A 222,619-nucleotide genomic window follows, 5' to 3' on the forward strand; every position below is an offset into this window, starting at 1 on the left:
TTACAGCATATTTAGTAAATTAAAAATGAACATGAACAATTAATTCTAATAAAACAAGGATGACAACATCCATAAAAGCGAAGCACTAAAACGGTAGGACAAACGGACATTAACACTTGAATAGTGTCAGAACTGAATAATCATAATATAAATGTATAAGAGTCAAAGCAAAATTGTAAGTAAATTTGTTGAAAAACTGCTTGATTCAGGATAATGTTTATGGACATACTTACATTTTTAGGACTTGATTATGGAGTTGCTTTGCTGATTACATTATACTTTGTTGTCCCAGGAATTAATATATCAAAAATCAGATCAATCGGATGATTAGATCACATAAAAATTTGTTGTTAAAAAAAGTAAAAAAAAATAACATGTTTAAAATGGACGTACGGACATTTTGGTGTTGATTATAGAGTTGCTACGCTTTCTAAATCGTACCTAACTACTAAAGGAATCACCATGCAAAATTTGAAATCGATAGGACAATTCTAACATGCCTAAATTAACAAAAAAAAGCTATCCGTTACGGACGTACGGACGGACGGACGTACGGACGGACCGACCCTAATTATAGAAAAGCTTCGCTTTTAAAAAGCACAGCAACAATTATCTAAAACATGTTTGGAATACTTATATATAGTGAATTGTTTTAGAGTTGAAAGTTTCGCTTTTTTATGTTATTATCCTTGTTTTGAAATAAAACATATTATAAGATACCATGTAAAGAAAACACGATATAGAAATCTTAAAATTGTTCAAATTTATTGTGTATATACTTTTTAACCCCTAATGATATAATATATATTTAGATTTTACAATGTAAATAAATACAAAGGACAATGGACGATAAATCAATCTTCTCCCTAATTTGTATATATGTATTAAATAGTGCTTTTTGTAATTGGTAAATAATAGGGGAATACAAGGTTGTAGATTAATTTAACCGTCATTGTCCTCTCTAAGCCTGGTACTTTCTTCTTGATAGGTTTGCTCTTGTTCACATTGTTGTTGCAGCGGTGTTTCCACTGTTGGCGGAGCCTAAACAAAATAAAATGAAGACGATTACCTCTGATTTGATTATATTTTTTTTCAAAATAAATTGTAATATGGCAATAATTCAAAACTGTCTGCCTCTCATAATCGTCTCTGCTATCTGTTTATTACACTAGTAATTAATCGTTCAACAACTTTGGGGACTTCTATTGAATTTTGATTGGTTGGCTCATTAAGTTGAGTGTCCAATGTTTCAACCACTAATTGTAATCTAAAGAAGGAACAATTTTGTGTAACATTATTAGTGATGTAGATCAACATTTCGGCCATTGTCTTATCCATGTAGATTCCTGAGTGGAGATTGAGTATTTTAAGATGAAATCTTGTAAGTTTGATAAACTGTTAAAAAACCAGAGGGTGTAACCATTATCGTTTAATCTAAAACTATCGGCTACGCCCATAGCATCTAGGGGTTAGAAAAAAGTCTAAAACCATAACATGGTCTATGTGAAGCATGTCTAAAAAAGAGAACCCAATCGTTTCAGCGGTTGGCGAGATCTTTTGCTACAGATAAAAAATATAATATTAGTATTTGATTCATAAACATTTTATAAAGAAGGTCTTATGCAACATAATTATCTTTTGTATGTAATATTAAACCATACACGAACCATTATAAACAAATAAGATTAAGATAAGATAAGATTTATTTTCCTCATAAAGGTACAACATATTTTTTAATTTAAATAATTTATACTGGTTACTATGTAGTTTGATGCATTGGTGTCTTGATATGCTTTGGTTTGTGTTTTTTACATAGTCGCAGGTTGATATAGTACCTTGCACGGGATTGAACACATCTCCACCTAGTTCATTTAATAGCAATACAAATATATGTTTTATTTTATTATTGAATCCCATGCGACATTGCACCAGTTGGATGGCGTAACCCTCTTAGGGTTGTTGAGCCTCTGGTAAACTTTGGCGCTTGCCAAGCCAGTGCAATGTCTGATAGACATAATGACATAATAAGGAATATAAATATAAATGACAAATTATATTCTACTGTGTGCAGCTATCCTCCTACCATTGGTCGCGACTTCTCCAAGTGTAAGTTTGGAACAATTAAGGGAACCAAAGCCTTCCTAAGAAGTCACTATTCCCGTCGTGATCCTTGGCAACCCTACTAGACACTTTTCCTTTTTAAACATCTATTTTAAAATCTAGTGTGAAAACTCCCATTGTGAATGGGGTGTATTCACACCTGACCCCAAGATAACGGCGCGTATTTCGGATAAACCAGCCAAAAACTCAGGAGCTATAGTATAAAAACACAGGAGCTATAGTATAAAAACAAGGTATATTGCTGGAAAAATCGCAAAAAATCGCAAAAAATCGCAAAAAATCGCAAAGAATCGCAAAAAATCGCAAAGAGTCGCAAAAAATCGCAAAAAATCGCAAAAAATTGCAAAATAAATGGTGTGTATGATGTGAGCGATATATAAAATGGGGGTATGAACAAGGAGTTGATGTATAGGTTCGATTCCTACGGAATCTGATTTTAGTTTTTTGAGTATGGGTAAAATTCCCAGTATGTATGGGTTCGATTCCTCCGGAATCTGATTTTGTTTTTTGAGGCTGGGATATAGTCCCAGAGTGTATATAATATGGGTTCGATTCCTCCGGAATCTGATTTTAGTGTTTTGAGTACTTTTCGTTGCAATCTTATTGCATACGTAGTTACAGACATGTAGTTTTTTCAATGTGCAGTGGAGAGACAATCATTGATAGCGTACGGAAAATAAATAGAATAAATAGAATATTAAGTAATTATTAGTTGAGAAAGTTTAATGTAGGGGACTGCACTGACAAGGTTAGGTTTGAGAGACGTTTTCAAAATAGGAGGTAAAAAGAGGGAAAAAAGGAAAAGAAAGGGGGAGGGAAGTTGGATTTAGAGACATATTTGACTTATTTGATGCGATAGGATAATATATGACTTTTAATTACTGTAAAGGTTTTGGAATACTTAATTAAGTAAATTTTAGTATAAGCTAAATTTATAAGGTAGACAACCGCTTAAGTGAAGAATAACAAAACAATAGTAATAAATAGTAATAAACGGTAAGGGGTTAAAATACTAATTACATAATTCTTTGATTCTTTAATTAGGCGCTAATTTGTGCTTATGGGGAGAATGGGAGCGGGGGAGAGGGGGGAGACGGAGGAACTAGGGGAGATAGGGGAAATCGTCTGTTGATGCTTAGGAATTTCGCGCGTTTCCGTTGCGGAAGGATTTAACAAGTGGGTAAAGAATAAAGAGGGGGGGGGGGGTGGTTGTTTTGATGCACGGTCAAGGGGGATGGTTTGATTTCTTAGGTCATATGAGAGATATGATTGGGGGATTAATTATTAATCTTAAAATGGTTTATAAAACACTTGAATATGACACAATTGGGGTATAAATAGGGGGTTATTTGACTTGAAATTCAATTGTTTTAAAATGTCCGACCAAGAAGAAGTTCAGATTATACAAGTTGAAGCGCCGGCAGTTCCAGCGGAAGAGGTGGAGGGAGTCCAAGGCGGCGGAGGTGCTGGTGTCCCAGAACCTCCTGTTATAGATTTATTTTCCAGCAGCGACGAGAACGAGAACGAGGGCGACGAGAACGACGACGAGAACGACGACCCCGTCATGCCCGCCGTCCAGGCCGCTTTGAATCGCGCCGCCATTCCCGACTTAGTCCCTCACCCCAGCGTAGATTTACGCGTTGTGGACCTCTGGTTCGCCCAGAGGCGCCGGGTGATGGACTTGCTTCACGATGGGGACCTCATCATGTTCCGGAGAATCCGCCATGCTGTGTGCGACGAGGAAGTGCTCAGGAACGTTCGTCGCAACTATGAGATTGTTGCTGCCCTGATTAGAGCGCTTCCTGTTATTACCAGGTCATTTCAAAGGAACATGGACATCCTGGCGCGGGTCAACCAGCAGGTTATAGCCCAGAGGGAGATCATCGACGAGCTCCAGGCACGAGAACCGATCTATGGACAATATGGGGTCTGGAGCGCTGATGAAATGGATTAAAAAGGTTGAGATTTTGGAAATTACAGAGCTGTCCAGTTGTCAATTAGTCATTTTATTATTTTGATGCAAACAAATAATAATAATAAATGTTGTCCTCAGAAATAAAATGTTTTTTAATAAGTTAGATAGTTCTTTAAAATATTATGTAAATTTATGGTCAAATATAAAAACATGTTGGTTGAAAGGAAAGATTAGATTCTAGGTTATTCGTGCGTTAAAATATTAAAAGATATAAAATAAAAATAAAATACATGAAGAGTAGGGGAAAAATTTGGTTTTAAACTGTTCGTGCGTTAAAACAATTATGGGCGGGGGGGGGGGGGGGTGAAAACATTGTTTGGTTAGTTATAAGTTATAAGTGCAGGTCCTACTTAGACTATCATTGAGACAGAGTTCACAAAAGTTAAAGGTTAATGTTAAGGCTAAGGCTAAGGCTACTCTACACTTTGGTTTGTAAATGCGGTTCCTACGGAACCTATGCCTGTAGATATGAAAATAAGGGGGGGGGGGGGGGAAGTCAGCTGTGTGATAAGATGAAAAATTGCCTAAAGAAAAACCGCATAAATAGAAACTGTATAAAGAAAATTTGTATAAAGAAAATTTGTGTAAAGAAAAACTGTATAAAGAAAAGAATTGCATAAAGAAAATTGCATAAAGAAAAACTTTCCTGCGTTTATTAAGAGGTTTAAGAAAAATTTTAAGATAATTTTAGTATTAAAGTTTTAATTTGTACATGTAAAAAAAAGTTTTTTAGAATTCAATTTTGTTTAGAAAGTGACTAAAACATTTTTTCTTAAAGAGATTTTTGTTTTCAATAGATTTTATTTCATTTGGTAGGCTGTTAAAAATAGTTGGAAATGCGTTTAAAGGGGCGTGCAGGAGGAAGTTTCTATTTACATTCGGTTCATAGGCAAAGTTGTTTCTGTTCCGCGTGCCATAAGTATGCCTATCTTGGATAAAGTTCCAAGTCCCATCAAAAATTCTAGGGTAATTTCCAAGTTTGTAGCTATGCATAAATTTGCACACATTAAATTCAATCAAAAGGTTAAATGGGAGGATATTGTTTTCTTTAAATAATTGCGCTGTATGCGCTCTATTGGGGAGGTTTTCAATTATCCTTAGGGCTTGTTTTTGCAATTTAATTATTGGTGTAAGTAAAAACATAGGGCAGGCGGTAAACAGAAGACAACAGTATTCGATATTCGACTTCACGTAGGAAGTGTAGAGTAGTCTCAAATGTTTCTTGTCTAAAATGTGCTTCATTACTTTCATGCTATAAATTATTTTGGATACTTTACTGTAAACTTTGTCTAGATGATATGAGAATTTCATTTTTTCATCAATAAGTACGCCTAAGTGTTTAATGCTTCCCTCATTGGTCCCGTTAACCAATTCCAACTTAGTAATCTTTGATTGGTCATTTTCATTGTGATTGTTCATATTAATAAATACTTCAAAGTTGGTTTTGGCTTCGAGCTCAGTGGGGGAAAGCACCTCTCGGGGGGAGGAGAATACCATACATTTGGTTTTGCGGGGGTGTATAAGTAAATTATTGGAGTTATACCATTGGGTCAGCTTGGGTATGAGGTCTTTTGCTAGATTAATTAATTGAATAATGTTTTGTTTTTCTAGAAAGCCTACGGCATCATCTGCAAAAAGGTTAATTAGGATTTCTTCACTGCAAGAAACAAGATCATTTATAAAAATAAGAAATAGAATTGGGCCCAAGACTGACCCTTGGAGTACTCCTATAATAATGAATTCGACTGTAGTGGAATATAAGCCTTTAAAAAATACACGCTGTTTTCTATTAGCATAATAGCTTTTGAACCAATTAAGTGTGACCCCTCTAATCCCTGAGTTCTCGAGTTTACTAAAGAGGATTTCCCTATCTATCATATCGAAACACTTCCTTATGTCCAAAAAAATGGCCATACAGGAAGTGTTCCGACTTAATGCTTGTGTAATCAAAGTACTTAAATTCAATAAATTATGATAGGTAGAAATCCCCTTTATAAAACCGAATTGACGCTCGCTAAAAAAAGATCTATCTTCGAGAAATGTGACCAAAGAGTCACAGATATGTTTTTCCAGGGGTTTCGAGAAATTATCTATTAAACTAATTCCTCGATGATTGTCTGCCTCGCTGAGTGACCCTGATTTATGAAGGACAATAATCTTTGAAGTTTTCATATTTTCAGGAAAGATGCCATTTTGAATTGATAAATTGTAAATGTGTGTAAGGGGAGTGGCTATGGTGTCAGCACAGCGAGACAGAACAAACATCGAGATATCGTTGATATCTGTGGAGCGCTTCAGTTTAATACTTCTAATGATATTAATAACTTTGAAAGGATACAAAGGTTCAATAAAAAGAGAATCTTGGCATGGGGGGGGGTAAGTATTCATAAAATCTTTTGGGTGTTTCAGGAATTTCAGGGGTTAAGGAGGAGCCGATTTGGCTAAAATAACGATTGAATTCATTGGCAATTTCTTGTTCATTTTCTATTTTGTTTGGCCCTATTTGGAGATAGGAACATTCAGAGGATATTTTATTGAAGCCTATTACTTCTTTTAAAGTTTTCCATAGTTTTTTCCCATCACCATTTGCATCCCTAATTTCCTTACGATAATAATCAGTTTTTGCTTTCCTGACCTGCCTATTATAATTGTTACGATAGACTTTATAAATTTGTTCGTTTTCTGGTGAAATGTTTTTTAAAAAATTCCTATGAAGAGAATCTCTATGTAATTTGCATCTAAGTAAGTGGTCTGACATGAAAGGCTGCTGGGGCTGGGTCCTCTTATTTTTACGTTTTTTTCTGACTGGACATTTTTCGTTAAAAAGTTTTAAGAAAGTTTTTTGAAAGTTATTATAGGCTAAGTTAACATCATCTTGGTTTAATACATTGTTCCAGTCAGTATGATATAAAGCATAGTTTAATGAATCAAAGTTTTCGTCGTTGAGTTCTCTTTTTTCAAAAAAATCAGGCAGTTTTGGCTTATTTACTTTGTCTATTCGAAATACATTTAAAATAGGCAGGTGGTCGGAAATTTGTGTTGTTAAGACAAATGAAGACATCAAATTTTGGATAAAGTTTCCTACGCCAAATAAATCTAAAAGAGTTGCTGAATGATTGGTAATTCTGGTTGCTCGTGTAATAGTATTAATAATTCCGTTAAATGAAAAAGCTTCAATTATTCTCATTGAATTACTATTGAGGTTATTTAGTTTAAATAAGTCAAAATTAAAATCACCGGTTATGAAATAAGGTAAATTCAATGCAGAAATTTTATCAATTAAATCAAGGAAAATTTCAAAGAACTCTTCAATTTCATCATTGGATTGGTTGGGAGGGCGATAACAATTTAATACACAAAATTTTGAATTTTTATATGTTAGTTTTAAGCAAATCGACTCGAGGATATTTTCTTTAAAACAGAATTTGTCAAACAGTTTGTCTACCTTATAATATTTGCTTACAAGAATGCCCACCCCTCCCCCCCTACTTTTTTTCCTAAGCTTTGTATACCAATCATAATTATTAATCCTATAATTATCCATATTTGCATCGTTATTAAGCCAAAGTTCTTGGAAGCAGAGTGCGTTTAAGTGTATTTCATTTGTAGAGAAAGAGTCTATTGTAGAGACGATATTGTCGAATTTAGAATGTAGAGACTGACAATTTAGACTAAATATTGAGAGAAGATTTTCATTAAAAGTTTTAATTTTCTGTATAACTCCTTGTTCATCCGAAAAAACGCAATTAATACCAAATTCATTTTCGAAATCGTTAAAGTAATCTCCGTATATAGGGCTCAAGAGGTTTAGGCTGGGGTTATCGTTAATACTACCGTTATCCTGATTAAGTTGTTCATTAGGGAGGTCGGTCGTTGTTGGGTTGATTCTGGAGCACTGCAGGAGGATTAGTTTTGACGTCTGGTATGGACTTCTGAAACACAGTAGTTATAAGTATACATATAAACAAAAATAATAGAGATATGTACAATAAAAAAGTTATCGCATGCGAAAAAATATCAAAGATATAGAAGATGTTAATATCTTTTGGGTTTAGTCTCGTGTGTTGGGGGTGGCAACACATATGTGAGGCTCATATAGTGAAATCCCCTTGCTCATTACTGGTGCAATAAAAATAAAAATATTTTTAATACGGAGGTCAGGATTAATCAATTCCATAATTACAATTTTAATTACTATCTCAAGCTATTACTGTTTTGGAAGACGTTATTTTAATCAGTTAATATTTTCATATATCTAGAAAATATGAAAGGAAAATATAAATATGTCCAAGAGAAATTATGCTTAGACAGTTGAGTATGGCAATAGAAGCAATAATAATAATAGTAAATAATAATAATAGTAAAAGTGGGTAGGTACCTAAAATAGGATGATACTTTTCCTTATTTAGATATTACCGGCTTGGATACGTTACGTTTGGGCTTTGCGTCTTTCGGCTCCTTGGTCTCCTTCGTTTTTGCTCTTGTAGCAATGGAATCCTCGAGTGTTGGGCTCTGGTCAATGATGACGGCTCGTGTCGGCTGTGTAGCAGAACTGGTGGCGGCTGTATCGGTGGCAGCTGTTGCGGCTGTAGCGGCGGCAGAGTCAGTGGTGGAGACGTTAGCAGTGGCTGTGGTAGCGGCAGTGGCTACGGCAGTGCTAGCGGTAGCGGTAGCGGCAGCGGCAGCAGGATTAAGATCTGGAACGTTTACTGTTGTGGCAGCAGTGGCTGCGTTAGTAGTAGTGGTTGCAGCAGTAGCAGTAGTGTCTCTGGTGGCATTTCCTTCGTCAATGACGATAATTGGTGGAAAGGCAACAGGATCGTTGATAGAGGGTGCTGATGTTGATGATGACGGTGGTGGTGGTGCTGTCGTTGTTGATGGATGCTGGTAAGGTAGCTGGAAGTCTTGTTCTGTCAATTCTTCTAGGTCCGAAAAAAAGGTTGATCTCTCGGCTGGGGGTAATCTGCTGAATTGTAAGACTGGTGGTGTGTCGAGTAAAAAGAGGTCTTGGCTTCCAGGTATTGGTTGTGACATTTCTTGCAGGTTCTTACCAAACGGGTTCTGGACTCCACCTACTTCCGGACTTCAGCTGAAATTGGACATGCTGTCCCGCAACTTTTGCACGTGATACCAAGTTCGTGGCGTATACAAAGGTCATCGTCTTGCGGTTTAAGTCGGTCATATCTTGCTTAACCTGCACAAATCTGTTGGGGTAGAATGGAACAGGAGAGACGTTGTTCTTGGCGTTGAATCGTTTGATGTCGGAGTTGTAGCGATCGAGTAAAGTTTTTTTATTGTTCATCCATGCGTCCAGGTAGCATCTTGATGTGAATCTGAATATGAAGGTGGGGATCTGGCCCTTTGAAAACGGGAGCATATGAGAGCGCTCGACGACATCGTTGAAATGGGTAGGGATATACTCGAGCTGGCCCCGCTTGGCAGCATCTTCTAGCGTCGGTCTGATAAGATTTCTGAAAATAATATACTCGGTTATATTTTCACGACTCCATGGCTGTTGAAAGTTGGTAACCCTGCAGGCCCAGTCCCTATCACGCTGTTCCCTTACCGAGTTTTGTAGCATTTGATACTTTATAAAATTCTCCCTAGACTGTTCAAATGTGAGTAAACGGTCTTTTTGAATATTTATAGTGTCCCTAATCGCTTTTTGTTCACTGTTTATGGTTTTGACGTCGGCGAATTTTTCGATTCCATTTAATGATTCCAATTTATTGTTAATATCAGTAACTTTCGAATTTAAAACATTTATTTCGTTTTTGTGGCTGGCGAAAGTATTATGAATGAGATTGTCTCTTACCTTGGCTGTTTTTTCATCATATTCACTAAATTTAGTGTCTAAAGTTTCGTTCAGATTCATTTTAAATTTTGCCCAATATTCTGGGTTGTCACACGCGTTGCAGGCCATGATGGAATGAGTATGGCGGAACTATTCTTGGTGAAAAACGTGGGGCAATTGACCAATGGTGTGGCGCGTACGATTGTCAGCCAATAGGGTTAGGGTTTGGTTTCTTTACAGCCAATCAGAGAATTGTACGTTTGCGGTACTAAGATTGTTGCCAGACCGACAAATTAAATTGGAATCGTAATTTTTCACTATTTAATGTCTTAAAAATGTTTTTTTAGCGATTAGTTAGGGTACATGTATATGCTAGTAAAAGAGCATTTTAATTATATAATTCACATGTTAACAATTAACCGATACGTTAACATTACACATTGCCAGGCCTAAATACGAGGTGCCCATCTGGCTACAGTGTCTTCCCCTTCCACATCTGCGGAGTGACCACGGGCAGTGGGGAAAGGGGGACCAGTTTGAGAGAGGGGGGGGTAGAATGAGCTAACACATTTAGGGCGGGGAGAGGACGAATGCTAGATACGTGTGCTCAGCCCGGCTCATGGAAAGAAAACGAAGTAGTGGGTTTCGTCGTATTTTCACAGTAGATTTTCTCCTATTTCTGTCTGTACGGGGTAATCATTAACACTTACCTAACCTAACCTAAAATAACCTTACAAAAGCTACTGTGAAAAAATGACGAAACCCACTACTTTGTTTTCTTTACATAATCCTAAAAAGGATAACTGACCAAATCAATCTACAACTCTTTCTTTCCACAATATACACCACCTACAACATCAAGAACCTAACATATAAGAATTTGAATAAGTTTATTCTATACTTCATTGTCATATCCCTAGTTCTTAGTCTTCAAAATAACCAACTGACAACAAAATTCAAATAATTATCTTAAATTTCATAATCATGAAACAATTTTCTTCTCTTAAGTATTAAAAAAAGTTTTTGATTATTATTTTTTCATACAACAATAACTAAAAATTTCTTGCTTTAAGTCTGTTTTATGGAAGTAGAGATGGGTCGACCCATCAATTTAAATTTTATTTCTTTTACACGAAAGAACAAAAAAAATATTTCCTAAGTTACATTACTAATTTTACCAAAATTATTTTTAGTAATTTTTACTCTTCATATTTCATACATGAAGAAATATCTTTTTTTAAAACCATATGTTTGTCTTAGAGTTGAATGCACTTATTTTGAGTATTTATGCAAAATAAATAAGGACAATAATATCCATGCTAGTGCAGTAACCACAACTATTATAATTTTTCATGATAACTAGATAACTAAGGGAAGCCAAATCTCTGCTTTTCTGTTAAACACACGTGGTATTAGAATAATTAACACCCAACAGACAACCTACTCTTTCATTGTACGACCTATGTCTGGAAGTCCCAACTGTCCATGGTAATGAGATGAAGGCCAAGGCATATCCTCAAAATAATAATGCCATGCACCTGACATAGAAGCAATAGGAAACATTTTTAACGTCTTTAGTTATGACGTGGTGTTAAGCCGAGATTCGAATTTATCACCTCCCCCATGACGACGAGCGGATGCACTATGCATTGAGTCACGGCCTCGGTTTTTTTTTCATTTTTATATTAATATTCAGTATGTTAAAAAAGGATACTTACTGAAATGCTTTGCACCTTGACAAAATTGTATAATTTATTTTGTGATATGGAATTGCAACCTGCTAAACCACTCCATAAATTATGTGCGTTCAAATTAAGAAGACCTTGCATAAAATGCAGAAATGGCAGAATAATATATTTTAGGTTATATTATGATTTATCTAATCCACAAATAAAGTATAACCAACATGCGAAATAACTCAAAGTTTAGTTTCTATTGTTGTAAATCATATTGTTTAGGATGGTTCATATAAAGAAAAAGATAATATGCCAAAAAAAATATCAATTTTATCATTACATCAAGTTTTTCTTCGAATGAACTATCCATTGTTCCTGATTGAATTTTCTCCTCTGACAAAAACGAACCCCACAAATAGCAATAGATACATTATTACTTTGATCTTACACCAGTTTATTATGTACTCTAAAAACTTGTAAAATAGGATCTTCCCCGGCCCCTTTGCCCCTCACTCCATTTACACTGGATGAACGAACTGACCAATAAATAGCTACCTAAATTGATGACAATTTTCTCCTTTTCATAATATCTGCGTAGTTTCTACATCCATTCAAATAGCCAATATCAAACCGTTTTGGACCCCGATGCTATCTTTCTACCAGATATCCTTGTTGTGTACAGCTCCCTCCCTGGATTTACAAATTCAACCCAATTTTTTTACCTGGAGAGGAACGGATAAAGTTGCAATGAGAAACTTTGCCTGGTCTTGGAATAGTCTAGAAAAATAAATTGCATTAAGACTTGATATTTAAAAGTGTCAAGACCTTTTGACGTAGTGCAGCTACACTAAAAAGTTAATTTGACTGTCATTCATAGACTGCAAATGGACATTCAATCAATTTATTTTAAAAATGGGGGAAGGGGGTTTCCTAGATTTGCACATAACTGTTGCCTGTTTATCAATCAGGTTTTTAAATATTTAGGGAGATGTAAAGCGTAAGGTAATTTAAAAAGTTAAATGCACCATTCCCAAACTTTAACATTGACGCTCCCATCAAATTCCACCTCCCTACGCCCATTTTCTTAAAACGGAGTAAAAAGTCAAAAAAGAGAAAAGCTACTGTAAAAATACGACGAAACCCTTTACTCCGTTTTCTTTCAATGGTCCAAAATAAGTTTATTTTTACTTTCTAGCATTGTCAGCATCCACTCTTGTTCTCTCTCTTCTCTTCTGGTTCACCTCGTTCCTCCACAACCTAAGATGATTTTAAAGACAGATTTTCGCGAATATTAAAATGAAAAGTTATAAGATTGAAAACAGTTTTATTAGACCCGAGAGGCAGAGGTCCAAGGCTATCAAAACTGGTTTTAGTTTCATGATTTTCATTTTTGAATTCGAAGAAACTTGTCAGTTATACGTTGCTATACATGTTTTTTTTAGAATAGATGAGCAGTTCTAATCCAGCGCATATTGATCGGTTTCGAGGCCATACTGTAAAATAAATTGTCTGTTTAGATTAGAAAGTTGTTAAATGATAGAATTTTTTTCCAATATGTGGTCTAAGATTGTTCGAATTTCGTATTAGGACTAAACATCTATTGACAATTTTTTTTAGTGTACTGTTTGACTTTATACCTGTTTTTATAGAAGCCAGCAAAGCTATTGACAACTATTGGAATGGGTAAAGTGAGTGTGAAAACTCCAACAACTGCACAAAAACCTCCAACCACTTTTCCGAACAGGGTCTATAAAAAAATGTTTTTAGTTGAAACTTATCTACAAATAAATCTTAAATAAGGGGGTGTTGTTTTTCGTATGTTTGTTTTCCTTTAGGACAGGTAATGTTAGAGAACTGGAAAGTCCCGTAGGGTTAGGGTTATAGCCTCCAGAGGCACAGGTAAAAACCATTTATCTTAAAAATAATGGAGGGGGATACTTGTGAAAGCACCTGCTGTTCAGATTTGGTTTTCATGTCTCTATCATATTATTCTACCTTAGTGACTCGATACTAAATATATTCTTAAAGTTATATGTTATTTATATATTTTTATGGTTCTAGCAATACTTGTTTTACTTTTATGTCTAACTAGAAGGCTGCACCTCAAGTTTTTTGGAGGATAATATCCATCCACCCTGTATTTTTTTTATATTCTGTAAGAATTTTCTGTAGTTTCAGCGCTTAACGCAATCTTACAGGGCGATCAGAAATCCTGACACTTTAATATTATAAAGTTTACTTATACTTAATACTTTATTATTTGTATGTTTCTGCATCTTGATTATCTAATTCAATTACAAAATAAAATTTATTATAATATATATCCTTTAATGGTGTTTGGAAATAATAAAACTGAAACAGACAAACTGATTTTTCCCATAAAATTTCTCATAAAAAATTGTAATCATCAGACAAATATAAAATGTATTAAGAACTTTTTGATCAATTAATATAAAAATTACTCAAGGATATCAAATTACATTAATCAAAAGTAAGTTTTATACATACATATGACTAAACTTAAAAGTTAAGGCTTTTAGAACCATCTACAATGCTCATCCTTATATAAAAGTATCCACAAGTGTCAATTGAAGTCTCTAGGGGCGTAACCGCTTGTTAGAAATTTTATTTATCCTTTTTTTCAATTTTTGTAAAGTAAATTATGAAATGAAAGAAATATAATGATATTTAACATTGAGCTTCTGTCAAGGTTATCATAATAAAATCAAATAAACATTAACTTCTTAATTCGATCAAATGAAGTATAAATCATTAATAGTTCTTAATTTTTTGACCTTTTACTTTTTATTCTTAATGTTGAAAACTATTTTTATTAATGGATTTATTATTACTTGAATCTTACACCAGATTATCATGTACTCAAATACAGTAAAACTAGTAGCTGGCTAAAATGACTAACTTTAAGCTTTATTGAACCCGGCAATTATCTTTCTGAAAATACAGCAAATTTTGTAAATTTTAGAAGAGTTAATAGTGGTTATTACTTACTGTAGGATTTACATCATATCCAACTGTTGTTATTGTCATTAAACTCCACCAAAAACATTCTAAAAGTAAAAATCCTCTACAAATATTTTGTAATTATGCAAACAGATATTAAATAGATATTACTAACCCTTTACTTTTTGTCTGTCCGTCCTAAATGGATTGCTTTAGCGTTAATTTAGGCATGTTAGAATTGCTCTATCGATTTTAAACTTTGTATGATGATTCCAGAAGTAGTTAGGTACAATTTAGAAAGCTTATCCCATTTCAAACATGTTGATTTTTAATTTTTTTAACAACAATTTTATATGTGAAATAATTATTCTATTCATATGATTTTTGGAATACTGATTCCTATGACAACAAAGTATGATATTATAAGCGAAACATATCTATAATCATGTCCTAAAATTGCAAGTATGTCCTTAAACAGTATCCTGGATTTAAGCAGTTTTGCAAAACATTTACTTACAATTTTGTTTCGACTCATACATTTATATAATAAGCTTATTCATTTCTAAAATTCTACAAGTGTTAATGTTTGTTTGACCTACCATTCTAAAGCTTTTATTCTATGGATGGTGTTATCCTTTTTTATGATACATGGTCCTATTGAGCTTATTCTTGAAATTCTCATAAATACTCTAGTAATATTAATTTACCTATGTAAGTCCAAGTATTATTACTCTTATCCAAAAGATTTGTGTTTGGTATGAATTTTTCATATGTTCCAAATTCCTGTTCCCCAAGATAAACCAGGCTTGAAAATATCATAATGGCTACACCTTAAACATAACAGGTTTTTATTAGTAAAGGTATTTTACACAAGTATTAATTATTGTTAATTTTTGTTGCAGCTACGACCCCAATAGGCCTGTTGGGGCACTTGATAGAAGAAGGTAGGGGAGGATTGTTGTTTTCTACTTCTCAACTTTCAATTTCAATTTTAAAGAGAAATCTTTAAAAAATATCCATTCCTGAGATCTATAAAGGCATTAGTGTAAAGGAGAACCATATCGCTTAAGCGTTAGACTAGATCCTTCGCTAGACACAAACTGATAGACACCCTGCTACTTTTATATAAGGATTGGTTGGCTCCATTTATAGAAAAGATACTCACTTCTTTTTAGGCACAAAATAAGGACATAAATATTAAAATCTTTTTAAAAAATAACACATCTCAAATATTTATAAATCAAGGTTGAGAGATTTTTTACCAAAAGAAATCACACAACCTCGCATTGTTATTTTCTCACCTACAATATGAAGCAGAAGACCAAGCTCTTGGTACGCTTGTTGTAGAGTATATAATAAGGACTGAAAATAGATTTATTTCAATATAATTAATGGAATAAGTTTGCTTTAAAGTTAGAAGAATTTTTATAATTGATTTTTATACAGGCAATATATATTAAATAACAAAAAATAGAAAAAAGAATCTATAAATCCAAAAGAGAGTAAGGTAACATGTTCAAATACATTAAAGACGCCTATATGCAAGTAAAAGGTGTCCAGACGTAATCGTTTTTAGCTTCTTTAGTTTTATAATGTTAATAAATTCCTGAAGACCAGCAAAATGTCTGAAGAGCTTGTAGATTCTCAACATCCTCATGACCTTAAAAATGGTAATATTTTATTAGACTTAAGAACATCTAAGCAATACCCCCCTCAATTTTTACAAAACAAAACTAGGGGTACAGTCCCTTTCGTGGCAACGCCTCCTAAGGGGCGTTTCGTCGAATTTTCACAGTAGTTTTTAATAGGTTATTTTAGTTTAGGTTAGGTTAAATTAGGTTATATTAAGTTATGTTAAGTGATTGCCCCGCTGGGTTAGGCATTTGGCCCCGCAGGGTTTGAGCTCTCTCAGGGGCTAGAAATAGTGGAAAAGTTACTGTTAAGAGGCGTTGCCACGAAAGAGACTAAACCTAAAACTAGTTTCCTCCTCCCATCCATAACAAATTACCCCCAAGTTGGAAGTACTAAAGGCACCCACCCCCACCTACTCGAGGGGTGCACAAAGAATGGATAAGAAAAAATACTGTTGTTATATTATTGGATGTATTCCTCAACAAATATTCATATATAAACAATAAACACTCATATAAACACTCCCTAATTTTGTTAAATTCGGAAATAATGGATGAGATATCGTTCCAGCCTATACTCTCTTGGGGAAAAATATTCATTCCTTGCCATGGCATTTATTAGAAATGTTACATTTATATGCATGTTATGCATTACCTTTAACAATCTAAGTATTTTGCCAGCCTTGCCAATAATTTCATAATCCTCTAGCTCCTCCAGGATAATGGCCAGGTAGAACGGGATCAGAGTGGACAGGTCCACCAGGTTCATCGGGTCTATCACAAACTTTTTCTTCACAGGACTTATTAACAGCCTAGTATATATTTACATTTAAAAATCTAGGTACATAAAGGCATTTTTTATTAGATATGAATTATGATATAATCATTCAATAAGAAACTTATTTGACATACATATATCTAAAATCTTATTTCAAAATTAGTTTTCTATCTATTTGGTAAAAATTCAAATAAATTCCACTCGATATGATTTCTGAATTACAATAAAAATATTAGTAAGATATGGTTTTATAAAAATTGTCCCCGAAAATGGAAATAAAAATCTTGGCATAAACTATAACCCATACTAAAAAATGTATATATATTCTAATTTTGTGAAGAAAATTATCAAAATGTTACTTTATTTTTCCAACATCTTACTTTATCAACCTAGCGGCTACGCCCCTAGAGGCCTCTGGTAAACCTTGAAGGGGGGAAGGAGTTACCCACTCCATTTTAAATTTTATCTTTTTTTAATGTAAAAAAACTTGGGGTGTTATTTTTTCTAGTGGCGATTTCTCTTGGGAGGGTGGTGGTACCCTCCCCAAAAATAGTTTAAAAACCATCCCAGGACTTATGAGAAGCTACACTGTAAAGGAGAACCATATCGGTTCAGCAGTTAGCGAGATCCTTCGGAACAGACAGACAAACACACAGACAGAGAACCTCTTACTCAAAAAAATGTTATACTAACCTGAGTAGATATTCGAGAGTGAAATATATAATCACAACAATATCAATAATATCCAAAGCAGCTACAAAGTTTGGATACTCGCTTTTAGCGTCCTCTTGAAATTCCTAAACAAATTAAGTTGCTATTTTTATATTTTATGCGCTTGCATACTATGTAAAACAAGGATGACTACATTCATAAGAAAAGAAGCACCAAAATTTTTTTATATCGCATTGGAATACAACCAAGTGATTAAAAGAGCATATTTAGATCAAAAATAAATTTGTTTAAAAATATCACGGAACCTTTCACATGTTTTCTAATTATTGAATTATTTAATGTAACTGAATCTTTGTAATTGTATATTAACAGATCATAACTTAAATAAAGGTATTGCTTTCAAATTATTTATGATACCTCAAAAGTAGACATGACAAATGTAAATGTAGAAATGAAGACAACAGACAGAGAAAATATGGCAAAAAATTGAGCAGCACTACTCTTCTCTGGGTACTCCATGGTGTCCCATAACCAGCTTCTAAAATATATAAGAAATTACCAGTAACACTCTTTATCAACACTACATGCTGTTGATAAATCATCTTATAAAATAAAAATTATACATACTATTCTTTTTATGTTTTCTATGGTGTCTAAAAACCAACTAACAAATAAACATTGTTGACAATATCAATAATTGGCGTAGCACAAAAAGTTTTGGAAGGGATTACAAAAAAAATCTGCCGTCAATCACATATCGTTACAAACTAGACTGACGGACGGAGACACCGTGAATTATAGAGTAGAAATGCTACAAAAAAATGATCATCAGATTTAAGCTAGCTTTGTTCATAGAGTTACTTTCAAAAAAGTTTTGCAAGATCTGTAACCATCAGGACAATTCCATCAGCCAGTCTAATAATAGTACCTAACATATTCCCTATCTATACCTTATTTGGCCTAGAGTAGAGTCACCAAAATCTTCTTCAAGGGCCAGAGCAATTTCTTTCTCCTTTTCAATTCTATCGCCGTCCTTCTCTTGGACACATGTCTCAATATCCGGATAATACTAGAGGAAACAATTGATGTTTTTAGATTTAAACTATCCTCTCAATTGACATTATTTTCCTTGTTTTTGATAAAACGTATAATTACTAAAATAGAATAATTTAATTTCGAATCTTAGCTTCGACTAAGTGTTTTATTGTAGTAATAAAAATATTTGAGAAACCAATTGAGACTTGTATATGCTTTCCTGAAATGTAGTAATTGATCCGTACAGCAGTTAAGGAGATCTTAATGGACAGACAAAAAATATAACTAAAGGATGTGCAAAAAGAATGCGGACATTTTAAAAATTGAAATTGCGCGGCTTGTGTTAATAGTAGAAAAATACTACGCATACCGTTAGAACCGCTAAGAATTCTATTTTTAGGAAATATAAAAATTCCTGTGAAACGCATAATTTAGGAGCAACATGTTAAAATGTCCCAACTGACTTAAAACTTGACTTGCGAGTAAATTTTGGGACATTTTACCATCTGGCTCCTAGATTATTTGTAGCATAGAGACCGTTCTTATATTTCCAAAAAATACAGTTCATAGCGAGTCTAACGGTATGCGTAACATTTTTCGGGTATAGTCCTTTCCACGACATCCCTCCATAAGGGGCGATTAGTCGTATTTTTAAAATGGCTTTTTATAGGTTATTTTAGGTTAGGTTAGGTTATATTGTGTTAGGTGATTGCCCCACAGGGTTAGGTAATTGGCCCCGCAGTGTTAGAGCCCCCCGCAGGGGCTAGAAATAGGAGAAAAGCTACTGTGAAAAATACGAAGAATCGCCCCTTATGGAGGGATGTCGTGGAAAGGACTATACCCCATTTTTCTACTATTAACACAAGCCGCGCAATTTGAAATTAAAAATGTAGGCATCTCTTTTTGCAAAATATCTTCTCTAATTTTTAGTTATATTTTAAAATTTACTCGCAAGTCAAGTTTTACATCAGTTGGGACATTTTAACACGTAGCTCCATAACTATACGTAGCAGAGAAATCGTTTTTATATTTCCAAAAAATACACTTCTTAGCGGTTCTAACAATATGTGTAAAACAAGCCGCGCAATTTCAATTTTAAAAATGTCCGCATTTTTTTGCACACCCTTTATTTTATATTTTAAATACCACCGAAAAATAAAACTGTGTTCTTAACTTGTTATATACCTAAATCTTCTTTTATTACTTGTTATTTTTTCGCTTTTTGGACATACTTGTCCATGTTTTCTAATAAAGTAAAAGTTCACCTTAAGAGCACAACAAGGTTCCATAATTAGTTCATCTATCTCCCAATACTCTAGTGTTGCTCTATTATTTTCAAATATTAAACTATAGAACATAATACAAAAATACACAAGGATTAATTTTCAGGGCTCAGCAGCCATGATTCAGCCGCCACTACGCCTCAAATTCGAACCGTTTGGATGCTCTTTAAAAATGGAATTGTCATATTTGGGTCAAGTTTTTTTAGCCTCGAGGTCCTGGAGGCACCGGCTAAAAAAACTGGTTTTAATCTTATGATTGTACATTTCTATATTCGTAGAAAACTGGATATAATACGATGCTAGACATAGTTTTTTCGTATTCATGAGAACCGGTTCCTATCCACCGGATTCAAATGAATACGAGAAAAGTGTTTACCTTATTACCAGAGCACATGCGTTTGCACCTACATTAAAAATTTTAAAATAGTAAAATTTTCAACTAAATTTTTTGTTATTTTACAGTAAAAAGTGAAGTTAAACTTTGCCATTAACTGTCAAATTTTGTGCTGATGGCTGAATTATACAAATATTTTGTGATATTTAATATTATTCTTTAATGAGTTTTTGTCTTTTAATTAACATACTTAAAAAGTAATTTATGTGAAATTACAAAACAAAGTTGTAAGGCGTAAAAAGGATGAATGAAAATCTACACTGTAATATTTGTGCAGTTTTGGAAAAATATTTTGAAATATGTTATAAACAATTATAAAAATATATCACGGTTTTCCTCAAAGTACCTTGACGAGCACTGGCATCCAAGCCCCTCCCCAACACCCAACCCCGTATTTTTTTTAATAAATTGAAATAAGGGGAGGGGGGGTTCGTATATTTTTTTATTAAGTAAGGTCAGTTTAGGATAGGTTATATTTGGTACTGGGTAGCCGCGCAGGGGTAGAGCACTGCTTGGATAAAAATATATATATCCCTTCCTTATTTTCATCTTATTACAAAAAAATAAAGGAGGGGGTTTCAATGCTCGAAAGGAACTTTGTCGGAAAACACAAGAGCTGAATTCTTAAAAAACTTTTGCCTCACTAAAATCAGTGAGGCTCGCAAAAATTTTAGAGGGAATAATTTTGCCTCACTAAAATTTTAGTGAGGCAAACTGATTTTAGTGAGGAAAGCTGATTTTAGTGAGGCAAAAGTTTTTTTAAGAATTCACCTGAGGAAAATACAAGTATTTTAACTTGCCCACATTACCTATGAAACCTAAAATAATCAATTTTGTAAATACGCTGAGAATTTAGATGTAGAACTCACAATTATTTTTTTAAAAAGTTTGCTTTGTTCGTTTTATATCAAATTGAATGAATTTTATTTTTAAATTAACCAACTTACCTTCAGGGAGGTGAAAATGTCCAGTTCTGTACATGTCTAAAACTGCTGAAAATCCTACAGGATTTCTGAAACAAAAGACATCCGTCTAATATACATAATCTATAATACAAAGTAGAACGATGTCTGTCTGTTTGTTTGTCTGTCTGTCTGTCTGTCTGTCTGTCTGTCTGTCTGTTTGTTTGTTTGTTTGTCTGTTTGTTTGTCTGTTTGTTTGTATGTTTGTTTGTCTGTCTGTTTGTTTGTAGCGAAGGATCTCGCTAACCGCAGAACCAATCGGGTTCTCCTTAATCGGGTTCTTTCGTAAAGGATAGCTATTATCATTATTTTAAGCATTTTAGAATTATCCTATCGATTTCAAACTTTAAATGATGATTGTTATAGCAGTAACTTAGTAAGGTACGATTTTGATGGCGTGTCAACTCTAAAATCGTTAACAGAAAAGCATGTTGAATTTAAATTTTTGACTTAGAGAACATATCATTTTGCAATGACTTGACTTACCTGTCAAAAAAGTACTCGGCCGGGTTGCCAGGAGTATATTCATCACACAGGCCGAGAATCTCATCCAGGTTGTCACTACCAATCATTTTACCTAACCTGAGAATCCTCATGTTGATTGAATTTAATTTTTTATTAAATCATATTTTTTTTTAATTTTTCTGTCATTTTTTAATAAGAAAAGTCACAATTAATTATTTTAAACAAATAGCATAGAACCTGGACGACAGGACGACAACAAAACCTAACATATCATCCATTACTAATTTGATAATTAGTTAACTAGGTACTGCTGGACTTACACAGTTTGACAACTTATTGTTTTGTATTTAAGAATTTAAGGAAAAATCAGTAATCTATAATAAATTTGGATTCTTGCTTTATTGTTTTGTAGAAACTCTTTCTTAAACAAGGATGACCAATATCCATAAAAGCGAAGCTTTGAAATGGTAGGACAAACAAACATTTATACTTGCAGTGCAGTGTGTCAGAACTGAAAAATCAGAACATAATTGTATAAATGTCGAATCAAAATTTTAATTAAATTTGCTGAAAAACTGCAGAAATATAGGATAATGTTAAAGGACATACTTACGTTTTTAGGACTTGACTATAGAGATGCTTTGCTTATAACATTGTACATTGTTGTCCTAGAAATCAGTATTCCAAAAATCACAACAATTGGATGACTTTATCATATACAAATTTGTTGTTAAAAAGATAACAATCAATATGTTTAAAATGGACATACGGACATTCTGGTAACGATTATAGAGTTGCTACGCTTTCTAAATCGTACCTTACTACTACAGGAATCACCATGCAAAGTTTGAAATCGATAAGACAATTCTAACATGCCTAAATTAACGAAAATAGAAAAGCTTCGCTTTAAAAAAGAAATATTCTTAAAATCTTTGATTAACATGTAATTCCTTGTATCTGGATATTTGTTCAATATATCTCTGAAAAAAATACTCATCAATTTGGTTATTAGATTTGGTGATTGTTTAATATGATGTTGGCAAATTATTTATGAGATTTTTTGTAATTTTACATTATACTTTCTTCGTTGTTTTTGCTATACTGACCTTTGAGAAAGATATCTTTCACCTCCAACGTCAAGTATAATATAGCCATTCTAAAATTTTAAATTTTTAATTATTTATATATTTCACATACAATTTTTTAACAGCGAAGCTTTTCTATAATTAGGGTCGGTCCGTACGTTCGTCCGAGATAGATAGCTTATTTTGTTAATTTAGGCATGTTAGAATTGTCCTATCAATTTCAAACTTTGCATGGTGATTCCTGTAGTAGTTAGGTACGATTTAGAAAGCGTAGCAACTCTATAAGCATTACCAAAATGTCTGTACGTCCATTTTAAACATGTTGATTTTTTACTTTTTAACAACAAATTTTTATGTGACCTAATTATCCGACTGTTCTGATTTTTTGTATACTGATTCCTGGGACAACAAAGTATAATATTATAAGCCAAGCAATTCAATAATCAATCCTAAAATGTAAGTATGTCTATAAACATTATTCTGTATCAAGAAGTTTTTCAACAAATTTACTCACAATTTTGCTTTGACTCTTATTCATTTATATTCTGATTATTCAGTTCTGACACTATACAAGTACGCGTTAATGTCCGTTTATCCAACCGTTTCAGAGCATCGCTTTTATGGAAGTTGTCATCCTTGTTATATCTTATTTTACCTTCAAACGAGGTCTCTCTATCAACGAGTCGTGTTCTTCTCCTCTATACAAAATGTTTCAAAAGTAAAAACATATAATGAGAGGAAAATTAATCTTTATTTGATAATTAAAGATACAATTTTGTAGCAATTACCTTGATTTTATCAGGTCTGCAAAGTTAGGATCTTTAAAATTTGTTCCTCCAATCAGTTTCTTACTAATGATCTCATCTTTAACTAGATAATAAGAAAATATAGCCAATAGTGTATTACATTTAAAGTAGAGTAAAGATAATGAAAATATTATCATAACTATTAAACGTTTTTTTCGCTTCGTATTATAGAAAGATAATATAATGAAAATCAGTTTAGTTAGCGCTTAGGGGCCGAAGGCCCGATCTAACAAAACTGGCATTAATTTTTTTATTGTTATTTTAATATTCGTGGAAAGTTTTCTGTAATACAATGCTCCACAATATTTTTCAGTATGGCTTATAACAAGTTCTTATCCAGCGGATATTGACGGATTCGCTTGTTATAACGTGGTTTTGGCCTATATTCGCCTCATCTTTGTTTGAAATTACAGAGACAGTGGAAAGTGTCATGTGTGACGTCGTGAAAATAGTCTATTATCCATCCCTTTTTAGGGGTTTCCTTTCCCATTTCTCCTCTTTTTCAGACTATTTTTTTGATGTCACACATGACACTTTCCACTTATCCGAAATTACCTGATCTAACATTGTCACTGAGGGCTCCCCTCCTCCTACCTCTCACTAATACAGCATAATTATCTTCCAGGTCGCTATCTTCATCCTTTTTAGTGATGTAAGGATAGGTTAATGCAAGAGAAAATGAATATTTCCTAATAAGATCTAATAATATTTAAAGTTTTATTATATTAATTTACTGCAATACACAAAGCTCTTTAGAGTGCCTATATAAAAGGGGATGAATTAAAAAAATGTCGGCAAAAGTATCCCAAATGACGTCATATTCGAGTAAAGGATTATTCTAATATGACGTCATTCTGGATACTATGGCCGAAAGTTTAAAAATGTATTCCTTTTTTATAGGCACTATAAAGAGCTTCGCAGTACACTTGTAGTAGATTAGCCAACACTATTCTACTATATCAAATCATAAACCCTTTAATTGCACAAACTTTGTCCATAAATCATAATTGTTTTTAGTAATGATATATATAATAAGAGATATAAGTTTTCCGGAATTTTAATGTAGGGAGGAGATTTGAAATCTGCATCAAATTTTAAGGATTTTTTATAAAATTCGTTTTTTGTATAATTCTTTATCTAAAAGCGGAAATACAAATTAAGTTAATTAATTTTGGCATCCGTGATTGGTGGATTTAAAAAATCTGCGCTCTGATTGGATGTCGTACATCATTCAACCAATTAGAGCGCAGGTAGTTTAAAATCCACCTATCCTATTGGTCAAAATTAATTAACTTAAAATGTATTTCCGCTTTTAGATAAAGAATTATACAAAAAACGAATTTTATAAAAATATCCTTAAAATTTGATGCAGATTTCAAATCTCCTCCCTACATTAAAATTCCGGAAAACTTATATCTCTTAATATATAACTGAACAACCAATGAAAAAAAAATTTTAGCTTGTAGACAGTGATTTAATTCGGCGATATATGTTGTCAAAGGCTTTACTTAAATCAAAGTGTATGAAATTAGAATACCTCAATTATTATCTCATTTGTAGACAATGGAGGACAGTGTAGCTCGTTGGTTTCAACCTTTCTGAATAAAAAGATAAAACAAATAAGATAACAGATAGTAGAAAATTATCTTAACAAGGAAGACGCAAAACACAAAAGTCTAAAAGAGACTGTAGGACAAAGGAACATGGTCAGAGCTAAATAAGCATAATATAAATCTATTGTAAAATTGCTTAAATAAATGATACTATTTAAGATCATACTTACATTTTTATTACTTGATTATAGTAATGCTTTGCTTATAAAAATGTACATTCTTTTCTTAGTAATCAGTTTTCAAAAAATTAGATGTATGTACAGGGTGCGCCACATAAATCCGGACTTTTTTGTATTTGAAAAAAAATGAACATAAAATCGTCAATTTTAAAGATTTTATTGAATTTTAAAAACTGGGAAGCAAACTAGGTATATGACTATTAAATTATTCAATAAAATCGCCGCCAGCCTCAATCACCGCCTCTACCCGCCCCCTCAACCACCCCCAGACCCTGGTCACCATGTCCCTGTCCAAGCTGGCGAAGTTCTCCTTCATAGTGGCAATGAGGGAGGTCTTTGTGGTATGGGCGCGTCTATTGGTTCGTGCTTTAATGGCGCTTTAGGCCCAAAAGTCAATTGGATGAAGATCGGGGCTGCTGGGAGGCCATATCTCCTTAGGGACGTGAGTAACTGCAGGATCCAAATTCACCCATCTTTCAAGCTACCCTTCGACACGGCGGCTCTCATTTGGGCCACAATTAAGCTAGAACTACGTTCAATACCTTTTTGGAAATGGCATGAAGATTAAGCTAGGGTTATCATCGCAACATATAGTCTAAAACGAGTTTTAAGGTTACAAATGGGCCCATGTAGTCGAGAACCGAGAAATTTTCACGAATTTTCACGATTTTTGACGTTTTTAACATCCCAAAATCTGCCACGTTTCACTTTGATGGAGTACTACGGCCAAGCCATTTCAGATAGAGAGCTCTAGTCTTTTTAAGTGTCTTACTTATGTATCTAACACTATCCCCAGCAAGTTGCATAACTCTACCTCACCTACAGATGGGCTGAGGTCACATTTAGTGGGCCCTAATCAAGAATCCAGGGTAAACTATCAGCGCATTTCGATTCTGCCATGTTGAACATAAGCGCTGCCAGCTCGTAGAACACGTCCTCCATCGTCCAAAAATTTTTATGGGCAAAAAGGTAATTACCCAAGCTTTTTATAGTGTGGTCTAACGTCATGATTGGTGAAGTAGTTTTGGTGCTATGGCCGTTTGAAAAAAGTCCGGATTTATGTGGCGCACCCTGTATATGATGATTACATCATAGAAAGATTGTTGTCAAATAATCAAAAATCAATCTGTTTTAAATTTACATAAGACTTTGTGGTAAAAATTATAAAGTTGCTACGCTTTACAGGAATCATCATGCAAAGTTTGAAATCGATAGTTTGATAAATTACTTCTAGCCCTAGCTAATACTTTCTGTATATTTTAGTGTCACAACGTAACTTTAAAAAATGGTAAAAAAAACCTGTTTGAATTTCTGTTTTTCTTAGCATCTTCCAAGAAAGCAGATTCAGCTACAATAGGACTGAGAGCTACCTCTACACCACTCAGCAGCTCAGATATTGTTCTGATCTCACCAAACTTCATTCTGAACATTTGAATAAAGACGTTAAATATGGTGCCAACTGCTGCTATGTCAGGTGCTCGACATAAATATTAAGAGTAAGGGGAATGCCTTGGCCCATGAACTGTTGCAACTGATTACCATGCATAGTTAGGACTTCTCAGACAAAGGTCGTGCAATCAATGTTACATAATCTAATGTCCTTGGGTGTAAGAGCATTACAAGCGGATGATGCTCTGGATTCTCTAGATGATCACTTTAAAAAAAGGAGAATCCCAAAAAATTCTATTAAAATACTGCATATTACTATTAAACAGAATATTAGAGTTTCCAGGAAAGCTTTACTACCTGCATACCTGTCCATTTCAACCTCTTTATCCTCAGGTATAGTAATAACTTCATCAGCTGGAGATTTAGGTTCTGCTTGTCTAAAGTTTCAGAACCATGATGTTAAAAATAAATAAAGAATTATAACATGTTGATTTATTCATTGTCTTTCAATCAAGGTTCTGCAGTTTAATGCAGAGAGATAGGGAACAATGTCTAAGAAACCCAAACTTTTTATTTTATAAAAATATAATTTTTGTTGCTTCTTATAGTTAAGTTAGATATGGGGTCATGGGAAACCAGTTATATTATATATCTTTTTCAAATGATATACAGAAAATAAATTATGATTCATATCTTAAAATTAATCATATTGCATTTTTAGAATATTATGGTTCCTTGGTTCAGGGGTACGAATACTGGTTCTTGTTGGTTCAACTCTACTCTTTCCAAATGTATGCATTTTTCAACCATAATTTAGAATTTTTCTCAAATATTGTAATAGTTATTTATCGTTTCTTATTATAGACAGCTTTTTGTGGATATTAAAATGAAAATTTATAAGATTTAAACCTGTTTAGAAATCATTGAGGTGCCGAAGGCCCAGAATAACAAAACTGGTATTAATATTATGATTTGATATTCTTGGAAATTTGTCTGTAATACGATACTGTACAGATTTTTATGATATAGCTGAGAACTGATTATAATCCAGAGGATATTAATCAGTTTCAAAGCCATGCTGGAAAAAGATTTATATCACCAAATCACCACATATAGTTTTGTTTTAAATACATAGATTCCTGGGGCTTTTACTTTCATAGTCATCTTTATTCTTCTCAATTGGGATTTTCGGAGATTTCTCAACTGTCTGCTGAACTTCAGGGATCTAAATGGATAAGACAATGACCGAAAAATTTATGTACATACCCAATGATGAACACAAGATTACCCCTTCTGTAGATTACAATTAGTGATTGTAATGTTTGGACACTAAACTTAATAAACCAACTAATAAATATTCATTTAAAGTCCCCAAAGAAATCTTAGGTTACAGACAAAAACTTTACTACTTTTTATGATAGGATTTTAGATAGTGTGTTTTTTCAGTATTACAATTTAGATCAATAATCACTGAACCTCTTAAACTATATGACGAGGTTTAGTGACTTAATATTTTAAAGCACAAATTACCTTATTCGATTCAATTTGATCAGGAAGTCGCTCCAGTAACTTGTCCAGATTATTGTTAGCCTGGCTCAATAAGTTCTTTTATGTTTTTTTTTACATTTATTAAACTAAAATTTATTGTACATGGGATTTTTGAAAAATGATCATTAATGAATCAGGTAAAAGAATTAAGTCAACAAATAAGTAAGAACTATACTTATATGTGAATAGTTAGGTAGAATTTATTTTTTATTTCATTTCACAAAATCATTCATATAAGTAAGAAAACAGAAAATACAGAAGGGGTTCGCAAAAAAATTAAGTTGAGGTGAAAAAGTTTAGCTGGTAATAAAATCAAAAAGATAACACAAAACAAAACATTGAAAGCAATTCCTCCGTATCCAAAGAGTAAAGAGAGTCTTGGGGAGATAGAAGACATTTTACTGATTCTGTAGTTTCACTAGATTTCATCTTCTCTGTAATAATAAGAAAGAAGATATTTTACTGATTCTGTAGTTTCACTAGATTTCATCTTCTCTGTAATAATAAGAAAGAAGATATTTTACTGATTCTGTAGTTTCACTAGATTTCATCTTCTCTGTAATAATAAGAAAGAAGATATTATACAGATTCTGTAGTTTCACTAGATTTCATCTTCTCTGTAATAATAAGAAAGAAGATATTATACAGATTCTGTAGTTTCACTAGATTTCATCTTCTCTGTAATAATAAGAAAGAAGATATTTTACTGATTCTGTAGTTTCACTAGATTTCATCTTCTCTGTAATAATAAGAAAGAAGATATTTTACTGATTCTGTAGTTTCACTAGATTTCATCTTCTCTGTAATAATAAGAAAGAAGATATTTTACTGATTCTGTAGTTTCACTAGATTTCATATTCTCTGTAATAATAAGAAAGAAGATATTTTACTGATTCTGTAGTTTCACTAGATTTCATCTTCTCTGTAATAATAAGAAAGAAGATATTTTACTGATTCTGTAGTTTCACTAGATTTCATCTTCTCTGTAATAATAAGAAAGAAGATATTATACAGATTCTGTAGTTTCACTAGATTTCATATTCTCTGTAATAATAAGAAAGAAGATATTATACAGATTCTGTAGTTTAACTAGATTTCATATTCTCTGTAATAATTAGAAAGAAGATATTATACAGATTCTGTAGTTTCACTAGATTTCATATTCTCTGTAATAATAAGAAAGAAGATATTAAACAGATTCTGTAGTTTCACTAGATTTCATATTCTCTGTAATAATAAGAAAGAAGATATTATACAGATTCTGTAGTTTCACTAGATTTCATATTCTCTGTAATAATAAGAAAGAAGATATTATATTGATTCTTGTCTGACTGTTTCAAAACCAAGAAGATAATCTATTAAATTTTGTCTCACTTAAACTTATCTTCTTAGAAATAAAAGCTTGTTGCTGCGCTATTTATAGACACATCATCCTTGTTAAATCGATATTCCGTCCTGAGTATGAGTTGGATACTAAACGTACAAATAAATATTTTTGAAATATGAAATAATGAGTAAGATCACCATGGATCAGCAGCTGCAAAAAGTGCCGGATTTAGTATCCCTTCCATAATCAAGTGAAAACAATATTTTTTTTTGTAGGTAATAATCATCATCGCTAAAGTATAACTAATATTTTGTAGCCGCAGCTTAACCGCAGTTTTGTACTAATTTTTAAAGCTGCAAAAAATTTGCAGCTGCTTAGCTTTAAAATTTACGTATCACAGAAAAATTCAAAATTACATATTATGAGAAAAACAAAATTTATCAATCCAAATGTGTTATTCCAAGTTGACACTCGCACAAGATGTTTAGCACTGGTTCTAAGTTCCAAATAAACTATATTCATTTTAATAATGGTGTGCATACAATTAAGAAAACAGCAAATTATCAAAATAGCACAAATTGACCTCTCTGATTTCAGAATATTTTCAATTTTACCCCCTACTCATCCAAAAAATCAATCCTCTGAAACGCATCAACCTCAACCCTCACAAAAAAATCAGATATTCCAAGTACCTTTTTTTCTACCCAAAAGTTGAACTACTTGATAATATGTGGAAGATGTGGAAGATAATGCATACCTAAAAGAAGATGAATTTTTAATCATGGACATAAAGGATATGGTGTTGAAGTAAAAATCTCATATGTTATTCCGTCGCTAAATCAAGGGATACAAGTTAATAACAAAAGTTTGACAAACATGTTTTATTCGTTGGCAGAAAATTTTGGGTAATTAGTCAGAAAATTTTAATTTACTTCACGAGTAATTTTGTATACCATCATTGATGGTATTGAGTGTATCGTTTGAGTGTATCGTTTATCGTTCCGTAAGATCCGTAAATTTTGTAAGGATAATCCTTATACTAAAGTAAAAGGATGTCAGTCTGTTTGTGTGTCTGTGTGTTTGTGTGTTTGTTTGTACCAAAGGATCTCGCTTACCGCTGAACCGATCAGGTTCTCCTTAACAGGGTAGCTTCTCATAGGTCCCGGGAAGGTTTATAACTATTTTCTTGGGGGGTGAAACGCCCCAAACTTTCCCCAAAAATAAAAAATACCATCCCCCCCAAAAAATGATATCGCTAACCATTGAACCGAAATGGTTCTACTTTACAGGTTAGCTTCTCATAGGTCCTGGGAAGGTTTATAACTATTTTGGGGGAGAAGTCGCCCCCACCCCCCAAAAAAATTACTTCCCCAAATTTAGCGTAGTCGCTAGTATTATATGATGTAAATGGAAAAAATTCCATGATTGTTTTCAATTATATTCATTTAGGCAAAATTATTTTTAAAACTGTAGTATTCACTATATTACTGACTTTTAATTATAATCTAGAACAGAGTAGCTGCTCTAATATAATCATTTTTCAAATTTTTGATCAAATTATTTGTCTCGGTCAATAAAAGTCGACTTTGTGTCAAAAATAATTCTAAAAATCGAACACAGTAATAGTGTCTGACTGATTATGACGTAACAAAAAAAATAGCCAATGAGAGGCCACTATAAATTTTATCATTGGTCAATAATAACGGCCTCTCATTGGCTAATTTTTTTTTGTTACGTCATAATCAGTCAGACACTATTACTGTGTTCCTAAAAATCTCTATAAAAATAATTAAATTGTTCTACCAGTTTTAACTCTAATAGTGTATAGAGGTGTATATATTGTATGTAACTAAATAGGAATTAAATTTAATCAAAACTTTGTAAAAAAAACAGACATGTGTTTTTCTTTTCTTATGTAGTGTAACATGTAACAATAGATATAAAACTTCTAGATGACCAATCCCTTGATGGGAATAAAAGGAATACATTATTAGCAATAAACTTTTGAATTTCTAAGGAATAGTCTTTGCTTTAGGAAATTATTATAGCCAAAAAATTAATCGCTCTTATTATAGGATTCAATTAAAAGTATCTAATTATGAATTAGGAAACCAGGTAGACCAAAAACAACCTGGAGGAGGGAATTCCTTGAGGAACTGAGAGAAAAGAATTTTACATCTTTCAGTGAAGCCTCTACTGAGGCTTAATTCAAAGATCAATGGAGAACCATTGCGCGTGGCCTATGCTCTGGAAAGAAGAGATAAATGGCGATGATGATGAATTATAAATCTAATTCTTAGTTTGCTAGAAATTCCAGGGATCTAAAGGGATAAGACAATGGCCGATAAATTGATATACATCCCCAATGATGATACACAAAAATACCCCTTCTGCAGATTGAATTTAGTGTTTGAAACGATTGAACACTTAACTTAATGAATCAACCAATTTACATTTGACGGAATATGTCTGCTTGACCATCTAGTATAATAAGTGCAAGTTTTTGTTTGTAGCACAGATTTTTTGATTGCAGACTTTTTCCTTTATTATGTCTAACCGTTTACATTACTTGATCATGAACTAATGCATGTTAGAATCGCTACATTCAATTGAAACTTTAAATAATTTTATAAGCTTTTGCATTTGAAGCCATTAAATCAATTAAATTAAATTTTACTTGATTTCCTAACTTATCATATACTTTATTTTGTTCTGAAATAATGTATTCCCTTTAAAGAACAATCTATATAAACATATTTTTATCACATAGTGTTGAAGTATCATTCCATTCAATATGAAAATCTGTATATAGAAGTTACAGGATGTCTGCCTGTCTCTTTGTTTGTTTGTACCGAAGGACATCCCTAACTGTAGGGCTAAAATGATTCTCCTTTACAATGCAGCTTTTCATAGGTCCTGGGGAGATTTCTAGCTAATTTAGGGTAGGGCACCACCACCCTCACAAGAGAAAATATCCCTAGAAAATAAATAGAAAACATCCTATAAAAAAATTCTAAGTGCCTCTAGAGACCGTCACTAGCATAGAAAATATTTTTTAATGAGACACTAGAGGCCTCAAGGGGCGTAGCCGCTAGTGTTATTAACAAGATATATGTTTATTATTTCAAAAATTAATGTCTTTTTATGTACAATTTGCAACAAACTATTCAAACTTTTGCGTCTCAACAGTAAATATATTTTTCTATTTATTAGAATTTTGGTTGTAAACAGAATTGAATTTGGTTCACTGAAGAATAAAAGACTGAATTTATAATATTTTGTAGATTGTAAATAGAGCTTGCAAAAGTTTGTTCAATCAGATCAATCAGTAGTGATACAATAATATAATAAAATAAATCTTTTAAAAAATTTCTTTGTAAATGTGCTCACTCTAATGGATATAGATTTTACGTGGATATTATGACAGGGGAAAAAATTGTCGTCAATTTAGGTTGCTAACGTGGAAATCAATTATTGGTCAGTTCATTCATCCATTAGAAGGGGAGGGGAAGAGTCAATAGAGTGGATCGGGGGATCGTTATTTTAGCCAGCTACAAGTTTCACTTTATTGGAGCACTTGATAATCTGGTGTAAGATCCAAATAATAATAAATGCATTGCTACTCTGTATATAGTATCTGCTTTTAATATTAAAATATTCCAATCGATACTAAACTCAAATAAAATAGAATAGATCTTTCTAAAATGTTTCTTAATATAATTTCTTGGTATTAAAATTCCTGTTTTCTTTCTTTTCTGTTTTATCTTGATACTTTTTCCCTAGTTATGGAAATAATTGTCCTTACTTTTACCTGTGTTTAAGATTATTCATAATAAAATTACAGACCATTAACTGAACCTATAGTTATCAGATCATTTCCCTATATTTTGACGTAGCAGCAGTAAGTATATTTTTACACGTTTTTAGTTAGGCATCGATTTTGGACTGAGATTCAAACCTAGCACCTTTACTTTTTACGCTTAAATTGTTTGTTTTTCGTTCTTAAAAATAATAGATCAAATTCGCCAAAAGGAATTAATTTTGAAGTCTGAATTTGAGTTGCAACTGATATTGGTTGCGTCACAATTTTGTCAATAATAACAACATTTTTCATTGTATTTTAGGGGTATGCCCTCACTTCCCCCTTGGTATTGTTTTCAGAAAAATCATCACTACCGTAAATTTATCCTTATTTTATATTTTCATCTTTTCTAGTATTTGCAATCTATATGTCTGTCTGTAACTCTAGGGGGTAAATGAGATTTATTTGGCTGTTATTTAGGATAAATAGCTTAAACTTTTCTGATTAGCAGGGAATGGGTTTTTCTTGATAACCTAGATTAATGGCTGTATCTTGTTGATATGATTGACGATTGTGTTGATAACTCATTTTAAAGGTTGGTGTGTCAATAACACTTTTATTGCAGTAAATTTTTTTCAGCTATATAGACTGCTAATAATCTGCTGGTCAATGGTTATCTTCTAATTGGTAGTTTTCTTTTTCCCTAAATTTCCGTTCAAATAAATTGTTCATATCTTTAAGCTTTGCTACTCATTGATTTTGACATCCTTGTTTATTTTGTAATCTCTTTTGGCTAAAATAAAAAAATGCAGTTGACCCTTTAGCGGTAACTATGGCACTCCTTTTTCATTTGGGTGGTTGAAAATATTACTCATTACTTACAAGCATATATCCTATGCTTTTATTATTAGTAGTGTCCCTACTCTACAAATGAAAATACAATACAATTGACAATACCTGCTAAAAAATAATTTGTAGTTTCCATTCAAACCTATAAACTGGTTTACTGTTCTTTTCTTTTAGTTGGTGATATTTCATTCAAAAATAATGTGATAGCTTTTTATTTCTTATTAACAGAAATGACAATATAAATAGTTGAATAAGTAAAGAGAATTATTTTAAATCCCAAACTGTATTTTGTAAATTGAAGAAAAGGAAGGGAAATTTTATTTTTTTCTTCATATTTTTAAATTCGAAGCTATAATTTAAAATGTCCAGCTTCGAGCTACGTTTAGAGAAAACGTGATTTTCTTGACTGCTATTTAAGATAAATGTCTGATTTTTTGTCTATAACAGACTTGTTCCAACGGTCTGTTTGTAGGGCTCTAAAGAACATCAAATTTTTGTTGAGGAAATTTAAGAACTTTGCTGCTTTAACATGTTAGTTATTAGAAAAGGATGTAAATGATTTTTCTTCAAATATTTTTTTTATTTATTTAAAATCCGTTTTAATTCCATACTAATTAGTAATGATATATTAAACCAAAATTAGGAACAGTTCCATTCTAAGCACATTAACCCTATATTTGGATTCTTATTAGGAAAAGGAAAGAAGTATCAAATTTCTAATAATTTTGCTTAAGTAAAATTAGCTTGCATAATATTTCAAAGTTTTTAAAAATAAAGTAGTCTAAACGTTCGATTGATTATTAATCGGTTGTTAATGAAGCTTCATATTTTGTAGCAAGCCGCAACCATTAGCATTCGACGGCTGTGTCTTAGAAATTGGGCGAATAGCTAGATATCTTGGAAATTCCTTTTATGCTTAGGTTATAATCTTCAGGGAAGCTTTATAAATATCTTATGGTGGTTTTAGGCTATTTACTTGACCTTCCCCGCCCTCCCCTAAAGGCTAGTGGCTAGGCAACTAGCTTAAATAAATGGTAAAACGTTTCATTAAATAAAAAAGCTACTTTTTACCAATTAACTTGATTAGAAATTGACTTACATTTTTTTCCAAATCTTTTCCATTGAAACAAAGTTATACAGGGTGTTTCATAATTATACAAGCTCTCACGAGCCGGAAATGAGCAGGAATTTTGTATAATTTACTAAGACACCCTATGATGTGCGATGTATTAAGAGGAAGTACAGATACGAAACTTCAACGGCTTTAATCATCCATGCGTTGCGTTCGTAGGGTGTTGTTGTGTTGAGACACCAAGGGAATATTGCATGGGAGCCTGTGGGGGGGGGGCGGTTGTTGGAAACCCCCAAGTGATTCATATATTCTCTATACAGGTGGAATAGATTCTTTGTAGCGCAGCTACTACACTTTAACTAGGGTCAGTCCTGCATCCGTAAGTCACTCACTTTTCACGAGAAAAAATCTTTATTGTTTTTGATATAATGATGTTTTAAAAATTATTTCATATATTAATTTATCTTTAAAAAATTGTAGACATCAATTGGCTTTTAAATATCTACTTTTACTCTCCAAACATACTTCTGCACTACATATAGAATTAATCGTCCTTGTTTTGAATTTCTTTTGTGTCTGTTTTTTTTGATGATTAATTTGATCAATCCCATTACATAAAGTAGTAAGGGTTTTTTGCCTGAAGCTTAGGATCTCATTAACTACTGAACTGATTGGGTACGCTATACTAGGTAAGCTTCACATAGGTCCAGTGATGGTTTTAGGCTATTTAATTTTTAAATTTATGTATTAGGATGGTTTAAACTATTATTCTAGGCCTTTCTGCCCCTTTCATGACTAAACCCTAGATGCTAGGGGCGTATTTACTAGTTATAATAATACAAATACTTGTGTACGAGATATTGCTACTTATATGCATTACAGACCAAACAAATGTATTCGTTGGACAAAAAGTAAAATACAGTCTGCAAAAAAATCTTTTAAAAACTACAAGATAAGAAAAAATTTAATATCTTTGCAACCAACTATTGAACATTAATTTTGAAAATGACAAATAATGGAATTCTAAATTCCCCATTTGATATGACCAACCATTCCAAATTATAAATTAAATGACAAAAGCAGGATTGGTGAATGTAAAATCATTAATCAATGGTGCTCAGAGAAATTCTATATTTGGTTTTTGATATATTTTCAACTTTTTGCTAAAATTGAAATATAAATGATGTAAAAATCCAAATAATTAACACTATAACAAGATTTTATAGTTAAAAATGCATATTCTAAAAAGCATATTCTATGTGAAATGTTGCATTTAAAATGTCTGTTTAAGCTAACTTCAACATTTTATTTGTTGTAGCTACAAAATCTGCTTTATCAAAGCGAACCTTTTCTAATTTCAAGACTAGTAAGTTTGTCTGTCCATAAATCTAAACGACTAATTTGTAATTATTTCAGTCTACTAGTTCTACCTCTATAAATTAGAATTTCTGCTCTTTAATAATTTCAATTTGAAATGTGTTTCTATTATATAATTATACTGTTGTCTGTCTGTTTAAGGGGGGGGGGGGGTTAATTCAACCATCTCGTAATCAATGTATAAATGGCACTTAGAATTCGAATTTTGATCTGAAATTCTGCATGAGTAATCCTTGGTAGGTCTATTATCCCTAAATCGAACAAAAAGTTGAAAAAGTAACGGCTAACAGCTCAGCCGTTTAGCCGTTTATTGGCTATTTTTAGGGAAAATCTGCTATAAATTACGGAGGAATCAACTTTTTGAAACATATTTTTGCTTTAAATCATTTAAAATGATACAAAAAAACATTTTTTTGATTTCTAGTACCAGCAACTACCAGCTAGAACCGTTTGAAAACATTTTGGAGCGGAAAAGAGTATTATGTAAAGATAGGTTTCGTGATGCATTTCCGTTGAAAATAGTCAAAAAATGGCTAAACAGCTGAGCCGCCAGCCGTTAGCCGCTACTTTTCCAACTTTTTGTTCGATTTAGGGAAAATAGACCTACCAAGGATTACTCATGCAAAATTTCAGATCAAAATTCGAATTCTAAGTGCCATTTATACATTAAATTACGAGATGGTTACATTAAGTTTAGCTAATCCCAATGTTGTCATACTTGTTCTGAATGATAAATTACATGTAAATATGATCTTGGTACACTAACTAAGCATGTTTCTTGTCCTATACACATGATTATATCAATCTTTAAGCATACTTTTTTATACATACAGTTAGGCTGCTGAATATTCCTTTATTTTGAAATATAAAAAATCAAAAAAAATATTGAAAGAAGGAAATGAAAGGAAATCTAAAATTGAAATTTATTTTCATTTGAACTTAGTATTGGTATTGTTAAGGATAAGACTTTTAGCAAAGAATCAAATCACCCTCCCCCCCCCCCCCCTCCCTGCACCTTAAAAAATCTTTTTTTTTACATCATTTGTTTGAGGGAAGAATTTAGGAGCGAAGCCACTAGTTCGTTCAAGTTTGGTTAGGAAATATATTGACGGTAAATAAACAGATTTTAGAAAGTAAAAAAGGATGACAACATCCATAAGTAGCGAAGCTCAAAATTTTATATGGAATTCGGGAAAAAAATTACTATAGAGCAGTGTCATACAATAAACATTAAACTTAGTAAAATCCGAAAATCAACAAACATTTAAAATCAGAAAAACTTAAAAATCTAGGAATTAATCTAGCACCGCAATTAATAGACAAATCTTAATGAAACTTGGTAGAAATATGTAGAACATGAGCATATTCAATCCCTGATAATTTCAGCCGTCAATCCTGAATAGGAATAGAACAAATTATGAAAACCTAAAAATCTAGGAATCAATCCAGCACCCCAATAGATAACCAAATCTTAATAAAACTCCGTGAAAATATGTAGAATATAAAATTGATTAACACCTGAAAATTTCAGCCTTCTATCTTGAAAAGGAGTTGAGAAAATCGCAAAACATGAAAATCTAGGAATCGATCTAGCACCCCAAAAAATAGATAGATGGACAAAACAATGTATAGATTACATGAGCTATATCATAGGAATTTTCACTAAAAAATTCATCTTAAATAGGAGCCGAAGAAATCACGTTTCCCCAACTTTGTCTCTGACAGACATTGTGAATTAGAGAGTAGCTTCGCTACTAAAAATAAGATTGTTTTGAAAGATATTTAAAGGTAAAGGTGGGGGTGATATTTCCTACTTCTGCAGGTTTCAATTGGTTTAAATTTGGTAATTTCCTACAGTAATGACAAATTATATCTTCAGTTGCATATTAAATTTATTATTTTGCAAAAAGTATTCTTTTTGATGCTTTCCACTTTTCTTTACCAAAAAAGTTTTTGTTTGCCTTTTTGTTTTACTTATTACAAAATTGTCATTGTTAACATACTTTCCAGTAGGGCCTCTAACCCTATTCTCAGCCATACGGAAAAATCATGAAAGGCATCATATTATAGACAACTTTTCGTGGATATAAAAATGAAAAATTATGGAATTAAAACCAGTAAGTTGACCTAACTGATATATTAAGATTTCCATCTTGAGGTTTGGGACCATTTCTTCTGCTTGTCCAGTCCAGTCGTCGCTAGAGAGAAATGCAAAAACCTGGTTCCACCATTTTTACAATAATCCTATACAGTAAGATTATTTGTTTGTCAGTCAAGATCTCGCTAACAGAACAGATTGAATTCTCCATGTCAGGAAAGCTTAACATAGTTCCCGGGTTGTTTGCTCCATCTAGAAATACAGAGCCTCTGTATTCTATAGTGGGGAAGCCTTTTTTTATCTTCTGATTGAGTTCTCCTTTTCAGGAAAGCTTCCTACAGGTTCCGAGAAGAATTTTATCTTTTTTATTTAAAGTTTACAGGACGATTTTTAAACCTAAACGTAAAAAAGTCTCGCTTTTTCTATTTTAACATTCTGTTTATATTACTGCAATTTTATTTACTTGTATTCTGAAAAAATGTTTTACAGTATGTACATTTTTGAGTATTAGCTTGGCCACATAAAAGAGCAGGTTACACCCCTTTATCTCTCATCCCCCAAAAGATTAATCTATCGTCCCGCCCCCCACCCCCTCTTCCTCCCTCTGAGAGCGCAATGCATAAAAATTAAATATTTTTGTCAGTTTCGGACGGACAGTTACGCGGACAACACCTTGCCCACGCCCGTGCATGCATGCGTGTGTGTGTGTGTGTGTTGCCTGTTATTTTTATATTTGCGTGATCTACTCAACATCAAGTTAGAAAAAAAACTGTATAAAATTTGTGAAGTTAAAATGCATATATATGTTGAATATTTCAGTGTTTATTTATGTTAAAGTGCATTAGAACTATATCTTTATATCATTTATATTGAGTATTTTTATCTAAATGTTAAGTGATGACTGGTTTTCTGTAGTATTTATACGTATACGTTTGCAGGGATCTAAAGGGATAAGACAATGACCAATAAAGTGATGTACATCCCTAATAATAATACACAAAATCACCCCTTTATGTAGATTACAATTGGTGGTTGAAACGTTTAGACACTCAACTAATTGAACCAACTAATTAAAATTAATTCTAAGTTCCCAAGGTTTTTAAGCCAACCAATAAGACAACGTTATAATAATAATACTTTGGGGACTAATGTACAAAACAGCCCATTGTCCCCTCCCTCTCTGATTTGGTTGTAAACTGAGCATATATTTATCTTGTTTTTGTTGTGTCAACAAGTTTTAATAATAATGTATAGGTTAGGTGTGCAAATTAATACCCTTTAATCCCCCCTAAAGTAAGGAGTGTTTTAAAATGCTCCAAACGCTAAATTAATTCTATACAACTTTTAAAAGTTTTATTTTATGTTTAGATTTTTAAATGTTTAAGATTTTAAAGCTTTTTTTTATAGCATATCCTTTCTATAACTAGGATCTATACGTCGTCACTATATCATTACATTGCATATATGTTACGGAAGACCTGGTATAAATATTTTTTAGTGCTGTTCAAAAACTATTGGTAAAGATGCCCTATAATTTAAATTAAACGTGTTTAATTAAACAACATTTATAGGCTTTACAAATAATGGCGCAAATGATTATTATTAATCTTTTTGTTGGTTTGATATTTTGTTGTTTTTATGGATTATGTCATCCTTGATACATTATTTTACAAATTAATCAAGCATTACTATTTCCTTCCTTTAAAATTTTCTAGCGATTTTAACAAGACTTTTTTAAACTGATTTTTTAGTTATCCTAAATTAAAACGCGTCCAAAAGTGTCTATTTCATAAAGTATATATTTCAGGAAGTGTGTTAATGTTATTTTGCTTTAAATTCGATTAGTTCCAAGTCAAATTATTATGCTACACTCTCTGTTATTAGTTACTAGTAACTCATTATCTTTGGAAACATAATTGCTGGTCAAAACGCTTTAAAAAGTAAACAAAAAATATGACCTTAAAAATCAATACAATAATCAAATAATATTATTGATTTACAAATAAAATTTAAACACAATTTTCAATTCTTTTATATATACTTTTCAAAATGTCAGAACCTTTATGTCAGTTAACTATTTAAAAAGCGGCGGCTGCAGTTTATATTAATGCTACAACCGTGAGTAAACCAAATTATTAAAAACTCATTTAGTTAGAAATCTTTCTCAATCCAATTTAAAAGGGAAAAGTCTACTTTTATCCTTCCGAAATATATTTCAAGTAAAATTATTCATATCAATCGCATCTGAAAAAAAAGTATGTATATAATAAAACATTCTTTATAGTTAATACATTTAAACCTAACTTTGATAGCAAATAATTATGATGAAAAGCATCAAATAGTTAAATATGGAAGGCCTTTGGCTAAATGTACAGAAAAGAGGGCTGCTAAAATTTCAATCAATGTTAAAAACTACTAATTTATTTCTTTTTATTACTGTGATTTTAATGTGTACATACCTTCTCCCTGGTGAATAAACAATAAGTTATAAGTGCCCAATATGCTAATTACACAAAGAAAACTTGCAAATCACCAATTCTAATATTTTTCATGCTGATTCCAAACTTTTTTTCGTGTTAGAATGGGCATTAAAAAGGGGATGTTTAGGTCCGCATCTAGCACAGCAATTAAAACCAGGGAACTAAACAACCACAATGATACACAAAATTACCCCTTCTGTAGATTATAATAAGTGGTTAAAACGTTTAGATACTCAACTTAATGAACCAACCAATCAAAATTCAATATAGCCCCCAAAGTTGTTAAGCCTACGAAAGAGAAAACTTTATTTTTTTATGTAGGTACAAAAACAGTAAGTTGTTATTCAGTAACTAAAATTGCATATGAAAAATTACAAGAGTGAAGGTACTATAGCCGTTAGGACAATGAGAGTATAGTTATTATAGGTATTATCAATAAACCACTTAAAATTTAATTTTCATTAGACGGTTCATTTATCAAAAGCAAATTAAATTCCTTATTATTATTGAAGTTACAGTCATTTAACGTTACTTAAACGGCATACAGACATGCCCAAGAACAAATAGTAGCCGCGCTTCTAATAATAGGGTGCACGTTGTTTGCATAGTAATATTGCCCTGTCATCTCACTAGATTGGTTTATTGGCTGCTAACAACTGAACTCAGTTGAGCAGATGGAATTTCTATTTAAGTTTACTACATAGCGTTTATTTTCTTTTAAGTTTAAGTTCAGCAGGCTTTGATAAAAAAGCACTTAATCTTTACAGCAATTTTTATTACCATCCAGTTAAAGAAATAACAAAACATAAGAAAATCACTTTTACAAGCTAAGGTTTGAAAAATGATTTACTTACAACTGACTATTAGAAATGAAAATAGTTTTCATCTTCTCAACTCTTTATAGTGATAGTTGTTAATTTTTAGAGGATAGTTATTTTCTGTTTTAATTATACGCTTACCCATAAATTCTATCTTTCATACAAACTATTAGACATACAACATGTACGTAATATTATACTTAGCAGATTTTTTGTTTAGATGCACTACCTTCCAAATCAGTTCATAAACAATCATAAATTAAGGTGTTTCTGATTGACCTAACATTTATTATATATACCTAAAGACCTATTCCATTAAATTTTAATTCACTGTCCCTTTTTTTAAATTCAATTTTACATTGCGCTGCTACCCACAATTGTTTTTTCCCTTGTTAGGAGGGTTACTTCATAAAAAGTTTAAAATACTGTTTTATTTCATTTCTGTAACGAACATAGTTTTTATAAAAATCAACAGACAACTTCTTATTTCTTATTTTGTTTTTCATTTCAAACGAATCAAACTTTTTATCAATAATCAGTTGAACATTTTCACTACTTTTTGTTCATATCAATATCATTTCTGATTAATACATTTTGACAGATTTTTATTAAATCTACCCAAATAATTTTTTTAATCTTACTATTTATTCATGTTTATATAAAACAAGAACAATATTGTGTCTAAAGTAGCTAAACAAACAACGATAAAACAAGGATGACAACATCCATAAAAGCGAAGCACTGAAACTGTAGGACAAACGGACATTAACACTTGTATAGTGTCTGAACTGAACAATCAGAATATAAAAGTATAAGATTCGAAGCAAAATTGTAAGTAAATTTGTTGAAAAACTGCTTGATACAAGCTAATGTTTATGGACATACTTACATATTTAGGACTTGATTATAGAGTTGCTTTGCTTAAAATATTGTTCTTTGTTGTCCCAGGAATCAACATACCAAAAATCAGATCAAACGGATAATTAGATCACATAAAAATTTGTTGTTAAAAAAGTAGAAAAATCAACATGTTTAAAATGGACGTACGGACATTCTGGTAATGATTATAGAGTTGCTACGCTTTCTAAATCGTACCTAACTACTACAGTAATCACCATGCAAAGTTTAAAATCGATAGGAAAAATTTAACATGCCTAAATTAACGAATAAAAGCTAACTATCTCAGACGGACGGACGGACGTACGGACGGACCGACCCTAATTATAGAAAAGCTTCGCTTTTAAAAATAGTCTATAATTGCTATGTTGATTAAATATGGTTATTGTCAAATCTAAGCAGAAGAAATGATCATATTTGTTAACTAACCTAAATAGGCAAACGTACGTACGACGGACATTACTAATTTATGGAAGAGTTGCTCTGCTAAAAAATACAATTTTCTTTATTGATTGGAAACTTGGAATAAATAGCAATGTATTGCAATAGTTGAAAAGTAATTGCAAATATTTATAGTTATCTAATATAGATCTCTGTTGTAAAACAAAGTTATTAGAAATGGTGCTATGAAATTACATATTTTTTAATGGTGGATAAATTTTTGACAAACTGAAAGAAAAACAGTTTTTCTTGTTTTTTTCTTTGTTGATAGCAATTATAGCATAATGTTTGCAATAAACTGCATTAATTCAGTCCATAAAGTAAATAATAATTAAGTTTGATTAAAGAAAAATTTAGAGTTGGTAAATATTTTTTTCTAAATTATCATTTCCCTTCTATTTTATATCCCATCCCATTGAAATGAATATTTTGATTCAATACTTGAGTCACGAAACAGATATTTTCTTCAAAATGTGCGCTACTTTAATTATTAGAGTAGCTATTCTAGGATAATGGTGCGTCCGTTCGTTTGTCAACGGTCAGTTCATGAATTACAATTCTTTTTTATTGTATAAACAAATTACCCTAATGAAATACCAAAATGTCAAATTTTCTTATTGCTTCGCCCCTTATGGATATATGTTTTTCCTTGTTACATAATAATCTCATTCTGTTCAACTGTAAATCTTTTTATATTTTCATCTATATTTGTATTTTTTTATTTCTTTACTGGATTTTTACATTTTAAAATATTTTGGTACTTACTACGACGTTTTAAGAAACCTGAACTTTTTTGTGAAAGGGTTCTTAATATGCATAACTACGTATATACCAAAAATGCTTTAGGCAGTGTTAATATGTGCTTTAGCATATATATGTATGTATTGTGTATATAAAAGGATGACAATATTCATAGTTGCAAGTTTAAACAAATACCTGAAATTGATTAAAATTCAAAATAGATTTAAATCTTCAAAAAACAACCTACTGACTAACTACTCTTACAATATTATGTCTTATTAGCACAGATATCTATGTGTACAAGGTTTAAAGTGTATATAAAAACTTTTATTTATCTAAAAGATCCATAGAAACCAATTTGTAATACGTAGGGACATAGGTAGATCGTTGCACCCTTATCCCTTATTTTATTAAAGCCTTGCTTTTAAAAAAGTATATAAGGTAAAGATACGCGCATGAAAGTAAATAAAATATGTACATATATCCATCCTGCAGCTATAAGTAAGAACATGTATAGATATCCTCCTAATAAAAAAGGATCTCTAGCTGTACAGGGTTGTTACAGGGTAGCCTTTCATAGGTCCTGGGAAGTTTTATATATACATGTGCACTTTTACTTCTTAAATTCTTAATAATTATTACTATTCTTTTGTAAATACTGGTATGTTCTTGTTCCTCTACTCATGTACATGATCATACTTGTTTTAAGATTCTATATCTATGTCCTTGGTTTTAAGGAAGACATGCATCCTAGATATTCTTTTCTAAAGATTTATAGCACATGATATAAAGGCCGAATTCTTTAATCAACTAATTAAGAGAAGCGTAATCGTGTAGTGCCATTAAAAAGTTAAGTGTTAGATTAATCAGTGCTGTATTTAGATATGAGTGTGTGTGTGTGTGTGTGTGTACAATTAAATTTAACCTTTGTTGTAAGGATCAAGAATTTTCAATTTATTTAATAGAATCAATTCTTTTAATTAAGTGAAAGTTACAAAAGGACAGATACATCGATGATAGGATAATTCAAGGACCAATTTTGTACAGTAAATAATGGGTCTTCCTAGAATAAAAAGGAGTAATTAAACAAAATATCAAATCCACTTTTAGAAATGGTATTATGTTGGTTATTGCATAAATAGATAATTAAATAACATTTTCAAAGGATTTTACTCAATTCAATTTAAAATCCATCAATAATCAAGGAAGTAACAGTCACTGACGTACGTTTATTATAGAGTAGCTGCACTGTTAAGTGTTATTAAAACCAAAAAATGGATATTTGTTTTTGTATTTTTTGCTTGAATTTAAAGAATTGTCCTATTTGAACTGGACAGTGGAGACAGATACCAAGTTATCTTTTATGGAATTTAACAAAATTAGGGTCATTTTAGTTTTTGTGGGTGAGCCTTTGTTTCTTGTTAGTTAGAATGTGCTATCATCTCCGCAAAATATCAAATCTTCAGAACTGCATATTGTTACTGCAGCAAAATTGCACCTTTCTTTTTTTCTGTACCCCCACCATTAAACCATTTAAATAATTTTCTAGTGTAGACTTTTGCGATTATGAAAAGAATGTAACTGACAAAGTGCGGAATTGATAAGACAGTCAGTGAGACTTATGTCTGACTATTAACAAAACTGTCTTCAAACAAATTGCCGCGGTTTTTCTTACTTTCTTGACCTTGAAACGGCCCGACCTGTTAAATTTGTAGTATTTTCAGTAATTTGTAGAATTGCGGCTGTGCATTGGCTTCTTTAAGTATATGTAGAGAAATATAACACATTTGACGAAATAATGATACCCTAAATAAGAAAGAAATTAAATCTAAAGTAAATATTATTATTATTTGTTCATAAAAATAAGATTGGCTTGATAAGCTTTATATCTGACAAATTATCAATTTCACACATGTAAACAAAATATTTTGATTTGTTTTAATTTCTGCAATTAATATTTACAATCAAATGCATTATATTTTTGGGGGGTAAAGCTATTCCACAACTAAAAATACATACAACACTGATTAAAATGAAAAGCTAAACTACATTGCTCTTTTGATTTTAATTTTGATAAAATTTAGCAGCTCCGCTACTTTACAACTTTGGTCTGTCCGTCTCTGTGTCTTTGAAAATACATATTTTCATTTTTTATATGCCTCTTTTTTGTGTAGATTCCCTTAGCTAGATGAATGTCATGTCACTTTTGCTTCACTACTAAGGATCAATATTGTCTTTGTTTATTCTATCATAGATATAAATGCATGCATATGAATATCAAAATATATTTATAAAAACCCAATGAATCAATGAATTAAAATTTAAAATCTCAAGATTTTGAATTAAATGAATGTATTTAAAAGAATTTGGGTGGACAAAATTAATTGAATTTGTCCATTTTCAGTTAAAACCAATGAACCTTAATAATTCCACCAATTTATACTGCTTTCAAATTATAGAAATACATAGGTTTGCTAATTTTAGAAAAAAAGACAGGGATTTGGATAGGTAATTTATCTTCTTTATAGATGTATAGATGCTTGTCCAATAATATCTAGTAAACGACTGATCAAATCTGTTTTCAATTTTCAGAAAGCTTATTATGGATACTTGACGTAATCTAAATGACTTGGTACCTTACATTCTGTTTCTCTCCTTGAGGGAATTCAACATTTATTTATCTTTTATTAACCTATCCCTAAATTTCGAGGAAAATATACTGACTGCTATAAGGAATATGGAATTATAGTCGTGCTTTTTATTGAATACAATCAAGTCTTTAGGCCAGCATATGTAAACAAAACTAAATTTTCTTGAATTTAGAAATATATAACTGTAATTTATAAAACCAGAGGCTTTTTTTGTCAGCGAATACATTTCATATCTACGGCCTGTCTGTCTGACTTAAATATGTAAATTTTGGTTATTGTAGAATTATATGATCTAATATTAAGATTTTTAAACATAAAACGGTTTTAACTAAGTTTAAAGTATCGTGTTAAGTGATTTATTGACGAAAAAACAAAAAATATAAGCAAATTACTTAGCTTTTATTTACAATATAATTTTAAAACTGATGTTATTTAAATTTCGTTATGACTGCGCTATTTAAAATCATAATTGTCATTTTTTACTAGATTATTGTACCAGTTTATTAATTTTAAACATGTAAAGTAGAGATTATTTTTCTTTTTTTACATGAGAATTAATCTACTTATTGGTCAAGGCTAACAGGACTGCCTTGGTTAAAATTTACGTATTTTGCATTTGCTAATTAATGATTACTGATTGCTTTGTTGATTTTTTACAAATTGGGATACATGCATTTTTAGAAGTTTTTTATTAACAAATAATTTGTAGATTTATCTTGTAAGTTATTTAAAGGGATTGGTTTATGTCAATAAAGATTTATAGTGTACAGTCCTATAGTTGGTATAAATGACTCTAGGGAGGTTCATAATTATAGGCCTTACCCACAAAGCAAGCTCTTGTACTTATAAGGGTTCGACAGCCGCAATTAATTCGACGTTTTTTATAAAAAAAAAACAGCTCGTTGTCTAATTTTGTTTAGATGTAGCATCAATTAAAAAAAGCATCCAGACTAAATTAAATTGACGGCTTAATCGCAGCTGGTTTGCGGCTGCCGTTACCTGGTATTGATAGATGAATTCGCTTAGCAGAAATCTTTTGTGCTGCCCCTCGGCATATTAAATATTATTACTCTCATTGTAAAGGTTTTTTTCTATCCTAAGCTTGTTAGCACATTGTTATAAGCGAAGCTTTTATACAATTTTGTTATCCTAAAATATAAAGTACAAACCTTTTTTTGTTTGTAGCGAAGGATCTCGCTAACAACTGAACCGATATGGTTCTCCTTTAGAGGGAAGCTTCGTATAGGCCCTGCGATGGTTTTAGGCTATTTTATTTTTATAAGCTATTTTCTGCCCTTCTTTATCCCTTCGATTATAGAGCCCCTAGACGCTAGGGGCGCAGCCGCTAGTTATAATTATAGGAAATAAGATACTTTATAATTGTAATCAAGAGTCCATTCCAAGGTTTTATGCAAAGTAAAATTTACATAGAGAATTAGTATTGTTGCTTATGTTTTACTTTATCATTCGTTTTACATCAATTCCTTTTACATTACTCCTTGTACAATTATTTGAGCGAGCTTTGCTTTTATGGTTGTAGTAATCCTTGTTGAATAATGACTTTTAGATGTAAGAATAAGTTATCAAATATTGGCAACAGTCAATACGTTCTTTTTTTTAATGGAGACTTATAGCTGTGCAAAAAGCAACACATTTTTGGCCGTGCAAAATTAAGACAATTATATTGCCTTGTGTTATTTTTTTTAAAAGTAGGTGCAACACTAACCTCTAGAGGCTTAAATTTTGTTTCTACATCCAGTAATTTAGATCGATAGCTAATAAACTATAAAAATTCTCCAAAAATATAAGCAAGTATTTTTTACAATTCAAAATCTAAAGAACCCTTTTTAACCCATTCACAAACAAATATTTACACAGATATAATGCAAAAGGTCGTTCAAGAGAGGTGGGCCAACAGTTTCACGTATTCGCATACTCGCAAAATATTTCATATTTCGTAAATACACAATGGCGAAAATATTATTTTCAATAAAAATGTGATGTAAAAAAGAAAGGGATATTTTGTGCTTTAGTAATAAAAGTGTAGTTCTGAAGATTTTATTATGTGGTGGATTTTGTGTATGTGATGGCACAGCGTTCAAGATTAGAATGACAAATTGCATTTTATGTTTTGAATTTGCAAACTTTTATATTCAATGGACCAAGCTAAGATTAAAGCTAAAAAGGATGACAACATCCATAACCCATGCTTATTGACTTGAAATATTTTTTTCGAAACTATTTATAGTGCCTATAAAAATGGGGGTTAAATTTTAAAACTTTTATGTATCCGAAGTATCCCGTATGACGTCATATTAAAATATTCCATTGTCTACTTTTGTATACGCACTATAAAAAGATTCATATCTTTCAAAATATCAAAAACACATTGCAAACGGATGAAAAATTTATTGAGTAGTTGCTCATTAAATCTATAGGGAACGATGTTCTAAGGTCATAAAATTCTATAAGCAAAAAAAGTCGTCTATCTTTACTAGCACGGTCAAGACATTAACTTACGACTTCTTGGAGACGGATAGACAGATGGATAGATGAAGATTCGTTGTTAGAAAAGGTTGTAAGCAATGATAAGGATAAGATAAATAGAATCTTAATATATCTTTACAATTAGTTTTTATCCTTTTTGAGCACTGAAATGTTTAAAAAGATATATCTACGACTTATTCTGAAGACTGAAAAGGTTTACAATCGCATTGCGTTTTCTTAAAAGCTTAACTTCTTTTATCAACAGCTACTCTTCTACTTTTGTTAGTCTTTTTCCTATTTTATTAAAATTATCTATACATAGGTATAGAATGCTTTCTAGTGATATGTTTATACAGTTCCTCTTCTTTATACATTATTAGTGGCTTCGCTTCTAGCCCATAACGGCTTTGCCCCTAGTTGTTATCTTTTTACCCCAAAAAAATAGCTTAACGCCACCATTAGACCAGAATCTATATTCCATGAAGAGTAGAGCCCAATCGGTTTGGCGGTTACTGCCTCTTAAGCTTTATACAGACGTACGGACAGACATTATTTACTTTGTGTTTTAGATCAATATTTAGCACATATTTGAACTTTACATTTCATTTGTGCGTTTTATGGCGGTTTGTAGTCTTGCTTTTATTATAACCTATGTTTGTCGGCGCCAGACTTTAAATACTCGATAATTTTTATACGGGAAAACATTATTTATGGCTCATAAAAGAAGATGAAATATCTCCGACATTTACAAATATATACTTACAGCGTAACTAATCTATAGATTTGTATCTAACTTTGACAGTCTGTCCGTGACATTTAGTGCTCATAATTTGATTATGTATAGCTTTAAGTAATCTACAGCTGTTAGACAAAATCAATCACTCAAAAAGTGTAATTTGTTTTCTCGTATGGCTTTAAAACAGATTAATATCCGGAATTCTAAGCCATACTGAAAATTATGTCTAGCATCTTATTATATCCAATTTTCTACGAATAATAATATTAAAGCCAGGATTTTTAGCTCGTCTCTTCGGCATCTCGGAGCTAAAAAACTGAATTTAATCTCATAATTGTACATTTTATATCCGCGGAAAGCTGTTTATAATACGATGCGAGAAAAAAACTAACATTATTTAATCGTTTTGATTTCCACAGATTTTAATTAAGTTTGCTACGACCAGCTGAACCCTTAAATGAAATATTAGATATTTTAAACAAGTGAAGTTTAAGAAGTTATGTTATGACTTTAAACATTCATATAATTAAGAAAACAAGGTCATATTTGTTCAAAGGTAGCGCAGCATTAATAATTTAGGTAAAAAAGAACGGGTTTTCTAAATGTAATCAAATATTAACCATTATTATGGCATGTAATTTCTTGTTAATGTAAGTGTTTTTGTATCATCCAAAGAGTCTCTGTCACGTATGTACAGACTGACGTACATTCTTTAACTGTTGAGTAGCTGCGCTCCCCAAAATCTATATTTGTACCCATTTCTTCTTAACAGGAAATGATATACGGTGTCAATCTTAAAAGAGTTAAAACTAAATAGATAAGAAAGGGGTTGTGTGGGGGGGGGGGTGGAGGGAATTTGAAATGGGTAGTTATGAGTAGCGTAGCTACTTTATAACTAGGGTATGTCTAACGTCCGTCACTTCGTTCATTTAGTTAAGGACGTTTTATGGGTTCATCAAAATGCAAACACAATATATCTTACATTAGGTTTTGCATATTAAATGATTTAAAATACATACCAAATTTGAAAAGTCTTTAATTTTTCCATCCAAGCGCATTTTCTGATACAGAAATCCCCCCCAAAAAAAACAGATAAATACTCCAATTGATGTATTACATTTTACTGTTATTCTTTGATTGTTATTACTCTATTTATGATGAACATAGTTGTTCTTGTTATGGACACAGGAACTGTATCAGATTACCTTCCGTCAAGAAATTGGGGTATTTTCCCAATTATATATTAACTTCGGACAAAGAAAAATATTTTTAATTATGACAGTTATGTCCATTAACAGCGCAGCATATATTTATATATATTAAACTACATTTATGCATTTATTATTGGAAATTTTTTATATTACTTTTTCATAAATCAAATCTTGTTTAATTTAAAATTATTGTTTATTTCAAAGTTTTTAAAATTCGCCAAAGTAAAAGAAATCCCCATGCACTGTCCAAAATTATTCTCTTTTTTCAAGCATATTTCTTAAAACTTTTTCATAATTAACTTCAGACAATATTTTTTACAAGATTCGTTTGGTTTATTTTATAGCAATCCTTAAGTTATAAACAGGTGATCATTTGTATATTCTTATTAATTTCTATATTATCTTATTTATACCTAGAGCATTTGTAAAATAACTATTCTACAACTAATTAAAGACAACTGGGTAGTTTGTCTGCATGTCTGTGTCACTGATTTTTGTTGGACTTAAGGTTAAGCTGGCAGAAAAAAATTATTTAGTTTAGATTTTTTGCATTGCTGCGCTACTTATGGACATGATTGCCCCCTTATTTATATGGCAAGCTGCTTTACTTTTTACACTTTTTAATAGATTTTTTCTCTCAAAATTTTAAACGGTTTCTATCAAAAGCAATAAAATTGTAAACGATTTTTTGTAAACTTCCGCTGATATGCTTTGATTTGAAAGAATCCATTAAATTTTATTTACAAATTAAATCTTTTAAGAAAATATCAATATTCAAGCATTTTAAAAGGAAATAAAGGGTATAAGGTATTAATCAAAAAGTATTATATAAATTAACTTTTTAATAATACTTAGTCACAAAAAAATCGAAATTATATAATCTTAGCTTTTGTTTGAACAAAGACAATTTTATTAATGACTGGAGCAGCAACAACAAGTTTATAAAATTAGGTCATTTAATAGTATAGTGCAGAATACTAAAAGGTGTTGAATAGCATTCAAGGAGCAGTTAGTCCCATCATATTTTTATACCTTGGGAAGGCTCTTTAAAAATCCAGATGCGTATTTGCATTGTAATAGCTTTTGTACCACATTTTCAACACGGATGAAAAGCAGTACATCCTCCAGTTATAGAGTAGCTGCGCAACTTTAAATGAATGCCAATAGCAAGTTCTTAATGAATATTTGTTTAAATTTGGTGACATTTCTGATTATCGTTGAAAGGTTGAAATTTGAAAGTATGTTCTGTGTGGGAGGGGTATTCTATTTACTAACCAATAGTTTTATTGTTGATTCATTTGGACCACTTTAAACATCGTTTGATTTAGACCACTCTTTTTGTATATATTAGGTATGAACATTTCAAAGAGAATTTTCATTATCTATGAAAAAAATATCTATCTGCCTTTTTTAATACATTTTTTTATATGTGAGGGGGGGGGGCGGGGGTTGCTAGTCACATGTTAAGTTTGTCGGATATTGATATGCAGCAAATAATACTGTTGCCACAAAGATTATTAATTTTTCTTCTTTAAAAAGTTGCGAAGCTTAGATTTTGTGATAAAATGTCCATAATTTAAAACAACGGGTTCTAACAAATAATAAAAATCAAGACGGTGAAATCATCATTTTTAATTTATTCATTAAAATTTGATAAACAATGATAAATCTTTATTTCAGGTTTTATATAATTCAAATACAATAAACAAAATGAAGTGATTAAAATGAGCAAAGAAGTGATAAGTTAATTGGAAATTTCACAGCTGCAGCTTTTAAAAAAGAAGTTATGATTTAAAAGGGTGAAAAATAAAATGTTATATAATACTTCTAATAACCGTTTCCGGTATAGTTGTTGCCCTCGCAAATATGTCTAGAAAAGCGCCGATCCCCACCCCAAGAATCCTTCCTCCCGCCCACCCATTACTTCTCCCCAACTCTCATCTAGACGAATGTCCCCCCTCCGCTACCTTTCAGCGGTCAGCTCACTATAGCTTGGTAGACAAGGGGCGTGGGGGAACTGTGATTGGAATTGAGTGGGAAGGGAGGAGGCAAAAATTACGGGGGTTGGGCGGAGTAGGGGGAGGTAATGCTCTGTCTAACCGGAAGGATGTGGCCCACAGAGGAGACGGGTCAGGAAGTCAACTTAAAAACGGGAGCAAATTCCTCTCTGGTTCAAAGGATATTTCCCAGGATAAAAACAACATGAACAAGAACAAACAAATGCGCGAACAACAGAGTCAGCTGAAATCACTGCTAATCTCTGACCGGCCACTGAAGTACAGTGCAAGTGATGAGTGCACTAGTAACCAAGGATCAACTTCCTCATCGTCGCATAGCTCAAATAATGAAGAGAATGATGCTGATGGATCAATCCCAGATCTGATGGGTAAGTTTTTGAAACAGCGTATAGTGTCCAATAAAAAATGACGTCATACAATACAAATGATTAATGATAGGCCAGTATACATCGTAATTGACCAATGGTAAATTGTATACTGGCCTATAATTGGTCATTTGTATTGTATGACTTTTTTATTTATTGGACACTTTACGCTGTTTGTAAGTTTTTTGTTTGTATTGAATGTTTAAAGATATGGTTAATGAATATAGATTTCCAACATTTGAATCTTAATTGACTTTTTTAGGGTTTTTTAAAGGACCTATCATTGTATTTGCAGCACAGTTTCTTGAAAACAAAGCGTTTTCTTACGCCCTTCAGTACGCACTATTTCTCTATAAATTAAAATTCAAAATTATTAGCTTGCATTGTCTTTGGACAAAATTGAGCTAGGTTTTTTGAGATTATTTTTATAATTTTAGGTTTGGATCTGAGCACTCTGATAACCAGTGTAGAGCAGGATATCCAGCTACTGGAACAGCTGGAGGTCAGGACAACTTCTGGCAGGAGGGGATCATTACCTCTACCACTCTCATGTATTTCCTCAGAGCTTCTATCTCTCCCTGGTTATAGACCTTCCACAAGTAAGTTGTATTAATATCGCAGTTTCAATATAATTAAAATATAAAAGATTCAGGAATTTTAATGTGATTTTAACATTTTTGGATATGAATGGCTAGATTTATTTCTCGGTTCCTACTGTATTACACTTTCTTGTCTTTCAAAAGTAGGTTCAGTTTACTTTTGATGCGCTTATTATATTTTGAAAAAGAAAAAATTTACAATCTAATAATAGTTGTTTGGATTCTAGCTAACTTTATGACCATTATTAAACATGAAAGTAAATGTAAATTATTTTTGTGACAGCTTAATGTGTGTAAAAAAGCCTTATACCGCCGAGCATCGTAAACATAAGATTACGTCACTAAATAGCCAATATTATTTACTTTATACTGTCTGCTTGGGGATCTGACTTGGGTAATTTCGTATTTTAAATAACAAGTAAAGTTTTTTGTGCGAAGCTAAAGATTTCAAAAACTAATGAATTAGTTGAGTTATCCTTTAAAGTGAAGCTCCACATAGGTCACGGGATGGTTTTAGGCTATTGCAATTGTAGGTTTAACCCTTTGGATGGTTTTAGGCTATTTTTCTGTCCTCTATCTTCCTCTTTGAATACAGAGCTTCCTAGATGTAGACGCTATTTAATGTGAATAGGATTAAATTGATTCTAAATCAACAATCAAAATCCTAAAATTTCTGTATTGTCCTAAAAAACAAACATGTACATTCCTTGTGTGTATATATGTTTACAACCCCTAAGAAGAACCTATGACAAATCTTAGGAACATAAAAATCAGCTTTGGAAGTGATAGCCGCCCTTCTTCACTGCAAATATACCTGCTTCATTAGGACCCAGGGGATTTAGAAATTGATGTTCTTAGAAATTTTAAGTAGAACGGAGATGTTAAAAGGATTAATTTATTGATTTAATTTGTGTAGACCATAAAAAAAGCACTAGGATATTATTGATTATTTATTCTTTGTATTAGTTTTATCGGCATTTTTGACATCTTAAATTTAAGGGCAAAATTATAAATGGTTAAGCTTTATTTAGCTTTAGAAAAAAATGTATCTGCTTTTTTTATCCTTTTAAGAAAACAAGTTACATTTTATCAACTTATGTTATGTTATTCTGTTGACCAGTGAATCCGCCACTTAGGCCATATAGTTTTTTACTTTAGTTCAAAGTTGTAAATTGTCTTGTCTGGAAAAAATGAACAAATATCACCCCCCCCCCCCCCTCCCCATCCTATTTAAACTTCAAGGGTGCTAAACAGTAAACACTTAGTTATTTGTTGACAAGGACAATTATGTCTACAAATGGTACTGTCGCGAATCCGAGTATAAACACAGTACAGTAAGAATGGCTAACAAAAATATTACTAAGCTTTTCGGATTTATGATGGTAACATAATGATTTAAATATTCATCTAAAAATTATCAAATATTATCAATAAGGCATAGACTTTTATGTTACAAAATTAGGTAAAATCAAAGTAACTTACTAGCGGACGAACAAAATTTACTGAGCAGTTTTACTTTTATATTTTTTTATCATACATACAGTGAGGTTCATGGAAAGAAAACGAAGTAGAGGGTTTCGTCGAATTTTCACATTAGCTTTTGATATTTTAGGTTAGGTTAAATGTTAAAGATTGCCCAGGTGGGTTAGGAAATTGGCCCCGCAGGCCCCAGACGAAACCCGCTACTTCGTTTTCTTTTCATGATCCAAATATTTTCTAAATATAATAGGTATGAAAGTGAAACAGTATCTTTTAATTAAATAACCAATTGTACATGACTTTTTTAAAAATTCAAATGAAAAAATCCACGTGCTTTTTTCAACTACGCAGGTAAAGCTTGATTTTGAAAATATCCAAACATATGTCCCTAGCTTTAAGTAATAAATATTTAGGGCCTCTTATCTCATAAACGTGCAAAATACAGGAATTTGCGAATGCAAAAACAGTAAAACTTGAACCACCCCCGCAAATGCTAAATAAATGTGCTTTGATACTTTCTAGAAATAACTTATTGTCGCCAAAATACAATTGTCCACTTTTAAAATACTGAAAAATATGCCTAAAGATATTTGAATTATTGGATATATTATTACTTGGTTCTTACACCAAATTTTCATGTTCTCTAATAAAATGTAACACGTAGCGGGCTAAAATAATGACTCCCCCTTCCCCCCTTACCCCCCTCCTCTATTGGATGAACCAATTGACCAATAAATATTATGCATCCATTTATTAATATTAGACAATTAGGGACATAAGTAGCACAGCAACAACCAGAAAATAGTATTTTAAAGAAGAACCATAACGTCAGCTTTTGCATGAAATTTAGATTTTATTTTGTAAGTACATTTATTGAAAAGACAATTCCAAAATAATAATTTAATCGATAAAAAAGATACATTCAATATACAGTGATTCGTCTGACGAACGTACAGACAAGCAACAATAATAGAATAGCTACGCTGCTAAAAATATCTGCTTGCAGTGGCGCACTGCCCCACCACTACACCTACGCTTTACATTTTTAGCCAAAGCAAGAGATAAATATTTCAAAAAATCACCAAAAAAACTAACTTTTTTAGTATGACGATATTTTAAGAAATATTGGCAGATAAAAATGTTTAAAAATTGATTACATAGTTGCATGTTATCAATATTACTCCCACTTGTTCTTAATTTTTAAAAAAACTGATACCATAAATATTCTTTAACTTTTTTGGATATAAAAAGATTTTTTTTCAAATTTCTGATCGACTTATTAATGCAAGTAGTGGGGTGTAAGTATGTCAACTTAAATTTCAGAGCAGCGTTTTGTGGTTATTTAGTTTTTAAGATTTTCTTCATAAGCTTTAAACTTAATTTTCAGTATGGATAGGACAATGGTTGATGAATTAATTCTGTCTAGTTTGTCAAAGAACGGGGGATGAAATAGTGGAAGATTAATTTAACTGATATTTTATCTTCCTCCCGTTTTTAGTTTTACAGAATCAGTTAAAAAAGAAATTTTTTTCCTATTTTATGAGAGACAGGAAATAGAAAAAGGGGCGGGTCCGTCATATAAAATAGGGGGTTGCAATCACGGTGTTGCAACAATAACACAAATAACTTTTTTATTAAAATCAGTAAACATTATTTTTGACTTTTGATTAATTATTATTACAGCTACTTAATAACCAGTTGTAATTTTACCATTCAAACAGCCTCCTTCTGTGATCTATGTATGTTTTAACAACATTTTGGTTATGAAACCTTGTAAGTATCCAGTGATATATCCAATATTTTTTAGTATTTCTTATAAATTTTACATGCCCGTAACACTTTTTATAATTTTTCTGTGAATTTGCTTTTACTAGAATTAATCTTTAAAAATTGGGGTATAGTCCCTTTCGTAACATCGCACCTTATGGGGCGATTCTTCGTATTTTTCACAGTAGCCTTTCTCCTATGTCTAGCCCATGTGCTAAACCTGCGGGCCAATTACCTAATCCTGTGGGGCAATCACCTAACCCTGTGGGGCAATCACCTAACCCAATATAACCTAACCTAAAATAACCTATAAAAAGCCATTTTAAAAATACGACGAATCGCCCCGTGGCGATGTTACGAAAGGGACTATTCCCAAAAATTGTAATATAAAATTTTTGCGGCATTGCAAGCACACCACTCTTAATTGATGCAAGGGGAAATGGTATGGGAGGTAAGATAGGGGTAGGATATTTTGTGATTTCAAAGATTTGAACCTAGTAATAGTGTCTAACTTTTTATCTTTGTGACGTAACAAAAATCCATCTCTTTTTTAGGGGTTTCCTTTCCCACCTCCCCTCTCATCCTTCGATTTTTGTTACGTCACAGAGATAAAAAGTTAGACACTATTACTAGGTTCCAAAGATTTTGTCCTGAAAAACCTTTTTTTGAATTGTTACAAAATTTGATAGATTTTATAGATTGATTTCTTTTGTCGATAAAGAATAAAAACAGTTTTGCAAAAAATTTCATGATTAATAGAAATTAAAAAAAAAAAATTAATGGAGGAAATATCCCTTTAAAATAAAATCTAAGAGATTACTCCTTTTCCAAAAATGAACAATTATGTCCATAAGTAGCGCAGTAATAATAATTAAGCCGACAAAGTTTTTAATGAAAAATAAAAGTAAAGTGTTTACATTGAGAATAGAGAAAATGTAAAGGACGAATAGATAGCATTTTAAATAATCGAACAATTATGAACTTATATAAACACGCATTGTCAATAAATCACTTAAAATGACATTTCATGTAGCTCGTATAACATTTGGATTAGCAATCACATACCATCAACTTACAAAAAAACTAGCGTCAATTTACGCAAGTGACTTCGTGAATGGGATGGACATATCCTAAGACCCTATTTATAAAGTAGCTATGCTATAAAAGAAAAGGAAGTTGAGCTTAAATATCTGGTTGTCTAATCGTTACACTCAGCATGAAACCTTTCCTATAGGAAATTTTTTTACCTTAGAGAAATCATTTTTGATCTTCTATATAAAAATCTTAGTTGCGAAATATGATTAATGTACAAAAAGACAGAAGAAATAATCAAAATTAGTCAATCAAACCTCTCAAAGTACAAATAATAATTTATCCGCTAAGCTAATTTGATCGAAGATTTGAAGGGAAATACTTTTATGATTATGAAAGTTTCAAAAATATTTATTTCACATACATATTCTACTTTAACCTATAAAGTAGTAAGGTTTTATGTGTGTAGCTTAAGCTTTTTCTATATGAACCGAATTAGTTTTTCATTGTAGGTCTCATATATCTAGGGATAGTTTGAGGCTATTTTATTTTAAGATGTAATTCTTAGAATAATTTTAGCCTATTTTTTCCGTCCATCCCTAACTCTTCAAATAAAGAGCCCCTAGATTCTAGTGGTGCAGTATTATATAAATAAACATATGTATGATTGTTTCAGGTTCAAGAAAATACAGCGGGGAGTGGTCCCAAGAGGGAGCTAGCTCAGAATCCTATCCTGATGTTCATGAAAGCTTGCATGATGCTCCCCATACTCAAGTAAGCAGGCACACTCGCACAACATCTCAAGTCATCAGCTCCACCTATGCTCCTCCTTCAGAGTTTGGCCTGCATGCCTACAACAAGCAGCCATGTTCTGGTGCCGCTGAGCAGCCTATTTTAAATCCCGGTTACGATGCCCTGCTGTACCGCCGACTGTACAACAGTCCGCCCCCGCCGTTGCCGCCGAAAGCGGCTAGAGCCAGACGGAATTCTGACTCGGCTGTAAGTGATTGTTCACCGCCGTCGCCAATATCACCGGCAACTCCTGGTTCGCCTGGAGAGGCGATTCTGGCGGATAGACTGGCCGCTCATACTGCTGCTATTCCGAGGTATTCGTTTAATCTATCATTTTTACGCATCCATACTCAAATTATTTCACATTAAAGTCATACTAGAGACGTTATAAAGGGTCAGGCGAAAGACAACAGTTCATTTAAGAAATCGTGCTATTTTAGTTTGATCAAGACTATATTAAAAACAACAAAATGATGTAAATTAAAAATAGGCCTAGATGCTGAAAAAAAACCTTCCTCCTACCACTTACGCCTATCAATCTTTTTGCCGACATTGTGCTGCCTAAAGTCTTTTTTGTTTGTGTGTTTTTCTGCCTCCTAAAAATATTCAATTTCACTGATTTTGATCTAAATTTGAGGCATTGTTAGTCTTGAAACTCCCAAAAATATGAATATACTCAAATGAAGCGCGATATCTTAAAGCGCGCTTGTCAAAATGCCCTTAATACCAACTTTGAGCTTTATACTGAATTTAAACTCGATAAGGTAATAATTTTTTTTTAGGGTGTAGCTATTCTACACTACATATCCTTAATCTTAATCCATAATTTTCAAATTTTAATAAAAACATATTGTATCTTAATTAAAGTATTAAACACAATTGATATTTCTTTTATTTTAACCTAGAATACAAATATGTCACTAATTATTTCAAGTATCATTTCAAGTTAAGATTTCTATTATTTAAGTTTTATTAAACGCCAAATTTGAGTGCAGCCTCTGAAAATATCTGGTAGTTCTTGTATCTTATGGTGTTGGTAGGGTGGGCCTTTTACACCAGGGTTGTAAGGATAGGTTAATAAAAGATAGATTGTCTCTGAGATATGCTTTTTTTGTGACATATTCGTATATAAATGTAACAGGATATCAATGGGTCTGTCTGTTTGTTTGAAGGTTTTCGCTATGATTCTCCTTTACGGTGTAGCTTTTCATGGGTCCTGGGAAGGTTTAAAACGACTTTTAGGGAGGTTACCACCACCACCCTTCATGGAAAACAAGAAAGCAATGACATAGTCTAGTTCATTAAATTTAAATAAATCTCTATTGACCCCTCCCTGTATCCTTGCTGTATATATTTTTTTGCTTTACAGGTGAGCAAGTATGCAAACCCCTAAAATGGATGTGTGTGTGTGCGTGTGTGTATAGTTAGTTAGCAAGCCATTTTTCATAAACATATGTATTTCAAAACTGAATACATTTTTAGCATACATATAACTAGGACAGTTATATTAATAAGTTTCGCAGCAATAACATGCTATGCTAGCAAAAAAAAATCTAAAAAGAAAGTTAAAAAGAAAATACTGTCTATTAAAAAAAGAAAATTGAAAATAATAATCTATGTAAAGTAATCATTGATTAAATGTTCAATTTTTAAAATTGTCAACAAACAAGGCGGTTATATTAATGTTCCTTTAACGTCGTACTCCTAGATGTTTGTACGGACAACGGTCATTGCTTAGTAATAGAGTAGCTTCGCTACTAAACTGTTGTATATAAGCAAGTTTAACTTCCATACACCATACTAAATAAATTGATACATGTATGTATGTAAAGAAATATTTAAGACTAGCGGGTATGCTCCTTGAGGCCTCCAGTAGCCCTTGAATGGTAGGGGGAGGTGGGTCGACCCCCACCCCCATTATCAATTGTAGTGAAAAAAAAACATATTTTAAGGGGCGATTTCTCTTTGGACGGTTGAAGTATCCTCCCCAAAAATAGTTGTAAACCTTCCAAGGATCTATGAGAAGCTATATTGTAAAGGAGAATCATATCGGTTCAGTGGTTAGCAAGATCCTTTGGTACAGACAGAAACACACAGATCCTGTTACTTTATTATTAGGATTTCTAAGCAACATTGATTAAGCTTACTCTTGGGATTAATATTTCTTTTCAAATTTGGTTCTCCTTCAAATATGATACGAGTAAAAAAAATTTCAAATGTAAAAAACCGGGTTTGCTTTTCAGGGAAGTCTACTGTCCCCTGTGTATAGCTGTAGTGCACAACCCTGACCAACTACACACACATCTCCTTGCCTCCCATTCACAGGATCTTCACCTTCTACGACATCAGGTATGGGTTATGGAAGTCGATGAAGTCCAATGCTGACAAATATCAGAAAAAATTTATTTTGCAATTCCTTTCTTAGGTAAATTTAAGACAACGGAACAGTATCTGCAAAAGGAAATAAAGTTACTTTATTATTTTTTAAGTCTTATTTTCAAATGTTATTAACTTTAATTATTACAAAATGTTCTAAAATGTTATTTTGGGGAAAACCGGGGGAAAAATAGTCATAAAAGTAAAGAAGCTTTGCTTGTTTTTCATTCTTGCCATAAAAGTTATTTTGACAATATTTAAATTTTTTAGGATTACGAAGATTTCGAGGCAGAAACGTGTCCTTGTTGTGGTGCTCAATTCTTAAAGGTAAAACTTTTCCGAAACCGGTTCTTTTCCGCTTGATTATGATTTATGGATCATATCATAATTTTTTTATATAAAAAAAACAGTATACGTTTATTTGCACAAGATGGTGCAATGATAAAAGTAAAATCCACTTATCTAAAAATTTGTTTATTTGAAAATTCAGAATAAGATTTATTTTGTTATTTAAGTAGATTGACATTCCCCACGCCCCCCCTTTTTGGTTAAACACGGGAAATCTAGATATGTCTTTTATTTAAATAGTTTATTCAACTTTTATGATTCATCAATATAAAGGACTTCTCTAACCTTCTCTCACTTCCCTTTTGTGACCCAAATTGTAAGAACTGAATTCTAGTATTATGTAAAGTACTTATTTAGGAAAATTGGAATTTTCATTTCTAATAAAAATACACAACCCCCCTCCTTTACCCACTTCTATTTTTAGGCCTTAAAATTTTACTATAAAAAGGAGACCTCACCTTGAGTAAAGCAGTTCAAATTGAACACTAACGAGATTCACATCTCAGTCTCCTCTCAACACACAAACTAGGCAAAAAAATATATATATAAAAAATGGAAGGCATTTTAGATTGGACCGATGCCGAACTGGCAGCCTTTTTAGAACTACCTAATGAAATTATCCCTCCCCAGGATTTGGCTCACTCTAGTGAGGGTAATTGCTTTATAGACTCAAACCTAACTAATCTATTGGTAACAGTAGATTTTATTATTTTATTTAAGTCAACAATTCGGCCTAAGGCAAGTAGGAAAACTTTCTTTGCAAAAAGATTGCAAAAGGTCCAGGAAATAGTTGAAACCCAGAATAAATTTACAGGTTTTAGACCTTACTTCAGATATCTAATAACTTTATCAAAATCGGATCCTAAGATCCAAAGATTTATGCTTGACCAATGTACAGAATGTCTTTACTCTTTCTATAAAAATAAAAACCCACTATAAATCTATGTATGTTTTCTTTTCCATGTATATATAATTATAATATTTATTTAACGTTTATATGCCATTTGCCAAATAAAAAAAAAACTATAAATCTATTTATGTATCTAATGTATGTAACTATAATATCCATTTAATCTTTAACCTATATGTAAATAAACTATGTATATATTGTAAAAAAAATCTTAGTTTCTTATTAACAACAAGGATGATTATTTTCATTATAAGTAGCACCCTCACCTGTTTAGGAAGATACCAGAATTATAGGACTGAGTTTTCAACTTCTATACACTAGTCACAGTTTTTTTTTCTCACTCTTGTGTAACTCTGGAAGGTATCTCACTTTGTAGGCCTAGAAGAAAATAGGTTTTACTATCACAAAAGAAACATTATTACTAAATAGAGATGGAAAGATCTTATTAAGTGTCCAGGGTAATCCCCCCCCCCCTCCGTGGTTTTTGGAATAGCACGGATTAATAGTTGTTTAGAATATCATGCAAGTCTGTGTATACCTTAAACCATTACAGTGACATTTCCCCCTTAAATGAACCAACAACCAAAGTATAGAGAAACACATTTGTACCTTAAGCTAGGGGGTGTGTCGCAATCATGTGGTGCAACGTCTAAATTCCTTTCTAAGCAGAAGGGGGTGCTATGTATTAAAAATGTAAATATTTGTACTTTTACTTCTGTACTCAATATACTATATAGTGCACATGTATACATATAAATATTCTAAATTGTTCTGTGTTTATAATCCTCTTAAACCACAGTGACATAAAAAAAAAGTGAAAATAGACATAAGAAACTTATAGTTACACAAAGTAACAGGTAATAAAATGTTATAATGAATAAATTATTTTACCATTCAATTTGTAAAAAAAACGAATTCAGTAATATTTTATCAATCAGTATGTTTAAAAGAAAAAAGTATAACTATTTTAGGTTAATACTAATCTAGAATAAAATACACCAAATTCCCACTGTGTGTTGAATTATTCGAATAGAATTCATGCTGTGTTTATCCTATTATAAGCACTACTCATCAAAATATAAAAACAAATTTGAAAGTACTGAGACAAAATTATTTTGCGTTTTATAAAAACTTATATTTAAATGGTACATTAAAATCTTATCTAAGGAAATGTACATAATTTGCGTATTTAACTTAAGTTATGTAAAAAAAACTAACAAATATCGCGTCTCAGCATAAAAAATTAGCGAATTATCGAAAATAAACTTAAAAAGTTTTGTTCTCACTTCTTTTAATCTAAGTATATCATTTTAAATTCTATGTAAAAGGGACATTCTACGAAAGATAAAAAATATATACTTTATAGTTAAACAATAAACATATTTATAATCTTCTTATTCTGTGATAAAAGAGATGGAGAAATAAAATACACCCTTACTTATATATGTAGTAAACAAAACAAATAACAATTATAAATCGTATAAATGCATGTTTATAAAAAGTCGCACTCATAGTAATACGTAAAAAATATAATACATGTAATAAAGTAAAGATACTAGTAATTCTAATTGAAAAAATATATCAAGTCATGACTAAGTAGCAAAACCTGTGTAAAACCATTGGTGGAAATTATCTTTAGTTTTGAGGGTAAACCCAGGTTACTTTACTAATTTGTACAAAAAATTTACATTTTAATACATATATATATATATTTCTATATACAAACTAGATTACTAGATAACGTGTATCACCAAACCAAACAAACCACCAATCAATTGATAAAGCAATCAATCAATCAATCAATCAATCAATCTACAAAATATCTAACACCAAATCTTAACATTAAGACAGGTGTTCTATTTAAAAAAATAAAAATTTTGTTTCGAACAATTTTGTGTTGTATCGCAAAATTAGCACTGTTTGGCCTAACGATCGCCATTCTAATATATAATCCAGCACTTATAGACATAATCGTTAAATTAATTCAGGAAATATTTGTCACTATAAAATCGTTATTTTTACACATCAAGAATAAAGTAGCCCAACATGTTTAAGAAGGATAAAAAGGAAAAAACCGAAACGGTAAACTTAAGAGAACTATCCACGAAACTAACTGAAGAATCTCAACCTGAAACATCAGGTGAAAATCCGGATAATCATGATTACGTGGAATTTGAACGAATTACTGATAGAGCGCAAAGGTCCAAACCTACTACTCGAGAGAGCTCGAGAGACCGCTCAGGTAACCGTGGGGAACCACTACAGGATATAATTGAACGTCTCAAGGGAGATATGGCTTTCACTTCAACCATGGATAACGGTCTGGGACGTATCCTACTCAGTAACATTGCTCAACTGAAAGAATTGTCGAAGAAAGCTAATATACCCTATCTCGACAATCTGGACGAAACTATTGAAAATTTCAACGAATACAAAGACAGCGTAAACGAGCAAATACACAACAAGGTAGAATCTCAACTTGATAGACAGACCCTCAGTTTAGATGATATACTTAACCAAAAGCTGCTTGACCGAGAGCTTTCATACCATGACCAGACAGAGACTATCCGACCGCCAACCAAATTCGCTAAAAACGATGTCCTCAATAATGCAGAATCTAAGATAACCGCAGCCAACAACTCATTCCCTACGAAAAGGAAGTTTAGTGGATCTTCCCATCCTTCTCAACCATCCGTAGTTGAATTTCTCACCAACATGAATGCGGCTCAAAGGAAATGTAACCTTAGCGAAAGAGAGTTCACCGAGTATCTCAATCTCTGTTGCACTGGTCCAGTCTTTGATACCGTCTCCTGCATGATTGACGCAGGTAAAACACTGAATGAAATATACCAAGGTCTGCTAATGGCCTTCGATACCAGATTGAAACCCAAAGTGGCCAAGAAGGCACTTGACAAATATCAACCTCCAATTGGCGCCACGCTTAATAGCGTATCTACTGACATAATGAAACTAGGACAGAGAGCCTGTCTTGGGTACCAAAAGGGCACTCAAGGGGCAGCGTACGATGCTCTTTGTATTAATGCGCTATTGGAAAGCTTGCCTGATTCAGTACAAATACTGGCAGATAACACCTATCACGAACTGAATAGTAGGCTTAACAGGATACCTACATTCGCTGACCTGCTCAGGGCACTGGCTAAATACGGAGAAAGCATTGATAAGGAATTTCTGAAATTGAAGAGATCAAAAGATAGAAGTGATTTCAGTCCCAGGTTCAACCCCAGAGCCATCAAAAGCGCGCACATATATCAGATCAATCGAGCTCCGGGAAGAAAACCAGAACAAAAGGATATGAAATATAAAGATTTTAAGCTCCAACCGAGGAATCAACCAAACCGTATGCCCAGGAACAGGAGTCAGAAGGTGTATGTAACCACACAAGAAAACAATTACCGAAACCAAGGAGGTAATCCATACAACTCCAATAGAAACAATTACAATAATGGAGGGTCTAGAAATAATTCATATGGAGGAAACCGTTATAATGCTAGCAACCGTAACTCAAACAATAACAGTTATGGAAACGGATATCAGACTCGTAGAAATAATAACCCCACAGGACAACAAAACAAAACTGGTTTAGCAGGAAAACTCTACTGCCAACTATGTGGAAAAACTGGCAGCCACAAATCATCGGACATATGCTACGAAATCAGGGATGATAACGGATGCATTGTCGCCATGAACCCTAGCCAAGGTAAATGCGGAATTTGCAAGAGGGAGTCGGGCGAAAACCTGTTCCATCCTGAAGAATTCTGTCCCAATAGGCCTATTATGAAGAGACTCAGGGCCCAAGGACTTCTGGAGTGGCCAGATCGTGACACCCGAGAGCACCTGGCAACACTCCGAACTGGAGAATTTAAGAACCCACAATAGCAACTACAGACTATCCACGCACCTTTGTATAATATTAAATGGTTTAACGTAAAACAAGTCAACAGACACGGACAAAATTATAAGGATACTTTATTTATCAATGACATTAGTCATGATATCGGAAGGAAATTATACCTTCCTATTAATCTAAATTTAGGACATGCCAATGTACACAGAGCTGTAACACTTTTAGATAGTGGAGCAGATCTACCTATTTGTCAAAAAGATTACTTTCTAAGATTATTTTCGGAATGTAGCGAATCTTACCTCCTCTCAAAACTTGTACCTTCAAAGGCAAGATTACAATCCTATACGAAAACTCCAATTCCAATTATGGGAACCATCAAAATGAAAATCAGTCACCTTAAGGGTCAACTGAAGGTGGACATCAACATGTACATTGTTGACAGTCCAGGCCAAAGTAGTACGCCTATGATAATGCCACTTAAAATGCTGGGAGCACTAGGATTAAATATGAATTGGATAGAGATTAGCGGAGAACAAGTTCCCCAGCTAATCAATATGAAAGAAAATAACACTACTGCCCTTTCATATTACTACTCAGATGCAGAACTATCATACTGCTATGGGTATACTAACTATTTAAGACCAAAGGAAGTTAAACCCATCCAATTCATAATATCACCAGCCACAGCAGTTACACTTGATGACAAAGTTCTTCTAACAGAAGACTATATACCATACTATAGTCAGCCATCCCTTAAAATTCAACCTTCAACCTCGGTTGTATTTGAAAAGGATGGAGAGCTTATAGCCATGGCACTTGTCAAGAACATAAGCAATGACTCATTCAAGGGAGCCATTCGAGCATCAGTGGAACTATGCGATAATCATACTGAAACACGAGAGGTAAAGGAGCATACAATTAGACAGTTGATTAAAGATAGATCACACATCCTTCAAGAATGTCATCTACCATTCGAAAATGAGATTTCAATTAAGGAAGTTGTATTAGACAATTTACCAAATCTAGGACCAGGTACATCTGGAGGAGTTCCTAGTAAACTATATAACATTCACGTACGCTTCCCTGAATCCCCACACTTTCCGGCGAATGGAGAAGCAATCGACAATGATGTTGACACTCTTGATAAATCCCTTACAGAAGAACGATTTCCTGTAAAAGAAACAGCACACAACAAAAGCCAAGCAGAAATTGATACATACTATGATCCCAAAGAGACCATCCAACTGGGTTTTTATGACAATCTACCATCCGTCACACATGACGATATGGTACCAGATGGGCTCACCATACCAGCTCTTGTTCAAAAACCTAGCGATATTGTCAAGGAAGAAGATTACGATCCTGACATCTGGCCGTACGTTAAGGATATATTTATTGACACATATCCTAGCGTAATAGCCAGACACTCTTTAGACACAGGACGAATAAGCGATACTTTGGGATACTATACAATTCGGTTGAAGCCTAATGTCACTCTACCGAAGTATAAGAAAATTTATCACAATCCCCCAATGGAAGCGCAAATGATGCGAGATATACTGGAAGCTCTGCTCAAACAGGAGGTTATAATTAAGGCATCCTGTGCAGGTGGAGATATTCCTGACTTTGCATCTCCTGCCTTTCTTGTTAAAAGAGCAAATGAAGCAAGTTCTGCTAGACTAGTGGTCGATTTTAAATTAATCAACGAGTGTATTGCACGTGAAGCAATTAGTATACCTAACTTTGCAGAAATTCTAAACGAGCTTCGTGATTGTATTCTATTTTCAAGTTTAGACCTTAAAAATGCATTTAACTCTATCGGGATCTCAAAAGAATCACAACCGTTAACTCAGTTCGTTTGCCAATTTGGTTCCTTTTACTTCACTCGTCTTCCTACGGGGATGAACGTAAGTCCCAATATCTTAGACAGGTATTGTGACAAAATGTTACAGTATACTCCATTGAAAGACAAGAATGGTAAAATTGAAACTAATGACAAAAACCTTCCAATCATGGTACCAGACACACTAAAAGGGTGTCGTACCTACTATGATGATCTTATAATGTCCTCCAAGGGTCAAAGTACATGGCAACAAACTTTAGACGAGCACTTCAAACTTTTAAAAGAAGTAGTAAAACGAGTAGCATTCCACAATGGTAAATTTGATATGTCAAAAGCAGTCATTGCCAAATCAAAAATAAACTGGCTTGGATGGATCATAAGCAATAACTTCTGCATCGCCGACCCAAAACGTGTTCAAAAGGTAAAACTTCTTAATTTTCCTGTTAATCCAAAGGGAATGAGAAAATTTATCGGAACCGTCAACTCACTGAGAATAGGTTTAGGATTCAATGTATTACAACATGTAGGTATACTCTCACCTTTAACATCAACAAGGCTCAAGGTTTTTACAGCTACTCAAGAACAACGTGATGCTTTCGAAGCCCTAAAGCAACAACTTACTGCTGCACCACTGTATAGCCGAATTGTTGACTTAAATAAAATAATAAAATCTACTGTTACCAATAGATTAGTTAGGTTTGAGTCTATAAAGCAATTACCCTCACTAGAGTGAGCCAAATCCTGGGGAGGGATAATTTCATTAGGTAGTTCTAAAAAGGCTGCCAGTTCGGCATCGGTCCAATCTAAAATGCCTTCCATTTTTTATATATATATTTTTTTGCCTAGTTTGTGTGTTGAGAGGAGACTGAGATGTGAATCTCGTTAGTGTTCAATTTGAACTGCTTTACTCAAGGTGAGGTCTCCTTTTTATAGTAAAATTTTAAGGCCTAAAAATAGAAGTGGGTAAAGGAGGGGGGTTGTGTATTTTTATTAGAAATGAAAATTCCAATTTTCCTAAATAAGTACTTTACATAATACTAGAATTCAGTTCTTACAATTTGGGTCACAAAAGGGAAGTGAGAGAAGGTTAGAGAAGTCCTTTATATTGATGAATCATAAAAGTTGAATAAACTATTTAAATAAAAGACATATCTAGATTTCCCGTGTTTAACCAAAAAGGGGGGGCGTGGGGAATGTCAATCTACTTAAATAACAAAATAAATCTTATTCTGAATTTTCAAATAAACAAATTTTTAGATAAGTGGATTTTACTTTTATCATTGCACCATCTTGTGCAAATAAACGTATACTGTTTTTTTTATATAAAAAAATTATGATATGATCCATAAATCATAATCACGCTGAATACGGATTGGAATTTTGAACATTAATAAAAATTTATATCTTTCATTTTATAGGATTGACATCAAAGACATAAACGAAACTAACAGCATTAATCGCTTGATGTTCATAAGTCCTATAATTTTTTTTTCATGTCCGTGGAAAGCTGTCTTTGCTTACATCTATAAAACTATGAAATATAACTGGATACAATACGAAATTGATTTAGAACAAATTTACTTTGTAAAGAACCTTTTGATCTAAAATTACAGCCAATTACGTTACTTATAAAGTTGTACAAAAAGCGCGTTCAAGTTCTAGTTACATACATATACAAACACACACACACACACACACACGCACACACAAACACACACACACACACGCACACACACACACACACACACACACACACACACACACACACACACATACACACACCCATACACAGATATAAAATCAGATATAAATGCTCAATTTTCAAGTAAGCAAATATGTACATACATACATACATACATGCATATATTGTACAATGGGCTGGAACAAAGAAAACAAAAATGGGACGACTTTCTCCATAAGTAGAGCAGCAATGATTAACCCATACTAATCTCTTAAAGAACATCAAAGAAAACACTATAAAAACCTATTACATTAAAATTGAAAATATGAAATAGCTAGGTAATTGTAAAGAAAGTTCTGTCATTTTGGATGTTAAAAATTTGTTTCTTGAAATTAAAAATATAATTTTATCCCGTATCGGTGAATCGTAAAGCTGATATGAAATGGGGACCAATTTAAGTTTTTGCATCCCCTGCATAGAGCTCCTTAGTGTAGACGCAAAAATATTGAATAGTATCCATAACTACTCATAATAGACCCCCCCCCCCTCCCCCCTCTTGTGAATTTATATTTATATTTTTAACTATCGTTATATTAGCTGGGATCTTATTTTTCATATAGGTAAACCTAATCCACTCCACAAGTAGATTTTTATCATCCACTTAGGTAATCTATTTTGCAAGGACGTCCAAGTGTTTTTTTTCAGGGTGGACAAAATAAAAGATTTTTTTAGGGGAGAGGGGTTATATTTTGTAAAATTTTTTGAGGGGAAACAGACCCCTATACCAATACCTTTATGATTTAAGTCTTTGTGGGGTTTTAAATGAAGCAAATTTGATTTTAAAGGGATAATGAAATTATCGCAAAAAGAGTTCAGTGTATCTCAATTACACGACTTGACAGTGCCATTTTGTTACAACCAACCTTTTTGCATACATGTGCCAATTTTAACACACAGAAACGCACACACACACACACACAAAACACTCACACACACACAAACAGCGACAGTATCGTTAATTTAATTCAATTTTGTAATCAATTTTAATATAAATTTTAAAAGTGTTTTTTTATATGACCTTAAGAATAGATTCGTGTCAAACCGTCTATTATCAAGTAACTGGATGTCTTTGTGTTGTTAATAAGATCTCAAATCTGGTTTAACCAACTGTTCTGTAATTTTTAGGAAAGCTTAGTACTGGTCAACCCCCAACCTCCCTCTAGACAAAATAAACTAAAGACTAAACTGATAAGTACTAATTTCAATATTCTAAGAAGTTTTTAAGATAACAAAAAGTTATTTGTTATTTTACATCCATTTTAAGATATATAAAATAAAATGTGTGCAAACAATTTTATTTCTTTATTTGTTGTTTGTTTATTTGAAAACAAACAAAACAACATCTGATTAAACTTTTTAAAGTCGAACCTTTTCTACCTCAATGGTTTGCCCTTCGTCTGTTCGTAACGGATAGCATATGCATACTTAGATTGTCATAAAGTGTCTAACTTAGCATCAAGATTCCTGTAACAAAAAAGTAAAATCTCGATTGCGTGTCTACTTCTTAATAAATACTAGTAAGTTTTCTAAATAAATAATATTATGCTGTTTAAATTTGATAAGCAATTTTTCTCCATGATTGCTAATGTTCGTAAGTCCTATAGTCTAGTTTAACAAGCTTCGCCTTTTTGGATATTGATATCCTTGTTATAATATAACTGTTTTACTTTAAAAACAATCTTAAAATGTTTTCTTAGCACAACATGTGAGGTAAATATATAATTTTGTTATCAAGCTTAATGAAAATATTTTATTAAATGAAGATAAAAAAGCTATTGTGTTTACACGAAGCGACAGACGGACAGATACATCCTTAATGTATAGTAACTGCACTACTGATAAAACCTTTAAAAGCCAGACATGCTAAAATCTTTTGATATTAAATGTTTCAAGTAACGTGGATTGCGTAGGATTTTTACATTATCCAAGTCTAACATTTCAAATTTAATTTTGTTCTTGAATAAATTAATTGAAAATAAACACAAAGAAACATTCATTATCATGAATATTTTTACAGTATGGTCCAAAAACATGTTAGATCTTATTGGAGCCTAACATTCTGTTTTATTATTATATAAAAAGTTTAATAACAATTGATAAATAATTAATTTCCATTGGTATAAAAAGAACTAATAACCTAATCTTTATATAGATCTTTTCTATCAAGAGCCTTTCCAAAAATCTAAACTTTAAAAGACAAAAATTTTTATCAATAAAAATTTAAAATTCTAAAACTAGCGAGTCTATTGGCCAGTTTGACTAAAAATATTCAGTTTTATATCAAATTAAAGGTTTGAATTGCCCAACCTAATGTTTTAAACAAATTTTGGCTTATAGGCATAAATAATATGTACATATGCCTTGTAAATCACTTTGATTTGATTTATTGTCCATTGTTGATTAAAGAAATGGATGCACGAATTAGCTGGTAATAGGAATCAATTAAAAACACTCGCCCCAAGCCCAAAATTAAAAATCAATGGACTGGTAAAAAAGAAACAAATTTTTATCTTTATTTATTGAATGTTTTTATGCTGAAATAGATTGTGCTGCAGCTGGTTTTTATTTGAAAGGTAGCAGTTCTTGAAGCTCTACAAAGTGTCCTAAAAAATGAGCCGTGTGACGTCAATAGATCTATCTCTTTTTTAAAATTTTCCTTTCCCTCTTCTCTCATCCCTCATTTTTATGACATCACATGGCACATATTTAAGGACACTTTGTAAAGCACCGCAGTTTTTAAATAACATTGATTAAATGTAAACAGCTGCCGAGCCCTGCTTACATTTTTACTATATCAATCAAATTTGATTCGTCTTCTTTTATCCTTTGGTATAAAATAAAAATAAAACTACCGAGCAAAATTTAAGTTTTATGGGTTTTTGTGTGATCTTTCCAACGAAAATGCAAAAGGGCTCTTTTGACATTAGGATTAAGTTTATATATAAATACAATGTTTATCTGTAAAATCCCTTAAATGAGTCAGTGGAGCATTAATATGACCCCCCCCCCCCCTCCCCACCCTTCAAACACCAATTGGTTTTAAGATGGGTTGAAGGCGAAGAAAGGCAAGTAGTTTTGTCTAAAAGTTCTAAATTTGATTTAAAACTTTAAGAAAGACCGAATTAACATAGCAAGATTAACGTTTAATTATAATCCAAATCGTTAGACTAAACCCTCTTAGGGATTTCATTGTCCATCTCAACCTATCCCACTCTAAGCAAAATATAAAACATTTTATTAATGAAACTACTCGTTCAAAAGGTTAGATATGGGTGGGTGGTTGGGTTGTCTAATAGGTTTTGAGGGATTTTGCCGTTTATCTCAGTCATGCACTGCCTATAGGCCTTCAAGGCATTACAATTCAAGAGTTTAAAAGTCAAATGTGCCCAATTTCACGCCCCCTCCCCCATATGAATAGGACAAAGATTTGATATCAGCTGATATATTGATAAAATCTTACTCTTGCCAACATTTCAAACCTTCTTCGCGTTTAATAAACTTATACGCATTATTTTTCGATTTTTTGTATTTTTTAAGCTATCATCAATTGCTTCATAAGTTTGACAGCAGTAAAGTTATAGGTTTGTTAATGATTTGTCGTATTATTGAATTTAAGTTGAAAGAAATTTAAAGCTTAACGAAGTATGAGTGAGCATCGTAGAAAAATTTATAAATAATTAAATTGTCATAGATGTATGTATTGTTTTCTTACTGTCATCATATAAAGTGATTTATTGACAATTACTGCTAAAATTTTCAAATTATATTTAAATGTAACAATTTTAATTGCCGAAAAAATGTTCAATATTCTTAATGCATAAATAATGCATAGTATTCTACTATATGACTACTATGATAGCTCGTAATTGCTGTGCTATTTATGGATATTATTCTACTTGTTCATATGCAAGTTAAGGATTAAGCATAAGATGCTTCTTATTTCTAGCATTGCACAGATAAAAATGGATGTAGAATATACAAGGGGAAGATTTTCGTCAATTCAGACTGCTATTTCCAATGTCATTTATTGATCAGTTCGTTTATACAGTATGAGGAAAGTGGATGGGGTAAAAGATGAGGGGGATAATTAAGCCGGCAACAAGGTTTACTTTATTAGAGTACATGATAATCTGGTGTAGGATCCAAATAATAATAAATCCATTGAGATAAAAAAGGTTAAAGTTGAAATGATAAGAATACTTTCAATCAAGGAATAAAAACAACCTTTTAGAATAACAAGGATATTCATTACCAAAGTCTGTACCATGCAATTTTCTTGCATAATTTAGTTTTGTTGGCCAAATTTCTTTTAGTAGTTTAAGTATTTAAAATTGAGTTATGCTATTTTTTACCAATGCACATCTTCTCTAGCATTTTATCCGCAGGTATATCGTTTCTGCTATTGAATACATCTTATCTTTTTTTGATGCTGTCTAAAATGGTGCAAAAAATGGGGACAAATTTCAAATTGATTTGACGGGGCTGTTTATTTACGTCACAAGTGAGGGGAAAGAAAAGGGAAGGAGGAAAGAAACCCCCTAGAAAAGAGATGGGGGTATGACGTCACACGCCAAAACAATTTGAAATTTGTCCCCTTTTTTTGCACCATTTTAGACAGCATCCTTTTTTTAATTTAGTCATCTGTATTCTACAATTCATTATGTCTGTTGGTCTATCTATCTGCTATGATCAGTTTTCCATAACACTTACTTTAAAATTAAGAGCTTCGCTTCTTGTTTAGAGATAATTTCTATTTTTTCATAAAAGGTAAAACATCGGCTGATATTCATTTATTGCATAGTTATATGCAAAACATATTTTTAAGCCATAAAGTTATTTTTAGCTATGATATTAGCATACATTATCATAATAGAGTATTTTTCCAACTGTAGCATATTTTATAAATATCACACCTTTACTTAATAAAATCAAGATATATTTTTTTAATTCAGAAAAATTACACCGTAAGTTAGAAGAACAAAGTAAAAATTATGAAAATGATTTTCACAGCCAACTGTATAACAGCTATGATTTGCGACTGCGGATTATTAAATAATTGCAGCATACTGTAAAATTAATGTATTTCTGCATTTAGCCGGCGTTAACAGCAACACTGGCTTATGTTGTTGGAAAAAAGGGGCCAACTAGTCGACGGCTGCCGTTTTTTATATTATGGCGGCTGATGATTTAGATATTTCAGCAAGTGTTGCTTGTCCTGTTATACTGATAATCTCAAAATGTTTAAGTTTGACTAAGGAACGGCGTGATTTACATATATTTAGCAAATCATGATGTTGTTGTTCTATTCCATATTTGGACATCATCCATCTGTGTATCTGTGCGTGCTTGTTTGTGTGTAAAGATGTGTATGTATGTGTGTGTGTGTGTGCGTGTATGTGTGTGTACATCAAAGCCATACCATATTAAAATTGATGGTTCAAATTTTCCAAGAATTTTCTAGAGAAAAAAGTAATCTTCAAAAACATAACTAACTCTATTTGGAAGTTATTTTTAACGTCTTTATTAAAAATGATCCAGTAATATTTTCATATTAAGTTAGAACAAGTGCATTTAAAATAACATTTTTATCATTTAAAGTGAAGCTTTTTATAGCGCCTATAAAAAAAGACGTCATACTGGTCAATTAAAATGTATACTGGCCTACCATTAGTAATTTAGTCTTTCTATTGACATATTATTGGTCATTATTTAAATGACGTCTTTTTTTGTAGGCACTATAACAGCTTCCTTTAATGTAGATGGTCTCAGCTGCTGCCTATATTTAAGCGGCTTACATTGGCTGTTGAAAATTTGAAAAGGATCCACTACGGCTGTTGATCTATTTTTCTTTAAAATTGCCCAATTATGGTTCTAAAAATAACGCAATCCTATTATATAGATAATTAAGCTTTTTGTCTTCAGCGATTATCTTGATAACCGATGAACCAATATAGCTATCCTTTACAGTGAGCTTGTTATATGCCCTAAGGGGTTTTAGGCTATTTAAATTTTATAAATAAGTCTGGGTAAGGTTTTAGTCTATTTCATATCCCTTCAAATATAGAGCCCCTGGATGCTGGTTTAAGAATATTGTAACAATGCCTGGCCCACAACCATTAAGGCTTACTTGTATGTAATGATGAGTATATGAATATTTAATACATTTAGGTTATTGCCCCAAATTTACATTATCTGTCAATCAATAACATGCATGTAGAGATAAACTTATTTGCATATTTTTTGTTTATGCCTTTAAAATTTTACTCTTATTAAATAGCTTCAACATTAAAAGATTTACTAATGCTCGTTTGACCTTTTTCGAGTTTTGTTTTTATGGATGTTTTAAAGGATATCCAAACTTTTTTATTTAAGGGGGGGGGATTGATATACTTACAAAATTTATTTGTTGGCTATTTAACCTTTACTCATCCCCCCCCCCCGCCCCCCCCCCCTGAATGTTTTCACAAATTTTATTGCCGAATAAACTAATTGAAATTAAAATAACTGATTAAATTAACTATCTATAACAACATGCCTGTTAACACACACACACACACACACACAAGCATAAGTCACAAACTGCTAGAAGATCTGAATAATAAGAATTTAAGAAGATTTTAAGCTAAGCAACATGACAATAAAGAATTTATGGAATTTTCAAGATCATTACCATCCAACTATTTAGATGATCAATATTTTTAGTTTACTAGATTATTTTTTTCAAATAAAGCTGCGCCTTAGCAAAAATTTAAGCGGCTGCAGATTTTTATATATATTGCCAGCTTTTTCAGCATTATGGATAATTGGCTGCAGCAGTCAATTATTTATAAATACGGCGGGAGACAATTACAACTGCGGTTGCCGAATCTTTCTATAAAAAAACAAATTTTAATTTTCTAATTTGATTCAATACTAGCAAATTTTGTAATTTTTAATTGTTATCAGTAAACCTAATTGATTAATTTTTCAGCTTTAATTACGCCAATTAAATCTAAAAAACTGGTTTTAAAAGTCCATCTTATTTTTTTATGTATATTTATATTGACAATCAACCCTCCCACAACTATTTTCGAAAGAAAACGTAATAGTTTATGCGAGCAAATTACTTCTATTTATTACTTTTTTTCGTTGCGCCGCTATTCTATAGATAAGGGTCTGTGTGAACGTCACTACGGTTTTATATTGCCTGTAACTTCTTTCTTTCTTGACGAATCTTAAATATTTTACTTGGAATAGTTATTTATCGCATCATACTATAGACAGCTTTCCTTTTAAGAAATATAAAATTAAAAACAGTTTGGTAAGCCCAGAGGGGCCGAAGGAATTAATTTTATGATTTTTATTTTAAATTTCGTGGAATATTGTCTTTAAAATGGTGCTATACATGGTTCTAATCCAGTGGATATTGTAAAGTGTGTTTTATAATGCAAGCGCGGTCGCGGGATAACATTAATAGCTAATTGTAGCTGCGCTAATAATGGGCATAATTGACCTTGTTAGTTCAACGTTGTCCAACTCTTGGGGCGGGACTTGCTTAATATCAGGCTTTGTTATATAATACAATTGGTAAGAAAATTATTAGATATAATATTTTATTCTCGTATTCATTCGAATCCGGTGGATAGGAACCGGTTCTCATCCATACGCAAAAACCATGTCTAGCATCGTATTATATCCAGCTTTCTACGAATATAAAAATGTACAATCATACGATTAAAACAAGTTTTTTTAGCACGTGCCTTCGGCACCTCGGGGCTAAAAAAAACTTGTTTTAATCGTATAATTGTACATTCTATATCCGCGGAAAGCCGTTTATAATACGATGAAAGAAATAACTATTATTGTCTGTTCTTCTTTTAATATACCAGTGTTATTCTCAAAGCTACTCCATGATTATGTTTGGGTGTCTCTTGAATAGCCCTCGAAGGGTCTTAATGAATAGGACATAGAATGATGATGTAAATCTCCAATTATTTAAATAAAAATAAACCCTTCTTAAGAATAAAATTAATGGTTGAAAAGTTTGGACGTTGCTAGTCTGATCCAACCAATCATGACATGATAAAAGTACCCAAAGTTTTTTAGTCACGGAATGAGAGGAAATGTTTATAGAGCCCCGGGTACCAGTAATTAAAGGTCCAATATACCTTTCCATCAATTTAGTACTGAAGACAGGAGAAAAAATTTACCTATTAATTTGGGGTTCAGAAAAGAAAATTTTAAGACAGTTAAAAAATCAAAAGGAACTAAATATTTATATATCAATACGAACATGGGTTATCATCACGTTCCATGGTCGAATTTTTTTCTTATTCGTTGGCTTTAAAACTCTGGCAAATTTTATTAAATCTTGATTAACTTGTGGAACCCTTAAGAGTCCAACCTTTTCCACCAATAATTGTAGTCTACAGAAACGAAAATTTAGTTTTCTTTGTAATTGGATGTGTACATTATTATATTAGTAACTGTCTTATCCCTTAGATCCCTGGCTAGATAGAACATTTTTGATCTAATATACATTGTGAATTCTTATATATTATGTATTATGTATATGGAGTATTATTGATCCTAATCATTGAGAAATGAAGACCTAGCACAATTTTGACACAAGATGGATAACATATTCCTGTTAAATTCAAGATGTAGCGTTGACTTACAAATTTAAAATTTTATTCGACAGTATGGTAAAAGAAATAGTGACTGATATTTTATTAACATTTACACAGATATGACCAACATATATTGATATAATAAGGGGACAAAAGTTTGACAGGGAAATATTCATGTCCCATGTGATTGTGAGGCTTGAGCTGATCAAATCTTAAGCTTTTCAATCATTTCAATTTTTGGAAGTATGGCTTACATTAAATATTTCTTAAATTAGAGAAAAATATTCTACAAAATAAAAATAAACTTAGGTAAATTTATTCATCACTAAACCTTAAATGGAATTTCATAAACTTTGGCACAAATCATGTTAGCTGTCTTATACTTTAAATCTTATTTGGCCTGGCAGCCGTCAAACTTTAGCATGGCTTGTCTGTGTAATTTAACTTTTTGGTGGTTGCAGTTTTGGTTCTCTTTGATGGCTGTGGATTGTTCAAATTGGAAGTTGCAGTTGCAGAAAATTTGCAGCTGTAAATTTTATTTTGACGACATTTATTGCGAATTATTTTCTTTAAATTATATAATATGATCTAAGTACAATAGTCTGTAAAAACTCCTCCCACAACATTTTCCCGCCCTTCTTTTCATAATTGATACTTTTAACATTACAACATTACAAGGAAAATCTTTTAAATCTTTCATCCGCCAACGCCAAATTTTCTTCCAACATTGAATTTCAGGCGAAGCTACTCTTTAATTAACTTTTGATTTAAATACTTTAGGAATGAAGTAGCGAATTTAATCTGGTTTATTTTTAGTTAATTACTTCAATTGTTTAGCTCTTTTATGAGTTCACATCATTGGGAGAAATAACTTTTTATTAAATTATATTTCCCTCAACTAGATTTTAAACTAACGGGGGGGGGGGGGGGGCAAAGTTTCAATGCTCAAACGTTACTTTGTGTGAAAGTTCCTAAACATTTAATAATGTAAGTCCAACATATTTAAGCTAGCATAAAAAATTGTTGTACGTTTTGCACCCTTGAAACTGGGCAGGATAAATGGATGTAGAATATACGTGGATATTATGACAGGAGAAAACTTGTCGCCAATTTAGGTTGCAATTTCCCCGATTTTTTATTGAACAGGCCGTTTATCCAGTAGGCGGGGAAGAAATTGGGTAAAGGAGGGGGATTTTAGCCCGCTACAGAGTTCACTTTTTTATGGAATATGAAAATATCCAGGTGATAATATATCCATTGCAGGATATTAGTGCAGTAATTTTTCATATCCAATCTACATTCTACATGTACTTACATACAAATAGTTGTTGACAGCCTTGCTCATATTTATCATACATGTATGTTAGGTTCTACAATTTGTGTCATTAGCGTCTTAAAGACTAACATTAATTCCATTTTCTTCAAATTTTTGATGCTATGAAATATTTATTCAATCTTATTTTATTTTTTACATAAAAATTAGTCAGAAGAACTTAGATTATAAATTTTATTATTTAGGGCCTCGTAAGAAACTCAAACCCTGTGGGGCTCTTCTAACTTTGACTTAACCTAGCCTTAAATAAGCATGAAAGTAGCATTATAACAAATTTTACCCTTTATCATTTTGTTTATCAACTTCTGACAAAATTTAAATTTGATCTTGTAGCACCAACCTTTGAATTTATTTTAGAAAGGCCTGGGCTTGAGACATCTGGTTCACCACCATTCCCAGTTCATCTGTGGACTGTTCTCCCCAGCCCTCACCTTCCCGCCCCCGGGTCCCCCCACCTCAACAACCGCCTCCTCGCGCAGCCTCCCCTCCACCCCACCCCCGCAGAGGCACACCTTCTGTAGGTAAGTAATTAGGCGTTGATACACCTCCGCCAAAGTTCATTACTGCAAAAAGTTACATATTCACTAAAAGCAAAACAAAAAGTGAGTTCAGGGTGTTACTCTTAAATGATGACACTTAGGTAAAAGGGAGTTTTGCTGCTCTTATAACAATTCTAACTTCTGATCTCTTTTTTCAATGCTAAAAAAATCCTTTTGCTGAATTGGTGGAACACTAAGCAATTAGCCAATATGTTAAAATATATGGCTTTTTAGATCTTTGGTTTTCTATGCATATTTTTGGAATAAAAATTTGCATTTCATCTTTTAGAAAGTTGTAAATATCTGATAACGATCATTTCATTATGAGGATATTGGTTTTTGTAAAAAATAAAATTTAGATACTTGAAAGCATAACTTTTCTATAATTATCCTGGAACACAGTAATAGTGTCTGACTGACTATGACGTAACAAAAAAAATTAGCCAATGAGAGGCCGTTATTGACCAATGGTAAAATTAATAGTGGCCTCTCATTGGCTAATTTTTTTTGTTACGTCATAATCAGTCAGACACTATTACTGTGTTCATTATCCTGCTACAAACATAGAAAAATATTTTCAAAATTTAGTTAATTGGCGGAATTTTAAAGTTTTGAAACTTAATTTATAAAAATGTTGCTAGACTGTTATTGCTGCGCTACTTATAGCCACAAATGTACTAGTTCTTTGATTGGTGGATATTTTTAGTTGCCTGGTTATAGTAAAAAGATTTATATGCCTAGTTAAGTACCACTAAAAGTGCATTAGTATGCAAAAAGTTTTCTTTTAAAACAATGCTGTTAAACTGTGCACTGCACATTGAGTACGATTTTACTGGGTTCCAATAAGCTAAAAAAAAAACTATGACATTTTATTTTAAATTTAATGACTTACAGATAATATTTAAGAATAAATTTTGTCAAAAAGGAGCGCAGCAATGTTTTTGTTCGAAAAATAACAATAATTCATTTCTTACTAAAATTATACAAATATAATATTCGTGTAATAAGTAGTTTAATTTAATGCAAATTGTTTTTTTTTTATTTTTAAAAATCCACCAACAAGCAAAAAGTTTTAGGAATTATATATTAGGAAATTTAGGGGGATAGAACGTCATACAGACAGACATGCTCTGGTTATAGAGAGTCTGCTATCAAGTAGTTAAAATTGACCAGGCCAGGATTTTGAAGGGTTCCTATCTAAATTTAGGACTATAATTAGAACAGATAAATTTAATGATTCAATCCCATACTTTAAAATAACACCATTTTGGACTGATTGAATGGGTATTTTTTAAAGGCCTTTTTTCTTTGCAGTTAATTATCTAAGTAGCGAAACTTCTCTATAAGTTTTATATAAAACTAATAAATTGGTATCAAGGGAAGATGCATTAATATAAGAAAATAATAAATTTTCTATTAAAAGAAGACTAATTATTAAATTTTTAGAGATAGTTAGATTTCTTTCTATATTTTCAAAAGCAGTGGTAACAATCGTCCTTGCTTTGGAAATGTATTTATTTTAACTGCTTCAAATGTTTAAGGAATTGTTCATGATGATTAGTGATGGATGTTATTTAAAAAAGAATGACAACATTCATAAAAGCCAAGCGCCAAAATATAAAGGAAGGACAAACGAACAATAAAAGTACTGTAGAGTGTCAGTACTTAATAAGGAGCACATTTTATTACTAAGGCTAAACGATATTGTAAATATTTTTTTTGGCAACACTAGTAGTATTGTACCTTGTTGTTCTCAGAATCATTATTAAAAAATCAGATAAATGTGATGAATATATCATATAAAAAAAATGTTGTCAAAAAGTTAAAAATCAGTAAGTTAGAAATAGACTTACGGAATTTTTTAGAACGATTTTAGAAAATCTTTGTATTTAAAAATCTTTTGTTTCAGGGTGTGTGGGCAAAAGTTTCTGCTTAAACAAGTTCGCCTACTTTCCCTACACTATTATCAAAAACACATTAGGAAAGTTATTGCTTTTATTAAATTTAACTTTTTAAATGTAGAAAGTGGATAAAAAGTCAAATGTTATCACTAGGCGGTTCTTTAAGACATTTAAAGATGAGAAAATTTTGATAGAATTTGTGTAGAAAATTAGCATATTTGATGTTTGATGGTGAACATTATCTTGGATTTTTTGGCAATGCATTTCATTAGGGAAGGGAGTGGGTAATAAAAATATTAAATGGAGTATGTTATTAAGATGTTCCAAAAAGGAGAACCATTGGTTAAGCATTTTTCAAAATTTTAATGCAAAAATACACAACAATAATACTTTTATACGAGGATTAAATTTGGATAAATTATCACTTGAACAAAGAATACCGATATCAGTTGAATGCAACCGTGACAAAATTTTCCTATTTTTGCATAAAAAAGAAGTCCCTGAAGAAAGACACTATAAAAATCACCATGCACCGTCATGAAAATGAGGGATTGTCCATCTGTTTTTTAGGGGTTTTCTTTCCCTTTACTCCTCTCATCTCCCTCATTTTTATGAAGTCACTTGCTGATTTTTTAAGTGACTTTCTTCACGTACAAAAAAGAACCATAGTTTTCAATACTTATTTTTTTTTGATTATTCTCTTTCTAATCTGTCTATTGCAACTCTACCACATACTTCATCCGGATTGAAAAAAATCCCACTCCCACTCAAAAAATGTATTTATGGCTAAATTGCCGGCTTTAAGCTTATAATTTGTCTCAAATTTGACCCAATACAGAAGTTTTGTGGGTAGATAATTACCAAAACACACACACTCACACTAAGACACACACACACCCAAACACTAAACACACACACACAAATTCCAAACTATTAATGTCATCATTGATTTGTTAAATATCTCCTTTAGTATTTTTTCCCCAATTTGAATATAATTAAGAATAGAAATAATTATAATTTATTTGAATAAAAGCAATAACTTGAAATAATGTAGACAACTGAACAATGTCTTATCAAGAATTTCTCCAATATCTCAAGACAGGTAATATTTATAATACTAATAATAAGATTCTTAGTTTGTTAATTTTGAAAAATATTCACAGAGACCATGGCAATTTTTTTGTGCAGTTACCCTCAAAATGCCTAGTCGATTAAAAAATAAATTGAAAATTGACAAAGAATATTCCACAAAACGGCTCCTCCAGTCGATGAAAACGGATGGAACTTTAATGCTGAATTGTTTCAGTTGTTTTTATGAGGAAGATTCTCCTAGATGTGATCAGAGGCCTTGTACTTCACTTGGAAATGATAAAGGAACAAATAAACAACTTTTCATCGATGAAAACAGGTTACAGTCATTATGAATTTAATAGTTCACAAAAAATGCTGATTTTTAAAAAGTTTGAAAGTGATTGGACACTTCTTAAATTAAAGAAAAGTGTTAACTGGTACGTACTGACAGATTTTTATACCCTAATTATACAAAAGCTTCTAAATGGGAAACTGCAAAGTATATTTTTACATTTAGATAAACAATCAAGACATGACAACATTCTATTAGACAGACAGACAAATACAGTAAGGGAGGAAGAGCTTATATGAACACGTTGTGCGCGTGAAAATTTAAAGAATAGTGAATTCAATTTTGCTAATTTTTAAAATATTTATAGGTTAAACTCTGGACGTGATACAGGAACTTTTACAAGATCCAACACATTAAGAACCAGACGGAAACTGGCAACGCCCCCACAATCTCCGATGGGGAGGCGGAGTCAGACTCCGTCCATAAACCAGTCTCCTTATTTGAGTAATAATAGGCGTCCACCTATTGATTCTCCAAGTCTGCACAATTATGAAACTGTGGATACACCTTTAAAGGTAAACACATTTTTACTATTGCCAGGGCTCGGCAGCCGCGACGAAGCTTAAAATTAAAACCAGTTTGGATGCTTTGAAAATTTGTTCTGAAATTATTTTTCATATTTGGGGTAGGGTTAGACTTGAGGCTTACATGTGGCTGACGCGCGACTGCTGAGCCCCTGATTATTACTTCTTAATTCATTTACGCATAACCCGCTCAGTTTTAAAACAACAAAAATGCAGCAGGCAGCTTAAAAATCTTATCAGCGGCTAAACAAAAAAAAACTTTGTGACTCTCTAGCACTTCTGCATTCATAATAATTTAAGGCTTATTTTCTTGGTTTTTTTTTGACAAAAAAACTAATTCAGGAAAGAGAGCCACAGGGTCGAGGCCTAGCAAATTTTCTTGGTGGACACGGAAGCAGGAAAGACAAGAGACCAGATACCAACACACTCAGACGAAATCGGAGGTGTAGCAGCTCCTCGGAGGCTGAGAGGAGGGACAGAACTCCGCAGAGAAATAGAAATACGCGCAGTTTCAGGTACTTTGAAATAAAAATTTCCTAAGATTTAGACAATTTATGTGTGCTTGGGTAACAATTAGCAAGGGAATTTCTCATATTCCTACTGATAAAACTAAAAGTATAGCTTTAATTTAATATTTTTAAAAGTGATATATTTTTTAGGAGGCCAGATGCTCGAGACAGAATGGGTAATCATGAGACCTACCAGGGCTTACCCCAACCGGAGCCACCTTCTCTCCCCATCACAGGGATAGGCTCCGAGTCAAACCTCCTGGAGTCAGATACGCTCCGACACAGCTATGCTAAATATGGTCTGGACTTTTTGTTCAGGTACAAATTTCTTTCCAACACTCAAAGTTTAATAGATATAAGATTTTTCACACTTTTAACCAAGCATCATACAGAGTAGATTTAATCAAAACAATAACAAGAATGTCCATAACTAGCGCAACAATAATAAGAAACTTAAAAATTTGTGATAAAAAATAATAGTAAAATATAATATAGAAGAAAACAAGACGAAGAAAGTCCCTCAAAAAAAACAGCTTGTTACGTCATTAAAACGATAGATTATCCATCTCTTTTTTAGGGGTTTACTTTCCCACTCCTCCTCTCGTCATCCCTCATTTTTTTTACCTCATTGAGAGACTTTACTTCTTCTTCGCAGAAAAGAGCTGATTTGCAGATATTTTCATCAAAACACGAGATACCAAAGAACCAAAAGTATTTAATATTTTCAAATTGACCAATAACAAAGGAAAATATGAAAATATTCTCACTTAGTAGTTAATCTACATAGTACATATTCCAGATATTAAAGAGGCATAGACTTTTTTCTGCTTTTGTTCTTTAGACCTTAGAAAAGCTTTTGATTTGATAATAACTCTGTTTATTTTCAGATGTAATCTTTGTGGTGACAGATTTTCAGACAATGATATCCTCTTGATGCATCTTAAATCTAGGAATGTTTACATAAGTCATAATTTTTATATTTCTTAACATTTTTCATTAATTGGGTAGTGTTTACTTGGGGTTTGAAGCTTTTAGTCAAAGAGAAATTTTTGATTCATGCATCCACAGAAAAAAAGGCATTTAATTTTTCTTTGTTTTAACTAAAGTTAGATCCAAATTTTTTTCAAAGGGGGGAGGCGGATGTGCCACTTTTTGAAACCAAAATTAAAAGTCAACAAAGGAACTCAACTAAAAAAAGAGTTACAGGTCTGAGATTTTGCATGGCAGTTGCTTTATAGGGGTACAATATGGAACTGTGAAGAAACGGCGGCGCAACCGCCGAAAACTGCCGTTTCCCGCCGAAATTTTTTTGCAATTTCTCGGCGGTTTTCGGCGGTTGTGCCGCCGTTTCTTCACTGTTCCATATTGTAACCCTATAAAGCAACTTCCATGCAAAATCTTAGACCTGTAACTCTTTTCATAGTTGAGTTCCTTTGACTTTTAGTTTTGGTTTCAAAAAGTGGCACATCCGCCTCCCCCCTTTTATTCAAAAAATGTACTGCAAATAGTAACATATTGAAATATATAAAACTAAACATTGTGTTTAGTCCATAATTTGAATATATTTTAGCTGTTTAATGGCAAACAGCTATAATCTTAAATGGGGAGAATTTTTATGAAATTATGACTTGTGTTCATATAACAGGCATCTAGCAGTATCTCGAGCCCTGAAGCCTCAATACAGTTGTGGACAATGTCCAGCAAAATTCTTCAAAAATAACTTCCTATTAAAACACAGTCTAACTCATACTAATACTAATAACAATAACTCAGTCAATAGATTGTCAAATTATTAAATATATATGTAATTCCTATATATTTTTGTTAACATATAATGCAAAATATAATGCCTTATAAAATTATTAATAAATAAAATTTTAAATCATTAATGTTTTTCATTCAGTATGTTTCTTATCTAAAATGTAAAGAAATTATATCCGTAGTTAAATGATAAGAAATATCATCAATATAGCATAGATTTGTGAAAAAGAAAATAAACTAAAAAAAAATTTTTCCATATGCTCTAAAAAATAAATCCAGTTTTTTGTATGAAGCAATACATCTTCTATATGGCTGGTTGATCTTTTTTTTTTAGCTTTCATATGTCCTAGTTCTAGACTATTATCCCAGTGCCCTTTCTACCCCAACACACAATCAATATACAGTATCAAGCTGGGATTTTTTTCATTAGATTTTCTATTTCAATATTTTAAAATCTCTCAACAAATAAATGGGCCAATGATCTATATAGAGAAAGAGACTTTATTGATTGACCAACGGATCCACCTTATTTATAGTAAACCTGCACTCCTGTTAAATAAGATAATATTAATTTATTTTCAGAATTTAAAATGTTTACATATAAACTTATATGAAAAGGCCTCTTATGATTTTGAATTGACGACGACATTTTCATATTTGTATAATATTGCGGCATTCTCGCTAAAAACTTGCATTTCGCGCCGCTCCTCTCTCTTTCACACAACGAACCAAAAGTTTGCCAAATATTTGCTAATTTAAATGGTTTAAAGTGATGATAAAATGGTGAATGTGACGCGTGGCGTTCTGGTGGAGTGTGATCCCGCTATGAAACAGTTTCTCCTGTTTCTGGACGAAAAACTGAAGCTTGGCTCCAGGTTTATTATTCAAGATCTGGACGAGACCCACCTGTTTATTTCTGTTGATGTTGTGGAACAGCTGAAGGCCCAAATTGATGGATTCATGGACCAAGAGTCAAGTGCACCTGAAGCTAATTAGGTAACCATAATATTTTTTTATGAACAGGTGTCTTTATTAAAAAAAATAACCAAAGTTCAAATGAATATGTATATTTCTTTCTGTTATATACTATATATTTGTGGTTTAAGGGTGTGGTTTTTCCAGGGAGTGAGAGGATAGTAATCTTTAAGCAATCCTTCCCCATAAATACAAGATAATTAAGTCATAATTATTATTAAGTGCAAAAATCGAATGTTGGTAAATTATTTTTCAATGTTTTATTACCTATGTAATGTGACAAATATAAAGACAATATAAAATTTTTGGGCTTTTACCTGCAAATTTTTACCGTTTTTATTATTTCTTGTAAAACATCTACTCTCTGGATGTTTTTCGTTAAATGTTTGAGAGTGTACCAGACCTAAATAAGTGTTAAATCATTAAAAATTGTTGTTTATTTTAGATTAAATCTGCTGTCAAACTGTAAATCCTGTAAAAATGCTGCGACGAATTCCAACCCGAACTGAGCTAAAAATGGAGGACATTCAAGATTTCAAACAGAAAAAAGAAGAGCACGACCGTAATAAGAATGACTCCAAGAGTATCCTTGGCTCCAGTTTGAACGCGGGAGATTCTGGCGGCAAAATTAGCCAGGAAAGTATACACCAGAGGATTGGGTATGATCCCAGACCAAAAATGAACTGATTATATTTTGTAAACAGTAGATTTTAAATCGTAGTGATTAGTGATAGTTTTAAACAGACAGTGTTATTATTATTTTTTTAGTGATAGAACTAGCATTTGTGTGATTTAGTGATAAAATACATATACCACTCATTCATGTGATACTTTGATAATCACAACATCAGCAAAAGTTATTGCTTGATAACAATCAAGATAAGAATGGCAGATTTTAATGTTTGGGGTTACCTAGCCCGTCTGGGAACTCGAGTTCTGTCCCCTGGCGACGCTACCTTTCAATCCGGAGATGAAGTCTGCGCTGTGAATGAACCAATCCTCCTTGTTCTTCAAGACGTGGAGGAGTTTTTACATCAAGAGTATCAAGAATTTCAGTGTAGTGCTCCAGGTAATATGTTTTTAGTAGCGCAGCTACTTTTATTCCAGGGTCTTGTCCGGTTCCCCTTATTTGGTCAGCCCGTACTTACAATTTCTTTTTCGTGGCTTGCCTGTTGATGCTAATCTTGGGAGGTATTGGACATTGGGCTGATTATTATAACTTTTTGATTTTTGATTTCTTTGTTTATTGAGTTGAGTGTCCAAACGTTTCAACCACTTATTGTAAACTATAGAAAGGGTATTTTTGAGTATCATTGGTAATTTACATCAATTTATCGGCCATTGTTTTATCCCTATATATTCTTGACTAAGTACTCATGGGCATAAATGTTTATTTTTTTTAATCTGCTTATATTTTAAATTGTTAATTACGATTATAATTTAGGATGTAGAATGACCTTTAACCAAGTATACGAGAGTGAAGCCCATTACCGTGCAGTTCATGTGCACAGTTGCTCTGTGTGTCGTAAATCTCTTCCCAGCAATCACCTGTTACATCTTCATATTCAGGCAAGATTACATATATTAATTTGTGTAGCAAAGATTCTATATAAACATATGCGTTTACCAGTCCGTCCATCCTATGGTCAGTCACTCAAAGAGCTAAGAGAATACAACCTCTACGCAGCTTTTCTATTTTCTGCATTAAAGCTTGCCTTCTAATACTTCTTTCTAGCCTGTAAGTTTCATAACCTACAATTTTCGTCAATATTTAACAACAGAATATTATGAAATTTTTTAAATTTTCAGGAATGTCACGATTCCTTTTTCGCAGCGTTAGCCGAGAAGAAAGCTTCCTATGAGTGCTTCCTGCCCACTTGTTCAACCAAATTCTGGACTCCACAAGAGAGAAGAGACCATGCAATTACCAGCCATGATTTCCCACCAGATTTTCGTTTTGATGGTGCCAAACCCACGTCCAATCAGAAAAAGCCAAATAAAAAGCAAAAACGGTCCATGTCACTGCGAGAATCAAAGATGGATGTTGATTTGAACGGTGATAATGGTCTGAATAAAAAAGACAACAATCAAATTACTAAGTCTGGAGATAAGACTTCAAGCATAATGGAGGTGGATGGAGAGACTTCAAATGTATCTACTACATCACCAGGCATTAACATTAATTTTATTAAATCTTTTTTGGAATTTCTCAAGAATTAAAAACAAAATTGTAAATTACAATGATATTTTCGTTTAATTATATGCTAAATGAAAGTACAGAATTTTATTCTGTTATTTAGGTTTACTGTTGACTTTGCCCCTGGCCCTAGCCTCTAAAATCTCTATCAATAGAGAAAAGGATTTTTTCTTATTAAAAAAATCAAGGGGGGGGGGATAAGCTTTAAATGCATATTAATTTGAGCCGTTTTCGTGATATTGCACAACACATAAACAACTTATTACTCCTACTTGTAATAATAGTAGAGTCTTGAATAATGTTAATTTCTAGTAGTAACCAATGTGTCAACAACCTCCACTTCGAGCGTGGTGATGCGTAGAAACAAGAATGATTCCAGCAGGCCTAGCTCAGGTAGGCGGCCAATATCATTAGCCAGGCTTCCTTCACCAAAATTAGATACTCCTGATATTCTACTCAACAAGTCAACCTATTCATCTGCAGGTGGTAGGCGAAATACCATCAGCTCGCCACGCGCCGAAAAGGAGGCGAACGGCAATTCCTTTGTCACCGAACTTCCTAGTCCACGATTCGGGTATGAGTCGGCTGTGAATGCCAACGTGCCGCCCTTGAAATTAGATTCGGAGGGCAATTCACGCAGTCGGCGGTGTACAATCTCAAGCCCGCGTAGTTATGGTAATCTAGCAGCCCCAAAAAGTTTAGATACTAGTCCACGTCCTGTTTCTATCAACAATCTGTCCGTTGACTGTGATTCCGCGACCAACAGTCCACGAAAAAGCAAGATACCCGTTCGGTCCAACAGTTCCAGGGTGCCCAAACAGTTTTCGTTTGGAGTTGGCATAGCCAAAGCTTTTAACCGTGGCAGTGGAAATAAGGGGAAGGCCTGGTATCAAACTAAGAGCCCGGGCAAACAGATGGATCTGGAAAACAGTGATTTTAGTTCCCTTCTACACAGCCTACCAAATACCAATAGTTAACAGTTTATTTTGTTTTGAAAAGTGGCTTGTTGTGTCAAGTTTGCATATGTATTAAGATAATGGATATATATTTTAAACCTTATTAAATAATGTACTGAATTGAAAAGCAGCTTTGAAATTCAAAATATTTCCTCATAACTTATTCTAGGATTATATAAATTAAAGTGCTTCAGGCAATGCAACATTTTGTGCTTTTTTAATTACGATAGGTAAATTCATCTTTATATGGCGCAATCCAACTTTATGAATAAATTTTGAAATTCAAAGCTGATAATGAATACCTATATGATATCAAATTAATGATACTAATATATTATATATAATACTTAACAGTTACATGTTCTATATTTATAATAACCAATCCCGTTAAAGTTGCCTACCTAATATTTTTGGATTAAAAAAACATTGCATTTTACCATAGCAGAATTAAAATTTAGACGAGCATTTAATTTTCATCCTTTTTTCGGCTTAATTTACAAGTTTCTAATTCTTGAATAACATATTGATTCATTGAAAACCTACCTATACCCAGATAAATAACATATTTAATCTATTTTCGTTTATTGTTACTAATTCGGATAAAAAGATATTGGACTAAAACCTCCCCCAGCTAATTATTCAATAATATTCCAGATTAACAATGTCTGTGGAAGCAGAAAAGTCCAAGGCTGGCGCGAAGCACCAGAAAAATGTTCCGTGGATCGAAAAATATCGTCCTGTTGAGTTTAATCAAATTGTAGGTAGGAGAGCATTTTCTACATTCCTATATGAGTTAAATCAAGTAGATTCTTATTGGTCAGAGGAATCTTCATAAACAATCAGCTAATTTGATAATTTTGTCCAGGAAATCAAGAGACTGTTGCTCGTCTGTCTGTGTTTGCGAGAGAAGGAAATGTCCCAAATATTATCATTGGTAAAATATTTTTACTACCTACTAACATTTTTTACCTAGTTTCATTTGTATCAAGAATTTGTCTTAATGGATGCTTAGAAAAAGTGTGATAATAGAAAAATTGCCTTAGCTTTTATTACTTACTGGCGGCTATGCCCCTAATTCCAATGGAGGAAAGGGGTGGTGGAGTTTCGACCCTCGATTTTTAATTTTAGTTTGAAAAAGTAGGAATTTTATCCTAGGGTGATTTCTCCTGGGGGGGTTGATATAGGTAACCCCCAAAATGCTTAAAAACCTCCCCGTGAGACATAGGAATATCCACTGTATAGGAGAAACATTTCGGCAGGGGTGTATATTCTACATGCGATCCCCTGCTCAGGGGGGGGGGGGGGAAATAAAAAATAAGTGGTTGGAGGGGGAAAAAAATGTAAAAATTAAGAAAACTGAAAACATTTTTTCCATTCCCCCCCCCCTCCTTGGTGAAAAAAACTTAAAAAATGTGTGGTAGGAGGGATAAAATGAATAAAATATAGAGTTCTTTAAATATTTTTTCCATTTTCCCCGTACTTTGTGAGAAAAAACTAGGGGGGGGAAGAAAAATAAAAAATGTTGTAGCAGGGGAAAAAAATAAATCTTGTGCAGAATATACACCCCTGCATGAGAATATCCACTGTATAGGAGAAACATGTCGGTTCAGCTGTTTTATGAGAGACAAACATGCTGTTACTTTTATAGAAGGATAGTTATGTAAACTGACATTTTTACTGTCAAAGACTCAAAGAAGCCCTGCTACCTAACTTACATATAAATAAAATTTGTTTTTGCTTGTAGCTGGGCCCCCTGGTGTTGGAAAAACTACAACAATCTTGTGTCTTGCCCGTCATCTTCTTGGAGCTAGCTTCAAGTAAGTTTTATATTTATATCTTAAGAGTTAGGTACTAATAGATTAGAAAAAACAATGGATATAGAACATACGTGGATAATATGACAGGGAAAATATATCGTCAATTTAGGTTGCCATTTCCCTTTCATTTATAGGTCAGTTTGTTCATCTATTGGGAGGGGATGGGTAATTTAGTACGCTACAAGTGTTACTTTATTAGAGTATATGATAATCTGGTGCAAAATCGATTAAAAAGACATTAAAGTATAATAAAACCACAGGAATAATAAGTTAACAACATTCATTAAAACATATAGAAAATCGCCCATGCTTTAGTGTTGTGACTCGTTTTTTGACGATTATGAATTTGAACGTATGGAATACCTCTATTATAGAGAAGTATCACTACTAAAAGTTTTTAAATAATTTAAAATATTGAAGCCTTTCTTGCTTTTAATTTCTTAAAACTGCTAAATTTTTCAGGGAAGCTGTACTTGAGTTGAATGCCAGTAACGAGCGAGGTATTGAGGTGGTACGACAAAAGATTAAAGGATTTGCCCAGCAGAAGGTGACACTGCCACCTGGCAGGCACAAGATCATCATCCTGGACGAGGCTGACAGCATGACTGAGGCTGCCCAGCAGGCTCTCAGGAGAACTATGGAGCTCTACTCATCAACTACAAGGTTTGTTTGCCATTGACTATTAACGAATGATCATTAGGTAGCCAACAACCCTTCAAAATTGCTTTCTGGCTTTGACCAGGGATCCAAAAGGATAAACAAAATTATTCCTTCTGTAATTCAAAATTTTTGGTCGACAAGATGAAGATAGCACACTGCAAGTTATTGAACCAACCAATCGAAAAAAATTGTATCCAAAATTTTAAGCCTTCGAATTATAAATCGTGTTTTTATGACTTTGGGTACCTTTTTAATTAAGAGTCCAGAATCCCCTTCTCTGGCCTTTACAAATAGTCAAAAGGGGTTTATTTTGTTTTATACCTACCTAAAATCTTATTTAATTGATATGAAATTAAATTGTAGGTTTGCCCTGGCCTGTAACTCGAGTGAGAAGATTATAGAACCTATTCAGTCAAGATGTGCTATGCTGAGATACAGCAAACTTTCAGACGCACAGGTCAATATTTATGAGTATGTCAATTTCAATTTCAGTGATCACTATATTTAAAAGGTGAAATGTGTGGTTTTGGCTTACTGCAGAATCGAATGGATTATCTTTTAATTGGACAAGCTCTATATTTCAAATGGGAAGATACTTATAATTGGGGAAAGAAATTCGGAAGTAGTCCCTTACGTGACATCGCCTCTTAATAGGCTTTTCGTCGTATTTTCAAAGTTGCTTTTCTCCTATTTCTAGCCCCGGTGGGGGGCTTTCACCCTGCGGGCAATTACCTAACCTTAAATAACCTATCAAAAGCTACTGTGAAAATATGACGAAACGCCCCTTCAGAGGCCATGTCTCTAAAGGAACTATATCCGAAAGTTCTTTAAATGATGCTCTTAGATACTAGAGGTGAGATTTGTTATAACTTAACCCCTGAAAATGAATACTTTTTTCAGGTACTTGCAAAGATTCAAGAAGTATGCAAGGAGGAGAATGTTGAATATTGTGATGATGGTCTGGAGGCTATTGTCTTTACCGCTCAGGTAGATAAAAATTGTCTACACACACTTCAGGGGTGTATATTCTACATGGGATCCCCTGCTCAGGGGGGGGGGGGGGGGAAATAAAAAATAAGTGGTTTGAGGGGAAAAAAATGTAAAATTTAAGAATACTGAAAACATTTTTTCCATTTCCCACCCCTCCTTGGTGAAAAAAACTTTTTAAAATGTGTGGTAGGAGGGATAAAATAAATAAAATATAGAGTTCTTTAATATTATTAATAAATATTTTTCCATTTTCCCCCTACTTGGTGAGGAAAAACTAGGGGGGGGAAGAAAAATAAAAAAATTTGTAGCAGGGGAAAAAAAATAAATCTAGTGCAGAATATACACCCCTGACACACTTTCAATGTAAAGAATAGAATGCCAAATTCTGAAAACATGTTTCCTAAGAACTCGTTAATTTGCCTTTTTTTATGACAAATGTTTGTGTGTCTTTTTAGACACACACTTATTTGTTAATCCATTTCTAAGATCTTATGCTTTAACCAAAAACCCTTACCTACTTCTTTTTTATTATCATAGAAAATCTTACTTTTTAGGGAGATATGAGACAAGCCTTGAACAACCTTCAATCTACATACGAAGGATTTGGCTTTGTGAAGTCAGACAATGTGTTCAAGGTGTGTGATGAGCCCCACCCCCTGCTTATCAAAGACATGCTCACACATTGTGTCAAGGCTGACATTGATGAGGCTTATAAGGCAGGCAGTAGAGGATAAATAATTGGGTAAAATGGAAATGATGCAAATAACAAAGGGGGAGTGGATTATATGTCGCAAGTCATATTTTTTCAATTCTGATAATAATTAAGAATAAGAAAGAAATAAGCATAGAGAAAAAAATAAAAGAGAGGAATCGAAGCAACTAGAAGACGAAAATAGGCAGTGGGCCCAGGGGCCTAATTAGCGCTGTTGCCGCGCTAAATTTTATTGCTATTCCACCACTTTTCAAATGGGAGGATTACAAAATTAATATGTAAAGTTTTAATAATTAAAATATAATATTTAAATTAAAAATAATAAGAAAATTTTGTTATTAAATATAAAAAATACTAAAATAACAACATCTAAAAAACTTTTTAACTAACTTTTTAACTCTTTTTTTTTACTTTTTACTTTTAGATATTGTCGTTTTAATGTTTTAATTAAAAATTACAAAGAATTTATTTTTATTTTAAAAAATTTGTGCATGAAAGATAAATCCTTTCATTTCTAAAAAAGGGAAATTTTTTTCATAATAAACATTCAGCTGATTCTGACCGCCCACGGCTGTTTGCTAAATGTAGCTTTTCTTTTTATTCACATTATTATTTATGATTGACATACAAAAAGCCCTGGGCGGCTTTTAATTTTCGTCTGCTAATTTTCTTTAAAAAAATAGGGATGGGGAAGTAGTATTTTACCATGAAAAGGGGGTGAGTATTCATCCTCTTATCCTTTTCCTTATGGAAATATTTCATCTTAAAGGCGAAGTTATTGAGTAGCTGTACAATTACATCTTAAATTTAAATTTATTTATCCGTTTACTCCATGTAAGGTTTTAGCCCACCTATGGAAGTTAGGGTATTCTCCAGAAGATATAATCACAAACATATTCCGTGTCTGTAAGACTCATCAGGGAAGATGCCGTGTAGTGTTCCTTAATTCTTGTTCTTTCAAAGCTTCTATATAACTATGGCTTATTCCTTCTTCTGGCTGTCTCACTTTTACATCGATTAAAAAATAATGACCAAAAAAGGTACATTCGTAGAAATTTTGTAAGTATTTGTTCATTTACTTCAAATTACTTTTAAAGATTGGCTCAACGAATTTATTTTCTATATTTACTGTGTAGCTTAGTGTTAATATTTGTTATAAAATGTCAATGCTCAGCCACTTTTACACAATGGATGTAATTGTCCTTCTTTTATTGTCAGTTTCAATAGTGCTGTTTTTGGTCACAGATGAAACTATCAGAATTTCTCAAAATATCTCGCTATTTCCCCTGCAAAATATAATGTACCCCACACGGCATCTTCATACACCAGGATATTGTTGAGTTTTTGAAGCTTGAGTTTATCAAGGAGATTGGAAGCACACATTTGTTGCTGATGCAGGGAGCCTCCTCTTTGCTTCAACTTTCTGGTGAGTAACATTTCCCAGTCTTGTACTCATTCTGATTCAAATTATGTTAAAGAAAAGTAGTTATATCTTTTTTTAAATTTTTTATATATATATGTATAAGAGGATATCTGAGTGCCTGTACCACTACAACTCGTAATATGCTGGACTGTTAAGGGATCCTTTTTCTGGTATCCTTCCAATGTGTCCCGGAAAGGGAATGGAACCTTGCAACGATTCAAATTATTAAATTATCAGTATATTGTCAAATACCTTAATCGAAATACACTTTACAAGTACAAGAGAGAGAAAAAAAACTTATTCATTTTTTAGGTTTGTTAGCAAGACTGTGCCAGGTTTCACTGACAACAAAAGATTAAAATCACTCTCAGAACATCAACAAAAAATATATCTAAGAAAAGTACCTGCTCGTTTTAATCACTACAGAATTAGAACCTAAAATCTTTAAAATACTTAGAAGTATGAATTTATGTAAAACCTTTAAATTACGCTTATTATTGTGATACCTATATACCTACCTATCCATTTAAACTTGTATTATTATTTTTAAAGATGCCAGTTAAAATTGAAAAAATGTTAAGAAAATATGTAATTTCAGAGGGGTGTTAAAATGAGTGAGCTGTGTCGGCCCCTGTGCAGGGAGAAACAAATCCAATTATTGGAGATATTATTATGCCCCCCAGATAATACGCCAGCTAAAGTACCTCCCCTTATTTTTACATATGGGCTGACTAGTACTGGTAATTCTATAAAGTCGCTTGTTGTAAGAGCGAAGCTATTACAGTGCATGTCTGTTAGTCAGTCGGACCGTAATAGATTAATTGTCTGTTTTTGTTCCATAGTTTTGTTTGAAATTGGTTTGTAATTAACTGTTTTCAGCAAGAAAGTTGGTTTATTTTGTTATTTTATAAGGGCAATGACATTCAAACTTGCAAAACTTGATCTAAAATATAAAAGATGTATTTTTAATATGTTCATTTATTACAAATAAGGGGCGCCGTGGCTCAGTGGTAACCCACTGAACTACGGTAGTGAGAGTTCGAGTTCAATTCTCCGTGTGTTCACTCGAATTTCTCATTCGCAATAATAATCACGCAACTTCCCCTGGTTGTGTTAGAAGGGGATTATTGAGTAAGTTTGGATTCTCAATAGTATAGTACATAGTATCAGTACTTTCCTTATCCCAAGCTCCTCTGCGGAGAGCGTCATTCATTACGGTGACTTAATTTGGGACACCTGCCATACTCGGCGTGGCCAGGATGAGGTAATAATGAGTAGCTCTCATGAGACAGCGGGTCAAGTCATAATGTGCTTGAACGAGGAGCTTGATATGATAGCCCTAGTGGCTTTACAAAAGTGTCTCAGCCTACTCCATAAATACTTAGGCCCAAACACTAAGAAACTATGGCTAATCAATCAATCATTACAAATAAAATTTTTAGGTAAAACACACACAGTGAGGTGGCTATTGGAATCAAAAGAAATAAATCATGCAGTGTTCCATTGCGTTGAATTATATAATATCAGGTATGTTTGGTTTGTACATTATACTGTACTTTTATCCATAAAGAGGGAAGGGGGTGGGGGCGGTTAATAGATTAGATTGGAGATTTTGCCTTTGGTTTAAGTTGAGTTTTAGATACATACAATTGCCAATAATAAAGGAATTTACTGTCATTGTTACTCATAAAAACAGTTAACTATAATCTAGCTACTCTAAGAATGTTGTGATATAATCAGGAATTTTATGCCTCAAAATGTTCATTGATATATAAATTCGTTAAATCAATAATATTATTAAGGTTGTTGTTTGAGACAATTTTAAGCAAGCTGACCGGTAAAGTTGACAAATGTGACAATATCTGTGATTTTATTATGGAATTGAAAAATAATCTAGATCCAAAACAGGTAAAAACTAATTTAACAGAGAAAAAAAAGTGTCTCTAAAGCAGAAGTTTAAAAAAACTACTGTTAAGTGAGTATCATATAAAGTAGTAAGTTTTTTCTGTCTGTTTCTAGAAGTTTAGCTGTATGTTAAGTGAGTATTATATAAAGTAGTAAGTTTTTTCTGTCTGTTTTTAGAAGTTTAGCTGCACTTATAATGCCAAATAACCAAACAAGCAAATATGACCAACTTTTTAATGATCATATTCATATATCCTATTGTAGGAATGAAATCAATTTTATGTGCTACAAAAATGCATATTGCTACATAGGTACTTTTTTAGGTTCATGTGATTTTATTCGAAGAAAGTGAACGATTTAGAGACGCTGATAATTACCTACGACAAGGTAAAAACATCTTTTACTCATATGCTGTGTTGGACAAACGAGATGAAAGTTCACAAAGACTTGCACAATACACACACCTCTTATTTTTCATAAGTTTATGCTAAATAGTCAACATAAATAAGTAAGGAGGAAGAATTTAATTGACCCTAAATTAATATTTGCCATTTTTAACTTAAACGTTTTAATTAATAAAAAGTTGTAAAATAAATCAATTTGTATCTATTTTTAGCATTCACCCGACTTGCTGAATTAACAGAACTCAATATTTGCTGTATCTGGGAATCAAAGTAAGTTTGTTTAATTTAATATTTTCGAAACAAAATTTTAAATATAATTAATTTTGTTTGTTTGTAAAAGGTACTTTGAAATTATTAACAAGCGGATGTGCCCCTAGTGTCTAGGGAATCTGTATTTGAATTGCGAGGAAGGGGACAGCTTAACAGTTTAATAAAAACCATATTACTTCAATTTAAAAAAAAAAATAGTTGAAACCATCCTGGTGCCGTCATAAAAAAAATAACTGACAAAGTTTTATATTAAACTGCGAATACACAATTATAGGATTGATTGGAATAGATTTGTACCAACAAGAGGACTACCATCCCCCTTCATCATTAATTTCCCACAGGTGATAATATTAATCATATTTCAATGTTTGTTGTACGTTTTATATTAGTCCGAGTACTTACGCAGTCTGTTTTACTGTTCGATCTCTACCTACATATATTTATGTTTAAGACATTTCATTCTTATAAGTACCCAAAAATTAATGTTCTAACTCGGTTTTAATATTTTTTTTTTTAAACCTAACATTGCTAATATTTTCCTACTGCTAAGCTTATTATAATTCTTTAAAATCTCATCATTTCTATGACTCTAAAGACCTCTAAAAGGTTTGTTTGTGTGTTTGGGTGTAGCTGTAGGGTAGATATACCACACTTTTCTGGGATCTTGCCAAGTCAAGTATCAACTGTTGGGAATATCAAAGGATGACTCCATGCAAAATTTGAGCCGGATCCGGCCAAAACCGGCCGTGAATTTTTATAAAAAACCGTTTTTTTCCGGTTTTTAGGGGGTATCTGTAAATTGATTCAGCTGGAGCAAAACCGGTTGGAGTTACAAAAAATTTTACTTCACATGAAATTTAGCCAATGTAATTGCCTACAAAAATGTACTTCATCATCAACTTGATTGGACAACTCTTTCCCCTCCTAAATGTCCATTAAAATCTCGGAAACGGCAAAAATCGCCAAAAATCACGCCTTCGGCGGCGAATAACGGCTAAACGGTCAGCCGGAGGCGAATGAAACATAAATAAAGAAATGTCCGCCTCAAAAAGTTGTTCAACATCAATGAGATGCTTGAAGTCTCTAAAACGACTCCTTCCCCTCCTTTAAGGGGAAAAAATGAAAAAACGTGATTTTCAAAAGTATGCCCACTTCGTGGGTGTGGGGGGCACTGAACCTGTCACCCCAAGGTCACCAAATATAAAGTCTAGGCGGCCCACAATGCTGAATTTTCACCAAGTGAAAGTCTTGTGTCATTATCTCTTATGAGAAAAAAGTTATTAATTAATTAAAAATTCAAATTTTGATTTTTTGATGGATTTCTTTGATGAAATGACAGGCTGGTCAACTTTTAGGCCATTTTTTGCGGTTTTTGGCCCGCCACGCCCAAAGGGTTTGAGATAATCTCACGGGACCTTTTGCCCAACCTAAGTCTGGTTATTTGTGAGGTCTAAGAAAAAAAAATCCCGGATTGGATGAAGCACGACGTCGCTGCGCGCCGTCAAAAATCACTGGTCGGCTCATTTTGCCCCCTCTATCACTCACCTCGTGCCATTTTTCTGTGTAAAGATTCTAATTATAATCTTTTGCGTAAGTCTGATTTTTTTTCCTAGACTTCACAAATAACCAGACTTAGGTTGGGCAAAAGGTCCTGTAAGATTATCTCAAACCGTTTTGGCGTGACGGCCTAAAAACCGCAAAAAATGGCCTAAAAATTGACTGGCCTGACATTTCATCAAAGAAATCCATCAAAAAATCACAATTTGAAATTTTAATTAATTAATAACTTTTTTATCAAAAGAGATAATGACACAAGACTTTCACTTGGTGAAAATTCAGCATTGTGGGCTGCCTAGACTTTATATTTGGTGACCCTGGGGTGACAGGTTCAGTGCCCCCCACACCCACGAAGTGGGCATACTTTTGAAAATCATGTTTTTTCATTTTTTCCCCTTAAAGGAGGGGAAGGAGTCGTTTTAGAGACTTAAAGCAAATCTTTGATGTGCAACAACCTTTTGAGGCGGACATTTCTTTATTTATGTTTCATTCGCCTCCGGCTAACCGTTTAGCCGTTATTCGCCGCCGAAGGCGTGATTTTTGGCGATTTTTGCCGTTTCCGAGATTTTAATGGACATTTAGGAGGGGAAAGAGTTGTCCAATCAAGTTGATGATGAAGTACATTTTTGTAGGCAATTACATTGGCTAAATTTCATGTGAAGTAAAATTTTTTGTACCTCCAACCGGTTTTGCTCCAGCTGAATCGATTTACAGATACCCCCTAAAAACCGGAAAAAACCGGTTTTTTATAAAATTCACGGCCGGTTTTGGCCGGATCCGGCTCAAATTTTGCATGGAGTCATCCTTTGATATTCCCAACAGTTGATACTTGACTTGGCAAGATCCCAGAAAAGTGTGGTATATCTACTGTAGGGCCCCATAAAGGGAGAGGTCATTTTCTAGTAAATCCCGTAAAGGTGTGTGTTATAAGGCCTAAAAATAGTAGTAGAACGATAAGGTGCTCTATATATTTGTATTTCCTATTGAATAGAACAATAGGGAAGAAATTTTTTTTTTTTTTTTTTGATAACTGTACCTGGAATATCTGAAATTTCTATCAAACGCTTTGTTTGGCTCAAACTGACACAAATAAAAAAAAATATAATTATAATAAATCAACCTGTAAAGAATGACATCTTCCTTTGTTTAATGGTATAGATTGTTCTTAACCTTTACCTTGTACCTATAGAAAACATTTTTATTATAATTATATTTTTTTTTAATTTTTGTCAGTTTGAGCCAAACAAAGCGTTTGATAGAAATTTCGTATTTTTTTTAGATAATCCAGGTACGGTTATCAAAAAAAAAAAAAAATTTCCCTATTGTTCTATTCAATAGGGAATACATATATCTAGAGCACCTTATCGTTCTACTACTATTTTTAGGCCTTATAACACACACCTTTACGGGATTTACTAGAAAATGACTTCTCCCATTTTAAATTTCTTGGCCATCGGATAAAATCATTAGAAATTTATTTTCAGTCGTCTTATGCAGTAAATGGTTGTATTTCCTCCAAAGTGGCAGGATGTATATTTGTCTGTCTACATGGAATTCTGCGTAACTTGTTAAAAACTAATCTTCTTATATTTCAGTATACAAAGCAAGAAATCCAGGATTTGTTAGTGACAGGTTTACCAGGAGAGAGAAGTACTCAGTTTAAAGGATCTTATGTCTCCCTGCTTATACCCATTTTCTACTTTGTTTCCAGGTATGTTTTCCTTATTGGATGTTGTATTTGAAATAAAAACACAAGAAAAGAAGTTTTTTAATAAGCACATGTAGCAACTATATAAATAATGTTCTTTTTAGATCATTGACCGAGTTGCAGCACATAGCTCTTGTGAATTACCCCGACTACTGTGCTCCCGTTGAGTCTGGTGAGATTTCTGAACAAGAATCAAGAAAACTCTGGTTTAATATTGAGAAACAACTCAATAACTGTATCAGCACTGTAAATCTTAGGTTAGCCTTCAAGTTATTTTTAAACATTAATTTAGAGCTATTTAAAATGAACACCTGATTTGATCATTTTTCTATCAAGCGTACAAATTTTAAGACTTCAATGGTTTACCTTGTGTTTAAAATCTTTATACTAACAATGGTTTTATGCTGCACTCCTATGTAGCTACTAAAGACTTCCCAAGAAGCAAGAAAACAGCCTAGAACAAATATAAGATATATATATACTTCCTATTACAGCAAAACTCCACGAGACTAGCCATTTAAAAGATCTTTCACTCTAGCCAAAATCTCAATACTACTAACAAAGTCGAAATCTTTTCATGATTTACTTTTATATTATTTAATGGAAAACGTAATGTTTCAGAGAGGTAGAAAGCAGCCAGTTAAAAGAAGCTTTGAAGGCTAAAGAAGATGAGGAAAATAAAGAAAACGGTAATTACTTCCAAACTTTTTTTTCAGAAAAAAAACAACTGTAAGGATAAAGGATTATTTTCTTTATTACCTACATAAGAAAAAACAATCTTTAATAAGTTGCTTGAAACTTCACTAGCCTAACTAAATCTCTGTATGTATTATTTTGTATCTGTTTTTTTCTTTGTTATATTTATAGTTGAATTTTGTTTAGGAAGCGCAAATGCCCCGGTGATAGCAACCCGCAAGTGCCTGGAGCTGCCCTACTACTCCAAGTTCTTGTTGATATCCGCATACCTGGCTTCCTATAATCCTCAACGTACTGATAAAAGGTAGATTTTGTAGTAACTTTTTGAAGATATTCTCTTATTTTTTGGCCATTTTTCTGTCAATTTAGGTTCTAAAACAAGTAGGTAGGTAACTAAGCAAGAAAAAAAATTCTTGAAAGAAATCCTGGTAAAAAGGGGGGGGGCGAAAGTGACACTTTTTGAAACCAAAACTAAGAGTCAACAAAGGAACTCAACTAAAAAAAGGGTTACAGGTCTGAGATTTTGCATGGCAGTTGCTTTATAGGGGTACAATATGGAACTGTGAAGAAACGGCGGCGCAACCGCCGAAAACCGCCGTTTCCCGCCGTAATTTTTGTTGCCTTTTCTCGGCGGTTTTCGGCGGTTGCGCCGCCGTTTCTTCACAGTTCCATATTGTACCCCTATAAAGCAACTGCCATGCAAAATGTCACACCTGTAACTCTTTTTTTAGTTGAGTTCCTTTGACTTTAAGTTTTGGTTTCAAAAAGTGTCACTTTCGCCCCCCCCCCTTTAAATCACACTAAATATGCACTTTGGTACTTTTAATAGTTATTTCTCGCATCGTTTTATAAACAGCTGTTCGTAAGATGTACAATTATAACTCTAATAAGATTAAAACCAGTTGTTTTTAGCCCCGAGATCCCGAAGGCACGGGCTGAAAAACTGGTTTTAATCTAATGATTGTACATTTTATATTCGTAGAAAACTGGATATAATACAATGCTAGACATAGTTTTTTCGTATGGATGAGAACCGGCTCTAATCCACCGGATTTTAATCAGTTTCGAATGATGAATGGATTCTTATTCTCTTACTACATAATTTCATAATTAAGAGATATAAACGCCCTTTTCAACCCAAGTTTTGAGAAACTTCAATTTTGAATCAGAATTAAAACTGTGTATTTCAGATTCTTTGTGAAAACTCACGGGAAGCAGCGCAAATCCGCGATGAGTATGAAGGCTAAGGACAAGTACAACAGCAAGTTGACAGGACCTAAACCTTTCCCACTTGAAAGACTTCTGGCTATTTTCTACAATATCGTTGAGGTAATTTAGCTTTTTTATCGGTAGATGATATAGGTAATGTAGAAACAAGATTGAAGAAAATATATAAGATCCTTTCCTTATATAAGAGTAATAGGATGTGTGTGTTTGTATCAAAGGATTTTGTAAACCTCTAAAATGATATGGTTCTCCTTTACGGTTAAGTTTAAGTCCAAAGAAGGGTTATATCTATTTCTGGGGAGGGTACCACCGTCCACACAAGAGAAATCACCCGTAGAAAAAATGCGCCCCTAAAGAATTTTTTAACACTTTTACTGTGTGGAAGGTCGACTTTTCTTCCCCTCCGCCCCTTTACTCAAGTGCTCATAGAGACATCTATGGGATAGCTAGCCACTATTTGACTTCTAAACTAACACTTCAATTAACAAAAACTTGAGCCTCTTCTGTTATGCAATCGTTTTTTAACACAAAAAAAAACATTTTACCCCTTGGATTATTTTATTTTCTCTCCTTACATATTTGATATATGATGTTTTCATGGAATCACTAAGATTTAGCTATTTATGTATATTTTTAGTAGCGAAGCTACTCTATAATTCACTTTGTCCGTCCGTCAGTCCGTCAGTCAGTCCGTCAGTCCGTAACGCTATGGGGGAAATGGGATTTACTCAGCTCCTATAAAAGATAGAATGCTGAAATTTTTTGACAACATTCCCATCATTAAGGAGCACAATTGACTATAAAACATCATTGGCGTTCGGACCGATTTTTAGCAGGTTTTAGGCTATTTTTATATTTTTCACATTTTTCTCCATATCTTCAGTGTTTATGATCCGATTTTCAAAATTTTTTCAGTTACAGATATCAAAATTAAATTTCCCGTCGTTTAAAGGAACAACCATGAAGGCCAGACTGCCTTTTCAGCAGGTTTTAGGCTATTTTTATATTTTTCACATTTTTCTCCATATCTTCAGTGTTTATGGTCCGATTTTCAAAATTTTTTCAGTTATAGATATCAAAATTAAATTTTCCGTCGTTTGAAGAAAACAACCATGACGGCCAGACTGCCTTTTAAGCAGGTTTTAGGCTGTTTTTTTATAGATTTAACATTTTTCTCCATATCTTCAGTGTTTATAGTCCGATTTTCAAAATTTTTCAGTTATATATATCAAAATTAAATTTCTCGTCTTTTAAACAAAATAACCATGATGGCCAGACTGCCTTTTTAGCAGGTTTTAGGCTATTTTTATATATTTAACACTTTTTTCCATATCTTCAGTGTATATGGTCCGATTTTCCAATTTTTTTTAGTCAAGGATTTAAAAATTAAATTTTTTGTCGTTTTAATAAAACAACCATGACGGCCAGACTGCCTTTTATCAGGTTTTTGGCTATTTTTATATGTTTTACATATTTCCCCATATCTTTGTATATTTTGATGCAATTTTCAAACTTTTATGGGATATCTGTATCAAAATAAGTTTTCCCATTGTTATGAGCATCTTTAATATAATTTACTTTGACCATCGTCATCATGCAAAATAAAACAAGGTTTCATGTTTATTTTATCCAATAAATCTATTATTGATTTTAGTAAAAACCTTTTAAATCTACTACGTATTCCAATCGACGATTTTTTGTGCTTCGCTACTTATGGATGTTGTCATCCTTGTTATTAATGTGTCTTGAGTTAATTAGTCCAAACTTCGAAGGCAACTTAATCTATAAATTAAATTACCAATTAAAGATGGATATATATATTTTTTTTTAATGCAGGATCCTGTAAACCCAACAGCCAACATCTACAGCCAGATCACAAGCTTGGTGAGGCTGCAGCTCATCACGGCCATCGGCAACGACACCCTGGAGCAGCCCAAGTACAGGTGCAACGTGGACTTTGAATTTGTGAGGTCTGTCTCCAGAAACTGTCAGTTTGACATCCAGAAATATTTGTACTGCCAGTAGATACAGATTTATATAAAAACAATTGAACTAGAAAAGGAATTAAAGAAACAAACTTCTCTTTATTAAATAGTTTAATCCAATCAAAGATTTTTATATTCAATTTGTTTCATAATTCATGATTCTCAAACAATCACCTTACCTTTATAAAAAATATTTTTAACTATTTTTACGCTTATTAAACTATTGTGATAAACAAAAAGATAATCTGATATAAAAATTATTTATTGTACCTGAAATGATTCTTACCTACAAACTTTTAAATAATATTTATAATACATTGTGATATGCTGTATTTTAGATGTTAATTTATTTATAAAAATGTCAGTGCTACATAAACAAATAAAACAGAGGGTGCAGGCAATATTTAAGCTGAATGGACTTAACTTGAAACAGGTATAATATATTGTTAATGAATTGTTTTATCTCTATACATGTTTGGCAATTTAGTTTTTCAAAGGTAGATTCTTTTTATAAAAGTATTAGAATCTCAGTGTGTCTGTCTGTACCGAAGGATCTCGCTAACCGCTGAACCAATATGTGAAGATAATTTCAAACCAGTCATTAACCAAAGAATTATCTAATCTTTGCAGGAAGGCTCGAAGTATCTTGCAGAATTATTATCAGCTGTACAAGACCAAGAGGAACGGGAGGAATGGATTCAAAAGTAAGTAAACTTGATTAATATTAAAACAGACATCTGTATTGAAAAAGTATTTGGTATGCAAACTAATAAATTCGCAGTATCATATTTTAATTTGGAAGAATACTTCACTTTATATGCTAACATTATGTTTTCTTTAAGGATTCTGTTCCAAGTGCAGAAAGAGAAGCTTGAAACAGCTGTTATAGACAGAAGTATTCTTGAGAAAGCTGTCAATGAATGTACAGCTGAGGGGGGAGCTGATGAAAATAAAAATCTTCTAAATATTATTAAGTGAGTTCTACTTCTTAACTTAAATACTTAGTTGAATGGTTGAGAACATTATGATTATCTAATATTTACCCTTGAATTGGTTTGCGCCTGATTAAGGGTCATTGATTCCAACCATTTTTACATGTCATTGATTTGACGAGGCAGTAGTACAATTATAGCAACGTTAAGAATGGAGTGTTTTTGGGTAAGAACATCAGAAACCATTTATATCGTTATATCGTTTTGTAAATATTAACTAAAATTGATATATAATATATTTATGTATTTTCAGTTCATTCGATGCCCCAAGATATTTGTACTCTGCAGAAAGAAAAAAGTTTTTGAAGGTAATATAAACCATAATTGTTTTATGTTATTAATAAAATTAAATATTTAAGAAAGTGAAGCAAAATACAAAAACTATCCTTACAAATACGATGTTATTTCCAATCCATTTACTTGGGGAAAAAATCAATTCTATATAAATATTTTTTAGGATGAGGCTTTAGGAAGAGATAAAGCCAAATTGCTTCCAGGTGCATGTTTGAAAAACAGACTATTTCTGGACAGGTAGGACACAATTTATTTAGAAAAAAATGAAATGAGTGTATCAATGTTATCTATGTACTTTTTTTACATACTCGCGGCTACGCCCCTTTTTTGTTGGGATCGGGGGGCGGGTAATTTTTTGCAGAGCGATTTCTCTTGGGAGGATGGTGTTACCCTCCCCCAAAATAGGTATAAACCTCCAGGACCTACGAGAAGCTAACCTGAAAAGTAAAACCATATCGGTTCAGATGCTAGCGAGATCCTTCGGTACAGATGGACTGAGATCCTGTTACTTTTATATAAGGATTATTGCAATTTAAATTTTGACTGTTGAGTTGAATGACTGCAATTCTTTCAAAAATGTTGATATTAAGGTATACAAATATCCACCAGCGTACAGCTAGACATGACTTGTTCTCCACGACCAAGACCACGGAGACTCCTGCACAGGAGGAGGAGAGCCAGGTGAAGAAGTACAGTCTCAAGCCTGTCAAGTTTCTCCTCGGCACTGTTGAGAGATTGGATAATGTCATTGTTCTTGGCATGTTGACACAGGTTAATCAAATATTTTTTTTTTAAAACAGCTCTACTCTTTAATTAAATCAAGGAATTCCTTCCTTAGTATTAAATTGATAATAGACTAGCTTATAACAAAATTATTAAGATGATTATTGGCAGTATTGGTCATGGTCATACATTGACTATACTTATCTTGTTTTTATTTTTGTAAATGCTGCGTTGCTTATGTACAATGTGATTGTTCTAGACTGTTTGTACAGCTTATTACAAAAAATCAAAATTATCTATACTATCTAAATACTGAAGTAGCAGAATTTCAGTTTATCTGTCAAGTACAGGGCGACCACTGCATACTATATATACTATTTATACTATATAGGATGAGTTTGGATACTATATCATACTATATGACAAAAATTTACTATATATACTATATAATATTACCTTTATTTGACCAAAATTTACTATATATACTATATGATATTAAATTTAAATAACAAAAACGAATATTGTCAGTTTTGAGACAACGCCTCTGAAGGAGCGTTTTGTCTTATTTTCACAGTAGGTTTTCTCCTATTTCTAGCCCCTGCGGGGGGGCTTTATCTCTGAGGGGAAATCGTTAACCTTTGACTTACCCAACTTAACCTAAAATAACCCATAAAAAAATATTGTGATATGACAAAAATGCATAAAGCTCTACAGTAATTGAGAAAATCCTGAAAATATATTATTGTTTGTGATTATGTTTTAAATATCAGTTATTTTTCATAGAATTAACTTAAGGGAGCGAAAAGTTTTGCCACTTTCGCCTACTCCGTGATTATTAAGCTAGGTCTTATTGTGAGACTATAGGTTAGTTGGGATAAAAGTTTACTTTTGGGTATTAGTTCTCTTTGATTTATTATTTTTTTGGATAGGTTTCCAGGTTCAGGTGCTGCAGGCTGGAAGGTGGTTTCTGGACAGGTAAAAAAATTTAAAAATTTTGTTTGAAGATTTAGAGATCAATTTATCTTAAACAAAATATGCACCTTTTAGGATGTTATTAACATCTGAAGAAAAAATGAAAATTAGCCTCCAGGGTCAGGTCCTGCAGGCCTCCAGGTTCACTCTGGACAGGTAAAAAATACAATTTTTATTTTAAGAGTTAGAGGTCAACTTTTAAAACAGAATATGTATTTTTTGATCTTATTAACATATATGAAGAAAATATATAAATCGGCCTTCAAGTTCAGGTCTTGCAGGCCTCCAGGTCCACTCTGGACAGGTAAACAATCAAATTTCTTATATGAAGAGTTAGAGGTCAATTTATATAACAGAATATGCATTTATTTGGATAATAATAACATATTATTATATATTAACATAATATTTTACCTGTCCAGAGTCCATCTAGCTGGGGCCTGCAGCACCTTAACCTAGCCTGGAGGTCGATTGTCATTTTTTCTTTAAAACACATAAATATTATCTAAAAAAGATGCTTATGTTGTTTAATAAACTAACCGGTATTATCCTTTTAGAAATTTTTTTTTCAATTTTGAAAATTTGAGTTCTTCCTCCCCCCCCCCCCCCCCCTCCGACAGCGAACTATGATCTCTGGCCGCAGCGCTCGGCTCCCTAGGCTGCCTAGCCGCAGCGCTCGGCTCCCTAGGCTGCCTAGCCGCAGCGCTCGGCCCCCTTGCCTGCCTAGCCGCAGCGCTCGGCTCCCTAGCCTAAAACCTAACCTAACCTAAGTCCACCTGGAGGCCTGAAGCACCTAAACCTGGAGGCTAATTTAATTTTTCCTTAAAATATATAAATAACATTCAAATATAAGCTCATTTTGTTTAACAAATATTCCATTAACTGTTCAAATCAGAAGTTTGATTTTTACCTTCCCAGAGTCCACCTGAGGGTCTCCAGCACTTAAACCTGGAGGCTAAATGTCATTTTTTTCTTCAAATGTGTAAAAAAAATATCCAAAATGATGCATACTTTGTTTTATACGTTGACCTTTAACTCTTCAAACAAGAAAGGGGGGAGGGGGATGTGCCACTTTTTGAAACCAAAAGTAAAACGTGCCTGATCTCGGCCCATAAAAGAGTTATAGCTCTTAAATTCTGCACAGCAGTTGCTTTTGTGGTGAACAATATGGAACTGTTAAGAAATGGCGGCGGAACCGCCGCTCCCGCCAAAAACCGCCGTTTCCCGCCGAATTTTGTTTTGCCTTTTCACGCCATAATAGACAATTTTCAATCATCTGAGATAAACTTTTTTTTATAATAATTTTGCTTATATTTTACTTGACACTTGTAAGATTTTACACTTTTTGCAATTTTTTTTAAATATTGACATGACATCACTGAAAATATAAGGGAAATTTTTATTAGAAAAAAAGTTTATCTACGATGATTGAGAACTGTCTAATTTGGTGAAAAAACGGAAAAAAAATCGGCGGGAAATGGCGGTTTTCGGCGAGAGCGGCGGTTCCGCCGCCGTTTCTTCACAGTTCAATATTGTTCACCATAAAAGCAACTGCTGTGCCGAATCTTAGAGTTATAACTCTTTTATGCGCTGAGATCATCCACGTTTTACTTTTGGTTTCAAAAAGTGGCACATCCGCCTCCCCCCTTTGAATTTTATCTGTCCAGAGTGGACCTGGAGGCCTGCAGAACCAGATCTTGGACGTCGATTTTAATTTTTTCTTCAGTTATATTAATAACATTCAAAAAGATGCATTTTCTGTTTTATAAGTTGACCTCTAACTATTCTAATAAGAAATTTGAATTTTTCACCTGTCCAGAGTGAACCTGGAGGCCTGCAGGACCATAAATTGGAGTCTAATTTTAATTTTTTTCTTCAGATATGTTAATAACATAAAGATACATATTTTGTTTAATAAGTTGATCTCTAACTCTTCAAACAGAAATTTAAATTTTTTTTACTTGTTCAGAAACCACCTTCCAGCTAGCCTGCAGCACCTGAACCTGGAGACCTATCCAAAAAATGATTAAATATACGTGAATTTCTACCCCAAAAGTAAACTTTTATCCCTAATGACCTATAGACTCATATTAATACCTAGCCTAATAATCAGGGATCGGAAGCCTCACGTAAGCCGCGTGTAAGCCTCAGTGAAATCGTGATTTTATCACAATAAAATTCAGCTGGATGTATAAAACGGCTCTTTAGCAGACAATCCTTCTTTCTGAAATTTTTTTTTCTGCTCACAAGCAGGTTTAAAACTGAGGCTTATGCGCGGCTTACGTGAGGCTTCCGATCCCTGCTAATAATCAAAGAGATTTATATACTACTAGCGGCTACGCCCCTAGAGGCCTCTAGTGGCACTTTAAATGTTGTTGTTTGTTAAAGTTAATTTTTTATGTACGATACCACCTTATTTGACGTTGAAGTCTCCTCTAAATTTGAAATTTTTATGATTTTTTTGTCATTTCTCTTGGGAGGGTGGTGGTACCCTCCCCCAAAATAGTTATAAACCTTCCCGGGACTTATGAGAAGCTATCCTGTTAAGGAGAACCCGATCGGTTCAGCGGTTAGCGAGATCCTTCGGTACAGACACACACACAGACACACAGACATCCTGTTACTTTAGTATAAGGATGTATTACTAAATAAAACAAAGTCCGATACTATATCATACTATATGAGTAAGAAAAAATATACTATATATACTATATGGATTAAAAAAATATACTATAAAAATACTATATTTATTTGGTTTTGGAGTGGTCGCCCTGCAAGTAAGATTCACATTTTTTAGAAAAAATGATTTATGGTCGTGGCAGGTTTTTGGCAATTTGCATTGGAATGCATCACTCCCCTCATTGACAAAGTTGTCGCCTTTTAAAACAATTTTATTTGAATGGTTATATTTCAAGATGACCCACGGCTGTTACTACTTGGAGGATCCAAGTGGTGTGGTGAAGCTAGACCTGAGTGAGGCCAAGTTTCATACTGGTCTATACACCGAGAACTCTTTTGTCCTGGCGGAAGGATGGTTTGATGATGAAATATTTCATGTTCTAGCCCTAGGTAGGTTTTTCACGTAGAAGGATTTCTCATCGAGAATAGTTATTTCTCGCAGCGTATTATAAACAGTTTTCCGCGGATATAGAATGTACAATTGTAAGATTAAAACCAGTTTTTTTAGCCCCGAGGTGCCGAAGGCACCGACTAAAAAAGCTGGTTTTAATCTTATGATCGTACATTTTTATATTCGTAGTAAACTGGATATAATACGATGCTAGACATAGTTTTTTCGTATGGATGAAAGCCGGTTCCTATCCACCGGATTCGAATGAATACGAGAAAAAATCTTAATTTTGTTTTAAATACCTACTGCCGATAGATATTTTAACACTTACACGTTAGCTTTAAATAAGGGGGGGGGGGAGTTTGTACAGTTATAGGAAATGAAAATTCAGTATCAAATTTTGGCCTGGCCGTTTGGGCTTGTTTTTAAAGTTATCAACCTAATTCTTTTTGTAAACTCTCTTATAGGTTTCATTTCAAAAATTAGCTCGATATCTTTAAAAATAAGCTCATAACTTTTAGTGTTTGGGGGGTTCTTTTGCCCCACTAGCGCATAGAAGGAAAGTCCCAAAATTCAATTTTCAATTTTATAAGAGAGTTTACAAAAAGAATTAGGTTGATAACTTTAAAAACAAGCCCAAATGGCCAGGCCAAAATTTGATACTGAATTTTTATTCCTATAACTGTACAAACTCCCCCCCCCCCCCCCACCCCCCTTAGGGGACGGAATTAGAAATGGATAATCGTAACTAATATTTGAAAAGGTAATATGATTGCTGCTCGTCCTTTATATTTCTTTTTGGTTTCAAAAAGACTTAATTGTAATATCTTAGGTTTCCCTCCGGCTGAGAAAAGTTCAGTGACTAGAAAGTTTTTCGGAAACACTAACTTTTTCGGCGGACCAATGGATCATTCCGCCAAGGTAAATATTATATTTAGCATTACCTTAGCGTCAAGTGTGACGCGTTGGCAGCTTGTAATTAGGTTTAGGTTAGATGTGTTTAGGCTACTATTGGAATATTAGATTATTATTAGAATTTTATTGGATAATATAATACACAAGGCTAACATAATTGTAATTGGTACCTATTTAAAAAAATGTCGGATCATGGAAAGAAAACGAAGTAACGGGTTTCGTCGTATTTTCACAGTAGCTTTTCTCTTATTTCTATCCCCTGCGGGGCAATTAATAACATTTACCTAACCAGATAACTTACCAAAAGCTACTGTAAAAGTTCAACAAAACTCGCTACTTCGTTTTCTTTCCATGATCCAAAATATCTATATAACTTTTAGAGAAAAAAACAAGGATGACAACATCCATAAAAGCGAAGCACTGAAACGGACATTAACACTTGTCTAGTGTCTGAACTGAATAATCAGAATATAAAAGTATCGAAAGAGTCGAATCAAAATTGTAAGTAAATTTTTGAAAAACTGCTTAATACAGGATAATGTTTTGGACATACTTACATTTTTAGGACTTGATTATAGAGTTGCTTTGCTTATACTATTGTTCTTTGTTGTCCCAGGAATCAATATATCAAAAATCAGATCAAACGGATAATTCGATCACATAAAAATTTGTTGTTAAAAAAGTAGAAAAATCAACATGTTTAAAATGGACATACGGACATTCTGGTAATGATTATAGAGTTGCTACGCTTTCTAAATCGTACCTAACTCCTACAGGAATCATCATGCAAAGTTTGAAATCGATAGGACAATTCTAACATGCCTACAATAACGAATAAAAGCTATCTATCTCGGACGGACGTACGGACCGACCCTAATTATAGAAAAGCTTCGCTTTTAAAAATAATATCTAGTCATAGACATTTTTGTCTTTAGACTTCATCCTTCATGTAATCAAATTAAAATCTTAAATTTTAGATGTCAGAAAAGCTGCAAATCGTTGAGAATGAAAACACGGACGCCATGTTTGTTTTTATGTCCGACGTGTGGTTGGACGAGCCGGATGTACAGTCACGACTGCGCCGTCTCTTCGCGGGTTATGCAAATATTCCACCAACTATGTTTGTTTTCTGTGGAAACTTTATAACTCACAGTCAGTCTGGTGTTCAGTATAATAATTCATTAAAGGTAAGTCTAACCAATTAAGTAGAATTAGCAAAATATTTCTAATAAATTCTATTTTCAATGAAGCTTACCTATAGAATTTCAAAACAATTGAGTTTTTTACTTGTGTTATAGTAATAATTTAAGGTTCAAAGCTTTACCAAAAATAAAACAAATTGGCAAAATATTGTTGGCTTGTTTATCCCATATCTAAATAACTAATGTTATACCTATACCTCCCTGACACGACAGACCAGTTATAGAGTACCTACGCTTTCAAAACAAACACAAAGTAGGATAGATTAATCATCCAAACCTTTTCTGATCACAATTTTTATAGGATCATTTAAAGCAACTTGGAGAAATGATCTGTAGCCACCCGACCCTGAGGGATGAATCAAAGTTTGTATTTGTACCTGGACCTGCAGATCCTGGCTCACCTAACATCTATCCAAGGCCTCCACTGCCAGATTTTATCACGAAGGAATTGAAGGTAAAGGGGTAGTTGCACGAAATGCATTAGTGAACCGCATATTTTTCCCTAGTTAATTTGTTAAACTACATTTATATGGCATATATTTGAAAGAATTTCAATTTTCTACCACGTAGTTTTTAAAATATTAAGACTTGAAAATCGTCTATTTAAATTGCATATATATATATCACAAAAAGACGATTTTCAAGTCTTGATATTTTAAAAACTACGTGGTAGAAAATTGAAATTCTTTCTAATATATGCCAGAAAAAAATATGCGGTTCACTAAATTATGTTCAAATGCATTTCGTGCAACTACCCCTTTAGTAGTTGTAAATAGATTCATTCAATAATTCTTACATTTAGTTGAATATTTTCTTTTCATTTTACCAAAAATGTTAGGTTTTGGAAATGCTGCGTTGCTTATGTACAATGTGATCGTTCTTGACTGTTTGTACAGCTTATTACATTTTTGTGCAGAATATAACCCCTGGAAATACATACAGATATATAGATTGGAATCTGCAAAATCATAATATGTTTAGTGAATCACTCTCATTTAAGAAAGCTTAAATCCAGAATGGCTCTTATAAACTATAGTTATTAGTTACTCAACCCAACTTAACCATAGAATTCACATAAATTTTTATTTGCTATTACAAGTAATTTTGATTATACCTTAATTTACAGGAGCTGGTACCAAATGCAGAATTTGTATCCAACCCTGCCAGAATTCAGTACTGTACACAGGAGATTGTTGTTTTCAGAGAAGATATTGTCACTAAGATGTGCAGGAAAACTATAGATTAACTAATGACAGATTTTTTTATGATGATATAAGTTGCGGTGGTTTTCACATACTAGAGCCTTCGCCCCATTTGGAAAGTTTGTGGGGGTGGATATTTAAAACTATACGCAGCACAAACCTTATGAATCTTCCATTAAAATAAAATTTGATTGTTTTAGTCCTTTGCGAGATTTTTCAATATCTTCCATTTTTTGCATTTTCACAGGAGATAGCTAAACATTTGCAACGCATTTTATTCACTATAGAGTACTTAGTAAAAAATAGAAACAAGTGTTTCAAAGATGCTTGAAAAATTAATCAGCTTCACAAATACCTACTTTTTCATTGCTAAAGATTTCTACCTGTCCCCTTATCTATAGATATCTATGACAGGAACGCTGTGTACTTCCCAAGCACAGCTGATATCCCGGACCATGTTGCCAGAACCCTGACTTGCCAGGGTCATCTGGCACCACTGCCGCTCCATACTATTCCTGTTTACTGGGACTTTGACAGGTATAATTTGATTTGTCATTGTTACAAATGGATATATAAATGAGTGGATATATGAGAGATGAAAATCGTCCACAATTTAGGTTTCTAACATGGGACTTCATTTATCCAGTAGGAGGAAAGGGGTTGGATTGGGGAGGGGGTCGTTATTTTAGCCACTAACAAGTTTCACTTTATTTGAGTACATGATAAACATGTGTAAGATCCAAGTAATATTAAATCCATTTTATTACAAGTAACAAAAACCTTATGAAAATTTAGGTAACGTTTCTTTATTTAAAAATTTCTAAATAGATTAAAAGCATAAGATTAATTTAATAATAAATGCTCTGTACTTTAAAATGTCCGTAATATAGGTTAATTTTTATGCCTTATTGCTAGGTACTATGCAAAATTTAAAATCAATTAGATATTCCTTTCTAAAACTTTCTGAATCCACTGGGTTACAATAATAGATACCTAAAGTATTTATAAAATTTTTATATCTAATCACCTCAGGACTTTTCATTCAGAGTTTGAAGTTGTTTTTAACATGTACACTGTAAAAGTACAAAAAGCTTGAATCCCTACTCAAAAAGGGGGGGGGGGGGGGAATGTGGTGACTCGTCACACGACATACCAGCAATTTTATTTTGGATGCTACTCCCTTAGTTTTAGAGATAATTGGATGAAATCTTTTGGGCTGGGTCACTAATTACCCCAACTAGTGGTATCTTTAAAAAAAAACGGCGGCGGGACCGCCGCTCCCACCGTCCGCCGCCGTTTTCCGCCGCCACAAAAAAAAAAATTTTTATTGCATTTCTCGCCGAATTAGGCAATTTGGAATCATTTGAGACCATGTTATTTTTTTTTAAAAATTTTCCCCTTACAAGCAACCCTGCGGGGGGACTTTTTTTTCAAATTATCGTTTATCAAGGTATATCTTAAATACAGTAATTCTCCTGTGATTTTGAAGATATTGAAACAAAATCTTTTTAGGTTGGTAAGTTCAAAATATTTGAATTAAGAAAACGGCGGCGGGACCGCCGCTCCCGCCGTCCGCCGCCGTTTTCTGCCGCCACCAAAAATTTTTTTAAATGCATTTCTCGCCGAATTAGGCAATTTGAAATCATATGGGACCATGTTATTTTTTTCAAAAATTTTTCCCCCTACAAGCAACCCTGCGGGGGGACTTAGTCATTTTTTTCAAGGTATATCTTAAATACAGTGCTACTTCTGTGCTTTTAAAGATATTGAAACAAAATCTTTTTAGGTAGGTCAGTAAAAAATATTTAAATAAAAAATGGCAGAGGTACCACCGCGGAAAATGGCGGCGGGACCGCCGCTCCCGCCGTTTTCCGCCAATACCAAAAAAAATTTTTTTATTGCATTTCTCGCCGAATTAGGCAATTTAAAATCATTTGGGACCATGTTATTTTTTTCAAAAATTTTTCTCCTTACAAGCAACCCTGCGGGGGGACTTGGTCATTTTTTCAAGGTATATCTTAAAATCAGTGGTACTCCTGTGCTTTAAAAGATATTTTAAAAAAATATTTTTAGGTAGGTTAGTAACAAATGGCAGAGGTACGGCCGCGGAAAACGGCGGCGGGACCGCCGCTCCCGCCGTTCGCCGCCGTTTTCCGCCGCCACCCAAAATTTTTTTATTATATTTCTCGCCGAATTAGGCGATTTAGAATCATTTGAGACCATGTTTTTTTTCAAAATTCAAAAAAATATTTTGTTTAAATATCTTTTAAAGCACAGGAGTACCACTGATTTTAAGATATACCTTGAAAAAATGACTAAGTACCCCCGCAGGGCTGCTTGTAGGGGGAAAAATTTTTGAAAAAAATAACATGGTCTCAAATGATTCTAAATTGCCTAATTCGGCGAGAAATGCAAAAAAAAAAATTTTTGTTGGCGGCGGAAATCGGCGGCGGACAGCGGGAGCGGCGGTTCCGCCGGTCCCGCCGGTCCCGCCGCCGTTTTCTTAATTCAAATATATTTTACTTACCAACCTAAAAAGATTTTGTTTCAATATCTTCAAAATCACAGGAGAATTACTCTAAAACAAATTTTTTTTGGTGGTGGCGGAAAACGGCGGCGGACGGCGGGAGCGGCGGTCCCGCCGCCGTTTTCTTAATTCAAATATTTTAAACTTACCAACCTAAAAAGATTTTGTTTCAATATCTTCAAAATCACAGGAGAATTACTGTATTTAAGATATACCTTGATATACGAGAATTTGAAAAAAATGACTAAATCCCCCCGCAGGGTTGCTTGTAAGGGGAAAAATTTTTGAAAAAAATAACATGGTCTCAAATGATTCCAAATTGCCTAATTCGGCGAGAAATGCAATAAAATTTTTTTTTTTGTGGCGGCGGAAAACGGCGGCGGACGGCGGGAGCGGCGGTCCCGCCGCCGTTTTTTTTTTAAAGATACCACTAGTTGGGGTAATTAGTGACCCAGCCCAAAAGATTTCATCCAATTATCTCTAAAACTAAGGGAGTAGCATCCAAAATAAAATTGCTGGTATGTCGTGTGACGAGTCACCACATTTCCCCCCCCCCCCCCCCCTTTATTTAACAATTTAAGATCACTGAATCTGTATCCTCTACCTGACCTTGTGGTGATTGCTGATAAGTTTGAACCATTTGCTGCTGAACATTTAGAATGCAAAGTTATTAACCCGGGTAAGTTCTTACACATGGAAAAGATTAGCTAAATTTTTGTGGTAGATTTGTGAAATATTTAAAATATTAAGATCAAAAAGTGTCAAGTGCAAATAGCGTTTTTGCCGCCGTTTCTTCATAGTTCAATAATGTACTTATTTCAGCAAACCTCTTGTTTAATTTTAGCGTTTTAATCCTATTTTATAGTATTAGATGACATACCTTTACTATTTAGTTATTAATTATCATTGTTATTTCCTTTCAATCTAAAACAACATTAAAGCAAAAGAGTAAATCATAAATGATTATAACTTTTATTTTCAGGATCTTTGAAGAGGCAGAATTACTCGTTTAAAACTTATGTTCCAAGCACCAGAATTGTTGAAGACAGTCAAATACCCGGGGAGGAGGATATCATGGAATAAATCTACTAGAATCATCATAGGAATTATGAATATTAATTAAAATATACAATTTTATTCCAAGAAGCAATAACTATAGTTTAATCAAAAATCATATATTAATCATTAATTGTAAGGAATTAGGTTTAATTTTGCAAAATCAATTATAACCGTAAGTAGCATTTTCATTATACATGAATATAAAAGGGGAATAAGCACGAACGAGAGCAAGTGATTCTAGGCACCTTCCAGCAGTGATTCTAAATATTTTTTTGTGAATATGCTAGGGTTATGTTTGATATAGTTACACCAACTAAAAAATTAAGCTTCACCATGGTTTTCTGTGAATAAAACTGAAATGTTGAAATATTATTAAATGTTTTGTTGAGTTCAAAGTTCAAATAAAATAACACGCCAAAACATAATCAAATGCTGTAAACTACGAAAGTACGCTAATAAATCTGTTAACAATATTACAAGTTACCATACCTTTTTCTAAATTAACATTTTTCATTAAAAACTTTTTAAAATTAATATAACGATATTAAACACTCGCTCTCGTTCGTGCATACTCCCCTTTTAGGCAACACTTAGCAAAGAGTACAAAGAGGGAAGTCATTTTCTAGTAAATCCCGTAAAGGTGTGTGTTATAAGGCCTAAAAATAGTAGTAGAACGATAAGGTGCTCTATATAGTGGTATTCCCTATTGAATAGAACAATAGGGAAATTTTTTTTTTTGATAACCGTACCTGGAATATCTATCATAAGAAATTTCTATCAAACGCTTTGTTTGGCTCAAACTGACAAAAATTTAAAAAATATATAATTATAATAATAATGTTTTCTATAGGTACAAGGTAAAGGTTAAGAACAATCTATACCATTAAATAAAGGAAGAAGCCATTCTTTACAGGTTGTACGAGCAGTGAACATTAAAATGAAACTTTAACAAATCATTAATACAATGACTTAGTGAAACAAACCAACACAACAAGTTACATACAGACAATTTTGAAAACATTCAGATATACAATCTATATAAGAAGGTAAGAGATTCAAAGTGGAGGTTGCATGTCATATTCTTTCTTTGCTTGTTGTGTAGTATGTCATTTTTAGTTTCAAATCCTATTTTAAAGCCAGAATATTTTTTTTATAATAAAGATTGACCAAAATATAGTTGAAAAACAAGTTAGTTTTTTGATAATGAAAGTTTAATTTACCTAATTTTGTACCTTATTATTATTATAATTATATATTTTTTAATTTTAGTCAGTTTGAGCCAAACAAAGCGTTTGATAGAAATTTCTTATTTTTTTAAGATATTCCAGGTACGGTTATCAAAAAAAAAAAAAAAATTTCCCTATCGTTCTATTCAATAGGGAATACCACTATATAGAGCACCTTATCGTTCTACTACTATTTTTAGGCCTTATAACACACACCTTTACGGGATTTACTAGAAAATGACTTCCCTCTTAAATGTAAAAAACTTATTCACCTGTTTTTTAAACATTATATTGTAATTATTAAAATAACACATGTTTAGTTTTAGTATTAAAAACTATATTTTTTATGTGAAACAAAAAGTACCTTTAAAATATAAATTGTGATTTATGTAAACAATACGCTTACAATAAACTTATTCAAATTATATTTGTTTTTATTTATCATTGTAGCAGTAGCCCTTGAATTTACTATATAAAAGAAAATACATATTATTTTATGTTAGTTGACCGCGAATACGCAAGTCATTTTAGCTTATACACTGATACAGTGTGTTTTTTAATGAGAACTTTTTTGAAAGCAATTTTACCCCACTTTTAGTTATCAGAATTTTATGATTAATGGCTTATTTTCTTCGTTTTTTAATGCAATTTAGAGAACACCAAAAAAATATTTCAGTTTTTATTTAAAAACAGTAAAATCTAAAATTCAAAACTTAGGTGTCAACATCTAAAAATGGTTTTAGTGCATTTTTCTTATGCCTAAAACCATTTTTAGATGTTGACACTTAAGTTTTAAATTTATAGATTTTACTATTCTTTTTAAATAAAAACTGAAATATTTTGTTGTTGTTCTATTAATTGCATTAAAAAACGAAGAAAATAAGCCATAAATCATTAAATTCTGATAACTATAAGTGGGGTAAAATTGCTTTAAAAAAAGTTCTCATAAATAAACACACACTGTAGTAAGGCCCCTAGCAAACTAAACAATGACTAATACTCAAGGGCGTTTATTTTTGAGGTGAGAGTGATAACTCCATTTTTTGTGAGATTTATTTTTATATGATTTGTAAGAGGCTACGGCCGGGCTTTGAACCAGATAATCATCAAAGATATGATTTTTCTGGATTAACCGGTTAGTTCCAGTGTAAATAAAGCGGATTCGGAATCGAATGCGAGACAAAATTGCGCTAATTAAACTAAAATAAAGTACTTAATAATGTATCTATTCTATTAATATATGTCGTCTGCTTAGAGACTACATTCTTCCACAGACGGACGAACGAACATGCACTTGATATAGAATAGCGGCTATTAAAAATTAATGCCCAAATAGAGTTATAAAAGGAAAGCTATTAGTTGTCTGCTACTAGATAAAGTCAATGTTAACAACAACAACATTATTTATAATCAGCTGATTACAAGAATAAAGTAGTTTCTTCCTGAAAAGTTTCTACACAACCACTAAAACACCGCATTAATAAATAAAAAAAATGTAAAAATACTATAAACTCTATAAAATATTATAAAAATTGAAATTTTATTGTTATGTTTACAATGAATATAATATAATTATGATTAAGCTTATTTTAAAGTCTTCTAGTTTTTTTTTCTGTAAAACCAAAATAATTTCACCACGTTAATTTAGACAAAACAAGCCAAAATAACACCTAAAAAAGTAAAAAGCTTAATATACCTACGTGTATTAATACAATTTCATGACCTATAATTATAGATATGTATTTTTCAATTTAACATTTACCTACCTACTATAATTTATATATTAATAAACAGCGAACTATGAACTAGCTTTGGCCGCAGCGCTTGGCTCCCTGGCCTGCCTAGCCGCAGCGCTCGGCCCCTCTTGACTGCCTAGCCTATATATATACACATAAGAAGATAAACAATTATGAATGCTCGCCTGTAAGAGTTATTTTCGTAAAATTTATTTGCAATATTTGCCAAATATTAAAAAATCTTTTTATCATTTTTTCAGCTGCGCATTTTATAGTGTCGCTAATTTTAAACACAAATTAAGTTACGGGTTCCGATATCCTTATCTTAATTTTTTGTTGAAAAGCATAAAAGTTACCTACTATTAAAGTTTTTAAAGGTATATTTTTCATTTATGACTTACTTTTATATTTATTTCTGCTGCTTTGTCCCTAGCATATATTGGCTCTAAATTCGAAAAATAGGGGAGGGCAGAGAAACAGCCTAAAACCTCCCAAGGCCGACCGCCTTAAGAAATAAACGGGACCTATGTAAAGCTTTCACAACTTTGAAACCTCATTCTATTTATAGGTTACCGAGATCTTAACTGACAAACATATAAATATTTTCAGATAGAAGATTAGATCAGTCACTTATTAGTGGCAAAATGGTTGCAGGTTTGCCGGGTAAACTTTACTGCCTGCTAATTCTCGTGGCATGTCATTTACAGTTTACAACCTCAAGACCGCCTCAGGTATAGCTATTCCCCTCCCCTTTAGAATTAATGCAAATATAACTATACACGGCACTAGTAATTTTCTTTGGATTTGCATAATAAAGTTGTTCAGTAAAATATCTAAAAATTTAGATTTTGATCAGTGGCGTGCGAACCGAAGGGGGCATTTGGGGCAATCGCCCCCCCCTAGCGACCAAAACGCCCCCCCCCCCTGCCCCCCCTAGCAACCGCCCCCCCTGCCCGCCCCTAAATGTTAAAAAATGCCCCATTTTGCCCCCCCCCCCTGGTCAACAAAAATGCCCCTTTTTGCCCCCTACCCTACAAAAAGCAAAACTATCCCAGTTTCCAAAAAAAGATCAAGAAATACTCAAAAAAAAAATTTTTGGCGCTTCGCGCCAAACAGACAGTTACTATTCATTTAACCTTACCAAATTTTTGAACCGAAGGGGGCATTTGGGGCAATCGCCCCCCCCCTAGCGACCAAAACGCCCCCCCCCCCTGCCCCCCCTAGCAACCGCCCCCCCTGCCCGCCCCTAAATGTTAAAAAATGCCCCATTTTGCCCCCCCCCCCCCTGGTCAACAAAAATGCCCCTTTTTGCCCCCTACCCTACAAAAAGCAAAACTATCCCAGTTTCCAAAAAAAGATCAAGAAATACTCAAAAAAAAATTTTTGGCGCTTCGCGCCAAACAGACAGTTACTATTCATTTAACCTTACCAAATTTTTAAATTAGTGTAGAAATTAGGTTATAATCTTTTTTCACTGAACATAACAAACCAGGTTATAGGAAGTATTTTATTTTGTATAATATAAACTTTTTACCAAAGAAATTTTGTACATCCCCAATGATGCACTACGGTCTATTTAAGGGGTTTAGTGGAAATTTGGTATAGCTTTAATCAAATTTAAATATTTACACTTCTACCAGTCCGAATTCATTAAAATAAAAAGTTATGAGTAATATATAACATTAGGCAACGTTTTAAAGTTGGTCATGTATAGGTGCGTGCACAGGAATGTGATTGGGGGGTGACCAAAAAGGGGTGATTTTTAAAATATAATTTTTGTTACTACTCTGTTATTTTTAAAGATAATTGAACCAAATTTTTTCCCTGATTCAATTACTACCTTACGTAAACGATTATTGACAAATAATATGGATTTCCCGCCGAAACCGCCGACTACCGCCGAATTCCGCCGTGTTATTGCTGCCTCATTTGGCTGTTTGGATTCAATAGATAAGAGTGATCTATTTGAATAAAAATATTATAATACACCTTTTTCTACCCACTTACAACTGCATTTTAATATTTATAATAAATTTAAGAGGGATTAGGTCTTTTTAAACTTAAAGAAAATGAATATTGAGACTAGATGATTGAGCTTCCTATTAAAGATATTGATTAAATTCTTTTATAAAAGTCTATTATATGTATTTCTCTACCTGTATAGTCTACCATTATAAGTATTTAAATTTAGCACTGTCCCTCAAGAGTCAAGGGCCTACAGGGGCCAACACCGCTACCCCCCCCCCCTTTCTTCTGTCAAACCAGATGTTAAAATTTTACTTCTGTTTTTAAAGGTATCAGACTGAGTTTTAAAGGGAAAAGTATTCTCAAAACTGAACTAAATATTTTTTTTGTATCTACGCCACCCCCCCCCCCCCCCCCCTCCCCCAATCCAAACAAAAATAAGATAACCATCATAAAGTTAATTTAAAACAAACTTTAATTCATTTTAGAACAGTAAAGGAAAACCGGTAGACCAAGTAAAAGACTAAAACAGTATTGGCCAGCTAAATCATAACATAGAAATGCTTTATATCTTACAACAAAAAAAAACAGATGAAACAAACACATTTACTTTTTGAAATCTTAATGTTCTTAAGAGTTTTACAGACACAGATGAGGTGACCAAGTGAACTAAAGAGTAGATGCTCGTTGGTGAGCTTAATCATCACAAAAAATCAGCTTTCTTACAAAATAAAACTGCGTAGTTAATAAATTTTTTTCTACAGATATATAATGTCTGTAAGAGAATTACCGACAGACCGACGTACCAAATAAATCTTACACTAGATGGTTGTTTGTATACAGATATTGTTTATAAAAAGATTTTCTTTCCACCGTCTTGAGTCGTAGCAAAGAAATTCACGCTGTTTACATATCGATTCATACAGACTGACGGACTTTGCGAATTCTAAAGTAGCTCCGCTACTACAAAATTTATTTTTGCACTTTCCTTTTAAGGACTAGAGGGGCAAAACACCTTCCCTAAACACTAAAATCAAAAGAGAAATGACCTATATGCAACAAATGTTTTGTTTTTTAAAATCTGCAGGTTGCGGTTTTTTTTGCGGGAACTGCGGGTAAGTCGCGGTTTTCCTTTAAAATTATTGTTCCTCAGGTCATTACTGATTGATTTTAAAAAGTTTTACTGAATTAGCTTTAATAGTAATGGAATAACAGAGAAATTAAGATTGCTGTTAGGATTTGTAATTCCCCCCCCCCCCCCCACAAATTTAGGTTTTACAGGCAATTTTCAGATTAAAAATTTTTAAAGTTGCGCTACCGACCCCTCTCTGGAAACTTAACTAAAAGTTGTATTATATTCTCAAAGTTTAGAATCATATATGGTTTGGTATGGGGTCGGTAGCGCAACTAGGTGTAAAATGACAAAAACTATTTTTTTTTGCTCAATTTTACGGTAAAAAAATTACGAAAATTATTTCATAAATTTACTTTCAAAGCATAAAATTAACACTTTTAAGGTAAAATATATAATAAAAATGTTTTTATTTATTGATTTGGTGTATTTTTTTGTAATGAATCCTATGAACGAAATTAGTTTTTAATAGATATTTATGCAAAAAAAAATTATTTTTCATATCTAGGTAGAAAATAAATAAGTAAGATTTTTGATCTTCAAAAAATATTGATTTGACCCAACTTTAAAGTAAAAAAAAACTTAGTTCCAAACGTTATTTTTTCTTTTCCTTGTCCATTATGCATGAGCTGGGGTATGTAAATCAATAATATCAAGTTAAAATAAGAAAATTTGATCATGACTTTTTTGCCAAATTTCCACCCTTAGACCGTTGTGTGATGATAAACAAAATTACCCCTTATATAGATTACAATTAGTGGATGAAATATATGGAAACTCGACTTAATTAACCAACCAATCAAAATTCCATTAAAGTCCCCAAAGTTGTTGAGCCAACGAATAAGAAAATTTTATATGAAATATTGGGGACTAGTGTAATAAATAGCCCAAAAACCCCTCCCTCCCTGCATATTTGAAGAAAAAAATTTGCGCTTTGCGCCCTTCCAAATGGTTTCTGCTATGAAATTTTGGGGACTAGTGTAATAAATAGCCCAAAAACCCCTCCCTCCCTGCAAATTTAAAGAAAAAAAATTGCGCTTCGCGCCCTTCCAAATGGTTTCTGCTATGAAATATTGGGGACTAGTGTAATAAATAGCCCAAAAACCCCTCCCTCCCTGTATATTTGAAGAAAAAAAATTGCGCTTTGCGCCCTTCCAAATGGTTTCTGCTTTTTATCACAATGAAAGGACAAGTAATTTTTTTTTTTTACATAGTTCATTATATCTTTGGTTTTTATGGTACGATAAATTTTTTTGTGGATTATAATATTGAAAAAAAAAAAAATTTCTCGCTGTTTCGAGCATCCAGTATGTAATTTACTTTGACTGTCATCACACAACATACAGGAAAAAGGATTGGTGACTTTTTCTACCTAAAATATATATTTATTTCAACAGATGCTCTTTAAATCTACTTGTCTGTATTCATGATTTTTTGTGCTTTGCTACTTAAAGATGTTGTCATCCTTGTTGTCATACAATAAAGAAATATTACATATCATTTTTTCATATTAGGTTAATTTTTGGTAAATTATTTCCAAAATGAGTGTTTTTATCTCCCCCCTCCCCCAATTTTTTTATTGGGATTATTCATCCTTTCTGCTGAGATTTTATAACATCCCCTTCCACCCATTAAAAATGTTTTGTGGTGGAGGGGGGGGGGGGGAGAAATGTTAATTTATATTCTGTACTATTTTTTCGAAGATGCTTTCTAGCTCCCTTCCCTTCGGTCATTGCAGGGTGGGGAGAAGGGATGGGGGAGAAGAGATGGGGGGGAAGAGGTGGGGGATACTGATGGAAAATAGGGATGGGGGAAGGGATGGGGAAGAAGGGATTAGGACTAGTAGGCCCATAATCAAATAATCCCACCCCTTAAAACGCCCTTATTTACAATTAGTATATATAATCAAAATGCCCCCCCCCCCTAGACAAAGTGCTTCGCACGCCACTGATTTTGATTGATATAAATATAAGCATTTTATCCTAAAAAGAATCTTTTTCTTTTATCATACGTGTTGCTTTACCAAATAGAAACAATGTACTGTAAAGCTGGACACTTATGGACTACCATAGACAAAATATCCAGGAAAATGTAGATTGCATAATAAAGTTGTTCAGGTTTAGGTAGACAATATTTGATTAAGCTCATCCAATTTTTTAAATATCATAGGCGTCCAAGGGGGGGGGGGTAATGGGGCGATTACCCCCCCCAAAATTTTTTTCATTTTACTCCCCCCATTTAAAATTTACCCCTACCCTGGGGGTGCCGTAGGCACCCCCAACCATTTAGGAGGGGGTATTTACCCCCCCCAAAATAAAAAATCTCTAATTAAAAAAATTTTTGTGCGCTTCGCGCGCATTTTTAATACTATAAATTTAATAAAATTTAAATTACCCCCCCCAAAAAATTTACCCCGGGGGTAAATTTTGGGGGGGGGGTAAACTAAATTTACCCCTGCCAACAGGTTTCAGGGGGGGTAATTACCCCCCCAAGCAAATTTTACCCCCGGGGTAAAAATTTTGGGGGGGGTAAAAAAAATATGCGGCGCGCTTCGCGCGCCATTTTACCCCCCCAAAAACGATTTACCCCCCCCTTAAAAAAATTTTACCCCCCCAAAATAAAAAGCTTCGACGCCCCTGCTAAATATGATATAAAAAAATTTACCGTTAAAAACGTTCATTAACAATATTGTATAGGTAACTTTTACATGGCATGTGCGTGATTTTATTTAAAATAAACTTTTATGTAACTCACTTTTCATATAATCTAAAAAATTATCTAATCTAGCTTTTTAAAACATTCAATCTTGATTCATTTTTTTGCAGGAGGCATGCGAGAAAATAGAAATAAAAGAAATAGACGAGTATAAAGAAACATGTAAAAATGATTCTAATCTGTGCTCGTCTCTCAACTGCTCTATAGCTCTAGGCATATTTTATTCATATTTATGATTACCTTTTTATGTAATGGAATGAGATAATGAAGACTATTGGATTGAAGAGTGTTTTGGTATGAGCTCCACAATATATGTATAAAAATAGATATATAATTCAGTCCTCTTTGCACAATCATTGAAGTAATTTATATAGAGCGATAAATAGTACCTATATGTAACAATCACTCCGTTTCAAAGGCCTTCTACCGACAATTGGTTGGGTCTTTGAGATCAGCTGAATCTTTCAAAAATGTAAATACAGCCGGGTGCTGGTAAAAGAACAAAAAGCAAATTGTAAACTAATGTTAACACAAGGACGCCCAAGCTTTTTACTTTCAATGGGGGTAAAATGAGGGGTTCTATATGATCAAGGAGAATAATCTAACGTATTTTTTAAAAAAAACTTGAGGGGTGTAAAATAAGAGGATTCAAAGTCTAATGGGGTAAACACCCTTTTACTTAGACGTGTATGTATGAGCTATAATGATTTCTGCATTTTATCTAGTTAATTCGTTTTGCATTGTCTAAACTGTTTATTTGTTGAAAAATATTTCGAGTATTGTCTATTGATCTCATAAAGCTGACAATAACCCAATTACTTAAAATAAGGACATAGTTAATTTGCCATCACCTCAAAGAGAGCTCAACCCTTTATAGAAAAATAATTGAAAACAATGTAAATTCGGCAAAAAAATAAATTTGGGAACATCTGCAATATATAAGTTCTATATTTATATATTTATCACAAATAACTAGGTTTAAAAATGCAGTAGTGTAAATCGGAAAAGATGATTATGAATATAATTTTATAGTCAGGAGCCTAGTTGTGAGAAATTGATAATGGCAGTTTTAAAAATTTTGCTTAAGTTTAGACAGAAATGTCAATTTTTCACAAAAATTGTCCCTTTCTTTTTCAAAAAGCAAAAGAAATCATTACCTAAACAGCTGAATTTAGAAAGCAAAGTTTAATGAAATTATTTCTCGTCTGCAGAATTTTAGGTCCTTGCAATTGGGAAGCATTTAGTAATCTGTTTATACATCTATACTATAAATCTATTGCACAATCCCCTCTACTCCTACGAGATGAACTACCTGGCCACTAAATGAGGACCACATTAGCAACCTCAAATTAACGGCCCTGTCAATATATATCCACGTATAGTAAATCCATTACAAAAAGATAAAATTGTTATGAAAAAAATGTAATAATCAGAAAGTAATGTATGTTACAACAATCCTGTAAGTATTCCAGATCAGTTTTGTGAAAGTGTAAGGTAAGAATTTTGTAGGCACCTACTACCTAGTAATTCTACTCTATAGTTATTTATTTCAGTCTATGTACGTACAGTCAGTGTAGGTATATTCAATTTTATTATGATAAAATATGTAAGTTACTTTGATACATGTTGATCTGTTTTAAATAACTTTGACATATATGACCCTTTTTGCCCCACCCCCCCCCCCCCCCTCCTAAGTTTTCTTTACAATATGTTAAAATATTGACACCCCCTCCTTAACACATTACTGCTCTAATTTTTACTTGATTTTCAAAATCATTTGACATATAGCTACCTAAAAAAATTAAACATATATATCTATTTTAGGGATTTGAAGGTTCCTGAAAACTGTTCTGATAAATGTTGCGAGGTACCTATCAATTTTATGATAACACACTACACAGTGTAGAATTTTATTATTAAATACAGTTTATACAAATTGAAACTTATTGTACCATTTTAAAATAAAGGATACCATTTACAAAAATAGTCCAAAATCATTATAAACATTCCCCAAAATATTTACTCTAATAAATTCATTCAAAACACACAACATGCTTCACATAGGTCCCAGGATGGTTTTAACTTGGAAACATAACCCTAAATAAATATATAATTTTATAACAGATGATATATTCAGGCAATGATTTAAAATTATATTAATTTCAGACTCTACGTGGCTTTGTGGCCGACCAGTTTGTGGGAACTTCAAGCGGCTGTATTTCTCTTTGTACCTACAAAGGACAAACTTCACAGCTCTGTCAATATCTTAAACTAGCTATTGAGCAAAAGTTCTCAGTTCAAGGTATCAAAACAACAACAACAAATGGTACTGTACCTGCCGAGATTGCCACTATAAATGCGGAATCAGTTGAAAAACCAACTGAAGTTAGAAATGATACTAAGGTGGCTAATACACAAAATGAAAATGTATCCACTACTGTTGTTGTAAAAACTAGCACTGTAGCAAATAATGTTGATGTTATTTTATCAAGTATTGATGCCAACAGTGAAGCTGCAAATGAAGTAAATGACAACACAGGCAGTAAAAATAATCTTGATGACAACACTGGCAGTAAAAATAATCTTGATGAGACAGAAATATCTAACACAGAAATGCCCGAAGAGAATGTTAACCTGTCAGAAGATGTTAAGCTTGACGTTCCTCAGGAGAATGTAAAAGAGGAAGAGAATAAAGTTGATGAAACAGTTGAACCTATAGTTGAATCTCCTGGTGCTGAGATAGAGGAAGAGTCCAATGTTAATCCTGATGATGAAACTGATAATTATGAAGATTCAAATGATGATGTAGTTAATTTTGATTCAGTGGCAGGCAGCCATGGCCTTCCTTATGGAAGTAAAGGTAATATTTTTACTTTTGTCATCAATTTACAGAATACCAAGTCTAAATTTTGTTTGCAACTTTGTACTTAGACTATAAAGTATAAACAAACTATTTAAAAAAATACGTTTTTAAATCTTATTTAGGTTAGACTAGGTTAAGTCAGTGGTTGCGGGGATCGAGCTCCCATCAAGTTCATATTATTACTATTTTAGAGGGGTTGTCATTGCTCAATGGTAGCACGCTGAGCTACGGTGGTGAGAGTTCGAGTTCAAATGTTCATATGTTAACTCAAATTTCTCTTTCTAAATAATAACAACGCAACTTCCTCCGGTTGTGTAAGAAGGGGATTATTGAGTAAGTTTGGATAAGTCACGTACATGAATCAGTACTTTCCTTATCCAAAGCTCCTCTGCGGAGAGCGTTATTCATTACGGTTAATTAAATTGGGAAACCTGCCATACTCGGCGAGGGTGAGTTAATAATGAGTAGCTTTCATGAGACATCGGGTCAAGTCATAATGCGCTTGAACGTGGAGCTTGAGTTGGCCCTAGTGGTTATACAAAAGTTTCTCAGCCTATTCTATGACGACTTAGGTCCAAACCCTAAGAAACTATCAATCAATTAATCAATCAATCATTACTATTTTAGCCCAAGATACAATGAACACTGGACCGTTTGCTGACGATGATTCAAGCTTTATGTCATATTTCCTGTTGATCTCAATGGTTTCAATTATTGCTTATCTCGTATTCCATAATAAACAAAAGGTAAATATAAATAAAATTAAATTTTAATAGCCTGTTCCTTGCTGGGAGACAAAAAATGACTCAAAGCTCATAAAATCTTGAGTACTTAGAATAGAATAGGTAACTAAATGCTTATTGAATTGAAGTTCTGTTCTTACGTACCAAAACTTAATACATAAAGTACCTAAAAATGAAGTGGATCCAGAACACTGGCTTTTCATAATAATCAAATCATGCTAGACTTTTCAATTCGTTCATAGGATTAAAACATAAACCTCTTTTCTACTGAACATCGTTAGGTTAGATAATAGCCTGACTTGTGTTTTAAACGATTACTTTCAAAAATTACATTTTTTAGATCCTTGCCTTAATATTGGAGGGTAGACGAGCCCAAGGTTCTAGACGTAGGTCTGGCGGAAGAGTGTACAGAAAATTAGATTCTACAGTTGAGGTAATATATTTTCTCGTATTCATTCGAATCCGGTGGATAGGAACCGGTTCTCATCCATACGAAAAAACTATGTCTAGCACCGTATTATATCCAGCTTTCTGCGAATATAAAAATGTACAATCATAAGATTGATACCAGTTTTAATAGCCCGTGCCTTCGGCATCTCGGGGCTGATAAAACTGGATTTAATCTTATAATTGTACATTTTTATATCCGCTGAAAGCTATCTATAATACGATGCGATTAATAACTATTCCAATTTGGCTTTGAAACCGATTTAAATCCTGACAAAACTGGAATAAATCACTTTCAGTTTTTCAATAAGAACGATATTAATGTCTCTTAAGATTACAAATCGATCCAATAAAGTAACTGACGAAGTTGCACGTTGCGTCATGAGTTTTATTAAGGTACTTAATAAAGTTTCATGGGATCTGAATTTGAAGATTAACGATTCTATTAATTTCAGGACAGCATGGATCTGAATCGTGAAACATCCTTAAAACAAGTGATCTACTAATGAGACATGCCTTACAACATTTGCCATAAATCTTAATTTTAAGATACTAAAGTAAAATTGATTTTTTAACCACCCGCTCAGCATTTAATATACCCCAGGGATTTAAGGATATGTATAGATCTCACAAAACAGCTCCTACCCAATGGCGTGCAAAACCTTGTATTGGCCTCTTTTATGTGCAAATTCAGGATATTAATTGTATACCAAAATTCCTCTAAAATCTAAGAAAACTTAAAAAATGTACCAAAGCACTAATATCCATTTTTGCAATAATGGAATTTTCCAAAATTACATATCCTTATATCCCTCATAATAACCAAAGAATGTAGATTCTGCGGGTTTAATATTAACATTAACTTTCTATCTTATTTATTCTTTGTTTTGTTTGATATTTTTCTTTAGAATCAGAGACGTCCTAGGTTTTTTATATTGAGGGGGTGAATTCAATGTAGTTTTTTTTTAAATTTTGAGGGGGATAAAATAAGAAGTTTCAAAATTAGAGAGAGAGGGTGTAAACATTCCCTTATCCCCAACCTTGGACGTCTATGGTTATAAAGGCTTATTTTTATTAATTTATTTTACTGTTGTCAGATTGTTTAAACCTAGTTTTAAATCAGTTGTAAGATCATAAAAAATGTATATAAATTATTTTAAAAGCGATGATATTATATAGCTCTCTTTGCCGTTTGGTGTTCTATCTCTGCAGACGTTCGATTTGTGACATTATATGATCAAGGAATTACAAAGCTGCGCTCGTTTGAATGTTGTAATCCTTGTTTTGCAATAAAAAATGTGCAATCTTTCGAATTAATGTTCATCACAAATGATTTTTTTATTTTGTCTTTTATTAAAAAAAATAAAAGGATTGTTGTTCATAAGGAAAAATCGGCTCCAGTAAAAGTAGTAAATAAAATGTGTATTAACAAGAATTAATCTTTTTTCCACATTCAATAACTCATTAACAAAACATCAGTTTTTAAACATATTTTTAAAACTCACTAATGAATATTAGGTTTTTAATTAGAAAGTTATTAAAATACATGTTAATAAAGAAGTAATTATAGCTTTCGAAATGTAAGCATGTATATAAAAGTTTTATAAAAAAAAACTATTTTATTCCTATTATTTGAATATGCTGTTGCTTCAGTAATTATTATCATGCATCTACAAAGTGTTTCGTATTCAATAAAAAAAGTAATTCATATAAGTGGGGGTTTTAAACAATGATAGTGAAAAAAAGTACAAGTTTATGTAATTTTATGCGGTTCTGAGTGTTTCTGTAGAAAGAAATTATTTGGGGAAATGATAGCACACGTTTTTAAAATGGTGTGCTATCAATTACGCATGTGCATCACATTTTCACATCACAAACTGCCTTTCTATTTACATCATACCTACTTTTCATTAAACAAACACCCCTTCTAATTTTTTGTAACTATCAGCTACGGTCCTAGAGTCCTTGAAAGAGGAAAGGGGGGGGGGGTTGTAGAGGTCGACCCGCAACCTTTAATTTAAGTTTTTTTTTAAAAAAGGTACGTTTATAAAAATTGTGTATTTTTGTGTGAATATGAAACATAATGCGGATAAGATAATAAGCAGAAGTGATAGTACATCTATTTATTAATTGTGATGGTAATCTCTTGTGTGATAGTTATATGATAATATGTACTTAAGTCATCTCAGTTTTGATCAAAATATTGTCCAGTCAATTTGTAGCTTTTCATGTGAAGGGCCAGAATATAATGTTTATTTATCACATCGTATAATAAACAGCTTTCCGCGGATATATGATGTACAATTATTAGATTAAAACCAGTTTTTTTTAGCCCTAAGATGCCGAAGGCACTGGCTAAAAAATGGTTTCAATTTTATTATTATACATTTTTTTATTCGTAGAAAAATGGATGTAACACGATGCTATACATAGTTTTTCATTATATGAGAACCGGTTGAAGCGATACCAGAAATGATTTTAATCGGTTTGAATTGTGTAATTTAGCTGTTAATTTCTTTTTAAAAATTTCATATTTGCTTTTGTCATTTATGCTTTCCAAAAAATAAATTTTCTTTAACGATTCAAAATTATAGGTAAATTTTGAAATATCTATCCCTGTTAAAATTATTTGATTAGTTTAAAAATAGAAAGTGGGTGCTTTACCTCAAATTTCCTTTTGGCCACTGAATCCCCCTCTTATTGACAAAAAAAAGAATATCATGGAGACTTAGGTATCTTCCTGTGGGGCTGCCTAGTACTTAATATAACCTAACTTACCATGTCCTAAATTAATAAACAAACGAAAAACTACCCCTCTTCCAATTTTTAATTATTTCAAAAATAAGTAGGTAGAGTTTCAGCGCTCTAGGGGCACTTTGAGGGAAAATACCAAAAAAGTGTTTTATTTAACTAGCATCATAATTCAGTATTTTTGTAAAACTGCTTATACGCAAAAGCATATTGAATGTTTATCACTATTTTAAAATTTCTATTGAAACATCGATTGTACAGATTTCTTAGGCATTAAAATATGCTTATTTAAGGGGGGGGTTTTTAATGCAACCATCTCGTAATCAATGTATAATTGGCACTTAGAATTCGAATTTCGATCTGAAATTTTGCATGAGTAATCCTTGGTAGGTCTATTTTCCCTAAATCGAACAAAAAGTTGGAAAAGTAACGGCTGGCAGCTGGCGGCTCAGCCGTTTAGCCGTTTTTTGCCTATTTTCAGGGCAAATTCATCATTAATTACGTAGGAATCAACTTTTAAAAACATATTTTTGGTTTAATTCATGTTAAATGATAACAATAACCATTTTTTATATTTCTAGTACCAGCTGCTAAACGGCTAGAACCGGCTGAAAACGGCTGGGAGCCGCCAAGAGTATGAAGACTAGATAGGGCATGTGACATGTCTAGGGGTAGGTTTTTATGGTTGCTGAGCTCAAAAATGCTACCAAAAATAGTGGCGGCTCATCCATATGGCAGCTGGGTAACAGCTGCAGCTCAGCTGGGAGCGGCCAAGAGTAGAATCAGTAGATAGGGCTTGTGACGTGTCTAGGGGTAGGTTTTTATGGGTGCTGAGCTCAATTCTACTACAAAAAATAGAAGCAGCCTATCCATATGGCAGCTGGGTAACGGCCGCAGCTCAGCTGGGAGTGGCCAATAGTAGAATGAGTAGGTTTAGCTTGTGACATGTCTAGGGGTAGGTTTTTAGGGGTGCTGAGCTCAAAAATACTGCCAAAAATAGTGGCCGCCCATCCATATGGCAGCTGGGTAACGGCCGCAGCTCACCTTTAAGCGGCCAAGAGTAGAATGAGTAGATAGGGCTTGTGACGTGTCTAGGGGTGGGTTTTTATGGGTGCTGAGCTCAATACTACTACCAAAAATAGAAGCAGCCCATCCATATGGCAGCTGGGTAACGGCCGCAGCTCACCTTAGAGCGGCCAAGAGTATGAAGAGTAGATAGGGCTTGTGACATGTTTAGGGGTAGGCTTGTGACATGTCTATTGCCTAGGGGTAGGTTTTTATGGTTGCTGAGCTCAAAAATGCTACCAAAAATAGTGGCAGCCCATCCCTATGGCAGCTGGGTAACAGCTGCAGCTCAGCTGGGAGCGGCCAAGAGTAGAATCAGTAGATAGGGCTTGTGCCGTGTCTAGGGGTAGGTTTTTATGTGTGCTGAGCTCAATACTACTACAAAAATTAGTGGCAGCCCATCCATATGGCAGCTGGGTAACGGCTGCAGCTCAGCTAAGAGCGGCCAAGAGTAGAATGAGTAGATAGGGCTTGTGACGTGTCTAGGGGTAGGTTTTTAGGGGTGCTGAGCTCAAAAATACTACCAAAAATAGGGGCGGCCCATCTACTCATTCTACTCTTGGCCGCTCTTAGCTGAGCTGCAGCCGTTACCCAGCTGCCATATGGATGGGCGGCCACTATTTTTGGTAGTATTTTTGAGCTCAGCACCCCTAAAAACCTACCCCTAGACACGTCACAAGCCCCATCTACTCATTCTACTCTTAGCCGCTCCCAGCTGAGCAGCGGCCATTACCAAGCTGCCATATGGATTAGCTGCCACTATTTTTTGTAGTATTATTGAGTTCAGCACCCATAAAAACCTACCCCAAGACACGTCACAAGCCCCATCTACTTATTCTACTCTTGGCTGCTACCAGCTGAGCTGCAGCTGTTACCCAGCTGCCATATGGATGGGCTGCCAATATTTTTGGTAGCATTTTTGAGCTCAGCAACCATAAAAACTTACCCCTAGACATATCACATGCCCTATCTACTCATCATACTCTTGGCGGCTCCCAGCCGTTTTCAGCCGGTTCTAGCCGTTTAGCAGCTGGCACTAGAAATTTTAAAAATGGTTATTGCTATCATTTAACATGAACTAAACCAAATATATGTTTTTAAAAGTTGATTCCTACGTAATTTAATTAATGATGAATTTGCCCTGAAAATAGGCAAAAAACGGCTAAACGGCTGAGCCGCCAGCTGCCAGCCGTTACTTTTCCAACTTTTTGTTCGATTTAGGGAAAATAGACCTACCAAGGATTACTCATGCAAAATTTCAGATCAAAATTCGAATTCTAAGTGCCATTTATACATTGATTACGAGATGGTTGCATTAAAAACCCCCCCCTTTTTATTCACTATAGTTGAAAGTGCATATAAAAACTTAATTTTAATTGTTAAAGCATTTTGTATGATTATTTATTTCTAATGTTTTTAAGTCTTTATCTAGCACTTGTTATAATTTTCTAATTATGTATTCATTTCGTGTCATGAAATTATTCTAAATTACCAATAATAAAATTTTAACAAAAATAGTAGATGTTTTATTTTTGGCAAAACTATTCCTTAAGTTTCATGTTCGTTTGGTTTGTATCACACTTTTCGCATGAACAGCATAATTTTATATACAAAACTAGCGGGTACGCCCCTAGAGGCCCATAATTCTCAGTCCATCCTCATTTTTTAAATTTAGTGTTATTAGAAAAAGATACAGGATTTTTTTAAATTTTTTTGTTGGGGGGGGGGGGGGGAGGTTGGTATTTTTCTAAGGGTGTTTTCTCTCATGAGGGTGGAGGTAACCTCTCCCAAAAATAGTTACACAGCATATGTACCACTTATTTGGAGCTTTACTGTAAAGGAGAACCATATCGGTAACAAAATTGCTTTCGAGTCCATTTGTCTCAAAAATTGAACTTCTAACACCTTCTGAAGTCAAAATTAGACTTTAAAAAAAGTTTTGTTGAGTTTTTCTTGATTTAAGGTCGGAGCCGTTATTTCAGAGGCGGCTCCCAGGAGGTCAACAGGTACAGCTTTACAGAGTATCCTTGATCATATAAATAATGGTCTAAACAGGAAAAAACCTGTCCACAGGACCGTTAATGTGGCTGATCTCTCCCGTGCCTTCGACACGGTCGACCACACCATCCTCCTGCAAGACATTGACAAGCTCGACCTAAACGACCACATTAAACGGTTTCTCTGCGCCTACATCAGAGGTCGTCACACTTACGTGCTTTTTAGAAATTCCACCTCTAAATACCGTAAGATGAAACAAGGAGTCCCACAGGGAGGTGTGCTCTCCCCTATTCTCTTCAACCTCTATATGTCCTCCATTCCAACACCACCTGGCAACATAGTGTTGAAGACATATGCTGACGACTCAAACATTCTGAATTCTGGACCCGTCATTGAACCCGTTGTAGAAGAATTAAATTCCTACCTGGCCACTCTGAACATATGATTCAAAAACCGCAACCTTCATATCTCGCCAGCAAAATCATCTGCTACGCTTTTCACAACAGCCTCCAATGAATGTAACTTGGAACTTGCAATCGAGATTGACGGTGAAAAGGTCCCCACAGTGAAAAAACCTAAATTTTTAGGGGTCACTTTCGACAATTTACTCTCTTTTAAACAGCATGCCTCAGATCTTAAGACTAAAGTTCAAACTAAGACAAATGTCTTAAAAGCTTTAGCTGGTTCAGACTGGGGTAAAGAGAAAGAAACAATTGTCAATACTTACAAGGCTATTGGCAGGCCACTGCTCAATTACTGCTGCAATATATGGACACCAGCCCTCAGTAACACCTCCTGGAAAGGTCTCCAGGTAGCACAAAATGCTGCCCTCAGAACCGCCACTGGTTGCCATTTAATGACCAACGAAGACCATCTACATACAGAAACTAAGGTCATGAAAGTCCGACCTCACTGTGAGATGCTTAGCAAGCAATTTTTACTTGCTACCCAGAAGCCACACCATCCCAATAGAGTAAACCTCTCTAGACCCCCCCCTCCACGTCAAATGGAGCAGACTCTTTCCTCCAGATTTGGAGATGAAATCAGACAAATGTCCCGTCCTGATCTCCCTGAGGATGAGTTCAAAAGTAAGCTGAAAGTTATACACACCAAATCTGTCAGAGAGGCTCTAAATAACATGAAGCCCAATAAAGTTCTTCACTCAACACCACCCCCGATAAACGTGTCTGAAAAGGACCTACCTAGACACACCAGAGCCACCTTGGCCCAACTCCGCTCTGGCTACAGCAAACATCTCAACAGCTACAAGGCCCGCTTAAACCCAAATATTATCGACACCTGCCCCAACTGCAATAACCACTCCCACACGACTCAGCACCTCTTCACGTGTCCAAGCAACGTGACCGAGCTCGTGGTCACTGATCTTTGGCACAGACCTAAGGAAGCAGCCAGGTTCCTGAACCTGGCAACAGAAGTGAATGATGATCATGGATGAATAGAAGTTTGGCTACAAACAACAACAACAGGAGCCGCACCAAAATCAAACGGCTCCGCAACCCTGACTAAAGGAGTTAAAAGTCCTAAAAAATGTTGAACTTACACTTATGCATATCTAATATCAATATTATTATGTTCATTTATTTCAGATATATTTAAATTTTTGATCTAGTTTTGATTCAATGATATGAGAAACAGGTACAAATATAATAAATTCATTTAATTTTCAGATTTTGCTTGATTGATTGATTGCACTGGTGTCACTGATATTCTTCCCTGGGAACATAATATAAAAACTTTAGATCAAGTCAGGGATAAGACAATAGTCGGTAAATTGATGTAGTTCTCGTATTACGATGAACAAAATTATCCCTTTTCTGAGTTAAAATTATTTTGTTCTGAAGAAGTAAATGTTTCGAGTTGACATTTAATATTTTCTGAGTATGAATTTCATTTGAATTTTATTTTTAAGAAATGTAAGTAATACCTACAATGCCATGCTTGCATTTATGGATAAAAACTTTCCATGATTGAGAAGAAAAGAAATATGTAACATTGATATTCAATAATCTAATACAATTTACAAAACTTCCTTCCCTCCAATAATTATATGCTTTCAAAGGCAAAAATTGACATATAAATTTATGGTTAGAGAAGGGGTTACTGTATCTTTCTTTTACTAATTATCTACAATTATTATATCTATAGTTATTTATGCCTTGGAATGAGCACTGGAAGAAGGCCTAGCGTCCTCATATGCAGCAGGACCTATCCATCTCAGCAGTACTGGCAGGAAGATCAATCCATGAAACAGTCCAAACACAACCACGAGGAAGAATATCTTGAAAAATGTTGAGAAAACGTGAGAATCGCTGCTGGCAAGAAGAATGAAGGCTATAAATGTAGATGTGCCGCCGTTAAGAACTGCAGGTCCAATGTTCACCAGTGTTGCCTCCGATCTTGAACGTCTGTCGCCAGAAATTGTTAGGAATGTGTGGGAAATATGGGCGGAATAATCCACACATAACCCTAAAAAAAATATTTAATTCATATAAACAATTTAACCAATCTGTAACTAAAAACTAGTTTTATCTGAGGGTTTGACTAAAAAAATGACCATATTTTAAACTGCCTATGAATTCAACTCTCATTAAGTTATTTTTTTTCCCTTCATTTTCATTTACAGTTGGTTTGATAAAAAAAAACATGTATGACTCATTCAACAAGTTTGGCTAAGATTAAACATAATGGTTGTACTCCTATAAAACTTCTATGGCTAGCATCTAAGTTATGATTTCCTTAATCTTACTTGGATATAAAGAATTAATTAAAGACTTCCTAAACCCTAACTTCGAGGCTACCTTAAGAAATTTTATAGGACTAAAGTAATTTGTTTCTTTGTCAAATAAATTTGTATTTACCTATGGCAATGATAACATTGACACTGCTGACAATTTCAATTGTGAGACCCCAGAAGTGCATATAGCCACACAGGTTGACCAGGGTGAGACCAACACAGAGCAACACATACAGGGATCCAAGAAAATCCGCCAACAGGATCAGTGTTGTGATGAAAACACATACTATGGCAAGTACAAGATTCCTGATAAGTTCCTGGGTTATAACACTATTGGTTTCCCAGGTAGAGTACACTTGAGACATGGAAAATATTTTTCCACCACTTGTCAGTCTGTCATTGGCTTTCTTCATTATCTCTTTTACTTTTTCCAAAGCTGGAATGTGTTCAGAAGAACTTAGGAGTCTCTTGTGATTGAAGGTGATCTTGCCAAGAAGAATTTCCGGTGATGGTTCACCACACTTTAGTTCTGCTTTGTTTTTATAGTAAAAGTCTTTCTGTGAAATAAATCCTTTGGTTGTTGAGAACAGAAAACATGTCAGAAGAGTGTTAAAGTTGTTGTTGTAACTTTGACAATTTGTTGTATTTGCCTTTTTTATATCATCAAACCAATTAGATTGTTCAGCAATTATATCTTTCTCCTTTTCTAAGTCAGCTATCAGATATTCTATCTTATCAAAATCTTTATCCCAATTAATATCAGTTATATAGATACTAACTGAAGCTCCTTTACTTGGAAAATATTCTTTGTTAACTGCAAAGTAGCTGTAGATTTGAGATGTGGGAGGCAGAAACCACACCGGATCAAATTCTTGTTTTAATTCCGTCATGCCCCATATTCCAATTGCAAACAGTGTTGCCGTTATAAGCAATATTACAATACTTCCCGGGATGCTTAAAATCAGTTTGGATAAAAATTTAAATGCTTTCTGAGAAATTGATAATTTGTCTTCCATGCTGTCCTCCAATGAATCAATGCTGTGAACATAACAGGGGCATAATCCATTTCTTCCTTTGGCTATTCGTTTACAATCCAAGCTGAGCAGAGCTGTAAATAAAGTTGCTGAGAAGAAGTAAACAATAAAGATCCCAACACTGCACCACAAGCAGAAAGATCTAAGTGCTGGTAGGACTGTTGTTCCTCCAAGTGCAAACACAATAAAATCTGTCAATGAAGTCACTGTTATAGCAACACCAGCATGTTTCATTGTTAGAGCAATGTTATTAACTACATCATCAGTTCTCTCACTGCCTAGATTATCATAACATTGCATGATAACAAACATGTCATCTATACCGATTCCCAGCAACAAGAATGGAATTATGCTATGCATTGGGCTGTAGAACAATCCAAGAGCTGAACAAAATCCATAAGTAAATCCAATTGTCAAGCCAATACAGCCCAAGCCGCCAAGTGCCAACAGTCCTCTTTGTTCAGTACAGCTGAATTTTCCAAGCATTATTGTAACATAGATAAAGACAATAAAGTAACCAATAGGCATCATCATAACATCACCTTTGATAGTTGCACCTGACACATCAGAAAATCCTCTTGCTACACTTACATAAGATTTAACATTGGCTGGTAATGAATCTTGATGATTCAGCAGCACAGTCTCCAAATCTTTTTCAAATTCCATAGAATATTTATCTATTGTTTCTCCCTGTTGAGAATTAGCATCTTTGTCAATAACATCAAAGTTTATTTTGCCAAACCAGTTGAGAATAGTTGCTTCAGCAGAAACTACTTTACCATTTTCTCTGACAATTTTTCCTCCGAGGTATCTTTCGACATTTATTGGTGCTTTGAATGTTGATGAAAGAGCATTGGGGTTGTTGACCCTGTCTATAACATCTTGAAGTGTCATTGGTTTAGAAAAATCAAAATCGGCTGGCCAAAACTCGAGAAGATTTGTTTCAAAGCATGTCGTGTCCATTACTTGTGGTAGTATAGTACACACTCCTGAAAATTAAAAGAAATGATTTTTTAGCTTTCTAAGGAGTTTACAAACTGGAATTACGAGATCAATAAATAAAGCTGAAGTATTACAGGCACAGGTTTCTTTTTTCATTATGTCATAGAACTTAGCAGTTTGCTTTAGCAATATCTAAATTCAGTTATAAGAAATAAAAATTAACCGATACCCTCTTCCCTTATAACAAGGGGGGGGGGGGGTTGAGGGTCTGTTTATTTATTTCTTATTACTTTGGGTCAGGTAAGGTGTGGTTAGATTGGGAACTTACTCACTGAGTAGCCCCTTTAGGCACAATCCATTTTTAAAAATCGATATAATTATTTTTTTTGTTGGGGGGGGGATTTAGTGCTCGACAGGAACTTTGTAGGAAATCATCATTTTTCAAATAAATATACCTGGATATGGGATGGATCCCCCTGCACCGCCTGGCGAGCTTGTTGTACTGCCAGTAGCTCCAGGTGGTGGACCTAAACTCTTCTGGATTTGTCTTCTGGCACATTGTCCTGTCCAGGTCAGGTTGTTGTCAGCTGTTTTTATCTCCAGAACCTAGGAATTCAAGATAAAAAACAGACCAATACAAAGGACTTCTGTATGATAAGGATAAGTCTGTCCGCCTATATAATTTAAAGAATCATTGTTGTATTTATGGTTATACTTATCACAAATACTAAATATCAACCTTTGCTTTTTTCTTGCTCTTTGATCTTCCTAGTGCATTATCATAAAAATCAAAAATATTTTTTAATAAAGAATGAGGATTTATAAATCTACTTGCAGCTACGCTAGAGTTCTCAAGGGGTTGTGCTGGTCGACCACTTTCATTTTAGGTTTTTAGGTCTTTAAACTAAAAAGTAAAAACTGGACCTATTAAAAGCTACATTGTAAAGGGGAACTATATCGGTTCAACTGTGACTTCGATACACACAAAGACAGCTAGAGAAAGATACATCCTGTTACTTTTATATAAGGATTTAGCTGAACAGTAAACATACCTTTTTTCTGACGTGACTCAAATATTTGATAACAGTTGGATCTAGAATGTTTACAGTTGAAGTCAGAATCATTGCATTAAACCTGTCAAAAAATGTTATCAGTTTAAGTTTAAATAACAAGGATGTTTGCATCTAAAAAGTTTGAAAGGTCCTAGGACAAACGCAGGAGTCCCAAACGTCGGAGTGGACAAACGCAGGAGTGGAAACTTAACCTAACCTAACCTATTTTAAACCATTTTTTAGGTTTTTTAAATTCCTAACCCCTGCGGGGGGCTTATTTGTATATTCATATTTTAATCTAACCTAACCTGTATAGAAAACGTGATTAAATTAATATTTTAGCACTCCTGCGTTTGTCCACTCCGACGTTTGGGACTCCTGCGTTTGTCGTGGAACCTTTCAAAAGTCATGAATAATTATAAAACTTCGGGTTGGTGCTTCTTAATTTTTAACAACAGATTTAATAAGCTGTATTTTATTTCATGTTTGCAAGTCTCGAGTCTTGAAAATCACGTGGTAGGGGTGAAGTAGTTTTTTTATTGCATGGTATAAAGGACAGGTTTCCTGCAGATCTGGTATTTGTTTCATAACTTTTTTTGGTTATTCGTGTAAAGAAGTCTGTACGATACGATACAAGATTGTTCAGTATAGCCCAAAAACAGTTTTAATTCAGCGGATAATAATCTGTTTGTATACTAGACTGGAATAGTTATTTATCAAATCATATTATAGACAGCTTTCCGCGGATATTAAAAGTAGAAAATCTTATGATTTTATTATTATTTTTTTTATAATTTGTGGAAAATTGTCTGTAAAATGATGCTATAATGATCTTACAGTATTGCTGAGAACCGGTCTTAATCCAACAGATAAAAATCGGTTTGAAATCTAGCCGAGTAAAAATGAATCAACCTGATATCCGAGGGAGCATTCTTGCTGATCCACTCGTTATTTTCTACAAACTGTGAATTATCCGGAACCCACAGCTTGAAAGCATTGTTCTCAGAGCTAGAAAAAAGATTTTTTTTATGACATTTTAGTTTATTTTGAACCAGGTAGAGGGTGGACAAAGGAAAATATCCTGCTATATAAAGTAGTTTTTGTATGCCACTTAAACGACTGAGTTCCTTATTGTAGGGAAACTTCAAATTAGTCAAGAGATGGTTTTAGGCAAGTTTATTCAAGTCTCGGGATAATTTTAAGCTATTTTCTACTTCACCTAGATGCTAGGAGCACCCATTTAAAAATTTCTTTGGCAAGCCTAGAAGTTTCCTAAGTCCTACATATTCCTTTATATCCGCGTATGGCTAAGAAAATCCTTACTCCTAGGTAGTATTAAAAATTACTATAGGACTTACCCAAGTAGAATATCTTTAACTACTTTTATTTAATCCCCTCAGAATCAAATAAACTTACTGGTTGAATATCGCTAGTTTAGGACAGGCATAATCTGACGGAGGGGGGTTTGTTTGTGGGTTTCCTTTTCTTTGAGGGGCCAACAAATAGGTACCTTATACGTCTGGGCTTAATATTGATTAAAACACTGGAGTAGTTTTTACTCTGAATTATGTAATTACTATTAAGAACACGTAACCCCTGGATAAGAAACATCAAAATCCTTCTCTTTTCGAAAATTAGTTTTTAAAATGTTTTGAACTAATTAAGAGCTGACACTTCCTCCAGTCCAGGGGGTTTGGGTAAGGCTCACAATCCTTCCCTAGAAAAAACCTGCTCATGTTCAACCCGCACATAATCTGACGAATAGTATAATGTTTTATTGCTAAAATTTTTACCTGTAATTAATTAAGCCAATAGAAGCTAGTGCCGTTAGAAGCAGACATCCTAATATGCTGATATATGGATGTTCCGATACCTAAACATATAAAATTCATAAAGACAATTTTTTGATTAACTATTAAAATAAAACCTAGTTAGTGACTAATTTTATAAGAAATCATTATTATTGTCACAAAAAATGGTCGTTTCTATGATATAATACAAACTTAAGTGATTTATGTAAGTTTGACTTAAACTTAGCATTTGACACAAATGCTTGATTTCTATCAATAGGGTTGGATAGTTAAAATTTTTTTTAAAGGTATTTTTCAGTAACAATAGTAATTTTTTGCATATATTGTCATTAAATTTCTAAAACTGACCATACAAATGTTTACAAATATCAAATCTTAACAAACAAAAAAAGCAAAAAAATTGTAGTAAGATATAGGTACCTAACTTACTTATGACAAAGTGAAATTTTAATATAACTTAGTGTTAGACCAGTTGCCTAGACTAAGGATAGGGAGGGAGGGTCATTGGACTGTAAATTATACTGGTCTCCAAAGTTTTATGAAACATGTTCATTCATTCGGGGTTAGGCTTATTAAATCTTAATTGAGTTTTACAAAATAGCAGTTTCCAAACTTTTCAAATACGGGGAGAAAGTCGCTCAAAAAATCAGCATGTTACGTTATAAAAGTGACGGATTATCCAACTCTTTTTTAGAGGTTTTCTTTCCCACTTCTCCTCTCATCTCCCTCATTTTTATGACGTCACATGCTGATTTTTTGAGCGAATTTCTACCCGTACTTTTCAAACATTTGTTTTTTTTCTACAGAGAAGAAAATTTGGGTATAGCCCCTTTAGTGGCAACGCACCTTAAGGGGCGATTCTTCGTATTTTTACAGTAGCTTTACTCCTATTTCTAGCCCCTGCGGGGCCAATTGCCTAACCCTGTGAGACAATTACCTAACCCAATATAACCTAACCTAACCCAAAACAACCTATAAAAAGCCATTTTAAAATACGACGAATCGCCCCCTAAAGGGGCGTTGCCACGAAAGGGACCATTCCCGATAATTTTGTACTTCGTAATTGGGGTCAGGCATGAATCTATCGTCCATTGTCTGATCCCCTAATATCCCTTATTAAGAAGAAATATAAATTGTTGTTTTTACCTGTCTTCCATACCATTCAAAAAAGCTCTCCAAGGCATGAATTATCTTTGTACTGAAAGTTTTTAAATTAAATAATAATTAAAATATTGATTTTTTTATTTTACAATAATAGATTAACTTACCTAACAATGTTCATGTAATTCTTCATTTTTTTATTTATTTAAAACTAAAGATAACAATTATTTTCTCTCATTTTTGTTTGTTTCTTTCAGACCAGATTATTTTGACTGCAAAGGACTGGTGGATTAAACTGTTTTAAGTTAACCAAACACCATATAGCAGAGGAGGGTAGACACAGCTTTCCTTTTGTTATAAAACTATTTCTCTTCATTTATGTAAACCATACTTGTTGTTTAAGCTGTCTAGTAGAGGACATTAGAATTGGATCATGCTCGAGTACAGAAACATGATAAAAATGATGTATTCTTAAGTAATAATAATCCTATAATTTAATTTTCAAAGTTAGTTTTTTAAGACATTTGTAAACTGTATATCTGTCGATTTTATTAAATTTTAAAAAATTGCTTGTTATTTTGACAGAGATAAAGATTTTTTATTTTTAGTTCAATAATTAAGCTGTCAATGCTTTAAGGGAGAAACAATACTTTGATTTTTTATAATTGGGGAGTTATTATTAAGTAAATATAATCAGGTTTCTGTAATAAATTGAAACCGAAACCAACGGTTCTCTTCAGTCTACTTGTAGTACATGTTGCTTAAAATAGTTATTCTGTACAAAATTGAGAGATTAACATATTTAATATAAACTTTGACTCTTATGTTTAATGTATGTAAACAAAAAGGTTGTCAAGGATTTCATGATTAGGCCCCTTTATATAACTCTTATAAGTATGTATGTAATACAATAACAATTTCATCCATAAGTAACGAAACAATAACAGGATAGCAAAATGTTAGAAAGGCATTTTACAATAAGTAAAATTTTTCTTTTGAGATATTCAGAAAAGGTAAAGTTTGATTAAAGTTCAGTCAGGCTTTTAAATTTTTAATGCAAGCTTATGTAAGATCTTACGGGACAATAAATTGGTGTACATTTCCCAATTATGATAAGCAAAATTACCCCTTCTCTGGATTTAAAAATATTGGTTGATATGTTTGGACATACTAGTAGTTTGAAACCATAAAATTCATTAAAAGAACCAAACATTTTTGAGCCAGCGAATTGGAAAACCTAGTTACAAAACTGTGACCAATGACGCCTCCTTCCCACCTAGGTGTGATGGATGGTTGTAATGAGTGAATAATATATTTTACTAGCGTCTGCGGCTTATTTATGAAAATAAAATAGCCTAAAACCATCTCAGGGACTATAAGAAGCTTCCCTCTAAAGGAGAACCATATCGGCTCAGTGGTGAGAGAGATCCTTCGCTACAAACAAAAAAAAGCTTAGTACTTTATATTATAGGAAGACAGAAAGTGACAGTCGGATGTACCCTATTGAATACCAACTGATTGATTTGCTTATATTGTTATAATTTTCAATTTTAAAACGTATTTTTGATTACACTCTTGTATAATCATTTTCATCAATAAACAAAAAATGGTTTGAATTATTTATTACCCCACGTCATTTATTATTTATGTGTGCCTTTTAAAATAGTTTGTACATATAAAACCATTTAATTAAATAACTTTTTTACTGATTGGAAGCTTTGATAATTTTACAGAAATTAAGAGTGTAAATTTACATAAAAATCATTTTTTAAATCACCCTAGATTAAGTTTTCTAAATGTCAGTAAATTTGCAAGATTTCGTGAGTTAAAACATGTAAAACAAGAATGGGAATATCCAGAAAAAGAGATATCAACAAACTAAATAGATAAACATCATTGAATTTGAGACATTGCCATAAATTCAAACTGATTAAGGACGTACTTACATTTTATGTTATCATTATAAAGATTCTTCCGTCAAAAATTATGCCATCAAGTAAAAAATTGTCCTCGAAATAGCTTCAAAATCAGCATGTTAAAACTTAAAGTACTTTCTACTAATGATTATTGTGTGTCGTGACAATACCTAAATACCAAAATGAAGAAAATTGTCGCTATCATCAATGAATATTTTAATTTAAAAGTTAAGTACAGTAATACAATATTTATTTTCTATAAGAACATTTTCATAGACTATGAATTTTTAATACTATTATAAACATTAAGTAGCGCAGCTACTCTAAAATTCCAGTAGATTTATACTACCTACATGAATGAGTGGAATAAAGAGGTTAATCAAATCTAGTTTTTTTGTAGCTCCAAAGTCCCATACACAATTCATGAATATGCAAAAAGAATTGCCTGTAGCAGAAGTACTCAGTAATTAGCACAGCCATTTTAACCTTAATCTGTGTAAATGGATGTAGAATATACGCGGATATTGTTACAGGAGAAAATTGTCATTAATTTGGGTTGCATTATCCCCTTGCATTTATTGGTCGGGCCGAGGAGGGGAGGGGGTAATGGATGGAAATGGGGTAGATCGTTATTTTAGCCCGCTTTAGAGTCCACTTTATTATAAGACATGAAAATCTGGTGTACGATCCCAGTAATAATAAATCAATTTCTGTTTATTGCAGTTTAATATTTTCTAAATAAAATATTGTTTTTGCTGCGCTATAGATATACGAACTTAATCATCCTGGTTATAAAATACATATATACACAAAGATTTTAAATAATTGTTCTAAAGACTAGTCATAGGTTTCTCTGGGTTGACTTGTTTCTTGCCAGGAGCCTGATATGGACGGGCATCCGGGTACTCACCAGGACCAATCCATCTCAACAGGACAGGGAAGAAGAATAAACCATGGAAGACTCCGAACACAACAACAAGAAAGAATATTTTGAAAAATGTGCCAAACACATGAGAATCACTGCCAGCTAGAAGGATGAATGCTATGAAGGTTGATATGCCTCCGTTGAGAACTGCAGGTCCTATGTTGACTAGGGTTCCTTCTGATCTTTCCCTCCTCTGTCCGGATATTGTTAAAAATGTGTGGCAGATATGGGCTGAGTAATCAACACATAAACCTGAAAATAAATAAAAATAATTATAATTAAGTTCATATTTCATATTTCTTGAAACATATATTTAAAATTAAAATTATTGCTGCTTTTTAGTAATATTTCAGTATGATGATTTTTCCTCCACAATATGAGACAAATAAAAAACTATGGCTTTTATTACAGACAAACAACAGACTTTAATCAATGAGTAACCTTACTCACCCAATAAATGTATAAGGATAGATGTATAATCCAGACAACTAACTGCCAAAAGGGGGTGAGACCCTTTTCGTCTGCTAGCAAATTGTTTTTTCTTTTGCAGGGATTCATCTTTTCATATATTTGCGGTGCTGTTAGCTGTTTCAAAGACCCAATACAAAATCGGGACAGGGTCCCTACCTTGTAGTAAGAGTTACATCAAGATTTTATCCCTTCTATTCTTCTATCTTCTTGCTTATAAGTAAAGTGGTATATGTGCTATGTAGTAATTATTCATTCATTTAATAAAAAAATTTACCTATGGCAATAATGACATTGACACTGCTAACAACATCAATGGTGAGCCCCCAGAAGTGCATGTAACCACACAGATTCACCAGAGTCATGCCAACACAAACCAACACATACAAAGATCCCATGAAGTCAGCCAACAAAATTAGAGTTGTGACAAACACACAAGCCAGCGCAAGCCCAAGATTTCTGAACAGCTCTTCAGTGATGACGTCATCAGTTTCCCAATCTGAATATTCTCTGGAAATGACAAACATATGACCTCCAGCTGTTAATCTGTCATTTGCTGTGTTCATAATGTCTTTCATTCTGTTCAACGCATCCACATGTTCGTCTCTATCATTAAACTTCTGGTGGGTAAATGTGAATTTTCCAAGAAGAATTTCGGGGGCGGGTTCTCCACACTTAAACAGGGAGCTGTTTCTGTACTCAAAGTTTGGTTGTGAGGCAAAGCCAGTAGGAGATGAAAATAAGAAACATGTTAGTAAAGCATTGAAACTTGATTTGTAGTCCTTGCAAGATCCACTTTTAGCTGCAAGAATGTTGTCATACCAATCATCAACACAGGCAATTATATCATTTTCCTTGTTCAGATCTTCTATGAGAAGGCCAACTTTGTCAAAATCTTTGTCCCAATTAATTTCTGTGATGTACACTGTGACTTCAACACCAGCTTTGGGGAAGAGTTCATCATTCTTTTCAAACCATTTGAAAATATCTGATTTAGGGGGTAAAAACCAAACAGGATCAAATTCTTGCTTGAGCTCAGTCATGCCCCATATTCCAACTCCCAGCAAGGCAAATGTAACTGCCAGAGTAACAATTGTCCCAGGTATGCTTAGAATAAACTTAGATACCACACTAAATCCTTTCTGGGCAAAGGAAAATTCTCTAACATTAAGATTTTTCTCAGTGTACCTCTTGTGTACATAACAAGGGCAGAGTCCATTTCTGTTGCCAGCCAATCTCCTGCAGTCAAGACTTACCAGAGCTGTAAATAATGTTGCCTGGAAAAAGTAGACAATAATAATTCCAACACTGCACCACAGGCAGAATGATCTCAAGGCAGGCAAGACTGTTGTAGCTCCCAGAGCAAAAACAATGAAGTCTGTGAATGAAGTTACTGTAATGGCAACACCTGCATGTTTCAGAGTAAGTGAAACGTTCTCAATAATATCATCAGTCTTTTCATTGCCTAAGTTATCATAACACTGCATGATAACAAACATATCATCAACTCCAATACCAAGGAGAAGAAAAGGAATGATGCTGTGCATAGGACTGTAGAAAAGGCCAACTGCTGAACAAAATCCATAGGTAAATCCTATTGTCAGCCCAATACATCCAATTCCACCCAGGGCCAACAATCCTCTTTGCTCTGTACATGTAAACTTTCCCAACATGATTGTGACATAGACAAACACAATGAGAAATCCAACAGGCATCATGAAAGCATCTCCAACAATGGTATCGCCAGCTACATCTGAATATCCTCTGGCAACATTAACATAAGATTCAACTCCTGCAGGTAAGGCATCTCTGTCAGCCAACAAAACTTCCTCAAGCTTCTTCTCCCACTCCAATGAATTATCATCTACAACCTCGCCAGTGCCCATAGACATTGATGTATCAGAGATGATTGTAAAGTTGATATGACCAAACCAGTTCATAGTAGTTGCTGAAGCTGATGTAACTTTTCCATCATTTCGCTGAATGGCCCCACCAATGTAATCCTCAATGCTGATTGGAACGTTGAAGGTTGATGACATTGCATTTTCATTGTTAACTGTTTCAATGACATCATCTATTGAAGTAAGTTTTGAGAAGTCAAAATCTTTTGGCCAGAATTCTAATATGCTTGTTTCAAAGCATGCTGTTGTCATGATTGATTCGAGAATAGCACAGACACCTACAACATAAATAGATTATTAGATTAAAGAAAAGTGGATAAAATAATATAAGGGTTTTGAATTTTAATGATATTCTTTGGTTGAAATAATAGAAATACAATCATGAATATTAGACTAAAACAAAGCGTTTAATCTCGTTTTAAAGTTGCTTCTATTAATGAATTCCCACACATAAAAACAAGAAAAGATAGGCAAATCAATTGTCATTTTGTTATTTTATTAAGCAAAGCAACTATTTAAGTATAACCAAAAATAAGTAAACGACCAATGTAATAATTATGTAAATTATTTTGATTGAAGCTAATCTATAGAAAATTAACTGCAATAAATGTGTTGTGTACCTGGATAAGGAATATCTGGTTCATCGGATTTAAATGGTGGTATAGAGAATTTTGGTACATCTCTCTTAAAACAAATGTCACCCCAACCCAACTTGTTCTCATCAGTTTTAAATTCATCTACCTATGAAAATAATAATTCTTATATAAAAGTAACAGATTGTCTATTTGTATTAAAGGATCTTGCTAACCGCTTCACCGATATGGTTCTCCTTTACAAATGTAGCTTCTTATAGAAGAAGATGCTACTCTGTAATTCGAAATGTCCTTCCGTCTGTCTGTCTGTAAGAAACTGTTTGGGGGGAAATGCATTTTCTTGGTTGCTATTTAAGGTAAACGGATATTTATTTTCTACATTGCTGAGCATCTATTATGCATGAAAATATGTATTCTTAGTCCGCCTGTCTGTTAAAATAGACCAATGCCTATTCTATGCAAAAGTGTTTATTTTTTATGACACTGAATATCTGCTCTGTAATCACTTTGTCAATTGGTTCATTTTTGTGCTTCACTACTTGGGGATGTTATCATCCTTGTTTAATTTTATAGAGATATTGCGACTTTAAAAAGTTTGAAACTTTATTTTACTTCGTGCAAAATTATCAAAAATTTAAATTAAGAAAAGATTATTTTTGTTAATAAGATTGTATATGCTAAGCAATAATAGTTGAAGTTTGAAACTTTATTTTACTTCGTGCAAAATTATCAAAAATTTAAATAAAGAAAAGATTATTTTTGTTAATAAGATTGTATATGCTAAGCAATAATACCTTTTTCTTGACCTCGCTAATGTGACGGATAACAGCTGGATCCAGGATGTTTGGTGCAGTCATTATCAGGGAGTTGAACCTGGGAATAAAATAATTATCTTTGATTGATCGAATAACAACGAGCTATTATATCCATAGAAAATTTGTATGTAACTCATATTTTCAAACTTTGAAAAACTGTTCATATTTAATCGCGCTAAGTGTGTTCTTTAAAGCTTAAATTTTATCACATATCTAAATTATATAAATCACTTGATAAATTTAGAAGATTTTGAAGTATAAATTACGAAATTAAACAACATGCCCAAAATTAGAGACATTTTATTTGCTCTTGAATAAGATAAATATTCAATGTATAAAAGTTAATTCAGGGCTCGGCAGCCGCGCTCCAGCCGCCTGTAACCCTCAGAGAAATCAATCTATTAAATTTTAAAATCAGCCGGAGGTCTGTATCTTACCAAATATGGCAAACCCTCTTTTCAAACATTTTTCAAAGCATCCAAACGGGTTTAAATTTGAGGCTTAGTCGCGGCTGACGCGTTGCTGCCGAGCCTTGATATTGTATTATGAAAACATATGCTATTGCAAGGGGTACAAATTTAAAACCCGACCTGATGTCCATTGGTGCATTTGCTTCCAACCATTCATTGTTTGTAACAAAGTCAGAATTGTCGGGTATCCACAGCTTGAAAGCATTATTTTCCTCTCTAAAATAGTTTAAAACCTGGAATATTTCATGATTAATGTAGTAAATTCCATTAAAGATAAAATATCGGTGAAGAGTGGTTTTTAAAATTAATTGAAAGTAGAGGAAGAAAGAGTTTAATTTCCTATGCCTAACACCTGCTAGGAGACCCTAAACCTGCCGGTTTCACAGTAGGGTGTCCGAAAAAGGATTTTTTAGACAAACAAATCAGTTGAGCATTTTTAGAACTCTTAAATTACATGTAGAGTTTTTAAAAGAAATAAATTTTCAACCTGTAATTGATAATTCCAACCATAGCTGCTCCAGTTATTACAAAACAAAACAGGATGCTGATAAATGGATGCATTGCAACCTATAAATTAAAAAAAAAAACTGTTAAAAATTACAATTAGCACATACATAAAATCGTGTAATTTTTTTAAAGTGTACATTTGAACAAGGCATAGCATTTGACAAATATTTCTATTATAATAAATATTTGGGTATCATCTAATTTGCATATAATGAAAAAAAAAATGTTTAACTTCTAAGTTACTAAAACGTTCCACTCCATGTCATGTAAAGTCCACTTACGTAGGATTTATTTGATCATTTTAGTCTTATTAATGCAACATTTTGAAAATTTTGTCTTTTCATGTTTATTTCATTTTATTTTGTGTTGACAATGACCGTACCCAGATCAAAGCCTATGCGGGGGGGGAGGGTGTGGTTCAATCCCCTGCGACGGCGATGCAAAGTAGCATAGTAAGAATAGAATTGTAAGAAAGTAAAAAAATTAAGATGCTGGGTAACATGAATTTTTATATAACTTTATATCGCCTGTCGATAAGTTTTGCAACCATTGCATGGACATAGTTATTTATCGCATCGTATTATAGAAAGTTTTCAGCGAATATTAAAATAAAAAAAATATAAGATAAATCGAAGTCCCGGTCTAACAAAACTAGTATTAATTCTATGATTTTTATTTTCATATTCGTGGAAAATTGACCTATATGATGCTATACATGATTTTTCAGCATGGCTGAGAATCGATTCCAAAGCTATAGTGGAAAAGATTTTTACCTTTCTGCCATACCAGGCAAAGAAGCTTTCCAACCCATGGATAATCTTACCACTAAACAGATATTTTATATGAATTAAAATTTAAATTATAGAATAAAGTTGTCATTTTTTGGAATTTGTCTGTTTAGGTTGAACCTTCAAAAAATGAAAATATACTACGTAAATATTGTGACAGGTTGACAATGTAGTTCGCAGTTATTGGTCAGTACGTTCCTCCATGGTTAGGGAAGATAATTGTGTAAAGTCATAGATAGGGGGGGGGGGGGTACCGGTATATTAGCCAGATGGAAGAAACATTTTATCAGGTTTTGCGGGGATCTATCAAAATATCCACGTATTCTAATATCCATTCAGCCAAAGTCTTTTCATATCTCATTAAAGCATATATTAAATATTCAATATTCTGGGGTCAATAATTTTGAGGGACTATATTTTCACAAACGTTTTTATGAACCCTTTTTTACTTTTACTTATTTTTAATGACTTTTCATAAATTTTAGTGCTTTTCAAGAGTTTGAATTTTATCTTATCTTATAAAAAAGCAATTGGTTTATTTCACAGGAGTACTTTGACTAATACACATTTCTTGAGACTATTACTCAAAAAAATACACAAAAAACTAACTCAAAAGTTATGTCTATAAATAAGTAGCTCAGCAATGAATAATTTAGTTTCCCTTTTGCTTTCTAAAATTTTTATAATTCACCAATGAACAATAAACGTACTTTAAAACTAATAAAAATTGAAGGATAGTTTTTTAAGTAAAATAAATGAATAAGTAATTCCTTACCTCAAAATATTGAGATAATTCTTCATTATTGCGTCAAATATGAATATATAAAATAACTATATTATTTATATATGTGTGTGATTTTTTCCTTTATCTACTAACACAGCATTGCTAACTTTACTGCTTTATGATTATTTTTCTTATCATTACTGCATGATAATAAGGATATTTCTTATGTAAGCTTGAAAAATAATACTTCTTTATATCTTTCACTAGTGACTTCGCCCCTAGAGGCCTCAAGGGTCACTTGAGAAGAAGTCGATTCTCCACTTTGATTTTTAGTTTTAAAAAGGAAAAAAATTGAGGGGGTATGTTTTAGGGGCGCTTTCTCCGAGTAGAACCATATCGGTTCAGCGGTTAGCAAGATCCTTCGCTGAACTTAGATTTCAATTGAACATCCGTTTTGGTTGATGATTGGTTGACCACAAAATTAAGATTAACGTTTATTTTGATATCAATAACAGCTAGAATCAATCTTAAACTGAGAAAACCCTGGGCACCCCGCTGATTTCGACTACGTACGTTATAATTGTTATTTAGTTTTTTTTATGAATATAAGTTACCTATATTTATATTCTTACATAAAACACAAAATTATTGAAGATAAGGATTTTTCTAATTTCAATTATATAATAGCAATAAATATTTTTGAGTTAAAGCTGCTTTATAATTAAGTCGGCCTACTTGTTATGACATCCAGTCAAGAAAATCTTTATTCTCGATTTGTTACATATTAATGTTATTTAAATGTTAAATGATATATTTGTAGGTAATTTGTATTAGAGGGTGTAAAGAGGGAACAGAAAAATATCCCAAAACCATCCAAAGACTTAAAGTTTACCATATATATAAAATATAATAATTCTGAGACCTATCTTATTGCCATTCCCCTAGAGGATATGGGCGAAACGAAAAATATATCATGTCAATACTGCTTCTCGCTACTAACTTTCTGTAAAATAAAAAATATTCTATGTTGCTTTTATGGATATTTTTGTCCTTGTTTATTTTCCAATTAATTAATGATAAGGTGCGCATTTTTACTCTTTATTTAAATAATAAATAATTTCATAATTTTTACAACTTTCTTGTAATAGATTAGAACATTAATCATAACAGAAATTTTTATAAACATAAAAAAACATTAATTCAACAAAAATTTTAACTAAAGTATTTTTTACATATTTTAATCTAGAAATAATACTTGACTGATAAGAGAAGGAATGTTGTGGAAAAAACGGGATGAACACCTTTTCCTGAAAAAAAAAATCTTTTTATTTTTATATATTTTAACCTCTTTGACCTTTCCTTTAATGCTTTCTATACCTTTTTATGCTCCTTGGGACCTCAAAACAGTGGCATTTGAAAAGTTTACTTATGTAAAAGGACTTTCTTTAATACATGTTTGAGGTTTTTTCAGAAATTATAAAACTTATTTACCTGAGTTTCCAGAACCCGTTTGAACAAGGCCTTCAGCATGTGGATCTGCCAGGAAAGCAACAACTCTGACAGGTCCTCCTGATCCACCCTCCAGCTTCTGGACCAGGCAGTTCAACAGGAAACCTTTAGCTGGCAGCTGCTCGGTGCTAAATAAAAAATGCAATCTTGTTTTATGTAAAACATATGTCTTAAGGGATAAGACAATCGATGATTTTACATCCTGAATGATGCTAAACAAAATTACCCTATATAACCCTTGGTTGGAAAGCAGAAAACAATAAACCAATCAATTAAGATTTATTAAAGTACCCAAAAGTTTTTTTTAAAGCAACGAATGAGAGAATAAAAAACTTTTGATAATAATCTCCTCCCTACAAAATACATAAGATCTTTATTGAACTTGATAAGAATAAAGAAGGATTGTGGAAGTGCCACAATTAAAACACAAAGGAACTAGTGAAAAAAAAATAAGTTACAATTTTACTTAATAGCTTCTTTGAAAATAGCATCGAGATGAAAAAGCCTTCAGCCGTTTATTTATTACCATTTCTAGCTGAATTAGACTATTTGAATTATTGGAGATCACTTTTTGGAAATCGAAGCTTTTCTTTTTTAATTTCTATAAAAATCCAACTTCAATTTGCAATATTGTTGTTTATCCTCTAACTTCTTATAATTTGAGTGGCAGAGCACTTAGTTGTATGCAGTCTTGTATTCCATTACACACTTATTGAATTTAACCAACCAAAGATTTTTTTATCCAATCTTAACCAGACAAATGCCATCTAGCTAAAAAAGATGCTTAGATTTCATTTCTGGCAACCAGAAAATCCGCAGAAATCGAATTCACGAGATCCAAAAAAGTTTCATTAAAAAAAACCTTACACCAAAAATAACAAACAATAATTATAACGACGACTTAGTTTCTTTTTCCTGTTTAATACGAATATTGAACCTAATTTTCAGGCATGCATGTTTGTTGGTATAGTACTTTTTTTAGAAACCAAAATACAGACATATTAAAAACTATGAAATTGTATATTAGTTACTAGAAAGATTATATTTTTTTTTTGCTTTAAAACAACTTTTTGTACATAAAAACCCGTAATGTCTTCATTATTGACACAAACATGCATGCTGTATAGTTTTTAAAAATTTAGTCAAATAAAATACCTGATTAGAATACAAAGCAAGAAATAAAGGTTATCAACTCCCTATGAGCTTTTTGTGTTAAATAGAATTATTAATAAGAATAAAAGAGTTTCAAAAAATAGTAAAATAATAATATGTTAGGTGAATTGTTAATATTAAATCAATCAAAAAATGTTTTACATTCTTATAATTAATTTCAATAAAACATATATATGCTCAAGAAAGGTTATTTATAATTATGAATTCTACCAGACTAAAATATAAAAGGGGAAATAGTTTATGAAGACGACAAAAAATGATTTTAAAAATTACTTATTTTTATCTTTTTTTTTAATCTTTAACAATTTTAATGTTTTTATTTTGTAAATATATAAAGTATTATTCAAACTTAAAGGATTTAATCTTTTTCTTTGTAATTTATATGTCTAAACAGTGTAAAAATGAAGTTTTTAATTATGAATTTTCAAATCATTAGATTTTAATAAAGTTTATTATAGAAATAAAGAATAATTTCAACAAAAAAAAATTGCTACAAAAAGGCTTACTGTATTATTAAACTGACTTAATTGTATAATTGCATTCATTTTGTTTATTTACCTTGAAAAATGTGTGTTTAAGTGCTGCATTGGTTAAAATCAAACCTAAAAGTGCTCTTTATTCAGTGACAGAGTGAAAAAAATATATACCTTGTTTTATAGTTTTTGATCTCTTTTTTTATATATTTTTATCTGATATGTATATCAAAATTTAAAAGTATCTATTTCATTAGATATTCATACTTTGCTAAAACGTCTTGGTTACTTTTTGCACTAAATTTGCTCTAAAAAGGATTCTTTATCTGACTTTCACATTTAAAATGAAAGATTTTATGCCAATTATTGTGTTGACTGTAGAAAAAAATAATTATTTTGTTTATATGCAATTTTCTATAATAAAATGTGAGAAATGCCTTTTTTCACATGTAGGGCAAAAAAAGTAACACTGAAAATATTTTTTATGTCTTAAGCATGTCCTAAACTCATAGATAATAAACTTTCATAAAAGATTTATTTCAGAATATGTCATTTAGGGCATAAAATTAATTTTGCAAATTAACATTGCAAATGTTTGCCAATAACTTTTAAAAATGATTTCTGCGGATTTTCTAATTTACATGGGTGTTTTCTACACATTTTCCCCTTTCTAAAAATACCTTCCTCATAAAGATTGGCTTCCGGAAAGTATATACTTTCCGAACATGAAATGTGATTTGCAGTGCTAGACTTACTTGGCTATATTTTCAATTCCATAAATGTTGGCTCCTAACAGGATTCTAAAATTATACATACATATAAGGTTGAAAAGTTATCTTTTAGTAAAGAATAGTTATGAAATTTAAGCTATATCGGCGGTATTCAAAAATAACCTAACAACCTTAACCTGACCTTAAGTAAAAAACAAACAGATGGAAAAATATCCCTCTCCCACCCCTTTATTTTAATTTATTCAAAATAAGTGGGGGTGTTCTGTGCTCTTTGAAGAAAAAAAGGCTCTCTGCCAGATTGCTAACATAACTGGCTGCAAGGCTTCTAGCCCTATTTTCATACTAGCGGCTTCGCCCCTAGCCTCTAGGGGCTTTGCCCCATGAGGTAGTTTTTAAAAAAATAAAAAGAATTTCGGGTGCTGCGAACAATACTCTCCCCCCCCCCCCAATTTTTTTTGAGGGAGGGAAAATTTCGTTTTTAAGGGGTTGGGGGTGTCCTACCCCCCAAAAAATGCTTAAAACCACCACAGGACCAATAGGTATGTACCCTGAAGAGTAGAATCCGATCAGTTCAGTTCAGTGGTTACCGAGATCTTAAGTCTCAGACGGACGGACAGACATCAAGCTACTTTGTATTATAGATTAAAAATCCAAATAAATTAAGTATCAAATTTACCTGTGTGTCTCATATAACCTGCTTTGTCCATAATCCAAGCTTGGGGTATCAATAGCCACACCATACACATTTCTAACAAAAACAGATTTAAACTCTATAAATATTCAGAGAGAGGGAATAATGCGCTGTTTATTACACTAGTCCCCAAAGTCCTATACTTAAAATCAACATAAGGGTAATTTTGTGTATCCTCTTTGAGGATGTACATCAATTTATCGGCCATTGTCTTAAATCTTTAGATCCCTGATAAATATTAGATATATTTTTGGGTTTGGATTGAAGATTTATAGTTAGAACATTAGAGTAAAATACTAGAGGGAGAAAGGCTATAATAACTGTATCTTCCCATCGCAAACGCCTAGTGCAACCTTTCTATTGGGTTATTGAAAATCAACCAATGGTATCGCTTATATTAACACAGCTAAGTAGCAGAAAATTATTTAGAAGCAGACGAAAGAGGGGAAAAATGAAGGGAGGTAGTTGTCTGTATATACATCTATACTATAGATCTGTTGTCATAAGAACAAAAATAAATGAAATAATATTTTGAAAGCGGATATATGAAATAATATCAACAACCATAGAAGATATATAATTTAGTTTGCATTTCTTCTAGAATAAAATGTTTGAAGTTTATATCATTATATTTTTGTTGGATGATTGTTATACTCTCAATTTAATTTATCTTGCCCCAAATGCTTTTAAAAAATGATAAAATATGAGAACAGATGACTGTATCTCCCCCAAGAGCAAATATAGTAAAATGTTGATCCCCGTGTTTTACCTTGCAACCAGAAGTCTAGCAGCCTCTGAAGAGATACCAGGAAAATGAAGGTGCTCAACATCATTTGCTGGAAGTTCCATACCTGCTGGCCTTCCCAAATATGTTTCCCTAGGAAATAAACAATTTGTCCAAATAAATGTATCATATCACAATTTCAAAAGCCTATTTTAATGATTCCACAGCTTTTTAACAGAGCTGGATCTTTTAATCATTTAGTGGTAAGCCGGATCTGGGTGCGCCACTAAAATGATTTAAAGATCCAGCTCAGGAGAATGAAAAAAGGGGAAGACATGCCCTGCCAATTTAAACTTCAGGTGGGTGTTGACACCATCCTCTCCCCACTTACAGCACACCACTGTTTTATACAGAAATGTAATTTAGCTGTTTAAACACTCTTATGCTAAGCATGTTGTAAGTAAAATGGAAAAAAAACTCTTATTTGCATTTATTTTTTTTGCTAAATTCAACTAAAGCTAAAAATCTCAAATTTTTATAGAGAAAATAGAATAGTAAAGAATAGTAAGATTTTTTATTTATTTGCTACCAAAAAAATTCAACCATAGAAAGAAAAAACTAATCAAAATGCATTACAGAGAGATACAATTATCTGGTAAATTGGCTTTTTAAAAATTTATCTTACTTATCTGTATAGAGCTTCCCTCTGTTGGTATGAACAATCACAATAGTTCCTTCCTTGGAAAAAATATGATTAGTCAAAAATTAGGGTTGGGCCGGATATCCGGCCATTTTTAATATCCGGCCGGATACCGGATATTGAAACTATCCGGCCGGATATCCGGCTCTAAAATTTTTTATACTTTACACCAAAAATCTCTGCTTTTTAAAATCTTAAATGGCTATAATTTTCTTATTATTGAAGCTAGAAGAACATTTTTTCTGAATAAGTTTAACTTTATGTCAATTTATATAAGATTTCTGAAGAAATTTTTTTTAACTACTTTAATATCTGGTAATTTGGCCGGTTATCCGGCCGGATATCCGGTAATTTGGCCGGATAACCGGATATTTGCCGGATATCCGGCGTTGGCCGGATATCCGGTATTTGAAATCAGCCGGATATCCGGTATCCGGCCAAAAAAGTATCCGGCCCAACCCTATCAAAAATACCATAGCATGCGATAACAAGACTTAAAAGCTAGGATTATTACTTTTTAGTCGATTCCACGACTTTTATTATCATCATTGGGCTATAATTTTAAATACATACATTTTGGTCTTTTCAACATTACAGAGGTGGGGTTTCATAAAGTTAAATGCTTTAATCTTATGACTGTACATTTTTACATTTGTAGAAAGCTGTATATATTACGATGCTAAACATAGTTTTTTCGTATGGATGAGAACCGGTTCCTATCCACCGGATTCGAATGAATACAAGAAATGTTTTTCTATTTAATCATACAAGTAATATTTAATAGAAACAAGGATGACAACATCCATAAAAGCGAAGCTCTGAAACGATAGGACAAACGGACATTTACACTTGTATAGTGTCAGAACTGAATAAGCATAACATATTGTATAAGAGTCAAAGCAAAATTGTAAGTTAATTTGTTGAAAAACTGCTTGATTCAGGATAATGTTTATGGACATACTTATATTTTTAGGACTTGATTATAGAGTTGCTTCGCTTAATACATTATGCTTTGTTGTCCCAGGAATCAATATACCAAAAATCAGATCAATCGGATGATTAGATCACAAAAATTTGTTGTTAAAAAAGTTAAAAAATCAACATGTTTAAAATGGACGTACGGACATTTTGGTGATGATTATAGAGTTGCTACGCTTTCTAAATCGTACCTAACTATTAAAGGAATCACCATGCAAAATTTGAAATCAATAGGACAATTCTAACATGCCTAAATTAACGAAAAAAGCTATCCGTTACGGACGTACGGACGGACCGACCCTAATTATAGAAAAGCTTCGCTTTTAAAAACAAAGCTTGAATGATTTAAAAGTAGATTTTAAAAATATTGGGAAAATGTACTTACACTTTGATTTTTGGTTGGCGATGTTTACAATGTGTTGTAATAATCAAGACATTTTACTTCATGAAACTCACCTCCGGGTTGATAAATACTCATAATATTTGTATTTCTATAATTCTTCCTTTCTCTTACCGCATCAAATGTAAAACTTTTATTTTAACCTAAATAAATGTAAAAGTGTTTGTTTAATTTTACCTGAATTTTTCCATGTTGTTCTTCCCAATTCTCAATATCCTCTGTGGTCATCTGATAATCAATGTTTTCAGAACTCTGAAAGAAATAAAATCACCTTTAGTTGTTTATTTGGATAGATTTTTTATTAACAGTTTTTTTTTGTCGCAAAGTTGTTCAAGATTAATTAAAGAAAGTCGACAAAATTTTTTTTAAATTATGGTTTTAGAGAAATGTAAGTTTAAGCACTGCCGTTATTTCAGTGACTTAGAATAGGCTCTAATCAGAGAGGCCTACTAGAAACTTCGATGATAAAATATTGACTGATCAAGGCTGCAGTTGCCGAGCCCTTCAGTTATCTTCATCCTCTTCTAATGTTACCATTTAATTTTAGATAATTACTGACTTATTATAAAGGATTTGCATGATAATTTAAAAAAAAAGAAATCAGCACTCACAATACATTTCATGTTACATGATAAACCAGATTAAAACCCCGCAATCTTTTACATAAAATTGTTTTTAGAATGTTCAATGGTTGCAATGTAGAAACCTGTTTAGAGATATCAATTTTGATGCCAGGTGCTGCCAGCCGACTTAATGGAATATCGCCAGCACTCCAACCACCCTGAAAGTAACAAATGGCTTTATAGGTACAAAAAAGTTAGTTTTTATACTGCGAAAAAGAAAAATAGCTTACTTCAATATTTGATGCTTGTCCAAACATAAAATGATATATAGATAAACAAGGGTAGCAAGCACAAAAAATGTGGATGGACCAACAGACAAGTGAGCCGCTATAGAGCATATATTCAGTGTCATACGAAATAAATATATACCTAGATAAATTTTAAAAATCACAAAACCTTTATGCGTAAAACATGTTTTGGTCTTTTGTAGCATGACAAACAGACCAATTAAATTATATACTGAAATTCCATAAAAAATTTCAGCCGTTTTTTAAATAGCAGCAATGAAAATCACGTTTCCCTCAAACCTTACGGACAGATATTTCGAGTTATAGAGTAGCTTGGCCACTAAACATTTGAATATTTGTTTCAAGAATTAACAATAAAAATCCTAACATCTAACACCATATGTAGGTTAATCTTTATTATATACTAGCAGCTACGCCTCGTGAGGCCTCTAGGTACAATTGAGGTTTAGGTAGTAATTTTTTCTAAGGACGATTTCTCATGGGAGGGTGGTGGTACCATCCCCAAAAATAGTTGCAAACCTTCTAAATACCAATACAAAGTTTCACTATGCTGGAGAAATAGCAGTTAGCGAGATCCTTCGATACACAATTCATCCTGTTACTTTTATATAAAGATTTTAAGCAGATGTTTTGATACATTACCTCTTTGTCCCTGAGATGTACAGGTGCATCCAGATGTGTTCCAGAGTGCTCAGATCCACTAAATTATTCAAATATGTTGCTATAGCTTTTGGTTTTTTAAATTTTTGTTTTGTATATAATAACTCTTAATTTTATTTAGGATTTTTATTGAACAATTTACATATACAAACGCGCTTGTCTCGAGGGGCATATTTTTCTTTAGAAAAATGGATGATAACTTGCCTGAGGCCTGTATGAAGTTTCCTTGAAATGAGGAAATTAGTAAGACTAGTTGTATGAGAGATATTCAGAGACAGGCAAAGAAAACCTTACTACTTTTATAGTCTTTACATATAGTACCATGATGCCTATGTGTCTGTCTGTAGTTTAATATCTCATTACCGTTAGACCGATATGGTTCTTCTTTTAAATGAAGCTTTATACAGGTCATTGAAAGATATATGACTTTTTTGGGAAGTGAAATCACTCTGGAAAAGAAAACCACACTAAAAACAAAATTATTTTCTTTATCTTTTTAAAACTTAATTATAAGTAGAGGGTCGACTTACTGTATCATGGCCCTTCAGTTATTTTGAATCTTTACCTAATAACTCTTTCTTCATACCAAAATTCCTTTGCAGTGTAACCTTTATAAACCTAAACAAAATGTAGACTTTTTCTTGCTGGATATCCAAATTAATACAATTGTCTCTTGCTCCTATAAATATGAATTATTTTATAATTCTTTAAATTTGACTTGTTGCTACGCCTTCTAGATGCTTCTAAAATCATTAAATTCAAGAATTCAAAAAAGTTTTTTTTTTGGGGGGGGGGGAGGGAGCTGCAATGTTATCAAGGAGAACCATATAGGTTCAGCAGTTAGCGAAATCCTTCGGTACACATAGATATATAGACTCACAAACATCTTATTACTTTTATATAAGGATTTATGAGTGTGCCCTAGCTTAAAGTCTTCAAGCCAAAAAAGGATTTAGGGACACAACTACTTTGGTCTCTTGGAGTGCAGCCTTTCTGCAATTATAGCCTTATACATTTATACCTGTTTGGCAGTAAATTGAGTGTTTGAAGGCCAGGCTATTGTGTTCTCATTAACTGCATGGGTCAAGTCGATGGCATTCTTTAACTGAATTTAAAAAAGTACGAGTCAGTAAATTACCATATGATAACTCTACAAGTGGTTTCCGGCCTAGCCTGAAAGGTCAACGGCTCTAGTCTACAAGGCATAATTTGTTTAAAACCTTAAAATAATTTTCCTCATATAAAACTTACCACGTAAATGATGTAAATAAGATATTAATGGTTAATTTCTATCAAGGGTAAATGGGTTAATTTAGCCAATGCTTTTAAATTAATAAAAAAATGCACTATCTTTGTTTTACCTAAACTTTACCTGACCATATTTTACCAATTTCTCTATAGAAATAGATATTGTTAAGTTTTTAGGTATTTTTCTTGAAATTCTTCGTATGAAACTTATTTACTTTATTATTTCTGGGTTTTTTATATGTAGCTTACTAAACTTTACCTGAAAAGAAGAAGCTGAATAAATACAATAAAATAACAGAAAACACAAATTTAATTGTATTTGTAACATTTTGACCCTTGCGACTAGACTTTCCTTGAATTACTAAGATATTTGTTATTATTTAGACCTATTTATGTACACACACCCTTCTAGGTGTAAGTGTGCAGTTAAAACAACAGATGTAATACTGAAAAAACAAATGCTCATAAAATGTATTCATAGAAAAAAATGAACAATCTATCTCAAAAATCATCATAGAAATTTACAATTCCCCCTTACTGAACTACGGACGGACAGACAGACTAAGTTAATTATAAGAGTATATAGAATCTCTAATTAAAATAAGTGTTTATCACTATAACTAGGTTCATAAAAAATAATTATTTTTCTATTTTCTTAATTTCATGATTAATCTTTGCTATTTTAAAAATTATTGTTGGCTGTATTGTGTTGAAATTATCTAATAAAACTTTCTCTTTCAATTGTACTAAATTCACACAAATATGCAAGGAGGGAGGGGACATTGGACTGGAAATTACAATGTTAGCCAAAGTTTTATAACCACGTTATCTTATTCGAAGGTTCGAAAACTTTGAGTATTTTTCTTAAATTTTGATTTGTTGGTTCTAAGCTAAACATTTCAACCGACTATTTGTTATATACAAGGGGTAATTTTGTTTATCATCAATTATTGACCAAAAATACTACAAATTATAGGGATTTGAAATGGTCAAGAGTACGAAATTAGGTAGACTTCTTAACTTTTTGATTTATTTTCAATATTCAGGGATAGGTTAATGTATTAAAAATTAGAAAGTTGCACTAATAAAAAGCAAATAATTCTTCTCCAAATATTACATGATTTTTTAGTACTCTTTGTATCTTTGGTTAATTATTTAGGCTCTTTGCAATCTGATTATTGTTTTTATATTAGAAAAAGTGTTTTTAGTATTCGTCGGTTATTTTTTTTAAATTTGTTTCATAGAAAGCTAATTTATTATCTTTAGATTAAATAAAAGGGGGGTTAAAAAAAACATCGGTCAACTACAAAGTACGTATTTCATAACCCCATCCCCTGAAGGGGGCTGATATTTGTTATTGTTTTGGTTAGTTTCATACGGACCATTAATACAAGTAGACAGTAGATGAGTTTTGTTTGATCATTAAGTGAAAAAAAATTCTATTATCAATATCATTTTTACAAATGTAATAATGTTTCTGTAGTAGCTATTTTACCAGTCAAAAATTAATTTGCGAAAAATGTTCAATACTTATAAAAATTATAACACGCTTAAAGGTTATATTCAGTAGTTTAGAAAATATTTTGAAGAATAAAACAATGAAAAAATTAATATCTACAACTTTTTTGGTAATTTATTAACAAAAATTACAATTTTTTCCATAATTCTTTTGCTGGCATAATTATTCATTTTTTTCTATAGTTTTCTATGGTTTGTGTTTAATTTACAGAAATTTTTAATAGGTAAAATATGGTAGTGATAATTCACTTGATAATTTTTACGCTATTGCGCTCAGGATTTGGATTTGGACTTCCTGTTAACCAACGGGAAACCTCTGACAGCAAACCTCCTGACAGCCATGGTAATGATTTTCACAATGTACTTGATGAAATCGATGATCTTCTTGACCTTCAAATTAACAGCAATGGAGCAGGTAACACTTTATCAAACACTGATTCTGCTGATAAAATTCTTGATAATAATGAAGACTATACAGATGATAAATCTGATAAAATAGCAACGAATCTTCAAATTCTTAAAAAACTTAATGATCTTGTCAATATGGAAACAGAAGAAAACAATGAAAATGAAACCTTTGGCAAGCTTGATTATTCTTATCAAGCTCCATCAAGTGATGTTAAATTGGTTGATGCTGCAAATAGTGATAATGATTATAAAGTTCTTGGACACAGCAATGATGAACTTCTTATTGGAGAAAGTGAAGAGAAATCAGTGAATGATGATTTGAACACTTTTGGTAAAGAGTTTGATTATAAAGTTGCTGAAAGTGATTCAATTAATGATATTGTTTATCTTGAAAAAGAAAATAACTTTGATAACATTGACACTGACCTTGATATGGAAATTGATTCCAACAATAATGACAATGTAATTCCATTTTATAATCATGATGAAGGTGAAATTATGTTTGAAGAATATTTCAGTGATGATAATGAATTGTTTTATTTATCTGACATTGATTCCAATGATCTTGTGGATTCTGAGGAGTTTTATGAACCACTGGAACAATTGGATGCTGATACTTTTGACAGTGAACATTTCTATGAACATTTAGAGCATGATAAACCTGTAGAGATGACTAATGAAGATGAATATTATTTATACAATGATTACAGGCAAGAAGAGAAAGTCGGAGTTCCTGATGTTTTTAACAATGAAACATACAGTGCCAATATTCTAAAAGAGGAAATTTAAAGCTTTCTTTAATTAAATAATATTCTGATAAGATCATGGTTAGATTTTTTTAAATAGGAAAACTAGAGAAACAAAATTTATAAAAGCGCGAAGTCTACCTATAATTGGAAACAAAAAACTTAATTACTTACTTTGTCTCTACATTTCTTAAGTAGCTTCCGTTGTATTCTTGACATAAATAAGAAGGGCATAAAAATAGGCATTAAACAATAGAAGTATTTAAGTATTCTTGATGTAAAAAAAGTTCCTTATAGCTCATAATATACGCATGTTGAAAAAAACATTAGACATTGCATATTGCTTTTCTGCCTGTTTTGGGGCAATTTATTTGTTAATTAAATTGCCCTTCTTCATATTGACAAATTCTAATTTGATTTACAGACAGTAGAATTTACTTGTAAATGTATAGAGTAGCTACAACAGTGGCGTGCACAATGATTCACCAGGGGAGGGGATGAAACAAGGGGAAGACAGGTCTTCCCTATTTCAATATTATATGGGATATTGACTCCCCTCTGCACGCCACTGCTACAATATGAAGGATGTTTTTTGGCAACAGTTTTTAAGGCTTTAAAAAGAAACTTTTAGGAAGATTTTGATCAAACAAGCACTGGTAAATCTTTCCAAGAAAAGATTTTTGAGAAAGATCAAGGAATAAAATTAAATATTTAAAAGAACTAACATAAAATAGGTTGATTCTACCAATGTTGCGTCTATTTATGGAGGAGGGGGAGGGGAGATAAATCGCCCCGACTTAACGCCCCCATCCCCCACTCTTTAAAAAGTTGAAGGCCAAAGGGGTAAAAATTAAGTTGTTCTTGCTATAATTTTTCAATTGTTAGATAATAAGGTTTAGCCAACAAGCGAAACAAATCTAAAAATAATAATTGGGATATAAAGAAAGAGTTTTTGCCAATGCTTAAAATCACGAAACCTTTTCATGTAAAATACTAAATATGTTTAAAAAGCAAAAATATCTAAACATCTATGAATATTAATTTTAATAAAAATGTAGACAAGCAGAAAAATGGGAATAAGAAAGACAAAAAGGTAAAATACTTTTTACTTAAATCTATGTTGGCTTGACACATCCCATATTTGGTAATAAATATCATATATTTCTATTATTTAACGATATATTTAATATCTATTAAGGGTTCGAAATGATTTATTATTTTTATTAAAGTTTATTTTCGCTCCTAAATCCTTGTTATATTTAGAACAAGCGGATACGCCCCTAGAGGCCTTTTGGGGCCCTTGGGGTGGAAGTCGACCCTTCTACTTTCATTGTAGTTTTAAAATAAAAGGTTTTCAAAATGTATTGGAGGTTTTTTTTAGGGACGTTTTCTCCTGGGAGGCTCCCCCAAAATAGTTATAAACCTTCCCAGTTTCTATTACAAGATACGCTGTAAAGAAGAACCATATCGGTTAAGCGTTTACAGAGATCCTTCGCTACATGCAAAAATAACTTTATATAATAGGATTGCATACCTGTCGAACGTGTTTATTATGAAGAGAAGTGTCGTCCAGTGAAAGAAAAGATTTGTCGTCTTACTCACGAAGAGGATTGTAATACACCAAGGTAACTCGATTTTTGTTAAAGCACAGCTTTTCACTGATTAGGGTATGTCCGTCCGTTTGAGAGTCCGTACGTACGTAACGATTAGCTCTTATTGTTCATTTAAGCATGTTAGAATTGTCCTTAAAGATTAAAAACTTTCCAGAATAATTTATGTAACAGTTAGAAAGCGTAGCAACTCTAAAATCGTTACCAGAACATCCGTACGTCCATTTAAAACATGCGGATATTTTTTGACAACATGTTTTTGTATGGGAAATTTATAAAATCCTTTGGATTTTTGAACTATTGATTCCTAGGACAACAAGAGAACAAGAGAAATTAGAATCAGAATTCTGTCTTGAAATTTGGCATTCAGTTACCCTTGAAGGCCTACATCAGATGTTGTTGATGGACTAATTATGTTCTTGATTCATGATTGTCCTTGTTTTAGTAAGAAATGTACAGCTGAAGTAAAGAATAGCACAGTTACAGAATGCAAAATTGTTTTGGAGGATTTTTGCAACTTTGATACGATGGTACAATTTTTTTAATGCAATTGTTATGCTTTTTCAATGTAACTTTTCTTTTTAGTTTTGAAGTTGATCTATAATTCACTTTTTCTGTACGTCTGCCAGTCTGAAACGTTGTGGTGAAATTATATTTACTCAGTTGCTATTAAAGTTAGAATTCTGAATTTTCTTGTGAACACTACCACATTATGGAGCATATTTAATATTTAATATACATTCATAGCAATCCGAACACCTTTAGCAGCTTTTTAGCCGCTTTTATTTTTTGACCGATTTCCACATATCTTTTATATCTTATCATTTTTTTATATACCTAGGTGTACGAAAATTGTGAGATGGAAAATGTAACTTTATGTAATACCTTACAACAAGTTGAGGTAAAATTAAATATCTTAATTTAATTTAAATCCTTATGTATAGTAACAGGATCTGTGTGTGTCTGTCTGTCTGTTCGAAAGGATATCCTTTACCACTTTGCGCATATGGTTCTCCTTTTCAATATAGCTTCTCATAGGTCCTGTAAAATTTTAAAGAGAATACCACCGCCCTACAAAAGAATATCGCCCCTAAAAAAGAAATACCAATAAAAAATATTTTAAAGTGCCGTTGGAAAAGGCCACTAGCGTATAAAACATTTTGTAACAAACTGTATTTAAAGTGCAGCTAGAGGACTTCACTGGCATAGAAAACATAAAGCCTCTAGGAGCATAGCCGCTAGTATTTATACAAACAATTTGACTTTCCAGGACCAGTAATAGATTAGTTATTTCTCGCATCGTATTATAAACAATACCCGGGGATATAGAATGTACAATTTCAAGATTAAAACCAGTTTTTTTTAGCCCCGAGGTGCCGAAGGCACGGGCTAAAAAACTGGTTTCAATCTTATGATTGCAGATTTTTATATTCGTAGAAAGCTGGATATAATACGATGCTAGTCATAGTTTTTTCGTATGGATGAGAACCGGTTCCTATCCACCGGATTCGAATGAATACGAGAAAAAAATTATCTATGGAATTATAAACTCCCAAAATGTCCTGGATTACTTGTATTTTTATTACTTCTAGACAAAGGTCATACAATCAAAGGTTTGTTGGTCGTTAATGCTTTAATGTTGTTTAGGTTAGTGAAACTACTAAATGGGAATGTGCAAGTATTCCTATTTTAACAGATACAAAAGAATGGCAGGTAAAAACATCTTTTGGAATTGACTTAAACAAATTTTTTTATTGTTTTGTATAATTGTAGAATATTTCAGTTTTTGTTAAATGCTTTGTTTAAGTCCAAAAACTACCATTTACCTGAATGACCCTGCCAGGCTTGTAGTCATTTTTTAAAAAGTATTACACCCTTCATGATGTTAAAACTTTTAGTTTTTTCTTTCAGATGTTAGAGGATATAACCTGCGTTTTTGGATCTGATATTTTATGCGACAACATTGAGGAGACTTGTACTTTCATACCTACAAATAAATGTTATAAAACTCAAAGACATGTAAGCTTTTAGTTGATTTAAACAAGAATGACAATTTCGACAAAAGCGAAGCTTAGAAAATCTATTGATATCTGATTTGCTCTTTGAAACCCGCTAATGAATACTCGACATGTCCGTTTTTTTGTTTTTCCCTGCAAGAAAATATGGGGGGAAACGTAATTTTCTCGGCATCTATACAAGATAGAAATGAAATATAAGATCAAATTTTTAAAAGATTTTCTACACCAATAAGCACAATAGTACTAAATTTACTTGCATTTACTTGGCTGTTATTACAGATAGTCAGTTGAATTTATCTATAATATAACTATCTTGGTCCGTCAGACTGTCTGTAATGCTCTCAAATGTAATGGTATCAATGAGGAGTGATAAAAATGTTCCTTGCTGAAGGTCCAATCACGCGTAGAAGCAGAAACTAGTGAGTGCAGAAAGTTGATTACCACGACAGAGAAAGTTTTTCCTGTAAAAAATTGTACTGAAGTTTCTGTTCCAACATGTACAGGTAAACACACAGGTTTGGGAAATATCGGGTTCGATTCTCTAATCACACCATGTCATACTTAGAGACTTATAAGTTAGCGTCAACTGCTGCTATGTTAAGCACATGACTATTTATAGTAGGAGTGAGTAGACAGAATTTGTCTATTTAATGCATTAACAAAGGTCGGACAATCAAAGGTTTAGTTGTTTGTTAGGTGTTACATATTGTAGGTACAAAAAAATCTCAACAATTAAGACTTATTTTAGGGCCATAGTTATTCTGGTTTGGATATTATTATTATTTTCAACCAACCAATCAATATTTATTAGACTTACCCATGAATAAAAGAAGGTTAATTACAGTTTAGATTACAGTCCCTTCCTTAAAATTTTTTTTCTGACCTTATCATATTGGATCTAGGTATAATTTCCAAAGTAAAGTTATTTTTTAGATAAATTTCTATTAATATAATTGTGCTTGTTTTAAACTAATTTTTAATTTTTACTTTTTTTAAATTTAGAGGCAGAGGTTGTGCAATGTTCAGAAAAGCCTGTTAAGGTAAATACTTCCTTTTGTAGTAGCGAAGCTACTTTAGCTATAGTTATAAACTTCCATCTGTCTTTAAGTCCCCAAGTAGGGCATACTATTTCTGTGTGGGAAATTAGAATTACTCTTCTGCTTTTAGATATAGACAGCTGAAATACATTATTCCTCTTACCATTGATCATCCACTCTGCAATAAGATTTTCTGCCTGTTTGTCTGTCTAGGAATGAAAGGAACGTACTAGATTTAATCGACTGCTGCAATGCCTTTGAAATTTCTTTTATTAATAATTTAAAAAACGAGCATCTACAGCATCAATTATTTTATCCTAAGCTAGTGACATCCAAAATATGATGTAAGTTCCCACCACTCCTATATTTATTTTTGGTTTTGAAGAATAAAATGTCATGGGTTAGGGGCAATATTTTGTCCTTTACAATATACATACATATTAACACATTATTCTAATCATAGAAGTGTACAACGTCAGTAACTGAGCATCTAGAGGTGAATTGTACAGAATCATCGCATACACCATATTGCAAGTTTATTCAAAAACATTCATGCACAGAGGTCAGTTTTTTTAGAAGCACAGCTTCTCTATAATTAACTTTCTGTCCGTCAGTCCGTCCATAACGCTATGGGGAAAATGTTATTTTCTAAGAATTATTACAAATACATCAACTGAACATCTTCTCTACATTTCATTTTGTCTGTTTGTTCTTCCATGAATTTTTGGTGCTTCGCTACTTATGGATGTTGTCATCCTTGCTTTTAGTAGAACAGCTTATCAACAATAAAATTGTTATTTTATTGGCACATTTATATTTCTTTGGCTAGTTTTAAAGACTTTTTTTTTGCATAAAATTCAATTTACATTTCACACATTGTTAATACAAACTCTAGAGGCTACGAAACAAGATAAGGTATCGTGGAAAATAGCCTTAACCCGTCCAAAGAATGAAAATTATGGATTATTGTTTATTCTTTCTTTTAATTTGTTATAAGTGTCAATTTTTACAAAATAAACACAAACATAATTTTAAAAAAAATATTCTATATAGGTATTAATTTAAAGAAATACTTTTTAGACTGTAAATATCTTTTTCACTAAAGCTTGTAGCTGAAGGATAGTTATTTATCGCATCGTATTATAGACAGCTTTCAGCGGATATAAAAATGAAAAATTTTAAGATTCTGGCCCGGGTTATCTAAAATGATAAAAAATGTTGTGATTTATATTTTAATTTTCGTGGAAAGTTTCTGTAATTCCATGATATATATATTTTAGTATGGCTAAGAACCAGTTCTAATCCAGCGGATATTAATCGGTTTAGAAGACATACTAGTAAATATTCCCTTCATAATAAATTTACCAAAGGAGTAACTTTGACTAACATTGTCCTATCATTGTAACAATACATTTCTATATCATTAATTTATATTTTAAGGAATCTAAGCTGCATTGTGAGATGTTTAAGAAAATGCGAACAGAATACATCTGCGATCATGATTCAGATTCTACTCTCCTTTATCTATAACATCATTACAGGAATGGATATAGAATATACTTGGAAATTATTGGTCAGTTCGTCCATCAAGTAGGAGGAAAAGGAATGGGGTAAAAGGGGTGGATGGGGGATATCGTTATATTAGCCAGCTACAAGTTTTAATTTATTAGATTACATGATAAATTGGTAAGATCTAAGTAATAATGAATCCATTAATACAGGATACTTCTATGAAAAATGTCAAAACTAAAGAAGATAAGACTCCTTTAATTTTTTTAGCTGTCCAATTTTTTAATATTCCTTTTCAGTGGTGTCAAAATAAATTTACTATTTTATACCTTTATTAGATTGTACACTGAAATATTTCTATTTTTTGTTTTCTTCAAAGAAGGGAGAAACAACGAAAATTAAATCGTCTATGACCATTTTTGGTTTCGTCATTTAGTTATAATATACATTTTTATAGTACATTTCATTTTTAAAGGGGTAGTTGCACGAAATGCATTTAAACTTGAATTTAGTGAACTACAAATTTTTCTTCTTCAATGGTTTAAACTACATTTATAGGTTATTATTTGAAAGAATTAAAAATTTTTACCATGGATTTTAAAAATATCAAGCAGCGTTGCGGAGCCGTTTGTGATGATGGCGGATCCGGCTCCGACCTAAAATCAAGAAAAAACTCGACATATTTTTTTCCCACGTCTATTTTTGACTTTTGAAGGTTTTAAAAGTTCAATTTTTGATAAAAATGGACTTGAAAAACTTAATAGGGGCATTTTCACATGACAAAACAGAGTTTCCAAATTACAATTCATAAAAAATCTCTTTTTTATCTAGTCCGGAGCCGGAGCCGTTTTTTAACGAAAATTACGGCTCCGGCTCCAGCAAAATATGGCGGCACCACGGCTCCCGACTCCAGCTCCACAACACTGATACCAAGACTTGAAAATCATTTTCTTGTAATATATGTAACTTTTATAGCTGGCTTATTTCCACAAAAACAGCATGACGACTAATATAGTGATGTCTTGTTATTTATTGTAATACAAAATTAAATATGTTTCATGCTTTATTTGTAACTTTTTCTTTAAGAATACTTTTTTTCTGAAATGCACTTCATGCAACTATCCCTTTAATAGTATGTAATTATTAGGCTAGCATCCTGTATTTAATTAATTTTTGGTTAGATTTAAATTTTTTTGGTTCAATCTTGTATTAGAATAGGGTAAGGGGGGGGAAGTTTCGGTAAGGGGCTATTCTCGGTAATTTCGACCTACCTTCATTAAATGACCTTTTTCTCCATGTTCCTTTCAAATGACAGAAAAAAACATAAAAGCAAATTTGTTCCTAATTAAATTGCCTACAAAAAAGTATAAAATGAATTTTTTGTGAGATGAATATTAAGGGTACTTATTGGGTCTCAAAGTCGGACGAAAAAAATTTTTTTTCCAAAAATTTTTTAGTAGGTGTGTAAAGATCGACCTACACAAAAATTGGTAAGACCTAGAGCTGATCTGAAAAACTTTTTGAACTAGAAATTGCCCGCTTTTTCCAAATCCATTGAGAGCTTTAAAATCGGGTTAATATTTTTTTCAAAAATGACCAAAGTTTGCGCCGGGGGAAAAATCGGTAATTTCAAATGAAATTAAAATTCAACTTTTAATGTCATGTTTTCATGTTTTCTTTTGTCAAATCTATTATTCCATATGGACTTTTTAAGAATTAGGCCTAAAAATGAATAGAACAGATAAAAAACAAAAAAAAATTAATTTTATTTTTTGAATCAAAATTTTGCGAGGAAAAAATCAAAATTTCTGGTCCTTTGAAAAAAAAATATTTTTGACATAGGAGAAATAGTCCGATCTTTATGAATTTTTTTGTGGTTAATCCTAATCACCTATACTAATTATGATTTATTACGCTTGTTTGGTCATTTGGCCTTTTTTCATCGATTTTTTTAAGGTTAAAATGTAGTCAAGATTTTTTGCAAAGATGACACTTTTGCTTCAAATTCAATTTTTGAGGTCAATTTTTAATCAATTTTCATGTTTTGGGGGCTAAATCTATAGTTCAATGTGAGCTTTTTTAGGATCAGGCCTAAAAAGTAATAAAATACGTTTTTTTCTTATATTAATTTTAAGTTTTTAAAAAAAAAAATTTCGAAAAAAAAATCGAAAATTCGCGTCTTTCAAAAAAATTCATTTTTAACATAGAAGGAATAGTCCGATCATTATGAAACTTTTTGTGGATAATCCCTATAACCTATACTAATTATGATTATTTATGTTCGACTGGCCGTTTGGCCGTTTTTCATCGATTTTTTTAGGTTGAAAAAAATTACCGATATTTCCCCCGGTGGTGGGGAAATATCGGTAACTTTTTTGCGGTCAATTTCGGCCAACTTCTAAAAGTCCTAGGATAATGTCCTTTTAGGACCTGATAGTCCTTTCCGTAAGCTTTCTACTGGTCTTGGTTTCATTTGAAAATATTAATATTTACCCCATTTTTTTTCAAAAAAAAACGAAAAAAAACCGAAATTTCCCCCCCCTTACCCTATTACATTTGTTGTTTTTCTATTTTTTATGTACGTTTGTCTGACTTTCTGATATGTTTATTGATGTTGTCATCCTTGTTTAAAAGTATTGTACTTTACACTAATCCAATTTATAATTTAACATAATAACATAATTCTATAATTGCTCTTTATTTCCATAGTAACCCGCCATGCACACAAAAATTTTATTTTATTCTTCATTTTTTATCTCTTAATTTTAAATATTTTATCTGACAATGGATGTAGAATATACGTGGATGATATAAAAAATGACAATTGCCGTGAATTTAGGTTGCAATTTACCCCCGCATTTATTGGTCGGGCCGTTTATTCAGAAGGAGGAAAGAGAATGGAGTAAAGGAAGGGGATGGGGGAGAGATCGTTATTTTAGCCCGCTACAGAGTTCACTTTATTATAAAACATGAAAATCTGGTGTAAGATCCAAGTAATTATACATCCATTTATCTGGCCATCTTTTGCCTAATTACACTGATTGATTGTGATTAATTGACACTTTGAATTGAATTTCACGTTTTAGGATTTTTTCTTCAATATTATCCATGATTTATTTAATTCAAACATGGAAGAAACCCCCCCCCCCCTGAAAAAAATATTTTGTAACGAACGTAGTCAAATTATTTTAATTTTTGACGAAACCTATACTATCAAACTTATACAAAAATACATCAAAAATATGTAAAAATATAATTATATATTTTAATATTTATGTAAGTAACAAAAAATATATATTGAAATAAATTATTTACATTCCTAAAATTCTCCATAATCTATCATTCATAAATAATTTAATAAGTTCTCTAAAAATATGATCGGACCTAGTACAAATTTCAAGATTCTATTTTTCTTTAAGGGATGCAGGGATAGGAAAATTTATGATAAAATAATCTCCCCCCAAAAAAAAATTTTCCGTGCAAAGTTACACCTTTTGATATGAATAAATATTAGAGAATTATTTGTTGTAGATCAATATCTTCTACCTCCCTGATTTTTAGTAGCGAAGCTTTTCTATAATTCAATTTGTCAGACAGTCAGTCATTTCTCAGTCAGCAAGTCCGTAACGCTTTGGAAAAACGTGATTTTCTCGTTTCCTATTAAAGACTATTATAAAGACTTACTATTGGTGGGGGTGCTAAATCGAATTTTGGATTTTAACTTTTTTCTTCTTGGCTCAATACGTAAAAAGCCCATTATACAATCTACATTTTAAAAGGTTTCATGATTTTTATTATTGAAGTTTTTATGGCATACCTTATAGAATATTTTTTCCAGATGTCTATTTATATTTTTTAAGCTTCGCTACTTATGGATGTTGTCATCCTTGTTTTTTCTTTTTGCTTAAGGGCTGGTTCCCTCCCCCCCCCCCCCCTGAAACAAGAAGAGAGATTGAAACTGTTAATTTTCTCCTAATGCGCTTTTTTCCCTATTGCATCCCCCTACCTCCTTCTCTCTTTAAAATTGCTCCTCTTACTTAAATTGACGGACATTTGTTTGTTGTGCGTTCTAATTTAACAAAGAGAAATCTTAGTAGTACACATTTATAATAATAATTAACAATTTTTAATGTTGCTATTTGATCAAGTTTTAGGCTATTTAAATATATTTTTCGTTAGAATAACTAGTCTAAATAAATGTATATAATCTTAAAACTATTTAATCGGTGTACAAAAATCTAGAAAGAGGGTAGTATGAGTCGGGCCTGTACAATTTTTAGTAGAGAAAACAGGCAAATATTGTACACACACACACACACACACACACACACACACATACTCACACACACACACATATTCACACACACACCGCAACACGAGCCAGGAAGCTGTAAGCCTGTAATGCAGCCAAGCCAAACACACACGGACCGACTTAGTATAAACTTTACACTACTACTATAGTGTACAAATTCTAACAAACAGTAAATCTTTCCAAACCATTACACAAAATATATGGTTTATGTGTGATACTATTATAAAGTACATTATTTTGTGACTATCTTATTATTTTAAGTGATTATTAAAATGGCGTTACAGGGGGGCCCGCTAGCTGGGGCAGTTATTGGTAAGTGTTTATTTTATTTTTATTGTTCTGATGTTTAATTTGATATGTTTAAAATTGACACGCCCACATAAAATATGTTAAAAATGCATTCATGAGGTCGTGATGCTAATATTCTACAAGGCCCATAGCGGTTAGATCCGTGAACAAACTATTTTCTACAATGATGTATCAATTTTTCGATTGATTGATTGATTAGCCATTGTTTCTTATGGGTTTGGACCTAAGTAGTCATGGAGTAGGCTGAGACACTTTTGTATAGCCACTAGGGCTATCAAGTTCCACGTTCAAGCACATTTTAACTTGAGAACTACTCATTATTACCTCACCCTCGCCGAGTATGGCAATTTTTCGATAAATCTATTAAAATTAATCAAATTATTTTCAAGTTTTTGATAAGCCATTACCTACAATTACAATTAATACACAAATTAACATCTCTTTACTTTCGTATATTCTTAATACATTAGCTTTAAAAGTAAACACCAATGCTTTGTGGACCTTTCTGTTCTATTTTCTGTATGTATGGCTTAAAAAGAGTTACTCAACCAACAAATGTTTTCAATTTGTAGCCTTATGGCATTGGAAATATTTTTTTATATTTTTGCTTTTAATTTTGGCGGATTTTTGCATTCTATTTAGGATTTTATGGTCATAGAAGAATTAATTAATTAAAAAAACTCAAGAGAACAAGGACACATATGTCCATTAAAAGCGCAGTGGGACTATAATGATCTTTTTTTGTCATTTCTGCGAAATAAAATAAAAATCTAGTTTATGAAATAAAATTTTAAGGTGTAAAATGTTATACTTTGTAGGCTAACAGACAAATGCACGGCCTAATTATTGAATTTTAAGTTTAAGTTTGATCTTATCTACTTTTACACATGGTGTCATTTTATTTTCAAGATGGCTCGTTAATAGAAATAGATGTAATCATAAATTATATATTTTTCTAAAATTTTTAAAATAGGGATTGGTAGGAAACAGAAAGTTTTTTCATGCAAATACACCTATCAGTAAAACTTTATTTTTGTGCATTTTATTTGTAATAGGGTTTAGGGTCAATTGAATCAATAATTTGGGTGTTAGATATTTAATGGATTTAAAAAGGGGGGGGGGGGGGGGGGCGAAAGTGATACTTTTTGAAACTAAGAGTCAACAAAGGAACTCAACTAAAAAAAGGGTTACAGGTCTGAGATTTTGCATGGCAGTTGCTTTATAGGGGTACAATATGGAACTGTGAAGAAACGGCGGCGCAACCGCCGAAAACCGCCGTTTCCCGCCGTAATTTTGTTGCCTTTTCTCGGCGGTTTTCGGCGGTTGCGCCGCCGTTTCTTTACAGTTCCATATTGTACCCCTATAAAGCAACTGCCATGCAAAATGTTAGACATGTAACTCTTTTTTTAGTTGAGTTCCTTTGACTTTTAGTTTTGGTTTCAAAAAGTGTCACTTTCGCCCCCCCCCCCCCCCCCCCTTTATAATTGATTGTCTTCTTATTGGGAAATTTCGTTCTTTAATTTTTCTATTCTCTTTTTTCGAACAAAGCCCCCCAAAAAACTGATTACATTAATTTACTTTTTGGGCAAAAATTAAAATGTAAGCTAATTTATTCGTTTATAAGTTAAATTATAAAATTTCCAGGTGGACTGATAGCATGCATCCTGTTCATAGCCCTGCTGCTATTCCTTTTCCGTATGTGGATGCAGGGCCCCAAGTGTACCAGCAAGGTTTCTCTGGAGGGCAAGATTGTTGTCATAACAGGCGCTAACACAGGTTTGATTATTTTTTTGTAGCATAGCTACTCTTTAAACCTTGGTATGTCTGCACCAGCAAGGTTTCTGTGGAGGGCAAGAATGTTTGTCATCACAGGCGCTAACACAGGTATGATTCTTTTTAGTAGCGTAGCTACACTCTAGAAATAGGTATATCTGTGTCTATATGTGAATGCATGCACCTAAAGTGTACCAGCTAGGTTTCTCTGGAGGGCAAGATTGTTGTCATCACTGGGGCTAATACAGGTATGATTCTTTTTAGTAGCGAAGCTACTCTTTACATATGTGTATGTCTGTGTCTATATGTGGATGCATGCACCTAAAGTGTACCAGCAAGGTTTCTCTGGAGGGCAAGATTGTTGTCATCACAGGGGCCAATACAGGTATGATTCTTTTTAGTAGCATAGCTACTCTTTAAACCATGATATATCTGCACCAGCAAGGAATCTCTGGAGGGCAAGATTGTTGTGATAACAGGGGCTAACACAGGTATGATTCTTTTTAGTAGCGTTGATACTCTTTACAATTAGGTATGTCTGTATCTATATGTGGATGCAGGCACCTAAAGTGAACCAGCAAGGTATATTTGAAGGGCAAGAATGTTTGTCATTACAGGAGCTAATACAGGTTTGATTCTTTATAGTAGCGTAACTAATACGAAAAATATTACATGTTTGTGTCTTTATGTGTATTCAAGGCTTAAACTGTTTTTAAACTATTTTTGAATGGGGGGTCAAAAATATACTAGGACACCTATAGAATCAGACTGCAGAGCCAAAATTTGAATTAAGTCCCCAATAAACTTTTTTGGGGGGATTTAAAAATTCATTTTTACTGTTGCTCTGGTCATTTTTACCAGATCAAAAGGTCTTTTTTTACTTCGTGTAATATTGTAACTTAGTGAACAATTTTATATAATTCACTTTATACTGATACAATAAAAAAAACACTACTCTGTTCAATGGAAATAATTTTTTTTTATAAAACAATAAATTTCATTGAAAAATCTGACATAATACAATAAAAAACAATGCTGAATTTAAACCAATAAGAAATCTTCTTTCATTTCAATTCTTTATAATTTCCGAAAGAGTGTTTTCACAAAGTGACTTATTTCAAACGTAGTTAAATAATTTTATTTAATAAAAATGAAAAGAATGAAAACCCTACTCATAAAAGATACATACTTTTTAAAAATATTTTAAAAATATGTTTGAATAATCTTATTTTATATCATATTTGTATATGTGACAAAATTAAATTTGTTGTATTTCATAAACATTTGTTGTCATCTTAATTTATTTAACCCTTTACAGCCAATTTTTATGTGTTTTAATGTATAATAGATATGAAACATTGTTATGTTAATTCATTGATATATTGTAAAGAATTAATTTTTAATTAGTATTGATAGATAAAATCAAAAGACCTAACTTTACTGTATACTAGCATACAATATTTACGAGGCAAGACACTCTAAAAGCTGAGTATTTTACCTACAAAGGAAAGAAACATCACGATTCAGTAAAAATTATTTAATCTATAGTAAAAACTAAACTTTAAAATCCTAATAAAAATTGATGTGGGCAATTGTTCTCATTTTTGGCTTTGCAGTATGATTCTACAGGTGTCAAAGTATATTTTTGATATACCTTTTAAAAATAGTTTAAAACAGTTTAAACACAAGGAGAACAGGTTAAAGTTTGTGGTTTTGGTAATCTCTAATACCTTGACTATTAGTCGATTTTTACTTTAAAATTACTGAATAATGAACCAAAGAAAATCAATAAATTCTTCTTCGAAAATTAGACACAAAACTATTTTGTAATTTGGCCTTATTAATTATGCAACGTTTACATATATTTTGTTTGCTAACTTTAATTTGCAAAATCAAAATGTTTTGTAACAAAATCAAATGCAATCAAATGCAAATCAAATGTAGATACTTGTCATGCATTATCTTTTCATTTCTTTAACCAATTAGCGGATCCCACTAAACAGCCTAAAACCTTCTTTGAACCAACCAATAATGAAATAGCTGCTTAAAAAATTACTACCTCCAAAGAACATAAAAAAAATATTAAAAATAGTTCATGTTTAGAGTTGTAGCGTGCACAGCAATTCATATGGGGGGTGTTAAACTATTAGGGATAAAAATAAGGAATGGCTGGACTCTCCAATTTCAATTCAGAGGGAATTCTTAAAGCTAGAGATGAAGCCACTAGTAATAATTCAATTAAACATGTTTTTATTTTTGTGCAGGTATTGGTAAGATCTGCGCCCTGGACATGGCGAAACGAGGGGGCAAAATTATTATGCTCTGTAGAAGCACTGAAAGGGGAGAGGCTGCTGCCGAGGAAATCAGGTGAGTGATTAGTTTTGCTTGTTTATTTAGATCTGAAGAATGGCTAATTATATTTGGAAAATATTTTTTTTTATTTTATAAATAATCGAAGCTTCTGTATATTTTTATATGGCCAATTGTCCGTCTCTTCAAATGTTTTTAGGGCAAAAAAAATTCTCGACTATTTTATAAGAAATTATGTTTGTTTTTCTTTTTATTGCATCTGATCAATAAGCATAAATTGTAAATAAATCACTGTAAGTATGTGAGATTCTGAAATTATGTTTTACTCTATTTTATTTGAAATTTTTCGTGAAGATTTCTATGATTAATGGGTATATACTATGTATATACATAAATAACTAAATCCTTCTGTTTTGTTGTTCTAAATATTTCATTTTTGTACCTTACTACTTATAGACGTCATCCTTGTTTTTTTAATCTTAAAATATGAGTAAGATAAAATAATGAATCATGCTTTAAGAAAATAAATTAATTTAACGTTGAAGTTGAAAAATGACAGTTATATTCATAAGTAGCGCAGCAATAACGATAAGTCACTTTTAAACACTTAAAAAATACTCTTTTTATATTGGCAAAAATAAAATTAGGATATATCTAAGTTATTTATATAGGATCTTTTGCAATTCTTCTATAAACATGAAATTTGAAGTCCTTTTGATTGAGTTTCGATGACGGACGGACGTACAGCAGTCAAGTATTAATGATGAAGCAGCTGCGCCACTAAAACTTGGCATGTATCTGGTTCATGTTTCCAGTGATACATTGAAGAATTAATAATATTTTGATGATCAATCTACCATGACGAAATATTTATTTTAGAAATTACACGAAAAAATCAACGTGACTATCGAACACTGATTCTTACTTCATTATTTTAAAAATAAATTGAAAATTAGTGGGGGGGAGGAAGGGGGTTGTTTTTTCTTTGTCTAATCCCTACGGGGGCCTTTATGATACGGTGACTTAACTCAGATTGGCAACCCAATACCCAGTGTAACCTAACCTAACCCGAATAAAAGTATTAAACAAACAAACGATAAATTCACCCCCCTTCCCCCTTTAATTTTCAATTTAAAAACAGTAAAACTGTAAAACAGTACAAATTTAGAAACTGTAAAGCGAGAAAATCTTTATTATGGGTTAGTCTGTCGGGAATTAATGCCTTTTTAAGATTTGCTTCTGTCTAAAAGTTTTGTTATTAATATTTTCCAAAAGATTTTGACAAGAAAAAAATATTTTCAAAAAATAAGAGCATTGCTTGAAAGTATTTGACAAGCCAATCTCGTAAACAAATAAGATTGAAATGTTTATATAGAAAGTTTTACTATATAAGAAAACAAGAACAGTTTTATCCATAAGCAACGATGTATTTATGATAAAAAAATACTTCAAACTTTTTTGGGAGTGTATTTTTGTAAAAAATCCTCCAAAATCACATAATAATCTACAAAAATTAACCCAAATCTTATGTTATTAACCCTTTTATGATTTTATTTAATTTTTTTAGATTATTAATGCGATTTTGGAGGATTTTTCACAAAAATGATTTTGCCTCACTAAGTGACCCAATTTTTTTAAAGAATCCACCTCTGATTATGACGTTTTCGATAAATGGCTTCCTCTTTTTAATATTTTTAAAATTTTATATTTTATCAGTACAGTATGAACGTACAACTACAGACAAGCCCTAGTTGCATAGTAGCTTCGATTCTAAAAACTTTTACTTAGTTATATACTTCTGTAAAAAGATTGATTTCAAATTTGCTTTGTTTACGAGGAAATATTTCTTTATTAAAGAAGCAAAGCTTCTCTACAAATTTCGGAGTGTTGTTCTGTTTGTCAGTCTTCGTCTTTCTTTTTCTCATATTGAGTATGAATGCATTATTCTTTTCTTTCATCCTACTTGTTTGACATTCATTTGCTAATAGTTTTAAGGGGTAGTTGCTCATATGAAATGCATTTCAACTTTAATATAGTGAACTGCATTTTTTTCCTGCTCAATGCATTAGTTTAGACTACATCTATAGGGCATATATTTGAAAGAACTTAAATTTTCTATCATGTAGTTTAAAAAATATCAGTATTTGATAATCTTATTTTCAAATAAACAGCATGACGACTAATTTAGTGATTTCTAGTTGTTTGTTATTTATTGTAATACAAAATTATATATGCTTGATGTTATTCTTGTAACTTATGCGTGAAATCAGTTTACTGAAATGCACTTCATCCAACTATCCCTTCAAGATTCATTGTCTTATCCCTGAATCTCTGATAAATTCTAAAATGGATATATTATTACTTGCATATTACACCAGATTTTCATGTTCTCTAATAAAGTGACTCACGCAGCAGGCTAAAATAACGACTCCCTTCTCCATCCCCTTTGCCCCATTCCCTCCTCTGCTTCTGGATGAATGAACTGACCATAAAACGAGTTCCATGTTGAGAAGCTCTATTTACGACAATTTTTTCCCGGTCATAATATCCACGTATATGCTTTATCCATTAAACTAAATGTTTAAAAATGTCAAATTGTACACTTATATCTTTGTGTACGTACGTACATATTAAAACTGATGAAACTTAAGTTTGAATAGAGTGTACATTTATGTTATGTGTATTTATTCTATTAGTTTTTTATAAAAAGTTAACAAGAATACACTTTTATTCATTAAATCCTGTTTTCAACAATATTATTATGAATTATTTTTGTTATGATCTGGGTTTCAGGCATAGGACCGTCGGGGTTAAATTAATCTTCCTTCCAATTTGTAAAATTTTGTTCCTATTAAAGGGGAATATTTTTTGTAGATTTAATAAATAAAACTAATGTAAAATTTTTTTTATTCAATTCAATAAACTAATATGTATTTTGTGCTTTCACTAAAACTTTTTCTTGACTACAAAATATCCCTCCACCCTTTAACTTTGAAAATAAAAACATATTCATAGAACCTACAGGGGGCTCTAACTCTTCGTTGCCCTATATAACCCAAAACAAGCATAAAGAATATTTTTTAAAGGCTCGTTTTTTGGTCGAAAGCAATTTAAGGAAAACGGCGATGTACATATAATTTACAGTAATATTATTTAAGGAAGGAGACTGAAGCCGAAGTAATCTTCCACAAATGCGACTTGGCCAGCCTGGCGAGCGTGCGCGAGTGCGCGGAGCAGCTCAACAACTCCCTCCCCAAGATCGACATTCTGCTGAACAATGCCGGTGTCATGATGTGTCCGCTCACCCGCACAGAGGACGGCTTCGAGATGCAGATTGGTACCAACCATTTCGGCCACTTTTTACTAACCAACCTGCTCATGCCACTCCTCAAGAAAGCTGCGCCCGACGCCCGTATTGTCAATGTTTCTTCCTTGGCTCATGAACGCGGCCGCATGAACTTTGATGACATCAACTACGAGAAGCGTCCCTATGGTCCTGCCGAAGCATATGGACAATCCAAGCTTGCTAACGTACTTTTCACTCGTGAGCTGGCCCGTAAGGGCGAAGGTTCAGGCGTTAATGCTTATGCTCTGCATCCCGGCGTTATTGCCACTGAATTGGGTCGTCACCTGAACGCCAACCCTGTGCTGAAGTGCATGTCGATGATGTTCATGCCGCTGGTGAAGACCCCGGAGGCCGGAGCTCAGACTTCCTTGTACTGCTGCCTTGAACAGTCCATTAGTAAGTATATTTGTAAACAAAATAGCTTTTTTTTTAAAACAATCCTTGATAATTGATGAATGTTTTTTTCGTAATTGGATTTTAGTTTATCAAGTTTAGGCTCTTTAAAGATTACATTATATCAGCTACTTTCAAAATATCTATAAGATCATTTTCCTACAAAATGGAAAATTTTAATATCTATTTTATTTTAACTATTATTGCACCAGTAAAACTTTAATTTTTTTCTATAAAACAAATTCAAATTATAAGATACTCTACAATTTACTGAAAGAAACTCTGAACAATTGATTTTTGAAGTATAAATTAAAAACAAAAACTGCTTCAACTCAAAACTGAGTTTTCATTAATTTATTGGAATATCATGCCAATTTCCAAAACTAACATTTCACCCGAAAGTAGACATTCTTTACTATAGTTGCGCTAAGTTTGGATAAAGATGTTTTGATATTTAGATGAATTGTTTTTAAAAATTTTCCTAACTTACAATAATCTGTTGTAAAAATATATTTGGTATTAACAAAATTACGAATATACATATATGATTGATAGCATTTGCCAAAATGGTAATCTTCCAATGACGTCAGTCTGTTCATGATCTATTTAATCTAGTATATCATGAGAGTTATCATCATAATACTCTTATTAAAAGTAAAGCTTTTCTGTATTAGGAGCTTTTACGTCAGTAAATCAATTGAATTTTGTATAGCAAAGCTACTCTATAATTTGTAACCCAAGTTTCATAACTCATTCTCTCATTGGTTGGCTTTGGGTACTTCCAATAAATCTTCATGGGTTTGAACTAACATTTAATGTCCAAACTTTACCACTAATGATTTTAAATTACAGAAGGAATAATTTTGTTGATTGTAATTGGAGGTGTACTTCATTTTAAAATCTATTGTCTTATCCCTTAAAGTCTCTGTTGTTGTCCTCATAAAACCTTATTATATTTTTATTTTTTTAATAATGAGTTTAGATTAATAAATGTTTATGTCTGAAAAAATAGGAGAAAATCTACTATGAAAATACGACTAAACGCCCCTTTAGAGTCAATATCACGAAAGGGACTATACCCGAAAAGCCTTGATTTTAACAAGAAATATTTCCTAGGTGATGAGAATGGCAAGTACTACAGCGACTGTCGGCGCAAGGAGCCCGCGGTGCAGGCACAGAATGACGAGGATGCCAAGAAATTGTGGCAGATCAGCGAGAAGTTGACCGGGCTAGCTCAAAACTAATCTTATCGTGTACCTTCGGCTATAACAATGGATGTAGAATATAAGTGGATATTATGACAGAAAATATTCGTCAATTTAGGTTGCTATTTCCCCTTGGTTTTAATGGTCTGGCCGTTTATCCAGTAGGGGGGGGGGGGAGAATGGGGTAAAGGAGGGGGTGGGGGAGATCGTTATTTTAGCCCACTATATTCACTTTATTATAGAACATAGAAAAGTGGTGTAAGATCCAAGCAATAATATATCCATTGTTATAACTGTATTCACTGTGGGCTAGAATTGAATCAAGACAAAAGTAAGTGCCGAGTCCTGGGACCTATGTATGGTGAAAATAGACATAAAACCATGATGATTCCAGGTAAAACTAAAATATTTCAGCGGGGGCTTTTTGAGAAAATTAGATTTGAAAATTTCAAGTTCAATTTTCACCCCCTAGGAGTTGCCGCATAATCATGACAAGAAAAGCAAATATTATTTATTTTAAATTTTGAACAACTTTGCTTTTATAAAGTTCTTCATAAAACCACTCCTGAAGGGAGTTAATAAATGGTCATTTCTATCACTTGCTTCGCAAAGGTCACGAAAATTCAGCCTAAAATAAATCATATATAGAGAGGTTTTAAGAAGGACTTCATAAAAGCAAAGTTGTTCAAAATTGAAAAAAATTAATATTTGCTATTCTTGTCATGATTATGCAGCAACTCCTAGGGGGTGAAAATTGAACTTGAAATTTTCAAATCTAATTTTCTCAAAAAGCCCCCGCTGAAATATTTTGGTTTTACCTGGAATCATCATGGTTTTATGTCTATTTTCACCATACATAGGTCCCAGGGCTCGGCACGTACTTTTGTCTTGATTCAATTCTAGCCCACAGTGTATTCCTCTCAGTGTATTACAAATTTTTAAAAATAAAAGCCAATAGGAGTATGTTAATCTCACATAAGCAAACCAAACAGAATATTATTAAAATTTAAAAATTCTACAAAAAAAACATGGAATGTTTTTCTTTCATTCAAAAAATTAGATTTTCTTTGGAAAATTGAGTATCTACCTGTTTATTCATATGATCTGGCCTATCCTTTTCTAACTTTTACTTTAAAATGTTAAAAACTAAAAATTTTGAAGAACAACGGCCTATTCACTTTTCTCTTCGAGTTAATTCTGAGAGAAAAATAATAAACATCTAAATAATTGATTAAATATAAATAGATCTTAAATTTTAAATTGAAAGAAACACTTATATAAATATTAGAGCTCGGCAGCCGCGCATTGTCCGCGACTAAGCCTCAAATTTAATCACGTTTGGATCCTTTTAAAATCTTTTAAAAAGAGGGGTTGCCTTATTTGGGTCAGGTTTAATTTCCCTGAGGCTTAAAGGCGGCTGACACGCGGCTGCCGAGTCCTGATAAATACATTTTGCCTTAAAATCAAATATTGTCAGAGCTTTTACAAAAATAACTTCTAAAAACAAAAAAAAATATGTTTTAAAATATCTCCTTTCAAATAATTTTTATACAAATACAAATTTTACAATTTTATATTTGCAGAAGTTAAAAATAATACTAAAACTAAAATATTCAAAATTTACAAGTAAAATTTCCATTTCAATACTCATAATGATAAAATAAAATTTTTTATAAGTTGAAAATAAATATTGTTTTGATGTGATGTAATGATTTCTGTGGAAAAAAACCAATTCATTTTTGTATACTTATTTTCAAAGTGAATGTACACAAACCAATGTTTTCATGTTGATATTTTTTGTACAGAATTTACATTCTATTATTCAAAGTAGTAAGGTTTTTTTGCCTGTCCGTTTAGATATTGATAACACAGAACCTTTTGAATTCTCCATTTTAGGGTAGCATTACATAGCTTTTAAAATTTATTATAATTAAAGTTTTAAAATGTTGCCTTCATAAACTTACCCCTTTCAGGGGTAGCTATTCTAACAATCTACCAAAAATCACAAAACCTTTTAAAGTATGGTGGGTGTAACTGTATATTCTGTTTTTTTTGCGTAATTGAAGAGGGGTGGGTAATAAGTGGATAAAAATGGGAAGGGGGTTGTGGGGAAATTTTTCTTTAGAATTGTTTGTCAGAATATCATTCCCTTTTCCCTGACCCCTTTGAATACAAAGCCTAAATTTATTATTTAAAATTTATTATAAACCATATTTCTATCCACTATGTATTTATAATTCAAATAATATGTAAACTTTTGAAATATCCAACTGCCTTACCAATCATTAATTACCAAAATCTTAAGATTCTATTAGAAGTAATTAAATAATTTGTTTCATCATATATTTTTATAATAAAATTTAAATATGAAGCATTGTATTTGAAGTATTACATTATTACTTGTATTGATATTTTAGTGTTTAAAATAATAACATTTATGTGTATGTAAAATTGAATTAAAACCTGTCAAAAATTAAATAAAAATATATTTGATGTATAATAGACAGTTTTTAGTTTAATTTTTTAGAGCTCTTTTCAATTCTTGTTTTAAAAGAAGTAACCAACATTTTTTTTGTCATAGGGGAGGTTTTTTAAAAATCTATAGGCTATTTATATACAAAGGATGGTGAAACCCTCCCCCAAAATAGTTATAAATCTTCCCAGGACCTATGAGAAGCTTTATTGTATAGTATAGGAGAACCATATCGGTCGAGCGGTTAGCAAGATCCTTCAGTACACACAGACAGATACACACGAAGACATCCTGTTACTTTAATGTAATGATAATTCTTTCCCATTATAGTCGGTGATTTTTTTATGCAAAGAAGTGCTATGCAGTATGCTGCCAAAAAAATTAAAGCTCGTCTGTGGTTGAGTTTCAGGTACTGCGATGGCTGCAGTTGCTTTTCAGCATTATATATTTTGCCGAAAGCCTACGGACTTTCACTGGATAAATATAATAAAACAAGTATGACAACATCCATAAAAGCAAAGCTCAAATATCAGAAGGAAGGACAAACTTACAATAACTCTTGTAAAGTTTCAGAACTTATTAAGCAGAACATCAATTTCTTACATAAATTTGTAGCAAAACTGCGTTAATATAGGATACAGTAAAAGGACATACTTTCTATTTTTAGGATTTGATTATAAAGTGTTCTCGCTTATAATACTTTATCTTTTCCTAAAAATCATTGTTTCAAAATCAGATCAATAGGATAATCGCAACATGAAAATGTTTAAAAATTTAATTCTTTTAAACTTGTATGAATTCTTAAACGGTGGTGCCAAAAAAAGTTAATTTATTGCTATGCCTTTAAGCATATTTATAATAAACATATTTCACTGCTTTCTTTCCATGATTTATTGCTTTGAGAGAAGTTTTTCCTGTTTAATACATAAATGGATTATTGTGCATTAAAAATCATCCAAACAACTGTCTCACAGAATCTTAGTATTTTTTAGTATTTATTTACAAAATGATATTTTTATTTTTTTTTTAGAAATTTAAAAAGGACTTTTCTGCAAATGGTAACTGAAGTTAATGTTAAAAACAAGTGCTGTACTTATTATTCTTTGTTAACTTGCAAGGAAAAATAAACGTTATACCTTTCATATGATCTAAAAGTAACCTAATTGATTTTATTATTCCCTTCAGAAAAGCTTTAAGATTATTAATGAAACATTTAAGCCTTTTTAAAAAACTATTATTACTTAAACTAGGTAATATTAAAATACAATGATCTATTCCAGAACCTAACTGTTAAATATTTTACTTAGTAAACCACAATCACATTCATGGAAATGTAATCAAACAAGGATGACAACAATAACAAAAGCGAAGCGACGAGTAAGATAATTACTAGTTTTCACATTCAAACTGCAGCCATGGATTAAAACATTTGTGGGAGTGTCCCCGCTTTAGCCTCAGGGGTTCGCGATCACGAGCTTGGTAGACAGACAGACTTACAACCACATATTGCAGGTCAGCTTTGATGTTTATTTGGAAAGGGCAACTTAAATACTAATAGTTAAACAACAATATATAATAACACATGGATTAAGGATACACTTATTAAAATAAGAATTACATTGCAAAAGATATCATATTAAATTGGTTGTTATACAAGGCTGATCCCCTACCTGAGCCAGGGAGGGAGCGGCAGATGTAAAACTGATTGGATAAACATAATAAATGATACAACAACTTAACAGAAGCATAATACATTATATTGATCTATTTACAATGGCTTCTCCCGTAGCAAAAGGGGAATCAACAGAAAATTAGGGATAGAGCTGGGGAGCGAAACTACACTATAAGTCTGGTAAAGTAAAGGCGTCCTGCACATTCATTTACCTTAATAGAACAGAATACATGGATATTAGGAGAGATTCTTGCATACCCTGACAAAATATTTCTCCCAGCTGGATGATATAACAACCCTCCCACCACTTATTACTTGACCCAATACCCTCCCCTGACCACGGAGGAACGTACTTACCAATATCTTAGGACTTATTAGCAACCTGCACATTATCCACGTATTCTATATCTATTTTTAGCTCACACAAATTTAATCGTGCTGATTTATGCAAATACATTCATTTTGTCCACTTTACCTGACTTAACATCAATTAGTACCAAATTTAACAACAATTGTGTGAAACAGTTGAGTAAATAACTCGAACTAGACGTCTCTCAAAAACTGACATACGCTTATCTGTAATGTTAAAAAGCTTCGCTTGCAATATTCAGAATAAAAGAAATCACGACATAGGATTAAAAGAGTTTCACATTGGTCTGCAAATATTTTTGCGCATTTTTGCATTATTGCGAAATTTTGTACAAGTTGTTGGATTGTTTTGACTTATAATTGAGGGGCTACTAGATTAAAATATTAAGAAATTCAGTTGAAAATTTTGCATTTACGTAGTCGTAGACAACTCTGAAACCTTTGCAAGAAATTGACTTTTCGAAACCGATTAATATCCTTTGGATTAGAACCGGTTTTCATCTATACTGAAAAATCATGTATAGCATCGTATTACCGAAATTTTCCTTCGGCCCCACGGGGCTTGCAAAACTAGTTTTAATCATTTTGTTTTAATATCCGCTGAAGGCTGTCTATAATACGATGCGATAAATAACTATAATTATATTTTTGTCCCATGCTAAAGCACAGTGTTGTTGTAGTGTGAAAGTTTTGCTCGTATTTGGTAGATTTTGTGGTAAGGATTGCATTAACAAATTTCCAACCACCTGCTAAAAATATTTATTAATACAATTTATTAAAAAATTTCCTTTTTTTCCCTCTTCAAATTCATAAATTAATATTTAATTAACTAAGTATTTGAAGATTATAGTTAATATTATCATCAAAGCTTCTCTATAAGATAAATTGTATGTAGGAGGATCCGATAATACAATGTCAATTTCAGAATTTATTCAGAAAGGCTTTAAATTCTTTTTTTAATGAAGCCATGATGTGCAGAAATTCTGCAAAAAGTTCCTATTTCCTGATAGGTACTTTATGAGTTAAAAATTAAAACTTTCTTTAACAAATTCATGTGGTATGGAGACCTTATTTGATTACTATAAAGACCATTTCAAATGTCGTATTCACAACTATAAATTGAAACAAGTTTCAGCTCAAGGTCATGATCACACTACAAACAACAGCAACCACTCACACACACACACACACACACACAACCACCGTTGAAGCAATGCAGAAAAGTAATTTTTATGGGGGAAGAAGAGTACATAAAATAAAAAAGGGAGTTTTATTGTAGAAAAGGGCAGATTTGGGGTTGATATGCTTAGGATAGCTTCTAAAACCTTTGAAGTCGCAATAAGGCTGGTTTGATAAGCATAAATTTTAAAACTTTTGGACTCTCATATGAAATGTCCATTTAAAACAAAAAACAAGAACGATTACTATACAAATAAAAGTAGCGAAGCAAACTGTAATCTAGTAAAAATAGGGAAAATTTGCTGCTTGATGACATTAAGTTAGTTCCTGTTGAAATATTACTAGCATCATACAAGGATTATTGATAGACCTAACATTTTCTATAGATAAAAATCGCGTAGAGTATTTGCTCTTTATTTGGTTCACTCTGTATCTCCTATCTATCTATAATGCAAAGTAGAAGGATGTCTGTCTGTCTGCTTGTTTGTCTGTTTGTGACGAAGGATCTCGCTAACCGCTGAACCGATCTGGTTCTCCTTAACAGTGTAGCTTCTCATAGGTCCCGGGAAGGTTTATAACTATTTTCTTGGGAGTGGGACACCTCCAACCCCTTCACCTCCAAAAAAATGAAAAATCCCCCCCCAATTTTTCTTTTTCTTTTTAAACCTAAAATTGAAATAGTGGAGTCGACTAACCCTCCTCCCCCCCCCTCAAAAAAGTACAGTCATAACCTAATTACGAAGTAGCTACATTCTAAATAAGCAATTGTAATTATAATATATGTTTTATTTTCAAAGGAAATCATTTTTCATAAATATGATAAATAAAAAAAGATTATTTTTATAAACATATGTTTTGAAGTCATTTACCAACATTTTTAGTATCAGTTAAATGCTTTTTAAGTTTTTATACGCTATAACATCATAAAAGTATAATTTATTATGTCCCTTTTTAAAATTTTTATAAAAATGGGGAGAGGGTTTCTGTGTTCGCCAAGTTATTTGTGGGAAAACACCCTACAATTTCTCCAAATAGTCGACATTTATCTAATTTAGAATAAACCTTAACTAAAGCGCCAGAAATTCTAATAAACTCGCCCCCAAACAACATCATTCCTCTAAACTTCGAGGGTACATCTGTATATCTAACAGTCTCTGCGCGCGCGCGTATTTAGCTGTCTACTGTGCACATACACTCACACCACAACAGCACAAAAAAATAAGTAAACAGTTCTGTTTTATAGTACTGTACGAATTCAAATTATAGTTATAAAGCTTTCTAATATGTTATAAAAGTGACTTTCTTATCATTAATAAATGTATATTTTGTTATCAATATAGGTTTGTGTGTTATAGTCAATAATTCATATTACAAACTGTTTATAAATATAATTGATCAAAAAAATAACAAAGATCTAGTTGTGTGACCGTTATATGTGTGAAAAAAACAATGAAATTTAAGTACTTTTGTGTAAGTTTTATAACTGAATAATTTATTAGTCGCATTATCAATACTTATTAGAAAAAGAATTTGTGATTTTATATTTGAAAGTTATTTTTTAAAGATTAAGCACTTAAGATTTTAGCAGTTTTGTTACTCCCAGAGGCCGAAGGCCCGGGCTAACAAAACTGGAATTAATTTTATAATTTTCATTTTAATTTTTGTCGGAAATTGTCTGTAATATGATGCGATACATGATTTTTCAGCATGGCTCAGAGTAGGTACTAATCCAACGGATATTAATCGGTTTTGAATCCATACCGAAATATATTATGTAGAATTCTGAATTTTTTGTTTTCATTGTTTCCATATGAAAGTTTGGTTTTGCAGTTTTTTAAGTTGGTTTTGAATACATTATAGGTGTATTTTTATAGTCATATAAGAAAGAGGGCTTTAAAGCAGAAATTTCTTGTATTTTAGACAGGGCTCGCCAGTCGCACGTCAGCCGCTTTTAAGCCTAAGGAAAATCAACATTTTACAATGGAAGCTTAAAGTCTAAACCTAGCCCAATCATGGCAATCCCTCTGCCAAAAATATTTCAAAAGCATCCAAACGTGTTTAATTTTTAGGCTGCCGCGCGGCTGCCGAGCCCATAGGTACTCTTAGAAGCATTGGCCTATCCAACCCTCAAAAAGATAGACTTTTAAAGAGCTCCTCTGAAAAGTATTCACTATCTATCATATTTTTAGATTTACATGTATTTATACTGAAGGAGGTAAAACGCCTAATATTATTTGATATCATAATTATATCAGATTATGCATAAAATACAGGGAATGAGGGGATATTAAATTCATCTACAACCCTTTCTTCTCTCACTATTTACCCTAATATACTGATATTATATTCTTACAATAATAAGAATTTACACACAAAAAATCCGCTTTATCTTAAGAAGCCCTATTGTTAATCATATTTCTAATGTTAACTAGAAATTATTCTCATAGCATTATAATTAGACCGACTTTTAAAACAATGTACAGACTCGATGCACATTATCGACAGACTGACGGACAAAATAATTATATAGACTGGATGCACAAAGAAATTTTGGGTATAGTCATTTTCGTGATATCGCCTCTCAAGGGGCGTTTCGTCGTATTTTCACAGTAGCTTTTCTCCTGTTTCTAGGCCACTGCGGGGGGCTTTAACCCTGCGGGACAATCACCTAACCTAACCTAAAATAACCTTTCAAAAGCTACTGTGAAAATACGACGAAACGCTCCTTAAGAGGCGATGTCACGAAAGGGACTATACCCGATTTTTTAATTTTATCTTTATTTATCTTAAAGAAGTTAAAAATCTCCGTAGCAGTAGATTCATACGGACGGACGGACAATAGGATAAGAGCACAACAGTTTGACTAGATAAAAATAAAGTTTAAATTTCAAAATGATGATAATTCAAGGAGAGGGGATGATGGTTGTATAATTGTCCTATCCCTGATATCTGGAGATAAATTATTTACATAATTAGATAAATTACTTGGCTTTATGCACAGAAATTTGATACTTTTAATCTTACTCTTATTTATGTATGTGTGTGTTTTTGTTATGGAGTTGCATAAATCACAAAATATTGATCAAAACATTTTTGGCAAATCTGAAAAAGACAGTAAATTTAATGAAGTATAAGATTAAGCAATTGTAGATAATCTTATGACAAGTTCAATAAATGTGCATAGACAAAATTTCTTGTATATAGGGTATGTGCACTTTAAAAAAAATGTTTTTAAAAATATTTAAATGGGAGGGGAAAATTAACAGTAAATATGGCAAAATTAGGAATTTTTCATGATAAAAACAAAGATGACAACCTCCACTCCACAGAATGATTTTTAGAAATCATCAAAAGAATCTGCCTAAAAAATGCAAAAAGAATCTGCACTGCTTATGAGTATAACTATACTTGTTAAATGATGATTTTATTTACAGACAAATTGAATTAAATCCAAATCATGTTATAACGCGGGCATCTGTCAGTCAACAAAAATGCCAGTGGTCATTTTTGTCATCTATATAATCCTAAACTGTAAAAAGTGTTTAGTATTTCCTGTATAAAATGAGTCAATTCAAAATGTCTAAACAAGGACAATTGTTTCCAGCTACAATAAACTTTATAGATGGAATAGATCATAGGACTGTACTACATAAAATTATAATTCAAGTAAAAATAGATATTAGAGTCAAATAGCAGGGAACTAAAGGGATAAGACAATGGCCGTTAAATTGATGTATATCCCCAATGAGGATACACAAAATTAACCCTTTTGTAGATTATACTTTTGTACACTCAACTCAACGAACCATCCAACAAAAATTGAACAAATAAGAAAATATTATTATAAAACTTTGCGAACTATCGTAATAAACATCCCCAATGTCCCCTCTTTCCCTGGTCAAATAGTCATTATAAAGAAACAGCCATTGTAAGTGCATGATTCTCTGTTTGCTTTTCTTTACAGAAGTGTTTTTATGGGTCATATCAGAGTTGATAAAGGAAGACAAGATAAAGAGCTATGTGCTTTGTAAACAAAGGTAGTATCCATGAGGTTTTTCTAAAAGATAAAAAGACTGACGTTACCACAACCCTTTCAAGAAAAGTGGCCTAAAACCATTCCGAAACTTAAATAAAATCTACATAGCCTAAAATTATCGAGGTAAATATGTGAAGCTTCCTAAAATGTAGAAGAACTCAATCGGCATAATATTTATCGCGATTTTAAGCTACAAACGAAAAAACTACTTCATATTATAGGATTGGAGGTTATTTACTAAGTATATTTGCGATAACTTTTATTTAATGAAATCTTCCAATTTTTAACATGTACAAAACGGCCTGCTTACTTGCTTCAAGATCCATGTTAGATCTATATAGGAAATAAATGTCTATAAACGAGCTCAAGTTTTCCAAGGAATATATGACTAAAACTCATAGTGCTCCAATAATCCATAATAAACTCTCATTGCCCAGAACGATAAGACTCATTATTTTACTTTATTAAAAATAAATTCCTTTTTTTTATTTCATGTAGCTATTTACCTTATATTGATGTATTTAATTTCTAATCATAAAAGAGAAAATTTAAATTTATAATATAATAAATTTAAGAAAACTCTGTTTTAAAAGAATTCGATTGTGGCGACATTTTGTGTGGTCAAATATTAAACTAAAATTGTAATCAGCATCATTAACCCTTTAGTGATGGTAATGTAAAGAAAAAAATATAATTTAAAAAATCTTTTTAAAATCATTTAAATTATTAAATATTTACTTTCTTTTAGATAGTAATGCCGGGTGAGGAAAATAGATTTATTGAGAAATAGATATGCATATAGAAAACTAGCCAATAGGGAGATAATTATATCGAGCCAACTCTAGTATATATATATGAGAGAGAAAGCATAAAAAGAAAGTAATCCTTACTTTTCAGAATATGTTATAATCAGAAAGGTCTCTGTAGATGTAAACACACACACACACACACACACTCATACACAGATGGTTTTGACATTCTAATATAGGAGCAAAAAAAAACAGTAATATCGATTACAAGTTAACAGTGACATTTAAAGTATAATAATAAAGTAGTTTGATTGGGAATATGCTTTAGTTAGTTTTGTTGCATTTCTACATTTGAAGCATGTACGTGTGTATTAATGGATAGCTTTATGAGAGTTTTAGGCATATCAGAATCTATTTCAACTCTAAATCAGTCTGTCAAAAATATTTATCGCCAGAAGCATTTAGTCTTAATTATAATGCCAATAGAATCAGTGACAGGGTTTTTCGAGGTGTTTGCCAGATTTGGAAGGCTGTAATAAGTATATCAAGATTAGATAATCTATATATTTAAAAGTTTATGTTTCTAAATATAAACTTAGTAAACATCAAAACAAAATATTCATAATTTCTATTGTATTATAGTTTATATGTGCCTTTGGATTGCTGAAGCTGCGTAACTTATGAACAAATATGATCTTGTTTTTATTAATTTGTTTTTTTTTCAGATAAAATGAAAGAAGTGATGCTTGGATAAAGCCAAGCTATTCCTCCCCAAGAAATCTTATTTAGCCAATTTTCCTATCCTACTTCCTACCTCCTCTTATATTTAGGTACATGAATGAATCACTGTGTATTAGAACAAATTTTTCATTGATTTTTTATGTTTTGTGCAATCCTATTAAAACCCTATTTAGTTAATATTCTTTTATCCATATATGTTTTCTATAATTATACTTGCGTTCGCATCCCTAGTATATTGTGAGCCAATATTCATCTAGGACCAATGTTAAGCTTCGTTAATTGAAACGTTTCATTTGTTATCGGAATCTTAGGCTAAATCTATTTTTTTAAAATAAATATGAAATAAGAAATCTTTGTTCTAGATCTTATTATGTATATAAAATATTAGCATATATTAGCTCTCTTAATACACAGAAACTCATTTATATATCTCACTGAATTAGATACAAAATTGAAAAATATTACACAAACAAAAATCTACCAACAAGATGCTAGAAGGTTGCAGAGTTGTTGTCGTCTTCTGTCTGGTTTTTCTACTCACAGAGACAGGAATGATATAGAATTGAGACCATAAAAAGTGGTGGGACTCAAAATTACACTGGTAACCAAAGTTTTATAACCACGTTATCTGAGAGTTTTATATTGGTTAGTTCCAACCTTGTAGTGTCCACACTTTTCAACAAATAATTTTAATCATTATAGGCATAATTATGTTTTTTATCATTTGAGTTTTACACAGATTTTTTGTGTTCATTGTCTTATACTTTTCTACTTATCTTGATCACGGAACTATATTTCTGAAAGAAATTTCCACAATCTTGTATGCTCTCTAGGTAAAATAAGCTACCTTTCTACTTATCTATAGTTACGGAAATGTTTATCTAAAAGAAATTTTCACAATCTTGTAGGCTCTCTAAGCTACCTTGCCACTTATCTATTCTATAGTCATAAAAAAATAGGAGTGAAAATGGTGAACGAGTTGACCGGATGGTGCGGCCACCAGGAGGCTGGCTCCAGACCAATGGAATCAATGACAGGTGGACAGGTAGGAATCACAACAAATCGTTTATTAAGAAAGAAGATTATTTTAGACTTCTTCTTTTACAGATCTTTGCGACCAAACCAATAATAATAGCCACAGCCAAAAAATGCATTTTAGCACAAATTTAATCAGATTATTTGTAGGCCTTATTCCTTTAATCATATGAGCATGTAGGCCAAAGTATCTTCCCACCAATTCAAATATGTTTGATTTAACTTTAGGTTGGGTTATATTGGGTACTGGGTAATGTATCCGAGCAGGGTTAGGGTACCCCAACTTTAGGACCACAGCAGGGGTAAAGCACTAAAAATACCCCATTCCTTTTTTTCAATTTACATCTAATGTAGGTAGGGGGTGGGTGGGGGCGTGTTACTCGACAGGCACTTAGAGGGAAAGCACCGCAATTTTATAATATAGTCTTTATATTTAGGGTGATAAGAATGGAATGTTGAGTGTGATTACTTCACATTGTCTTCCTAAGCTTGTCTGCCAATTATACTCTCAAACATCAAGGTAAAGTCACGTTACTTGTCACATACACACACAGATATAAACAATTTGTGACAAGTTCACATTATCTTTCTAAGCTTGTCTACCAATTATACTCACAAACATCAAGGTAAAGTCACGTTACTTGTCACATACACACACAGATATAAACAATATGTGACAAGTTCACATTATCTTCCTAAGCTTGTCTGCCAATTATACTCACAAACATCAAGGTAAAGTCACGTTACTTGTCACATATACAGATACACAATATGTGACAAGTACACATTATCTTTCTAAGCTTGTCGGCCAATTATACTCTCAAACATCAAGGTAAAGTCATGTTACTTGTCACATACACACTTATACACAATATGTGACAAGTTCACATTATCTTCCTAAACTTGTCTGCCAATTAAACTCACAAACATCAAGGTAAAGTCACGTTACTTGTCACACACACACAAATACACAATATGTGACAAGTTCACATTGTCTTCCTAAGCTTGTCTGCCAATTATACTCACAAACATCAAGGTAAAGTCACATTACTTGTCACATACACACACAAAAACAATATGTGACAAGTTCACATTATCTTCCTAAGCTTGTCTGCCAATTATACTCACAAACATCAAGGTAAAGCCACATTACTTGTCACATACACTCTAAAAAATTAAGGCATTGTCTCAAAAACATCATTCACATCAAGTGACAAATATTTATCTAAATCATAAGGTTACTGTAGAAATATAATCGTTCTTGTTTACTAATAGATCATTTATTTCAGGGATCATTTTACAGATTCTGAAAGAAACTTGATGAATATGATTGGGTAAGTAAATCATCTTTTAAATACATTCACTGAATATTCCATAAGGTTTCCTACATTTTTACTGCATTATATTTTATTATTCTATTTTAGAAATGGTGGAATGTCACGGACACCATCAAAATACGGGTTTGCCGCGCACATGGGACAACTGGTGCGCGGCATTGATGGCCAGGGTTGCCACAACTTTTATCCAGATTGCCCCTTTTCAAACAGTGAAGTCATGGAGATGGCAAGGTAATGTTAGTTAGGTGACATCCCTATTTAGGCATATTAATTTAATTGGGATTCTAATCTTCAAATTATTTATGTCTCTATAATCATGAATTAGGATTCTAATCTTCAAAATAGGATGCCACTATATTTTTGCATAAGTATTCTAATCTTCAAAATAGGTATGCCTAAAATTTCAAATATCTTAGTAGATAGTTTTCGCCTACTTTCCTGAAGTTCCATCTTCGTTTCCTTTACATGTATGTACAACTAAAACCATACCTGGCATTTTAGTTTATCATTAAAATTAAAATTTGTAGATGAACTATTAAAATTAATTACCTTTCCCATATCAAATTGAAGTATTGTGCCGTGTGTTTTTAGATCATCAAAAGAATAGAAAAATTATCTAATTTATTGTTTGTGTGAAAATTCAGAAAGTACACAATTTGGTATTTGAAAATAAATCAATAATAATCATTTTAACTGATAAATAAAAAGAGTAACATTCTGTATAATTTCAGGAGAATAAATTTCAAGTGAGTTCCAGAACTGAAAGAAAAATGAAGAAAAGAAACCATTATTTTTTTTATGTCGGCAGCTTGAGAGTAACATCAATGCTTTTAGTTTTTTAGTGTATTTGTTTTTGTTTTATATTGATTTAATAAAAGGGGTGGTGTTTATTGTAGTTAGCTCGTAATGAATGCCTTCTTGAAAATTGAGTAGGAAGCTATAAACGTCTAGCTTCATAGTATATATATATAAAAAAAGAATAATTCCTAAGAAATTTTTTATTTCATTTGGTAATCAAGAATCAAATAGTAGATTTTTTTATTTTATTTAAGTTATTTTTGAAGATTTGCTTTTAAATTATGATGGCCTTTTATGACTTTGAAAACTTTACTATAATCACCTTCCTTTTATTTTACTTCACGCAACCTCGTCAATTATATTTTAAAATAATTAATATAAATTGGGCATTTATGTTAACTCTGTTTCTATGTGGCATATTCAGGGAGAGGGATAGGGTTACTGAACAAAAAATATTTGTACCTCTAACTTTTTGTCTAGTCAAAACATAGTTCTTTGTTGTATTTTTCTTTATTTGTATCAATTACAGCTTACAGTAATGAAAAAAGTTTACAGAAAATATTAATGATTTTTTTATAACTAAAGAAAGTTTTTCTCATGTAAAAAATCCCAGTCCCTGGACATATTTTTTAAATTTTATGATGGGCATTTTAATCACCTCAACACACATTATACACAGACAAATATGTATATACAGCAACTTTAATCAATTACAATATAGACTGCGGTCATAGTGTCAACAGCTAATTCAGACAAATTAGCTTCAAACACATAGAAAAAACAATGAAATCATTTGAAAATTTAATACTTACAAGTTGTTTCAAATGATTAAAATCGCTGAATGATAATTATGATAATTATGTATCGCGTAGTATCATAGTCAGCTTTCCGCGGATATTTACATGAAAAAATTTAGATTGAAACCAGTTTTGTTAGGCCCATGGGGCTGTAGTCCTAGGCTGACAAAACTGGTATCTTATGATTTTTTTTTTATTTTCGTGCAAATTGCTGTACTACGATGCTATACATAATTTTTCAGTATGGCTGGAAACCGGTTCTAATCCAGCGGATATAAATCAGTTTGGAAGCCATACTAGAAATGTTTTTACGTCCCCGCTTAAAGCCATCAAGAACTAGTCATTCTATTATAAAATATACAATTTTTTTTGTAGAAGTACAATAAACTGATTTATATATCTGCATACCTGTTTATTTCTGGTTTTTTTTTTAAAGCGAAGCTTTTCTATAATTAGGGTCGGTCCGTCCGTACGTCCGTCTGTCCGTAACAGATAGCTTTTTTCGTTAATTTAGACATGTCAGAATTGTCCTATCGATTTCAAATTTTGCATGGTGATTCCTTTAGTAGTTAGGTACAATTCAGAAAGCGTAGCAACTCTATAATCATTACCGAAATGTCCGTACGTCCATTTTAAACATGTTGATTTTTTTACTTTTTTAACAACAAATTTTTATTGATCTAATCATCCGATTGATCTGATTTTTTGTATATTGATTCCTGGGACAACAAAGTATAATGTTATAAGCGAAGCAACTCTATAATCAAGTCCTAAAAATGTAAGTATGTCCATAAACATTATCCTGTATAAAGCAGTTTTTCAACAAATTTACTTAAAATTTTGCATCGACTCTTACACATTTGTATTCTGATTATTCAGTTCAGACACTATACAAGTGTTAATGTCCGTTTGTCCTACCGTTTCAGTGCTTCGCTTTTATGGATGTTGTCATCCTTGTTTTCTTCAAATTCTAAAGTTTACATAAAGTTAGATTTAAAAAGTAGAATAGCTACTATATAACAAAGCCGATAAATTGATGTACAATTATATATCCATTTCAGATGATACACAAAACTACCCCTTATGTGGATTACAATTAGAGGTTGAAACGTTAGGACACTCAACTTAAAGAACCAACCAATAAAAATACATTACAAGTCTTCAAAGTTGTTAAGCCAACGACTAAAAAAGCCTTATTATCCTATTATATAAAGTAGTAAGCGTTTTTTCTGTCCTGAAGGATCTCGCTAACCGCTGAACCGATATTGTTCTCCTTTACAGTGAAGCTTCTTATAGGTCCAGGGAAGGTTTTAAACTATTTTTGGGGAGGGTGTCTTCACCCCCCTCCCCCCAAAAAAATATTTTTTACTCTTTTGAAACTCAAATTCAAAATGGGATGAGGTCGACTTTTCCCCCTCCTACCTTAAGTGCCCCTAGATGCTTTTAGGGGCATAGCCGCTAGTGAAATATTAAAGACTAAAGTATTAATCAGTCCAATGTCCCCTTTCTCCCTGTTATTTTTCCTAAATCCGTATAAATAAATTTAGCAGTTTATCATATACGTCCAAGAGTGGAGGTAAAAAGGGTTGTCTAGCCCCCCCCCCCCCTTCCAATCTTATAACAACCCCCTCAAACCTTTGAAAACCCTCATATTAACCCCCTCATAATGAAAAGCTTGGACGTCTTGATCCTGGTCATAAAGTAGCTCAGTTACTAAACATGTTTTAATTCTTCAAAAAAAATAAAATCTATGTATTTTTAAATGAAAAAAATGTATCTTGTGATATAAAAAAAATTCAATAGAGAAAATAAATACATGAAAACTTTTTTATTTTTTGAAGAAAAGCTATTCTGCAATTCTATATGACTGTATTACACATTTAAAGAATGTCTTATTGTGATAGATACAGATATTTTAGAACTTATAATAAATAAATTATTTGCTAGTCTGAATTAACAAGGATCTTTATGTATGGACAATAAATTGAAAAACAAAAATAAAATTTAGTATAATCATCAAGATTTTTAAGGCCTTAAATGAGAGTGGGAATTTACTTAAATTTTACAATTCAATGTTCCTCCCGTGATTTAATTTTTAATAAAAAACACAATTACATGAATAAAAGTATTTATTTTTGACAATTTGTTACTTTTGATAGAAGTATACATATACATATTTACAGGAAGATTTGTCAATTTTGATATATAAGTTTTGAACAAGTTTTATAATTGAGCAATTTTTAGCATAATATTTCATGTAATAATATATTAACGTCTTTAAAGGGAAGGTTGGAGTGACAATATCAAACCTCCTCCCCTCCCCAACTTATGAATTTTCAGTTTCTAACATACACAATTTTTACATTTGCATAATAATACAAACTAGTGAGGGATCTATAAAGGGATAAGACAATAGCCGATAGATTAATGTAAATCCATAATGATGATAAACAAAATTCTCTCTTCTGCAGATTACAATTATTGGTTGAAACGTTTGAACACTCAATTTTATGAATCAACCAATTTCATAATCAAAATTCATAAAAAGTTCCCAATGTTGTTAAGCCAACGAATAAGAAAAAAATATTAAAAACTTTGGGGATTAGCGTAATAAACAGCCCATTATCCCCTCCCTCACTGCAAAGCTCCACTAGAAAGAAAACCAAATCGGTTCGATGGTTTGCAAGATCGTATAAAAAACATTAAGAGATACAAAAAAACATCCTACCACTAGGATTAAATGAGCACAAATGAAAACAAATATAAAACATATAAAATGATATCACATTAAAAACTGGTTTTAAGTTTCGTGCAGGTCACAAAGTAATTATAAAATATGAAAGTTATTATAAACAAAATTACATAAAATATGGGCATATAACAGTAAAAATATGTGCATAAATTAGTACATATATGTATTTGTGTGTGAATTGAAGCAGTTTATATAAAACAATTTAAAACTTCAAAACAGAGGAGTATAAACATGATTTCAGTTTGAAATCACAACTTTCCCCGCCCCCCATACACAAAAGGAAAAATTAAATTCTTTGAAAGAAGAAGTAATTCAGATAATTCAATGCTTATACTTTCTGTCATTGGATTAGATTATTTTGGCTCCAATTTTATATTATCAATGTTATCCGTAACTTCATCAAGACTTGCTTTAGCTTTATTAACATCTGTCTTGGAGGAGTCTTTTTTCACTGCAGTTTCAACTTTCATATTTTTTAACTCGTCTGTAAGAGAGTCAAGTGACTCTTTGTTAGTATCTTCAACAATTTCAACATTAATGACTGGATTATCTTCAGAAAGATTTGATTTGTCTTTGCCTGATTCACTGACTGTTTTATCGTCACTTTTCACAGCAGCTTTTAAGTTGTCTTTGCCAGAATCATCAGGAAGTTTTGACTTGTTTTTGCTTGGTTTACTTGCAGAGTCAACTTGTATTACATCGTTTCCATCGGACAAGAAAAATCCCCTAAAACAAAAAATAAAAAATAACTGCAATTGATGTAAAATACGTTTTTTGGTTATAGACTTTTATTCCAGACAACTACCTGGCCCCCGTCTTGAGGACCTTTTTCGTCTGCTATTAAATTGCTTTCTGCTCTGTTGTAGCGACTTTGCTTTGTTAATATTTACGATGCTATTGGCAGAGTGTCCACGGGGTGGGGACAAACAGGTATTTAACCCATATCCTCTATTGTTTTACTGTAATGTTTTCCACTTGAGGTTAGAGTAAAATTGCTTTAACTTACCCATTAGAATTTCTCCAATTAGTTTGATTATTGTACTGGCTGTTTGGCTGCGGCGAAAACATTGGGTCATTGTTGAGCAGAAAGCTTTGTGGTTGCGGCGATAGTCCCAGGATGTCGGAAGCTTCCAGCTCCTTCTGAACCTAGAATAAGAAGCATAATGATATGAGACGCAAGTGGCGAGCGATTGAAGTTTCAACCTTATGTTATTCTATTTTAGTTTGAAAGTCAAATATTTGCATAGAGACAAGTTACGACTGTTTATGAGCCAAGGCACTTCCCTATCATTGTTATCCAATTATATAAAGTAGTAAGCTTTTTTCTGTCTGTAGCGAAGGATCTCGCTAACCACTGAACTGATATGGTTCTCCTTACATTGAAGCTTCTTAACGGTCCTGAGGTGGTTTTAGGCTATTTTTGCCCTTCCATATCCCTTTGAATATAGAGCACCTAGATGCTAGGGGCGCAGCCGCTAGTTGTTATAACAGTAGCATATATACATAAATTTCTTAGAAAATCAAACGAAATCGCAGCAACCACAAGACGTAAAATATGTTGACAATTTGCATCTGTAATGTTCTTATTTATTTTTACCTGAGGGTCTTCAGACCGTTGTCTGCGCGGATACAGCTGAACACGCAGCTGCTGCCCGCCACCAGAACGAGAACGAGACCTTTCTTGTTCAGCGAAGCTCGATGAATTATTGGATTGTAGTTGTTGGTTCTGTTGGAAGCTATGAGGAGGTGGGGGGGATAACATTGAACCATAACTTTGTTGTGGTGATGTTACGTTTTGATGCACATATGTAGTGGATGTTCCTTGTTGCTGGAAGTTTGGTGATACTGAGCCTGGACGGGACATTGGGGAAGTTATACCATAGTTTGCCTAAAATAAGGATAATTTTGTACAAAGCAGCGCAGCAATAATAAGCTATATTGTACTTAGGGCTCAGCAACCGTCTTGGTGTCTTGGGGAAACAGACGTTTGCAATATAAAAAATCAACTGAGCTGGATCTTTAAATCGTTTTAGTGGTGCACCAGATCGGGGTTATCCAGATCACCCCGGTTTGTCGCGGCAATGCCACTCGTTGAGTGCCATTGCCGCGCCAGTACCGCGCCGCTGGGCGTGCTGATTCGCCCATTCCATTTTGATCTAAAGATTGAAATCTTATAATATCTAGGTGCGCCGAACTGGATCGCCCCAATTCAGCGCACCACTAAACGATTTAAAGATCCAGCTCTGGATGTCTAATCTTGTTCATGATATGGCTTTCCGTCTATTTAAATTTGAGGCTTTTGCTGTTCCGCCGCGTGGCTACCAGCCCATTATAAAATATTAGAAACCGTATGGTATACTGGGTAGAGACTGTATATCCTATTATATTAAGTAGTAAGCTTTTTTCAGTCTGTAGCCAAGGATCTTTCTAACCACTAAACTGATATGGTTCTCATTTACAGTGAATCTTCTTAAAGGTCCTGAGGTGGTTTTAGGCTATTTTTGCCCTTCCATATCCCTTTGAATATAAAGCCCCTAGATGCTAGGGGCGCAGCCGCTAGTCTATAATACAAAGTAGAACGATGTCTGTCTGTCTGTCTGTTTGTTTGTACCGAAGGATCTCGCCAACCGCTGAACCGATCGGGTTCTCCAACCCAGGGTAGCTTCTTATTGGTCCCGGAAAGGTTTATAACTATTTCGGGGGAAGGTACCACCACCACCCTAAGAGAAATCGCACCTAGAAAAATATTAACCCCCCAACTAATTTTTTTTTCATTTAAAGAAAAACTAAAATAGTGAAGCCGCTAGTATAATCTTAAAGAACTTTAGGCCATGGGCACAGCTTGTGCTCCAAACTATGCAACAATAATGATGCATAGTATAGATGTCAAGATAAAAAATCTAGCAAGGCAAGTGGCAGCTGGCAGAAATCCCCTAATTTTGCTGAAAAGATTCTTGGATGACCTGTTTATGATCTGGAGGGGCAGTGTGGAGAATCTACAAATGTTTTTAGAATTGGTCAATACACTCCACCCCAAATTAAATTTACAAGTTCGTTCACCTGTCCTTTCCCTTGTACCTATCCTGCTGGATTTGAACATGACTGCTTCTGCCACTTTAGCCGATCCATACCTTTCCTGGACACATTAGTTACCATCAAAAACAAAACCTTGGTCACAGATATCTATAAAAAAAACCTACAGACCGTTGCCAGTACCTGTTGCCAACATCAGCACATCCTGCACACATTACCAAAAATATTCCTTTCAGCTTATGTTACAGATTAGTAAGAATATGTTCTGAAAAAAACACACTAATCCAACGACTAGATGAACTTAAACAACTGCTTCTTTCTAGAAACTACAACCTACAGATAATCAATGGTGCTATTGCCAAGGCTCTAAATATTGATAGAAATGCGGCCCTGGAAAAGAAAGTTAAAGTATCAACCAAGAGAATACCATTTGTTATTACTTTCCATCCAGCTCTACCTTCAATCAGCACAATCCTAAAACAAGGTTGGAAAATAATGGTAAAAGATGAGAGACTGAAAAAGATATTTCCAGAACCACCTTTAGTTGCATATCGTCAGCCTAAACACAGCTCTCTCCGGGAAATATTGGTGAAATCAAAGCTACCTGAACGTGAAAAAAGAAGTGTCAAAGGTATGAAGAGATGTAACCTACCTCACTGTCCCTCCTGCCCTCATGTCCGTGAAGCCAAAGTTGTCTACAGCTCAGCAAATAATTTTAAGGTACCTATTTCTACACCAGTCAACTGCTCTACAAAAAATCTCGTTTATGTTATAACATGTGATAGGAGAGAATGCAAATACACACAGTATGTAGGAGAAACGGGGAAACAGCTTAAAGAAAGATTCAAACAACATTTAGATTGTGTCAGATCTCAAAATGAAAACTTGAATAAAACTGCAGTTGGGGAACATTTTAATCTTCCTGGACACAGTGTTGCCAACATGAAAGTATCTGTTATAGAAAATTGCAGGCAGGAGTCAGCCATGTACAGAAAATGTCGAGAATCCTTCTTCATCAATAAATTTGAAACAAAGCACCTGGGGCTGAACAGAAAAATTTAAAATTATTGTTATTGTTATATATTTTTGTTAATGAAAGTAAATTATGCTAATACATGTTGTTTTTTCTTGTAACATAATTTATACCTATTTGACTTGCAAATTGCAATATTTTTTTAAAAATGCTAACCCAACCAAACTTTTGAATATTTTCTTCCTTGTTGTTGTATAAATTCTTACCACTGTTGAAAAGTTTGACCGCCAATTTTCATCTGCTAACCCTCCCCCCCCCCTTCCTTTACAATAAATAATTCAGTTGTACATAAACTCTCAAACAATTAGGTACACCATATTTCAAAGTAAAAAGATTTGGATTTTATTTTGTTTTAAAAATTCTTTTTTTCAAAGTACTTAATATTTTTAACTTGTTTTTTGTTAAACTTATATTAATTTTAACTAGTATGAAGCTTGTTGTTTTCTTAAGAATTTTTGCAAATATGGTTATTATTTTATAGAATTGAGAAGGCTTGAATAAAGCGAAATATATTTTCTACAAAGAAGTTTGTTCTTTCATGTGTAGTTAGCTCTAGCCGCGCGTTTTTTGAGATTTAGGTTTTGGACAGTCATTTGATCTGATGTAAAATTGCAAATAAATAGTTATTTAGTAGCTACAATAATACAATAATTCTTTTTAGAGATAAAACATTGAGTACCAAAACCAATATTTTGGGTACCATTGCCATTTCCCGTTTATTACTGAGATTTTTCTTGTTAAAAAATCAATAATTTAATTTTTGGCAATTCTTTCAACATTATCTAATTAACATTAAACCTTAAAAAATGGGATAGGGCTTAAATAACCTTGATGTCCACGGGGTAGGGATCCTTTCAATTGGAACTTTGAATATCAGCCAAATGCGTTTGATATCAACACAGCCAAGTCGGTACAAAAAGAAGAAAGCTATTTGCTAGCAGACGAAAAAGGTCCCAAACGCTGGAAATAGGTAGTTGTATAGGTTATACATCTATACTTATACAATTAGTAATCTTTTTCTTTTTTTTGGGGGGGGGGGGGGGTGTACAAACATACGTCTATTATAGAGTAGTTACGCTAAAATAACAAAACAATTCTTACCTGCCCAAAATTTTGTGGCACAGGCGACGTATTACCATAACTATAGTTTACATTGCCCTGCGGAGAGAACGGATTGCTAGGGCCAGGGGAGCTGCCATACATCTGGGGACTGGAGATGCTTGGCATCTGCAGGCTGCTCGGGGATTGCAGGTTAAAACCTGGAGATGACCGGAGCAGGTCGGGATGATCAACCTCGGTGACGGTTACCTTAATATTTTATAATTTTATCCTAACTGGATAATTACATTTTTTCAAATGTAGCGCAGATTTCAGCAACAACGATAAATTGTAATACATATACGCATTGCCAATATGATTTAAAGATTGTTTTTTTTTTGTGGCAACGGCTACGCGTGGTTAATTTGATTTAAAGATCGCTATAAGGTTAGTGGCTGTACCTCTGACCACGACTACGGCAACGGCTACACATTTAAAGATCCAGCTCAGTAAAAAAAGAAAATCTTATGAAATATTTAGAAAATATGTTGTGAATTTTATACTGGCTTTTCTAACCTGTTCCTAACCAAACCTAATTTAAGCATGAGATTACGATTAATTTGATAAAACTGAGGTGGTTTCTTTAAAAAAAATTATGTTCGCTGCTCGCTGGTGAGGCAAAATTATTTTGGTAAAAAATCCTCCAAAATCGCTAAAAAAATCTTTAAATATTAAATAAAATCATAAAAGGGTTATTAACATAAGATTTTTTTTTTTGTGGATTTTATTGTGATTTTGGTGGATTTTTTACAGCAACACTTTTGCCTCTTCAGCGAGCAGCGACCTTATTTTTTTTTAATAATCCACCTCTGATCGTATACAAATCATTTTCTGCAATTTTCTATCGCCGATCAATAGAATGAAGCGGATATACAGATGCTACGCAAAATTGTCGCAGCTACTCTACTATCTACTACTTGACTTTAACGCATCTAAAAAATTAGCGCAACTACTCTACTTCTTACCTGTATTTGTTGGTCATTTGCTTCAGATTCAAAGAGCGGCAATTCAACATTGCGTTCAGGAGATTTGATTATAGTATCAATTATATCACTTAACACTGTGGAATTTTCTAGTACTTCTTCTATTACTTTATTATCTGGGCCTGACGGTCATAGAAAATTATAGAAAACGTGCAACATGTCAAGCATAGATATCGTTTTTAATGTAGAATACACGTGGATATTATGACAGATGAAAAATTTAGCTTGCAAATATGATACCCGTTTATTGGTCAGTTCGTTCATCCAGTAGGAGAGGTGGGGATGGTGTTTATGGGATAGAATGATGAAATCGTTATTTTAGCCCGCTGCGTGTTTTACTTTATTTGACAACATGAATATCGGTTGTAAGATCCAAGTAATGATTTATCCTTTATTTGAAAACTTCTAATAATAATAATTCTTTTAACAATAAGGTACAATTTTTGACATGCTTTATTAGTCAGAACGTTGTTTTTTTTAAAAACGTGTTGATTATTTTGTTTCCTTGGTAGACTTTGCACAACTTTTGTATGAGCTACCTATCCAAAAGTCTAAATTATTCTATGCCGTAGTTGTAGCTATATATTTTATTTTTGTTTTATGCATAGTTTGGTACTTTCATAACCTGGGTTGGCCGTTGCATAAGCTGAAAATGCCAGTTTAGGACAAACATATTCAAATAAATTTCATAAGGTTTCTAGCTACATCGAATTTAATAAGATAATTATATTGGATATATACATATAACATATAAATAGGTTTAATAAAATAAATAAAAACCTATCCTAAATCCTGAAAAATCTTGATATAAAAAAATTATTTTGCATAGCTGTGAGAGAATATATTGAGCTACCTATCCATTTATCTATATCTTTCTATGCCTATGGTTGTAGGTATGTTAGGTAGTGGAACAGGTTGAGCCAGAGCTGCAGGTTCAAGCCTCGGATTAAAGGGCATGTACGGATCGTATTCATTCTGAGGGAACAGATCATCTAGCGCTTTCCGTTTTAACCTAAACATAAGATTTTTTAAAAAGAAGAGTAAAGTCTGTTTCAGTAAAGAAAATCGTTTGTAAAAAGAAGTTAGAGTCTAATGAAACGCATTTGAACTTATAGTTTGATAGCATTAAACTATTTCCAGCCCAATTCTAAGCTTGTTAGGTAAACTAACACCTAACAGACAATCAACCTTTGATTGAACGAATCTTCTCTTTAAGTGCTCCTAACCAGGGGCGTCCAAGCTTTTTTTTGAACACAGTAATAGTGTCTGACTGATTATGACATAACAAAAAAAAATAGCCAATGAGAGGCCACTATAAATTTTACCATTGGTCAATAACGGCCTCTCATTGGCTAATTTTTTTTTGTTACGTCATAATCAGTCAGACACTATTACTGTGTTCTTTTTTTTTGGGGGGGGGGGTTTTAAGGGGGGATAATTCGTTTTTTTTTTGGGGGGGGGGGTTAAAATGGCGCACCGCGAATTTTTTTAACCCCCAAAAATTTTTACCCCGGGGGTAAAATTTGCTTGGGGGTGGTAATTATCCCCCCCTGAAATCTGTTGGCAGGGGTAAATTTTGTTTACCCCCCCCCCAAATTTACCCCCGGGGTAAAATGTTTGGGGGGGGGGGGGTGATTTAATTTTTCTTAAATATGTATTATAAAAAATATGCGCGAAGCGCGCAAAATTTTTTTTTGCCCTTGGACGTCAATGCCCCTAACTGTCAATTGTAATATTTTAAAAAGACCTTAAACGGTAATAACAAGATACAATAAAAAAAATTAAATATTGAACCATAACTAAAATAATCTTATTAAAAAAAAAAATTAGTACAGCTATTTTTATCAGAAAACAAATTATCTATGATACATAATAATAAGTAGAACGATGTATGTCTGTCTAACTGTCTGTCTGTTCATATGTCTGTCTGTCTATCTATCTGTCTGTTCGTCTGTCTATCTATCTGTCTGTTCGTCTGTCTGTCTGTCTATCTGTCTGTTCGTATGTCTGTCTGTCTATCTGTCTGTCTGTCTGTCTGTCTGTCTGTCTGTCTGTCTGTCTGTCTGTCTGTCTGTCTGTTCGTCAGTCTGTTTGTTAGTTTGTCTGTCTGTTTGTCTGTTCGTCTGTCTATCTGTCTGTTCGTCTGTCTGTCTATCTGTCTATCCGTCTATCTGTCTGTCTGTCTGTCTGTCTGTCTATCTGTATGTCTGTCTGTCTGTCTATCTGTCTATCTGTCTGTCTGTCTATCTGTCTATCTGTCTATCTGTCTATCTGTCTATCTGTCTATCTGTCTATCTGTCTATCTGTCTATCTGTCTGTCTGTCTGTTCGTCTGTCTGTCTGTCTGTTTGTCTGTCCGAATATCCGTCAGTCTGAAGCTTAAGATCTCAGTAACCACTGAACAGATTAGGCTCAGAAAACATAACCACTGGTCCTGTGATAGTTTTAAGCTATTTTCTTGGGGGGTGGGATACTTCCAACCCGCCCCTCAAAAAATGAAAAAAAAATTTAAATCTAAAATACGAAAAATTAGGTTGACCAAACCTTCTGGGCAAAGCCCCTAGAGGCAAGGGGCGAAGTCGATAGTTTGTTAAAAAGAAACAAAGGATTTTTATGTTACTCACCTTGAAGGTTCCAATGGTGTATAGGTGAACTGGAGCCTATTGCTTTGAGCGTTGACTTTATGGCCCTTTTTCGAGACCTTCTTCACCATGAAGTAAGTGTTGGAGGTCTCCTCTTGTATCTGAGCCACCTTGCCACGTAGACCTACAATTAACAACCAGCTTATACCAACAACGAAATTAATTCGAAAAATCACAAAATCTATACGTAATGTTCAGCTGTCGTTGGGCTTAGTAAAATTGACGACCTTTTTATCTGCCCCCCAAACATAATTTTAGATTTATTTCGCTTGTTGGCAACAATAATAAATCCCCCCCCTAGTTTGAAAATTTAAAATTAGGGAGCTAATTTTCCTGTGTTTGTGTTAGGTTATGTTATATAGGGCCCATCGTAGCCCTGCAAAGCTAGGACACCCCTCCAGGAGTTGAGTAAAAACTACCCCCTCCACCTTAAATTTAAATTAAAAAAAAAAATGGTACATCTTTAAGTAGTAAACCTTAAACGCGTATCTTAAATCCTGAAACTGTTTGTCTAATGTTGTGAATGAATGTTCAATAAAGCTTTGCTTCCCTCTCTCTATCTGTAGGTAGAGCTAATTTTTTCTAGATTTTTTGGAGGTATGATTAAAAAACAATGATTAAAATTTGTAAGTAGGAAATTCGAAGCTTAGCAAAATACCTTTATCATATTTGGGTACATGGAACCAGAATCCTGCAACAGATTGTCCAACTTTGTGAAGCTGATTGCTGGTGATTGTGTGCTGGGAATTCCAAACTTTTCTTTCTTCGTCATCAACCTGCAAAAATTATGTTATGATTCGGTTGTTATGGGTTTTCAGTAGAACAGTTGAACACAATTAACCCTAACCTTTCGGGCTTCTTTTAAGACTTTTTCCCTGGGGGAAGGGGGAAATCCTATGGACGTCCAAAGGTAAAGAGGTGTTTACCCCCCTCAAACTTTAAAACACCTCATTTTACCCACTTAAAATTTTAAAATACATTAGACTACCTCCCTCAACCCTTTGAAACTCCTAATTTTACCCACCTCGAAATAAAAAGCTTGGACGTCCCTTGGAGGAATCATAAGCAAATATAAAGGCAATTTGTGACTAGTGTCCCCATTGGATAAAGAATTTCTAAAGCTATAACACAATTTTGCTGCCTGCACCTCTGATCCTTTAGATCCTTGTTTAGTTCTAAGTAAAATTTTATTTAGAAAACACAAGTAACTAAATCTAAAACGATTGCGACCACAGGATCAATTTTTACCTCAAAAAATTCAACTTGGAGTTCAAAGCTGTTTTGTGGAAACTTCATTTCTGGACCAGCAAGAAAACACATCATCATTTCGCCTCCACTGAAAAAGAATAAAAATTTCCAGTAGGGTTTCCAGGGATTACCCTCCTATTGAGACTTTTATATCCCCTTCAAAATAAAAAGATTGGCTGTCCTTGAATAAGACAATTCATTATACCTGACCGGAGCAGATTGAATGCTGATGAGAGAAACGTCTATTGATCCTCCGTCACTACCCAGATCTTTTATTGGGTTACTCAGCAACCACGACACACACTGTTTGCTTCCTGATATAAAATACAAGCATGGCAACATGAAGACGAAGAAAGTCCCTCATTGACGTCATAAAAATGAGGGATGAGGAGAGGAGGAGTGGGAAAGAAAACCCATAAATAAGAGATGGATAATCCCTCGTTTTTATGACGTAACATGCTGATTTTTTTAGGGACTCTCTTCGTCTTCTGGCAACATGAAAATATAGCGGATTAGATATATTTTTCTTAAATACTTCAAAAACATTCAATCATTGGAAGGACAAAATAGTCAAAAAAAAAAAGATGCTAAATGAAATTTTAAATCAAAAAAATAACCTCTACTTCCATTAGGCGAAACCCAGTGAGGCTTGGGGCGAAGCTATTAGTGGTAGTATTATTAAAAGCTTTCTATACTCAGGGTCGGCCCTTCCACAATGGTTAGCTCTTTTCGTTAATTTATACATAAGAGAATTGTACTATCGATTTAAATGATAAATCCTTTAACATTTAGGAACGATTTAAAAATAGTAGAAACTCTATAGTCGTTACTAGAAAGTCCATGCCTTCAAATAAAACATGCTAATTTCTAACTTTTCGACAGCACAATTTTGTATGATATAATTAACTTATTCATCTGATTTTTGGAATAATGATTTATAGAATAACAAGTTACAATATTAAAAGCAAGGCATCATTATATTCAAATCTTAAAAATGAAAGTATGGCCTTTCACTGCATCCTGTATTTACGCAATTTTGCAACAAATTTATATAAAATTTTGTTAAAAGTAACAAATCAATGTGTGCTTATTAAGTTATGGCACTCTACAATTGTTATTGTTCGTTTGTCCTTCCGTCTGATTTTTAAGCTTCGCTTTTATGTATGTTGTCATCCTTGTTTATTCAAAACTAACTCTTACCATCTTGTTTTAATATCAACAGCTCAAAAAATAGTTTCACCACAGAATCTGACAACTAAAAGAATATTAGATAATTAGGGTATAGTCCCTTTCGTGGCAACACTCCTTGAAGGGCGTTTCTTCGTTTTTTTTCACAGTAGCTTTTCGCCTATTTCTAGCCACTGCGGGGGGCTCTAACCCTGCGGTGCCAATTGCCTAACCCTGTGGGGGCAATCAACTAACCCAATATAACCTAACCTAAAATAACCTATAAAAAGCCATTTTAAATACGACGAATCGCCCCTTAAGGGGCGTTGCCACGAAAGGGACTATTCCCCTAAGTTATTATAGTATGGAAGATTCTTTACAGTCCATTGTCCTTTCCCTCTCTCCCTGTTTGTACCTGTCTGCAAGCCACACTCGCAACGTTGGAAAGTCTGTCAATTTCCCATTTATTTATTTTTTTCCCATCTCTCTCTTCCGCCCGTTCTTTCAGGGTTCTCTCAAGGACTCCTGTTGCAGTTTTATGGTGTGTCATTGTTTCCGCATACAAATATGTTTTTACACTTGAATAATAATACATAATAGTGAGGGATCTAAAGGGATAAGACAATGGCCAATAGATTGATGTACAATGATACACAAAATTACCCCTTCTGTAGATTACAATTAGTGATTGAAGCGTTTGAATACTCGACTTAATGAAACAAACCATACAAATTAAAAAAATTCCACAAAACTTTGGGGACTAGTGTAATAAACAGCAGTACTTTATATTGACAAAGGCATGACAACAATTTCCATGCTACTGTAACTTCAAGGGATAAATATTGGAAAACAAACACAATAGCAAATAAATCAACATGACAGTTAGGTGCTGTTGTAAAATTTGTTTCTTATGGTTTAATAATTTAGGGATGTAATTAGACATCGTTGTCAACAACTTTTTGCAAGCAAAAAAATTTAGTTGCAAAGGATTATGCAACAACAGAAAAAACAAATTTACGCCAAATAATAAACAACAAAATGGCTATTATTCCACTTAAATAGAGTTTTTGCAAATACACTATCCCATTCTTTGATAATATGATATTTTGAAATACGGGATGTTGTGGAATAAATTTGATAAGTGTGGAAGTAATGGCACACCCCTTTTTGTTCTCCCCGGGTTACTTTGACCAGAGAGAGGCCTTCCAGTGCTATTTCTCTTTGGTTTGGTTCTAGTTTCTAAAAAATAATAATGTAATCAAAGATATGCAAAATATAAAAATGGATGACAACACCTATGTCTGCGAAGCTCAAGGAGTCAGATAGTCTTACAAACGAACATTAACATTAACATAGAGTGACTGTAATAGAAGAAATAGAATTTTATTTAGTCTAAAATAACTTTTGTTTAAAAGAGCAAGAATGCAGTATTTCTTTAATGGACATGTTTAAATTATAAGACTTGATTATACAGAAGCTTGTGTCTATTCGTCCTAAGAATCATTATTTAATATGTAGAGCAGCTACATGTGCAATTTCACCTTTGACATATGCCAGTCTGATTTGTTTGTTTCTCTGCACTGTAACATCTTATTAAAATGTGGCTCCAGATTGTCCAAACTTTCCACAAGATTTTCCACAGTTGTTCTCTCAGATACAGCACTGAATTATTTTTTTTTGTAGAGTAGGGCTTTTTTCACAATTAGGGCCAGTATAATCTACATATATATAATCTGTAATTGCTTTGAAACCGATTAATATCCACATAATAAGAGCTGGTACTGAGGTGTACTGAAAAATTATGTATCCTTTAGTATTATAGTAATGTTGTTCCAAAAAAATCTGTATTTACCACGGAGCAATATATTTACCTAACTCTGAGCACAATATCTATCTGACTCTGAGCACAATATTTACCTGACTCTGAGCGCCATATTCACATGACTCTGAGCACAATATTTACCTGACTCTGAGCGCTATATTTACCTGACTCTGAGCACAATATTTATCTGACTCTGAGCACCATATTTACCTGACTGTGAGCACAATATTTACCTGACTCTGAGCACCATATTTACCTGACTCTGAGCACCATATTTACCTGACTCTGAGCACCATATTTACCTGACTCTGAGTACCATATTTACCTGACTCTGAGCACCATATTTACCAGACTCTGAGCGCCATATTTACCTGACTCTGAGCACCATATTTATCTGACTCTGAGCACAATATTTACCTGACTGTGAGCGCCATATTTACCTGACTCTGAGCGCCATATTCACCTGACTCTGAGTACCATATTTATCTGACTATGATCACCATATTTACCTGACTCTGAGCAACATATTTACCCGACTATGAGCACCATATTTACCTTACTCTTAGCACAATATTTATCTGACTCTGAGCACCATATTTACCTGACTCTGAGCACCATATTTACCTGACTCTGAGCACCATATTTACCTGACTCTGAGCACCATATTTACTTGACTATGAGCACCATGTTTACCTGACTCTGAGCGCCATATTTACCTGACTCTGAGCACAATATTTACCTGACTCTGAGCGCCATATTTACCTGGCTCTAAGCACCATATTTACCTGACTCTGAGCACCATATTTACTTGACTCTGAGCACCATATTTACCTGACTCTAAGTACTATATTTACCAGACTCAGAGTACCTTATTTACATGACTCTGAGCACTTTGAGCAAGCACTATATTTACTTTAATCTGAGCACCATATTTACCTGACTCTGAGCACCATATCTGGTGGAAGATTTTGTAATCCTGAGTTGATTTGTAGTTGGGGAAACACAGGTTCCGATGGGTTTGTTGTCTGAAAAATAAAATTTATATAATCATAACAGGATTTTGTGTGTCTGTCTGTAAGTGTTTGTGTATGTGTTCTTGCCAACTACATATGGTATACTTTACAGTGAAGCTTCTTATAGAACCAAAGAAGGTTTAGTTTATTGGAAGGCACCTACATCTTTTCAAGAGATATCGACCAAGGGAAATATGTCGGCTTTGAAAGTATTTTTTAAATAATGAAGAAAAAAGAATAAAAGAAACTACAAAAATAATCATCATTTGATGAAATACATGAATTTAACAAATGACTAACATGATGCACCAAAGTATTTCAGGTTTTTATCAAAAGTCTTAAAATTAACCCGCGTGACTGGTTACTGGAAAGTTAAGTGATAAGGTATTTTCCAGTATGGCTTTGAAACTGATTTACATCCGTTGGATTAGAACTGATTCTAATTCATACTGAATAATTATGTATGGTATTGTATTACAGTCAATTTACACGAATATTAAAATAAAAAATATGAAATTAATACATTTTTTGTTAACACGGATTTCAGCCACCTGGGGCTAAAAAACAGTTTTTAATCTTTTAATTTTTCATTTTAACATCCGAGGAAAGCTGTCTATAATATGATGCGATAAATAACTATTGAACGCCCTGAAATTTTCATATTTTTACCTTTCCCATGATAATGTCTCTGTCTTGGCATTTTTGTTTCGCTTGCACATCCTTCCGAAATTTCACCTGAATAGTGATAGTATAAACCGTTGGTTTCCCTTAAAGTTATAATCAAGCACAGAAACCCTTCCGACTTACATAGAAAATGGAAGGGGAGTATTTTTACCAATTTTTTTTTTACTTTAAGTCAGGTTAGGTTAGGTTATTTTGGTTACAGGGTAGCCCCGCAGTGTCAGGACACAATAGATATAGACCTTGAAGTTCGGAATATGGACCCCCTCTCCCTAAATTTTAAAATACTTTAATAGTTATTTCTCTCTTCGTATTATAAACAGCTTTTCGCGGATATAGAATGTACAATTATAAGATTTAGCCCCAAGGTGCCGAAGGCACGGGCTAAAAAACTGGCTTTAATCTTATGATTGTACATTTTTATATTCGTAGAAAGCTTGATACAATACGATGCTAGACATAGTTTTTTCGTATAGATGAGAACCGGTTCTTATCCACCGGATTCGAATGATTACGAGAAAAATATTTATGCTACTTTTCTACTTTATGATTAAGCGATTTATTTATATTAATAATAAAAAACTAAATTTGTCTCAAATAGTTTTATCAATTCACTAGCAATACATGAGGTGATAATGGGGGGAAGTCGACCCCTTTAAGCTTTAGAAAAAAAGTAAAAAATTGTTTGGGGGTCATTTATTCTGTTGGCGATTATTCTTCGGTGGTTGGTGGTACCCACCCCCAAAATATGTTTAAACCTTCCCAGGAACTATGAAAAGCTACATTTTTAAAGGAGAACCATATAAGTTCAGCGATTAGAGATTTGGTACAGACAGGCAACCAGATAAACATCCTGTTACTTTTACATAAGGATTACTATTATTTTGTAAATTTACCTTTTCAATAGGCTCCACTATGTAGGAGAGCCTGAATAAATCATTCATTTTAAATCTCCAATTTTTATCTGAAAAATATAAATAAGTCTATAATTAACGAGGAAAATTATGTCCACAATATGCGCCGCAGATAACAAACACACAACCAAACAGTGTCCTAACGTTTTTAATTATAAATTTAATCTTCAGAAAGGGTAAATTTGTTTATCATCGTTGGGAGTGTCTGTCCATTGTCTTTCCTGCAATAAACAAACTTACAGACAATGATAATGTTTGTTGAGCTTTACTTTTATGCATACTATCATCCTTGTTTTGACTTCCAGCAAAAAAATCTGGCAAAACTTAGTTACATAATTTTGTTATTTAATCACAAAAATATAATATGTAGTTAAGTTACTCTCACTGGATTAACTAAATAGTTGCTTATCTCTAACTATTTTCTTTT

The 222,619-nt window shown here is 32.7% G+C and overlaps 16 protein-coding genes across 24 annotated transcripts; 10 read left to right on the forward strand and 6 right to left on the reverse strand.

Moving 5' to 3' along the window:
• Positions 1-588: 588 nt before the first annotated feature.
• Positions 589-21,861, reverse strand: LOC145312906 (potassium voltage-gated channel subfamily B member 2-like). The gene is made up of 16 exons (XM_080152151.1): positions 21,769-21,861; positions 21,268-21,332; positions 20,303-20,330; positions 19,909-19,969; positions 18,559-18,677; positions 18,026-18,146; positions 17,630-17,733; positions 16,814-16,970; positions 16,134-16,187; positions 15,829-15,889; positions 15,235-15,357; positions 14,576-14,634; positions 13,204-13,313; positions 12,755-12,823; positions 12,289-12,343; positions 589-1,041 (listed from the first exon to the last, which is right to left on the reverse strand). The coding sequence occupies exons 1-16, from the start codon at positions 21,852-21,854 to the stop codon at positions 943-945; spliced, it is 1,371 nt and encodes a 456-aa protein (XP_080008277.1). The 5' UTR covers positions 21,855-21,861; the 3' UTR covers positions 589-942.
• A 182-nt stretch (positions 21,862-22,043) lies between these two features.
• Positions 22,044-27,259, reverse strand: LOC145328049 (uncharacterized). The gene is made up of 9 exons (XM_080171602.1): positions 27,185-27,259; positions 26,730-26,852; positions 25,176-25,236; positions 24,194-24,278; positions 23,621-23,702; positions 23,488-23,530; positions 22,854-22,903; positions 22,689-22,727; positions 22,044-22,062 (listed from the first exon to the last, which is right to left on the reverse strand). The coding sequence occupies exons 1-9, from the start codon at positions 27,190-27,192 to the stop codon at positions 22,044-22,046; spliced, it is 510 nt and encodes a 169-aa protein (XP_080027728.1). The 5' UTR covers positions 27,193-27,259.
• Positions 27,260-53,032: 25,773 nt separating this feature from the next.
• LOC145331154 (uncharacterized) lies at positions 53,033-87,212 on the forward strand. Its single transcript, XM_080175782.1, has 14 exons — positions 53,033-53,740; positions 54,175-54,336; positions 59,291-59,720; positions 61,650-61,755; positions 62,053-62,109; positions 80,789-80,952; positions 82,880-82,948; positions 83,923-83,973; positions 84,178-84,279; positions 84,602-84,809; positions 85,161-85,333; positions 85,478-85,645; positions 86,215-86,275; positions 86,971-87,212. Exons 1-14 carry the CDS (start codon positions 53,221-53,223, stop codon positions 87,121-87,123), a joined length of 2,424 nt encoding a protein of 807 aa, XP_080031908.1. The 5' UTR covers positions 53,033-53,220; the 3' UTR covers positions 87,124-87,212.
• A 534-nt stretch (positions 87,213-87,746) lies between these two features.
• Positions 87,747-88,720, forward strand: Tfb5 (transcription factor B5). Its single transcript, XM_080175829.1, has 2 exons — positions 87,747-88,084; positions 88,509-88,720. Exon 1 carries the CDS (start codon positions 87,869-87,871, stop codon positions 88,082-88,084), a length of 216 nt encoding a protein of 71 aa, XP_080031955.1. The 5' UTR covers positions 87,747-87,868; the 3' UTR covers positions 88,509-88,720.
• A 228-nt stretch (positions 88,721-88,948) lies between these two features.
• On the forward strand, positions 88,949-91,871 carry l(2)k10201 (zinc finger protein 511 lethal (2) k10201). The gene is made up of 4 exons (XM_080175802.1): positions 88,949-89,132; positions 89,508-89,632; positions 89,873-90,233; positions 90,573-91,871. The coding sequence occupies exons 1-4, from the start codon at positions 88,949-88,951 to the stop codon at positions 91,235-91,237; spliced, it is 1,335 nt and encodes a 444-aa protein (XP_080031928.1). The 3' UTR covers positions 91,238-91,871.
• Positions 91,835-97,417, forward strand: RfC4 (replication factor C subunit RfC4). The gene is made up of 10 exons (XM_080175819.1): positions 91,835-91,977; positions 92,082-92,150; positions 92,961-93,033; positions 93,496-93,696; positions 94,057-94,150; positions 94,594-94,680; positions 95,238-95,399; positions 96,235-96,312; positions 96,722-96,821; positions 97,131-97,417. The coding sequence occupies exons 1-10, from the start codon at positions 91,878-91,880 to the stop codon at positions 97,175-97,177; spliced, it is 1,011 nt and encodes a 336-aa protein (XP_080031945.1). The 5' UTR covers positions 91,835-91,877; the 3' UTR covers positions 97,178-97,417.
• On the forward strand, positions 97,406-106,909 carry Orc5 (origin recognition complex subunit 5). The gene is made up of 12 exons (XM_080175811.1): positions 97,406-97,558; positions 98,261-98,345; positions 98,621-98,726; positions 99,047-99,110; positions 99,340-99,397; positions 99,672-99,738; positions 102,550-102,665; positions 102,767-102,919; positions 103,284-103,351; positions 103,545-103,662; positions 104,549-104,687; positions 106,422-106,909. The coding sequence occupies exons 1-12, from the start codon at positions 97,429-97,431 to the stop codon at positions 106,608-106,610; spliced, it is 1,293 nt and encodes a 430-aa protein (XP_080031937.1). The 5' UTR covers positions 97,406-97,428; the 3' UTR covers positions 106,611-106,909.
• PolE2 (DNA polymerase epsilon subunit 2) lies at positions 106,846-119,780 on the forward strand. Its single transcript, XM_080175792.1, has 14 exons — positions 106,846-107,003; positions 107,201-107,274; positions 107,413-107,544; positions 107,816-107,870; positions 108,020-108,093; positions 108,447-108,627; positions 112,467-112,620; positions 113,454-113,542; positions 114,514-114,723; positions 115,040-115,192; positions 115,865-115,965; positions 116,352-116,477; positions 119,049-119,146; positions 119,450-119,780. Exons 1-14 carry the CDS (start codon positions 106,929-106,931, stop codon positions 119,548-119,550), a joined length of 1,623 nt encoding a protein of 540 aa, XP_080031918.1. The 5' UTR covers positions 106,846-106,928; the 3' UTR covers positions 119,551-119,780.
• Positions 119,781-122,202: 2,422 nt separating this feature from the next.
• Positions 122,203-136,112, forward strand: LOC145323807 (uncharacterized). Of its 5 annotated transcripts, none has more exons than XM_080166387.1 (11): positions 122,203-123,219; positions 128,411-128,513; positions 129,734-129,794; positions 130,125-130,167; positions 130,467-131,160; positions 131,791-131,909; positions 132,247-132,339; positions 132,809-133,278; positions 133,417-134,030; positions 134,456-134,651; positions 134,756-136,112. In XM_080166387.1, the coding sequence occupies exons 1-8, from the start codon at positions 123,133-123,135 to the stop codon at positions 132,857-132,859; spliced, it is 1,251 nt and encodes a 416-aa protein (XP_080022513.1). In that variant the 5' UTR covers positions 122,203-123,132; the 3' UTR covers positions 132,860-133,278; positions 133,417-134,030; positions 134,456-134,651; positions 134,756-136,112. The 5 variants fall into 5 exon arrangements, with proteins under 5 accessions (XP_080022513.1, XP_080022520.1, XP_080022496.1 ...); XM_080166394.1 differs by having other exon boundaries at positions 134,456-134,619; positions 134,787-136,112; XM_080166370.1 differs by having other exon boundaries at positions 134,456-136,112.
• A 3,622-nt stretch (positions 136,113-139,734) lies between these two features.
• LOC145323837 (patched domain-containing protein 3-like) lies at positions 139,735-147,179 on the reverse strand. Its single transcript, XM_080166408.1, has 9 exons — positions 147,030-147,179; positions 146,908-146,959; positions 145,744-145,823; positions 144,863-144,958; positions 143,951-144,032; positions 143,354-143,504; positions 141,047-142,945; positions 140,344-140,654; positions 139,735-139,901 (listed from the first exon to the last, which is right to left on the reverse strand). Exons 1-9 carry the CDS (start codon positions 147,053-147,055, stop codon positions 139,845-139,847), a joined length of 2,754 nt encoding a protein of 917 aa, XP_080022534.1. The 5' UTR covers positions 147,056-147,179; the 3' UTR covers positions 139,735-139,844.
• A 1,290-nt stretch (positions 147,180-148,469) lies between these two features.
• Positions 148,470-156,193, reverse strand: LOC145331216 (patched domain-containing protein 3-like). The gene is made up of 8 exons (XM_080175836.1): positions 156,021-156,193; positions 155,231-155,282; positions 154,438-154,517; positions 154,071-154,166; positions 153,460-153,538; positions 152,693-152,813; positions 150,449-152,350; positions 148,470-149,955 (listed from the first exon to the last, which is right to left on the reverse strand). Exons 1-8 carry the CDS (start codon positions 156,044-156,046, stop codon positions 149,609-149,611), a joined length of 2,703 nt encoding a protein of 900 aa, XP_080031962.1. The 5' UTR covers positions 156,047-156,193; the 3' UTR covers positions 148,470-149,608.
• Positions 156,194-157,051: 858 nt separating this feature from the next.
• LOC145331227 (isatin hydrolase-like) lies at positions 157,052-166,563 on the reverse strand. The gene is made up of 12 exons (XM_080175847.1): positions 166,387-166,563; positions 165,901-165,984; positions 165,445-165,497; positions 164,862-164,919; positions 164,055-164,129; positions 163,526-163,600; positions 161,956-162,008; positions 161,316-161,423; positions 160,532-160,603; positions 159,880-159,924; positions 157,461-157,606; positions 157,052-157,276 (listed from the first exon to the last, which is right to left on the reverse strand). Exons 1-12 carry the CDS (start codon positions 166,453-166,455, stop codon positions 157,212-157,214), a joined length of 903 nt encoding a protein of 300 aa, XP_080031973.1. The 5' UTR covers positions 166,456-166,563; the 3' UTR covers positions 157,052-157,211.
• A 1,288-nt stretch (positions 166,564-167,851) lies between these two features.
• On the forward strand, positions 167,852-178,298 carry LOC145331238 (uncharacterized). 2 transcript variants are annotated; one of them, XR_013883699.1, is made up of 13 exons: positions 167,852-168,831; positions 169,429-169,492; positions 169,856-169,892; positions 170,324-170,424; positions 170,855-170,939; positions 171,251-171,310; positions 172,057-172,122; positions 172,321-172,428; positions 172,819-172,930; positions 173,430-173,467; positions 173,928-174,026; positions 174,905-177,774; positions 177,961-178,298. XR_013883699.1 is itself a non-coding variant. In XM_080175858.1 (12 exons), exons 1-12 carry the CDS (start codon positions 167,877-167,879, stop codon positions 174,992-174,994), a joined length of 1,815 nt encoding a protein of 604 aa, XP_080031984.1. In that variant the 5' UTR covers positions 167,852-167,876; the 3' UTR covers positions 174,995-178,298. The 2 variants fall into 2 exon arrangements, 1 of the variants encoding a protein (XP_080031984.1); XM_080175858.1 differs by having other exon boundaries at positions 174,905-178,298.
• Positions 178,299-179,392: 1,094 nt separating this feature from the next.
• On the forward strand, positions 179,393-191,123 carry LOC145331252 (retinol dehydrogenase 13-like). Of its 4 annotated transcripts, XM_080175872.1 has the most exons (5): positions 179,393-179,597; positions 181,239-181,370; positions 183,632-183,734; positions 186,836-187,419; positions 188,533-191,123. In XM_080175872.1, the coding sequence occupies exons 1-5, from the start codon at positions 179,558-179,560 to the stop codon at positions 188,658-188,660; spliced, it is 987 nt and encodes a 328-aa protein (XP_080031998.1). In that variant the 5' UTR covers positions 179,393-179,557; the 3' UTR covers positions 188,661-191,123. The 4 variants fall into 4 exon arrangements, with proteins under 4 accessions (XP_080031998.1, XP_080032020.1, XP_080032012.1 ...); XM_080175894.1 differs by lacking the exons at positions 179,393-179,597; positions 181,239-181,370 and adding an exon at positions 181,461-181,478; XM_080175886.1 differs by lacking the exons at positions 179,393-179,597; positions 181,239-181,370 and adding an exon at positions 181,572-181,615.
• Positions 191,124-199,822: 8,699 nt separating this feature from the next.
• Positions 199,823-204,222, forward strand: geko (olfaction protein geko). Its single transcript, XM_080166419.1, has 7 exons — positions 199,823-199,929; positions 200,284-200,387; positions 200,798-200,885; positions 201,313-201,395; positions 202,165-202,209; positions 202,300-202,443; positions 202,944-204,222. Exons 2-7 carry the CDS (start codon positions 200,329-200,331, stop codon positions 202,960-202,962), a joined length of 438 nt encoding a protein of 145 aa, XP_080022545.1. The 5' UTR covers positions 199,823-199,929; positions 200,284-200,328; the 3' UTR covers positions 202,963-204,222.
• A 1,701-nt stretch (positions 204,223-205,923) lies between these two features.
• On the reverse strand, positions 205,924-222,288 carry LOC145331281 (uncharacterized). Its single transcript, XM_080175902.1, has 17 exons — positions 222,175-222,288; positions 221,267-221,332; positions 220,521-220,609; positions 219,304-219,424; positions 218,925-219,001; positions 218,178-218,286; positions 217,796-217,850; positions 216,801-216,909; positions 216,596-216,683; positions 216,006-216,123; positions 215,330-215,471; positions 213,588-213,718; positions 212,689-212,828; positions 211,727-211,933; positions 208,157-208,447; positions 207,566-207,705; positions 205,924-207,285 (listed from the first exon to the last, which is right to left on the reverse strand). The coding sequence occupies exons 1-17, from the start codon at positions 222,220-222,222 to the stop codon at positions 206,913-206,915; spliced, it is 2,304 nt and encodes a 767-aa protein (XP_080032028.1). The 5' UTR covers positions 222,223-222,288; the 3' UTR covers positions 205,924-206,912.
• Between the last annotated feature and the right edge of the window lie 331 nt (positions 222,289-222,619).

The sequence above is a fragment of the Acartia tonsa genome, chromosome 1, assembly GCF_053477335.1.
Source record: "Acartia tonsa isolate MP-2025a chromosome 1, ASM5347733v1, whole genome shotgun sequence".
In the NCBI taxonomy this organism is placed as follows: Eukaryota; Metazoa; Arthropoda; class Copepoda; order Calanoida; family Acartiidae; genus Acartia; species Acartia tonsa.

Coding starts and splice junctions, on each gene's coding strand:
- LOC145331154 (XM_080175782.1), top strand. CDS start 53,221: ATGTCTAGAAAAGCGCCGATCCCCACCCCAAGAATCCTTCCTCCCGCC. Junction 61,756..62,052: donor TTCACCTTCTACGACATCAG/GTATGGGTTATG, acceptor TAAATTTTTTAG/GATTACGAAGATTTCGAGGC. Junction 85,334..85,477: donor AGAAATACGCGCAGTTTCAG/GTACTTTGAAAT, acceptor TATATTTTTTAG/GAGGCCAGATGCTCGAGACA.
- geko (XM_080166419.1), top strand. CDS start 200,329: ATGCTAGAAGGTTGCAGAGTTGTTGTCGTCTTCTGTCTGGTTTTTCTA. Junction 200,886..201,312: donor AATCAATGACAGGTGGACAG/GTAGGAATCACA, acceptor CTTTATATTTAG/GGTGATAAGAATGGAATGTT. Junction 201,396..202,164: donor TTATACTCTCAAACATCAAG/GTAAAGTCACGT, acceptor CATTTATTTCAG/GGATCATTTTACAGATTCTG.
- PolE2 (XM_080175792.1), top strand. CDS start 106,929: ATGTCAGTGCTACATAAACAAATAAAACAGAGGGTGCAGGCAATATTT. Junction 107,275..107,412: donor CGGGAGGAATGGATTCAAAA/GTAAGTAAACTT, acceptor GTTTTCTTTAAG/GATTCTGTTCCAAGTGCAGA. Junction 112,621..113,453: donor ATTTCATGTTCTAGCCCTAG/GTAGGTTTTTCA, acceptor GTAATATCTTAG/GTTTCCCTCCGGCTGAGAAA.
- LOC145331281 (XM_080175902.1), bottom strand. CDS start 222,222: ATGAATGATTTATTCAGGCTCTCCTACATAGTGGAGCCTATTGAAAAG. Junction 216,910..217,795: donor GTTGATATTAAAACAAGATG/GTAAGAGTTAGT, acceptor ATTTTATATCAG/GAAGCAAACAGTGTGTGTCG. Junction 215,472..216,005: donor TGTACCCAAATATGATAAAG/GTATTTTGCTAA, acceptor TGTTAATTGTAG/GTCTACGTGGCAAGGTGGCT.
- LOC145312906 (XM_080152151.1), bottom strand. CDS start 21,854: ATGATTGGTAGTGACAACCTGGATGAGATTCTCGGCCTGTGTGATGAA. Junction 19,970..20,302: donor GCATGTGCTCTGGTAATAAG/GTAAACACTTTT, acceptor TGAAAATAATAG/AGCAACACTAGAGTATTGGG. Junction 1,042..12,288: donor CTTTATCCGTTCCTCTCCAG/GTAAAAAAATTG, acceptor TATTTTGTTTAG/GCTCCGCCAACAGTGGAAAC.
- RfC4 (XM_080175819.1), top strand. CDS start 91,878: ATGTCTGTGGAAGCAGAAAAGTCCAAGGCTGGCGCGAAGCACCAGAAA. Junction 92,151..92,960: donor TGTCCCAAATATTATCATTG/GTAAAATATTTT, acceptor TTTTGCTTGTAG/CTGGGCCCCCTGGTGTTGGA. Junction 93,697..94,056: donor CTCTACTCATCAACTACAAG/GTTTGTTTGCCA, acceptor ATTAAATTGTAG/GTTTGCCCTGGCCTGTAACT.
- LOC145323807 (XM_080166370.1), top strand. CDS start 123,133: ATGGTTGCAGGTTTGCCGGGTAAACTTTACTGCCTGCTAATTCTCGTG. Junction 130,168..130,466: donor GTTCTGATAAATGTTGCGAG/GTACCTATCAAT, acceptor TATTAATTTCAG/ACTCTACGTGGCTTTGTGGC. Junction 131,910..132,246: donor TATTCCATAATAAACAAAAG/GTAAATATAAAT, acceptor TACATTTTTTAG/ATCCTTGCCTTAATATTGGA.
- LOC145331227 (XM_080175847.1), bottom strand. CDS start 166,455: ATGTTACAAATACAATTAAATTTGTGTTTTCTGTTATTTTATTGTATT. Junction 165,985..166,386: donor ATTCAGCTTCTTCTTTTCAG/GTAAAGTTTAGT, acceptor TTTTAAATTCAG/TTAAAGAATGCCATCGACTT. Junction 160,604..161,315: donor GCTAGACTTCTGGTTGCAAG/GTAAAACACGGG, acceptor TGTTTTTGTTAG/AAATGTGTATGGTGTGGCTA.
- LOC145331238 (XM_080175858.1), top strand. CDS start 167,877: ATGGTAGTGATAATTCACTTGATAATTTTTACGCTATTGCGCTCAGGA. Junction 170,940..171,250: donor TTTGCAACTTTGATACGATG/GTACAATTTTTT, acceptor TTATATACCTAG/GTGTACGAAAATTGTGAGAT. Junction 173,468..173,927: donor GTTCAGAAAAGCCTGTTAAG/GTAAATACTTCC, acceptor TTCTAATCATAG/AAGTGTACAACGTCAGTAAC.
- LOC145331216 (XM_080175836.1), bottom strand. CDS start 156,046: ATGAAGAATTATCTCAATATTTTGAG. Junction 153,539..154,070: donor AATGCACCAATGGACATCAG/GTCGGGTTTTAA, acceptor TTTTATTCCCAG/GTTCAACTCCCTGATAATGA. Junction 149,956..150,448: donor CAATGTCATTATTGCCATAG/GTAAATTTTTTT, acceptor ATTTATTTTCAG/GTTTATGTGTTGATTACTCA.
- LOC145328049 (XM_080171602.1), bottom strand. Junction 25,237..26,729: donor AAAAACAGAAATTCAAACAG/GTTTTTTTTACC, acceptor CTTTTTATTCAG/AAAGGTTGAAACCAACGAGC. Junction 23,703..24,193: donor CAGTGACAATGTTAGATCAG/GTAATTTCGGAT, acceptor CTTATTATCTAG/TTAAAGATGAGATCATTAGT.
- LOC145323837 (XM_080166408.1), bottom strand. CDS start 147,055: ATGAAGAATTACATGAACATTGTTAG. Junction 146,960..147,029: donor AATTACATGAACATTGTTAG/GTAAGTTAATCT, acceptor AAAAACTTTCAG/TACAAAGATAATTCATGCCT. Junction 145,824..146,907: donor TTGAATGGTATGGAAGACAG/GTAAAAACAACA, acceptor TTATATGTTTAG/GTATCGGAACATCCATATAT.
- Orc5 (XM_080175811.1), top strand. CDS start 97,429: ATGAGTGAGCTGTGTCGGCCCCTGTGCAGGGAGAAACAAATCCAATTA. Junction 99,111..99,339: donor TGATAATTACCTACGACAAG/GTAAAAACATCT, acceptor ATCTATTTTTAG/CATTCACCCGACTTGCTGAA. Junction 99,739..102,549: donor TCATCATTAATTTCCCACAG/GTGATAATATTA, acceptor CTTATATTTCAG/TATACAAAGCAAGAAATCCA.
- LOC145331252 (XM_080175872.1), top strand. CDS start 179,558: ATGGCGTTACAGGGGGGCCCGCTAGCTGGGGCAGTTATTG. Junction 179,598..181,238: donor GCTAGCTGGGGCAGTTATTG/GTAAGTGTTTAT, acceptor TAAAATTTCCAG/GTGGACTGATAGCATGCATC. Junction 183,735..186,835: donor GCTGCTGCCGAGGAAATCAG/GTGAGTGATTAG, acceptor ATATTATTTAAG/GAAGGAGACTGAAGCCGAAG.
- Tfb5 (XM_080175829.1), top strand. CDS start 87,869: ATGGTGAATGTGACGCGTGGCGTTCTGGTGGAGTGTGATCCCGCTATG.